The sequence below is a fragment of the Telopea speciosissima genome, chromosome 5, assembly GCF_018873765.1.
Source record: "Telopea speciosissima isolate NSW1024214 ecotype Mountain lineage chromosome 5, Tspe_v1, whole genome shotgun sequence".
Classification (NCBI taxonomy): domain Eukaryota; kingdom Viridiplantae; phylum Streptophyta; class Magnoliopsida; order Proteales; family Proteaceae; genus Telopea; species Telopea speciosissima.
Window position 1 is genome coordinate 12,444,289 of NC_057920.1, and position 274,964 is coordinate 12,719,252.

General features: G+C 38.9%; 17 protein-coding genes, 3 long non-coding RNA genes and 2 other non-coding genes across 34 annotated transcripts; 13 read left to right on the top strand and 9 right to left on the bottom strand.

Annotated features, from left to right (window-relative positions):
- The first annotated feature begins 5,612 nt into the window (after positions 1–5,612).
- On the top strand, positions 5,613–30,867 carry LOC122662387 (patatin-like protein 2). 4 transcript variants are annotated; one of them, XM_043858005.1, is made up of 11 exons: positions 5,635–5,855; positions 5,962–6,143; positions 6,278–6,451; positions 10,208–10,226; positions 27,933–28,067; positions 28,237–28,418; positions 29,030–29,216; positions 29,339–29,500; positions 29,583–29,885; positions 30,473–30,648; positions 30,759–30,867. In XM_043858005.1, the coding sequence occupies exons 1-11, from the start codon at positions 5,712–5,714 to the stop codon at positions 30,850–30,852; spliced, it is 1,758 nt and encodes a 585-aa protein (XP_043713940.1). In that variant the 5' UTR covers positions 5,635–5,711; the 3' UTR covers positions 30,853–30,867. The 4 variants fall into 4 exon arrangements, with proteins under 4 accessions (XP_043713943.1, XP_043713940.1, XP_043713941.1 ...); XM_043858006.1 differs by lacking the exons at positions 5,635–5,855; positions 5,962–6,143; positions 6,278–6,451; positions 10,208–10,226 and adding an exon at positions 6,475–6,495 and having other exon boundaries at positions 27,931–28,067; XM_043858007.1 differs by lacking the exons at positions 5,635–5,855; positions 5,962–6,143; positions 6,278–6,451; positions 10,208–10,226 and adding an exon at positions 6,476–6,487 and having other exon boundaries at positions 27,931–28,067.
- Positions 10,627–27,997, bottom strand: LOC122662389. Its single transcript, XR_006333014.1, has 3 exons — positions 27,913–27,997; positions 11,220–11,225; positions 10,627–10,645 (listed from the first exon to the last, which is right to left on the bottom strand). It is a non-coding gene; the product is annotated as an uncharacterized LOC122662389 (long non-coding RNA).
- On the top strand, positions 14,174–17,578 carry LOC122662388 (patatin-like protein 2). Its single transcript, XM_043858009.1, has 7 exons — positions 14,174–14,331; positions 14,433–14,614; positions 14,707–14,893; positions 15,613–15,774; positions 15,863–16,162; positions 17,189–17,364; positions 17,494–17,578. The coding sequence occupies exons 1-7, from the start codon at positions 14,191–14,193 to the stop codon at positions 17,549–17,551; spliced, it is 1,206 nt and encodes a 401-aa protein (XP_043713944.1). The 5' UTR covers positions 14,174–14,190; the 3' UTR covers positions 17,552–17,578.
- Positions 30,868–39,487: 8,620 nt separating the features above from the next.
- LOC122661635 (patatin-like protein 2) lies at positions 39,488–48,411 on the top strand. Of its 2 annotated transcripts, none has more exons than XM_043857094.1 (7): positions 39,488–39,502; positions 45,479–45,619; positions 45,789–45,970; positions 46,582–46,768; positions 46,891–47,052; positions 47,135–47,437; positions 48,024–48,357. In XM_043857094.1, the coding sequence occupies exons 2-7, from the start codon at positions 45,488–45,490 to the stop codon at positions 48,252–48,254; spliced, it is 1,197 nt and encodes a 398-aa protein (XP_043713029.1). In that variant the 5' UTR covers positions 39,488–39,502; positions 45,479–45,487; the 3' UTR covers positions 48,255–48,357. The 2 variants fall into 2 exon arrangements, with proteins under 2 accessions (XP_043713029.1, XP_043713030.1); XM_043857095.1 differs by lacking the exon at positions 39,488–39,502 and having other exon boundaries at positions 48,024–48,199; positions 48,310–48,411.
- LOC122661634 (U-box domain-containing protein 44-like) lies at positions 41,454–63,915 on the top strand. 2 transcript variants are annotated; one of them, XM_043857092.1, is made up of 4 exons: positions 41,454–41,813; positions 60,446–61,015; positions 61,116–61,425; positions 61,999–63,915. In XM_043857092.1, exons 2-4 carry the CDS (start codon positions 60,461–60,463, stop codon positions 63,606–63,608), a joined length of 2,475 nt encoding a protein of 824 aa, XP_043713027.1. In that variant the 5' UTR covers positions 41,454–41,813; positions 60,446–60,460; the 3' UTR covers positions 63,609–63,915. The 2 variants fall into 2 exon arrangements, with proteins under 2 accessions (XP_043713027.1, XP_043713028.1); XM_043857093.1 differs by lacking the exon at positions 41,454–41,813 and adding an exon at positions 58,989–59,349.
- Positions 63,916–66,415: 2,500 nt separating this feature from the next.
- Positions 66,416–91,307, top strand: LOC122662194 (protein LPA3). 2 transcript variants are annotated; one of them, XM_043857768.1, is made up of 12 exons: positions 66,416–66,756; positions 66,915–66,945; positions 69,727–69,819; positions 69,894–69,956; positions 70,131–70,242; positions 78,926–79,011; positions 87,367–87,425; positions 87,547–87,649; positions 87,722–87,782; positions 89,657–89,739; positions 89,835–89,915; positions 91,003–91,307. In XM_043857768.1, exons 1-12 carry the CDS (start codon positions 66,431–66,433, stop codon positions 91,060–91,062), a joined length of 1,158 nt encoding a protein of 385 aa, XP_043713703.1. In that variant the 5' UTR covers positions 66,416–66,430; the 3' UTR covers positions 91,063–91,307. The 2 variants fall into 2 exon arrangements, with proteins under 2 accessions (XP_043713703.1, XP_043713704.1); XM_043857769.1 differs by lacking the exons at positions 69,727–69,819; positions 69,894–69,956.
- Positions 91,308–92,956: 1,649 nt separating this feature from the next.
- LOC122662089 (F-box/kelch-repeat protein At5g42350-like) lies at positions 92,957–95,933 on the bottom strand. Its single transcript, XM_043857649.1, has 2 exons — positions 95,722–95,933; positions 92,957–95,060 (listed from the first exon to the last, which is right to left on the bottom strand). The coding sequence occupies exon 2, from the start codon at positions 95,004–95,006 to the stop codon at positions 93,174–93,176; it is 1,833 nt and encodes a 610-aa protein (XP_043713584.1). The 5' UTR covers positions 95,007–95,060; positions 95,722–95,933; the 3' UTR covers positions 92,957–93,173.
- Positions 95,934–103,713: 7,780 nt separating this feature from the next.
- Positions 103,714–134,751, top strand: LOC122661593 (protein NUCLEOLAR COMPLEX ASSOCIATED 4). Of its 2 annotated transcripts, none has more exons than XM_043857041.1 (15): positions 103,714–104,156; positions 104,313–104,405; positions 104,603–104,676; positions 111,309–111,370; positions 111,520–111,571; positions 117,265–117,368; positions 119,824–119,906; positions 123,156–123,257; positions 126,498–126,556; positions 126,669–126,843; positions 131,457–131,630; positions 132,164–132,320; positions 132,882–132,939; positions 133,043–133,148; positions 134,410–134,751. In XM_043857041.1, exons 1-15 carry the CDS (start codon positions 103,788–103,790, stop codon positions 134,617–134,619), a joined length of 1,878 nt encoding a protein of 625 aa, XP_043712976.1. In that variant the 5' UTR covers positions 103,714–103,787; the 3' UTR covers positions 134,620–134,751. The 2 variants fall into 2 exon arrangements, with proteins under 2 accessions (XP_043712976.1, XP_043712977.1); XM_043857042.1 differs by having other exon boundaries at positions 111,309–111,367.
- Positions 112,569–139,140, bottom strand: LOC122661596. The gene is made up of 3 exons (XR_006332906.1): positions 138,910–139,140; positions 119,072–119,080; positions 112,569–112,579 (listed from the first exon to the last, which is right to left on the bottom strand). It is a non-coding gene; the product is annotated as an uncharacterized LOC122661596 (long non-coding RNA).
- On the bottom strand, positions 127,878–128,467 carry LOC122661597. Its single transcript, XR_006332907.1, has 2 exons — positions 128,382–128,467; positions 127,878–127,986 (listed from the first exon to the last, which is right to left on the bottom strand). It is a non-coding gene; the product is annotated as an uncharacterized LOC122661597 (long non-coding RNA).
- Positions 139,141–146,809: 7,669 nt separating the features above from the next.
- LOC122661595 (protein canopy-1) lies at positions 146,810–162,350 on the top strand. Of its 2 annotated transcripts, none has more exons than XM_043857046.1 (9): positions 146,810–146,962; positions 147,604–147,630; positions 149,767–149,846; positions 155,599–155,671; positions 157,397–157,454; positions 159,152–159,203; positions 160,848–160,872; positions 161,520–161,611; positions 162,023–162,350. In XM_043857046.1, coding segments are annotated over exons 1-9 (519 nt in total). In that variant the 5' UTR covers positions 146,810–146,851; the 3' UTR covers positions 162,024–162,350. The 2 variants fall into 2 exon arrangements, with proteins under 2 accessions (XP_043712981.1, XP_043712980.1); XM_043857045.1 differs by having other exon boundaries at positions 161,520–161,608; positions 162,025–162,350.
- Positions 162,351–166,921: 4,571 nt separating this feature from the next.
- LOC122661594 (probable protein phosphatase 2C 27) lies at positions 166,922–169,738 on the top strand. 2 transcript variants are annotated; one of them, XR_006332905.1, is made up of 5 exons: positions 166,922–167,270; positions 167,469–167,663; positions 167,855–168,060; positions 168,717–169,422; positions 169,588–169,738. XR_006332905.1 is itself a non-coding variant. In XM_043857044.1 (4 exons), the coding sequence occupies exons 1-4, from the start codon at positions 167,073–167,075 to the stop codon at positions 169,273–169,275; spliced, it is 1,158 nt and encodes a 385-aa protein (XP_043712979.1). In that variant the 5' UTR covers positions 166,922–167,072; the 3' UTR covers positions 169,276–169,569. The 2 variants fall into 2 exon arrangements, 1 of the variants encoding a protein (XP_043712979.1); XM_043857044.1 differs by lacking the exon at positions 169,588–169,738 and having other exon boundaries at positions 168,717–169,569.
- A 6,080-nt stretch (positions 169,739–175,818) lies between these two features.
- On the top strand, positions 175,819–180,721 carry LOC122661591 (glutamate receptor 3.6-like). 2 transcript variants are annotated; one of them, XM_043857040.1, is made up of 8 exons: positions 175,819–175,985; positions 176,394–176,695; positions 176,831–178,179; positions 178,288–178,565; positions 179,105–179,136; positions 179,225–179,631; positions 180,078–180,581; positions 180,614–180,721. In XM_043857040.1, the coding sequence occupies exons 2-7, from the start codon at positions 176,431–176,433 to the stop codon at positions 180,555–180,557; spliced, it is 2,811 nt and encodes a 936-aa protein (XP_043712975.1). In that variant the 5' UTR covers positions 175,819–175,985; positions 176,394–176,430; the 3' UTR covers positions 180,558–180,581; positions 180,614–180,721. The 2 variants fall into 2 exon arrangements, with proteins under 2 accessions (XP_043712975.1, XP_043712974.1); XM_043857039.1 differs by having other exon boundaries at positions 180,078–180,721.
- A 1,625-nt stretch (positions 180,722–182,346) lies between these two features.
- Positions 182,347–188,246, top strand: LOC122661479 (glutamate receptor 3.2-like). 2 transcript variants are annotated; one of them, XM_043856883.1, is made up of 7 exons: positions 182,347–182,660; positions 183,222–183,592; positions 183,764–185,106; positions 185,195–185,472; positions 186,084–186,115; positions 186,211–186,605; positions 187,532–188,246. In XM_043856883.1, the coding sequence occupies exons 2-7, from the start codon at positions 183,343–183,345 to the stop codon at positions 188,000–188,002; spliced, it is 2,769 nt and encodes a 922-aa protein (XP_043712818.1). In that variant the 5' UTR covers positions 182,347–182,660; positions 183,222–183,342; the 3' UTR covers positions 188,003–188,246. The 2 variants fall into 2 exon arrangements, with proteins under 2 accessions (XP_043712818.1, XP_043712819.1); XM_043856884.1 differs by having other exon boundaries at positions 183,308–183,592.
- A 594-nt stretch (positions 188,247–188,840) lies between these two features.
- Positions 188,841–188,996, top strand: LOC122663446. Its single transcript, XR_006333118.1, has one exon. It is a non-coding gene; the product is annotated as a U4 spliceosomal RNA (small nuclear RNA).
- Positions 188,997–204,954: 15,958 nt separating this feature from the next.
- LOC122663457 lies at positions 204,955–205,110 on the top strand. The gene has a single exon (XR_006333129.1). It is a non-coding gene; the product is annotated as a U4 spliceosomal RNA (small nuclear RNA).
- A 1,161-nt stretch (positions 205,111–206,271) lies between these two features.
- Positions 206,272–207,914, bottom strand: LOC122660940 (glucan endo-1,3-beta-D-glucosidase-like). Its single transcript, XM_043856202.1, has 2 exons — positions 206,501–207,914; positions 206,272–206,390 (listed from the first exon to the last, which is right to left on the bottom strand). The coding sequence occupies exons 1-2, from the start codon at positions 207,876–207,878 to the stop codon at positions 206,359–206,361; spliced, it is 1,410 nt and encodes a 469-aa protein (XP_043712137.1). The 5' UTR covers positions 207,879–207,914; the 3' UTR covers positions 206,272–206,358.
- A 931-nt stretch (positions 207,915–208,845) lies between these two features.
- LOC122661506 (anthocyanidin reductase ((2S)-flavan-3-ol-forming)-like) lies at positions 208,846–211,922 on the bottom strand. The gene is made up of 5 exons (XM_043856912.1): positions 211,796–211,922; positions 211,558–211,727; positions 211,253–211,468; positions 210,071–210,447; positions 208,846–208,994 (listed from the first exon to the last, which is right to left on the bottom strand). The coding sequence occupies exons 1-5, from the start codon at positions 211,920–211,922 to the stop codon at positions 208,856–208,858; spliced, it is 1,029 nt and encodes a 342-aa protein (XP_043712847.1). The 3' UTR covers positions 208,846–208,855.
- A 6,945-nt stretch (positions 211,923–218,867) lies between these two features.
- Positions 218,868–220,866, bottom strand: LOC122661508 (anthocyanidin reductase ((2S)-flavan-3-ol-forming)-like). The gene is made up of 5 exons (XM_043856913.1): positions 220,706–220,866; positions 220,320–220,489; positions 220,015–220,230; positions 219,464–219,840; positions 218,868–219,018 (listed from the first exon to the last, which is right to left on the bottom strand). The coding sequence occupies exons 1-5, from the start codon at positions 220,830–220,832 to the stop codon at positions 218,880–218,882; spliced, it is 1,029 nt and encodes a 342-aa protein (XP_043712848.1). The 5' UTR covers positions 220,833–220,866; the 3' UTR covers positions 218,868–218,879.
- A 3,209-nt stretch (positions 220,867–224,075) lies between these two features.
- On the top strand, positions 224,076–226,946 carry LOC122662792 (disease resistance protein RPS2-like). The gene has a single exon (XM_043858507.1). It carries the CDS (start codon positions 224,076–224,078, stop codon positions 226,944–226,946), a length of 2,871 nt encoding a protein of 956 aa, XP_043714442.1.
- A 3,280-nt stretch (positions 226,947–230,226) lies between these two features.
- Positions 230,227–233,343, bottom strand: LOC122661510 (protein PIN-LIKES 7-like). The gene is made up of 10 exons (XM_043856916.1): positions 233,036–233,343; positions 232,810–232,889; positions 232,398–232,522; positions 232,142–232,263; positions 231,713–231,895; positions 231,435–231,539; positions 231,256–231,356; positions 230,878–230,930; positions 230,596–230,781; positions 230,227–230,453 (listed from the first exon to the last, which is right to left on the bottom strand). Exons 1-10 carry the CDS (start codon positions 233,168–233,170, stop codon positions 230,329–230,331), a joined length of 1,215 nt encoding a protein of 404 aa, XP_043712851.1. The 5' UTR covers positions 233,171–233,343; the 3' UTR covers positions 230,227–230,328.
- Positions 233,344–244,942: 11,599 nt separating this feature from the next.
- Positions 244,943–267,738, bottom strand: LOC122661509. 2 transcript variants are annotated; one of them, XM_043856915.1, is made up of 5 exons: positions 267,610–267,738; positions 265,968–266,100; positions 262,981–263,077; positions 261,074–261,160; positions 244,943–245,182 (listed from the first exon to the last, which is right to left on the bottom strand). In XM_043856915.1, the coding sequence occupies exons 1-5, from the start codon at positions 267,647–267,649 to the stop codon at positions 245,093–245,095; spliced, it is 447 nt and encodes a 148-aa protein (XP_043712850.1). In that variant the 5' UTR covers positions 267,650–267,738; the 3' UTR covers positions 244,943–245,092. The 2 variants fall into 2 exon arrangements, with proteins under 2 accessions (XP_043712850.1, XP_043712849.1); XM_043856914.1 differs by lacking the exon at positions 244,943–245,182 and adding an exon at positions 258,960–259,185.
- Positions 267,739–274,964: the final 7,226 nt, after the last annotated feature.

Consider the following 274,964-nt stretch of genomic DNA (forward strand, 5'->3'; position numbering starts at 1 on the left):
CATAGGTCGGCAGCCAAGTCATAAGACCGGTCCTCATAGACCAGGCCGACATCAATGATCGACCCTCGTAGGTCGACAGCCAAGTCGTAAGACCGGGCCTCAAAGACCTGGCCGACCTCAAAGACCGACCCTCATAGGTCGGCAGCCAAGTCGTAAGACCGGTCCTCATAGACCTGGCCGACCTCAAAGACCGACCCTCATAGGTCGGCAGCCAAGTCATAAGATCGGTCCTCATAGACCAGGCCGACATCAATGATCGACCATCATAGGTCAACAGCCAAGTCGTAAGACCGGTCCTCATAGGCCAGGCCGACCTCAAAGACTGACCCTCGTAGGTCGATAGCCGAGTCGTAAGACCGGTCCTCATTGACCTGGCCGACCTCTCAAGGGCCGACATCCCTGTTTGGCCGAACCTAACAAAGTACAAAATTAAGCTAAGGCATTAGGCTCGGCCAGGAAGGATACTCGGCCACGAGTCCGCTTATATGATAGCCTCTCCAATCGGACCGAAGGGAAAGGCGAGTTAACCAACCAAAGCGAGGATCACATTGACCTCGGGCGTTGTATGACCGAAACCGCCGACCACATGAGGCATGGATAAAAAAGAGACGAGTTCCTAAGCACGGCTAGTGAAACGACTCGGCAGCTTGGCCACAAACAAAATAGAATACGCAAGGAAAAGAATACTGAGGGCGCCGAGTTCAAATACTTAGACAAATTACGGCAAAAATAAGTTGTTTTATTCATTGTAAGCGTGATCGGCACGGTTACAAAATTGGCGAGTTCGGCCCCACAAAAAAAAAAAAAAATATTTTTACATCTCCGTCTCCTCGGCGTGGGACTTGGAGGCGACCTCGAAAGCGTCCACGGTACTGGGCTCGGCAGCAGGGTCTTGGGGTCCAGCTCCCCGAGGGAGGACGTCGGCCGGAGTAGGTGCCTCAAGGGGCAGAGCTTGGGTGACCTCGGCTCCCTCCTCATCTCCCATCTCCCCTGCGAAGGTAGTCGCATCATCATCAAAACGGGAGAGATTGAGATCTGGGTACGCCGCCTTGATCTCGGCCAAAAGTTCAGCTCGGCCTGCCTCAAAACCCTCGGCGAAGGGAGGCTTCCTGATCTCATGGCAGATATCGGCGTACTCCTCCGATTGGAGATAGTCGCTGACTGCCGCGCTCCGAGCCGTGGCCAGATCTTCCTTGGCCTTCTCCTTCACCTCGGCGAGCCGAGCCTGCAGATCCCGGACCTTCTCTCTCTGCCTAGCCACCTCGGCCTGAGAGCTCTCCACTTCGGCCTCAGCAGCGGTGAGCTTCTCTTGGGTCTCCCGACGCCTCTGAACGGCATCCTGGGCGTCCTGATAAGCCTTCTTGCACTGGACATCCAAAGAATAGTTCTCGGTCAGGAGCCGCTCGAAGCGGAGCATGGTCTCCACTGCTTTGGCGAACCCCTACAAAAAAGCATGAGAACAAAATTCAAGACAAATTACCCAGATCATATCTAATTACGAAAGCCGACAAGAAAACTTACCATGTTAAAATCTTGGAATAGGGTGGAGAGGAGCTCGGTCGGACGGCGCCTCGAGCTTCTCCTTGTCGGGGAAGCCGACCGCATCAAGCCATTCCTTGGCGTGAGCGGCCGACGTCGGGCCGAGTCCCGGAAAGAGGCGCCAGTCGGCCTCACGGGGACATTATTGGCCGAAGCCCTCCCCAGGATGTATCGGGAGATGTTGGTGGGAGAGGCCACGGGCGGAAGGCCGCCACTCGTCAGGTTTACCGAGAGCTTTTGACGCTTGATATCTCTCGGCGGGCTCCTCTCGCCTTTTTGGCCTTTCCCTTTCCTCGGAGACCCAGCTGGACCCGTGTTCTTCTCGGCCTCCAGACCGACCACCGCGTCCGACGGTCCTGGCATCACGGCCTTGCCCTTGGAGGCCTTGGAGGACTCTCCCCGGGGTTTCTTCTTGGCATTTTTCTTTTTCCTATCTGCGATGGTCTCGGCCCTTAGCCATGTGTCCATTGGAGGAATGTGACCGACCACTGCAAGAGAAACCGAAAACATAAAAAAGCGAGTGAAAAAGAAAAGAAAACTAAGTAAAGGGGTCGGCTCGGACAACGAGACAAGCTCGGCATGGGTTCCTACCAGGGGTCATATGCCAACTCTGAAGAAACCCCTCGTCCTGAAGCTGGAGGACTTCGAAGGGCGGACGCTGGGGGATCAGGTCGAGCGAGGTCATCTCGTTCTCGGTCAGGGGTAGTACCCTATTTACATAGTTCAGGTTCATCTCCTTCCACTCGGTTCGGAGAGGGCTGTTGGGAATAGAAGCAAAGAAAAAATGGGGCTTCCAATACTTGTTGAAGGTCGGCGTGCCGACCAGAAATTTATGGCCGCCTAGAGCCGCACTCTTCCCTGATCGGCGGCAGAAGTAATACCACCCCTTCTCGGGAGACTTCTTCAGGAAGAAGAGCCGAGAGAAAAGCGCCACGCTCGCACCTCGGCTCATCTCGCAGAACAAAGCGTAGAAGCCGTACACGGCCAGCCAAAAGTTTGGCACCAGCTGACCAGGAGATAAATGGAAGTGGTCCAAGATCTGGTCCACCAGCTGAGAACGGGGAGCCTGAACGCATACTTGAAGGGTGTCTCGTACAGAGCCACCTCGCTAGGCCTAATGAAGCAGGCCATCTCCCCGGGGTTAGGAACTCGGAGCTGGATGTCCTCGGGGATGGCGTAGGTCATCCTCGGATAGTCGAGGTCGGCCTCCGTGATTGTGCTCGGGAAGTGCCGACCTTGCCTTCCTCGGGCTCGGGCGTCGGTAGACGAGCTTACGAGCCAACCCCATCTCGGAAGAATCTCCCTCGCTTGATTCCTCATCGGATGAGGACGACCGGAGTTCTCGGCCGGTCTGGGCGTGGATTGGGCCGCGTGGTCAAACTCCATGGGTAGCGGGGCTCGGCCACCTTGGCCCGACGAAGCTCCACTACATCGGGCTCGTCGAGGTCGAGCCCAACAGGTCTATGGTGGGAGAGCGGACGGGGAGTTCTCGGCTCGGACTCGCGCCTCTGCCGCCCGGCAAGCGGTTCGCCCATAGGACTACTACCAACCGACATCGGCGGAGAAGACTTACTGGTTGAAGAAGAGCTGAGCGGGAAGAACGCGGCGAGTCGATCACGACGGCCGAGTCGATCACGAACGAAGCTTCGGCCGAGTCGATCACGAGCAAGCAAACGACGAGATCTACCGAGTTGATGGTTCCAAACTGCCTAGAAGTCAATAACTTAGAGCGGTGAAGAATGAATAGTTAGGAGTCGCCTATTTATAATCCTTGGGTTTTATCGATCCAACGGCCGACCAGAGATCAACATGATCAACGGCCCCGGATCAAAGGACGTTTCAATTCCCGAGCCCGCCATAATGACTCGCGACGTGGCACGGACACCCAACCGTCGGATCGTGCAACGTCAAATCCGCAGCAATAAATAATCTCGGCCCAACCGCAAGAATCTTCCAGAAAAGCGCCCAGGAAACTTCACTCATCAACGCCGAGCCGACACCTGATGAGTGGGGGGGCCTGTGATGAGGCATAAAACACCCCACCTATCAGAGGCTACCACGTGGCGACCCGACCTCACCCGAGAACCAAGTGGGGCCGAGCATGAAATTGGGCCGACCCCATATCCAATAAGTCACCCGACAAAGCCTGTTTTGAGCGAGCTAGCCGGTGGTCGAGGCCGAGATTATACGGGTCAGCCATAGACACCTAGCCGAGCTCATGGCCGAGACCAACCTCCCGAGCTCGACCTCCATTGCCGACCCCATGGGCCGACCTCGTAGGCCGAGCCCTCCTCCATTGAAGCTCTCATAGCCCCCCACCGGGGATCTCCGGGCCACGTCAGCACATCCCGAGAATCACGGGATAAGGACCGAGCCACGATCCCAGCGCGACACGGAATCGCACCACACATGGACTCTTACCTTAATAAGAGTCCGACCCCAAAAATAACTCTCCACTCCGCTCTACGCGAGAGAACCTTCCGAAAGAAGGACTCCTACCATACTAGGACTCTTCCAAACCGTCTCATCTCCTCCTTACCCTATAAATACCCAGGTATGGAGCACTATTCCGCATCTTGCTTTCTACTACGCAGTTACGCTGTCGCGTTGGAGACCTGACTTGAGCATCGGAGAGTCCTAGGCCGGAGCCACACCGGCCCTCTTGCGCTCATTGCTTGGTTTTTGCAGGTTCATCCACGGGCGAACCAAGCACCGGAGGTTTTCACACGCAACATTATCTTTACAGAAACTACACATGTTTAATATTGCGGTTCTCATTTAGACTTTTGAACTTTCGTGTTTTACCTTTAATAAGCATGATTAATTATTAGAGCAGAGCATTCCTTAATCCTTACTCTGGTTATTAATTTAATCTTTAATGGAGGTCCTCATAAGCTGCAGCCTTTGAGGTTCATTTCATATGACCAGGTCATCGATCAAGTAGATAAGACAAGGTTGACAAGTGTTCAAAAATATTATTAATTTTTTTTGGTAAACCAAAAATATTTTTTTTTTTTTTTGGTAAACCAAAAATATTATTATTTAACAGACTATATATGTGAATCGAAGTATCAAAATTCTAGGTCTTAGGGAAAAAAATGAAAATCAAATGCAAGGAACATCAAATTAATAAATGGGAAAAGGTTGTCTCTGAGCCACTGGGGTAGGGTATGCTAAAACCTCTGTGTCTATCTCTCTCCTTTTCATATGAAATGATCTTGTTGCCCTCTAACTTATGATACCGCTTTGTCGCCCCTAATTAGTATGCTACTCTCAGATAAATTCATATACATTATTATTTATTGGTAAGCCATCTCTTAATTAATAGAAGAATGTTGATGGTGATATTTCGAAGGTAAAAAATTGCACATGTGTAATAAATTTGGACCGAATTAATATTCACCATTTCGTTTAAGGGTATCAATTTAGAATCAAAACCAAAAACCAAAGTTGAAACCGTCCATTTGGAAAAATAGGTTTTTATTCAGTTTCAATTTCCACATATTGTATAATCGAACTGAAAACGAATCGATTGACACCCTTAATTGCCTTTGGATGAGACTTGGAAACATGAAAAGACATTTCATACCTTCACTTAATTAATAGGAGGATAGGTAATTATACGTGATGGTAGATTTGTGGGTAAAGAGTTCCCTTTTGTTACAAGAAAACTTTCTCCTATAAATTTAGTTTTGATTTAACTATTAAATGATGAAGAAAACATACTAGATTGGCAACTTTGCTGGAGAAAATCTTAGCCCGCCCATTTGGCTAATATTGTTTAACAAATAATTAAAATTCTTCTTGGTTGGTCTTGTGTCCAGTAGAAGAGATTTTTCAATCTTGAAACTACCATTTCCTTGAATTGATCTTTTCAAATCAGTAGTCAAAACAAAGCATAGAGGGCTTCTTGGACTCCTTCATCACCTGTTCCATGTAAATGCCATGAGAAGAAAATCTTTAATTAACTGGCAATTGGTTGGTTCCTTCTTTATCTCATCAACACAAAGATCGATTATAAATACTTCTACTAAGTTAGTTATCATCCAAATCATCCTTCATTATCAAATCCCTACTTATTACAGATAAAGCTCTCTATTTGGAGTTCTTGAACTTTACCCACTTCCTTAATTCATTCAAATTCTCAATTTTTCCCCTAAAATCAATTTCCAATGGAGAGAAACCCATCAATATCAGTGCCTCAGATACAACCTCCCACCTACGGTAACCTAATTACTATCCTTAGCATTGATGGAGGAGGAATTAGAGGGATTATTCCGGCCACCATTCTCGAGTTCCTTGAGTCCCAACTTCAGGTCTATCTCTTAAGTCCTTAATTACCATGTTTCACTATTAGTATCAAAGTGCAATAATATATGAAGAACTCATGTTAGGATTTTCTTATTTTTCTTTAATGGGCAGGAACTGGATGGTGAGGAGGCAAGACTTGCAGACTACTTTGATGTGATTGCAGGGACGAGTACTGGTGGGCTTGTGACTGCCATGTTAACAGCTCCAGATGATAACAATCGTCCTTTGTTTGCTGCCAAAGATATCAAGCCCTTTTACCTTGAGAACTGCCCAAAGATTTTCCCACAGGAAAGGTATTAAATCAACTATTAATATTACTCTATTAATGTTTCTTTTCTTTTCTTTTAAGAAAATATTGCTTCATTAGAAACCCTAATCCTTAGATAGATAATTAATCCTCTTCATATCCTTCTCTTTCTATTCACAGGGGCCCATTTAGCTCAATTGCAAAGCTATTCAAAACAGTGGCAGGACCCAAATATGATGGGACGTATCTTCATAAGCTCATAAAGGAGAAGCTGGGATCAAAGAGGTTGAGCCAAACCCTAACCTCTATTGCCATTCCCACCTTTGATATCAAACAACTCCAACCCACCATTTTCTCCAGCTATGAGGTTGCTCTCTCTCTCTCTCTCTCTCTCTCTCTCACTCACACACACACACACACTTGTGGATATATTGACTCAAAAGATTCAAATATCGTAGCTAAAATCTAAGGTTGTGTTTGGAATGCATTCTAGGTCTATTTCACATTTTCAAACGATAAAAACAACTATTTTTATCATCCGAGAATGTGAAATCAACCTAGAATGCATACTAAACACAGACCAAGGGTTTGGTATGCATTCTAGGTTGATTTCGCATTCTCAGATGATAAAAACAACTATTTTTTATCATTCGAGAATGCAAAATTGGCTTAAAATGCATTCTAAGAATGCATACCAAACACAGCCTAAGTAAATTAGTATATATAGTAAATACTGCAATTATTAAATGTGTTCTAACATAGTTGTTAGCTTTGCTAGGTTATGGACACTAAACCTAAATACTCCTTTTTATTTTTCTCATGCAGGTTAGCAATGATCCAACAATGAATGTTCAACTTTCAGACATATGTATTGGCACCTCTGCAGCCCCAACATACCTTCCAACCTATTACTTCAAGAATGAAGATAAAGAAGGGAATGTGAGAGAATTCAATCTCACCGATGGCGGTGTAGCAGCTAATAATCCGGTAATTTTACGATGAAGTTAATTAACTATGATGATTAGCTAGCAATTGAAATATATAATTACATAATTAACTAATGGATTTTCACCCCACATGTTCTAGACCCTGGTAGCAATTGGGGAAATCACCAAACAAATCTTCAAGAAAAATCAAGATTTCTTCCCTATCAAGCCCATGGACTATGGTCGATTTCTAGTCATCTCAATAGGAACTGGAGCAGCAAAGATAGAACAAAAATATACTGCTAATAAGGCAGCCAAGTGGGGAGCTGTTAACTGGTTACTTCATAATGGCTCAACTCCATTAGTTGATGTGTTTACACAAGCAAGTGCAGACATGGTTGATCTCCATCTTGGTGTGATCTTTCAAGCATTGCACTCTGAAGATAATTACCTAAGAATTCAGGTACTTGAACTGATCATGACACTCTTCTTATATGTTATAATCTGACCTCTCAACCTTTCAAACTTGTATGAATTTTTACTAACTTTATATGCTCTTCCAATGGAAATTTCAGGAAGATTCATTAACTGGTAATGTATCTTCAGTTGATATTGCTACCCCAACAAACTTGAACAATCTTGTGAAGGTGGGAGAAGAGTTACTGAAAAAACCACTTTCAAGGGTAAATCCAGAGACTGGCCTCACTGAACTTGTTAAAAATGGTGTCACCAATGCTGAAGCTCTTAAGAAGTAAGGCATAGTTTAAAATTTTTCTCAACATTCTCTTTGTTATGGTGTTAAATATTAATTGATTTTTTTTTTTTTTTTTTTGGTTACAAACAGATTTGCAGAATTGCTTTCAAAAGAAAGGAAACTTCGTGAGCAAAGATCACCCCATAACAAAGTTGTCCACAATTAATATAGAGGGAAACATTTGTACTATATATGCTCTATGGCTAGATTTGAATCCTTAGTTATGGCTTGGATTGTTATTGTATTAATTTGTTCCTCCTAGTTTTTTAATTTATTCTTAATTCTTTTATGTATTAGAAAATTTGTAAATGTGGAGTGTTGAACCTCAACAATTATTTGTTCATTAATTCGTTATTTGAAATAAGACATCCTTTAAGTAATAGAAGCGATTTATTTATTAGAACGTGAAGAACGCATTGCTAGCGCTGTTGAAATATATGGTTCCTCCAACCATGGAGTGGAATTCGGCTATACTGTCGTACATGTTATTGAGAGGTCATTCACCTAATACTTTAGTCGAACACCTATCCTCCAACCATTTGGCGATACAAATAGTCCTTGATTAAATGACACAAAAAATGACATTTTTGGATGATCCAAAACATATCTGGGCTCCTCTATTTCTGCTTCAAAACCATTAATTTCCTCGATTTTGATTTCTTCGCAGCCCATCATGATATTGCAGAGGGTAACTTGTAACTCAGTGGGGATGCAAAGGCGGGTCTTGAGGGTTTGGAGTTCGCATCTGGTAGAGCTTGAGAGTCTGGAGGGAGAAGAGATGGAAGTGGCAGCGGCGTAGGAGGTTGTGGAAGTGAAAGCAGAATCGGTTGACGGCCATTCTGACCAGTTTCGTATACTTAACCTTGAGTGAGAGAGAGAGGTGGAGAGAGAAAATAGTAGGAATTTACATACAAACTTACATATTTGATCCTTTTAATTAATTGACACATTGCTTTACAAGGGCAAAAAAATGTCTAGCAATGACATGCTCAGTCTTAGAGAAGGCAAAATGACCATCCCAACTCCTATGATCGAAAAAGGCAGAAATGTCCACCCTATTGGTGTCTTCATGCATGCTTCCATTAGCCGTGCACGTACGCAAAACCATAAAAAATAAAAAATCATTCTGTTACTTTACTTGTAACTTTGTTTATTGAGATGAAGAACTATGATTGATTAGGAGCCTTGACCAGGAACCCTCTAAACACCAAATGATGCATAAGAACGTTGTCATTGTTGTGAGATTCAGAAACCACAACTACTTGTTTGACCGTAGAAAGCATGGTGCACCACCTTATCGGAAATGGCACTTCCACCCGGATCAAACTTAATTGACCCTTGGCACCCGGATGCATGGTGTTCTCCTTTCCGTATATGGAGACCGCATTCTTCATGACTCCAGCTCCCACACACATCCGGCCTCTTCTTCTTTCAATCCTCGGGAATTGTGACTATTGGATCCTAGACCAACGGTTTCTAGGTATCTTCAAGAGGTTTGGGGTAAACTAGCTAATATACCTAAATTGTCTTTTGGGAGAGTGGATAGAGTGATGTGGAAAGGTAATTCTTCCAAGTATTTCATAGCTTGGGACTGTCTAAAGGATGCTTTTATGAACTTCTCAAAAAGGAATATTCAAGTCCAGCCTTCTTGCTATTTTTGCTAGGCAGGCCTTGAAAGTAGGATTTATATTTTCTTTGAATGTGGGAGGAGGTGTTTATCTTCAATCTAGATCCTCTACTGTCGAGCTGCCTGGCAGGACCGTGCAACCCATACACAGTGAGACGTGCAGTGATCGCCTTGACCCTACCCAAACGATCTGCCCGAGTGGGGGTAAAGCGATCATTGCGTGCCTTAGTGTGTTTGGGCTGCACGATTTTGCTGGGCAACTCGGCAGTAGAGGATCACGATCCATTTATCTTATGGAATGCTCATCAACTCACAAACTTGGCAGCAACATCATGGTGATAGGCAATTGGGTAGCTAAGATTTTTTTTTTTGGGGGGAGGTGGAGGGAGGCGAGGAGTGGCAACATAGGTAATATTAGGAAACTAGCTTTCTGTGCCTCAATCTACCATATTTGGAGGAAGAGAAATGGTAGGCTCTTTCGTTATAAAACAAGAACAAGATCAATTATTGTGCAAGGAGAATAAAACTGATGTGATTGATAGATGTCGCTCAAAATGCTTCAAAGGCAAGAACCATTCTCGGAATTTTAGGTTGATGGAAGAATGGGGGTGGGGGGTGGGGGGGGGGGTTGTCCATAAAGGATCTTTACCTATCAAAAAAAGGATCTTTACCTATCAAAAAAACAGATAATCCAAATGAAGGTTCCGCAAGAGGGTCTCAATTTTTAATCTCCACACTAAGTGCTGGTCTAGTGGTACTTCCACCGTGCTAAATTGCAGTCCTTTCAGATGTCACATGATAACCTCTCTCTCTCTCTCTCTCTCTCTCTCTCTCTCTCTCTCTCTCTCTCTCCATGATAATGAGAAGTGAGAAATAAGCATTAGAAATAATTGAGTCCAGACAGTCCCATTTGAGTATTCCACTTCCGTTTTTTAGCCTGCTAGCTATGTTTGATGCATGTGGAAGCAATATTCCTCTGTCTAGTCATTGTAGTGGGGGTGAGGGGGCTTGGTTTGCGGCAGTTTGGATCACAGAAAGTTGGTTTGCTCAATATACTTCGAGAATCATAGGGAAAGGTTAGGTTGGCTTGTAACTTTGTGCGCGCGGCACCATTCCTAATGGGTCCTGTTGTTGAACAGATGGCTCACTCCCAGTAATTGGTGGGGAGACGATTAGTTCAAACAAAGAGAATGACGAACGATCTCTTCTGTGACATCAGCACTCTCTCTCTCTCTCTCTCTCTAAAACTCAGAAAAATAAAAAGGGACCTCCCCCATCCCCCAAACCCCACACCAAATCTGGTACACTGGAGTCTCAAAAACTGGACCCTGATCCTCTACTGCTGAGCTGTCTAGTAGGATCTTACTGTCAAGACACAACAAGGTGATAAATTACCGTCTTACCCTTGTTCGAGCGTCTTGTCCAAGTAGAGGTAAGGCAGTCATTTACCGCCTTGTTTTGTCTTGGCAGTAGGGTCCTGCCAGGCAGCTCCGCAGTAGAAGATCCAAATTGTAAAAACTGCAAACCCCAAAAAGAAACAATTTGGCGATTCCTGACATTTTCAGAATCCAAAAGATGGAGGTGGTTGAAGGATATCAAAGTCTAATAATAAAAAAAACGAGGATGTATCGAGTGCATGTGGCTCCCGTCACTATGGGATCTGAGGAGGATCATAATGTATGACAACAGACAGGCTGTTTACAGACTCAAACCTATGACCTTTTGATGTCAAAGTCTAATGGAACTCCATCTTAAAACCAATTGGTTCAAAGTGGGCAGGCCTTTTGTGGCATTTATACTTGATAGTCGGAGCACCCACGGCTGATGTGGGATTATTACCTCAATACACTTCTACTCTCTATCATAGGAGTGCAAAGGGACGAAGCTAAAAAATAGGTGATCCACATTCTCCATAATCAAGATCCTCACAAGCAGGGCGTGGACCCCACCTGGGCAGTGGGTAAGGTAGTCATTTCGCCCCTACCTGTGTGAGGTTTGCAGTAGGCGATAGTAGAGGATCCAAATCCCATTTTCTACTGCATTTTAAATTGAACTAAAACTTATCTAATTAAAAAATGACTGACTTTAAAATTTTTCTATACATAAAATTTTAATCCCACCCGAACTAGCATACGGCTCAACATTCATGTGAGAGCATTCCAAGCCCCCGCTTTCTTCCCTTGTTATTCCTTCGTTTATTTGTTTCACTTGGACTTGTTGAAAATTCAAATGAGGTTGAAGACGAAGGTGTCGTGATTTTGAATCTTTACTAGCTAGCTATCCACCAATATCACGTAAGTATGATTTGATACCAAAAGGTCTAACTAAATTGTTCCTCGTGCACTTAAGAAGTGAGACAACCAATGTTTCAAACGATTCAAACTCACTGTGAATTCGGCCAAAAATGTACAAATTTCTTGTTCAAACTTTATCAAAGAGCTTCAAAGCTGCCAACAAAAAAAACAAACAAAAAACTTCAAAACCACAACAACCACAGCTTGACCTTCATGTACAAAAGTCAAAGTAAAAGGATGACTAAGCCACCAGAACTCTTATATTGTTTATCTAATCACCAAAATAGCTGAGGTGGACAATTTCATCCTCTCTTTACAGAAACTACACGTGTCTACTATTGTGGTCTTCATTAGAATTTTGAACTTTCGTTTTTAACCAAAAAAAAAATACTACAATAAGCATGATTAATTATTAGAACAGAGCATTAATTCATTATTCTAGTTATTAATTTAATCTTTAATGGAGATTCACATAAGCCCGCAGCAGCCCTTGAGGTTCATTTCATGTGGCTGGGTCATCGATCAAGCAGATCAGATCAGATAAGGTTAACAAGTGTTTAAAAATATTATTATTACGCAAACTATGTGAATCATTACCTAAAAATACCAAACTAATCTGAATCAAAGTATCAAACCCAAAGTCTTATTGAAGAAAAAAAAATTCCCCTTCATATGAGCAAATATGGGAAGCAATTATTTTTTATATCCGTGGTCGGATGGGACTTCAAAATGGGTTCTATGGAATAGTTATCCCTTTCAATTCTTCCAATTCCTCACATGATGGTGGAAATGATAATCCTATCCCCTGTCCGAAAACACTGGTGCGGTCCATTCCCCCCTATTAGAGGAATTGGAGGTGCCCACGAATTGGAGGGGATAATTATTTGGGTTCTATGAGTGCTCCGAGGGACCAAATGTTTATGAAGAATTGGGTATTTGTAACTCAATAATATTCGGATTAGACAAAAATAAAAATAATGTCGACTTGAGTACCCTTAGGGGTAGTTTCATTGGATTTCTATTATTGTTGTTTTCTTCTTGAGAGCGTTTGTACTTGTGTTTCTTTTGATTAATATATACTTATTCACCAAAAAAAATAAAATGCAAGGGAACAATAGATTAAAAAATAATCTTAGATCGATTCATATGACCCTTCTTAGGCCCTGCAGTGGCGAGAGTCTCGTGTATTGGGTATGCCATTTTTTTTAGATCTAATTCATATGCGTTACTATTTACTTGTAAGCCGCCTCTTAATCAATAAAAGAACCCTACTGGCGGTATTTCAAATGTAAAAGATTGCATGTATATAATTTTGGACCGAGTTTTGCTTCACCTGGTACCCATTATTGCACTTGCATTGGATGGACTCTGGGAATAGTAAAGGTGCATCTATGACATTCAATAAATCTGGGTGATGTGAACAGTGCCTAGCACACTTGGTAGCACGTGGTGTGTAGAAGCCCATTGCTATTAGGAGGTCTTGGGTTCAAGTCTCCTAGATCACAGTTCCCCTTCCCCCATAGAATAGGATGAAGTAGGACCTATCAAAAAAATTAAAAAAATCAGAATGATAGATTTGTGGGTGAAGAATTCATCGCGGATACAAGAAAACAAATTTAGTTATAGTACTACTAACCTATATTGATTTAACTATTAAATACTGAAGAAAGCATACTATTATAAACTGGCCCGAACCGAGTCAAAATCTTATTAGGCTGGTTTCATTTGGGGGATTCCGATCCCAAAACCGAACTGAAAACAAAAGAACCCGAAACCGGCTCAAAACTCGGACCAAAACTGAAATCAAACCATTCTACCCCAATAAGAAACCGATAACAATCCGAAACCCATTAAAAATCATATTTTGTTTCTATAGTTTTATATAATCGTGTATGGTAAACGAATCCAAACCGGACCAAAATCGAAACCGATGTAGAACCAAAACCAAACTGAGCCAAAACCGAACTTTCCTTTTAGTTTGGTTTCGATTTCACTATTCCCACACCGAAACTGACTCAAACCGAACCGACCGATTGACATAATATAAACCCATACATGAAAGGGAAATTAAGAACTCTTGATTGTCAACTTTGCTGGAGAAAATCCTAGCCCATGTGGTTATTGTTTAACAAATAAAAATCCTGCTTAATTGGCTGGTCTTGTGTCAAATATAAGAGATTCTTGGAAAATACCATTTCCTTGCATAGAGCCATAGAGGGCTTCTTGGACTACTATATTGCATGTAAATGCCATGAGAAGAATGAAGAACAAAGTGTTAGCTTGACTGGTAGTTGGGGCACGTGAATTTTTGGTTGGTTTCTTCTTCTTCCTCGCATTATAAGTACTTCCACTACTTTGGTTATCGTTCAAAATCCATCCTTCTTTCAATCTCTACTTACTATACATAGAGTTCTATCTGGAGTTCTTGAGCATTAACTTGCTACTTCCTAAGTTAATTCAGAATCGCATTTTTCCCTCTAAATCAATTTCCAATGGAGAAAAAGCCATCACCACTGCTTCAGATTCAACCTCCCACCTTTGGTAACCAAATTACTATCCTTAGCATTGATGGAGGAGGAATTAGAGGGATTATTCCGGCCACCATTCTTGAGTTCCTTGAGTCCAAGCTTCAGGTCTCTTAAGTCCTAACCATGTTTAAGCATTAATTAATATTAACATAAGTTAATTCTTGTTCATATATGAATTTAGTATCTTTTTTTTCTTGAATGGGCAGGAATTGGATGGTGAAGAGGTAAGACTTGCAGACTACTTTGATGTGATTGCAGGGACGAGTACAGGTGGACTTGTGACAGCCATGTTAACAGCTCCAGATGGTAACAATCGTCCTTTGTTTGCTGCCAAAGATATCAAACCCTTTTACCTTGAGAACTGCCCCAAGATTTTCCCACAACAAAGGTATCAAATCAAATATTAATACTACTCCATTAATAGGAAACCCTAATGCCTAGATGGTTAGCTAATTAATTCTCTTCTCTTTCTATTCACAGTGGCCCGTTTAGTTGTATTGCAAAGCTATTCAAAACAGTTACTGGACCCAAATATGACGGACAGTATCTTCATAAGCTCATAAAGGAGAAGCTGGGAAGAAAGAGGTTGAACCAAACACTAACCTCTGTTGCCATTCCCACCTTTGATATCAAGCAACTCCAGCCCATCATCTTCTCCAGCTATGAGGTCTCTCTCTCTCTCTCTCTCTCTCTGGGTTTTAAAACACTGAATCGGTCGTTGGCAATTCTGATCCGGTTTGGATCAGAACCGGCCTGAATCGGTGTTTAAGAACTGTAGAATCGGTTCTCATATCCAAAAACAAGGAATTTTTAGGGTTTTTGAATGTTAATCAGCTTTGTCGGATCGATGGAAATTGAGATCAATCATGACCGATTCTAATCCGAATCGGCTGATTCTAGATTCTTGAAACATTACCTAGATCCACTATATAAGAAAAAGTATAACAAACAAGTAGGTTTAAGTGCAAAACAAGGTCAAACTTTCTTGTTTTGTTATACTTTTTCTTATTTAATAGATCTAGGAAATTGTTCCTTCTTAAAACCCTATTCATACCCTCATGCACGCATACACACACACACAAAGCAAAAGAAATTAGTATATACCACAAGGGAGAAAGAACACCACCCGGTTGTGCAGTGCACGCCGCCCCTGTGTTTACCCTGCCCGTTACACCCCCTAGAAAAATAGAAATTGTCAGGGTTACAGCGATCATTTCACACACCCCTATGTCTAGGCACAAGGGCAATGTGCTGTGCACGACCGGGTGCCGTTCTCTTTCCCATACTGCAATTATTTGATTTGTTATAGACTGTTGTTAGCTATGCTAGGTTATGGACATAAACAATATACTCTCACTTATACAAATTTTTATTTTTCTCATTCAGGTTAGCCGTGATCCAACAATGAATGCTCAACTTTCAGACATATGTATTGGCACCTCTGCAGCCCCAACATACCTTCCAACCTATTACTTCAAAAATGAAGATAAAGAAGGGAATCTAAGAGAATTCCACCTCACTGATGGTGGTGTAGCAGCTAATAATCCGGTAATTTTTATGACTGAAGTTAATCACAATGATTAGCATTTGAAACATAAATTACATAAGCTAATGGATTTTCACCCACATGTTCTAGACCCTGGTAGCAATTGGGGAAGTCACCAAACAGGTCTTCAAGAAAAATCAAGATTTTCCTATCACACCCATGGACTATGGTCGATATCTAGTCATCTCAATAGGAACCGGAGCAGCTAAGATAGCACAAAAATACACTGCTAGTAAAGCAGCCAAATGGGGAGCCATTAATTGGATAATTGATGAAGGTTCTACTCCAATAGTGGATGTGTTTAGCCAAGCAAGTGCAGACATGGTTGATCTTCATCTTGGTGTCATCTTTCAAGCTTTGCATTCTGAAGATAATTACCTAAGAATTCAGGTATAATTGAACTGATGACACTATTTTTTTTATGTTATAATTGAAGGAAATAACTGTAGGGAGGGGTACTGGACTTACCTTCAATAGGATCGAAAGGCTTGCCTGATGTCCAATTCCAGCTCTTGTCCCATTTACGGCGGAGACGGTGGCGCCGACGGTGCCTAGCTGCTTCTAGTTTCTGGGTTTTGTTCTAATGGCTGCTCTGATAGAGAGTAATGCCTTCATCACCCGAAAATAGGAACCTTAGCACACTTAAATAATCTATCTGATACCCCCTCCCATCAAGGTGGTTATCAGATAACTATTCACCAAAACACTACTGCTTATACTGACGTAGTATAGTTGGCCTCATCTACTTACAATAATCTTATTTGCAACCTGTTAAGTATTTTGATCGATACGCCAAAAGCTCCAAAGTTGATAGAACGCATTAAATTAAGTCATTTAACATATCTCATACTAGGCTGACTCAATCTAGTGTTATCGGTGAAGCCTGATCTCAATTCTAATCCACAAAGTGCTATGGTGATTCTTTGGCGGGCTGTTTCACACCTTCAAAACCCACCAGAATGGCCAAAAAGTGCATACATCAGTGCCATAAGCATTGTTTCCTGTAGAGCTCATCAAGAGTTTCGATTTAACATGTATTTCGCCCTATTTTGGTTTGGACCGGACCGGGTGGGTTTTGGGGACAGTTCTGTATCTTTTAATTGGGATTAGGGTTTTCTTATATATTGTAGTTATCTCTTTGAGAGATGTGAGAGGGGATTTGCATCTGCTTCACAAAAATAGTGGATTCGTACTATTGCTCTATTGTGGATGTAACTTCCTTCTTGGGGATGAACCACGTAAATTATTGTTTTGTGTTTTTTGTGATTTGTCTTATCGCCATTTTGCTGCGTTGTTTTTCTAACATCTAGCGCCCATATAATTATCATACTTTGAATTATGATAATTTTGTATGTAAAGTCATGCTTCCATGAATTATTATTGACAATATATGCCCTTCCAATGGAAATTATTCAGGATGATACGTTAACTGGTACTGTATCTTCAGTTGATATTGCTACCAAAGAAAACTTGAACAATCTTGTCAAGGTCGGTGAAGAGTTACTGAAGAAACCACTTTCAAGGGTAAACCCAGAGACTGGCCTCACTGAACCTGTTAAAACTGGTGTCACCAATGCTGATGCTCTTAAGAAGTAAGGCATACTTTAATTTTTCTTTTCTTTTTTCTTAATTTTGTCTTTGTAGAGCTTATATACTGTGATTGGTGCTCATATCTTGTTATGGTATTAATATTAATTGATTATTTTCTTTGTTATGAACAGGTTTGCAGAATTACTTTCAAAGGAAAGGAAACTTCGTGAGCAAAATCACCCCACATGAAAATTTTTAATTAATGTGAAGCAATTTATTTATGATTTCATTACCGGAAAATATTAGGCTCTGTAGCTAGATGTGAAAGCTTAATTAGTTATGGGTTGGATTTTGTTGTAGTATCAGTTCCTCATAGTTTTTGTGATTTATTTTTTGGTGTACCTTATTGTCACTTGTCACCAAAGTGGTGAATTAAGAAGTTGTAACCATATTTTAATTGCGTAAAAAGATCTTTCATGGTTAAAAGTTAAAAGCATGTAAGGGCATTAATATGGATGAAATTTTTTATTTCAGGAGGGGTGAGTGTTATTTTCGAATGCAGGATGCCAGGAACCACACGACCATGGAGCATTCTTTTTCCTTAAAAGAACAACTAAATCCAATATAAAAAGGGGACAATTAGTCTCACTCCTTATGCTCCTTATCTCTTCTTCCCCCTTGGTATTTTAAAATCTCTAAATTACCCTTGGTCGTACCCTCCCCTCTCTTCTCATATTCCCGTCCCAACAGCCCAATGCAATCCCTCCATCACCTTCTCTACCCTCTGCATCTCCCTCATGCATCTGCATGCTCCTCCAGCCTCTCCCCATCATGGTACGTAATCTCGGATCGGATCTGCCAAAATCGTTCGTATCGGATTGGTATTAGTGGATCGCTCCTTGGATCAGTCTACCCGGTCAGATCGTACGAATTTCAAGATCGAATCGGTCAATTCTAAAATGGTTCGTACTAATTAATTCTAAAATGGCTTGTAATCTCGGGATCGGATTGGTATCGACCATGATTCTTCAATTTACTTTTAGTTTTCATAAATTTTTAAATCCTAGTTTTTGGCCACTTTTCACCGATCTAGATTGACATTGCATCGATATCGGCCTTGACCGATGTCGAGATTACGAACCATGTTCCCCATCTCATCCCTTTCACAATCCCAATCCCAATCCCAATCCCAACCCCCACCCCTTATTTGCTGACTCTGAAGGCTAGATGTCCTCTGACTATGGAAGAGCAAACGATCCATTTGATTGACCCAGAAATGCCTCAATCTACCTTTAGGGCTTCCAGAAATAAGGAAGCAAGACGCCTTTTCCCAGGGTTTCAAAACTCAGAATCGATTACTGAATCGGCCAACGCTGATTATTGATTTGAATCAGCTTGGATTGGAAAGAATCGGCGGGAATTGGTGTGAATCGATTGGATCAGTAAGTGCCGACTCAACTAATCAAATTCCGATTTTTGAAACTATGCCTTGTACTTCCATTTTCTTATACATCCATTGCCAGTTCTCTGGTGTAACATCGCCCCCAAGTGAACGCATCCCGGACCGCCCAGTGTAGGAGCCCACTCTGCAGCAGTCCTCAAGAGAAAGCCCTTTCTCCAATCCATATAAGAGCCCATGTGGGAAGGAGAAACAAAAGGTGAGGCAGTGGTTGCTGAGAGGGGTGGGGGGCGGGGATTGTGAAAGAGATGTGAGGTGAACAAGTAGGTGATCTAAGAAGTTGTAATCTAACTCTTTTTTTTTTAATCATACATTATTTAATAGGTGCATCTTGTTGTCACCAAGTGGCTCTTATGCTTAGACCCAAGAACACGTGAAAGTACTACCTTGCCCCCAATAACATAAAAATTCACATCTATGTTGATGCCTTTATGAATCGCCACCGTCTATGAATCTCAATGACCAAAAATTGGCAATTAACGCAAGAAAGAGCTATAGAATACGTGTAAGCTCTCATTGGTCTCTGCATTGATGCAGCCGTTACACGACCAGATAACGATCTCTTGCCCTTAAATTTTTTGTCAACATTCTCTTTATAGAGCTTATATAATGTGGTTGATGATCATCTCATTATATTATTAAATATTAATTTGTTACTAATAGGTTTGTGGAATTGCTTTCAAAAAGACAAAAAGAAATAAAACAAAACTTCAGGAGGAAGATCCCCACAAGAAAGTACGAAGAATTAATTTGTTATTCTCATTGGGGCAAAAAATTTCATTGTTACTAATTTGTTTTTGCTCTGTCAGAACTTTCTCACAGCACAAAATTTGAAAAAAAGGTCTCTACTTGTAATATATGAATATTATAATAAATGGGCCGGTCCTATAATATACTAATATATAAATATTAAATGGAAAAAAGATCACTACTTGGTGGCCGACCAAGTGAAGATCTTTTGCCCATATATATTACAAGGCCCAACTATTATATATTACAAGACCCATATGTTATATATGAGAACCCAGTCCATTAATTACTTAGGATCAATCAGGGCCGGGCCGACCCTATCAAGGACAATCAGGGCTGTGCCCTCTTGGCTAAATCTTGGTAGGGTCGGGCTGGACTTGGGCAACTTTAAGAGCCCTAGGGTTGGGCTGGGGGGCAAGCCCGGCCCAGCCTGGCCCGTTGATACCCGGATTGGTAAAGGGGAGGATCCTATGCTTGATCAATGCAACCCCAAATTTGCACAAGGGTATCAGAGAAATGAGCCCATGAACCCATCTATGGACTGGTATTCGAGGCCCGATTACCCAAATGGGCAAAAAGTGCAATACCTTAAATTGGTGGGGACTAATTAGGCCCGATCGAAACTGACCGGATCCAATTAGTTGACACCCCTACACTGATGATGGATCATTATCCTCTCAAGTTCCCTACCTGGTATAGTTGTCCGGTTCCTCTCATAGGGGGCGGAAATGTCGACCTAACCCCCTAACCCACTACCCGAACATACTGCCCAGGTGTGATTAGGTTGTTATTTTTGCCCCCCTATGAGAGGAACCGGACAACTGCACGGGGCAAGAACCTGACAGGAAAAAAATTCCAATGCAGATGATAGTATTCAACTTGTGGTTTTTTTTTGTTTTATGAGTATCTCTCTCCAGTCTCCACATCAAGGTTCAAAATCCAGGTATGGACTCGGGATCGGTCATGGCCGAAACTTTTTCGGATCAGGATTGGATCGGTCCAAAACCCTCCCAAAATCATTTTTTTATGGTTTGGGTCATGTATCGGCCAGAGTTGGTGGGTGTTGTGATCTTGGGATCGGATCAGCCGATATTATCTAGATCGGATCGGTCAGTATCGGTTGGTATCGGTCAGTATCGGTCAAGATAATATAAAAAATTAAAAAAAAAACTTTAACACTTTGAAAAAATAAAAAAATATTCAATTGAATCGGTCAATGATCGGATTGGATCAGCCGATCCAACCGAGTTGGGCGATCCAATCAACGATTTAGTCAAACCTTGTTGTATTGGTCAAATCTTGGGATCGGCCTTGGCCAATACCGATCCGATCCGATACCTCAAACCATGCGTCCATGCTCCACATCCCCAAATTGCGCCCCAACCGAGTGGAGTCCTGGTTTCGCCCTGTATTTCTTCTTGTTAGAGATAAGGATAATCTCTTCTCCTTATCAACTATCCAGAAGAGTCCCACGGCTTAATGGATAAGAGCACCACCACGCACAAAGGATTATCACCTAATCCTGAAGAGCTCAACCGATCAAAGGATAAGAGCATCACAGATGTTATCCCTACTTCAACGTACAAGGCTGCTGCAGTTGTTGAGTTTAAATCAAACTCCTCCAAGCCCAAGGATCATGACCAAGTTCATCCTAACTATAAGACCTGCTGTACTTATCCATCTCATGAGATTAACCATTGTAACCTCGTCAAACCTATCTCTAATAATCTATATATAGAGAGGAGAGACGAAGGTTAATAGAGAGTAAAAATACAATATCTGTGGACGTAGGTTTCCCATGAAACCGAACCACATTAAAAACGTTATTGTGTTATTCTCTTCTCTGATCTCTTCTCTTCTACTTCTTTAAACTCAAACACTTCTCCTCCACCCTTCTGTTTCCAGACCCTACTGAAAGCAATGCGAGACCCACGAAGGTTTATTAGTTGTTCTCTCTGAGGAATCATATCTATTGTACCTGGATTGAACCAACGATCAGCTCTTCATCCCTAATCGAACGATCGAGGCTTCCCACCCTCCATCTCTTAGTTTCGCGGCTCCGGACTCGAAGTAGCACAAGGTAAGATCCTGGTTGCAGGTTTATGTTCACCCCAATAATTTTCCTCTTTCTTCTGCTCAAAACCCTAGAGGCCCTATCCTCATAATCTCCCTCTTTCTTCTGTTCAAAACCCTGGGTGTTCTGAGATCCTAATGGAAATCAAAGTAATATCCGCCTCGGTCCCGCGTGGTACTGCTCCTGCTGCGAGCAATTGCTCAACCCTCCTGCTGCAATGGCGGTAGGAAGAGGAGATTTTAATTTTAACAAATATAAAAGATTTATATTCTTATATGTTTTTTCTACCCTATTCCATTTATTGGTAAGTTGATGAGTTCCATATTCTGTTGTTCTCTTAGAGTAGTCCCAATTCTTAATATATTTTAGGGAAATCGATTAATATGCCTTTTTACTCATTGCAATCTTTTGGGTTTGTGAAACATTAATAGGTATTATAGATAGTTGTTCTACTTGAGAAGATGATGATTAAGCTTAATGATGATAATGATGATGATCCAATATCTTCATTGGTGGTAATTGAAGATGTGTTGTTTAAAGTGTTTTCATGGCTCCCCCTGAAGTCTCTCTTAAGGTTCAGGTGCCTAAATAAACATTGGCTTGATGTTATATCTAGTGATCCTCTTTTCATTCGCATTCATTCTCAGCAATCACATTCAACTCATCTTCGCTTTTGTATATCACATCCATATTCACGTCCAATTCCACATCCAAGTAGTCTTCATGATACAAGATTTGATCTATACTCCGTTGACATGGAAGAAGGGAGGGTGTTGAGCAGATTCAAATTCAATCATATGGCGTCGAGAAACCTCCACATTCGTTGCTATTGGGCGTTGCCTACCCGCTTTGACTTGGTGTGTTTCGGATCCAATATAGGAATTCATGTTTGCAATCCAACTACACACGAACTCATAACATTGCCACCACTTTACAACCAGAACTATGTTGGTGCTTTCTTCGGTTTTGGATATGTTGAATCTACTAATGAGTATAAAATAGTACATTTGGTTCATCCTTCCTCTGATTTACCTGTCTGTCCCCCAAGAGAATATATTGAATGTTGGGTTTTCACTTTGGGTATGACAAAGGACTCTCCTTCTTCTTATGCTTCTCCTTGGGCTTGGAAATTAGTAGGAAATTCTCCCTACCATGTCTGGGATGATCAATACTGAAGTTATGATCGATATTGAAAAGGCAATCTTGTCGTTCAACTTAGAGAGGGAAGAATTTAGACTCATCCCACGTCCTAGTGGGTTTCCTGATTTTTGTCACACCAAGGGTCTCCAATTGGTGGAGTTGAGAGGGTTACTCTGCCTTTCATGTGTTGCAGTTAACAACAAAAGGGAGATATGGATGCTGAAAGACTACCATTATGAGACTCGTCATACTTTTATATGGGTAAAAGAGTATAGTATTGATCTGACCACCTTGGTGGATGCTACATTTTCGACTACCCGTTGGGGCTATTATCCTATTGACATAATACAAGATGGCAATGAAGGGAAAATGAAGGCGCTTCTAGAGTCATTGGATTAATCGTTCTATTATTACCATCTCCAAACCGAAAGTTTTACAAGTTTTACTAAATTTAATTGCCACAAATGGATTGTTCCATCCTTCACTTTCTATAAGGAGAGCTTGCGCTCACTCAGACATGTACTACAGGTATAACTGTACCTACTTGTATTATTACTGGTATTCCCTGTATTTAACATTTGGACAATAAGAAAGTCCAGAATCTAGTCTTTAACTAATGACTTTATTATACATTGATGCAGAAAAGTTTGAAGTTTGATCAAATTGCTGGAGTTGCTCACTCCCAATCACAGAATCTGGCATACACAGACCCGCCAACTTATGTAGTGTGTGTTTTTGCACATTTTTGCGATCCAAACAAAAATGCTTATGGGGGATATATGACAGATCTTAAAGGTTGATTTATTGCTATCGAAGGGAAGTTACTAGATGCAAGAGATAGCATTGAAGCAGAAGCAAAAGCTATTCTTTGTGGGTTGCAATTAGCTCGTGGGCAAGGTATTCAACGCATTGGTTTGGTTTCTAATTCAAAGGAGCTAGTTGATGCTATTATTACTGGAGAAAGGCAATCTTTTCAAAGGTTAGAAAAGATTATTACAATGATTACTGATCTTCTTTCTGAATTTATTTGGGCTCAAATATTCCATGATCGAAGAATGTCAACTCAAGTGGCTCTCCAACTTGCTTTGAAGGCTTTAGAAAATAATCATTTACAGGTTAGGACTGAATTATGTTTTAGGGAACCACCTGAATGGTTCATAGATGGGTGAACCATCAAGCTGGTGGAGATTGTCCTGTTCTGCTGGGAAGTGCACAGCCGAGCAGTTGCGGAGTTTGTTTGAAGACTATAGTTGTGTTGGCAAAGCTCAGAACTTGCAAGCATAATGATGAGTCCTTTGGGACGGATAATGTTGTATTTTGAAGGATATTGGGGATCTAAATGCTGGAAGCAATTCGATTTTGTGACTTTTGGACACTGTTGAGCATGGGATGTTTCACACTCAACATGGCCACCACTGTAATTGTTGCTGGCGAGCTTGGGGTCACAGTGAAGAACAAGTAGGCTTGGAAAAAAATATTACTCCCAACTCCCCCCCTTTTTTTACCCTTTTTTAAATTTGAAACAAGCAATCTATTTCTTGAATAGGTCTGGTCTAGGAGATGGATGGAAATAACTGCTGGCAAACAAGTTTATTCTAAGCCAATAATGATACTAATGATTAGAACTGTGTGATAAGTATTCTTTGTATTGGTAAATTTCAGATCGAACCTTCCCAAAAAAAAAAAGAAAAAAAAAGTAAGTTTCAGATCGAATAGCATCAAGGTTGATTTGATTCATAACCGCATGACATGTGGCATAGGGACACCATACAAGTCGGCGACAACTGGAGATATTGAGGACCTCATCAAGGGTGTTACATCATCAAAGGACATCACCGCAAAATGGGAATCATATACACCTGCTTCCCAATCAACGCTTGCATCACCAATGATAGCAAGAGATTCGTAACTTCCTTGCAATAAACGAGGACCAATCAACACTACTCGAAGGAGATCTACGAGATCTATGTCACGGCAACATCTATTATTTCTATTTAATTTTAAGGGAAAAGATTGTGTATACTAGCGGTATATCATATACTAGCATCCTATGTATCTATCTCTCTCCTCCTCCCTTTGAAGGGTAAGGGAGTCATTTCAAAAGAGGGAAGAGAGTGATAAACCCATAGGGTGCTAGCATACCCATCCCTCTCCCTAATTTCAAATAGATATAAAACCTGTTTGACGTTTTCGTAAGTTGTAGGAGAATATCTTACCAAAAAAAAAAGTTGTAGGAGAATATAATTTCCAAATATTGACCTTATTCTACATAGATGCAGTCTTTCCGTAGGGAGTGGGAGTGATGCTATTGGCAGATTAGTGCTTTGTGTTGTCTTTATCATGTATGGTGGAGAGGAACTTGAAGGTCGTGCTTGACGCGTTGATCAAGTACTCACTTGCTGAACGCTTAGTCACAGGTTCAAGACTAGAAACAGAGGTAAGACTTCATGGGGAGGCGAAATGACCGCCTGGACACCCCATGAAATATGCAAATAACATCCCACTTAATGCCCCCTTAACTCTCCCATTGGCCCCACGTGCAAGAGCCACGCTTCCGAATAGAGAAAACTTCCCCTCTTTTATAAATAGTATCATCTTTAATATACATGCAGGATGTTGGACAAGTGTGTGTCCATCAAACCCGGTTCGATCCGGTTCAACCCGATTCACCTTTGTATTAAATATTTATACATTTTAGTTTAATATTGTCACTTGCGATATAAACTTTTTGAGCATTATGTGTCCGTAAGTTTTACTTAAAATGATAGTCACGACTAGGGTTTGGGTTGGGCACCCTTATCATATGGTAGTCGCATTGGGTATGCCTAGACATGTGATGTCAGGGTACGAATGCGAGTGCTCACATGTTTGATGTATGTATTGGCGAAGAATCTACTTTGTCGATTCCCTCATGTATTACTACCAGATGTAGGACGGGATAGACATGTGTCACCGACACCCTGTGCCTGAGGGAACCCTGTCACTACAAAGTGTGATCGCATTCTTTGGTTCATCAATGATTGAGACTCAAGCGAGTCAAAGCCGGTGTTCTGGGAATACGTGAACACTTTGTGAGTGAAGGAGTTATCCAACATGGTCACCACTGCTCGATTGGGGAACACCAAGATTGAGACTATCTGTGTATGGTCGGATCGGAATCTGGATCCAGTGCCGTTTTGGAAATGGTTTTGCAAAAAATTATTTTACATAAAATGATAGATTATTTATAATTATTTGAACAAAGTGTTTTATCGAGTTTTGCGGGATCCGATCAGATGCACAGACGCTCGTATATGGACATGTACTATGGATTGGGGTTTGGCAGTACATGTGTACATGCCCTAGATTTCATAATGATGGTGTTGAGTAGTGGGGGGGTTGTATATGATAAATTGTTATCATATAGGGAGTTATTTGGAATTTGCTATTTTAATTGGTTCTTTATTTAATTAATGGATATGGTGCTCATTGTAATTATCCATAAATATTAAATAAAGTAACTAATTAATACTTTCCCTATTAGATTCTGCTTCTTTCCCTTTTAGAAGCACTTTGAGTTTAAACAGAACTGCCAAACTGAGAGAGAGAGACAGACAGACTCTCACTGGGATTAAAGTAATCCATCCAGAGATTAATTAAAACCCTAGCTCTATATAAAGACTAGAAAACGCAGGAAGGGGGCAATGCTCCACGTTTTAGCCTGGCCCCCTCTCTCCTGCATTCTGGTCACTCTCTCTCCCTCTTGTGATCTCTCTTCTTCTTCTTCTATTTTCTCTCTACTGCAATTGAGAGTTAGGGTTTGTGAAACCCTAGATCAGTGCTGAAGAATTTGAGAGCATTTGAGATTGGCTTGAAAAACCTTGGTAGCGCCATTTGGAGGTTCAGATCTGTTTACTTGGAGCACTCATTGGAGGAAGAACCATTGTTTATTGGAGGAGCAGCACTTGAGGCTCACCAGGTTAGCAATTCGTTATTAATTCCTTCTATTATTTAATTATTAATATTTATGGGATACGAAAAAAACTCGAATCGATTAATTTTCGTTGCGCATTCGAGTATGGGATGGATCCCTCTTGCCATATGATGGACTAGAGATGATTTTCACTGTCCCTGTTGTGATGAAAAATTTTATGAGACACAATAGGGAAGGAGAAACCCTAATAGAGATGCACCGGGGTTCCCATGGACGATCATGGGAAACCCTAAAAATTAAATGGGGCACCCATGAGACACCATGGGATAACCCAGGGTGTGCAATACCCTAATTGGTTTATAATTGATTTTCCTAGGGAGCCATGATTTGATCCCTGGGCCGTAATTTGACCTACAATGTGGTATATTTCGACTCTTACATCAATAAGCTACCTTTCATAAGAACAATTATTCTCAAGAGAAGATCAAACAACCAATACAAAAGAAAACAGATGTGTTCACTGATATCCCTCTTTTCAAATGAACCCTTGTGTTCATTGCATCCAATTAATAAATAATTAAGTCTATATCATTCAATTGTTGTTATGTCCCTCTTTTCTAAATTGTCCAGCAATATTGTTCAATGCATGGTACAAGTAGTCCCATATTATTGAATGCTCCACAGATATTTTTGGCTGTGACATCAGATTTCTGAAAGCTATGAAACAGAGACCTCCAATTTAATTTGTTTAGTCAAGCGATGCCACTTGAGGCTAGGGTCTACAATTTGTGGTTGGAAGTTGCAGGAGCCATTATTGACCTTTCACTATCACAATTCTACATAGTTTACAGTTTTCCCTATCACAGTGAAAAAGTTTACTTAACTAGGACTTTCAATTGGACTGTGAAATTTAACAAATCAAGAATTTTAAGGCAGGGAGGGTTCCAGTGGCTTGGTTGATCCAACTAATTCTTCTTACCTACAATTCTCCTTGTCTTACACACAGTGATACATGGCCATCTTTGAACCAAGAGTGTACTTTTGGGGGTTAGATCAATTTTGAACTTTCCTTGCTTGATGACAAGACATTCCTATCTATAACTCTTTCTTGGAAATGAGACGAGGAAATTTTAAGGAGAAAAGTAGAAAACAAGACCAGAGAGATTATAAATACTCAGTACCACTGGCATAACTTCATAAGCTCTTCAAGACACATCCACAATTATAGAGAACTCTCTTTCAGACAAAAAACCAAACAGTTACCTTCTCTCTACCCTTTTAATCTTAGTTCTTCATCATGGAAAGAACGCTGTCAAGCTTACAGCCCCCAACATATGGAAAACTAATCACCATTCTCAGTATCGATGGTGGTGGAATAAGAGGGATCATCCCTGGCATTATCCTTGGTTTCTTGGAGTCCCAACTGCAGGTATAAAATATATAGAATTTACTCAAAAAATTTCTTTAGTAGTTTTACCTGGAAGTAAATGGATAGCTGAAGCTTCAAATGACACAAAAAGCTTAGAATCTTGATTATTTCCCTGTTTCACTGCTCTAATCTATGATCTATGTCTTCTAATTGGCTTTCCTTGTTGCAGGTTCTGGATGGTGAGGATGCAAGACTTGCAGACTATTTTGATGTTATTGCAGGAACTAGTACAGGTGGTTTAGTGACTGCCATGTTAGCTACACCCAATGAGAAGAAACGTCCTCTATTTTCTGCAAAAGATATCAAGGACTTCTACATGGAAAACTGCCCTAAAATATTTCCACAAATGAGGTATAATTCTCAGTTGAAAAGGGTTTCTATCTTGGTTGATGGTTGCTTCAGTAGAGCTGTAGTAGTTTTCTTGTTTTGGGTTCCATGGAAAAGAGTAAAAAATCAATGGAAGTCCTATTCATGATGAAATTTCTGCTTAATCCTTTTAAACCACAAATTGGTATGTGAACCTTAGCCTAAGCTAGCCAACCATTATGTGGCAACTGTTAAGATCTTAGGCCAGGTTCCTGAATAAATAATAATTCACAGTGTCTTGAAGTCAAATATAGTGACATGAGATAATGTTGTTTGTTTGGTTTAGCTGACCAGTTTAATTATGTTTTAAGTCTGGGTTTCAAGAATCGGATTGGCCGAATCGGTGAAGTCCGATCCCTTCCGGCTGGTCTGGAGTGGCCAATCCATTCTGGGTTTGTAGGGTTTCTGCCGATTCCAGCTCATTTTGGCTGGATAAAAACCGGTTCGACCTGACCTGGATCCCGATTCCGAGTTTAATATCCTTAGTTTAACTGGGGAATTTCTCATGATATCTGGTGTGCATAATCTTTTTTGGGATTTTAGTATTGTAAGCTCAGGTACTGTAGTGATCGACCAATTTCTGTTCTGAATTACAGCTGCCCATTTGCTCCTATTGCAAAGATGATCAAAACAATGACAGGACCAAAATATGATGGCAAGTCTCTTCATAATATTGTCAAAGAAAAACTAGGAACCACACAATTACATCAAACGCTTACTAATGTGGTTATCCCTACATTTGACATCAAACAAATGCAACCAACCATCTTCTCCACTTATGAGGTTAATCTTTATCTCTTTGAACTTTCTCCTTCACACCTTCTCTGGGTTTTGGAGAGTTCCTGCAATTCTATTTTTGTTTCAAAGGAAAGATTAATCAGAATGATTGTTTTTTTGTGGTTCAGGTGAAGAACACACCATCTTTGGATGCTTTACTCTCAGACATCTGCATCAGTACCTCAGCAGCACCAACTTATCTTCCTGCCCATTACTTTAAAACTGTAAATTCTGATGGGAGTGAGAGAAGATTCAACCTCATTGATGGTGGTGTAGCTGCTAATAATCCGGTATTTACCTTGAATCCTTAAAAATGAAGTTAGTATTCTGTTTTGGTTTTCTCCTAATCTTATCAATCCGTGCATATTTCAGGCTTTGGTGGCTATGGGTGAAATAACAAGGGAGGTTCTTAGTGGAAATCCTGATTTCTTCCTCATAAAACCAATGGATTATGCAAGATTTCTGGTCATATCTTTAGGGACTGGTACAGCAAAGACTGAAGAGAAATATAATGCTAATGATTCTGCTAAGTGGGGCGTTTTGGGGTGGTTGACCAATGGTGGCTCAACTCCATTAGTGGACGTGTTTACTAACTCGAGTGGAGACATGGTGGACTATCACATTTCTGTGGTTTTTAAAGCTCTTAACTGTGAAGATAACTACATTCGAATTCAGGCAAGTCTCAAATAACCATGGAAACGAAAGCCCTACCATAACCTAGCTTTGATATTGATGTAGTGTATGCGTTCCAAGGTTAGGAATGGAAGGGGAGTTTAGTCACACATCAGTCTGGTATTGTGCTGTAGTTTGGCTTATGACCTTGGAAGGGCCTCTCCACCCTGAAGTTCTGGGTTTTTGATTAAACACCATTAGATATCATTTAGGAACTTGGGTAAAACTCATCCTTAAAAGCTAGTCATTAATGAGGAACAAAACTTGGTTGCTGCCCGGGCTACAGCTATGTTCCTACTTCTTACTGCCCCAATCATGGGCACTGACTTGAAATCCTGAAAAATATTTAGGGGAAGGGAATTATTCTAAGGTGATACCTATTATTGGGGGCAACAGGAACATGGTTGCAACCAGGCCAAAACTTGGCTGTTGCCCGGGTTGCAGTCATGTTTCTACTGCCCCAATCATATCGAGCTATTCACATCCAATGTAGGATTATTACTTCCAACTTCTGTGAAACCCTAACACACACACACATATATATATTCTCTGAAATCATTTTAATAATCTTTGAGTGAAAATTAATACAGGATGATACACTTGGAGGGACAGTATCTTCGGTCGATGTAGCTACTAAAGAGAACTTGGAGGATCTAGTGAAAGTTGGAGAAAGTTTGTTAAAGAAACAAGTTTCAAGGGTGAACTTGCAGACGGGTCTCTCTGAACCAGTGAAAGGTCAAGGAACTAATGAAGAAGCTCTCATCAAGTATAAACCAAATCTGCCTCTGCTTCTTAATACTAGATTATTAAGTTCTTATTAAGTTCTTGCTTTTGTAGTAATGTTGTTGGGTGACAAATCTGTTCTAATATTTGCAGGTTTGCAAAACTACTCTCACAAGAGAAGAGAGAACGAGACATGAGATCGCCACACACTCCACATAACAAATTGCCTATTATAAAATCCAAATGATTTTAATCTCTGATGATCTGTTCATTTTTTCAAAAATTCAATAACCCTATTGTGGGGTTTCATGGAAAAAATTGAAAGCAGTTAATAGCAATGGCAGCGGAATTCGAAACAGGAGGGAAGCACCTACCTAGCTCATGTAATGTGTGACAGACTCAGTTTGAGGCAGTATCTAATTACAGTCTTAGAAAAATAAGAAATGCATAGTAGCCCAAACGTGGCTTCAGTAGGCAATCTGATGTATGGCTAATTTTGTTGGAATAATTGGTTGTTTCACTGATTGTCATTGTTAACCATTTAATAAAAATTGATTTTTCATTCATTATAGAAATGCTGAGAAATTCTTACATATGGGAAAGGAAAAAAAAAAAAGGGATTTTAAAAAGGATAAAGGAAATTAAATCTTAACCTTAGAGACAGTAATATATGTTTGTTATAGGAATTGAATTAACAACGCAGTAGCATAACAACAATAACAAAAGAAAATCACACGCACAGACGTAACACAATGAAATACGTGGTTCATCCAAGATTGACTACATCCACAACAAGAGGGATAAACTAGTTGGCTAGAACTGATTTGAACACAACTAAACAAAATTTAAAGTAAAACAATAAAACTGCCGTTGGGAAAAATGAAAATTTGGACACAATTAACCAAAGTTTAAAATATGGGAATCAAGATCCCGATTTGGAATTGGTCTAGATTGATCCAGATTGGCTAGAATCGGGATCAGACACGGCTAATCCAGAATTAGACGTTTGTGGTCCCGATTCTTAAAACACTGCAACTAACATCTCAACCACCATTTTTTTTTTTTTTTGTGGCAACTATCTCAACCACCATTTGCTTCTTGGAATATTCAACCCTTCTTACAATTAGATGTCGTCTATCTGCCCGTGAATGGTAGGTTTTAATTGAAACTTCTTCTTGTGCGGTATCTAAGTTGGTCCCTCAAATTAATTATATGCCAACCAACATTTAATGCTGCATTCGATTCGAACTGGCAATCTTATCGTTGTTTTATCCTATGCAGTTACTGTATGGTGCAGTATTGGTGTACTACATCATGCGGCGGCTGCAAGGCCATGTGCACCATGTGGGGCTTGCTATGCCACATGGTTTCTACTGTGCCGCATGATGCAGTACTGCACCGTGCAGTTATAGGAGAGGATAACGATTCCTTACCATTGTGCCTGGGTGAGATTAACTGAGTACACGGATTGGGTTCCTCTCTGGCGCACCCTAGAGCTCGACACGTGGTTAAAGTGCTCATCAGATAACAAGAATGGATGTGCACCAAGGAGCTGGAATTCTTTCTGTCCATCACATGTTCATCCAGCTCAATGGTACGCACTTCACCATCCAATGAGCACCTCGGCCAAGTGTCGAGCTCTTGGGGTGCCTCAAACATCTTCCATCTCATCCCCAAGTCGTAGAAGAGCTCGATCCCTGAGTACACTCAAGTCCTCCTAAAACTTGCAATGGCAAGAGCCTGATGCACTAGGTATGCCTTTTATATTATGGAATTGGCCTTACAAAAGCTTTGGACTTTTCTCTGATCCATTCGTTGGCAAAGCTATTCACTTGATCGGTCTCGCTCACGCCACCTTCTTCCTAGTTCATAAACAGCTGGAAAACTTCTTTAGATAATTTAAATAAATCGCATGGTCCACCTTCTTTAATCAGAAAAAAAAATCAAAATTAAATAGAAAAAAGAATATTTGGACCACTATTATGTGGGACCTCTACTAAACTTCCAATAAATGGACAAAATTAGTTGTCGTATTTTGACAACTAATTTTGTCCTTTGCTAGGTTGGTCTAGAGGTCTTGCTCCCAAGGTCCCTGAGCAAGCAGCATATGGCCTGAATCGATCGGATTGGATAAATTTACTCCTGTGTTTTTTTTTTTAATTTTGAATTTTTTTTTCACTAATACACGGTCATCGCAATAAGTATTATCATTTGTTGATTCTAATGCGAATCCTCATCTGGTACTGGTACTGATTCCTCAAACCATACATGGAAGTGCATTTATTAAGGTAGGACAAAATGGCGTGGCATAGTGAAGGGTAGTAAAATCATTTCAGCTTCATTTAATTGTACGGTGAATTAAAGGTAAGGAAAGTGAAATTTTCAAACTTAAAAAAGAAAATTTATAATTATTACTCCACATGTTTATGTTTATGGTTATGTCATTAATTTTAAATTATTATTTTTTTACTATTAAATTTTTACTTTATTTTGTATTCAAATATCTTAAATTTAAAATTAAAATAAAAATCACATCTAAAAATATCATGACTAAATATAGTAAGAAACTTAAACAGTTTATACACATTCATGTTCGATAATGATTATAAATACTTCTTTCTTAGGTTTGAAAATTGCTATTTCTCTTCCCTTTAGCCATCATGCGAGAAGGAGAGAAATAGACACCAATGGTGGTAATGTACCCTGACCCAACGTCTCAAAGAACCTTTTACCTAAAACAAAACTACTAAACAACAGTGTTGCTTATTCTGCAACTAAACCAGGTCATGCAATTTTTTTAAAAAAAAAAAAAAAAAAAAAGTCATGCTACTTAATAGGCCATAGCATATCGGCTGATCCTAATCGAATCAGTTTATAAAATTGTGAGGGGGAAATAGTAAAAAAAAAAAAGGGGAAATTGCTCAGATCTACTAGATAAAAATATTAATTACAACTTAAGTAGGTTAAAAATATGTTTTACATCCACTAGTTTTGATTTTGAAAATATTTACTTAATCCCCAAGGTTATTAATTACTCATGGGTTCCAAGAACAAAACAAAATTGAATTTCCGAAAGTACCCCAATATTTTATCTTCTTCTTTTTTTTTTTTTTAATTCTTTCATTTTTAATCACATGTGGGATCCACCCCCTCCTCTTCCTCCTCCTTCGTGGAAGGCCGCTGCAACCTTGCACTCCAACTAGACCTACGATGATGACGAACTCCAGGAGAAAATCAGAGGGTATGAAGTCAGCCATGGTGAAATCCATAGAAGAATCAAGGGTTTCCATCGTCGTCTTCTCCAACAACTATGCTTCTTCAAGTTGGTGCCTCGATGAGCTGGTGAAGACGATGGATTGCAGCAGGAGAAAAATAGGTTGGACTGTTCTTCCTGTTTTCTATGATGTGGATCCCTCTGATGTTAGGAAACAGAGTTGAAGCTTAGCAGATGCATTCGCTAGACACGAAGAGTGATTCAAGGAAGAGATGGATAAAGTGGATAATTCGGGTTGGCATCTTCAACTTCAAAATGTGTTCAAAAAGTAATCCTTTTACCCATTCTGGACTTTAATTTTAAATTTATTTTTATTCTGATTTTCCTCTTAATTCATTCATGATCCAATGATACAACAAGCCAAAAGATAGAAAGTTCCCTGGAAAAAAAAATGAGGGACATTCTTCGGAAGTTCCTAAATTTTGTTTTTATTTTAAATTTTTTTTAGAATTATTTTGTTCTTACCATAGAAGAAAATGATCTTTTGTTTCAACTGAAACATGATTACAAGGTTCAGATCTGGGGAGAAAATGGTGCGGCATCGATGGAAGACAGATTTTTTGCTTCAGGTAAAATCACAGTCAACGATGGAACCTCCTGAATCGTTCCAACCCTTTCTCCCTCCGAGTAAACTTCGAGTAACAGCCCAGATTTTTAAAATGGCAGAGAGAGAAGCACGAGAGCTGGGGTTTGTGCTTAGTAGCTAAGCACAAAAAGAGATAGCAGGTCTGGTTGGAGTGCAAGGTTGCAGTGGCCTTCCACGGAGGAGGAGGAGGAGGAAGAGGAGGGGGTGGGTCCCACATGTGATTAAAAATGAAAGAATTGAAAGAAAAAAAGAAAAAAAAGAAACAGAAGATAAAATATTGGGGTATTTTATGAAGTTTAATTTTATTTTGTTCTTGAAACCCATGCGTAATTAATAACCTTGGAAATTAAATAAATACTTTCAAAATCAAAACTAGTGGATATAAAACATATTTTTAACCTACTTAAATTGTAATTAATATTTTTTTCCAATAGATCTAGGCAATTTTCCCAAAAATTATTGTAATCTTGGGAGGAGGGGAATCATTTGATCCAACTTGATACAATTGATCTGTATTGATATCGATATCAATATCGATGGTGACCGGTGACCACTACCGACATGGACTCCGTGAACTAAACCCTGTGCCAATACTAAAATTGGATCCACCGTGACGAGCTATATCTAGAGAAATCAGTTGCTATGAGGAATACTAATTGGGACCCTTGAACATGACGTGCTGTATTATTTGCTATTTTTTTTTTTTTTTTTTTTGAGGTATTCAATTGACAGATCAGTTTCGTCAAACAAAAGTACAAAACTCAATGCAACTCCCAGTTAAATAATGTCAGTTACATGATTTTTTTTTTTTTAAAAACTACATTTGTTACTAGCCTAAATTATACATGTTTTTCTTCACCGCTTCTTCTAGAGTCATTTTAGGCTTATATCGTGAATGAGTGAAACTCAAGGTCCAAGACCATTTGAAACAAAAAATCAAATTATGGTTCAGACAGTAAGTGCGGTGGATGTGATTGGCGGTAGCGAATCCGTCGATTAATCCAGTGGTTTTGGTGCATTGGCAAAGTGACCATAGCCCAACATATTGGGCATATCTCAGTCAATTGACCTTTGTTTGCGCCGAACTGTTTTGTGTTGAAAAACTAACTTAATTGTCTCTCTTTTTTGTGCTTAGACCTTTACCAAAATCACACGGGAAGGTATCCCAAATCGGGGATGGTTAGCACTGGAACTACATTAGCTTTGCCCGAGTGATACTGTATGGTGCAATCATAGTCTTTCATTAATTCTAACTAGTGTTTTTTCCTCATACTGAGGTCTTTTTGAGTGAAGAAATACTTCAAACTCTTATAGTCACTAAAGATTTCATTTTTCTCTCCATACAAATAATGATGCCAAATTTTCAATGCAAATACAACTACCGCTAACTCCAAGTCATGAGTAGGGTAGTTCTTCTCATAGTCCTTCAATTGTCTCGAAACCTATGCAACTACTTTGTAACCTTGCATGAGTACACAGCCTAGACCCATTTTCGATACGTCAATGTAAACAACCATATCACCTGTGCCATCAGAGATGGTTAGCACTAGAGCGGTCACCAATCGGTCTCTCAGTTCCTGAAAGCTCTTTTCACATGCCTTTGACCTTTCGAACTTACCTCCTTTTCTTGTCAATCTGTTCATTGGCGCTGAGATGTGCGAAAATTTTTCAATAAATTGCCAATAGTAGCCAGCTAATCCTTAGTTCTTTTAGCTCATTTTATCTTAATCAAATCACTCATTTGTACTGAAGCACTCAAATGTCTTCATTGCACATATCTATACCACTTCAAATGATTTTCTCATAACTTATCATATATTAGAGTTATTCTTAAATCACAACTTATCAAACAAGCAACATTAAGTAATGGAGTGACTAATTGATACCTCTTCTATGTCAACCTCATTGGTAAGATAGGAGTATAAGTGTTATTTGTTTAACTTAGATGAGGAAGGTACTGGCTAAGGATGTGGGTAGGTATCAAGGTACTCTAACATCGGATGGGGCTCCCCTGTGACATAGTAGGGCATTCATCGCATATTCGACAGTTGGGAGCCCCTTGGGTTGGTCCCTTTAACACCTATCAAGTGTGGATTGAATTAAAATGAACCTGGTGGCCATTATATGTGTGTGTGTGCTCCGCTTTTGATAAGTTAACGGCATACACCAATCATAGGAGTGGAGTCTTTTCTAAAAAAGAAGGAGAGAAGATGACACATGCTAAACACCTTGGCAGTGTACCAACCTTTTCCCATGATTAACTTGTCTATGGGGAATCCCTGTCATGTGCCCAACACTCTAATAAACCCTAGCCAGATGATAGCGCTCAAATCATGGTCTACCAAAAACGTTACAATTGTGTCTCATCGTCCCCCTTTTGAAAGACTAGAGATCCAACAATTTAATGGCAAAACTTGAAAATTTCAAAAGGGAAAGGAAAAGTCAACAATTACAAAAGATGGAATAATAGTAACCTAGGTAACAATTAATTCTTTTTAAGGTCTGCCAGACCATTCTACACGTTTTGGGCTATTTATAATTGATAATATGATTGTTCTATGGTTGAAGGATTAAAAATCTGTTTAATTATTAAGGGGAAAGGGGGTCCCATCTAAGAGATTATCAAATAAAAAGAAATTAATTGGGTATGAATGAATATTTTGAATGTTTGGGTATTATTTGTTCCAAAGAATAACCAAAAAGACAAGGGAAAATTTGCTATCACCATACATGGTGACAAATGAATTGAAACCATTTTCAATTATGGACATTTATTCTATCGTGCAGAAGAATAATATGATAAATCTGATCATTGGATATCTAAGGAATGGTCTAGATTGATTATGTGTTAGATTTTAGTTTCGAATTCAATCTTGTATGCTTCCATGTAATGTCATAATTAACTTCTTCTGTCATGTACATACACTCTTTGTAGTCCTATGCACCTTGTTCATATTTCTGAATACCTTAGGACATACCCCTCACAGTCTCATCGCTCATGCATCTCTTTGTAAACGTAGATATGTTAATTGTTTGTTTTTGTTATCAAAACAATATTTATTAATTTGGCTAAAACTTGACATGTGAGTTGGCAATCTTTGGATTCAGCTAGGGCTGTTAATCAGTTAGTTTGAGCCAGTTTTGGTCTAGGTTGAATCGATTTCAGAGTGATACGGAAAAATCCGCAACCAAAACAATAAGGAAAGCTTTGGTTTCAAGTTTTTATCTGTTTGTTATCGTATTGATTTTAATTTTGGTCCGGTTTGACATATATATATATATATGCAAAATTATGGGAGGAAAATGTGTTTTTAAATGAGTTTCGGGCCGGTATCAAATTCTTATCAGGTTATATTGATTTGGTTTCGAATTGGTCTAGTTTTCACCCGGTTTCAATTTAGGGTTAAGTCGGTTTTAATTTGGTTCGGTTTTGGTTTCAAGTGTGCAATAATACCTAGCTCAAAACTAATCCAATAAGGATCAGTTCAATTCTGTTTTGGCTATATTGGTTTGGTTCGGGCTGATTTCACTAGTTCAGGCTAGGTTTTGACACCCCTATATCCAAATTTAGCTCGTCTCCAGGGAGGCGTGCACCCAAGGTGCTGCCAGGGGCATCCAGTGGTTAAGTTATGCCGCATACATCTCGGTGCACGCCTAGAGATGTGTGTAGCACAGCCCAACGGTTGGCAGCGCCCTGGGCATTCCCTGCTCCTGGAGACGATCCTGATCCCCTATATCCACCTATCTAGGGGTAAAAAATTAAACCAACCCGATTGAACTAGCTGAACTCCTTATCGGTTTGGTACTAGTTTTGGTTTTTAAAAGCTGTTACGAAACTAAGTCCGATCGGAGTGATTGGAAGTTCGAAACAATTGGGATTTTTTTAGAGATTGAATACAAATATTAATTAATGATCTTACAAACTTACATGTATAGAAAGAAAACTTCATTCTCGATTCTATGAGAATTTGTATGAAATCTTTTCATTTGCTTCTCTTCAATGGAATGTATCCTATTTTTTTTTTCTCTTCCAAATGATCGATTCAACCTCTAATTAAAAAAAAATGATTAAACAATTCAAGTGAACCTGATTCCCGTTCACTAGTCATTGACAAAATGATGTCTAGTATCTCATTTCAACTAACCATAATAGTCCTTGTCTTTAGTTGTCTAATTATGTTGTTTAAGTCACAGGTTGGTAAAAGCTAGGACTTTAATCCACGCGGTTTAAAGAATTAATTACGTCAACTAGACAAATACTGAATCTGGAAGCCCCTCTGGATCAATCCGTTCTGCCTCAAACTTTCCACATTTATTGATATCTCCTAATAAAAATATCTTGACCATATTTTGATGTGTCTAATCCATAAGATTACACACGTTAATCAGCTTTAGTCAAACAATTCCTGTTCAATGTTTCTTCTTCATTTATTTGAACGGTCAAAAGAAAAGGAACAATGAAAACTCAAATTAGATTAATCTAATTGGTACTAATAAGGAAAAGATAATTAACTTTCTTGTAAATACTATTAACTAATTTCAATTTAACATTAAATAGAATCATTAATGTTAATTCTACCCCCAAAAAAAAAAAAATCATTAATGTTAATTATTTTATAAATTTTTGAGTGGAAAGGCAAAGTAAAAACAAATTAAAATGGTGGAAAAGAAGTACATGTTGTAAGTGTGTATTTTATCTTTTTTGTTTGGATGAATAGAGATACTTTATCTTATATAAATGTTGGGGCAAAATTCTTAAGTAAGCGACATAGGGGAGTGTACCAAGGAGGTGCAAAAAAATAGTTTCACACATAGGAGAGCAGGGATGACATTTCATGTGGGGAGAAAAGAGATGGAGAGAGGGTGCCAGCATACACTCCCCTAGCAGCTTTGGAGAATCTATTTCCTTAAATGTTTTAGGGTTTAACTCCAACCCATGTTCATAGGAATTGGTATTAGATCACCGATTCTGGTCGAATCCTTGGAATTAGCCGGTTAAGCCCTGGTGGCTCCACACCTCTCTCTCTCTCTCTCTGGGTAAATGAATGACCATGGGTTATTGTTTAAAATGTCGGAATTAGATTGGTCGAATCGACCGATTAATTGGGGATCGAATCTATTAGTGTGGATGAATTGGCAATCGGTGTCAATAATCCTAGAATTGGCATCTTAAATGAGAAAACCTAGTGATCCAATGAGAAAACAAAAACTAGAATTAGTCACATAAGAACGTCCGAAAGCGATACGTTCACAGTCGAATCAATCATATTAGAATGTCTAGAAGTGATACGATCACGACCGATTAAGATTGGAATTGACACTTGCGAATCTTAATCTTTGCCGATATCGCTTATGGACGCTTTGATCCGGTCTGACTGGTGCTAGATTTTTTCACCTGAATCGTTGGGTTTTCAGATTTGAGATACCATTTATAGGATTTAGATGGGACACTTGCTCAGATCTACATGATAGAAAAAAGATTTACCCGCCTGGCATACTTTAAATTTATTTTACACTAATTAAGTTTAAGATAGAAAAGATTTACAAAAACCCCAACCCATAAGAAAAAATTGAGTGAATTTCTTAAAATTCCCCTAACATCTTTGTAACATACCAAGTCTCACTCCCTCTCTCTTTCCCGACTTCCGCTGGAGTCTTTCATCCTTGACAACTTCTTCGATGACTAAGGAACATTTCTGCATTCTTCTACTACTAGAGTTATCGTACAGTGTTCTGGGTCCAAATTTGTTTCAGTTTTATTCCTACTCCATCTCAAGTCAGATCTCCTCTTATTACTCTCTCCTTGATTCTATTCTTTTCTTCCCTCAGTTCTCCCTTGCTTTTTAAGACGGTCGAAACCTCTGTTTTTTGTCAAGTTTCAGTTTGCTTGAACTGTTAATCTTCCTCAGAGTAGTTATGTTTCTTTCCAAATTTGATACTAAAAGACTAATTTCTCTGAAATTTTAAAATCGATTTCTAGTTTTTCAAATTTGAAGAACCATTTTCCATATTCTGTTTTTTAGTTTTTCCTACAACCAACACATTGCACCATTTTCAACTCTATTAAAATATTATTTTCTTGCCTGAAAGTCATCAAGAGAGCTAGGCGATTCTGTTGGTGAAATCTCAGCCTTATTTGATACAAGTTACAATTCTGACTTATCATTCTTGTTCACCGCCCCATCTCTTCTTTTTATTTCTGAGGTCTCTGAAATATTTGGCCATATGTAAATTATAAAAAGAATTAGTTCAGAGTAGCAAAGCTTTGGAAGACCTCAAACCCATTGTTGACAGCAAAGTTGTCCCAACTCTAATACCATAGAAACATCCTCACTTAAACCGATCTCTCTTCCCACAGTTCAAGACCTTCCACACCACAGAAGAATTCGATTTGAAGCTTTCATCTCCCAAGCCAACCCAATTCAAGAAAACCGAGCACAATGTTCCAGCAGATTAAACCCAGGGAGCAATTGAGCACGAAGAAGAGAAAGGGAGAGAGAGGCACAATGAATAACTCGAAAGCAATTTTGATTGAAATAAAAGATGAAAGAGAAGGAAGGCGGGGGTTGTGAAGTGGTTGAATAAAAAATTCGTGAGAAAAAGAAGAAGGTGGATTGTGGGGGAAGTTTCGGTTGTTTATTTTAGTTTTTTTAATTTGATGGAGTTAGGTAAATCTTTTCAACATTGGAATTTGTAACTATAAAACATAATTTATATATTGCAATTTTGTAAATCTTTTTGTTGTTAAGTAGATCTAGGAAATTTTCCCTATTTTTTAGACGGATTGCCGATTCATCCGCATTAACCGATTCGATCCCGGCTCAGACAATCACAAACCAGCCATGTGATTGCAGTCAATCTTTCTGAGATTCTGTCATTTCCTTTTACTGTTACTATTGCTTTCATCTCTAGTCACATTCCCAGTTCCCTTTCGAAACTCTTCGTCCCCACCTTTGGGTTATCTCTCTTTCTCTCTGCTCTTATCTGTCCAAGCGAATGAATGACCATGGGGTTGGAGTCAAACGTTCTCAGTTTCTCGCTCATTTCCTTTTACTATTTCTTATTGCTTTCATCTCCAGTCACATTCCCAGTTACCTTTCAGCTTTTGTTCTTCTCCTCTTCGCCCTCATCGTTCTCATCTTTTGGGTATCGAAGATTAGCAGAAGCCCTAAAACCTACCCGAACCCAGTCAACCAAATTCTCCATCACTCTCTCCACGGTACCCTGTTCTTCGGGTGGGTTCTTCGTTCTATTGCCCGAAGAGAATTCCGTTTTGGCGGACGAATAATCCTCATGGATCCAGAAGGGTTTTCCTAAACATCCCTGCTGACTTGAAGATTATTGGAAGGTATGCTTCGGTAGTTTATACTTAATTTTCATAGGATTCTTCTCATCATGTCTTAATTGATTTATTGTATTCTGAAGTGCGATAAAAGCAACGCTAGGGTTTCTGCATTTTTGGCTTTGTCTTTCTTCCTTTTTAGTATTGTTATTATTATGGCCGTCATCATCAATATCATCTTCCTCCTTTACGATAACCCTTCTATCATTCCTCTCTGTTTTTCAGTTATTCTCCAACGCTAGCTCTAATTAACCTTAATATCGCACATTTAACCTATGGAATTGAATTCCAATTAGTTGCCTGAATTCCTTCTGCTTTTGATTATTTAACCGTGAGCTGCAATTCAGTGTTTGGAATAGTTTATCTGATCTAATGAGTCTTCTCCAACACTAGCTCTAATTAACCTTAATATCGCACATTTTTGGGTTGAAACCGAAATTAGTATTTCCTTGTTGATCTTCCGATCGAATTGAATTCTAATTAGTTGCCTGAATTCCTTCTGCTTTTGATTATTTAACCGTGAGCTGCAATTCAGTGTTTGAAATGGTTTATCTGATCTAATGAGTAATGAGTCTTCTGGTAGTGGGTGAGGTAGGCACCTTTGAGGCAATGCAGAATATCTTCCCATGTTTAAAGTAAAGGAATCTTTTAATGGCTATGAAACATTGTCTTCTCAATTAGGATAAAATAGCGACTTTTGTTGCCGAACAAACAATTTCTTTTGATAGGAGCATGTTTCATTTTAGCTATCCCTTGACCAAACGGATGATTTTAGTGTTTGGAGTTGTTGATTAAGTCTTTGATATTGTATGCAGTCCAATCAAATTATCCGTATTTGTCCTCATAAAGGCTAGAGTCCCATATTTTATATCCCTGCTTAGTATATCTGCTTGTACATGACAAAAGTCAAAATCTCTTCGCCCCTCCATTTAGATCTATCTATATCTTTCTATTGTATAGGTATTCTGATCAGAGATAGAGCAAGTGCAATGGACCATCTAAACGCGTGATAGTTATGGACTTATGGTACTGACTGATAGGTCTATGTGAAATATTTGCAAGCATATCTGACCTCGATGTGGTTTTATATTTCTTCTTGTAGGCTTTCCAAAAAGAAATGGCAGACAGTTGGGATGAAAGTTTTGACCCTTATACATTTTATACATTTATACATTTTAGTTTAATATTGTCACTTGCGAGATAAACTTTTTGAGCATTATGTGTCCGTAAGTTTTACTTAAAATGATAGTCACGACTAGGGTTTGGGTTGGACACCCTTATCATATGGTAGTCGCATTGGGTATGCCTAGATATGTGATGTCAGGGTACGAATGCGAGTGCTCACATGTTTGATGTGTGTATTGGCGAATAATCTACTTTGTCGATTCCCTCATGTATTACTGCCAGATGTAGGACGGGATAGACATGTGTCACCGACACCCTGTGCCTGAGGGAACCCTGTCACTACAAAGTGTGATCGCATTCTTTGGTTCATCAATGATTGAGACTCAAGCGAGTCAAAGCCGGTGTTCTGGGAATACGTGAACACTTTGTGAGTGAAGGAGTTATCCAACATGGTCACCACTGCTCGATTGGGGAACACCAAGATTGAGACTATCTGTGTATGGTCGGATCGGAATCTGGATCCAGTGCCGTTTTGGAAATGGTTTTGCAAAAATCTATTTTACATAAAATGATAGATTATTTATAATTATTTGAACAAAGTGTTTTATCGAGTTTTGCGGGATCCGATCAGATGCACAGACGCTCGTATATGGACATGTACTATGGATTGGGGTTTGGCAGTACATGTGTACATGCCCTAGATTCCATAATGATGGTGTTGAGTAGTGGGGGGGTTGTATATGGTAAATTGTTATCATATAGGGAGTTATTTGGAATTTACTATTTTAATTGGTTCTTTATTTAATTAATGGATATGGTACTAATTGTAATTATCCATAAATATTAAATAAAGTAACTAATTAATACTTTCCCTATTAGATTCTGCTTCTTTCCCTTTTAGAAGCACTTTGAGTTTAAACAGAACTGTCAAACTGAGAGAGAGAGACAGACAGACTCTCACTGGGATTAAAGTAATCCATCCAGAGATTAATTAAAACCCTAGCTCTATATAAAGACCAGAAAACGTAGGAAGGGGGCAGTGCTCCACGTTTTAGCCTGGCCCCCTCTTTCCTGCGTTCTGGTCACTCTCTCTCCCTCTTGTGATCTCTCTTCTTCTTCTTCTATTTTCTCTCTACTGCAATTGAGAGTTAGGGTTTGTGAAACCCTAGATCTGTGCTGAAGAATTTGAGAGCATTTGAGATTGGCTTGAAAAACCTTGGTAGCGCCATTTGGAGGTTCAGATCTGTTCACTTGGAGCACTCATTGGAGGAAGAACCATTGTTTATTGGAGGAGCAGCACTTGAGGCTCACCAAGTTAGCAATTCGTTATTAATTCTTTCTATTATTTAATTATTAATATTTATGGGATACGAAAGAAACTCAAATCGATTAATTTTCGTTGCGCATTCGAGTATGGGATGGATCCCTCTTGCCATATGATGGACTAGAGATGATTTTCTCTGTCCCTGTTGTGATGAAAAATTTTATGAGACACAATAGGGAAGGAGAAACCCTAATAGGGATGCACCAGGGTTCCTATGGACGACCATGGGAAACCCTAAAAATTAAATGGGGCACCCATGAGACACCATGGGATAACCCAGGGTGTGCAATACCCTAATTGGTTTTCCTAGGGAGCCATGATTTGATCTCTGGGCCGTAATTTGACCTACAGTGTGATATATTTTGACTTTTACATCAACAAGCTACCTTTCATAAGAACAATTATTCTCAAGAGAAGATCAAACAACCAATACAAAAGAAAACAGATGTGTTCACTGATATCCCTCTTTTCTAATGAACCCTTGTGTTCATTGCATCCAATTAATAAATAATTAAGTCTATATCAATCAATTGTTGTTATGTCCCTCTTTTCTAAATTGTCCAGCAATATTGTTCAATGCACGGTACAAGTAGTCCCATATTATTGAATGCTCCACAGATATTTTTGGCTGTGACATCAGATTTCTGAAAGCTATGAAACAGAGACCTCCAATTTAATTTGCTTAGTCAAGTGATGCCACTTGAGGCTAGGGTCTACAATTTGTGGTTGGAAGTTGCAGGAGCCATTGTTGACCTTTCACTATCACAATTCTACATAGTTTACAGTTTTCCCTATCACAGTGAAAAAGTTTACTTAACTAGTACTTTCAATTGGACTGTGAAATTTAACAAATCAAGAATTTTAAGGCAGGGAGGGTTCCAATGGCTTGGTTGATCCACCTAATTCTTCTTACCGACAATTCTCCTTGTCTTACACACAGTGATACATGGCCATCTTTGAACCAAGAATTTACTTTTGGGAGTTAGATCAATTTTGAACTTTCCTTGCTTGATGACAAGACATTCCTATCTATAACTTTTTCTTGGAAATGAGACGAGGAAATTTTAAGGAGAAAAGTAGAAAACAAGACCAGAGAGATTATAAATACTCAGTACCACTGGCATAACTTCATAAGCTCTTCAAGACACATCCACAATTATAGAGAACTCTCTTTCAGACAAAAAACCAAACAGTTACCTTCTCTCTACCCTTTTAATCTTAGTTCTTCATCATGGAAAGAACGCTGTCAAGCTTACGGCCCCCAACATATGGAAAACTAATCACCATTCTCAGTATCGATGGTGGTGGAATAAGAGGGATCATCCCTGGCATTATTCTTGGTTTCTTGGAGTCCCAACTGCAGGTATAAAATATATAGAATTTACTCAAAAAATTTCTTTAGTAGTTTTACCTGGAAGTAAATGGATAGCTGAAGCTTCAAATGACACAAAAAGCTTAGAATCTTGATTATTTCCCTGTTTCACTGCTCTAATCTATGATCTATGTCTTCTAATTGGTTTTCCTTGTTGCAGGTTCTGGATGGTGAGGATGCAAGACTTGCAGACTATTTTGATGTTATTGCAGGAACTAGTACAGGTGGTTTAGTGACTGCCATGTTAACTACACCCAATGAGAAGAAACGTCCTCTATTTTCTGCCAAAGATATCAAGGACTTCTACATGGAAAACTGCCCTAAAATATTTCCACAAATGAGGTATAATTCTCAGTTGAAAAGGGTTTCTATCTTGGTTGATGGTTGCTTCAGTAGAGCTGTAGTAGTTTTCTTGTTTTGGGTTCCATGGAAAAGAGTAAAAAATCAATGGAAGTCCTATTCATGATGAAATTTCTGCTTAATCCTTTTAAACCACAAATTGGTATGTGAACCTTAGCCTAAGCTAGCCAACCATTATGTGGCAACTGTTAAGATCTTAGGCCAGGTTCCTGAATAAATGATAATTCGAAAAATCTTGAAGTCAAATACAGTGACATGAGATAATGTTGTTTATTTGGTTTAGCTGACCAGTTTAATTATGTTTTAAGTCTGGGTTTCAAGAATCGGATTGGCCGAGTCGGTGAAGCCAGATCCCTTCTTGCTGGTCTGGAGTGGCCAATCCAGTCTGGGTTTGTAGGGTTTCTGCCGATTCCAACTCATTTTGGCTGGATAAAAACCAGTTTGACCTGACCTGGATCCCGATTCCGAGTTTAATATCCTTAGTTTAACTGGGGAATTTCTCATCATATCTGGTGTGCATAATCTTTTTTGGGATTTTAATATTGTAAGCTCAGGTACTGTAGTGATTGACCAATTTCTGTTCTGAATTACAGCTGCCCATTTGCTCCTATTGCAAAGATGATCAAAACAATGACAGGACCAAAATATGATGGCAAGTCTCTTCATAATATTGTCAAAGAAAAACTAGGAACCACACAATTACATCAAACACTTACTAATGTGGTTATCCCTACATTTGACATCAAACAAATGCAACCAGCCATCTTCTCCACTTATGAGGTTAATTTTTATCTCTTTGAACTTTTTCCTTCACACCTTCTCTGGGTTTTGGAGAGTTTCTGCAATTCTATTTTTGTTTCAAAGGAAAGATTAATCAGAATGATTGTTTTTTTGTGGTTCAGGTGAAGAACACACCATCTTTGGATGCTTTACTCTCAGACATCTGCATCAGTACCTCAGCAGCACCAACTTATCTTCCTGCCCATTACTTTAAAACTGTAAATTCTGATGGGAGTGAGAGAAGATTCAACCTCATTGATGGTGGTGTGGCTGCTAATAATCCGGTATTTATCTTGAATCCTTAAAAATGAAGTTAGTATTCTGTTTTGGTTTTCTCCTAATCTTATCAATCCGTGCATATTTCAGGCTTTGGTGGCTATGGGTGAAATAACAAGGGAGGTTCTTAGTGGAAATCCTGATTTCTTCCTCATAAAACCAATGGATTATGCAAGATTTCTGGTCATATCTTTAGGGACTGGTACAGCAAAGACTGAAGAGAAATATAATGCTAATGATTCTGCTAAGTGGGGCATTTTGGGGTGGTTGACCAATGGTGGCTCAACTCCATTAGTGGACGTGTTTACTAACTCGAGTGGAGACATGGTGGACTATCACATTTCTGTGGTTTTTAAAGCTCTTAACTGTGAAGATAACTACATTCGAATTCAGGCAAGTCTCAAATAACCATGGAAACGAAAGCCCTACCATAACCTGGCTTTGATATTGATGTAGTGTATGCGTTCCAAGGTTAGGAATGGAAGGGGAGTTTAGTCACACATCAATCTGGTATTGTGCTGTAGTTTGGCTTATGACCTTGGAAGGGCCTCTCCACCCTGAAGCTCTGGGTTTTTGATTGAACACCATTAGATATCATTTAGGAACTTGGGTAGAACTCATCCTTAAAAGCTAGTCATTAATGAGGAACAAAACTTGGTTGCTGCCCGGGCTGCAGCTATGTTCCTACTTCTTACTGCCCCAATCATGGGCACTGACTTGAAATCCTGAAAAATATTTAGGGGAAGGGAATTATTCTAAGGTGATGCCTATTATTGGGGGCAACAGGAACATGGTTGCAACCAAGGACAAAACTTGGCTGTTGCCCGGGTTGCAGCCATGTTTCTACTGCCCCAATCATATCGAGCTATTCCCATCCAATGTAGGATTATTACTTCCAACTTCTGTGAAACCCTAACACACACACATATATATATTCTCTGAAATCATTTTAATAATCTTTGAGTGAAAATTAATACAGGATGATACACTTGGAGGGACAGTATCTTCGGTCGATGTAGCTACCAAAGAGAACTTGGAGGATCTAGTGAAAGTTGGAGAAAGTTTGTTAAAGAAACAAGTTTCAAGGGTGAACTTGCAGACGGGTCTCTCTGAACCAGTCAAAGGTCAAGGAACTAATGAAGAAGCTCTCATCCAGTATAAACCAAATCTGCCTCTGCTTCTTAATAATAGATTATTAAGTTCTTATTAAGTTCTTGCTTTTGTAGTAATGTTGTTGGGTGACAAATCTGTTCTAATATTTGCAGGTTTGCAAAACTACTCTCACAAGAGAAGAGAGAACGAGACATTAGATCGCCACACACTCCACACAACAAATTGCCTATTATAAAATCCAAATGATTTTAATCTCTGATGATCTGTTCATTTTTTCAAAAATTCAATAACCCTATTGTGGGGTTTCATGGAAAAAATTGAAAGCAGTTAATAGCAATGGCAGCGGAATTCGAAACAGGAGCGAAGAACCTACCTAGGTCATGTAATGGGTGACAGACTCGGTTTGAGGCAGTATCTAATTACAGTCTTAGAAAAATAAGAAATGCATAGTAGCCCAAACGTGGCTTCAGTAGGCAATCTGATGTATGGCTAATTTTGTTGGAATAATTGGTTGTTTCACTGATTGTCATTGTTAACCATTTAATAAAAATTGATTTTTCATTTAATATAGAAATGCTGAGAAATTCTTACATATGGGAAAGAAAAAAAAAAGGATTTTAAAAAGGATAAAGGAAATTAAATCTTAACCTTAGAGGGCATAATATATGTTTGTTATAGGAATTGAATTAACAACGCAGTAGAATAACAATGATAACAAAGGCAAATCACACGCACAGACGTAACACAATGAAATATGTGGTTCATCTAAGATTGACTACATCCACGACAAGAGGGATAAACTAGTTGGCTAGAATTGGTTTCACCATAACTAAACACAATTTAAAGTTTAATAAAACTGTCATTGGGAAAAATGAAAATTTGGACACAATTAACCAAAGTTTAAAATAATGGAATCAAGATCCCGAATTGGAATTGGTCTAGGTTGATCAGGAATCAGTCAAAATGTGTCCTAATCCTAGGCATTCAATAGGAATCGATTGATCCAGATTGGCTAGAACCGGGATCTGACATGGCTAATCCAGAATCAGACGTTCTGATCCCGATTCTTAAAACACTGCAACTAACATCCCAACCACCATTTGCTTCTTGGAATATTCAACCCTTCTTACAATTAGATCTCTATCTGCCTGTGAATGGTAGGTTTTAATTGAAACTCCTTGTTGTTAGGAATCTAAGTTGGTCCCTCAAATTAATTATATGCCAACCAGCATTTAATGCTGTTTTCGATTCGAACTGGCAATTTTTATCCCCTTTTTTTGTTTGGAAGTAGAAAGAAGGTTATTCATTATTCATGTGTGCGAAACGCCAAAAAAAAAAAGAAAACATACATAAAGCAGATACAGAACACGGATTGGTAATCTTTACCGTTGTGCCTAGGTGAGATTGACTGAGTACATGGATTGGGCTCCTCTACACTGCAGGGGTGCAATGGAAGATTTTCGGCCGGCACATCCCAGAGCTCAACACGTGGCTAAAGTGCTTATCAAGGATGGTTGCGCATCAGGGAGCTGGAAATCCTTCTCTCCACCACATGTGCATCTAGCTCGATGGTACGTATATTACCATCCAATTATCACCTCGGCCAAGTGTTGAGCTCTTGGGGTGCATCAGACATCTTCCAGTTCACCCCATGTTGTAGAAAAGCTCGATCCCTAAAAACACTCAAAGTCTCCTACATTCTACAATGACAGGAGCCCGATGCACTAGGTATGCCTTTTATATTATGGAATTGGCCTTACAAAAGCTTTGGACTTTTCTCTGATCCATTCGTTGGCAAAGCTATTTACTTGATCAGTCTCGCTCACGCCACCTTCTTCCTAGTTCATAAACAGCTGGAAAACTTCTTTAGATAATTTAAATAAATCGCATGGTCCACCTTCTTTAATCAGGAAAAAAATCAAAATTAAATAGCAAAAAGAATATTTGGACCACTATCATGTGGGACCTCTACTAAACTTCCAATAAATGGACAAAATTAGTTGTCGTATTTTGACAACTGATTTTGTCCTTTGCTAGGTTGGTCTAGAGGTCTTGCTCCAAGTTCCCTGAGCAAGCAGCGTATGGCCTGAATCGACCGGATTGGATAAATTTACTCCTGTGTTTTTTTTTCAAATTTTGAATTTTTTTTTCACTAATACACGATCATCGCAATTAGTATTGTCGTTTGTTGATTCTAATGCGAATCGTCTGATTTGGTATTGATTCCTCAAACCATACATGGAAGTGCATTTACTAAGGTAAGGCAAAATGGTGTGGCATATTGAAGGGTAGTAAAATCATTTCGGTTTCATTTAATTGCAAGGTGAATTAAAGGTAAGAAAAGTGAAATTTTCAAACTTAAAAAAGAAAATTTGTAATTATTACTCCACATGTTTATGTTTATGGTTATGTCATTAACTTTAAATTATAATTTTTTTACTATTAAAATTTTACTTTATTTTGTATTCAAATATCTTAAATTTAAAATTAAAATAAAAATCACATCTAAAAATATCATGACTAAATATAGTAAGAAACTTAAACAGTTTATACACATTCATGTTCGATAATGATTATAAATACTTCTTTCTTAGGTTTGAAAATTGCTATTTCTCTTCCCTTTAGCCATCATGCGAGAAGGAGAGAAATAGACACCAATGGTAGTAATGTACCCTGACCCAACGTTTCAAAGAACCTTTTACCTAAAACAAAACTACTAAACAACAGTGTTGCTTATTCTGCAACTAAACCAGGTCATGCAATTTTTAAAAAAAAAAAAAAAAAGTCATGCAACTTAATAGGCCATAGCATATCGGCTGATCCTAATTGGACCAGTTTATAAAATTGTGAGGGAAAAATAGTAAAAAAAAAAAGGAAAATTTGCTTAGATCTACTAGATAAAAATATTAATTACAACTTAAGTAAGTTAAAAATATGTTTTACATCCACTAGTTTTGATTTTGAAAATATTTACTTAATCCCCAAGGTTATTAATTACTCATGGGTTCCAAGAACAAAACAAAATTGAATTTCCCAAAGTACCCCAATATTTTATCTTCTTTTTTTTTTTTTTAATTCTTTCATTTTTAATCACATGTGGGATCCACCCCCTCCTCTTCCTCCTCCTCCTCCTCCTCCTTGGAAGGCCGCTGCAAACTTGCACTCCAACCAAACCTACGATGATGACGAACTCCAGGAGAAAATCAGAGGGTATGAAGTCAGCCATGGTGAAATCCATAGAAGAATCAAGGGTTTCCATCGTCGTCTTCTCCAACAACTATGCTTCTTCAAGTTGGTGCCTCGATGAGCTGGTGAAGACGATGGATTGCAGCAGGAGAAAAATAGGTTGGACTGTTCTTCCTGTTTTCTATGATGTGGATCCCTCTGATGTTAGGAAACAGAGTTGAAGCTTAGCAGATGCATTCGCTAGACAAGAAGAGTGATTCAAGGAAGAGATGGATAAAGTGGATAATTCGGGTTGGCATCTTCAACTTCAAAATGTGTTCAAAAAGTAATCCTTTTACCCATTCTGGACTTTAATTTTAAATTTATTTTTATTCTGATTTTCCTCTTAATTCATTCATGATCCAATGATACAACAAGCCAAAAGATAGAAAGTTCCCTGGAAAAAAAAATGAGGGACATTCTTCGGAAGTTCCTAAATTTTGTCTTTATTTTAATTTTTTTTTATTTATATTTTGTTCTTACCATAGAAGAAAATGATCTTTCGTTTCAGCTGAAACATGATTACAAGGTTCAGATCTGGGGAGAAAATGGTGCGGCATCGATGGAAGACAGAGTTTTTGCTTCAGGTAAAATCACAGTCAACGATGGAACCTGCTGAATCGTTCCAACCCTTTCTCCCTTCGAGTAAACTTCGAGTAACAGCCCAGATTTTTAAAATGGCAGAGAGAGAAGCACGAGAGCTGGGGTTTGTGCTTAGTAGCTAAGCACAAAAAGAGATAGCAGGTCTGGTTGGAGTGCAAGGTTGCAGTGGCCTTCCACGGAGGAGGAGGAGGAAGAGGAGGGGGTGGGTCCCACATGTGATTAAAAATGAAAGAATTGAAAAAAAAAAGAAAAAAAAAATAGAAGATAAAATATTGTGGTATTTTAGAAAATTCAATTTTATTTTATTCTTGAAACCCATGAGTAATTAATAACCTTGGGGATTAAGTAAATATTTTCAAAATCAAAACTAGTGGATATAAAACATATTTTTAACCCACTTAAGTTGTAATTAATATTTTTATCTAAGTAGATCTGGACAATTTTCTCAAAAATTATTGTAATCTTGGGAGAAGGGGAATCATTCGATCCAACTTGATACGATTGATCTATATTGATATCGATATCAATATCAATGGTGACCGGTGACCACTACCGACATGGACTCCGTGAACGAAACCGTGTGCCAATACTAAAATTGGATCCACCATGACGAGCTCTATCTAGAGAAATCAGTTGCTATGAGGAATACTAATTGGGACCCTTGAACATGACGTGCTGTATTATTTTTTTTTTTTTTTTTTTTTTTTTTTTGTGGTATTCAATTGACAGATCAGTTTCATCAAAGAAAAGTACAAAACTCAATGCAACTCCCAGTTAAATAATGTCAGTTAGATGATTTTTTTATTTTATTTTTTATCTATCACTAAATTTATTTAAAACTACATTTGTTACTAGCCTAAATTATACATGTTTTTCTTCACCGCTTCTTTTAGAGTCATTTTAGGCTTATATCATGAATGAGTGAAACTCAACGTCCAAGACCATTTGAAACAAAAACCAAATTATGGTTCAGACACTAAGTGCGGTGGATGTGATTGGTGGTAGTGGATCCGTCGATTAATCCAGTGGTTCTGGTGCATTGGCAAAGTGACCATAGCCCAGCATATTGGGCATATCTCAGTCAATTGACCTCTGTTTGCGCTGAACCGTTTTGTGTTGAAAAGCTAACTTAATTGTCTCTCTTTTTTGTGCTTAGACCTTTACCAAAATCACACGAGAAAGTATCCCAAATCGGGGATGGTTAGCACTGGAACTACATTAGCTTTGCCCGAGTGATACAGTATGGTGCAATCATAGTCTTTCATTAATTCTAACTAGCGTTTTTTTCTCATATTGATGTCTTTTTTAGTAAAGAAATACTTCAAACTCTTATGGTCACTAAAGATTTCACTTTTCTCTCCATACAAATAATGATGCCAAATTTTCAATGCAAATACAATTGCCGCTAACTCCAAGTCATGAGTAGGGTAGTTCTTCTCATAGTCCTTCAATTGCCCCGAAGCCTATGCAACTACTTTGTAACCTTGCATGAGTACATAGCCTAAACCCATTTTTGATACGTCAATGTAAACAACCATATCACCTGTGCCATCAGAGATGGTTACCATTGGAGCGGTCACCAATCGGTCTCTCAATTCCTGAAAGCTCTTTTCACATGCCTCTGACCTTTCGAACTTACCTCCTTTTCTTGTCAATCTGTTCATTGGCGCTGAGATGTGCGAAAAAATTTCAATAAATCGCTGATGGTAGCCAGCTAATCCCTAGTTCTTTTAGCTCATTTTGTCTTAATCAAATCACTCATTTGTACTGAAGCACTCAAATGTCTTCATTGCACATATCTATACCACTTCAAACGATTTTCTCATAACTTATCATATATTAGAGTTATTCTTAAATCACAACTTATCAAACAAGCAACATTAATTAATGGAGTGACTAATTGATACCTCTTCTATGTCAACCTCATTGGTAAGATAGGAGTATAAGTGTAATTTGTTTAACTTAGATGAAGAAGGTATTGGCTAAGGATGTGGGTAGGTATCAAGGTACTCTAACATCGGATGGGGCTCCCCTGTGACATAGTAGGGCATTCATCGCATATTCGGCAGTTGGGAGCACCTTGTGTGTGTGTGTGCTCCGCTTTCGATAAGCTAACGGCATACACCAATCATAGGAGTGCAGTCTTTTCTAAAAAAGGAGAGAAGATGACACATGCTAAACACCTTGGCAGCGTACCAACCTTTTCCCATGATTAACTTGTCTATGGGGAATCCCTGTCATGTGCCCAACACTCTAATGAACCCTAGCCAGATGATAGCGCTCAAATCATGGTCTACCAAAAACGTTACAATTGTGTCTCATGGGGGATGGTCCCCCTTTTGAAAGAATAGAGATCCAACAATTTAATGGCAAAACTTGAAATTTTCAAAAGGGGAAGGAAAAGTCAACAATTACAAAAGATGGAATAATAGTAACCTAGGTAACAATTAATTCTTTTTAAGGTCTGCCAGACCATTCTACACGTTTTGGGCTATTTATAATTGATAATATGATTGTTCTATGGTTGAAGGATTAGAGATCTGTTTAATTATTAAGGGGAAAGGGGGTCCCATCTAAGAGATTATCAAATAAAAAGAAATTAATTGGGTATGAATGAATATTTTGAATGGTACTTTTTGTTTGTTTGCTTACATCTTGTTTTGGGTATTATTTGTTCCAAAGAATAACCAAAAGACAAGGGAAAATTTGTTATCACCATATATGGTGACAAATGAATTGTAACCATTTTCAATTATGGACATTTATTTTATCGTGCAAAAGAATAATATGATAAATCTGATCATTGGATATCTAAGGAATGGTCTAGATTGATTATGTGTTAGATTTTAGTTTCGAATTCAATCTTGTATGCTTCCATGTAATGTCATAATTAACTTCTTCTGTTATGTGCATACACTCTTTGTAGTTCATATTTCTGAATACCTTAGGACATACCCCTCAGAGTCTCATCGCTCATGCATCTCTTTGTAAACGTAGATATGTTAATTGTTTGTTTTTGTTATCAAAACAATATTTATTAATTTGGCTAAAACTTGACATGTGAGTTGGCAATCTTTGGATTCAGCTAGGACTGTTAATCAGTTAGTTTGGGCCAGTTTTGGTCTAGGTTGAATCGATTTCAGAGTGGTACGGAAAAATCCGCAACCAAAACAATAAGGAAAGCTTTGGTTTCAAGTTTTTATCTGTTTGTTATCGTATTGATTTTAATTTTGGTCCGGTTTGACATATTAATATTTTGGTCCGGTTTGACATATATATATATATATATATGCAAAATTATGGGAGGAAAATGTGTTTTTAAATGAGTTTCGGGCCGGTATCAAATTCTTATCAGGTTATATTGATTTGGTTTCGAATTGGTCTAGTTTTCACCCGGTTTCAATTTAGGGTTAAGTCGGTTTTAATTTGGTTCGGTTTTGGTTTCAAGTGTGCAATAATACCTAGCTCAAAACTAATCCAATAAGGATCAGTTCAATTCTGTTTTGGCTATATTGGTTTGGTTCGGGCTGATTTCACTAGTTCAGGCTAGGTTTTGACACCCCTATATCCAAATTTAGCTCGTCTCCAGGGAGACGTGCACCCAAGGTGCTGTCAGGGGGCATCCAGTGGTTAAGTTATGCCGCACACATCTCGGTGCACGCCTAGAGATGTGTGTAGCACAGCCCAACGGTTGGCAGCGCCCTGGGCATTCCCTGCTCCTGGAGACGATCCTGATCCCCTATATCCACCTATCTAGGGGTAAAAAATTAAACCAACCCGATTGAACTAGCTGAACTCCTTATCGGTTTGGTACTAGTTTTGGTTTTTAAAAGCTGTTACGAAACTAAGTCCGATCGGAGTGATTGGAAGTTCGAAACAATTGGGATTTTTTTAGAGATTGAATACAAATATTAATTAATGATCTTACAAACTTACATGTATAGAAAGAAAACTTCATTCTCAATTCTATGAGAATTTGTATGAAATCTTTTCATTTGCTTCTCTTCAATGGAATGTATCCTATTTTTTTTTTCTCTTCCAAATGATCGATTCAACCTCTAATTAAAAAAAAAATGATTAAACAATTCAAGTAAACCTGATTCCCGTTCACTAGTCATTGACAAAATGATGTCTAGTATCTCTTTTCAACTAACCATAATAGTCCTTGTCTTTAGTTGTCTAATTATGTTGTTTAAGTCACAGTTTGGTAAAAGCTAGGACTTTAATCCACGCGGTTTAAAGAATTAATTACGTCAACTAGACAAATACTGAATCTGGAAGCCCCTCTGGATCAATCCGTTCTGCCTCAAACTTTCCACATTTATTGATATCTCCTAATAAAAATATCTTGACCATATTTTGATGTGTCTAATCCATAAGATTACACACGTTAATCAGCTTTAGTCAAACAATTCCTGTTCAATGTTTCTTCTTCATTTATTTGAACGGTCAAAAGAAAAGGAACAATGAAAACTCAAATTAGATTAATCTAATTGGTACTAATAAGGAAAAGATAATTAACTTTCTTGTAAATACTATTAACTAATTTCAATTTAACATTAAATAGAATCATTAATGTTAATTCTACCCCCAAAAAAAAAAAAATCATTAATGTTAATTATTTTATAAATTTTTGAGTGGAAAGGCAAAGTAAAAACAAATTAAAATGGTGGAAAAGAAGTACATGTTGTAAGTGTGTATTTTATCTTTTTTGTTTGGATGAATAGAGATACTTTATCTTATTTAAATGTTGGGGCAAAATTCTTAAGTAAGCGACATAGGGGAGTGTACCAAGGAGGTGCAAAAAAATAGTTTCACACATAGGAGAGCAGGGATGACATTTCATGTGAGGAGAAAAGAGATAGAGAGAGGGTGCCAGCATACACTCCCCTAGCAGCTTTGGAAAATCTATTTCCTTAAATGTTTTAGGGTTTAACTCCAACCCATGTTCATAGGAATTGGTATTAGATCACCGATTCTGGTCGAATCCTTGGAATTAGCCGGTTAAGCCCTGGTGGCTCCACACCTCTCTCTCTCTCTCTAGGTAAATGAATGACCATGGGTTATTGTTTAAAAAATCGGAATTAGATTGGTCGAATCGACCGATTAATTGGGGATCGAATCTATTAGTGTGGATGAATTGGCAATCGGTGTCAATAATCCTAGAATTGGCATCTTAAATCAGAAAACCTAGTGATCCAATGAGAAAACAAAAACTAGAATTAGTCACATAAGAACGTCTGAAAGCGATACGTTCACAGTCGAATCAATCATATTAGAATGTCTAGAAGTGATACGATCACGACCGATTAAGATTGGAATTGACATTTGTGAATCTTAATCTCTGTAGATATCGCTTATGGACGCTCTGATCCGGTCTGACTGGTGCTAGATTTTTTTCACCTGAATCGTTGGGTTTTCAGATTTGAGATACCATTTATAGGATTTAGATGGGACAATTGCTCAGATCTACATGATAGAAAAAAGATTTACCCGCCTGGCATACTTTAAATTTATTTTACACTAATTAAGTTTAAGATATAAAAGATTTACAAAAACCCCAACCCATAAGAAAAAATTGAGTGAATTTCTTAAAATTCCCCTAACATCTTTGTAACTTACCAAGTCTCACTCCCTCTCTCTTTCCCGACTTCCGCTGGAGTCTTTCATCCTTGACAACTTCTTCGATGACTAAGGAACATTTCTGCATTCTTCTACTACTAGAGTTATCGTACAGTGTTCTGGGTCCAAATTTGTTTCAGTTTTATTCCTACTCCATCTCAAGTCAGATCTCCTCTTATTACTCTCTCTGATTCTCTTCTTTTCTTCCCTCAGTTCTCCCTTGCTTTTTAAGACGGTCGAAACCTCTGGTTTTTTGTCAAGTTTCAGTTTGCTTGAATTGTTAATCTTCCTCAGAGTAGTTATGTTTCTTTCCAAATTTGATACTAAAAGACTAATTTCTCTGAAATTTTAAAATCGATTTCTAGTTTTTCAAATTTGAAGAACCATTTTCCATATTCTGTTTTTTAGTTTTTCCTACAACCAACACATTGCACCATTTTCAACTCTATTAAAATATTATTTTCTTGCCTGAAAGTCATCAAGAGAGCTAGGCGATTCCGTTGGTGAAATCTCAGCCTTATTTGATACTGCTTTGAGAAGTTACAATTCTGACTTATCATTCTTGTTCACCGCCCCATCTCTTCTTTTTATTTCTGAGGTCTCTAAAATATTTGGCCATATGTAAATTATAAAAAGAGTTAGTTCAGAGTAGCAAAGCTTTGGAAGACCTCAAACCCATTGTTGACAGCAAAGTTGTCCCAACTCTAATACCATAGAAACATCCTCACTTAAACCGATCTCTCTTCCCACAGTTCAAGACCTTCCACACCACAGAAGAATTCGATTTGAAGCTTTCATCTCCCAAGCCAACCCAATTCAAGAAAGCCGAGCACAATGTTCCAGCAGATTTAACCCAGGGAGCAATTGAGCACGAAGAAGAGAAAGGGAGAGAGAAGCACAATGAATAACTCGAAAGCAATTTTGATTGAAATAAAAGATGAAAGAGAAGGAAGGCGGGGGTTGTGAAGTGGTTGAATAAAAAATTCGTGAGAAAAAGAAGAAGGTGGATTGTGGGGGTATTTTTGATTGTTTATTTTAGTTTTTTTAATTTGATGGAGTTAGGTAAATCTTTTCAACATTGGAATTTGTAACTATAAAACATAATTTATATATTGCAATTTTGTAAATCTTTTTGTTGTTAAGTAGATCTAGGAAATTTTCCCTATTTTTTAGACGGATTGCCGATTCATCCGCATTAACCGATTCGATCCCGGCTCAGACAATCACAAACCAGCCATGTGATTGCAGTCAATCTTTCTGAGATTCTGTCATTTCCTTTTACTGTTACTATTGCTTTCATCTCTAGTCACATTCCCAGTTCCCTTTCGAAACTCTTCGTCCCCACCTTTGGGTTATCTCTCTTTCTCTCTGCTCTTATCTGTCCAAGCGAATGAATGACCATGGGGTTGGAGTCAAACGTTCTCAGTTTCTCGCTCATTTCCTTTTACTATTTCTTATTGCTTTCATCTCCAGTCACATTCCCAGTTACCTTTCAGCTTTTGTTCTTCTCCTCTTCGCCCTCATCGTTCTCATCTTTTGGGTATCGAAGATTAGCAGGAGCCCTAAAACCTACCCGAACCCAGTCAACCAAATTCTCCATCACTCTCTCCACGGTACCCTGTTCTTCGGGTGGGTTCTTCGTTCTATTGCCCGAAGAGAATTCCGTTTTGGCGGACGAATAATCCTCATGGATCCAGAAGGGTTCTCCTAAACATCCCTGCTGACTTGAAGATTATTGGAAGGTATGCTTCGGTAGTTTATACTTAATTTTCATCGGAGTCTTCTCATCATGTCTTAATTGATTTATTGTATTCTGAAGTGCGATAAAAGCAACGCTAGGGTTTCTGCATTTTTGGCTTTGTCTTTCTTCCTTTTTAGTATTGTTATTATTATGGCCGTCATCATCAATATCATCTTCCTCCTTTACGATAACCCTTCTATCATTCCTCTCTGTTTTTCAGTTATTCTCCAACGCTAGCTCTAATTAACCTTAATATCGCACATTTAACCTATGGAATTGAATTCCAATTAGTTGCCTGAATTCCTTCTGCTTTTGATTATTTAACCGTGAGCTGCAATTCAGTGTTTGGAATAGTTTATCTGATCTAATGAGTCTTCTCCAACACTTGCTCTAATTAACCTTAATATCGCACATTTTTGGGTTGAAACCGAAATTAGTATTTCCTTGTTGATCTTCCGATCGAATTGAATTCTAATTAGTTGCCTGAATTCCTTCTGCTTTTGATTATTTAACCGTGAGCTGCAATTCAGTGTTTGAAATGGTTTATCTGATCTAATGAGTAATGAGTCTTCTGGTAGTGGGTGAGGTAGGCACCTTTGAGGCAATGCAGAATATCTTTCCATGTTTAAAGTAAAGGAATCTTTTAATGGCTATGAAACATTGTCTTCTCAATTAGGATAAAATAGCGACTTTTGTTGCCGAACAAACAATTTCTTTTGATAGGAGCATGTTTCATTTTAGCTATCCCTTGACCAAACGGATGATTTTAGTGTTTGGAGTTGTTGATTTAGTCTTTGATATTGTATGCAGTCCAATCAAATTATCCGTATTTGTCCTCATAAAGGCTAGAGTCCCATATTTTATATCCCTGCTTAGTATATCTGCTTGTACATGACAAAAGTCAAAATCTCTTCGCCCCTCCATTTAGATCTATCTATATCTTTCTATTGTATAGGTATTCTGATCAGAGATAGAGCAAGTGCAATGGACCATCTAAACGCGTGATAGTTATGGACTTATGGTACTGACTGATAGGTCTATGTGAAATATTTGCAAGCATATCTGACCTCGATGTGGTTTTATATTTCTTCCTGTAGGCTTTCCAAAAAGAAATGGCAGACAGCTGGGATGAAAGTTTTGACCCTGGTAGCCAGTCTGATGATAGCTACCAGTTAGAAAGGACACACATTGAGCCTATTTATGATGCATTTGTTTGTCCTCTCACGAAACAAGTAATGCGTGATCCTGTTACCTTAGAAAATGGACAAACTTTTGAGCGAGAAGCAATAGAAAGGTGGTTCAAGGAGTGCAAGGATAGTGGAAGGAAACCTGTCTGCCCATTGACATACACAGAGTTAAAAATCACTGATCTGAACCCCAGCATAGCTCTACGAAACACAATTGAAGAATGGAATGCACGGAACGAAGCTGCCCTGCTTGATATTGCTCATAGGACACTCTCTCCGGGAAGTTCAGAGCGTGATATTCTTCAGGCCTTGAACTACATCCAGCACATCTGCCAGAAAAGCAGATCCAATAAACATGTCGTTCGAACGACAGGGCTGATGCCAATGATCGTTGACATGTTGAAGAGCAGTAGTCGGACAGTGCGGTGTAAAACTCTAGTAACTCTTCATATTGTTGCAGAAGAGGATGCCGATAATAAGGTTGTCTGCTGGTTGCTTGTTTCTTTTTCAGATTTTCTTACGTTATCACAGACATAAATTTTGTTGTTTCAGTTTCCCAACAACTTTTCTTCTTTTCCAGGAAGTAATGGCTGAAGGAGACACCGTGCGCACAATTGTTAAATTCTTGTCTCATGAGTTGTCCAAGGAGAGGGAGGAGGCTGTATCTTTGCTATATGAGCTCTCAAAATCTGAAGTTCTGTGTGAAAAGATTGGTTCTGTCAATGGAGCAATTCTTATATTAGTTGGGATGACTAGCAGCAACTCAGAGAATGTTTTGACTGTTGAGAAAGCAGAAAAGACCCTGGAGAATCTGGAAAAGTGTGAGAAAAATGTGAGGCAGATGGCTGAAAATGGTAGATTACAACCTCTTCTTACGCGTATCCTTGAAGGTGCTTCTTCCATCTTTAACCTTTTCTATTTCCTTGCCTTTGGCTCTCTTACAGATGAACCCACTTAATTTCACCATGTTTTCTGTAATAAAATTGGAAATTTCTTTGTTCTTCAATTACTTGAACATAAAGTATGAAATTTACATTCAGAGGCTTTACATATAGACATCACAAATGTATGCTGGTCTCTTCTCTAATATACTCGTACAACAATTAGAGCCATGGCAACCACAGAGTGACACTGTTTTGTCTGGAGTAATGCAAGTTATCATCCTTTACTGATTACTTTTTAAACTGCCTATTCTGTACATTAGTTTCTTAGCAGCCCTAGAAAGAACTTGACCTTGCTTTCCATGGGTGGATATTACTGATTTATCAATATCGGTTTGGAATGTAGCAACACGAAATTTAAATGGTCAGAAGTACTCTTGGAGTACACATTGAACCACTTGCCCTTAATTAGTTTAGTTTAAATCATGCTAATTAAGTTTAAATCATGCATTAAAGATATTAATACAGTTACATCTTCCATATTCAACTCCTTTTCCCTCACCACAATGGGAATTGCCACAGGTCCCTCTGAAACAAAATTGTCCATGGCTGCATTCCTTGGTGATCTGGTTCTGAGCAATGACATGAAGGTCCTTGTGGCCCGAACTGTGGGATCATCATTGGTCAATATTATGAGAAGCGGCAATATGCAATCAAGAGAAGCTGCCCTGAAGGCTCTGAACCAGATATCATCTTCTGATTCAAGCGCTAAGATGCTTATAGAAGTTGGGATTCTTCCTCCACTTGTCAAAGACCTCTTCATTGTTGGTGCTAATCAACTTCCCATGAGGCTGAAAGAGGTTTCTGCAACAGTTCTAGCCAATATTGTGAACTCAGGCTATGACTTCGACTCCATTCTGATTGGGCCTGACCATCAGACACTGGTCTCAGAAGACATAATCCATAACCTGCTACATCTCATTAGCAACACTGGTCCTTCCATTGAGTGCAAGCTTCTCCAGGTCCTTGTTGGGCTCACTAATTCTCCCACCACAGTTCTGAACGTAGTGGCTGCCATTAAAAGTTCTGGTGCTACCATCAGTTTGATTCAGTTCATTGAAGCTCCACAGAAGGACCTGCGTTTGGCTTCGCTGAAACTCTTACAGAACCTGTCACCCCATATGGGTCAAGAGCTGCCTGATGCCTTTCGTGGTACTGCTGGTCAGCTTGGTAGCCTGATCAAAATCATCTCAGAAAACAATGGGATTGCAGAAGAGCAAGCAGCTGCCGTTGGTCTGTTAGCTGACCTTCCAGAGAGGGACTTGGGTCTAACCAGACAGTTGTTCGATGAAAGTGCCTTTGAGTTGGTCATATCCAGAGTTGTCAGTATCCGGCGAGGATCTACCCGGGGTAGCCGGTTTGTTACACCATATCTGGAAGGGCTTGTGCAGGTCTTGGCAAGGCTCACATTTGTCTTGGGCGATGAGCCCAGAGCTCTTGCTCTTGCTCGTGAGCATAATCTTGCTGCATTGTTCACTGATCTGCTTCAGGCTAATGGGCTTGATAAAGTACAGATGGTGTCTGCCATGGCTTTAGAAAACCTCTCGGAAGAGTCCAAGCGCCTTACAATACTGCCAGAATTGCCAAAACTTGGATTTTGTGCTGCAATCTTTCCATGTCTTAGCAAGCCTCCAGAGGTCACTGGCTTGTGTCGTCTCCACCATGGGACTTGTTCATTGAAGGACACCTTTTGTCTTTTGGAAGGACAAGCTGTGGGAAATTTGGTGGCTTGTTTAGACCACACAAATGAGAAGATGGTCGAGGCAGCGCTTGCAGCACTCTGCACGTTGTTGGATGATGAGGTCGACATTGAGCAAGGGGTGATGGTTTTGTGTGAGGTAGAGGGGATCAAGCCAATACTCGATGTACTACTTGAGAAAAAAACGGAAATCTTGAGTCAGCGAGCTGTCTGGGCTGTTGAGAGGATTCTGAGGACTGAAGATATTGCAATTGAGATATCTGGTGATCCTAATGTGAGCACTGCTCTGGTTGATGTATTCCAACATGGAGACTATCGAACTCGGCAGATTGCTGAGCGTGCTTTAAAACATGTTGATAAGATACCAAATTTCTCTGGTATATTTCCGAAAGCTGAACATGGGGTAGGCTTATCACAGATGTCCATCTCATGAAGGCCAATGATGGATACAAGGGCCTTTCTCTTTTTCAAGTTCCCATACTATGCCAGGGGAAATTCAAGGCCCTGTTTTCATTGTGGATTGAGATGCATGCTCAGTCTTGTGGATCCCATTTGTCCGTATTTGTTAGATTTGGATTTTTTTCATTGGGGTGGATGGGTGAAGAATACTTTCATTGTTCGTGCAAAATTGCATTTGTAGGTTTGCAAGGATTTTCTTGCATTTATTGCTGTGCACTAGTGAAGATGAACCGGCATCAAAAGGGATAAGAACTACTGAAGGTGAATGTAATGTACGAACTGTTTCCATTGGTTATCTTCAATCACATTTCCAAGACAATGAAGTGCCAATTACAAAGCTCAACGGGATTCACCTTTCTTTATTGATCATAGTGTCAATGTCCTAAATGTAAAACCCCAATGAGGGCATGCAGTTGTCTCCAATACATTTTCAAAGTAAAGAGGGTATGCACCATTCTCTTGTCATCTGGTTTATCTGTGGTTACGTTTGTTATGTCTCTGCACTTCTTGGGTATTGACAATCTTCCCAAATCTCCACATTAGCCATCAGCAATATGCCCTACCAGTTGGAGGTAAGAAGAACCTGTCATCATTTTATTCTTCTTTAAAGCTGGACTAAATTTCCAGAATTTCAGAACCTGGTTATGTGAGTGTCATCCAGTTAACTGACCACTGTTGATGGCAGCCACGCCAAGTCTAGTTCCTCTTGACAACTCTTTCAGCTTTTCTCCCACCACTTCCACAAATGTGTGAGATTGCATGGAAGAGCTGCAACAGCGTACTTTGGTACATACACTGCAAATGATTTTCCAGAACTCACTTCAAATTGTAAGATTCTTATAAAGTTGGCTGACCTGGTCACTGCTGATGACGACCGAAAGTAGTTCCAGTTTTTCTGCTGCAGTGCCACTCCTTCGCATCCTCTTACTGCTTCCATACATGTGCAGGATTATATGAGGAGATCAACAAAGTACTTTACCGATAACCGAATAACAAAGTACTTAGGCAAATACAAATGGTGGCATTTTTTCCCCGAAACCCTACAGATGCTCTTTCCTGCCCATTCATCTACTGAATGCAAAATGGTCTCTAACACTTGATTAAGTCTGGAACTATATCATTATTTTCAATCCATGTGGTTACTTGAATTAAAGAAAGCAGCACGGAGTGTGCAATGTAGAAATATCAAGAACAATACCCTTTTCTATCATTTGCTGAAGAAGCCCTAAAGCTCCCACAGTATCTCCCTTACTACATAGAGCATCAATCAGAGCATTGTAGCTCCCTGAATAAGGTAGGCATCCTCTCACAGCCATCTTTTCCATGATTTTGAAGCAATACCTACTTTGCCTTTCCTACAGTATCCACTGATGAGAGCATTAATATTGGTGCAACAGGAAAATAACTTTGACCAACAATCCCATTAATCAGGTTGAATGCTTCTCGTATGATCCCTTTCTGGCATAGGCCACTGATCAAGAGGCTATACACCAGAGAACAGGGAATACCACTTTTCCTGACCAGATCATGAAACCACTTTCCTTCTTCAAAACTGCTCTCCTTGTAGAAAGCAATTATCTTCAAGCTCCTATCGACAGCTCTAGGAAAAGAGCTTACCATTTTTGTGAGAAATTCAAGTGCTTCATCCAAGTAGGTGATGCTGTTATGGGGACTTGTCTGACCCCAGGTCCCTCCTCCCCTCCCCAACTCTTCCATTAGCTCCAAAATCTTAAACCCATCTTCCATTCTCCCCCTCTACACAAGCCCCTGATCAATGTATCATATGTAATTGTAATCAGGCTGATACCATATCTTATCATCTCGTGGAACAAATCAAGAGCTGAATCCAAATTCCCAGACTTGCAGAAACCAGGGTTAATTCATTCTATGTGGTCACATTTAGAGGACAGCCTTGCTCTCCAACCTTTGCTTTCCCTACTTTACAAAATCACCTAATCAGAGTATTGTAAGCCACGGCATCAGTTTTGCCACCTTTCTTCTCTGTTCTCCCAAAACCTCTACAGCTTCTTCACACGGTCGTCGCAAAGGATTTCCACCACTTTTGTGACTGTAACAACATCAATAACTGATGCAGTTCAAAAATAAACTTGAAAATATATAGGAATTTTATTGCTAAAATAAGAGATTAAATACAAGATAACAAAGGGCAAAGAGAACACCTTTAACTCAAGACTCAAAGAGGACAACTTAATTCTAGGATCACGCTAACGAAAAAATCTACTATGGAGTAAAGATTTTCAACAATGATTCTTTCTGAAGTTGAGAAACTATAGCTTATTTCACAAATCATCCGATCCCCGCCAAGACCTTCGTGTGGGACCCATCAAGGAGTTGAAACGTCAACAATTCTCTCTACGTAGGAGATATCTATGGAAGATCACAATGATCAGATGATCATAGGATCTGGCACCTATCCAAGGAGTTCAGCGCTCAGCGGGCATCCAAGGATTGGCTGTGCCTTACATATTTGAGCACACGCTCAGGGATGTGCGCATCCAACCCAACTGTGGATGCTCCCTGGCATGCTGGGCTCCCTGGAGAGGAGCTCAATCCATGATCATAACCATTTTCTGTCGTGCATTTGTAGATATTCCCTTGTAGAGTTTAGTTCTTTGTCTACGAGAATGTGGGACCCGATATTCTCATTAGGGCCTAAGGGTATCTATCCTTGCGGAAAATTATCACTTCAAGTACTATCCTTATCTGCTAACCTTTCGTTCCGACCCAGTTCATTCCGCCTAGACTCGAGACTCAAGAGAGGTAGCAGTGTCTGAAATGGCCATGTCCATGGCCTTCGCATCATGGAACCCTCGCTCTACCTATTCTCCTTTCCCTCGGTTTTGTTCGTTTCAAGCTCCTCTTCCTCTCTCATCTTCTATTTTATCTGGTTCTCCGCCTATTAAGTTCTCTTCTTTCCGAGTTTACTCAAGGTTTCGCAGCAATGAGGTTCGAAGCAGCAACGGAGAAGCTCCAAGTGTCAATCCTACTGCCGGAGTTGCAGTTTACAAGCCCAAATCCTATGAAGTACTTGTCTCTGATGCTACCGACTCTCTCATTTATGCTCTCGAAGACGGGAAGACCCGTTTGGAGATTGATTTCCCGTAAGCCTTCCTATTCCCGATTGAAAATACACGGCATTAGTCCGTATCAATTTTGTTTTTCTGATTATCTGTCTCAACATTTAAATTTGAGTTGGTTTCCTTTTTATCTTTTGGCACTCACTTATTTTTTCTATGCTTGCTTTCGGTGGTGCCATCAGACCCTTGCCGAGCAACTTCTCTTCTTACAAGGTACTTCAATTTTCCCACGAATTTGTCTTTTTGGTTCTCTCTCTCACACACACCTCAAAAAAAGCTAGATTGAGTATTTTTAACTGTCTTATATGCAAATATTTGTAAAATCCTTTCACAACCTTCAATTAGCCACTCTCATAAGTTTGTTATACTTCTGGATTATTTGTTACTCATTTTCTGAGAGAATGGTGGGAATTGTCCCTAAAATTCAGATGTGGAATAAACGAGGGAAAAAACTCATTGGGTAATTCAAAGCACGTGGTGTATCTGGTCTTTCTGGTCTGAAAGTCCTGCAAAGGAAAACTGGAACTATGGAGATAAAGGATATTTTCAAAGAGGGGTGCGGGATGATGGTTATAGTGTGGGGAATATGGGTTTGAGGTTTAGAGAGGAAAGGTTGTTTGTATAGTTAAAAGAAGGCATAGTAGGTGATATATCTCTGCAGGTTATATAAATCAGTAAGAACTATTGGTTAAGTTGAGGCTTAGTAGGTTTTACTTGATCATATGACCAATACAGGCTGCAGAATATGAAAGTAGGGAGTGAGGATGGGGTATATTTAGCCCCAAGGTGTTTGGGTGGTCTGGTGCAAAATCTCCCAGCCAAGGTATTTGAAAACCCAGGTTTATTTGGATCGGATCAATTCCAGGGATGATCCCGCTTCTACCCCAAAATAGCTTGGTATTGCACCCCCCCCCCCCACACACACATACACACACACCCAAAGGAAAAAAAACCCAGGTTTGGGTTGGAACATGGGGTTTCTATGCTAGTTTAAAGATTGAATTAAGATTAAATTAATATTAAATTAGAGAAGAAGAATAGGCTTGTTGGAGAGGCAATGAGAAAACAGTGAAGTACAGAAGTGAAATGTAGAAATATTTGTTGTATGAGAAGAAAAATTCTATAGAATGTTAGCTTCTATTTAATAACTAATAATGACGTAGTGCTCCTTGTAAATACCAAGCTTCTATTGAAATCACCACCCACAAAAAATCTCCATCAGGAATGTATTTTTTAAGTTTACAATTGATGCAGAGTCATGGTTGAACCAGCTTGGCCAGTCTGGTCATCCAGAACAAGATGAATCAACAGGCCACCTGCAACTTCTGGAACTTTTCTTTGAGTTTAGTCGCTGTTTCATGTGACTACCACTTGGAATCAACAGGGCTTGGGGTTGAGAATCTGGTCCCAAAGTTGCAGAATCATCAAAGTTCTAACGGTGTTCTCTCCTTCATATTGCCACTGTCTTCCGTCTTCCTGTTTCAGCTGGAGGCAAAAGACAATCTCCTTCCCCATTCTAGATGTTATCTTTTAGAGCTTATTTTCCCTTTTGCCCTTCCCTTCTAACTTTAGTCCCTCTTATACTTATTTTTGTTTGGCTTTCAAGTTTGCCCTCAGTCAATAAATAATTAAATATAATCCCTTTTATATCCTCTTAACTATCACATGGCACCTTAAAATTTCTGATTATTTACCAGATTGCCAGTCCTCTTTGCAAACTTCAATTTATTTACATAATTTATTTAATACTTGGGTGGGCCCATAAGTGACCCACACAAGGTTGTTTGAACCCGGGATTGCACCAACAATGCTTAAATGTAAATTTGATTGATTTTGCTAACTTTCCCAACTTGGGCTCTTGGTCAAAACAGATTTTTTATTATAAGGGGAAACAAGTATTGAGTTCTACTGCTACATTGACATGAACTTTTTAAGAACTAAGACAATGAAGGTTCTGGGTCCATACATAAAAAAAACAAGTGGAAACTATGAAAATACAGAGGAATCCTGCATGATGTGGCATAACACTGGAGAAACTTCTTACAGAGCTTCTGCACATGATTGTAGGCTGCAGTGCTGTACTGGACACCCCAGGAGCTTCAGAAAAACTAGGCTTGTCCGATGTCAATTGGCATTAAAAGAAAAAGATCCTGCTCAATCTTCTCTTTCCTCTGTCTACTATTTAGAAGAGATGTTAAGTTTTTTCTCTCTTTTTCCATAGTTTAGGACTAGTAACTAGTATAGCTTTGAATAGAGGTGATTGAAGGAAAAGGATCCATGTAGCTGACCCATTTAGTTGGGATAAGGCTTGAGTTGAGTTGAGTTGAATTGTAGTATTTCCATTGTCATCCATCTCTTATCGTATCCTTATTATTTCTTTTCTTCTTCTCTGTCCACTCTAGTAAGTTCCTTTCCATCCATCGCCTTCCTAACCGATCAGAAAAGCTAGTCACAATTCTAGTTAAATCTAATCAACCAGCATTCTTTCCTCTGGTTTTCCATCTTAAGTGTGATCCCTTATCATATTTGACTCCCGATTCTTAAGCCTAAAGAAACCCTTTTAGCACCACCTTGGTTCATAGAAATCATACGTTTCTCTATGGAGTTTCAGGATAGCAGCTGTAGCCCCAAGTACAACCTCCTTTTGTTCGCCAAAATAAATCTTGCCTTCATCATTTGTTATTAGTTCCTGGGAGCTCCCAGTCATTAGGACTGCTCAGACCTATCCATTGGTCCTTGACAGAATCAGTTGCCAAACTAATGACCTGTGGTTCCTCAATATAATCAGCCATGGTTGGCTCCTTAGAGCTGCCAAATCTGTAAATATTCTTCTAAAAGGAGAAACCAGAGTCTGTGATTCCCATCTCCAAATGAATCCCCTCCAAGAAGGTTTTTTGGTGGGACATAGTGCATTGTCTTCTTAACATTTCCATAAGTTTATTCTTTGCTGGATGCCTTCTGTTGATAATCTATCAAATCCTGAATATGTTGAAGGGATCTTCAGATGAGTTCAATGATGCCAATATCCAATTAGCCTTAGCTGTTGTCAGGAAGCTCCAAGAAAAGAAAGGCACCAGATCTTGCATTGTAAGTTGGGATTCATATTGTCGTGAACTTTATATGTATACTACAGAAGATAAGAACTAACTCTTAAAATTCAGGTGTTTCCAGACAAGCCAGAAAAGCGCAGGGCTACTCAGCTCTTCCAAACAGCTTTCGACACAGTATGGTCATAATTCATACACATAATTTATTTTCTGTTTTGCTGATGTACTTGGGGGAGGCACATGTAGTTCAGACATTTGGTGAATGCAAGTCTGGTTTGCATCCAACCTCGCCACCCACTGCTTTAAATAGCCATCCTTATTTTTATGAAAATACCTTGCTCTTTTTTTCAGATTGATGGTGTAACCATAGGTTCCTTGGACGATATCCCCAGTGGGCCTGTTTCCTCATTCTTCAAATCTATCAGAAGCACCTTAGACTTTGATTTTGAAGACGATAATGAAGGTTGGTTCCTGCTAATTCAAATGCTGTAATGTTTTGGCCTTTTCATGATACTCAAATTTTGTGTCCTCTTGTGAAATATCCAACATAAATTGTTCTTGTATTTTTCATTAACTGGCCTTGCATCACTCATTTGTTTAAAAGGATTGAAATATCAATTCCAATTTTATTCATGTTAGCAAAATTTGGTCAAACCATATTGCTGCAAGTATTCTTCATTGGCCTCGTCAATTCATGAGTCGAGAGAATTTTCGTTGATATTCTCTTGGATCAACAGCTGAAGTATTTATCTTTTCATTCACTAGAGTAATTTCCTACCTACAGGAAGCAAAGCATGTGCTTAGGAACATCAAGGAGAAACAATTAGGTGCATATATATATGTAAAATTGTGGCGGTTTATGTTCCTCATTGCTGTACACTTTTATGAGCGTTCATAGTGTATGTGGTTCATTCAAAAGGGATCTTGATAGTCACATTTCAAGAATTTCCGGCTGTAATTTTGCTAAAATTCTTCTTTCTGTTATGATATCTGCATAGAATGTGTTCCTGTGGAGATTGTGTTGATTTACATTGATAGAACATTAGAGCAGGCAGATCTGTAGGCTCTGAAGGATTGAAGCTGTGAATAGATTTTTTTTCATCATGATATCATTCAATGATTTCATTAGAAGGGTGTTGAAAGCCATGCTTCTGAACCCACTCAGCTCCCTCATGATGCTTCATTAGAAAAATAGAATTTAAGGAGCCTATATGTATTGGGGTGTCCGTGCTATGGCAAGATTCATAGGACCCATTAATCGACACGAACTTAATCTGTTAAAACCATAATTTGGGATACTTTTGGTTTAAGCACAGTGGATGCTAAGCAAATAAGTTATTTTTGTGTTGAACTGTGGTACCCTAAATTGACACTTCTAATTAAGGGTGTAAATCGGCTCGGTTTCAGTTATTCAGTTCAGTTTCGGTTATTAGGTTCAAGAGGTTGCTGCTATGAACCGAAATGAGAACCAGCTCGGTTCTAAATCCTTGTACCTAAACTGAACCGATCGGTTTCGGTTCCAATTCGGTTTGTATTCAGTTCCTCTAGCTTGCTTTATATTACCGTTATATGGGTGTTGTGTTCGCCCTCAAAGTCCCCACCCACTCTGTTGTAATCTCCGTTATTCATGTCTTGTGTATTTAATGTCATGGGTCCCACCACATCACGATTCAGAATTTCCTTAAATCTTCTCTCTCTCTCTCTCTCCTACTTTGTGAAAATCCAATTCAAAAAGAGGAATCATGTACAAGCTTTGACAGTTAAGAATTTTAAAACTTGGGATTTTGGGAACTCTAATACTCTTTTTAACTTGTACAGTTATACTTCATTTATTTTTTTTTTAAAATTGTTCCTTAATAAAGTTCCATTTTACCAAGGAATTCTCATGGACTGGGTCGTGGTAGAAGTTTTGGACCCTTAGACGTTTTGATTTAACGAGAAATTTGAACGGCCCCAACATTTGATTTAATTAGGTGAGCTATTCGGTTTGGTTTCGGTTCTAACCGACAGTTTTTTTGAGGTGGATCCGAAACCGAACTGAACCGAATTTAATTTCACTATTCTAAAACCGAAATTGGACCGAATTTATTCGGTTCGGTTAATTCGGCTCGTTTCGGTTTGGTTTTGACACCCTTACTTCTAATTTATTATTTCCTGTATGTTTCCTTTTATTGGGATGTTTTCCCCTCCGTTTTATCATTTCATGTTTGTGATTTTGAGTTGGTGTCATGGTAACTCGAACGTGACACATTTATTTAACTCATCATGTTTGGATTAGGGGTTCCTTTTGCATGTCGTTTGCATCTGTATACAGGTTGGGTAATCATTTGTTACACTTGACTTTTAGCACGACATGACTCATCCTCCTCCCACCCCTAAAATTACTAGTAACAAAACAGAAAATTAAATCACTGAAAAGAAAATGAAAAAGAAAGTTTAGAATATTTATATGGGTTTTACTACTCCAACCTGATAATTTAGAGTAATTGAACTCGGGCAACTTCAGTAGAAGATGAATGAAGCTTTCAGAAGTAATCCTAAATTCCTAATACTATCTAAAGTTCTGAACTCTTTTGCAGATTATTTGGAATCAGAGGGATAAAGAGGATTCTTAAAAAAAAGGGACTCAAAAGCATCCTAAAAATATGTAGTCCATCAAAGATCTGTTCACGTACTCTAATCATGCCCAGATTATAAGATCTTGGTCATGTTGGTAAGTGATTGATTAGCTTTTCTATTGAGTCTGTGAAGTTTTAGTGTGGAAAACTTAGGTCAAATTGTGAAGGTCAAACAACAGCTCTTACCTTCCGATTACTTTTTTTGTTATGTCTTTCTTCTGGCAATGATTATAAGTTTAACAAGCCCCATCCAAAAAAAAAGGAGTAAAATATAGGGAAACAAATTGTTTGAAAGTATTCAAACCAAATAATAAATTCTTTAAATGTGTGGTGTAAGTGCAAGGAGGGCCAATCCTCTAGTTCTTTATGAGTTTTTATTTCAACACTGTAATGGCCCTAAAAATCTGCCATATGGCATATCAAATGGGACAGGTAAACCCATAGGTACCCTGCTCACATGTCAAGTTTCAGTCCAATCGGAGTTTTGCCAAGTGACAAAATAAAGCTTTGAAAATCAGGACCACTGGAGAGTGCATAGTGTTGGTTAGAGTACCATAGGCATGCACAGACATACACAGGATGCATAGCAGTAGACGGGAGGGTATTTGATTGAACTAGGCTCTAGAATTTAACACGTGACTAATCTGGACCTTGTACTCTCTATCCAACAGTCATAATTGCCACATCATCTGCCCAGGTAGCTCACAAGGGTGTGCCATCTAAGAATCCCTTCCAAAACAAGGCCAAGTAGAGGCAATTTTCCCTCTATATATATTGTTAACAAAATAGGAATTTTGTGAATGGCTTAAATGATCGATGAGATCAGTCAAGCTCTCTATTTATAATAATAATAATAAAAGAGATTACAAAGGGAAACACTGTTCATGACACTATTCACGATACTGTTCATGTGAACAGTGTCACGGCCCAAATTACAATCCTACTCTTGTTCAAGAGAACATAAATAAAAAACCAAAAATACCCTTATAATATCGGGTAACACATCTCAACACTCCCCCTCAAGTTGGGGCATAGATATCACACATGCCCAACTTGACTAGACTAGGATAAAACAACTTCCCACTCAACCCTTTGGTGAAGACATCAGCCAGTTGATCTTCTGACTTCACAAAAGGAATACAAATCTGCCCACTCTCTAACTTCTCCTTGATGAAGTGCTGCAATCTCCACATGTTTGGTACGGTCATGCTGTACGGATTGTGGGCAATGCTAATTCTTTGCTTTGTTGTCACGAAGACAACATCATTGGAAGATAAACAGAACCACGGATATCAAGGAGTAAACTCTGAAGCCACAGTAACTCACATATGCCCTGGGCCATAGCACGGAATTCAGCTTCAACACTAGATCTTGCCACAACATTTTGCTGTTTACTCCGCCATGTGACTAAATTTCCTCCAACAAAAGTACAATAGCCGGAGGTAGATTTCCTGTCAGGATTACCACCCCAGTCAGCATCTGTGTAAGCCTCAATGCGAAGATGGTCATGAGGAGACAAAAGGATCCCCTTTCCTGGAGCTGACTTCAAGTAATGGAGAATACGAAGAACAACAGCCATGTGAGTGGAATAAGGATCATGCATGAACTGGCTCACAAGACTCACAGCAATGGCAATATCTGGTCTAGTGTGGGAGAGATAAATCAGCTTGCCCACCAATCGTTGATATCTGCCCTTATCAACAGGTTCACCATCCTTCTCTTGCAGACGGGTAGTAGCTTCCAAGGGAGTGTCACAAGGATGACAACCAAGCAAACCAGTCTCTGATAGTAAATCTAGAACATACTTTCTCTGGGAGATAAAGATGCCTTTGGAGAACGGGCAACTTCAATCCCAAGAAAATATCTTAGCTGTCCTAGATCTTTTATGTCAAATTCCCATCCCAAGAAAGCTTTCACGTGAGAAACTTCAACTGTATCATTACCAGTCACAACTATGTCATCAACATAAACTATGAGAAGAGTGACCTTTTCTCCCCTTCGCTTGATGAACAGAGTGCGATCAGCATGACTTTGTTTGTATCCACAGGAGACTATGGCTTTATGAAACCTACCAAACCATGCCCGTGGAGATTGCTTCAACCCATAGAGTGCCCTTTTGAGCCTACAAACTTTCCCATAGGTCTTGTCAGAGGAAAAACCCGGAGGAACATCCATATAAACCTCCTCTTCCAACTCCCCATGAAGAAATGCATTTTTTACATCCAACTGCTGTAGGTCCCAGCCAAAGTTGACAGCACAAGACAGTAAGACTCGGACAGTGTTCAACTTCGCAACAGGGGCAAATGTCTCCTGGTAGTCGATCCCATAAGTCTGAGTGAAGCCTCTGGCCACAAGCCTGGCTTTATATCTATCCATTGTTCCATTTGGCTTCTGCTTGACAACAAATACGCATTTGCACCCAATTGGTTTCTTACCCGAAAGAAGAACAACTAGCTCCCATGTCTCATTTTTAAGTAAGGCCGTCATTTCTTCCATCATGGCTGCTTTCCACTTTGGATTTGCAATCGCCTCCTGCCATTTCTGAGGAATAGAAACAGAGGAAAGAGAAGAAACAAATGCACGATAGGAAGGAGATAAAGCATCATAGGAAACAACATTGGAGATGGGGTGTTGGGTGCATGACCTAACGCCTTTACGAACAGCGATAGGTAAGTCAAGGGAAGGATCCTTACCAGATGATGTAGTAGGGTCTGGATCTGGATCAAGTGCAAACGATTGTGGAGGTGGTATGGTGGTGGTGGTAGTCTCAACTTGTCCTGTGCTCTCCCGGGTATATACCTTATCAACAGGGATTTGACTGACTGGTCTACGCTCCCCCTGAATAGGAGCCACTATAGGAGCTGAAGTTACAAAGGGCTCCCCCTGAATAGAAGCCGGAAGAATAGCAGACACATCTTCAAAACCCTGATCCTGCTCCCCCTGAAGAGGTGTCTGGGAATAATATAACAAGGACTCATGGAAGACAATATCAATGGAGACAAAAGTACGACGAGAAGGTGAATGGTGACACTTGTATCCTTTTTGGGTCTCGCAGAATAGCCCAGAAAAATACACCGAATGCTCCGTGGATCAAATTTCCCATGAGGATGATGATTGCGGACATAGCAAACACAACCAAAAACTTTGGGGGGAACCACAAAGGAGGAGGAACCCTGGAGGCGATCAACGGGGGAACGACCATCAAGGACACGGGTAGGCACATGGTTGATGAGATAAGCAGCGGTAAGAATGGCATCACCCCAGTAGTGAGAAGGAACCTGCCGTGCAAGCATAATAGCCCGGGCTACCTCAAGGAGATGTCTATTTTTCCTTTCAGCAACCCCATTCTGGGCAGGTGTGTCAACACAGCTGGTCTGATGGACAATACCATGTGCAACCAAATAAAGTTGGAACTGACCCTCCATGTACTCTCTGCCATTATCACTGCGTAAAATGCGCAAGGTGGCATTGAATTGGGTTTGAATCATACGATGAAATAACTGAAAACAGCGGAAGACCTCACTTTTATGTCTCATCATGTACACCCAAGTGGCACGAGTATAACAATCAATAAACGAGACAAACCATCGATGACCAGAAAGGGAAGTACAACGGGCAGGGCCCCACACATCAGAATGAACCAAAGCAAAAGGAAACTCACTTCTTTTATTTAATGAAGAATAACTAAAACGAGTCTGTTTGGCCAAAACACAAGCCTCACATAAAAACTCATTCCTATTACAATGCTTAATCAAGCTCGGAAACAAAAGAGACAAAGCACTAAGGGATGGATGACCAAGTTGGCAGTGCCAGAGAAGAAGGTCAAGGGATGAGGTGGACTGTAAATGATGAGCTACAGAGGAAGCCGAATGCAAAGTAGAAGGCTGACCCGGGTCAAGTAAGTAGAGACCACCCTGCATCTTACCACCCCCAATCGTGCACCCCGTCTCCAGATCCTGTATGACACAATGAGAAGGGAAAAAAGTCAGTTTGCAGTTCAGATCTCTAGTTAGACTACTAATGGAGAGAAGGTTGGTAGAAAAAGACGGAACATGCAAAATAGATTTTAATGAAAGGGTAGGTGAGCAGCGTATGGAACCCTTCCCATTAATAGGAGAAAGGGAACCATTAGCTACTCGAACACTGTCTTTGCCAGAAGATGGAGAATAAAGATGAAATACATGGGAGGAGCCAGCCATGTGGTCAGCTGCACCGGAATCTATAATACAAGGGCTGGATACAATTGATGCACACAGACTCATCGATCGGAGTACCGAGGCAAAATTAGAACCAGGAGGGGCAGCAGGTGTAGATGCCGTAGTGGAGGCAGCGGAAGAGGCCTGTAGCATGCAACGGAAAGCTAGGAGCTCATCCTGAGTAAGCCCAATGTCAGATGAAGGGGCAACAGCAGCAACAGTAGTAGGAGGAGAATCAGCCATATGAGCCTTGGGCTTAAACTTCCCACGGGCTTTCTTTTCCTCAAAATCAGCAGGCTTCCCATGGAGCTTCCAGCATTGAGCCTTAGTATGATAGAGCCTGTTGCAGTGTTCACACTTGACAGGACCTTTAGGGACAGCAGTACCACCATTAGTAGTGGTAAGAGAAGGAGTACTGGAAGCAACTTGCAAAGCGGAGCGATCAACAGTAGAGGAATGCAGCATAGCAGCCCAACGAGATTCCTCATTATGAACCAAGGCAAAGGCCTGCTCTAGGGATGGAAAAGGGGACTGCCCAAGTACTTGCACCCGAATAGGATCAAACTCCATATTTAGTCCAGCCAAAAAATCATAGACACGTATTTTGTCAACGTGTTTGCGATAGGCAGCTAGATCAATAGCAGTAGAAGGTTGATAGTCGGAGTAATGATCCAATTGCTGCCACATGTTCTTGAGGGCAGTATAGTATTTGGAGACAGAGAGCTCCTTTTGGGTAGTGGCATTAGCCTTCTTTCTAATCTCATTGACCTGTGCATCATTCCCCGTGCGACCATAAGTCTCTTTGGCACCATTCCAGATAGTATGGGCAGTGTCCAGTAGAAGAAAATTGTCTTGAGATATCCCCTTGCATAGAATGGATCAAGTAGGACATCACCATCGCATCATTCGATAACCACTTGTTGAGCTGAGAACCTTCTTCCACTGGTTTAGTTGTTGTCCCAAGAAGATGGCCAGTGAGGCCACGTCCAGCAACTGTCAAATAGGTAGACCGAGACCACTTCAGGTAGTTAGAGCCATCAAGTTTGATTGCGGTAGCAAGGGGAAGAAAATCAGTCCGGGGCTGGCCATCAATGCCAGAAGAGGCTGAAGAAGAATCTGAACCAGTCATTGCAGCAGGTAACCAATCTTCAATGAAGCAGCAAACAGCTATAAAATATCCAAAAAAATTCTGGAATCGACCCCCAATAGAAAAGGGCTGTATTGGAGCAAAAAATCTCAGATATGTAGGCTGGGAATGATGTCGAATGAAGGCAACAAGGGTGCCAATCAGATGCAGCAGGAACCAGCAGCCCAACCCCAAGATCGATTAATGTCAGGGTTTTGAAAAAAACCCTGAGAAGAGAGATCGATAAGGGGCTAGGGTCTTCAACCAATCTGATGAAGTGAATAGGGGCTGAGAACAATATCAAATAAAGATCCCACAATAGAAGATGCAACCGAAACAGATGTAGAGGCCTGATCTCCAAAAAAAATCGGAATCTTCTAATCGCAGACAGTGCTTCAGCTCCACTCGATCCAAAAAAGAGGCATAAAAAAGGAGGTATATTGGGGCAGCAGCTAGATCATTACGATCACCTCAGTAGTGCTGCCCTAATGGGAGAAGAAGAACCAAAAGAAAGGAAGAAAGAAGAAGGGAAGAAGCTTGATGGAGGGAAGGAGAAAAAAATCGAAGGGAGGGAGGTGGGTTTTGAAAACCTAGATCAGAGTGTATTTGGCTCTGGTGCCATGTTAACAAAACAGGAATTTCGTGAATGGCTTGAATGATCGATGAGATCAGTCAAGCTCTCTAGATATAATAATAATAATAAAAGAAATTACAAAGGGAAACACTGTTCACGGCACTGTTCACGTGAACAGTGTCACAGCCCAAATTACAATCCTACCCTTGTTCAAAAGAACATAAATAAAGCATAAATCAAAAATAAAAAATACCCTTATAATATCGGGTAACACATCTCAACATATATCTTTGTTTAAACTAGCTGTACAGAAATCATTTCCCCTATAAAAAGGAATATTTCACCTGCAATGGTTCTATTGATTCATATTGGTAGGGGAAAAAATGTCACTATGAATCAGCTCCTCCGGGTCTGAACTCCTTTAAGGTAATCATTTTGCAACCTTTTACATCAGAATGAGGAAGAGGGACCTTTCATGTAAAGCAACTTGCTCCTGTCTTGCTAATATACATATTAATGTTCTTTGGATGTTTGAACAAGCGTGCATCTGATAATCTGATAGGCTTTGCAACTTATGAGAGTATGATAAAAATGTACCTCTTGACATTCTATGGAATTTCATGGGAATGCAGGTCGCTGGGAGTCTGACAAACCACCATCATTGTTCATCTTTATTAATTGTAGCACACGTGAACTTTCTGTGATAGAGAAGTATGTGGTATGGTGTCTGCTCTAAAATACTCTATTATCCTTGTTTAATGCTTTGATATTGTTATGAGATCTCGACATGTCAACTTGTGTGTTATCTTTTAAGGAACATATTTAATCCTACTTTGAACTCTGTTACTTGTGTATATGTTACTTCAGTTGACAAATCTAAATGGCATAGATACCCTTTGTGACACATATAGAGTCCAATGCGTCACTAATCTGATTTAGTGTGCCAGAGTTGGATTTCTTTCCTTGTTATGGAAAAGATGCAACATTTAGTTATGAGAAAAGATTTGATTGCTTTTGATTCAACAGAAGATACTAACCTAGATAGAGTTAAATTGCAGAACAGAATACGTGAAGCAAACCCTGAGTAGCTTGAATAAGAGTTTGTTTATTTAACTTAGTGGGAATATTTTTTTAACCTTTGCATGAGATCTAATGGAGTGCATCGATTGTTACATTTTGTACCTAATTCAGATTTTGGACAATTTTGTTGGCAATGGGTACTAAGACTCCCTGAGAACTCTCTCTCTCTCTCTCTCCCTCTCCCTCCCCTCCCCCTCTTTCCACCCCCCTGAATGATGCAGTGAGAAGACTAATGCAGGGGGTTAGGCTGCAAGAGAACAACACTAACACTGCTACAGAAAGTCAGGATCACAGTGAACTAACACACAGAACATAAGGGCAGAATATAACAGAATCAGTAACTTAATATCCAGCAATATGATGGGGCTGGAAATCAAGTTGAGTAGGGTTTATGTCCTGCTGAATAAGATGCTGCAAAGATGAGAATAATCCAATGGGCAATCTGTAGAAAACCCACAAACCAGAATTAGAAAGTATAAAAGCAACAAAATAGAAAGAAAGAGAGAATTAGTATTTCTGCAGATCGACTGATCAGAGGGTTCTCAAGTCCTGGTCAAGTGGAGGGTCTTTAGAGGGGATTGAAACCTCAAGATCTGAACCCAATCCAAGGTCTGAATAGGCCAAATTTTGGTCAAACTCTGAGTCCAGAATAAGGAGCTTGTTGAGATCGAAGGCTGGAAAAGTTGACGAAAACTCTGCAATAACAATGGAAATGAACATTGATGCACAGGACTCTAGGGACAAGGGACAGAGGTCAGATACATGCGTGCTCCTTAAACAGAACCAACAGATCAAGGAAATTCAGACCTTCAGGTAATTGTTATTACAATATAGCAGTAAATGTAGGACGCCAATACCAATGGAAGAAAATTAAGACTTGAGGAAGACTGGTTGGAAGACTGAATCGATTTACCTGGTTGGAAGACTGACTGACAGAATAACAATGGAAAAAAATAACAGAAAGATGGAAGAAGAAGAAGGGATAAAGAATAGGGATACAGTCTCTCACCATAACTGTCTCAGACAGCAACTGACTCTCTCAGCCGTGGTTACAAAACCAACTCTTTCTTTTCCAAAATCCACAATCGTTGGGGAGGTTCCCCTTTACTTGTATTTATATATTAACTCAAATACAAAGAAAATTCTCCATTCATGAATGGAGATCCTAGCTACAATAAGTCTCAAAATAGAAACCAATTCTAACAAACTCCTAATCTCTTGTTACAACCAAATTGGAAACTAACTGATGCAGATTCATCATCAAATAGGGCTTGTTTCATTGGGAATAAGTGTAGGGTTGGGATATATATATGTTGGGCCTTTGTTCCCAAGGGTTTTCTATGTATTAGGCCACTTTAGTGGGCCTGAAATAGGGGTATATAGGTTGCATACGGGATTAGCCCAATACTTAGTTTTTATTTTGTGTTTTTAATTGAACCGGTTTAAATTGGTTGCATCCAATTGGTTCAATTGGTTTAATTTAAGTGAAGTGATCCTATTGGCTAAGAGGTTCTTATATCCTATTGGCTATCAGGGAATCTTCTTTATTTTAAGTAGTTTAAGTTGTTTTAAGTCATTAGGACTCTATTTTGAGTCTATTTGAGTTTCCTAGTTAGTTTAAGTTGCCTAATAGGTTAGGGATAAGGTTAGGCCATTCCTTTTTAGTGTCTAAGTCTATTTTTGAGTCTTCTATATAAGTTTGTAAGGGAGGCCAGCATTGAACACGAATTTGATTAATGAAAAAGCTTTTGTTTGCTGCCATAGCTGCTGCTCTGCTCTGTTGAGTGAACCTTGTGAGTAATATCAAGGCTACCTTGTGGGTAATATCAAGGTGAAGGGATTGGTGGACTCCGATCGACTCCTTGCATCTTGTAGATCGGGAGGTCCTTCTTCTAGTTCTTCAAAGCTGCTACCATTGAAGATTTAATCTTTCAAGTAAGTAGTTTATTAATTCAGCATTTAACCTTCTTCTTCTAATCCTCTGACCTAAGCTCCATCTACTCTTATTATCATCCCTTCCATTAATCCATAGATCCATTAGAACCCTAAAACCCTAAATCCAATTCTGCCCTAAATTGCAGAATTTTGTAACTCATCCAAATCCTAACTTCTTTATACCAAAATAACCCCCTAGACCTGCCCATTAATACCCTATAAATCTCTTTCCTAAAATCTGCCCCTAAACCCTAGGTCTTACAAACAGTCCATTTTCATAAGGCATCCTACCCAAAACCCTAGAATTCCAACCTCAACCAAATTTGATCCAACTTATACCATTAGACTCATAAAATTCTGCACATCATTACCAAATAAAACCCTAAGTCGAAACCCTAACCATAACCCTAATTCTGCCCTAATTAGCCTAAGCTGTCCCAATCGCCGGCCAGCCTTGTTAAGAGATCCTATTACCCTGGTTCCTAGTGGGATTACTCCTACCTAGGACTACATTACTAACTAACTTCTTAGTAATAGAAACAAGATAAAACTAAAAATAGAAACAAAGATAAGAAAGATCTTCTAAGAATCCCATGCAAGGCAACAACTGTCTTTCTGAGTTATCTCCCATGGACCATCTAATAAATATTTACCCAACTCTTCTCCGCGCAAGCTGTCCCTGGGGCCCACCATAACTGTAAAAAACCTCCTCCAAATATTTCTGTTCGATGGCTATCTTTGGACAGAAACTTGGGCTGAACCTTTGCTTAATTATGGCCAACATATGGGCCTAAATACAGGCCTGGACTCCACTTAAATTGATGGCCAGACTAGGCCTTGGTTTGGGCTGCCTATAACCAAACTCAGGTGGAACATTAAGGGATCTGTTTGACTAGTCTTACACTGCATCAAAGACACTTTGGGTATTGTTTGCTACCGTTTCACCTAAAAGCTTGAACTGTTAGGGAAGGGCAGCATCAATGTATACATCAACACTCCCCCGCACGTGCAGGCCAAGATCCCATGGTCCTTGCACGTGGAGCTCATGCGGCACCAAGGGAGAAGAAATGTCAGGAAAACTCTTTTGATGCACTTCCCAGGAATCGAACACTAGACCTCCCTCCTCTGATACCATGTTCGTCCAAAGACAAATGCTGGAAGCTACATGGGCGTCCTCCAAATTCTCGCGGTTGTGGGTAGGGTCAACCCAACAGTGTTGCTGCCCATCATTCCACATCCGATGATGCTCCTACAAATTCATCTCTTTCTTCGGAGGAGATACTCACCCTGCATCGTTTGAGGTCCAAGCTAGACTCTTCCTCTTCATCAACGCCATCTGCCAGTGTTGTGTCTGCCACATCCCTACCAGTTCCTTTGGACTCATCTCCTGCTCCCTCAAGTATTTCTTTCGGTGGCCATTGTGCCTCAGTCGTATTTGTTCCTTGGATAATCGACTCAGGTGCCACCGATCATATGACTGGGTCTTCTAATCAATTTTTTAAAAATTTCTCATTGTCAAGTAGCAATAAAGTCCGTGTTGCTGATGGTTCCCTCTCCTTTGTTTCAGGAAAGGGGTCCATCAAATGCTCTCCATTGTTATCCCTCTCATCTGTTTTCCATGTCCCTAAATTTTCTACTAATCTTTTGCCTAGTAGTAGCCTCACATGGGTTCTAAATAGCAAAGTAATGTTTTTTCCCTCACTGTCTTTTTCAGAACTTGGAAACGAGACAAACAATTGGTAGTGGTAAGATGGTTGGCGGTCTATACTTGCTTGAGAGCTCTCCATCAGCTTTGACTACTGTAGCATCTCTACGTGGTTCGTCTACTTTTTCTTTATCGGAGTTACACAGATGGCATCGTCGTTGGGGTCACTTGCCTCTAGACACTTTATCTAAGCTTTTTCCAGATTTAGTTAAGCAATGTAATCCAAACAGTTTCTTTTGTGATGCTTGCATTTTTGCAAAGCAAACTAGATCTATCTATCCTATTTGTGATAATAGAAGTTTGAATTCCTTTTGGTGTGATGCATTCTGATGTGTGGGGCCTTGCCCGGTGTATGTCCATTTCTGGTTACCGGTGGTTTGTTACCTCCATTGATTGTTTTAGCCGCACCACGTGGATTTATCTTTTACGACAGAAGAGCGATGTGTTCCCATGTTTTCACTTATTCCATAAGATGGTTCAGACTAAATTTAACACCAAGATCAAGATTCTTTGCACTGATAATGGCAAAATAGTATATTGATGGTGTTTTCTAGTTATATTTGTTTGATCGTGGGATTCTTCACCGGACTAGTTGTGTTGACACCCCTACACAGAATGGTGTCACTGAACACAAGAATCGCCATCTCTTGGAAGTGGCTCGTTCACTTATGTTCGTCGTGACCGTTCCTTTCCAGTATTGGAGTGATATAGTTCTCTTGACGCCTATCTTATCAACCAGATGCCATCCCATATGTTGGCGTCCTGCTGCCCTCTTGAGGTACTCCTGGGCTCCTCCTCCTTTGTTGTGCCACCTAGAGTGTTTGGTTGTGTGGTCTTCGCTCGCAATCACCATGTGCGTGGCAAGTTCGATCCCAGGGGACTCCAATGTATTTTCCTCGGCTATTCTGCCAATCAAAAGGGATATAATTGCTATCCACCCACCTTCATGGAAGTTGTTTATCACCATGGATGTAGTTTTTCATTAATCTGCATCATATTATCCATCTATTGTACCTCTTTAGGGGGAGTCTTCTCTAAGGGAAGAGGTGCCCTTAATTGCTCCTCTAGATATACCTATGGTGGAAGATACTTCACTTGAACTTGAAGAGGGTATGACAGGGCAGGAGCAGGGACAGCCCACGATTCAGGGGAGCAACTTGAAAAGAGTATGATAGGACAAGAACAGACACAGCCCACGGTCTAGGGGGTCTGCCCATTGTTTCTCCTTTGAAGGTTTTTGTCCACAATCGAAGTAAGAAGCAAGATGACAAGACCACCACCATTCCACCTAGCCAACCAGCTTTACTGGATTCAAGTCCTTCAAAAGATCCCACTCTATCCGGTGAGTCCCGCTAGTGATCCTAGTCTTAACTTATCAATTGCTGTCTGTAAACCCTGTAGAACTTGCACTCAGCATCCCATTTCTAATGTGGTTTCATATGATTCTCTTTCTCCCTCCTTTTATACATTTGTCTCTTCGCTGTCCTTTGTTTCCATTCCTAACACCTGGTAGGAAGCATTGGCTAATTCAAGGTGGAAAGAAGCAATGAATGAAGAGATGAGGACTCTTGGGAAGAATGACACGTGGGACTTGGTACATCGTCCTCTAGGAAAGAAACCTGTAGGTTGTAAGTGGGTTTTTGCAGTTAAGCAAAAAGCAGATGGAACAATAGCAAATATAAAGCAAGGTTGGTTGCTAGAGGATTTCCTCAAACATATGAGATTGACTATCAGGAAACCGTTGCACCTATATCCAAAATGAATATTGTTCGAGTTATCCTCTCATGTGCAGTCAACCTAGGATGAGATCTTCAGCAATTGGATGTCAGGAATGCATTTCTCCATAGTGAACTTGAAGAGGAGGTGTATATAGATATCCCTCTTGGATTTGCGTTCTACAAAACCCATGGGAATGTTTGTAAGTTAAAAAGAGCTTTGTATGGTTTGAAGCAGTCTCCCAGGGCATGGTTTGGACGTTTTCATAAAGCCATGGTGTCTATTGGCTATAAGTAATGCAGATCATACCTGGGAACAGAGTTTGAGATCAAAGACTTAGGTAAGTTGAGATATTTCCTTGGCATGGAAGTTGCACATTCAGTTCAAGGTATCTTCTTCTCTCAACAGAGTATACTCTTGACCTCTTGTCAGATACAGGAATGTTGGGTTGTAAGCTAGCAGATACACCTTTAGAGCCTAATTCCCATCTCAAGGACAAGGATGGTGAACCAATCGACAAAGGCAGCTAACAGAGGTTGGTTGGAAGACTAATATATGTATCCCACACTAGATCAGAAATAGCTTTTGCTGTTAGTGTGGTGAGTCACTACATGCATGATCCTCACTCATCACACCTGGAGGCAGTATATAGAATTTTGAGATACTTGAAATCTGCTCTTGGGAAAGGTGTTTTCTTCTCTTCTCACAATCAGTTGCGTATTTAGGCCTTCACTGATGCAGATTGGGCCAGCTGTCCAGATGATAGAAGATCTATCTTTGAGTATTGCATTTTTGTTGGTAGCAACCTTATTACTTGGCGGAGCAAGAAACAAGCTGTAGTTGCTCGGTCTAGTGCAAAAGCTGAATTTCGGGCTATGGCTCGTGGCATATGTGAACTACTTTGGCTTCAAGGTCTACTTCAAGATCTATGTGTCCTAGTTGAGCTGCCTATGCGCCTATATTGTGATAGATTCTTTGCATGTCACAAGGTTAACCATAGGCCAACGTCCTAGTCAGTAAATCAACATTGCACATAATCCAGCCCAACACGATCAAACAAAGCATGTTGAGATTGATTGTCACTTTATCAAGGAGAAGCTGAAATAAAGAGTTATTTGTGTTCCATTTGTTCAGTTAAATGCACAGTTAGCTGATGTCTTTACTAAGGGACTCAGTGTTAAGAGTTTTATCCCTATTGTTAGAAAGTTGGGCATACTTGATATCTATGCACCAATTTGAGGGGGAGTGTTGTAATGTGTACAAAAGTATAATTGTCTATTAGGGTTTATTAGTGTTGCCCTAGGGGCATTATTGTACTTGTACCTCACTACCTCATATCATTCAATTATAAATAAAGCTGGGCTGGTGTCTCATTGACACAAAGCTCAATTCCCCAAAAACATCAGGTATTACTGTATTATCCACCAGTATTTAGTCATTCTTTATGGTCTGTTTTTTCATTGTCTTGAAACCTGGCATATCCACTAGCCCATAAAGGCCCGTGTTTGCATGTCACAAGGTTAACCATAGGCCAACTTCCTAGTCAAAAATCTTGGTTTTGAGGGTATTAATTGGTGGGTGTTTTAATATATAGGAAATGAAGTAATTAAAACATGGAAGTCGTAGCTCAGCACTGTAACTGGTAAAAAATATGTTGAGTTTCGAATTAGGTGTCCAAACCTTCACAGTATCATTGATTTCTTGAAAGTCCAGCCTACTGCGTTTAACAGGTAGTTGAGTAGTCAATGGTTTGAAGGGATTGGATCACAATGTTGCGCCACCTGTTTTGGGAGCTGGGATTACAGATTACCCAGTTGGACCAGTGGACATGGCCAGGTGTCAGAAAACAGCTTATTTACAGCATAAATTGACTGGAAACATTCAAAATGGTTTTTATTTCTTGTCCAAAATAATCCATGTTAATGTTAAACGAAACTATCTGTGGGTCCTATGATCCATGTCAACCGTAAATTAAAATATGATCCATATTAACTGTAATAAAATATCCATTTTAACAGCACATAAAACTATCCATGTTTACATAAACAAAACTTACCGGGTTTTGATCCTTGCACATTTGCGTGTTGCATTTTTTGTTTGTGCAAGTATTCAAATAATAGAATCTCTGTGTATCTGTCTGTGTGTTTTCATTCTTCATATCAATTTGAAGAAGTCTCATTTCCCTGGTCACAAAATTGTAATTCCATTTAAATCTAGTATAAAGAATATATATATTTTCCAATGATCAACAAGAATGGGAGAAGAGGCCCTGTACTTATCTTTGTCTAAAGCCTTGATTTATATTTGGCTGTGAAAGATTTTCATTTCATTTGCAGTATGAAAAGAAGTTAGAATTTTAGTGTTGTTTGTATCAGCAATATGACAACTTTCTAAGTAACCCAAGTTAATCGGTTGACATTTTGAATCTCTAAATTCTCCCCTGAGTCATAACATAGATCAATAGTGGTAAGAGGATTAATGTCGAGAGGTTGGAACATAATGATCCTCTCTGTGATGGGAGCATGTATTGTACATGCATCAACTCTATGACCATGTAGTTCCTGTACTGGGGGTGTTTCCTGTCCCGTATATTCTGTGTTTGCATTACAAAATCTTACTTTACCTGTCATGTTGCAGGATGAATTTGTTAAATCTACCCCTGCCCTTCTTTTCAATCTTGAACTTGACACGTTGCGGTATGATTACATTACATGTTTGCAGTCATCAGATCGGTTTTTGACCTGTTCCTTTTCTCTTTTTAGTTTTTTGTCAATAAAGTTGACCCCTTTGTGAAATATTTGTTAATTTACTTTGCAGCGCTGACTTGGGTCTTTTGGGGTTTCCTACCAAGGATTTGCATTACCGGTTTCTTTCTCAGTTCATTCCTGTGTTCTACATTCGAATTAGAGAGTACTCAAAGGTATTTTTGTTAACTTTGACTCTGTTATTTCTGCTAGCTTTGAATAATCACTTTGTTTCTTTAATACTGAAGACAATTGCAGTTGCACCTTATATCGTAAATTACAGTGGTGCGTTGTTTCGCCAATACCCTGGTAAGACATGGAATACTTAATGCGGAACCTCTTAGAATTATGATATTGAATTTACATGCCTTCTTTTATTGCAGTAGTTTCATATGGGAATCTAGTCATAAAATTTTTTGAGATGACTATCTTCTCAAAAAATGAAGACTGCAGAGTAAACTGATGAGAGCACGGAAATCAAATTAGCCTAGACAAACTTCTAAAACACATACAATTCCATTAATGGTTGACATTGTCCTTCTTATTTATAATTCTCTGTATTTTAGGCATTTATATTGCTTGCCAACTTTCTTCACTAAATTCATTGGCTTATTATGTTTATGCTACTGAATGCATACAAGGATATATGTATATTACAAATTGAATGGAAAGTTTTGCCCTTCGAGAAAAGTTCAAGGTGTTAGACCTGGACACTCAAATTTATGGTTTTACTATTTGTGATCACTGCCATTATCATGGCTATGTTGCACACGTACTGATTCCAATCACTAGATGATTTTGGAATTTCTCACACTCTAAACCTCATTTATGTCCATTCTTTTTTCCCTAGTATCCCCATCTACTCATGAGCTCTAAAATTCATAGGTTTCATTGGTGCCTTGATCAATTAAAGGATGACATTCCCTTTAACAAGTTGGATATAATAGAAGATTCACCCAAGTGATTGGTTATTTTCCAATAGGATTTCATCATTGGATTCTTTCATGTACCTTTTAGAATATGAATTTCTAATCTCTTTTAATGCAATCTCTTATAAATCACAAAACCTCAGTAATGATCAATGTTTCAATTATTTTATCTCGAAAAGATTGTCTGGTTGGCCCACCTTATCTGGCTGGTCCAAAATATGTGCAAGATGGCATATCGGATGGGGTCCAAATTTTGGGACAGATAGACCTCAAGTGCCGATGCTCGCATATCAACTTTTAGGCCAAACGGAATTGACCAAGTGGAAAAATGAATCTTTGAAATCCAGGACTACACAGAGAGCGGGCATGGAAATACATGGGGGTGGAATATGATTAAATTCAATTCTGAAATTTGACACATGGCCAATCCAAACCATTTCCTATCTTTCCAGAGGTTGGAATTGTCACATTATCCTCCCATACGGCACAAGTAGGTGGATCGGCAAGAGAGACCTCTCTTGGCAGGACCGTGTTTTGGTATTTTTCTGTTATTTTAGAAGGCTTTTCTTTTTATTGCAAAAGCTTATTTATTTTTTGAAAAAGTTTTCAATGCATGCCTACATGGAACTCACTATTTGCAGGTGTCATACTAAATAGGCTTCAGGGGTTAGGAAGTGAGCTGTGAGATTGGTGTCTAGAGAAACCATGGTCAGTGTTCTTATAGGAATTCAAAGTATTGGTTGACTTTAGTGTTGAAAGAACAGGTCACACAGCCCTCTTAAGTGATTCTTTTCTTGTTTGGGAAGTTTGTGATTGTGAAAGTATTTTTTAATATGACCAGGATACCCTGGGTTTCCAACACCCTAGGGGAGTGTGGACTAAACATGATGCAGGCCAGATTGAGTTGCTTTGATTTTTGAGTGTTATATCCCACCCTAAGTTTAGTGCTATTTTATTATTAGCTTAAGTTGCAGAATCAAGACTTTGCAGCCTCCTCATTTGAGGGAAATACGCACCTTAATATTGCAGATCAGAGAACATTAATTATCTATAATCTCAAGTTTTCTGTGTGAAAAGAGTTTTAAGTTTTAATGTATAGAATGGGTTTTATTCAAATTCTTTAAATGTTATAAAGAAATGTAAAAACATTAAAGTCCTGACATTGTTTATCAATTTGCTTATAAGTAGATTTTGAATTCAACCCTCATCTCTATGTCCACTACTTTAACCATGTTCCGCACGATACTGGTGCAGCGCCTTGGCAGGTGATGCTTAAACAAGCTGATGGTTCTTATGCTTGCATTGCTGAGAGTGCTGCTCGCTTCACTTTGGGTGAAGTAAACGGTTTTCTAACCCAACTAATTGTATTCCTCATACTTAAATCTTTTGGGTTTATATTTCTATTGATTATGTGACACCCTTTTGCTTTTAGACAAAGGAAGAACTGTTGAGGGTTCTTGGTCTACAAGAAGAACAGGGAAGTTCACTGGAATTTCTTCGAAGAGGCTATAAGGTTTCTCCTTCATATCTGAGTGGCTAATATAATTTCTTAATTATGCATTTTACTCTGATTTTGTCTTTTATGGGGCCTAGCGGTTGATACTATAAGGTGTTGTGCACTAAGATCTGTAATGTTTACCATAACCTAATGAACTGATTTCCCTCCTACTTCTTCTAGTTCTGTTCATCTTTCTACTCAGGTGCGATTTTTCCTCTGTCGTCTCTTCTACTATTATCCCTCCTTCCTACTTTTGGCTATTATTTATACTAATCTGCAGTTCCCTTATTTTCTTCAAGTTTCATGTTGCTATTGACTAGAACAGCAGTTGTTGAATTGAATCTTGTTCTTAACGTGCCCTATTCTGATTTCGATTTTCTCCTATGTTTGCTAGTTTCTCATATCAAGTTTTTTTTTTAAATGAACATTTGATATGTTTTTTTGGTTAGTTGTCCATTTTCTCTTCAATCTGGTTTTAGTCCTTAGTCCTTGCGATTCTGTCTCAAGCTGATCTCCCACTGGATCTCACTGGTTTGGCTTAGCACTGCATTATAACCAGCCTGCCTTCCTCTTTATATTATGCATCATTTTCTATGATCTTTGTGCCTTTGCTGTGGAAGCATATCGGTACCCATTTTAGAAGCATCTTTATAGGGCAAATCCAAATTTCATATGGTTTACTTAGCTGTCAGTTGCTGACAAATTAAGGGGCTAATCCACTTGCAGTTGGTTTCATCATGGAGGATATACTAAGTGAACCAACTAGAGTGATTTCAACCATTTGGTACTCTTTTAGATTGACATTGTTTCTTCTGACAACTTTATTGGATTACAAAAATAGGCGCATGTACACCACGTGGAGGCTATTCTGTTGGCAGGCATACTGGCATACAAGATTTAGTGTTTACATGCATCACAGATAAATGGAATTTCTGTGTGAGAGTTAGTGACACCTAATGTGATAGTTTCTTGCCTTCTTTGAAAACACTTTCCACTCCTATGATGTATTCTACTGCCCCCTCCCCCTTCAGATCATCTTGTATAAGAAGGAAAATATACTGTCTCGAGGATGTATCTGACTTTCCCTTTATCTGGTATTCAGAGCGCGACGTGGTGGGAGGAAAATGTCGAATTGGAGTTATCGTCTGCATGGCGTAATTGAGCAGCAGCAACAAGCTGAACTACTTAAACAAAGAGGGGCCTACAGTGTCATGAAGAGTGTCATGGGCTGTATGCTGTAGAGTTTCAAAGATCAGAGGTCGATGAAGGCAGCAATTCCAGGTGGACCCTCTGTACAGGTGGCATCCATGCCATGTATCATACGTGGTGTCGATTTGTATTAATATTTTCCCTCCATGGACTGAGGCTGCTACAATCATTTGTTTTCTTCTGTACACCCTCTCACAAGAGAAAATTAAGAAAAAGAAAAAAGATAAAACAGAATGTTGGGTGTATTGTTCTGCATTATAAATGTATTCTGTCTGATTCATATATTTGTATGTAAACCATTGATATTAATGCCACAATTTCAGTCATTTTTTTAGGGTAGCAACACTCTGCAGGTCCCTTTGTGTTTTCAAAATGGATGCATGCATAAAATAAGCATGTCCCTATAATTACTAATGCAGCTATCAAAGGGAGATAGCGTTAGTAAAAAATTAATGAGAAGCAGCTTTCTATTTCCAAAACACCTTCAGTTCCATTTGTTTGGGTGTAAAATGTTGTATAGGTAAAACTAAAACAGAATTGAAACTTTTCTAATCATTGATTACAATGAATTTGTAATGAACTCAAAAACTCACCATAAGTATTGAATAATTATACTTCACTTAAAAATAGAAAATTGCAGTAAGAGTATCTCAAGAGAAATTTTACTGCACGCCGAATTAGTGTCCAAAATTATAGATGTATGGTGCAGAATGTTGAATAGTTAAGAAGCAGTATGTTGATAAACTCAATGTAGCGGAGATGAGGATGTTGAGATGGATGTATGGTAAACTAGGAACGATAATGTTAGGAATAATCATATTAGAGCTGGTTTGGGAGTAATTTTGATATATGATAAGATACGAGAAATTCATTTGAAGTGGCATGGCCATGTTCAACGGAGGCCTATGGATGCTTCATTTTGGAAGAGTAAATTTGATTCAAATTGAACGAAGTAAAAGAACGAGGGGCAAACCTAAAATGATTATAGGAGAAGTGGTGAGGAAAGACATGCATAGGCCTTGTATCAAGTATGACCTCGATTGGAAGGCAAAGATCCATGTAGCCGACCCCATTTGTTGTGATAAGGCTGAGTTGTTATTTGGTTGCTTCTTGTATCCCAGATCAGCTTCAACCAAAGATTTTTTTTTTCTAAATTTAGCTCACTTCATATTCCATATAACATTTCAATTTGTGATATTTACATTGAAACCTTAAGGCATGCCATTCATTTACGCTAGCAAGACTACCAAAAGTTTACTCTAAACCCAATTACATAATTCAAAGTTGGCTCCTTGTCCAACCCTCAATTGAAACCTCCCTCCATTGCAGTTCAACTGCAACCAAATGTGCTGTTGAATTTTGGTTCTCAACATCTATTCAATAAGAGCATTAGATGGTCAGAAACATGGAAAATAAAAAGCCATGAGATACATTTCATTTTAGTTGCTCATCATGGGTAATATACCCTTATATAGTCGAGTGAAGGACAAATTAGAATGGAGAGAAATGGGCTTAAAGCTGTATGTGACAAGTATCATCTCGCTCCTGTGCACCGACCTGTTTTACAAACGAAGAAAATTAACAAAAAGGAACTGAAAACACATACAGCCAACACCACATATTATATGCACATACACCATGAAGAATTGTAGAGCAAACTTTGGGCGTTTGATGTGCTCTGATACAAGAAGCAGGGTTTGGTTCTTGCTGATATAAATTTTTGGTGAGCGGCTATATTTGATCCACAAATACACAAACCTCATGCCCCCAAAACTTTGATCATAAAATCCAGGGTCGAAATTCACAATAACAGAATCACAACCAGAAGAAAGTTCAGAAGTAATGACAGTGATTGAAATACCGAATCAATTTTAATCAACATTGTTTAATTTACATTAAATGCCAAGGAGGGTGTTGAAAATCTGAATCAATCACCACAAGCACAAAGTTGCCAAGATACAAAGGTCTACATAGAAACCTGAAACAATAGATATGAGGAATGTCACAATTGCGGACAGATACAGGAACTCTCTTCTGCATGACTTGCATTGTTCACCAAGAGCTTCAGAGATGCAGTACAGCTATCGACTTTGTTAAGCACGATGAAGCATCCAGTTCATGTGCCACATGCTTCCTTGAGATACGAGTCCACCTCAATTCTGAACCAGACACATCACAAACAGTCAGGAAGTCCAACACTTGCCCAAATATCTTGAACATTTCAATCCCAAATATCCAATTCTCGTCGGACACAAATGCAGCATTCCAGTCCATGGGGGCATCTGGATGTCTACAGACCTCCCTCCAGGTAAGCAATGAGAGATTTAACTCCCACAGCTTCCTTACAGCTTTATCTTGACAACCCATCTGACAATCCTGCTCACACCAGGAGACGGAGAGCATGAAGAGGCGACCGTTACAAGAAATGAGTTTTGGGAAGTAATCATGAAGACGAGGAGGGGACTGAGTGGTCCTGATTCCCACCCAAATACTTCTTTCTAAGTCATAGGCAGCCAGTTTGTCAGTCTCAGAATAAACATAGAACATCCCATTACAAACAACCCCAGAACAAACTATTCCAAAATCTCCAGGCAACCTAGGTATGTCCATCCATTTATCTGATACTGGATCATAGATTTCCCCAGAATCCAGAGGCTCGTCCCAGGATCCCAGCCCACCTACAGCAATCAAAATAAACCTCCTATCCTCATCCAGGTTCGACCAACTGCTTTCTTGCTTGACAGACCTGCATGGCTTTCTCTTGGGTTCTGACGAAGCTTCATCTTCACTGGAAGAACCCCTGAGATGACGTCTTAGTGAAAGCCTGTGAGGATCCTCATACACATTAGATACACCACCCACCCTTGACCTGGAAAAGTGCGGGTCTGCCCAGTTTGATTGACTTCGAAAGACAGAGCAATAAGAACCAACGCTGAAAACACCTAAAATGGGAGCTGACCTCTCATGTTTCATTGGAGACACTTTACGAAATGATCTAGTTATAGGGCTGAATACTATTACCCCTCTATGAGTCTTGAATGAAGTCTTGTCAACCTTCCCAAAGTTAGTCAAGCTAGAACAACCACCAACAACAAAAACATCATCTCCAATGCTGGCAACAGAGAAAAGAAACCTTCCCTTCAGAATATGAGCATCAATCCTATGCCATTGATCAAGGGATGCATCCAATGCATGTATATGGCCTGAACAATAACTATCCTTCACAACACCAAAAAGGAACACCCATGGGCTACGATACAAACCTTCACACCTCAACTGCAAAAATCGGCGAGTTGAAGTCAGGGATCTCCATTTCTTGCACACAAGGCGAGCAGTCATGAGGCTGCTGAGCGGAAGCCTCACCAAGCACATTTCAAGAAGTTCATCTGGAAGCAGAACATTGATTCCACCATCTGATGGTGGCTCTTCAAGTCCTCTCTCTTTTGCACCAATCCTCTTCCAAAACCTCTCAGTCACCCCATATGAGAAGCAATCAATTCTAGTGTCCTCAGTGCCACCGATTGATTGGTGTCCTTTGCCTTCTTCGTCCGCACTAGACTTTCTTCTACAGATACCATCCGCAAAGTCCTCGCATGTGTCAGCACCCACCTTGCAACCACCACCCCTTCCATACAAGCCAAGGCATCTTGAAGAAATTCTCCTCTGATTTCCTTCTTCCTCAACATTTCCTCTGTGATTCTTTTTCCGCAATTTCTCGCTAACACTTCTTACAAGGCGTTTTGACACAGTAAGAGCCTCAAAATCCTCTCGAATAGATGCTTCCCCAACCACTCTATCAACAATGATTCTGTCATCAGTTCCTCCACCAGAATCATTACAGAGGAGTGCAGCTTTACCATGACTACATGATCTCTTGCAATGATCAGTGCTCATCATCTCCAAAGCTCCTGAAACCCAAGCCCAAATCCTTATGTCCTGAAACACATTCCCCTGTTCAATGATAACAAAATCGAGCACAGGGTCAGGCACAGAAGGGCATTGAGATAACAGTGGTAAACATATGAAACTTTAGCAAATTATGAACTTTTCAAATGCAGTGAAACCCATCCAGATTCTGACAGTTCAGTCGAAAAGAAAGACAGACCGAGAGAGAGACTCCAGTTCGCCAGTCCAATACCGCTAAAGCATCAACAAGAGACTGATGTCTAGAAAGTCTAGAAAACATACAGCAACCCAACGTGGTCAACACTTACCAAACCCAGATCGCAAAAGTATGTTATTCGAGGATCTGCGCCAGATTACCAGATTGAAGAGCGTCTACTCGCAGACCACTGACACCGTATCAAATAAAATACAGCAAAAAAAAAGCATTTCTACTATGATTCAACAGTTCCAAGCAAAAATCCACACAGAAGCAAAACTCAAACCAGATTCCAGGAATATATAATCTCGAATCTTCAAGTCAAGTGTTCTGTGTACAATCAAAATAAAGTATATCAAGAATCTTAAAAGTAAAATTCAAGCATGAAAACTTGCCTTATATATAGAGAACGAAGTCAGCTAACAAGCTCGAATCATCCGATCTACAGTCTGGACAATCTCTCAACCAAATTAAAGTGACCTTTAGATTGAGAAGGGGAGGAAGTAATACTTCAATGCAGACACTTGAACATCGTCAATATAGAATCAAAATTCTTCAACGGCTCTGTTCTAAACCTATAGACATCGAAGGAGAAGAAAAGGTAGGGTTTTGCAGGAAATCGGTAGTGCGCATATATCTAGATCGCTTCGTACTACTTTTTGTTCATGGTGTCCTTAACTCGAATTGGTAAAGCAGAACTCCATAAACAATCATTATAGGAGCGTCTTTTCTCTCTCTCTCTCTCTCTAAAGGCAGACCCCATGTGAGAATGTGAGTTTTCTCACTGTGAAAGCCTGATCAATCTCCGTCGTTTTGGAAGCTTTGGTAGGTTTTAGATAAAAGATTCTGATCTGAAGCTTATCAACATAAAAACATAGGTTTATAAGTAGTTTGTATCGTATCACTTCCCAATAGTGACGTTAGTCAAAGTTAGGAAGCACGTAGAATCCAGACTACTCTACAGGGTTACCCGACTTTATTCGTTTTTTACGATAATACATACTTTGGCACATGGATCCTGTGTGGTGAGTGATACCTTTAGACTTTAGCCCTCACTCCTCAACCATTGGCTAAAAGCACGTGAAAAAAAAAAAAAATGGACGGTCTGGATTATAAAGGGATAAAAAGGTACATGGCCTACATGGAGAATTTCAGGTTTACTTCCAACGAGTAGATGTACTTCCGCATGAGAGAAAGTTCTCAGCCTAGGAATGTGGTCGTGCCAATACTCCCACATGAGTCTATCTCTCTCCTCCCTATATGAAAAAACACCTTTGTCTCCTTGTTTTAAGGAAGAGAGAGATAGACACATGGGAGTGTTAGTGCCCGAACGAAAAACTACTTCTCATATATTATATGAGAAAAAGATCCTCAAAGTGTGTGCTTATGATATACCTAGGATTACAACAGGTCTGGTTGACCTGGGTTTTTTAAAATCTCAATCTAAACCTAAGTCCTTCTAGTTGGGCTTAGGTCCAACATGATCTTGACTCAAGTTTTGAAAAAATCCAACCCTGACCCATCCTTAGGGCCAAGTTGACCCTAAATAGCCCTAAGCATAGGGAGGGGAAGGGAGATGTAGGGGCTAGGCCATAATGGGGAGAAGAAGATATAAAGAAGATAGGGTTGGGTTGGGCGATGTTTATGCAAGGATTGAATATGAAGAGGAATTTAATAATAAAATTAGGACAATTTGTACAAACAATCAAGGTTGGGACAGTCTCGGTCAACCTAATGGTCGGTCATGGTTGGGTTACCATCAGGCTACTGGTTTTTTTTTTGGATAATAACCATTAGGCTACCATCTTGTATTGGGACTGACTGAATAATAATCAATCGGTACATGAGCCCGACACGTTTAGTAACTAATATATCTAGTTTCGAGCATTAAATGATCGATTATGACCAGGCTTACCGGTGCAGTCCAACTTTTTTTTGGGGGGGGGTTAAAAGCGGTCCAACTATTGACGTCCCTAGCTTCCACGGCCAAATAGATAATTTTAATTTCCATTTTTGTTTTTGGTTTCACGATGGTGGCAATGAATCAAACTCTTCTATACATAAACTTCAAAGATGCTTTGAGGATCATTTGACCGCTAATCATAGTAAAGTGGAGGAGAGGGAGAAAATCCAGTCTTAAAAACCAGTGACAAATATGGCAAAGGGCAACAAAAGAAAAAATAAAAAATGGTTACAACAATCACTTGTAATCATCTAATAGGGGTATCAAAAAAACCCAGTTAGCCTGAGCCCGCCCAAACCCGCCTTAAGCCCGGATAGGGCTGGATCGGGCTGGGTTTGATATTTGCATTGCTCTAGCAGGGCAGGGCTGTGCTTGGGTTGGGGCCTTGACCCTAGCAGGGCCAACCCAACCCTGTATTATATAATATATATTTACACAAGAAATAGAAGATGTGCTTTGGTGCAATGGCCAATTGATCACAGATTGAAGTCTTGAAACTGCTTCTATGCAAAAAGAAAAATTCAATTATTTTTTCTCAATGGACCATATTCAGGGTCAATTAGGGTCGGGTCGAGCTTGAGAAAACCCTGCCAAGGTCGAGCTGGGTTTAGGGTATGCTTGGCCTGCCAAGGTTGGGCTGGGCTTGGGTTTAGGTTAAGTCTCCTAAGGTTGGGCTAGGGTTGAGGGCAAACCCGACCCATTGACACCCCTATCATCTAGGTTACAAACAATTTTTTTCCCTTTAATTTAATAACCAAGTGCCACAATAGGTCGGATTGGGCCGAGCTTTCTAAAACCTAGCCCAACCTTGAGGGCCCCTTAGGGTTGGGCTGGGCTAAACTTGATTGGCCTTGACCATGGGGAGGGGGAAGGGAGATGCATGGGTTCTACCCCCCCCCCTCAAAAAAAAAAAAAAGAGATGTAGGGGCTTGGTCAAGCAGGGAAGAAGAAGACTAGGTAAGGTTGGGTCGAGCTGAGCTCAGCCCAAGGCCTTAACCTTGCCCCGGCCTGGCCCTGACTTAGGGCTAGAAATTCCTAGCCCTGACCTGCCCTCAAGGCCAGGTATCTCAACCCAGGTCATGTTCGGGCTCGCTCGGGTCATTAGGGCCAACCTTGCACCTTTAATTTGATTTCATTTTCCATCAGAGTCTCAAAACATGGAATCGATTGCACCAAAATCTGGATTGGATCAGATCGAAATTGGTTCCAAGCACCCTAAAATCGGTCATCAGATATGAAAACTCAACAAATCTAAGATTTCTTGGCATGAATTGACCTTGCTGAATTGACACGAATCAGGATTGATCATGGGCGATTCACTTCACTGATCCGATTTTCTTGATTCAAATTTCAGAGGGAGCATTGAGAGTCTTGTGATGAACCAATGTTGAGGTAGGGATGTAAATGGATAACTAAAATCCGAATCTGTATCCGTTTAGGGACATCCGTATTCGTTTAGAGATATCCGAAAAATAATCCGAATACTTCGATTAAAATTCATCCAAAAAAAAAATATAAATACTTAATAATAAAAAATTAAGTAAATAATAAGTTTGAGGGTTTTTGAAGATTCAATAGGTTCTAGAATATGATGAAAAGAGAATCATGACCTAAGAGATATAGATTGAGAGTGAATTGTATCCGCTAGGGGGAGGAAGTGTTGGACAAGTGTGTGTCCATCAAACCCGGTTCGGTTCGGTTCAACCCGGTTCACCTTTGTATTGAACATTTATACATTTTAGTTTGATATTGTCACATGCGATATAAACTTTTTGAGCATTATGTGTCCCTAAGTTTTACTTAAAATGGTAGTCACGACTAGGGTTTGGGCTGGGCACCCTTATCATATGGTCGTCACATTGGGTATGCCTAGACATGTGATGTCAGGGTTCGAATGTGAGTGCTCACATGTTTGATGTGTGCATTGGCGAAGAATCTACTTTGTCCATTCCCTCATGTATTACTGCCAGATGTAAGAAGGGATAGACATGTGTCATCGACACCCTGTACCTGAGGGAACCCTATCACTACAAAGTGTGATCGCATTCTTTGGTTCATCAGTGACTGAGACTCAAGCGAGTCAAAGCCGGTGTTATGGGAATGCGTGAACACTTTGTGAGTGAAGGAGTTATCCAACACGGCCGCCACTATCCAATTGGGGAACACCAAGATAGAGACTGTCTGTGCATGGTCGGTTCAGAATCTGGATCCAGTACCGTTTTGGAAATGGTTTTGCAAAAATCTATTTTACATAAAATGATACATTATTTATAGTTATTTTAAATAAAATGTTTAATCGAGTTTTGCGGGACCCGATCAGATGCACAGACGCTCTTATATGGACATGTACTATGGATTGGGGTTTGACAGTACATGTGTACATGCCCTAGATTCCATAATGATGGTGTTGATTAGTGGGGGGTTGTATATGATAAATTGTTATCATATAGGGAGTTATTTGGAATTTGCTAATTTAATTGGCTTTTTATTTAATTAATGGATTTGGTGCTAATTATAATTATCCATTAATAATTAAATAAAGAATCTCATTAATACTTTCCCAATTAGATTCTGCTTCTTCACCTGTGTAGCACTTTGAGTTTAAACAGAACTGCCAGATTGAGAGAGATAGAGTCATACTCTCACTAGGGCTCTATTAAATCTATTTAGGATTTAATTAAACCCTATTATTATAAATAGGGGACCAACACGCAGGAGGGAGGGGAAGCTCTCCACATTTTTGGAGCAGACACTCTCTCTCCTACGTTTTTGATTTCTCTCTCTCCCTCTTGTGATCTCTCTTCTTCTTTTTGCTTCTCTCACCTGTGTTTGAGAGTTAGGCTTTGTGTGTCACGCCCTATTCCAGCCAAGGAATATAATATCATATAAAGGGTGACTAGGACGACGCGTGTCATCCTACTAAACCGCCCGGATCACCGACGCAGTTGTCCCAACGCATGATCATGATCAATATTAACACAATATAACATTAGATCGCGGAAAAAGGAATATTACATTCCAAGGATCGTAGTATTGCGAAAGCGTATAAATCGAATAGTTACAAGATGTTCAAAGGCTAGATGATAAATACGAGAATTAGTTACATTTCCAATGACCATCTAATAACTATCAAAAATGGTATTACGATAAGTATTTCACCATAGGCCTTAGCCTCAAAAGTAATCAAAAAGGGATCAAGTCCCGAATATCCTCACGGCCCGTAGGGCACAATCATCGCAAGGACACCCGTCGCCATGTTCCTCAAACACGGCCTCCGGTTCCTCCTCACCGATCTCATCGTATCCCGAGGGCTGAACTCCAAGTCCCGCGAGATATCCGTCACCCGCATCATAATCTAAAAGTGTGCGCACGAGCGGGTTAGCTCCACCGAGCGTGAGGGGATGGGGATGCACAAACACGCAATTCACATAGTCCAATGATGCATTCACATGTTAAGTCCATTTTTCCACCTAACAAACAACTAAGTCAATGGCATATGCTCTTGTGACAACTGGAGACATCGTGGGTCACTTAACTTATCGCCACAATGAAGCCTCAATTGTCACGTGGGACCTACGCCGATCGAAGCCTCCAAGACCACTCGTGGCGCACCCGATAACCAATACTACCATGATCGGCCTCTCCCACCTCCACGTAGTCCGTTGTCGATTACCCAACACCTAAACCCCGTTGGTAAGGGTCGTAGCATAAGGGTGTGAAATCCTAGCCACAATATACTACATGCAAGTCCTATCGTCCCGAGAGGTAATCCGGCGCATCAACTTTTCATCCGGTTTAGTACCGGTTACAAGACACTGACGCGCATCAGATTCAACATGACATTCAACAAAATTTTTTCATAAATGTATATAGTGTTCGGGAGTTCCGCACGTACCCACACAAGAGACCCATCAAGGTACCACCTTACCAATCAACATTATAACAATTGTATATAAGAGTATGCAATATGCGCAAACATGCTTATTAATTATAATGATTACATAATATATAATGCAATAATAATAACAAGCCCAAACGACCAAACCCACTCACAACGTATCGCCAAGCACCAAGATTATCGGTTGTCGCCCGATCAAGCAATAAGCCACAAAAATGAATATATTAACCTATACAAAGAGTGAAATAAGGTTAAACGAGCGAAGGAAAGGATCCCCAAAAGGTCTCCCATAAACACTTAAGTATAAGGTTTGAAACAAAGTGGTTGCAGGAGTGGTTTCATGCCAAAATTCTGCAACCACATGTAAATCCTAGGAAACCAGGGGTTTGGGACGGTTTTAGTCAAGGTCGGATGCGAGATGTGGTTTGTAAAACTGAACCGAGTGTAAATCCGACCTTCACAGGGGCTCAGGACAATCTTAGTCAAGGTCGGATGCGGATGTGGTTTCGAAAAGCCGAACCAGTGTAAATCCGACCTTCACAGGCTCAGGACAATTTTGGTCAAGGTCGGATGCGGATGTGGTTTGGTAAAATCAAACCGAGTGTAAATCCGACCTTCACAGGGCCTTCACGGGAAGGTAATTTCAGTGGTGGTTTCTTGCGGTCCGAACCCACATGTAAACCCTCACACCTTGGTCCAAAATCCGAAGGATTCCCCTCCAAGGACCCCATTTCAAATGGTTTTAAAGCACAAGGACTTCTAGGAAACTCCATCCTAAGCTCATTAGGGTCCAACCTTAAATCTCTCAAATGGCAATGAGAACCCTTACATTAGAGCTCATAATGGAGTGAAATAACTCCACCATAGCTTGGCTTTAATGCTCCATCGACTCCTAGGTTCCAAGAGAGATCTAGGTCAATCTCTCCCATTACCCAACCCCTTTTAAAATCCAAAATAGAAGAAGGAAGAAGGTTCAATAGCTTACCTACCCCCAAGATGAGAGAGCTCCACGATTTATAGCCCAAGAGATGGGGTCTCCACCTTCCTCCAAGCCTCTCTCTCCTTCCTCTTTCTCTTTCTCTCCTCTTTCTCTCCTCTTTCTCTCCTCCACGATTTAGGGTAGAAGAGAATGATGAAGGAGAAGTAATGTTCTCTCTCTCCCTCTTGGACTCATTTATAATAAATGGGTATTTGGGGTACCTCTAGTCAAATGGGTCATGAGGCCTAATGGGTCAACCCATTAGTCCTATGTGGGTAAGTGGATGGAATAACCCATCATTGGGTCAATAGGTTAAATGGGCTGCCCACAACCTCAATTAGGGAAAAGCCCGTTCTTAGATGGGCTCAAATGAGATGGGTATAAGTCCCCAATGTACTCCCTAAAGGTACGTGGGACCCGAACTTAAATTATTCTCTTCTCTCATGAAATAGCTCGAGCGGTTCAAGCCGGACCCGCACTTCGAGGTTACCAAGGGAAGAATAATTAATAAGACTTGAGGCTAGAACTTACCTTTCCCCGGTCATGGTTTATCACCCATGACCCGAATAGCTTCGCCATACGGCAATGCTAAGTTCATCACGACGAATTATCCAAGCGAGGTGACGGTCCGGATGCTCTCTCCTGAACTCCTCGCTTCCGGCCGGTACTTGGAGGGTAGTCGCGAAGTCGGCCACACGAACTTTCCCCAGGCGGTTGAGGAATCTTTCCTCCACGAGGCAAACCCCGTCTTGTGGTCAACGATTTTGTAGCTAGGTTTGACCATCATGGAGAAAGTCACCGATACATGGCAGCGGTATCTACACGTCACGAGAAGAAATAATATTTAATTATATCCCGGGGTACGGGTATAACATTGTGAAACCCTAGATCTGTGCTGAGGAGTTTGGGGGCATCTGGGATTGGCGTGTAGAACCTTGGTAGTACCATTGGAGGTTCAAATCTGTTTGCTTGGAGCGCTCACTGAGGAAGAACCACCGTCTATTGGAGGAGCAACACTTGAGGCTCACTAGGTTAACAATTCTTTATTAATTCCTTCAGGTTTATTGATTATTAATATTTATGGGATGCGAAAGAAACTCGAATCGATTTAATTTCATGCGCATTCGAGTATGGGATGGATCCCTCTTGCCATGTGATGGACAAGAGATGAATTTCTTCGTCCCTATTGTGATAATTAATCTTATGGGACGCAATAGGAAAGGAGAAACCATAATAGGGATGTACCAGGGTTCCCATGGGCGACCATGGGAAACCCTAAAATTTAATGGGACAACCCAGGGTGTGCAAAACTCTAATTTTTCTGTATATTGGTTTCCCTAGAGAACCATGGTTTGATCCTTAGACCGTTGTTTGACCAACAGGAAGGTCTGAGTTACACAAAGCAAAGATGCAAACGGACGGTCGAAAATCCAAATCCATTTAGAGGTATCCGTATTCGGCCAGGGAATATCTGGCTCTGATCACATCTGATTTGTATCTGATCCGAATCCGATCCATTTACATCCCTAATCTGAGGCGTAAGACTGGCGTCGGCCAGGTTTACTGTGACGTTGGCAAAAGTTTATTTCCCCCCTTTCTCTTTCACTCTAACCAAACAGGGTCTTATACTCTTATTGCCTCATTCAGTCGAGCATAAAACCCCCGTTTCTCTCATACTCGCTAGCCCTTCTGCAAATTCTCTTTCTCCTCCCTCCAGGATTTGTTGAACCTTGACCATGGCTTCTATTCTAGCAAAGATACAAAAGCAAAGAGAAAAGTACAGTCTCAAAGAGCTGAAAACCCTAGGCAATCAACTTCTCTCGTCAAGAGCTCACATCAACAACCTCCCTCTCCTCCTTTCCTTCGTTTCACTTTCATCCTCTCCTCGACATGCTCTAGAATCTATTATCTCGCTGCAATCCTTTTTCATTCCCGTTCTTCCTGAGCTCCCATCATCATCATCTCCGAAGTCTCTTTTGAATGTTGGCGAAGAAGAGAAGGACCCCGAATTGGTCTATAGAATATGGCTTCGGTCGAAGTTCGATGAGTTTGTTAAGTCACTAATCACTGTTGCTGTTTCTCAAGAGTCTGATGAAGCTCTCAGGGTATATCACTACATTACATCTAATTCCCATCCCCAAATTGATCGTGTGTTTTTTTTCCTCACTCACGTGGTGCTTTGTTAGTTTTGTATTTGGAGGAAATGCTGTCTTTAGTTGTTCGTTACTCTTATTGCTCAGAAAATTTACTTTTCTTCTTAGGAAGTTGCGTTGGATGCGGTAATGGAGTTTGTGAAATTGGGTAAAGGTGGGAGGTTTCAGTCTGCTATATACCACAGGCTTCTACATACTATTGTAAGTTGTGATTCTTTTGAAAATATAGTGACATTATCTTAACTATTCGTTTTAGATGTGGTTTTGTTTTGGAAATGTGACATTATGTTTTAGTTGAAAAATCCATTTGGAACAGGAATCATTCTGTTCATAACATGTTTTATAAGTGTGTGTTCCCCAGACCTATTATGTCATTTTTGATTATTCATCTTTTGCAGGTTCACTCAACATCATCAATGGATTTCTTATTAGACTTGATTGTGTCAAAGTTCGTCAAGTACATAGATGTTTGGTATGGCCTGTTCACGTTCCCTTCTTCTGCTGTAAAATGTTGCTAGCTTGGATAGGCCAATCACAGGCATTCAACTGTGTTCAATCCCTGGAAATTAGAAAACCTTTGGCTTTTCATTGTTGTTTCACGTTTAATACAATTTGTTCACCTTTTGTCTTGACGCCGGTAGCTTTTTATTCTGGTGTATTTCCTGGCACTGTGGAGAGTCCCAAAAGAATAATAGGTTGCTCTTTTGTGTTTTCAAATAGTTATTATTTCCTGTTGATTACTTGCAGTCTAGTCAGGGTTGAGATTATGCTGTTCTATTTGTGCTCTGTTACTATTTGAATATGTGAATCTCCTTTGTTGATGTGTTCCTTATCAAGGTAGAGGTAGTTTGACCTAAGGTCAAGTTTATAAATCATGTCTCAAGGATATAACATTTTTTGATGCACTAGGTGTAAGTTTTTTGCATCTGTTAAAATAGGCTACTTTACCCGATAGGGGTAATTTAGTCCTTTAGTTTTATCTGTTTTATCTCTTAGTTTTATTGTTTTATTTCTTTTTATGTATTTTTCCCCCTCAGCTGATCTCTATTTGGAATTCCTAGTGGGAATAGGAATTCCTAATAGGAATAGGCAAGGGTGGCATTCCTACTTCTATTTTGATTAGTTGTAATACTGATTATTATAAATAAAGGGCCTGGATGATCGATTTTGGTCATTCAAGCATTCAAACTCAAGGCTGTTTACATGATATCAGAGCCACCTCTGATCTAAAGAGCAGCCCCTCGATTTTTTTTGTTTTTTTCTTCTCTAAACTCTCTCAGATTCTGGTTTTCTTCTTCTCCACCACTCTCGGACTCTCTATCTCATTAAGGGCAGCAACTTTGAGGTGATCCAATGAAGATTTAGCTACTGCCCTCAATGACACCTCACTGAAGATCATATAAATTTGGGTGTGATCAGATTCTGTTGCAGGTTTACTCCACCCTTGGAGATCGAGCTGCTTCCTTTTCGAGCTGGATTTCTGTGTTATTTTTTGGAGATTGATCCCTGCCCTTATTGATCTACACCTTCCTTACTTTCAGATTGCAGTTTTGAATCTTTGAATCCAAACTACATCAGATTCAAACCTGCGATTGCCTTGCATTCAGCTATTCCTAAAATTTTCAAATTTAGGGTTTCTTATTTCATCATCAGAAATTTCTGATTTTTTGAGGGCTTATTCCCTACTACTTGCGGGGAATTCGATCCTAGTTTGAGCTATTTTTGGCGGCTAAATTTGTGGAAATTTAAAAACCCGTGTCTTCTACACTTACATGATGTCTGACATCACTTCAGCTGACTTTGATGGATCTTCTCGACCAGAGTATCTTCCTTTTGCTTCTCCCACCAAATTAGATGGGACAAATTATCTAATGTGGTCAAGATCCACTTACCTTACGATTGTTGGCCGTGGCTACACAGGACACCTTGCAGGCACTACTCCCATCTCTACTGAAGAAGGAGCTGCTCAGACTAAATGATTATCTACTGACTCCATGGTCATGTCATATCTTATTCATTCTATGCATCCTTCAATTGCACCGGGCTACCTTCTCCTAGACACTGCTGCCTAGATATGGAAGGCTGCCAAAGAAACCTATTCACAGGTAGGGAATGATGCTCAGGTATATGAATTGAGGAAAAAAATCCATGACACCAAGCAGAATGATTTATCCATCCCTCAATACTATGCTGAACTCCGCAAGTGTTGTCAAGAAATTAATCATTACTCTGATTATCAGCCCACTAATGCCACTGACATTGCTGTCTACAGAAAGCATGTCGATAAAATTAGGGTTTATGATTATTTGGCTGGCCTTAATGTGGAATACGACCCAATTAGGGTTCAGATTCTCGGCAAGGATCCTTTCCCTACACTGGAACAGTCCTATGCTTTGGTTAATAGTGAAGATCGCCGAAGAACTGCTATGCTTAACACTACACTTCCTGATCGATCAGCCTTGCACACTGGGGCTGGTTCTACTCCTTTGGTTGCAGATACTTCTAAATCTGAGAAAACAACAGTTAAATGTGAGCATTGTGGCAAATTATGGCACATTAAGGCCACTTGTTGGAAGATACATGGCAAACCAGCCGACTTTGATGCTAAATGTGATGCTCGAAAATAAAAAACAAAGCTAATCATACTGAGGCTGTCACTCATGCTCCTCCTACTGACACTGGACTGTCCAAGGATGAACTTTAGGCTTTCCGTCGTATGTTTCAGGCTTCTGCTGCTTCTACTACATCAACACCTGCCAGTTCTTCCACTCCTCCAGGTTCACATTTAGCCCACTCAGGTATTTCTTTTACTGGTCATTGTGCATCGGTAGTCTCCTCTCCCTAGATCATAGACTCCGGTGCCATTGATTATATGTCTGGATCCTCCAGCCTCTTTACTCGTTACTCTCCTACATCTAATAAAGATAAAGTACGGGTGGCTGATGGATCTCTCTTTTCTATCTCTGGAAAGGGCTCTATCAGTTGCAATCCTTCCTTACCTTTATCCTCTGTTTTACATATTCCTAAATTTACCACTAATCTTCTTTCCATCAGTAGTCTTACCCGTGATTTAAATTGCAAAGTAACTTTTTTTCCTTCTCACTGTGTGTTTCAGGATCTGGCAACGGGGGCGACGATTGGATGTGGCAAGATGCATGGTGGATTGTACCTGCTTGATAATGGGAGTCCTACTTCACCACTATCTCCTATACATCAAAGCTCGTTAGTTTCTTCTGAACTTCAACAATGGCATAACAGACTAGGTCACCCCCCTTTAGGAACATTATCCCTTTTATTTCCAGCATTAGCTAAAGAATGTCATAGAAACAAATTTTTTTGTGAAGCCTGTGCTTTGGCTAAACAACATCGTTCTACTTATTCTATTTCTAATAAAGAAGTACTTCTCCTTTTAATCTTATTCATTCTGATGTTTGGGGTCCTAGCCAGAAACCATCTCTCAAAGGCCATCGTTGGTTTGTTTCTTTTATTGATTGTTATTCTAGGAGTACGTGGGTCTATTTAATGCACACCAAATGTGAAGTTTTTTCTTGTTTTCAAAACTTTCATAAGATGATTCAAACCTAATACAATGCCACTCTCAAGATATTGAGGAGTGACAATGGTAAAGAATACATGGATGGTCAATTCCAACACTACCTTGCTGCCCATGGTATACTCCATCAAACCAGTTGTGTTGATAACCCGGCTCAAAATGGTGTGGTTGAAAGGAAAAATCGCCACCTCTTTGAGGTGACTTGGGCTATTATGTTTGCCCATTCTGTACCTTCCTAATATTGGGGAGATGCTGTCCTGACTGCTGCCTATCTCATTAATAGGCTCCCTACCCGAGTCCTTGACTCTGACACCCCTGCTTCTTTATTGCAGGGTTCTTCCTCCTTTGTCGTCCCACCTAAAGTTTTTAGTTGTGTCTGTTATGTTCGGGATACCCGCTCCCCTGGCAAGCTCGAACCCCGTGGGGTTTGTTGTATTTTCTTAGGATATTCTCCATCCCAAAAGGGATATAAGTGTTATTATCCTCCTACACGCTGTATCTACACCAGTATGGATGTTGTCTTTCATGAAACTCTCTCCTATTATCAATCCACACTTCTTCAGGGGGAGACTTTCAGTGAAGATGTGATGGTTGACCTTCCAGTACAGTCCTAGACCCGGGTCCAACCACCTATTGATCCCACCCCTCAACTGACTGTTGCTTCCACCCCTCTTCCCTCTGCTGGGTCCCAACAGGATTTTCCCCAGGGGAAAACTTAGACGATGCTAAAAATCCTATTGGTGATAATTCCCTTCAGGGGGAGATGACTCCAGTTCAACAAACCATTAGGGAATTTCAGAAGAAAATTAATGACTCTAATCTCAAAACCTATCACAGGGGACATTCCAAATACAAGCAGCTCCCATCCACTGCAGCACCAGCACCACCACAGTTGTCGGCCCTAGAACCAGATCAATCTCCAGGTAACATATCTTCTCCTTCTTCTTCGGATTTACCTATTGCTCATTGTAAAGGTATTCGGGCTTGTTCTCAGCATCCTATTTCTCATGTAGTCTCTTATGACTCCCTTTCTCCATCCTTTCGTACATTTGTCTGTTCTCTTTCTTCTTTTAGTATTCCCCAAAATTGGCAGGAAGCTTTTACAGATGGAAAGTAGAAAGCAGCAATGATGGAAGAAAAGCAAGCCTTAAAAAAGAATGATACATGGGAGCTTATGGTTCTTCCTCCAGGAAAGAAACCAGTTGGATGTAAGTGGGTGTTTATGGTGAAACAGAAGGTAGATGGCACTGTGGATCGATACAAAGCACGTTTGGTTGCAAAGGGATTTACTCAGACTTATGGGATCAATTATCAGGAGACTTTTGCACCAGTTGCAAAGCTAAACACCGTCAGAGTGTTACTTTCTTGTGCAGTGAATCTGGGTTGGGAATTACAACAATTAGATGTGAAGAATGCCTTCCTCCATGGAGAACTTGACGAGGAAATATATATGGACATTCCACCAGGTTTCTCTTGTGATAAAACCAGCGGGAAAGTTTGTAAATTGAAGCATGCTTTATATGGGCTAAAACAGTCCCCCCGTGCTTTGTTTGGACGATTTCACAAGGCAATGGTCTCTGCGGGTTATAAGCAGAGCAATGCTGATCATACCCTGTTTATCAAAAAGAATGGTGAAAAGGTAACCATCCTCATAGTTTATGTGGATGATATTGTGGTGACCGGGAATGACAATCATGAGATCACCCATCAGTTGAAGACTTACCTTGGGCAAGAATTTGAAATAAAGGATCTGGGAAACCTAAAGTACTTTCTAGGGATAGAAGTTGCTCGGCCTTCTAAAGGCATATTTCTTTCTCAAAGAAAATACATCCTAGATTTATTGACTGAGACTGGGATGCTAGGGTGTCATCTTTCTGATACACCTATGGGTGCTACTACCAGATTTAAAGAAAAGGAGGGAACACCGGTCGACAAAGGTCGCTATCAAAGATTGGTTGGTAAGCTTATTTATCTGTCTCATGCAAGACCTGACATAGCAGTATCTGTAAGTATGGTCAGTCAGTTCATTGCATGATCCACATTCCTCTCACATGGATGCTGTTATCCGGATCCTTCGGTATTTAAAGTCAGCACCGGGAAAATGAATTCTTTTGTCTCCAAATGGCCATTTTCGTGTTGAAGCATATACTGATGCAGATTGGGCTGGTTACTCTGATAGAAAGTCCATTTCTGGCTATTGCTCATTTGTTGGTGGCAACCTTGTTACATGGCGTAGTAAAAAGCAGAACGTAGTGGCAAGGTCTGGTGCTGAAGCTGAGTTTCGTGCTATGACACAAGGTATTTGTGAGATGTTATGGCTCAAAGGTTTATTACAAGATATTGGTACTCCTGTTCATCTTCCCATGATGTTATATTGTGACAACAGGGCTGCTATTAGCATTGCTTACAACTCTGTTCAGCACGATCGTACCAAGCATGTGGAGGTTGACAGGCATTTTATTAAAGAGAAGTTGGAAGGAGGGTTGGTGTGTGTTCCTTTTGTGCAATCTGCTGACCAGCTCGCTGATGTGTTTACTAAAGGCTTAAGTGGGAGGTTTTTCATCCTATTCTTGTCAAGTTGGGCATGGTTGATATTTATGCTCCAACTTGAGGGGGAGTGTTAAAATAGGCTACTTTACCCGATAGGGGTAATTTAGTCCTTTAGTTTTATCTGTTTTATCTCTTAGTTTTATTGTTTTATTTCTTTTTATGTATTTTTCCCCCTCGGCCGATCTCTATTTGGAATTCCTAGTGGGAATAGGAATTCCTAATAGGAATAGGCAAGGGTGGCATTCCTACTTCTATTTTGATTAGTTGTAATACTGATTATTATAAATAAAGGGCCTGGATGATCGATTTTGGTCATTCAAGCATTCAAACTCAAGGCTTTTTACAGCATCAAATGCTGAATGTTTATATTTCATTATAAAATGTTTGCTTGTTAATGTTGTGGTTTTGTGGTATGGTTTATGAATTGCTAAAGAGTTTATGTTTAGGAGCCTCTATGGAAAAAGAGGACTACATTGCAAATTATTATGTTTCTCTTTGTTTGATGTCTTGTGATATGTGACTTACTTTTCTTGATAAGATGTCATTACAAGAATATGTGAGCTTCAACTTTGTGATAGGTAGATTTCTATTTTATCTCTTGAGCAACCCTAGCTTTTGGCAGCTCCTAATTTCATGGCTCTCATACAGGCTCTCTTTAGCTAGATTATTTTTTTTCTCAATATTAGCATTTCTCTGGACGTAATTTCTGGGTCTTTGCGCTGACTTATTATTGTATTTTAATTATCATCTAGATATCACTTCATTTTAATATTTTCAATAGGTAAAATCTCTTCATGGATTTGCGTTTTCTGTATGCTTGCCATTGTTTCTTCTTCAGCTTTTTAAAAAAAAATCTTTCTTGCGTATCAGTGCAATTATAATTTGGCTAGTGATGTTTTTGTTGTTTGTTTGTTTTATATTATACACATATATACTGGTTCTGTTGTCTATAGATGTATTATTACTTGCTTATCTTTTTCATTTTTTTTGCCACGGTACAGTTATTTCACATACATTAGTGTGGAAAAGATTGCGAAGAGTTTGGAAGTGACAAACATTTGTGGTATGTTCCCCTCCATGATCTTTGATGTGTTAACTTATTGATGGATAATCTGATTTTGAGTCTATAGACTCCAAGTCCATGTTCTTCTATTCCCTCTTTCAGTTTTGGTATGTCATGCTTATTTTGTCTGCTGATTTGCTTTATCTTAGATAATGGAAATGTGGTTATACAAGAGGATGGCAAGTTCATTTCTCGAGAAAGGTTAGTATAAATGAACTTATCTTGCTCTTATGTGTGTTCTTTTCTCTATTTGTGTGTGTGTGTGTGTTGTGTGAAACAGTCTTGAGGTCTTTATTGAAATTGCTTGAATGCTTTAGGTTACATTGCATTTTGGTTTCTGTGTGTTTGTCCCCATCTTTGTATTGCAAAATGATCTCAAGGTCATTATTGAATTTGCTAGTACTTTATTTTGTAGTGCATGGTGGACTAGTTTTCTAGTGAAACCTTAATTGCCACCATCATTGTGTTGGAAAAAACAAGTCTTTTCCTGTATGTGTGCAAGTTAATTGAGATACACAACAATCAAGTATGTGCAACGCCATTCTGGAAACCAACATCTCAGGATGGGCAAGCATGTAAAGTCTCAGGCGCTTCGTAGTCCATATTAACGCTGCACAAGTCTTTTCCAGGGCTGTATATCATTAAATCAAGCCAATCACTAAGGAATACACCAATTTTTAATACGGAAAACCCTTCCAAGGTGAAAGAGAAAAACCATAGGACCTATTACAGGTAAAACTTCCACTATGTTAAATGATAGGATTACAATCCTCTCTAGTAGGGGCCATTTCTTAGAGCAATGTGAAAAGGTTCGGGCATTTTCCCTGGTGTAGGTGGGACCAACTCCAAACTCACCCCTCTCAGCACCTTGTAAAGGCGGGACCAACACAGGATAATGGCTCCTTTACAATCCTCTCTAGTCAATAGCCCCTCTGAGGATAGCCGAGACCAACATTGGATAATGACCCTTTAACAATCCTCTCTAGTCAATCCTAGAGGCTACCAAACAGCAAGACAAAAATCCCTTTTGGATAATAAAGTTACTCATCAAAATAGGTGGATCCATAAGAATACTATACTTTCACCTCCATACAGGTCGTGACAATCACAGGGAAAACTGTAGCACCTTCCCTTCTTCCCTAGACAGAGAGAACTCCGTCATGCCGATACCCAAGTATAAGGAACACCTTTTTGAGTATGTATACCAATCTGTTTGCACCATTCTCCATGCATGCACTATTTTGTGTTTTCTTTGATATGATGTTTGAAGATTGCTTGGAAATTTTCAATTCAACCTAGCCAGCTGTTGCTCTATGTGTCTATGGAAAGAAGAGATGGCTGCTCTTGTGTTCATTTACTATGAGTTTGCGGATATTATGTGGAAAAGTTTGTCGGAGCTGCATGGCAGATGAAAACTACGGTACCATGAGTTCAAATGACTGCCATTCTGTTTGAGTTTGAGAGATACTGTTTTTCTTTCAGGTGCTTCCTTTTGCTAATATGTGGGGATTATGAAGGATATGCAACTATATAATTTTTTTGTCCGGTCTAAGCAAGAGAGACACCCAAAATTCACTTTGAAAATGGCTCATTCCTCCTTCATTGGGCTTGATATTCTAATGAATTTACCTGGAGTTGGGAGATGTGGGGATGAGAGGTAATCTTCAATATTTTGAGGCATTGGAACTGTATGTCCGTATGTGTCTCTAGGTTGTATTTTTGTGAAAGACAACGGGGTGTACGTGTAACTACTTTTTGATTTGGTTATGGATGTCTACTTTTGTTGTTGCTCAATAGGGGAAAAAGTTTGAAATTAAGCCACAACATGGCCATGCTGCTTGACTCTGCATATTATGTAACAAGTGTGCGTGGAAGGACAGAACCTGTTCAAGAATTCTTGGAATTTTGTCTCTCGATAGAAATGTTGATGAATCATAACAATCTTTTGATGTGAATCCTGATTCAACTGGAATCCATATTCTTTTTTATTTTCTGAATCATAAGCCTTTGAAAACACCCTCTATTCTTCTTGTAGAGAATTGTAATATCTTTAGGTATGTTATCTCCTTGTAATAATTTCATTGGTCCTTACTGGTTAGATGTGTCTCCTTCACCAAACTTTATTTTGCTCTTCTCTTTAAGGATTTCCAATTGGGAGACTGAGCTTGTGTGTGATATTCTGATTTCAACCTGATTGAAAGCTGTGTTAATATTTTAGGCATGACTGGAGCCAATACAATAACAACAACAACAACTCAGCCTTATCCCAACTTAATGTGGTCGGCTACATTGATCATTGGCCTCCAATCAGTTCTATTCGAGGTCATACTTGATACAAGGCCTAAGCTATGCATGTCTTTCTTCACCACTTCTCCTGTTGTCATTTTGATTTGCCCCTGGCTCTTTAGTTCCTTCAATCTGAATCAAATCACTCCTCCGTACTGGGGAATCCAAAGGCCTCTGTTGAACATGGCAATGCCATGTCAAATGACTTTCACGTAGCTTATCATGTATTAGAGCTACTCCAAAATCAGCTCTAGTATGATCATTCCTTACTTTATCCTTCCTCGTTTTTCCACTCTTCCATCTCAACATCCTCATCTCCACTACACCGAGTTTATCTATGTGATGCTTCTTAACTGCCCAACATTCTGCACCATACATGATGCAGGAGCTGTTCCATGGGCCGGGCTGAACCCGTTTGAGAACCAAAACCAAAACGAACCGGGTTCAATTGGGTCTTTGGGTTCAGGAGGATATTTAATTTATTAGGGTTTTTATTAGTTGGGATTTGTCTTGTACTCTTCTATTTTAATTTTAATAGATTAATTAGTGATATGATTGCATGTGGATTTAATTAGTGATAGACTTGCATTAGGAAATTATTTCAGTTTTAGATGTAAATTTAGATTAGGAGTTTTATTTTCTTTAAATATTAGCTTGTAATCAACGAAAGGAAGATTTGAAAGAATGAATGTTTGAGTTGTTTTGCTACCAGAATGGTACGAACAATGGTAGTGTGACCATCCCTCCCCCCCTCCTTTGCGCGATCTCTTCCACTCCCTTCTTGTTCGTTTCTGGTTTCTTCTCTGTTCCAGGCGGTGACAGCAGGCCCTCTCTTGGCCTTCATTATCTTTTCACCCCCTTCTCTTTCTCCCTGAAATTAGGGTCGAAGGAACCGTTGCCCTGGGCGACCAAACTCTTACAGCCTCTCGGCAACAATCCCCTCCTGCTGGGAGAATCGAAGTCTACAACTCAGATTGGCTCAAGTTACCGCCAGAAATAATCTCAGAGAGTTTTTGCTTATGAGTCAAGCCTGTATCGTTGAGATAATACCTGGACTTCATGGGGAGATGCATAGAGACTCAGTTCCCAGAATATTGGTTTGTTTGGGCTTGTCGTGTGGAGGTTCTGCCAAAATTACTGATGCTGCCTTACCGCCATAGCCATATTCACATCCAGCGTAAGGTTGAAGAAGACAGCCCTTCCCACGCTTCTTTAAACCCTTTTTCTTTAATTTTTTGTTTGGTTTCCCTTTTCACGATAGTTTAGGTTACTTTGGAGTTGTTTACTTTTTAGTCATTAATAGCTTCTCACCCTACTTTCCATATTACCCCTTCTTTTACCTTTTATTACCTCATGTCCCATACTTATATTTTACTTTCAAGTTTGCCCTTTTCCCATCATAAGCACTATTCAACTTTAGCTTGAGTCCCATTATTTACAATTCAGCCATCGACTTTGATTATTTTTGAGCTTTGCATTATTCGAGTGGGCCCACAAGCGATCCGATTCGGGTTTTCGAACCCCGGATCTGCATTAATACATCATAGCCAGTCATATGACTGTCCTACAAAATTATCCTTTAAGGTTTAAAGGAATATGCCGATCACACAACACTCTGGACGCACTTCTCCGCTTCATTCATCCTATTTTAATTCTCTTTGAAATAACATCCTTTATATCACCTTCTTTATTTATGATTGAGCCCAGATACCTACAATAATTACTTTGCGGAATCTCCCTCTTATCAATTTTCACCACCTCATTATCTCTCCTAGTGTAACAAAAGTTACACACCATATACTCTGTCTCTTTTTCTACTTATCTTAAAACCTTTTGATTCCAAGGTTGATCTCCATAACTCTAATTTGGCGTTAATCCCTGCTTTCTCATCCACCAAAACAATATAATTAGCAAAAAGCATACACAAAGGAACCTCATCTTGAATGTCTCTAGTTAAATCTCCATGATAAGCACCAAAAAATAAGGGCTTAAAGTTGATCCTTGATGTAACCCAATTGTATTGGGCATTCACTACCTTGACCCCCCATAGTTCTTACACTTGTCATCACACCATCATACATATCTTTAGTTATGTCCACATATACACTTGGCTCATGACTGTAGCCAATATTGAGTAATATTCTATCCCTATAGAAAAAAAAGAAGAGTAATATTCTATTGGCATACTAGGTGCATGGTTCATTGAACTTTTGATTTGTCAGAGTCTAATAAATAATTAATTTATTGATATGATACAATTTAGTATCTGTTTTAAATTGCACTGTTCTATCACACTGATACACTCCCATTTAATTTAGGCATCTGAATCTTAATGCTCTTCATGTTTGAGTTTTTAGATCAATTAGTCTTCTTGGCGGAGACAAGTGTTGAATCATACTCTTTTTGATCTAGGACATCCTAGAAAAGAAAATGTATCGTGTTCTCATCCAGGTGGATGGCTGGAATTTGTGGTGGCTTCGGTTGAAAAGGATGCTTCAATATCAGGAGATTGCGGGAATAAAAATTAGTCATATTCATATTTGAGTGAATGGCTGAAACCGCAGAGTCCTCAGAGTACTAACTTGAACTGATCAGTTGCTGATTGGGGTTGTGAACATTTTTTTCCTTGTGTTTAGAATAGGATGATGTGACCAAAGTCTTGTTGCAACAAAAAATTTCATCCTGTGTATAGTTACTGAGTATTAATGGATTGGTAAGTCATATATTGCCATTATATTTTTGTGTAATGAGTCTAATGGGATCTATTGTCTGCCTTTTGCATGTCTTGGTGTATGCTGTAGAACCTGTTTGACACCCGTTTTAATTGGAAATAAATGTCATTTTAAGGTAGGTGCTGTGAATAATTATTCGCTGCGGCAGTTTGTTCAAGCATTTTGATTGAGAGAAGCATCTGGCTAGAAACCATTTCATTTCGGCTCCTTTCTTCGGGGGAATTTTTTTTATCGTATTAAAATAGAAGCCAATAATTGATGCTTTTTAGCTTCCCTTCAGATCATTCCTTTTCCCCTTCTCAATGAGTAGCTGTCCTTCAAATCATGTAACTTCATAACTTTGATGTATCTCTTCGTGGGAGATTCAAAAATGAACTAGACTATTAATAATTGAATCCCTTGCATTTGGGTTGCTGTTCCCTTCTCAGTCTTGCATAGCTAAGAAGGAACAAAGGAAAAGAGGGTGAGAGGGAATCAGGGAAGGTACTCCCACTGTTGATCATAATTCTGGGTTATGTTTGATGCTATTAGTTTGCTTGCCTGCCTGGATATTTTGTTTTTCTCCCAATTCATTCTCTATCCACTCAAACCGGTTGTTAATCTGTTTATATGCTCTTATTCTTCCAATGGGTACCATTTACCAAATGAAAACATGAGTAAGATTGGAACAATGACAATTGTTTGGACTGCTAATAGTTGTTGAGATAATTCATTTTGGTTCTCTAATTGTCTTCTTTTTACGCATATACTCAATTATTGTTTGGTTGTATCAAAATTCTGGCTTTGCACTTTGTGATGTGACAAATTGTTTTTATTCTATTGAACTGTTATTTTTGCAATTACCATGCTGATTACTTGAAACTTTGTTGTTTTAAGCAATATAGAGATTTCTATTCACAAGATACATTATCTTCTAGCACACATTTCTCCTCTACACAAGCAGGATGGAGACCACGACCGTGAGACATGGAGTGAATCAGGTGAGCATCCTGTGTAGTTTGAAATGTTGAAGCTTGTTGGGCTTTTCTTAATTATTTTCCATTTTTTGAAGCCTTTTTCTTTTATATCTGATTTGGCATTTCTTTTTTTGCTAATGCAAATTTCCTTCTGCAACTAGTACTTCCTTGTCTACAGTACTTATGTGTCGTTGTGCATCCCATCGTCTGAATCAGTTAAAGAAGCTGTCTCAACTTATCTGCAATGCTTTTTTAGCCTTAGATTTTAAGCTCCAACTCAAGATTTTTGGAGTTTTCTCACTACAGCAGAATTGAATAGCTTTTGATGCTTTATATTTTTGTTTTAAATAAAAAGAGGAATTTGAAGTTAGTGTTAGCTATTCGATTCATAATTCCATATATATATATATATATATATATATATATTATTTCTTTATAGAACTGAAGACCTTGGTGAGTGGACCTTGCTCATATGTGCTTTGTCAGGCTTCTCCTTTTTTATTTATTTCTATTTTCAGCAACTATACTTCATAAGTAGAAAATTAATTGAAGTTATCAAATATGCTTGAATGTAGAACTTCTGTGTCAAGTGACTTTTCTTTCTCCCAGTAGCTTTCCCCCCCCCCCTCCCTTTCTCCTATGTGCTTATGCCTAATTTTACAATCCCTCCCATAAAGCTTTACTGACATGGCTTTACAAGGAGCCCAAAAGATGGTAGTTGGTAGGATGCCTCCTATAGTAAATAATTCTGAAACGAAATTAAAAGTATATCACTGCTGCTCAAGTGAATCATATATATTTTCTGATGCAGACAAAAGGTCAAAGGAATCTATACATGCGTACAATGAGCCCACCCAAACAATCCAATTAGAAATAACACTTAACTTAGTTCAGGCCAACAATGAACATTACTCCACTGTCAGAGTTCAGTTAAGCTATATGATATAGAACAGAATTTATGGCAAATTGCAATAAAATTTCAGGGTTTATGTCTCAACTATAATGCCTCTCCAGATAAACAAATTGCAAGTTTAAAAGAAGCTTAGAAAATTTAATGAAGTTTTTCAAAATTCACTTTGTTGCAGGAACACAAACCTGCAAGAAATATTTTATTACTCAACCAATTGAAGTCATTCCAAAGGTTTCAGGATTCTGACTGATAGGAAAACCATTGCTTAAAATTTCAAATCGAACAAAGCAGATTTGATGTGGTTCAGAATTGTGGAGCCTGGCATTACTTCTTGGAATTAAGCTTCCAATCCTATCAGATATCTTTCAGTGGACTTATAAATTTCAGAGTTGAAATTCATACTAGAAGTGGAGATTTCAGTTCATAACATCACAAATTGTGACCTAAAAATAAAAAACATCAAAGAACTTGATAGAAGACTATGGCAGCAGTGATTAATAGCAGCAAAACTAAGGCTGAAGCCTGAGGAGAAAGCAGGGAGGTCCAATTCAAAAATTAATTCAACTCAAGAACCAAAGTCTGTTTCTTTAAAACTGATGGGCTGCTTTTGTAAAATAATAAAGTAAATAAATTCATACACAACTAACAACTACTAATCAAACTCAGATATCACAACCAGCTCTTATAAAACCCTACTTGATAAATATGGCCGGACTGTTTAGACGACCATACGTTCCAACTAATGGCCCTTGTAAGATGGCCCAATCACTATCTAAAACCCATCAGTTAATGTCCATCCCTAGAAAATTCTAATGACTATCAACATCTGTAATAATTACTCTAATAAGTAATATTGAAATAAAAAACATGTACACCATCTATCTTAGCTGGATAAAGCTCCAAGGGTCTCCATTTGGCAACTGGCTAGTGCTTCTTATGTGAAGATACATAAGGAGCCACCTTGGATGATGTACCCGCACCAACCTTAAGTCCTTTTGATCTAGTTGCCATAAATGATCCTAATCCAATAACCTTTTTAATCCCTGCGAGAGCTCAATCCTCACAAGTATGAAGATCATCATCGAAATCTAGTTTCATGGGCTTTGCTTTCAGCTTCTTCCTTACCAGCTTTATGGGGTTTATCATTCTTGCCTCCTCTGTGGACAAATTGTTAATTGTTACCATTTATCTTTGGGTTTCTGTTCTGTTCAGTGGATTGGGTTGAGTTTAAAGAGAAAAACCTTGTATTGAGTTGTCAGCCATGTACAATTTTTGCTCTGATTACTGTGTGAATTAGGGTTATAAGTGAATATTTGGACACATCACTCTCTTTCCCTTTCTTGGCTGCTGACAAGTATTTTTGTGCATCTTGATAGGAGGTCTACTTAACTTAAACTTGTTATCAATTCCCTAGTTGATGTTTTTGGCATTTTATTTGGTGATTCCTTTTGTCTCATTCTCTCATTCCATTCTTGGAAGTGAATTTTCTATTGACTCCCTAGTTTATGTTTGTAGCATTTTTTGGGGACCAACTGGATTCTAATTTTGTTGTTTATTATTTGGTTTTAGGATTTTCATCCAAAGACAATGAGCTTAAAGGGGCTTTGCAAGTTAAGGACAGGCAAACTAAATCAAACAAACTGAAAAAGGATGTAAGTTTTCCTTCATTTAACTCTGCTATTAAGGTTGGAACCAAGAACATCAACTACACTTTTCTTTTGATCATTCTTAAGTGTCTATTAGTGATAGATTCGATTAAAAGGGAGCTCTATTCGACTTGAGATATCCTTCTTTTTATTTTTATGCAACTTCCTGCCTTATCATTCTTTTTGTTTCATTTTTTCCCTCCTCTTGGGGGGGGGGGGGGGGGTTGATTGGGAATTCTTTTGTTTATGTACCAATGCCCTTTTTCAGCTTAATAATGTTAATAAGCCCCACCCCCCCTGATGTAATATTGTAATCGAAGACTCAAAACAGTACCAAAACATAATCTAATTTCAGAGAATAAATTTCAGCTTAGGGAGAAATTTCATATAACCAAATCAGATTATCAGTTTAGAACAAAATTCAGGTTAAATTCTGTTCTCAAGGTAAGGAACCTTGCCTAAAGTTTCAGGTCGATCCAATGGCTGGATCTGAAAATATGGATCAATCCTAGTGATACTAGGAGACGTATTCAGTCAATTCACCGTTCAGATTATTATTTAACAGCAGAATTATAAAATCAGATGCTATTATGAAATAAATCTCAGAACTAATAATCTAACAGAATAGGGAAATCAATTCAATAGTTAGATAGATAGGAGTTCAAATCTGAACACGAGGGCAGAATTGGAAGATACTAAATATCTCCAGATCAGCAAGAAATTCTGGCCGAAGGTCTTCTCCAAGATGATGAACAACTATCCACAAGTTGAGGATGATCTGATGATCAGATTCCTTCAACCGTAATTCGTGTAAAAAAATGCTTGCATATGAATTCCTGGACAGAATGTAAAGTTTTAGAAAACCAGAAGAAAACTTACTTGATCAATGGAGAAGGAGAAGAATAAGGAAGAGAGTAGGGAAACTGGGCTCATGGAACTAAATGTCGTTCGAAACTGACTGAAATCTCTGTGTTTTCTCGGTTTCAGGCCTGGCTGAAACACGGCCCAGGGGTCGAAACCTTGAAAAGAAATCTGGCACGTCTCGGTTTTGGGCTGGAATGCTGGATCGAAACCAGGTCCGAAACTGAGATCTCGATCTTTGCCCGGGTTTCTCACTGCAAGGTGTTTTGAAGGATCAAACACAAGGGAGAGCATACCACGATAGGCAACAAAGAGAAAGCTTTTCATTAATTAAAATTCGTGTACAATGCTGGAACCCCTTACAAACTTATATAGAAAACTCAAAAACAGACTTAAACATTAAAAAGGAAACGCCTAACCCAATCCTTAACTAATTAGGTAACATAAACTGACTAAGAATTTTAAATAATAAACGAAATTACTCAAAACAGGACTGGACTTTTAGAATCCTAATCTAGCCCAACTAAAACACTTAACAGCAATTAAAATATAGAAATAAAGACACTAACTTCACTAATCCCGTATGCGCAGCCTCTACCCATATTTTATGCCCATTAAAGTGGCCCATTACAATAAAAAAAACTCAAAAACAACAATGCCAAGGCCTATAGAAGACAACCATGGGCCAAAATGAAGTATTTTGAGACACCATTGGTCTGATTGGACAACCTTAACTACATCAATTCCCCTAGTGTTGGAAAAAAAACTTGTCCTCAAATTTTATAGTAGGGGAGAATCAACACCACTTGATCGGAATCCACGATCCTCAACTTTGATGGTACGATGATCCAACACATCTCACGATTAAAGTCAGCAACAATCAGCTTTCTCACATCCAAGATTTGTGCCTTTGTGGAGGAAGAAATTCAACAATCTTGATCTCTTTGAATTGTGTTTCGTCAATTGTGATATTCTCTTGATCTTTGATCAGATTATTGATCAATTTATCCTCGATTCTGATAGTGGGCTCCACTTGAGGGTCTTCATTGTAAAAGGCTTCTGCGATCAACTTGCCTTCAAATTGTGGTTGCAGAACTTCAAGTATAACTCCAATTATTTGTTTGAATTCTTCAGAGTCTTGTCTTTGATACTCTCCTTGGGCACGCACACTTTCTTGGAGTGAATATGAACATCAACCTCCACACTGAAAAGCTTCTTCAGGCTCAGCTCTGGTACCAATTGATGTAATACTGTAATTGAAGACTCAAAACAGAATCTAATTTCAGAGAATAAATTTCAGACTAGGAAGAAATCTCATATAGCATAATCAGATGGTCAGATTGGGACAATATTCAGGTTGAATTCTGTTCTCAAGTTAAGGAACCCTTGCTGAAAATTTCAGGTCGATCCAACGGCTGGATCTGAAACATGGATCAATCCCAGTGTACTAGGAGAGGGTATTTCAGTCAATTCACAATTTAGACTATTATGAAATAAATCTCAGAACTAATAACCTGACAAAATAGGGAAATCGATTCAGCAGTTAGATAGGAATTCAAATCTGAAAACAAGGGTCGAACTGGGAGATGCTAAATATCTCCAGATCAGCAAGAAATTCTGACCGGAGGTCTTCTCCAAGATGATGAACAACTACCCACAAGTTGAGGGTGATTTGATGGTCAGATTCTTTCAACTGTAATTCATGTAAAAAAAATTTCTTGCATATTAATTCCTGGGCAGAATGTAAAGTTGCAAAAAACCGAAGAAAACTTACTTGATCGATGGAGCAGGTGAAGAAAGGAAGAAGGAGACGAATACGGAAGAAAGACTTGAAGTTTTCGATAATTTCAATAATTTTGACCAGTTTTGACCAATTTTAACCAGTTTGAACTAGCCCATGACATGTCGAGTTTTGCCCCAGAAATACCAGGTTTCGACCAAAACCTGGGAAATCTCGGTTTCCTGGCTGGTTGAAACTGGCTTTGAAACCGAGATTTAGAACCTTGGTGATCTGCAAGTGAATTGTGATGATGCAAGATAATTTTAATGTGTGGCTTCTACTACCAAGCTAAGATTTTTGTACAGACTCCTTTTTTCTTGATTTCTCTGCTTTTCTTCCTCTTTATTGCTCCGTTTGTTTCCAGGTAAAAGCCATCTAAACTGAAAATTTTCAAGTAAAATCCCACTTTTTTGTACAGATTTTACTGAATATTTTCCTTTTACAGGGATTTTACCTGGAAATAAACGGAGTCTTAATTGAAAAATTGTCAGCACACTTTGCTGTGCCTTAGTTCGCTATAGCAGTACTGAAAATTTTTGGTGTTAGGGTTAATTTTTGTTTGTTACTAGGAGTGGATTGCTCTGACAGAGTTTTATTGTTTATATCTTTTTAAGGTCTCATCTCTATCCAACATTGCCAAAAGGATGAAGTTGAAGTTCACTAAAGCATGGCTATCTTTCTTGAGGTTACCGCTCCCTCTTGATGTGTACAAGGAGGTATCTTTTACATCCCTTCTATGGTGTTTGCTCTTTTCCAGTTCGAATGTTTTGTGCCACTACTATGATCCAGTTAACGCTGCTCCCCCCCACCCCCCCCTGCATTAGAACTTTGAAGTTTATAATTTTTTAATTACTTATTGGGAGTCCTTTTATAGAGAGAAATACTGATTGAATTTAATATGTCTGTCCTTGTTCGTTCATAATTACTGTTCTTGGTAAGTAATGTGTGTGGCGTGTGTCTTCCTGCAACAGCATGGTGATTGGGTTCTTAGGCCACTGATCTAATTATAAAATTGGATGTTTTGTTCAATGGTTCCTACTTGGTCTCTGTGGATTTCAGATGTTATATTTGTAATAATGTCTTTTTAGTCTCTAACCAAAGCAGGTTTCGTTGTTCATGTTGGAAATTGAATACTTTCAAGTGTATGTTTGAACAGAATCCATTTTCAGGATATGTAGTGTCGGTTTTGTTTTCTGCTTCTCTCTCTCCCTCTTCCCAATTTGTAGCTTATGATTAGAGTATGATTTTTTTTTGATTAAGATCTCTCTCTCTCCCCCATTGTGGCTTTGGGAACATTAATTATTGAGTTATTTGTTTTGAAATTAGTGTAGGGCAGACAACCAGGTTGTGGTTGAGATGAGAGGGGGATGGGTCATGCTCGCAATTTTATGATTTTTTTAAAAACCTTTGGTCGCTTTTGCCACCAGGGTGGTTAGGATTAAGGTTGAGGGAGCATAGCTTAGTCAAATTGCTGGCAATTACTGGGGTGCTCTGTGTTCGGTGGGTGGGGTGCTGCAAGCCCATTAAATATTCCTCCCTTTGCTGTTGATTCTCCTGTCTGTGTAGCTATTGATTCAGAGACCTCTGTGTATGCTCTTTGTTGGCGCATGCTTTATCATAGTGTGGCACATTCTCAGGCAATGGGAACTGAGGTTCTTAGGGTTTAAGTTTCAGCCCTTGCTGGAGATTTCCTGTTGAAACCAGTGGTTGTGACTTGTGAGTTACTTCTGAAGGTGGAGTGGTAGAACTCTTTAGTCAGTGATTTGCTGGAGGACAAGTCGTGAGTAACTTCTAATCCTGATGATTTAGATAGTAGGGGGATGCATATTCGTGGAGTTGGTTGCTGTTAAATTACAAAAGAAGAGAGGCCAAATATAATCCCATGTGCTCTAATAGCACAGGAGCTGCAGAGAAGTTTACGAGGTGAGTAAAGTGTTGCCAATCCAGTTTTGGGCTGTCGGGAGTGTGCAATGAACTTATTCAACAGTCGAAGGAAGGGAGAAGGCTGCACAAGGAATGATGATGGTCTGGACTGCCACATGACTTTTTTATTCCACTACTCATGTGATGTAGGAGGGTTGAGCAGCTTCTGTTTAAGGTTCAGTTGAGAGGATCAAGAATGTAGATGAGTCAGATTTATGTAAAATCTGGTCAGATTGGTTGCATAAATCAGGCCACTGGCTTATTGGATCATTATGGAATATTGAAAGTCTAGTGGAGTTTCTCTCCTCTTCCTCGGCCTGATCTTCTACTGTTGGTGTGGTTTTTGGGTTCCAAGGCAGCCCCACAGGAAAAAAACTATTGAAAGTACTTAGATTTGTTATTTTGAAGTACTGAATCAGGAAGTTTCAAATTGAGCATTTCTGCACTTTTCTCTTGGGATATTTTTGAAAGGTCAAAAACCTATCTATTTGGTCTGATTTTGGTGCCATTTAAAAGGTTACCAAGTTATCTTTGCTTTCAATTTCGAGCTGTATTAGGAGGGTTACGAACTATTTATTGGTTGGGTGTTAATCATTAATGGAATTTCTATTTTTGAATGGTTCATTAGTTTTAGAGTTTTATTGGTTTATTTTAAAGACTGAAGTAGGGTTGTAAAGTCTATATACATCTTATTGGAAGATTGTAATCTGGTACCTATTGAATAAAATTGTTATTTGGCTGGGATTTTTGTGTTCGTTTCTTTGGCGTATTTCTTCTTTGCTGTTTGGGGTTTTCAACCTTAAATCCCTAGGTTTTTTAATTAGAGGCTTTTGTTATTGGGCCCCAACTGCCGCTGCATCACCATGCCAAACGGACATCTTTGGGAATCAACACCTCCGACATCACACATGCAGAGGATATCTCTTGGGCAGAGGGTAAAGTTGGAGGCTGGCAAATGATAACACCGGTTGTACCGAGCAGAATTCATGGCTTATCTGATTTCTTGCAGTGTACTGAAAGATTCTATGTTGTGGAAGGGGCAGGGCCCATGGTGGAAGAACCTCAATTGTTAATCATTACCTGCATCCCCCCCCCCCCCCCCCCACCTCCTTTCATGATTTTTCTTCTTGGCCGCTTTTGCTGAATTGGAGGTTAGGTTGTTTTTTTTTCCTGTGACCATAAAGGTGAGATTCTGTTTCTGGAAGTGCTATTTATTACCCAAAAAAATAAAAAAAAGAGGTGATGAGTGTAGTAGTAGGTGTTGATTTCTATTGAGAATGACTACTTTCTAATTGTATATATTGGTTTTGTTTTCATTTGTTTCTTAATATATTTTACTAATGCGTTCCAAGAAACCCCACGCCCCTAAAGAAAAAAAAAAATAATGAACGAGGATCATTGTTTTTGGAGGATTTTTCAGCTGCATGAATCTAGAAGATCTAGTTGCTTCCCTGCTCATTCTCTTTCTTTCCTTGTTCTTGTTTTTCATTCTTTTTCTATTGAAGTCTCTGGTCACAGTCCATAATAGTATCTGTTTCCTTCTTCTTCGTTAAATCATAATGTACAGCAACCCCTTGGACTATCCTATCCCTAACATGATTTCCCTCCCCCCCCCCCCCCCCAAAAAAAAAAAAAACCCCGCTGCCTTTTCTCCCTTGAACCCTATTAACCTTCTCTTATTCCTCACTTTTCTTTGTTGTTTTCTTTATCCCTCCTGCGGAATTGCTCTCTTCTTTATTTGGGTAGCACAAAAGGCTATTCCGACAGATATTGTTGGTATGAGCTTCTGGTTCCCTCCCACTCTTTATTCGAGCTTTTTTTTTTTTTCTCTTTTGCCTGGTCATATTTCTTCCCTCTTTCTCTTTAATTTTTGTTATTAACTATCCCCCCTCCCCAAAAAGAAAATCCAGTTAGAATGTCTTATATCGTAATTGGTTTTGCATGTGTGTATATTTCATTGTCTGTTATCGCACAAAGTTCTTTAAGTTTAAATACTCATTCTTGGCTGACCCGCCTTCCTGTCTAACATTCAGGTTCTCATTTCGCTTCATCAGGCAGTCATTCCTCATATGTCAAATCCTGTTATGTTATGGTAAAATTTCATTTGCTCGAGTCTATTTTGCTTCTTGTACATTTGATCTGAGATGATGTATTATAAAGTTGAATGTGGCTATGGGGCCTGATTATCATCTGGCATTTTGCAGCGACTTCTTAACAAGATCATATGACATTGGGGGTGTTATAAGTGTCATGGCTCTTAGCAGCCTGTTCATTCTAATGACACAATATGGTCTTGAATATCCAAACTTTTACGAAAAGCTCTATGCACTATTAGTACCTTCTACTTTTATGGCAAAGCATCGAGCTAAATTTTTCCAGGTAATGTCAGTGTTGTTCTTTACGATGGCTATTTATCTTTGATTTAAATTAAGGCATATTATTTAACTGTTGAAATGAAATTTATACCTGAGAAAGTTATTGTTAGGTTCCTTACGTATGTTGGATTACTAAATACTCTTGCCAGGGTTCCTGGCATAGCCAAGTCAAATCTGGAAAGCATTCTGGCACATCACATGTTATGCATGTGTGAAATATTTTATTTCGTTAGACATTCTTGTGTTTAATAAGGCTTCGTTCTAAACTTTAACAGGTTGGACTTGTTTCCAAATATTAATTGTATTATTCTCTTTTTGTGTGATTATGAATAAACAAGTTTCATTTGGTCAATAATTGCAGTAGAAGATATGTTCTTATCTTAATTAAGCAAAACATGTGGTGGGAGGTCCAGAATGATATTGTAAAAGTTCCAAACATCTGGAGCCTTAGCCCCCGCTTGTTTAGAGGGGAAGGTGGGGTGGGATTGTTGGGAAGATGGGACCCACATGTTGGTGGGGTTTTGTTGGGGTGGAAATGTTGAGGTAAAGTTACTTTTCCCATGAACAGTAACCAAAATCCCACCAATTTTGTGGGACTTTGGATAGGCTAGGGGTGGGATTTTGAAGTACCACATCAGTAGACAAAACATTTAATGATGTTCCCTGAGCTTTTGTAAGTTCACCACCCCAAGAGAACCAAACAAGGTTGGGGTTGGATTTTGAAGTGCCACATCAGCATTTTTTCACCCCAATTCTCCCACCCCACCTAAGTCCCCTCTAAACAAACGGAGCTCTACATCCATGAAGTTTGTATAGAACTATAATAGCTTAGGCAGTAGAAAAGATTGAGAGAGGTATCAATGTAATTAAGGTTATATAAATGCTTGGTGATCTAAAGCATAGTTATCAAGGTGGGAAGGTGGCCATGGCGTTTTAGAGGGTAAAAAATCAAGGCGACACCACCATGGCGACAAGGCGCCCCCGCCTAGGCGACGCCTTGATAACTATGATCTAGAGAAGGATTTCATTTACTTTTTCTTATAATATCTTCATTTTTTGAAGTTTTAAAATAAAAACTAGACTCCTCTTCCTGATGTCTTTGGTTGTTTGGGTCTGCATTAATTAGATAATGAAAGAGATAGGATCCCTCTCTCTCTTCCTCTTCTGTGTGTGAATTTTATATTTGAAGCGGTGAGGGGAGAGGCACAAAGCGGAGAAAAGGATCCTTTTAATTTCGACAAGAAAAAAGTACAAACTGATTATTGATACAACTGAAATCAACACCTAATTAAATTTGCTTGGTTACACAAATCCTGTTTCACTAATCTCTGTTAAAGATGCGTCACTTAGAATGGATAAGTACAAAGTACAAAACAAATTGTTGTTACTTTTTGAGGTGGGTGGGGAGGAAGATATGCATTAGGTGTCAGCATATTTAAAGTGGTGTGCAACAATCAAAACTCAGAAACCTCAAACAACCAAACAGCTTCTAGCTGGTTTTCCTTGAGATTGATTTCTGTAAAGTGGTGAAGGGGGAAGCACATGTCTATAGTGTTTTGTTTACATATTTTTTTGGTGGGTTCTTTTGTAAAGACTCAGGTATACCTATACATTTTCACACATTCTTTTGAATGAACTGATTTTGTTGTTGCTATTAAAAAAAGAAAGAAAAGAAGCACGTGTGAACAGGAGATATACATTGAGTTAGTCTGAAAGGCTTGAACTGATGGTCTGAAATTTCAGCAAAAGGGCAGTTAGGGTTGAATGGTTGGGAATTAGGATTTCAAATAAGGTTAATTTATTTTTCTTGGGGTTGGGGGGAGTGATATTGCCAGCTTTATTGATGGAAAAAGCAAAGTACACTGGTACATGGTAGTACAGGGATAGTATAGCCCTCTCTCGAGGAAGAATAGCCAAAGTAGGGTTGAAATTGGATGATGGGGAAAAGGTTGTGTCACACAATTCAACTAGAATGGAGTTTGCAATATATTTTGTTTGGTTCTTGGGTATTCTTGATGGCTGGTGAGGAAGATTCGACATGTGTTAAATGGTTTATTACTTAGGCTCTAGGGTTTCAGGGTTGACAAGGAAAACACTATCTGGTCATGTTATCAAGCTCTTGTAAATAAAACAGTAGCAACAATCTATAGAGATGAAGAAGACAAACTTGGGTAATTGCCACTAGGGTTTTCTTATCAGTTACACTTGAAAATTAGAAAGCATCATACCTTCAAAATGAAGAACTATTATCCAAAGCAATAGCAATATAGCCTATTCATCATCATAAATTGAAGTACAATGGGTACTATGAGTCTATTACAGTTTCTTGGACCTCTAACTGGGTCTTTTTGGTATCATTTTTCATTTTGTTTTTGGCCTATTTAAAAAAAAAATCATTACTGAAAACCATTTTGATCAAAAAATAAAAACTGTTTGGTAACTACTAAACACAATAGATTGCAGAATGAAAAATGAGTTTGGTAACTACCTATGTGTAAATAATTTTTTATATTTTAGTGGTAGGTAAAGAAATTCTCCCATCACCCATCTTCTTTCCCAAATCAACTCTAAACCGTAAGGGATGGAGAATCTTCTCCTTAAAATAGACACAGATTGATGCAAAATTTCAGGGTAAGGTCGATCATTCCATGACGTATTGATCTCAACCAACAATACCTCGATCCAGCAGCTTAAGATTTAACAAAAAATCTCTAAAACATGAACCAGTGGTAGTTGCAGGTTCAGTCATGGTTCCAGCGTGAAGTCTCTCGACAAGAGGGTTGAATAGGGCTGAGGCTCTATGAATTTGGGTTGCTCTAAGGGATTGGTTTACCTCTTAGAATCTCAGATCGATTGAACTGAGATTCGAAGAGTTCTAACTAGTTCTTCCCGAATTGATATTGTTAGGAACAGGGGAAAATAGCAGTAAGGCAGAGAAAAAAATATAGAATATGAGAAGGAAGGTAGTAGTGGGAGGAATCAAGGGAGAGTTGGACTCCCCTACACCGCATGGAGTGGGATATTTTCTCTAGGGAAGCGATCAGTTGCTGAAGACAAATCATAACTAAATAAACAACATGTCTTTCAAAGACGCGAAAGCGGCTTCAACTGATCAAAAGTCCCGTCCATAGGGATGCGAGACAACACTTCCATCCACCAATCATGGGCAGGTTGAAGCAGAGCCTGTTTAAGGGCATTGGTATCGCAAATGCACGAACCTTACCTGCTCCTTCCTCCTTAAACCTTATCCATCTTTCTAAAATAGGGATGCCTTGCCTAGGCAGGAATCTTTGACCCGTAATAAAGATTCAAAAATCCGTAAGGGACTAAGGGCGACGGGAGATGCCGCCCAACCCTCACCACTTGAGTTAGACCGTTGAGGTTGTTTTAATCAAGCGTGAACAGAATGATCTAAACCAGTCAGTAGCCAACCAATAGTGAGAGCTATCCAAGCAAGAGCACAAAATAAAAGAAGAAGAAGTGACACTTCGTTCCACTCCTTTCATTAGTGACACTTTTCCGGTAGTACGAATCGCTACGCTTTGCTTGTTTTGTGTGTGTGTGTGTGTGCGTGTACCAAACACATGAAAAAATGAAAAATTGCCAGAAAATGAAAATGAGACCTACCCAAAGAACGTTTTTGGCCAAAATCCATAATACACTCTTGAGTCTATTATGATTTTGGGGGTGTTTTCATTTATTTTAAATAAAAACAAGTTTAAAAAATGATACCAAACACATGAAAAAATGAAAAATGATACCAAAAAGACCATAAGCTATAGTTCTAAAAATAGAGATCCCACTATGGACTGATCTCCTCCCAGTATTATGGTTGTAACTCTCTCAAACACATTGGATTTGTAGTAGAGTTTTAAGCACCCTTCTCACCCCCAATCCTCTCCCCCCAAAAAAAAAAAAAAAAAAAAAAGATAAAAAAATAAATAAAAAAAGGGCCTACACAAAGTTATTGGGATAAATAATCAGATTTAACTCCTGGACGGACAGGTCCTTTGAGGTGGCCTTCGTCAATGATCCAAATATCTGCCAAATGGCAGATTGAGTGAGGACTGAGGACCAAATTTTGGGGACAGCTATACCTTGGTGTCCCCTGCTCACTTATCAAGTTTCAGCTCATCGGAGTTGGCCAAGTGGCAAATAAAGCTATGAAAATTCAGGACTACCAAGATGGCGCATGAAAATACATGGACTACTGATAGGGTATTTCAATTCATGGGTGGGTTTTGATTGAATTATGCTCTGAAATTCGACAGATGGCTAATCGAGATCATATCCTATCTATCCAACTTTTGGAATTGTTGCATTATCTTTTCACATGGTTCAATTATGTGGACTGCCGAGGAACCCCTTCCAGTGTGGATTGTGCAAGAAACCTTTTGGCTCTTAATGTATTAGATAATAGATTTTATTTAAGTTGATCAATATAGTGCACAGTAACTGCAGGGAAGCTTCCCAAACCCCAAAACCAAGACAAAAAGGACAAAAGGGAAAATGACTACCAGACCTCACAACTTGCCTAGCAAGGTCATCCACCAAATTATATGCCTATCTGAATATTAGATATTCCTTTCTAATTGTATTATGTTTCACCTTCTGCAGCTTTTGGATTCTTGCCTTAAATCTCCACTTCTACCGGCATATTTGGCTGCTGCATTTGCTAAAAAATTGAGCAGGCTTTCACTTTCAGTTCCCCCTTCAGGAACTTTGGTTATTATAGCCCTAATTCACAACCTTCTGCGGAGGCATCCTTCAATTAACTTTTTGGTTCACTGGGTAATGTTATTGTTTTCATCTTATCAATTTCTGTACCAGTCTGTATGTCTTAATACTTGTTACTTAGAAACTTCAAGGAATGGAGATGCATTCATGATTGAAAGTGGGTGTTAGGGTAGGGAATGGGAATGTAATTTTGTGGTTGGGGTGCATTTAGAATGTTTAGGCATCTGAACACGCACATGCATTTGATTGTTTCTATAACACTATACAAACTGAAGAGCCATGCTGTTGTGAGTATCTAACCTTTTTATTCCAGTGGGTCACTATATTAAACATTCTACCCCATTCTTCCTTTTGCGTATCAGCATAATTAAACACATTGAATCCATCCAGAGTCTTCACAATCTATTAATCACATGCTTTATTGATAATGTAATAATGTATTGGGGTGAATGTTTTCTGAATGTAATTATTGTGCTTTTCTCCTTTTCTCTTATGAAGAGCCTCCTTCCAGGTGTTTTATGTGCTTAGTGATTGAGAATCCTTCTAAAATGCTGTATGACCCATGGAATTTTGTGGTGTTTGTGCAGCAAACAGATGATGATACCAATAGAGATCCCTCAAGAGAAGGAACTGAATTTGGTGAGAATGCAAAGGAATCTGGTGTACCAGAGGTTCCCAGCAGAAAACCAGGCATTGACCTTTTTAACAGTGAGGAGAGTGATCCTGCTAAGTGTAATGCTATGAGTAAGTTATTTTTCCAATTGTATCATGTTGGATGCTTTTATGTTGTCAATTCTTTTGGGAAGTTCTTGTGATTTTTTTTTTAATAAGGACTTGGTTTCTTTTTCTTCTGTACCATTTACCAGTTTACTATTATTTATTAATTATATTTTATTTATTTCTTCCTTTTACATTTGGTTCCAATTACTTGTTTCTGTTATTTTTATGTATAGATTTTGTGAACCTTATTATGTTCTATGTGCTTTTTATTTTGAGTTTCTTTTTCTTAACTTTTTTTGTTTTATCATTCTGTTTTCTGGTTAAGTGTCTTCTTTTATTTTTGGTTTACTAATGTTATTTGGAAACAATGAAAGTCACTAGCTTGAATTGTTGCAACTATTGGGTGGTTGATTCATTACTATGAGATTATCCCTGTTTATATATTGAATGGCTACATTTCTCTACATTATACTGGCAGATAGCTGTATTTTTCTTTTTCTGCTTTGTTTTGTTTGTGGTGTCTTACAAATTTTTCTTCTTCTTTGTTCCCAACCACATTTTGTTTACATTTAACCATGGTAACAGGGAGTTCTCTTTGGGAAATAGATACTCTCCGCCACCATTACTGCCCTCCTGTTTCAAGGTTACAAACGTTTTTCCTCTCTCTTCTCTCTCCTCCCTTATATATATATATACTATTGTGGGTGTGCATTTTTTCCCCTTATAGTTCCTTTTCATGTTGCTAGATTTGTTGCGTCACTTGAGAACGACTTGACTGTTAGAGCCAAAACCACTGAAGTTGCAGTAAAGGATTTCAGTTCTGGTTCATATGCCACTATATTTAAAGCAGAGGTAAGATTTATTGCAATTCTGTTGAGGCTTGCTTTGTATTTTGCATGAGTTATATGGATGCAGCATGTGGGATGCATGATTTAGGGGCTCTGTATTGCATCTGCCATCTTGTATGAATTTTTTTCTAGACCTTCTACAGTATGATGGGTTGAAATAATGCCTTTGATTAACCAAAAAACTTCCCCCCCACCCCCTTACCCCAAAGAAAATAAAAAAACAACAGCCGTTCTAAAGATTCAAGAAGTTTAGTTCCGTTCTCTCTCTTAATTCTAATGTATTTTGGTGTTGTCTTCCGTAGTCGTCGTCATCATATCGCCAATGTTATGTGTTGTGATGCTACCTGGACCTGCTGGAGTAACCTTGCCAAGAAAACCAAGTTAAAAAGTTAAGTAAAAATGCCTGCGTTGCAAGATAAACCCTGAGGGTGGGTTGAACCAGTCCAAAACCTGAGTCTAGAAACCCAACCCTAAAAACTTTATCCTATATATGGTTGATATTATATATGCGAATCATTTTGACCTTAGATTATGAGAAGAATGGTACGTCTATAGTGTCAACAAATGATACTTAATTAAGCATGTAAAGTTTCTCTGTCTATATGAGCTTCTTTTAGACTATGGATCAATATAAGAGGTTTCCTGCTTGTTATAATTGGTAGTACAAATTAGAAATTCTTTTCAATAGTTTCTTGGCTCACTGGTAATGAATAAATCAATAATCCTGGGAGACCCAGAGAGAGTCCGATCCAACACAAGCCCACCTGCAGTGTTTCAAACTGCTGCTTGGGTTGGGTGAGCTCAATCCCATTGGGTTGGTTCTACCTCCAGGCTCTGCCCAATATGTTCCAAATCCACCCCTGAACCCCAGCATCGTCATTGTCATCATTAGTCATAGTAATCCAAGTTAGTCGAAAGCTTCTGATCTGGTTGCGGATAAAAACATAAACTAAATCATATGTTGGAAAACATCTTGATGTATGCTATGAGCCTCAATCTACATATTCCCACCCAGATGACAAATTTGTGCATTGCTTCTGTCCTATGCTTTTTTGGTTAAACTGGAGGCATGCCCACCTGAAATTGATGCTTTTTAAAATTTAACTCAGTCAGGTTTATGAAATATCTATTTACTTCCGGGTATAACTGCTCATGATATATGTATGTTTTTGAGTTCATTATTACAATCTATGTAAAGCGGGGTCTTTTAAGTAATGTTGATAGATTACAAGTCTGTTCTGAACTGTTGAAATTTTTAAGTGCAGATTGGGCGGAGGATGAAACAGGTCCCTCTTGCATTCTACAAATCAACTCCGACGTCTCTTTTCTCTGAGTCTGATTTTGTGGGTTGGACTTTCAATGCCAAAGAGAATGAAAGAAAGGGAACCGAGCATGATGATGAAAATGGTGCAGTGGACATATCAAAGGAAGACGATCTAAAACCCACAAAAAGACAGCGGATAGATTGCTGCTGAGCTGAAAGATTGTCTGCAGTTATGTTCTACATTGGTTATTTTCCTTGTCTACAGTAATTCTATATACCCAATCAATTTTGTAGTCCTAAGTCATCATTTATTGATCTGTTGTAATTTTTGCAATTTTTTTTCCCCTTATTTGTATGTTTCTAATTTCTAATTATGCTCGAGTACTGTTGCTAATCTGATCTGAGCTTCTCAAGATCTAAGATGCCGGGATTAGATTAGCAGATTATGGATGGGTCAAGAAATCGCCTCCGTCTGGCTCCTTTGCCGCCCTCATTAAATCCCACTTTAAACTTGTTTGTAAGCAAGATGGTAGATTGGTAGGTGTTACAAAATTTTGACCTTCAGTCATCAAAGCTTAAACGAAGTTTAGACCTAGAACCATGAAATATAACCTAAATTTGAAACTATCGAGCCCAGATATGAACCTGCTTGCCTGGGATGAAACTTCTCTAAAGAAACCCTACAAAGTTGCAGATATTGCTAGAGGGGGAATGGGGGTGGGGGGAAAGAGATGAGGAGATATCGGGCGTTAAGAGATGGAGAGTGATCAAGGCAGACACAGGCCAAGGGATGATGAGATCGTTGTCAAAATGAGAACTAAGATAATGACCATTACAAACTCCTAGATCCAAATGATATCTAGAATAACAATGTGTCTCGAATAAAGCCCAATCCCTCTATCGTTCTTCCAACTATTCTTCAGGCGTATCTAGCACTATTATTGACAACGATCTCATCATCCGACATTGCTAGCTCTCGGAAGGAAACAAGAAGCTCTGTGTAAACTTGATCCCCGACCAAATTGACGACTTTGATCATCATCTCGACTTCCTCCCGAATTCCCAAGGAACTCAATTTGGGTTTTCTAGTTTTGTCATTGAGGGCTTGTGGGTCGGATGGTGTGGCCTTACAACCAGTGGGTTGACCACTATGAGCAACAGTTCTAGCTCGTTTGGTTCGGTTTCAAGGGAAAACTAGGAACAATACAGTTGTCAAAAGAACTGATGGTGGTAGGAACAATCACTTAGGTGAGCTCTTGAGCTTGAGACATGCAGGGCAGCGACAGATGGATGATGCAACGATGGATCATGGGCAACGTAGGCTAGTGGCAGCACATGGCTGAGATGCCTCCCACTGCACCTAACGATCAATACAATGCTGTCATGGGATAGATCAACAACAACAATCATAGCCTTATTCCAACTTAATGGGGTCGACTACATGGATCCTGGAAGAGACACTAAAATAATATCAAGGACTAATGAAGAAGTAAAGGGAAGGGAGGGGAGGGAGCATACAACATCAACACAAATTACATGGGTGCTGATAGAATAGAAGAAGTAAAAAGGGGGTATACAACAACGACACAAATTCCAAAAGAAAATAAAGATTCCATTTAAAAAGTTAATTATCAAATGGGAAAAGAAAGTACACGCTGTCAATGTGTACTTCCCTCTCACAATCTCTCTCCTCTCTAACCTCATGAAATATAGTGTCATTGCCCACTATTGGCTTGGCGTATATGTCAATATAAGCAGACAACACGTAGATTCATCTCTCTTATCATAGTTAATAAGATGTTAAGGTAGTTATACAATCACAATTATAATATTTTTTTTATTTTGTAAATTATATTTATTTCCCTAACCTTTACTTGCAACCAGAAGGAATCTGAGAGAATTTCCTTGCATATAAAAACTAGGTTTTATTATTGTTATTTTAAAAGATAATTTGTTGTGCGAGTTTGATTCAAGAATCTATTTATTATGAGGAGAGAAAGATAGAGAGACAGACTTCGGCTTCTCATTCTTCGATATCTCTCCCATGCTTACTTTTTCAATTTTTATTTTTTTTGTTTCCTTTTGTTCGTTATGAGAAGTCTTGATCAATCTATGAGAACTATAACAAATTATGTTGTAAACAATTAAATTTTTACGATCCTAAAGTTGATACCACATTAATTACGTAAAGGATGCAATGTGGATTGATATGGTATTGGGTTCCCTCGTCTAAGCCGGTATAGGTGAGTTCTCCCGAGGTTCCTATCATTGGTATTAGAGCAGCCGATCCTTAATCCAATCTTCGCACGGAAGGGGCGACATGGTGTCATAGTGAAGACTTCAGAAAGGGCTAACTGCCACTAAGCAATGACCCTAGAGTAGAATGGAGCTGCTTAGAAAGAGCTACCTGATCCGAAGTGAGCTACTATGGACATCAATTCAAAAACATGGTGTTATTATCCCATATCAGTCATATGGGGGTTGATCCCACATTAAGGGTGTCAAAATGGAGCCGGAACCGATTGTTGACAATCGAACCAAACCGCACCGCAAAAAATGATCAAGTTTTGATTTACACTAGAAAATCGCCGGTTCAAAATCAAATAGGCACTAGAAAAATTGTATAGAAATCGATTCCTCTCCCTCACATACTTGCTTACACATCAATTGGGTTAATTAATAAAATATTAGTTAATTTAATGAACAACACTTTTTTTTATAGGCCCTCTGCGACAAAAGAAATATCTGCAAGACATCTTTGTCATCATGTCAGGTTTGTTAAAGCCGATGTTGGATAAATCTAAGAAAAATCATTCACCAGAGGAGCAAGCTGCTAAACCGAGGAACAAGTTGCTTCACTGAAGGAATAAACTGCTTCAGCAAAGGAGCAAACTGCTTCACCGGAGGAACAAACTGAGCAGCTGGGATCATTGAATATATATATATATATATATATATATATATATATATATATATATATATATATATATATATTCAAGTAAGATTGAAAATGATGGGTCATGTTAAAATGGATTAACAAAATCCTATCTGCTAATGGAAGAAATAGTTTGTTTATCATGTGAGACTAGAGAAGAAAAAAAATGGAAAATTAAGGAAAATGACGAGTGAAGATGGGGTTTTTTTTTTATTATCATAGAGGCGTGAGATACAAGATGAGTGGAGGAGACCAAGAGAGAATGGGGAAGCACGGGAATATATAAGGTTTGGAAAGCTGAGGTTATCTTCATTACGGTTTCCCAAAACTGGCACTACAAACTGCATGTGAACCAGATAATGAAAACCAAATAGAAACCGATAAATCAGACCCAATGCAAAATGATTCTGATTTTGGTTGACTCTTATTTGGTTTGGTTTTGATTTTACCTTGTCAAAATGTAAACCACATCGAAACTGAATCGATTAACACCCTTACCCTACATCGGTTCCATCAGGGATTTGATGTGGGTTGATATAGTCTTAGGTTCCCTCACTTTATAAGCCAATTTATAGGGGCAAGTTGTCTCAAGGTTCGTATCAGTGGTATCAGAGCAGTTGATCCTTGGTCCTAATCTCGTATGGAAGGGATGACCTAGTGTTAGAGCGAAGCAACTACGAAAGGATTACCTACCTTCAGACATAGACCATAGCGCATAGTGGGGCCTCTTGCAATGGATTACTTGATCCAGAGTGGACCATTGTGGACATTGGTTCGGAAGTATAGAGATTTGGTGTGGGTTATATGGTATTGGGTTCCCTCACCGTATAAGCTGGTTTATAGGGCGAGTTCTCATGAAGTTCGTATCATAAATGGAAATTGAATATCTTTATTCTCCACTAACTTTCCCTCTAAAGTTGCATAGTTTTAAGTAAACAAACTTCGGTTGAAGCTATTTGTAGAGTCCATTGAACACTTTGTAAGAAATTTCAAGGTTATTTTATAGGCTTAATTAATTACTGGGTCCAATCTTTAGATGAGGATCCTAATACATGGGTTGGTTCATGCATGTCACATGGTTCAATGAGATGGCCTAGCTCAAGCCCATTATGAAAGTGGATTTGGATTTTGGGACAGTACTATAAGTACTATTAAGGAGGGTTTTTGCACTCACGTCATTCACTTTCTCTTTTCTCTCACAAGAAAGAGTATTTTTTGGGTGAAGAACGAGAGACTGCAAAAGATCCTTTCACCGCTTGATTCGTCAAGGGCTGCGCTAGGAGATTGCTTAAGGATTATTTTTATTGTTCTTCATCAACATACGAAATGCAAGGTACATTACAACTTTTCTCTTTTTACTTCCATTAATGGTTGTATTCTAGAGATCGATATGGGCATCCCAGTAGGGTTTTACATTGGTCAAACCCCAAGTATTCTTACAATTCGTATTAGAGCGATGCATTTCCTGTTAGCTGTTTCTAGAGATTGATATGGGCATTCCAGTAGGGTTTTACATTGATCAAACCTTAAATATTCTTACAATTGGTATCAGAGCGATGTGTATACAAAGAAACCATTGTTTGAATAGAACTAGTGAATCACAGAGTCAAATATTCTAAACTGATTTAACTATTAAAAATCATCCACAAGGGAAGAGGTCTTTAACATCAAACAATCAAGTATGCATTACAACTAGAAATCTAATAATAATAAATCAAAACTTCATCTAAATCTAAGGATAGACAGAAGACTTAGCCGATCATGGTGCGGATCAACAAAAGGCAGCAGTGACGATCCTCCATGAAACAATACGTAGGGTGAATGGTGATGCGGAATCGATCCTTGTCCTTCTCGTTCCAAAAGAGAATAGAAAAATAAATTCAAAAACAGAAGAGAAAAACGAGAATGGGGAGAGAAACATTGAAATCTACCTCTCGTTCAAGCTACTATACGGGATCTAAATATATAACGTGGGTAAGGTGGTTGAGAGTGGGCAGAATTAGAGATTGAATGGGAGAGAGAAGATATCGCAGCATATGGTAAAGAGGAATTAAAAGAATAAAAAAACAATTAAGGGGGGATAAGATTAGAGAGAAAGATGTGAGAGAGGTAGGAGAGAGAGAACCGTGTGAGAGAGTGATAGGAAAGAGATAGAGATAGAATTAGAGAAGAGAGAATTTAACCTACTCATTTAAAAATTAATTGAAATTCTAAATTTGGTCAAAATCCTCTTTTTGAAAATATCTCTCCATCCTAGCCTCGGATGGATCAAATCCGAGAATTAAAGTTGCTCCAATTATTGTTTTGGACGATATGAGCCTAATATCAGATATCTTTTGAAAATTTCTCAATTTTTTAAAATTACAATTATGCCTTTATGCTTGATTTTCCTTTGTTACCCCAATTTCTTGGTTATACTTTTAATTTGAGGTGAAATCTCTTCAATGCCCTTGGGTCTTCAATGAAGCTTCTTCCCATTTTGCCCTTGAACACATGTGAGTTGATCCATGGGTAGACCGGTGCCTAGATTGCATCAAATCCTTCCATTCAGCATCTTTTATGCGCATGACCCTATACCCTACAATCACAATTACATAGCAAAATGGAATTAATTAAACCAAATATATTAAATTGGAACCAACAATTAAATAGAAATTCAATGCATAATTATAGCTCGATCAACTTCCTGTTAGCTATTTTCTATTTTTTCAACTTTTTTTTCTCATCTGTGGTGTTAGAGGCAGTAACTATGGGCTTAGGCTCTCTAAAAGCTAAGTCCAACTCCATCAGACAAAGTGCCACATCGAAGTTCTCTTCCCATTCTTATAATTTTTTTCAGATAGGACAGGAACAGTGGAGAAAAGACTACCCTGCATAGACATTCTGGAGACATTATAACCGGATGAATATACACAAAGCCTATGGGAACATAACTTGAGTATGATATAAACACACCAAAATATGAGTAAATTAGCTAGCATAAGAAACAATATAAAATACTAGCAATAAAAATCACATGAAAGTCACAACCGGACTACATATTTACCCTTTGGGGCATAAGATGCACTGGTCCTTTCATAAATCCACATTTACCATGAAAGAAATGATAATTTAGGAATCCTATCACCTTTGGACATATAGAAGTAATAGAACCCTTAGATTACCATTCATTCTCATACTCGTGTACATGCATATTTTCTTTTAAACTTAGGTAGCACCACCTTTGTGCAAATGCCACCAACTTTGCTGCCATGGTAAAACTACAGAGAAATTTGACGTGCCACTTTGGTAGTCAACATGTTATTCCCCTATAGTTCTCATAAAAAATAGTTTTTGTAACTAAATAATGGAAGAATATTCATTATACAAATTCAAACAATTTTAACAGTGTTCTGGTGTAATGATGGCATGCATATAGAAGGTTTTGCAGTCAGATGAGAGGGTATTAGACTCTAGAACAGTCAACTGTTTTTTTTATAGGATATCCTGAGAGGTCCAAGAGTTACAGATTCTACTGCCCTATTTCGATAAACAGAATTGTGAAAACCAATCATGCCAAGTTTATGGAGAATGGTGATGATATTTTTAAGCCTCGCAATCTGGAGTTTGATGAAGATCATACAATTGCTTTTGATGTAGTGCCTAGTACCAGACTTCAGCTGCCTACTACTATTGTTGATGAGGTTGCATTTGAACCTACTGAGGACCTGATTGTTGAGCCAATGACACCTATTGATCCTATTGATCCAATTCAGCTATAGGAGGGTCTGAGAAGGTCTAATAGACCCCGTGGGCCTACTATCGGACTTGATTATATGTTGTATTTGACAGAGGATGATTTGGACATTGGGCAAGAGAAGGATCCAACTAGTTACCAACAAGCTGTCAATAGTTCGAATTCTCAGAAATGGTTGGAGGCTATGTAGGATGAGTTGTTGTCCATGGATAACAAGGTTTGAGAATTAGTTGATCTTCCAGAGGGTTGTGCACCCATAGGTTTCAAATGGGGGTACACAACTAAGACTGATTCTCAAAGAAAAGTTGAGTACTACAAGGCCAGGTTGGTAGTAAAAGGTTTCACATAAAAGCAAGGTGTTGATTTTCATGAGACTTTTTCTCCAGTATCCATAAAGGATTCTTTCAGAATCATTATGACACTTGTAGCTCATTATGACCCGGAGTTACACTAGATGGATGTTAAAACTGTTATACCCGCACCCCGGGAGTATAATTAATTATTAATTCTTTCCCGTGACGTGTAGTTATCACTACCACGTATGCCGGTGAGTTGTTCTCACTGGTGGTCAAACCCAGCTATATTGACCATAGTACAAGGTTGCCTGTGGAAACTAGTCGGGACCATGGAGGTTGCCCCTTGACGTGTCAGGGGTAAGTAGTTGACCAAATTTTATTGTGTGCTTACTGCCCTCTCAAAGCCCTCGAAGTGTGGTCCAAAGGGCCTGACCTCTTATGGTGGGAATCACCTTCCTACTCGCATCGGATGCAAGGTTACCGGCTGCCTCCGACCCCGCATCCAATCTCGACAAGGACTCTTGTGGGTGAGACCCTATGGCTAAGGTGCTATGGGTGTCCTGCCATGTTTGACCCTACCCAAATAGACCCTAGGTTACACTTATGAGGCCTTATCCAAACAGGCCATTAAAAGTGATTTTCTATATGAGAGAGAGGTGGTAAGACTATTCCTTAGTCTTTCTTTTTCTTTTCTTTCCTAACCTAATCGTGAAAAGGAGGAGAGCTTTGAAGAGAGGAGGCGGCAAGGAGGAGAAGAAGGAGAAGGAAGGGAAGAAGAAGAAGGAAACTACTGCTGGTTTGGAGCTTTAAAGAGGGTACATCGTGTGTACCTCAAACCAGGTAAGCCAAGTGCCCTTTTCCCCCATTTTTCTCTCTTCCCCCTTGCTCGTTTGAGCTTGGGTGGTTCGTTGGTTGCAGCCCCAAGATGGGGATTTCTTTTTGAAACCCAAAGGGTTAGCTCGAGTCATGTGTAGTTTCCCTTGTAGGATGCTTTCCTATTTTCATTACAATCCTATAAAGACCTCTATTTTGACCTCTTCTTGAATCTATTTGATTCTAAAGCTTCAACCACCAAAGAAAACCCCAAATCTGGATTTTTGAGCTTTTGATCCTTTAAACCCCTTAAATCTTTGAATGTTGGGTGTTTCTAAGACCCAAATAGACTCCAAGACACCCCTCCCTTGTCCCTTGAGGCTTAGAGAACCAAATGGGACAACCCTGGGCTTTTAAAGACCTTGAAATCACACTTGGGTTGCATCGGAGGCAAGACTGCGTGAGTCCGATGTTTGCCTCCGATGTGTCCTGAGCCTGCAGGGAAGGTCGGAGGCAAGGTCGGAGGCAAGACTGCGTGAGTCCGATGTTTGCCTCCGATGTGGGCTAAGCCTGCAGGAAGGTCGGAGGCAAGCCTGCTGAGTCCGACGTTGCCTCCGATGCAGTTTTTAAGGCTTATAACTTATGTAAACTATGGGGTTTCTCTATGAGGCCTCCCCTACACTCTCTCACACTCTTATTCACTTCCATAGGCGCCAACATATGTGCAATGGGGTGATTTTGAGCGGGAATCGTTGCGCTTATACAAATTCCATTTGAAGTAATTGGTGAGTGGGTTTGGGTGACTGTTTGAACTTGTTTACTATTGCTTATTCATGCATTTATGAATTATATTGTGACATTATCATTCAAGCATGATTGCATATTTGCATTTATTCTTATTCGATGATGATGATTTGGATGATATGGATTTGTGTTGGGTTACGGTCGATCTGCACCGGAACCCCCGTGACACGTGGAATTATATATTGCATCTCATTCTTGCTGTATGCGCCGTGTTGTCTGGTACCCGGTGTTAGATGGAATGGGACGTTGACACACCCGGATGTACCTCTCAACACGATAGGATTCATGTAGTATATCTCGTGGTTAGGCTCGTTCCTATGCTACGACCCTTACCAACAGGGGTTTAGGTGTTGGGTAGCGAGCACCACGCTTGCTGTGGAGAGTTAGAGAGGCCAGGCCAGGGGTAGTAATGGTTATCGGTGGTCCGCTCTGGGTGGTGATGACTACGACCGGCGCGGGCCCGTAGTAATAATTGAGGTTGCATTGTGGTGAGAATGGAAGGATCCACAATGCCTTCCCGAGTTATTGCAGTAGCATATACCCATTGACTTAGCATTGTGTGTTAGGTGGTAAATGAATTAATAATAGCATGCACCATGGACTATTTGTGATTGTGTGATTGTGCATCCCCTTTTCTCTCTCACTAGCTCGGTGGAGCTAACCCCCGTGTACACATTCTTTTTAGATTTGGATGCAGATGATACTGTGGAGCCAGGGACCGTGACTAAGGATTATGGCGATGGTTGCCCATGATGATTGTGCCTACGGGCTATACTGTTACTTGGGATCGTTCCCGTTTTATTATTTTTGAGCATTGTGTTTTGTATAAACTTTTATGTTTTACCTTTTTGGTAGCTACTTGATGGTCATAGGAATTTTGTAACTATGTTACTTATTATCATTGGCCAATGAACATCTTATAGTTATTTCTTTTACGCTTCCGCAAACTCTGACCTATCTCGGAATGTAATATTCCTTTGTCTTTCGCACTCTAATATTATTGTATTGTAATATTGGTTTATGACTGTGAGTTGGCCACTGCATCGAGATCCTGGCGGTGAGGTGGGATGACGCGTGTCACCCCAATCATACCCTGATATTGTATTTTATCCCTTGTCGGGATAGGGGTGTGACAAAAACTGTATTATAGAATAAAGATCTTGCTGAAGATGTTTACATGGTCCAGCTTGAAGGCTTTGAGATTACAGGTAGTGAGAGGAAAGTTTTCAAGCTGAAGAAGTCTTTATATGGTTTGACGCAAGCCTTAAGACAATGGTACCTCAAGTTTCATGAGGTGGTTGTTTCATTTGGGGTTTTTGAGATTCCTGTGGATCATTGCATATATCTGAAGGTTAGTGGGAGTAAGTTCATCATCCTGGTGCTATATGTTAATGATATTTTACTAGCATGTAGTAACATGGCATTGTTACTTATAACAAAGCATCTTCTATCTGCAAGTTTTGAAATGAAGGACATGGGTGAGGCCAATTTTTTCCATAGTGTTGAGATCAAGTGTGACAGAAAACAATGATTTTTAGGACTATCACAGGAAGCTTATATTGAGAGGATTTTCAAACGGTTCAATATGTCTACTTGTTTAGACGATGATGTACCAATCATCAAAGGAGACAGACTGAACAAGCAGCAGTGCCCTAGAAATGATATTGAGAGGAGATCAATGGCTGACAAACATGCTTATGCAGTAAGGAGTTTGATGTGTGCACAAATATGTACTTGCCCAAATATAGCCTTTGTAGTCAGTGTTTTAAGGCGGTTCGTCAAAGCTATAGGCAGTTTGCCAAAGTTCGATATTAACCAAAGGTTATGCCGGTTTGCCTAAATATTGGTTAATATCAAAGTGTATGTCTATAAAGTTATTTAAGACATTCTAATTTTATAATCAGGTATGGGACCTACATGAAGTTTTGACTTCATGGTTATACATCTCATAGTGGTTTATTTGACAAGTGTGCCTTGTTCATGATGACAGAAAATTATATGTCATATATTGAGGTGTATCTTCTGCTATTGTTCAACATGGTATAATTCGTGAGTAAATCAAAGTTTAGTGGCATATATATGTAGAGGGATTCCATGGCCATATCGAGAGATATAGACTCTGTAATTAATCTAGCCCAAGTGGGAGATTGTAAAAAATTTTCAATGTTATTTTATGGGCTTAATTAAATACTGTGCCCAGTCTTTAGATGAGGATCCTAATACATTGACTGGTTTAAACATGTCATCTAGTTTAATGAGATGGGCCAGTCCAAGTCCTTTATGGAAGTGAGTTTGGGTTTTGGGACAATACTATAAGTACTGTTAAGGAGGGTCCTTACAGTCACGTCATTCACTTTTTCTTTTCTCCCACAAGAAATAGTATTCTCTGGGTGAGGAATGAGAGACTGTAGAAGATCCCTTCAAAGCTTGATTCGTCAAGGGTTGCGCGAGAAAATTGATTAAGGATTATTTTTATTACTCTTCATCAGCATACGACTTGCAAGGACATTACATCTTCCCTTTGTTTATCTCTATTAATGATTGTATTCTAGAGATCGATATAGGCATTCTAGTAGGATTTTACATTGCTCAAACCCCAAGTACTCTTACACACTTGATTATAAGTGCTTGGGTCGGATCAATAATTCACACAATTTACCATATGTCTAATATTTTTTTCTCATTTAGCACATACAAATAGATTGGACAGGCTCTCACTTGAAAGTTTTTCCTTTTTTTACCTCCTTTCTGGAACTAATAGACAAAAAAAAATGGTGGAGGTGATTGATTGAGAGAATCTAACATTGATCTTCACCTATATGAGGGTAATGAAAGAGTTCAACGGGAATACAACGAAAATATAAAACTTGTTCTCTAATTATTTTAACTTTATGATCATGTCTCATATAGGTACACGACATTAAAAAACCGTCACATGAAAAGGGAGAAGAGTTACCTTGAACATAATAAATGTAGTACTTTCTACGAAACCTAATTCTTCTTCTACCAAACAATGTACGGAAACCTTACAAAAATCTTGTTAGCAGAGTTTGCATGAGTATGATTATCAAATAGATGATCTCCTTCACTCACTCACTCCTTTGGTTCAATGCCCTTGCTTCATTGGTCTGTGAAGAGAAGATAAAACTAGGGTTGAAGAAACCAGAGAGAGAGAGAGAGAGAGAGAGAGAGAGAGAGAGAGAGAGAGAGAGAGAGAGAGAGAGAGAGAGAGAGAGAGAGATCCTGTTAGGTTGCGTGGAATCTGTACCTAGACATAGGAACGCATGAAATTACTGCACTGCCCCATGAAATGAAAAGAGAGAGAGAGAGAGAGAGAGAGAGATCCTGTTAGGTTGCGTGGAATCTGTACCTAGACATAGGAACGCATGAAATTACTGCACTGCCCCATGAAATGAAAAATCCCTTACATGTTATCGCCCCTACGTGCTCTTATTGGCCTGTGCTTGTGCAGGGTCCACAAAGCCCTGACAATGATCTTCTGCCCAAAAAATTATTTGGGTAACGGGATTGGTTTAATAACAATGTCGGTGTTACTAACCGTTACCTGATTAGATTGGCTCCATGAGGGCATTTACGTCAAGTAGATGGGAGAAAGGATTTGAGAAAACTTTGAATGGCAGTTGTGAGTTTCTGACGAATTTGAGGGTATTTTAGTAATAAGAGGTATCCATGCACTGTATTTACGCAAGTATCCCCTGGATACTTTCTCCTTCCATTTGATTTGCTGTGTGTGGGAGTGAAACATTTTTACTTTGCCCTATAAGTATGTCCGGGCCAAATTTTTGTTAGAACACAGACGACATAGAGAGTCCGCAGGGAATACAAGCAGAAGAGGGAAATGGAGAAAAGAAAAACTGCAGAATTTCTGGTGTGGGTCGTCACCATTTTCGCCATTTTTGTCTCCGTTTCTTGCATCGATGATAAATGTTCAGCTTGCAATGCAATTGCGGTATGGATCTCTCCTTTTCTTTCTTTCTCAGAATTTCTCTGATATTCGATGGTGCTACCTGAATTTGTGATAAACCTGACCGGTCCTCGAACCGAAATATTGTTTTCTTATTATCATTGTTCTCGCAACTCGCAACCTTTAGTATTTAAGTTTCTTACAGAAAAGATGAAGTAATTTTTCAGATCTCTTTGCTTGAACTGGGTAGTTGACCGTATTTTTAACTCCTGAACGTAATTCTGGGCTTGATCAGTTGGAGCAAGGACATGGGATGTGGTTTGAACTTCGAAAAACTTCTCTTTTATTGATTTTTTTTTTAAATTTAACGAATAATGTGCTTGCTTCAAGCTCATTCCAAGTTCTTAATCACAATATTACAATCTCTCTTTCGCACAATGTGCTCTTTGTCAAAGCACCTTGCGTGGCATATTGTAAGGGAAAAACTTGGTTTTGCACTCTTGATGACGGACCTATTTTCTCTACCTTCTTTTTTTTTTTTTTTTTTTTTTTTTTCTAGCGGGTAGGTTTGGTACAAGGACCACTTTGGAAGTTAATGTCGAAGTCTTTTGAACATTTTAAGCTTAATCTTGAATTTATACATAATTGAAGTTAGGAATCTGATTTCCTTACTGAACTATTTGCAGGAGGAGCTGGAGCTTGGACTTTCAAAAGTAAGAATTTCCGTGTACTTCAATTCCTTTTAACTCTATTTTCGGCTGACCTGGCCATCCTAGGGCACACTCACTGTTGGATGGGGCCTTAATGTTGCCATCTCATTGCTATATAGTGGTGCACATTGCACATGTAAAACATTGTAACTTAATCTGACCAGTTTCTGTAATTGATTTAACTAAATTTAGTTGCTAAGTTTCTTCTGGAAAAAGGAATTGACCTTCATAGCCAGCGGGTTTCGAACTGGCTTTATCATTACACAGATATGTGTGCGCACGCTTCTTGAAGTCCTTTATTCTTAAGATCCTAAAACCAACCCTTATATTGTCTTAGCGTCATTGAGTCTCTCATCTCTCAATAGGGTTCAAACCCATTCTAAAGGATGGAAAGATTTGTATTCTTTGCATGCTATTTTGTGTGGAATTTAAAAGAAACAAATAGGTAGATGTTCAGGAATAAATGTCATACATCCTGTAGTTGTTGGTATGTTGCTAATGACTTCAAAAGTGCATCTTCCTTAATTAGAAACCAAGCTGTGGTGCTGACTTTCCTTCATCTTGCTTATAGTGGAGTAGATGAATTAAGTTTTTTGGTTTCCTTTTGGGAAATCCACATCTTTGTAAAGGTGGACTTTATTGACTACAATGGGTGAGGTAACCAGAAATGCATGAAGGTTTACCTTTTCTCCACGGGATTAAATTTGTGAAAAACCAAACACCCCCACCCACCCCACCACCCCCCCCCCTCCCAAAAAAACAAAAAAAACAAAAAAAAAAAGAGAATTTGGATTTGAGGTGATCCGTATGTAAGAGGAAATGATATTGACGATCTCTTGTTTTGTAAAAGGAGTTTTAGATATTGGCAACTTCACTTAACATATTGTTCTTGAAAGTTGGAGGAACATTAACAAGTCAAGGGATACACCATGTGAAGCTTGGTTCCTTCCTGAGTTTGGGGTTTTATTATATATTCTTTTGGGGTGATTGTTGGAGTATTAGGCCCAGTTGGAGAAGGTGACTTATGAAGGACCAGGCTGATCTCACTACATGTTGATTTGAGTAAACTGTGAAGGAAGGGTTTGAAAACGTCACAGTGGAAAGCGATACAGCAAATTTCATTTACTGGATTTGTAAAGGAGAGGAGTATTTATGGAGATCTGCAGACATTATAAGGTTTATTGAACATCTACTTGGAGGCTGAGATTGCCAAATGATGTTAGAAAAAGATATGGTGGATACATTAGAAAAAAGGGGAAGCAAGATTTTTTTTTTTGGGGGGGGGGGGTGGTTTGGTCTAGTGATTTTGTAGCATTAATCTTGTCTTTTGCACTCTTGGGGGCTGTTTGATCTTTATATACTCTTGGTGGCTGTTTGTACTTTGCCCTTGTGGATTGTACTTTTTATTTCTTAAATTTTTTTTTTTCAATAGCATTACTCATTCATCAAAAATGAGAAAAACAAATATTTTAACACTTGACAATTCTATGGATTCTTTAGGCAGGGGAAGGTCTTTAAATATTCTAGTTTGGCAAAGGCTGTTTGCATTTATTTTAGCCCATCTAATCTGTTCCACTACCTTTTTTGAACAGTGTTTTGAAGTCTTATATTTTATTACGTAATCCATGATCTGGTTCTTGAATCCTGACCATTTCTGTCAAGTTTTCGCTGTTGAATATTTTGTTCTAAAACTCTCTTTTAATTAGTGTTTACATATAATGGTTCAATTCAATTTTGGGATTTCACTTTAATCTTGTCATTAAGTCTGCAAGCAGCAAGATTTTATTTCTTTAGCTTACAAACTTCCTATTCTAAAGAGGAAAAGAAAAGTTCCTTCCTTTTAGAAAGAAATCAGTCTTTCATACAATTATTTTTACCCTTTCTCATTATCCTCTTAAATTTACTATCGAGGGTAGTTATAGTGAATCTTGGAAAAAAATCTCGGGTTCCATAAACATGTAAAAATATAAATATCTGTCCATTAGATCTCATGGATATTATGCATCCCCACCCCACCCTCCCAAAAAAAAGAAAAAAAAAGTGATAATGCAGCAGAGAAGTGGAAATCCTTTCTGTTTTGGAACCTTTTGTGTGTGTTTGTGTGTACTTACTGGGTCCATTGTTTCATACGTCTTGTAGGAGAAACCAAGGAACCATTTAGATATGAGACATCGTTTGGACTCTAAAGGCCAACGCAGAGGAAAGTTAATTGATTACAGGTATTATTTCAATCTTTTATTACTTAAAAAAAAAAGGCAAAAGAGTGAGAGGAAAAAAGATCGAAGTTGAGCCTGCAGTCATCTCTTGGATTTGATTGGTTCTGAGAAATTTTTTATTTTAATACCATGTTTTTGTCCCACGGATTTGTTTCAACCATTTGAAGTCTCCAATAGCCTATCTGGCTCAATGAACTTACATCAAGTCTCATTACACGTTTTCTTAATTTCTGCCATTAGGTTTCTATCTATATGGATTATGGAAGTTATTATTATTATAATTTTTATTATTTATTCAAGTTGTAATGTTTTTTTGTTTGCAACCTGGTAATGTTCCAATTGTTTTATCTTGCTGGATCCAACTGAACTTTGGACTTAGCCAAACATGCCAAACCTATTACAATTTACAAGTACTCAGTTCAGCTACACAAACCTTCTTCCTCCTTCCCAATCTATGCATATTCTACTAATCATAAGCCATGAGATCTTTACCTTGATCCACATCTTTTCTAGCCTTCCTCTTGTCATCTTATAGCATTCAACTTGCACTTTTTTGATCCTTTTCATTGGTGCAGTCTTTGTTCTTCGTTACATGTGACCAAACATTCACTTAACTGTACTTCATCTTGTAACTTAATGGGGCTGCCCCTTAGTTCCCACAAAAGCATTAGTTGTGAAACTAGTTCTATCTTTTCTAGTTTTTTTTAGTCCTACAGAACATCATTGTCATCCATCCTCACTCTATGAATGTTTAGGTTCTTGATTACGTATGGTTTATTCCATAAAAGGCCATCTCATGTTATCTCTGTCTTATAACATTTTCTCCTTGATTTTGTAAGTGTGTGTGCATGTGTCACAAAGCACTTCAGAAGTATCTCTCCCACAGATTCATAATGCTCTAATTGTATCAGAAACGTTTTCTTCAGCCTCTCCTGTTTGTAGATGATCGTATCAAGATAATTGAAATGGTCACTTTGGGTGTCTCTTGGACATCAATTTTATTCCATTATTCCTGCTTGTGTTTTGCTCAAAGTGTGTTCCTGCCTGAGATGATTTATATTTTATTTTTGTTTCTTGGATATCAAGCTTTCCGTCCACTTTAGTTTGGTGACAAGGGGCTTCAGCTAGCAGACCTTCTTTCTCCATTCTCTTTCACCATCTCAGGGAGCATGCTAAGTTGATCACTCTCAAGGACTGGCCTTGACTTTACTCAAGGGTTCCCTATTAGTCAAGGACTAGAAGTTTCGTACCTTTAGTTTGACAAATTTTTTTTTGGGAAAATTACACTGCCACCCCCTGAGGTTTGCCTTAAATACAGTGCGACCCCCTGTGTTTTCAAAATATACACTTAGACCCCCTGAGTTTAGGGTATTTGTTACACAGCTCCACTCCGTTAAAGTATTCCCGTTAGTTGCTGACGTGTTGGCCATTGATGGCTTAAAATGACAAATATACCCTTGATGTGGTGTGAAGTTACCATTTTGCCCATAGAGCAGTCCAAACTTCACACCCCCTTCCTCTGCTACTTGAATCAAGGTTTAGGGTTCTGGCGATCAACCGCAGGCCAACTTCAAGTCCATCACCGACGACCTGCCTCAAGTTCTTGCTGTGGCGATCTGCTGAGGCCATCACCGACGACTTGCCTCAGTCCTCTCTCTCTGCTCCTCTTCCTCTTCTTCTCTCTTTTTCTCTCTACTCTTGAACGACTTCTATTCTCTTCTCGTCTTACTTTCTCCGATATCACACGGTACAATAGGATAGGAGAAGACAAAAATCAGTTCAGATGCTGATGGCCGCCAGCCCAGTACCATCGGCCGATAAAGCTCTGATGGCTTCGCCGATGCCTATCCAGGCAGCGCAGATGCCGTTGGAGATGTTCGCAAGAGACGCCATTATCGCGTGGTTCAGGGGAGAATTTGCGGCGGCCAACGCCATTATCGATGCTCTCTGTAAACCACCTGACTGAACTTGATGGACTCGATGGCCATGGTGTTAAGTATGAATCAGTGTTTGCTGCGATCCATAGGAGGCGATTGAATTGGATCCTGATCCTTCAGATGTAGAAATACTCTATAGCAGACGTTGCTTTGGAGCTTAAGAAAGTCGCGGCCAAGAAAATGATAGAGAGAGGGAGGGGAAAAGAAGAAAATTGAGGAAGTCAAGGTTTTCCTCTTGTTCACTTTTTGAAGAACAGGTACAGCTCCGGAGTACTGACTCCGGACTCCGGACAGGAACCGCTCGGACTTCCCAGAGGGTTCCTTGCTTTGTTCTGTCTCTCTCTCTCTTTGAGAATAAACCCAGAAAGAAGAATGGCGAAGCGTGAGCTCTCCAGCACCATGAAAAATTTGAAGTTTATGCATAGGGCAGCTCAGAAAGAGGATAAACAAAAGAAAGAAGAAGATGAGGTCAAACCCCACGGCAATTTCGTCTCGCCTAACACCCACAAGAAATGCATAGTCATAATGGAAGGGAGTCCCCATCCAGGGGCATTAAAAGGTCGGATGTCATTTCAAAGTTTTAATCCTTTTATCGATAAATTGAATGAAGAAGTAGCAACTCCTTGTCAATCACAACCGTCATCCACAAGTACTGGCAGTCAAATCAGTTCTGATAGAGAGAATGAATCCTCGCATATCAGATCAGAAGGCTTAAATGTAGGTAGACCCGATAGTGATTCTGATGTAGATCATAGAAGGAAACAGCCAGAAGTTGACAATGGAACACATCCTCCAAATAAATCTCAGAGAAATGTAAGTGATGGAGGTGATCGATATTCACCACGTAGCAGTAAAGGCCCTTCCAAGCAACACAAGCGTGAGAAGCTGGGCTGGAATGTTCTAAGACCACCAAAGGCTCAGAGCAAAGGGGTTTAAACATACTATGTGATCATTTTAATAGATGTGCGATTTGCTCCACCTACATCCAGGTTTTTTAAAAACTTTAAATCCATAGTATATGATGTTTTATCCTACCTTTAGTACCTAAATTTCTTTTGCTTAACACACACACACACACAAAAAAAAAAGAAGAAGAAGGTTTTTTATCATAAAAGGGAAGAAACAAGACAAGATGCCAATGGTAGTATTCAGGTCGTGAATGGAGAATCCGGGGAGGAAATGAAGGAGAGTGAAGGTGAAGCAGTTGATGAGGTGGTGGAAGAAGTTTCGTCCGTTGACGATCAAGAGCAGTTCCAAGTTTGTATGATTTTTTGCTCGCTTCTTTGATTAGTTGTTCCCGATCTTCATTTGAGGATTTTTTTTCTTCTCTTTTTAATATTCTCCTGGTTAGCTAGAACTTCTTTCCCACTTTCTTTTTCTTTGGTTTCATTCCTTGTTAGCCCCTCTGCAATCGGTCCAGAGTTTCAACTTGGTTGTTATCATCTTTCCTTCCTCTTTCCCCCCTTCTAAAAATCCATATTTGCTGAATCTGGGTGAAGCATGAAAATAAGAGTTCCATCATCTGTATGATTTCATGCTCTTTTCTTTCTTATGGAGGGCTATCGATCATTATATAGAAAATTTATATAGGGGTTTTAACTTGATTTAATAGTTTTTGTATCCCCCATCGTTCAATCCAACAGAAATTTGGGTCCCCAAGTCACAACGTTTCTCCTTTTTCATATACTCTCCCTTGTGATTCAAGACTATTTGGGTTTCCTTCCTTTTTTTTTCCTGGTAAAACAGAACTGAAGCAAAAATAAAGGGGTTAAACGTGCAAGAGGGTGGCTTTCTCCAGGGAAAAATGGCCACGAATTTCCCTTTCTATGGGGTTACTGGAAGAGGGTAGAGGATGGTAGACGGAGGTTGCAGCGGTGGTGGGGCGATGGTTGAGGAAGAAGAAGAAGAAGAAGAAGAAGAAGAAATAGTGGTGGGTCCCATTATGTGAGAAAAATAAAAAAATTAGAATATGATTAATTGAAGGGTAAAATTGTCATTTAAATTTTATACTTGACGTCATCCACTCAGGGGGGTGTGGCTGTATAATTTAGAAACACAAGGGGTCGCTCTGTATTTAGTACAAACCTCAGGGGGTGGCAGTGTAATTTTCCCATTTTTTTTTTAAAGATTTTGTGGCTCCCTGGATATGCTTGATAATTAAAAAAAAGAAAATTTATGTTTACCACCCCTGTGTTTTCAAACAATTATGTCTACCACCCCTGAAATATCATCTGTTTCATAAACCTCCCCTATATTTTGAAAGATTCTTACAAACGTACCCCTACTGTTAGATGAGAGCAGTTAAGTGATGATGTCATTGCCCAAATATAATCTAAATGCCCATAATACCCTTACAAACATACCTCTACCGTAGTAATATTTTTTTTAATCCTAAAACTAACCCTGGGTCGTCCCTTCTTCTTCTTCTTCTTCCTGGCAGTTTCCGCATCCCCTTTCCTGCAATTGAGCAGGGAAAAAAAAGATTGAGACAACTATGTCCATGGATTCGACATATCTGTGAAACGAAGCATTTCATCTAGGGTTTTGGCTCTGGTTTATCGAAACGGTTTGATTAGATACAGGGACTCTCAACTGGTTCTCGATTAGGGCTTTAAGCTCCGAGATAGTGATTTGAGGACTATCAAGTGTCACTCGCCAGAAATAAATCAGCCATCCCACCCCCGCTGATAAGGATAAATCAAACCCAAAAAATCAGTTGGCTTAAAGTGATGAGAGATGACAAAGATGCTCATGAGTTAACAGCAGATAAGGCGAGAGTATAGAATAATGGTGGAACAGGATTTGTGCAGCCACTCCTTGATGGGAGGAACATCACTTCCATTTTGACATCTCCAATTTAACCCATCTCAGTGAATTGAGTAGTTGCCTAACCCCTATCTTTCATCATATTCATAATTTATTTCTCATCCTTAAAGCAGTTCAGTTCAGCCTATAACGAAAGAAACTTCCATTTTCCCCCCCTCCCCCTCCCCCTCTTATTTTCGGGAACAAGCTGGTCTGAAAAATTAAAAGACTGCTTCAATGAAATCTAGAATTCCCAGGTGATACTGGCCCAGTTTCAATATCGTCAGTGAAGAAAAAGGAAAAACCAAATGAGAAATTACAAGCCATGAAACACTTAAATCATCCAACAGAGAAAACCCATTTCGCTTGAATGTCAAAGTATGATCACCACATAGAATCAGTATAAGCCAAATCACAAAGAAACAATAGAAATGTCAGATGCTCACCTTCCTGAACTTCCTCCCCAGCCGCTCGTTCTCCAAAAACCTGAGAGAATTTCACTCCAGAGGTGGGACCCCTGTTTCTCCATTCCCTATAGTGATCATCTTCGACTGTAAATCAGAGCACTTGGCTAGGGACGGTCAGCATGGAGGCAGAAGGTATGGCGGTGGTGGTGGCTGCTACAATTGTGGGGAAGATGAACAGTAACAGGGGTGGGGTGGAGTGGATTTAATTCTTTAAAAAATAAGTAAGGGCAAAATTGTCATTTCCTTTCAAAACTAACAGAGTTGGTACTCAGAAGGTACGGAAGTAATTTTTGAAATTCCAGGGATGGTATACATAATTGTTTGAAACCCCAAGGATGGTAGACATAAATTTTCCTTAAAAAAGTTATTGCGTTATTCAACTCTTTTAGTAGAGAACATCTTTTATCACAGTATATGAATTGTTTTCATCAAGTTTTAGAAGTTAAATCAATGTTGGTAAGATCTCATGCCAAATTGAGCTTTTTATTATGATCTATTTGCTTTCTATGTGTTAATGACTTATCTCTGGTCATTTATTTCAAATAGAGTCAGCGAGCTGAGAATAGTTGAACTTTTGGATGGGCTCTGTGAAAAGATGCAAGATTATACTCTAGAGAAGGTAATTTTTTGGTACTGGAATATGTCCCCCTTGGAATATGGAAAGGGTAACTTCACTCTCATGACATTCTTTTGAGGAGAAATTCATGTAATATGGGTTCATGTTAAGTGACCTAGTTTTCTTTTCTTTCCCTTTCCCTAAATTACTGTTATGAAGTAAGTGGTATGAATACGGTGGTGCAAAATTTTTCATCTTTTAATAGAGCTGATGATTTTTGTATTAATAATTTTGCTAAATCTGATGCCTGGATGTTGAACTTGCTTAGCTTACTCAAGTTGAGACAATAAAATGCCAGTGCTGATGCCAATGGCTGATATTACTTGGATGCTTGAGTACAAATTTCTCATTTCTTGTCACATTGTAGTTATTTTCTTATATCCTCAATGACCACATTAATTTTATTTTAAAAGTATCTTTAGCAGCATATTTTGTTACAATAATAAATTATTGTAAATATTCTGAGTTTCATGGAACTTTGGTGGGTTTTAAGGCCTGAAAAGAAGATACTAGCCTACAAAAAGAATAAAAACATCCTATGAGTGTATGAGATGGGATACTTGCATTAGTATTCATGTCTATGACTTTGAGAAGTTGATGCAGATCCGAGAGATGGTCTGCTTTATATATCTTTATAAAGATATAGTATTAAAGTATACAGGCTTACATCCAAATCTGCAGAATCACTCATGTTAGGATCTTCTACATTCCAAGTCTGGTGGGGCAGCAGGGATAAGAGAAAGGAGGGAAGGAAACGTGGGGAAGAGAGAGGAGAGGGAAGGAAAAGGCAACAACTACATTTTAAAATCTAACTAATACTTAATCCATCCATTCAAATCTTGGGGGGCGTGCGAACTTTTACAGTGTATTTATAAAGTTATAAAATAGACGTAAACAGAAAATAAAACTGGACTCTAAAATTACCAATCGACGAGCTGATGTGGCAGTATCCTATTTGATTTAAATAATAAGGAAAAGACAAGGAAGCTTCCTCCGTCCATAGATTACTTTTGGAAAAGTTCCTAACTGACCAAACTCTTATAGAATGAAACCAAATAGAAAAAGGAATAACTCCTCTAATGTTGAGAGACTTGGAGTGTCCTAAATCAGTCCTCTCTTACAATAAATAAAAAAAGAAATAAATTCCCACAACTTGGACGGAGGATACGGTTCCTGAAAATCAGGAAACCATCGGTCGCAAACCTTTAAAAGTCTTCAAGTGGCCCCACAAATTGATTAACAGCTATCTGATAAAATAAGTTCCTAACTAAATAACTAATGGGCCCCCTATTAAAGTATTAATACTAACTACCTAATTAAGATGCTAATTTCGTGTTCCTCTTTGGACCTATAATTTGGGCCCTATAATTGGGCCCAGTACAAATAAAAACACTTAAAACAAAAGCCCATAGCCATATACTATCAAAACAGGCCTAAAATAAAAGATCAAACCACATCCAATAATGTTGATCATGCTCCTGCATTATAACTCCTCAATGTTTTCCAGATCAGTTCCTGTATCTATGTTCAGAAATGTGCATCACAGTATATTACAATAAATGGTTTGAATTACTTTCAAACATGCATGGAAGTTCATCTTCTTTGGTGGCTGATGTTTGTCTGGTTAACAGCTGTATGCTACAAATGGTCTGAGTACATTCACATGGCACCTGTGGTTAGAATGTTCACATTTCCAGGCTGCTGATATGTTGTGCTTCGAATATGCAGTTAGATTCCACTAGACGAGAATGGATCAAAGTGGATGATTGGAACAACCTGACCATTGGTATGTTTTTTCCCGTGTATGTGCTTTTAGCCTTACTAGCTAATGCCTGCCACAGGTCATGCTGTTCCTGTTTTGTCACTCATTTGCATCCTAGAAAGTTATGCTGATAATACTCCCCTTGAGCTAGAGAATCATCTTATGAGGAACAACCGTAGAGCACAATAATGATTTGGCATTCTCTTGGAGAGAAAATCCCAGAGATTATGCTAGAAAATGCCTGAGCTTTGCCAAAGCCTAAATGATGTAGCAGTGGTATATCGAATGAGCTGTATAGCAGGCCAATATGTGGCCCATCTTATGGGTTTACTTAATCCCATCGAGCAGCATGTATTTAGCCCATAATTGTGGGTCTATTCATGGCCATCGAGTTCTTCCCACTATGATCATCGAGTCAGCACATTATGAGGAGATCAACCTGCATATCTTATGGGCCCCATGGCCAGCTAGCTTGGAGATCAAATTGGAGTTTAATTATCAATTCCGTGGAGACTTGTTAGGCTTAGTTTTAGTTAATTTTAATTCCTATTTCAGTTGTATAGCCAATAGAATACCAATAGAATTAACTTTTTCCTAGTTAGATTAAGATTTTAATTTCAGTGTATATAAAACACTGGTGAGGAATTCATATATTAAAAAAAAAAAAAACACTGGTAAGGGCCATTGGCCAAAATAATGATTGATTGAAGATTAATAAAGTTGAAGTTTATTCAATGTAGCTGTGCAATTCAGTGGTTTGGGGTGAGAAGCCTTGGGTGTGATGCCTTGGACTGTGATAGTCTGATCCATTAGTGGGATGCCATGGGTGGAACTGACTTAAAACAACCTAAAAATAAAGACATCTTGACTAACTAATAACGTATGCTTAGCTCTACCCATATTAGAGGTCCATTAAAGTGGCCCATTACAAAGAAAATTCATTGGACTAAAGGTCTAACACCTATATAATCCAACCCAAGGCTTATTTCTAATAAAATAAGCCTATTTAGGTGATTTAACTGCATCAGGCAGCCCTGTTTTGGGTTTTATTTGGCTGAAGTCGGCATCAGCAATATAAGGGAACCTGTCCCTTGGATGCTGTCCATATTTTGGGGAATTGAAGAACCTCCTGGAAGTGACCTTTGACCAAGGTTTTAGCCAGATCAGATCTGTTGATCTGCTGCTGTGATAAATCACTCAAATTTGGAAATTTATTACTGTTTTGACTGTTGACTCAATTCTGACCGGTAGAACATTGCAGTATTTTGGGGTTTATCTATTCTAACAGTTTATGAACAGTAGTCAGAATCTGATCTTTATCAGATAAGGTTGACTTTGATGTTGTCGTTCACCTAAATTCTGTTTTAGGGTTTGCTTGAGTTCCTGTTAAAAGGGTTTATCCCATCTCCCCCCACCAATTGGTACATATCCAAGTAATCTATAGGTGTTTAAACTTAGAATCAGGAACTTATTTCCCATTTAAATGTTCCTGCAAAATTTTTTTAACATATAAACCTGAAGTGATGTTTTTGTTGATTCTTGAATTTTTAGAGTTCTGCTAAAGTTTCTATTCCATAAGTATATGATCTGTATTCTCATCTGTGTGAGTGTATGGTTATGTTAAGGCTAGCATTTAATAGAATTCGTTTAAAATTTGAAAATGCTAACATTTACTAGGATTCACTTAAAATTTTGTTTATTCTTTTCTCTTGTGGTGATAGACAAGCAAGAAGCCCGAGCTTATGCAAAAGACATATCCTCTTACTGTGGAAGGTAAGAAGTAAGGCAATTTTAACCTGTATATGGTTATGATCGACAAATTCCTAGTTTTTGTAGATCTTACTATAATTCATTGTGCCTAATAGGTGTTTTCTGTGATGCGGGCTGAACCAATCACAATTCAACCAAGATGTGGTATTCTGTTACGGGAGAGATTACTCTAGAGTTAAACTCAATTTTTCGTAGAAAAATTAATTTATAAATTTTTCTTTATAGAAGTACATCTTTTAAATCTGAGTGTGACTGAATTTACTTGCCTGGATCAAATTCTCATGGCTGACAATTAGGGGTGTCAATAAAGCCCGGCTGGCCCGAACCCGCCCGAACCCGCCCGAGCCCGGCCCGGGCCCGACCCTGATTTTTGACCCCGAGGGCGGGTTTGGGTTTAGTTATAGTCGACCCTGGCGGGTCGGGTCGGGTCGTGGTTTAGATCCTCGGCCTAGCCGGCCCGGCCCGACCCGACCTCAGTATTAATTATAGGTATATAATATTACATATATATATATATTATATACTTAATATAAGTATTTTCTTGACAAAAAAAAAGAAGAGAATTGTACAGAAGATAACTACTAGCTTTGTCATCATCATGAAGTGGGAACCCATAAAAAGAGTAGATCATCTACTATTTTGATCGACCATAAAAAGAGTCACGACATGATTGTTATTTAGTTGTAGCCCCTATAAGCTTCCCGAGGCCTATTGAGGGGACACAGCTTATAAATCGTAGAGAGAGAGTTTATACACACGCCATTTTTTCAACATATTTATTAGTTGTCCCATGTTGAGATCCTATGTTACAAAACATGTTCTAATGAGACACGTGCGTGCCATAAATCAAGACAACGACCGACCGCAACAGTTTCTTGACGGTCGGCGGGTCGTCGGGTTAAGGCCTCTAGGTCGGGTCGGGTTTAGGCAGCCCGCCACCGACCATTGACACCCCTACGACAATGCAATTCAACATCCTTATTTTATAATTTTTTATATTACAAAGAAAACCACCTATTCTAAAATCAACAATATTTGTTGTGAGAAATTACAAGAAAAGTTAAATTAGAGGTCAATTTAACTATACTGCAAACTTTCGTCGGGTGTATTGTGCATTTCTTTTGATTGCTCATGTTATGCAGAAGGGCAACTATTTGGTAACACAGCAGCCTGTATGCTAGACCCAAAACAATGGGGAGCCAAGAACTGCCACATGGCAGCTCACCTAGTACCCAAGTATGGTACAGAGGACCCATCCTCAATCATATGTTGAATCTCAGGTCGAATGGAGCTTACCATAGGGCACAATAGAGCTTAAAAAATGGTTAAGAAGACTTGTTTTTCAAAACAGTTTGATGGTTGAAAAAAAGAGGGGAAAAGTATAAAACATGGTGGGCCACCTGATTGAGTTGGCCAACTAATTTGACATTTGTCCATCTATGGTGTACTGTATTTATCCAGCCATTTGGATTGGCATCCGTATGCTGTATGAAAAGTCACTTCTTGTGCTAGGACCAGCACTGGGGCCATTTTGTGACCATTTCTGACATTACCTTTTTCATAGCCGTCATATTATGTAGAATAAGATTAAAGCTTCTTAGAGATTATGATTTCACCTTTTCTGACTTTGTATGCTCAATGGAACAGGTTACTTGAAGAAACAGAAGATGAGGTGAGTTCATTTTTATTCCTTTTAATAATTTAATTTATTTGGTCAATCCTAGCATTACTGCTGACAACACCTGCCCCCTCCAAAATAATAATCTAAGATTGCTAAGTTCGTTTCTATTTGCACACTAGGGAGTGGGGATGGGAAAATTTGATTTTCTAGTGGTCAGATCTGTTTTTATACTCATCAAATATACCTAATATTTTAAGGAAAGACGGAACCTAGACTGAGTCTAGAAGGGCATTCCCCAGACCATCACATATTTCTGCCTTCTGGGTCGAGAATTAGGTCATTTCTAACCGTGGATAGGTGGTGTTTGATTGGGAATTCTATGGATAGGCCACGTCAAATTTAGTTTCCCATCTCAATTGTATGTCCTACCATGTTTGAGGCAAACCCACATGTTTTCAGTGGCCTCTGTTCTATAGACAGAATTTAAGTTTTCCAAAAAATTCTAAAGCATAGTTCTGACAAGTGGAGATGTTGGATTGGATTTAAAATTGATTGAAAATTAACTCATGACTAGATGATGACATGGACATCTCCATCAAATCCCAGCTCCAACCAATACTGCCATATTGCCGAAATAGTCTATGTTCCCTGGCATTTTTTATTATTATTGACTAATGATTGTCCTGTGGTGTACGCAGTTTGCCGAGTTGATAAAGAAAGGATTTGTTAGAACAGGAGAAGTAAGCAAGGTTTTATGTCAAGACCTCAGCAAGCACTGCATTGTGAGGTAATTATTGAAAATTTGAAGTTAATCTATGAAATACTTGATGACAGTTGAGAATTCATAAGTGTGTGGTGTGGCTGAATTTTGTTTGAACAATACTTGCCAACATTTTCAGGCCTTCATCTCACTGATTTGCTGTCCAATCATCTACCTTTTGAAATTGACCCAAATTCCTATTAGTTAATTTCATTCTTCCTTCAATGCAGTTCATTTGGACTGCCTCCATATTCTTTTTACAACTTCAGTGCTGTTGAAACAATTAGCTTGATTTTTATTACCTTAGCCACTTTACTGCTTGTGGTTAGAGATGATTTTGTATGATACACACTTTTAAGAGAGTGGTTTTTGTTTAATGCCAAAAAATAAAGCACCTTTATCTTCTTGCTAATGGTCAAAGTTTTTGTACTTGTTTTATACAGTGATTCTCACCCCTTGGAGTATGTTGATGATGAGGAATCCGATGGGGAACTCTGAAGGCATGTTTGATGAGTTTCCCAATTTTTTTGCAGCTCAAGAAGAATTAGAGTTGCAAGCCTGCTCATTAACCAAGCTCTAAATTTATTTCTGATTCTATACACACCGAAATGAATGTACTAGGTCTCATTGTTAAAATTCTTTCTTGAACCCAGATAAATCCTGAATCTGATCAGTTCCCTTTTTTTATATTTCTCAGTTTTGTCAAGTTCCAGAATGAATGTACTTGATGCTTGAAATATAATTAACAAGGCAAGACGAATCATGAACACATTTAGAGGATAATATCCATCTAATATGTGGGTCAATTTGGATTACAAGTGGAAGGTATTTTGATGCTTGACAGTGAGAGAGAGTGTTTGCCATTTGGCAAGTGGCTGGTCCAAGGCAAGAACAACCTGGCCATTCCTGATCCATTCTCAGGCTTTGAGGTCAAATTGATCACTTGTGACAGGGACAAGGTCTCACATCAGGTTCGAACCTTTTTTTGAAAATTTTCTTCATGTGTTAGCAAATTGTAATTTCTTCATGTCCCACTGCATAGCCATTTGGCAAGTGGCTGGTCCAAGGCAATAAGAACCTGGCCATTCATGATCCAGTCTCAGGCTTTGAGCTCAAATTGATCAACTTGTCAGGGACAAAGTTTCACATCAGGTTTGAACCTTTTTTGAAAATTTCTTCATGTTAGCAAATTGCAACTTCTTCATGTTCACTGCATCGTCAGATTCATTTCCCATGCTGCGTTATTGCTCAACTCTCACACGAATCACGTGGTTAATGGGCTACGGATTCCACCACTCCCCATGGGCAATAGTTAGTGATGACTGAAGACATTTACTTATCTAAAAGCACGCTTTGGCTTAGCTGTGAAAGTCTCTACGTACGTACCTGATAGTGATGCCTACCTACCCTACCCACGCACTCTTCCATTCATCTCGTGGCCATTTTTGTTAAATGATAAAATTTGGTGAACCCATTGTCACCGTCCTTCGTGGCACACAAGTGACAAAAAATCTTTCCATACGGGACAAAACACTATATTTGAAATTTGAGGGTAATTTTTTGTTATCTAAAATATCACTTTAACCAAATTTTTCTTCACCCACGGTGACTAAGATTCCATTGGAAAGGGAGGGAATATGTTAAAACCCTAAAGGGGTTTGTGAACCCTATGATGGTAGTGAACTGATTTCTATGGGTGGAAGAAAACTCTCTTTATACTATTATACAAAGGTTCTAACATTAATGTCAATGTAACCAAGCAAGAATTTTTTATCCTGGCCATTTATATTCATTAGAATCTGTTTTTTTGTTGAGATTTCTATTTGGACCTATTTCTTTAACCAATGGAGAAGAGAGAATTTCTTCAATCATGTCCCACTTGATGGGACTAGTGTAAGTATAATGGATTAGAAGATCCAAACTTGACTCTATCTATTACTTGTGCGGTAGTATCCTTTCATGTTCGGTTGTCATAGTAATCAGTTGGATCTTGATCATCAACGTCCGAAGATCTTTCCAATGTTTAAAAATAATATTTTGAACTTTCAAAAATAGAGAGGGGAGAATTATTTTCAAGAGTCCAATCATAGTCTCAATTCACCACGAATCTTTTCACCTTGGAGGGAAAAAAAACCTAAATCCCTTTTTGCCATGGTAAAAAATTTCCGCAATCAATGTAGAGACTTGAGAGAATTTCTTCATTTAGGGTGATTTAATGTTATGATTGACCTCCTGAAATATGAAATCTCATTATTAAATCTCATCGGTTTCTTTTTTGGTTTTTTGGTAAAGAATCTTATCGCTTCTTAGTTACAAACAAAACTCCATCCTTCTTCTGTACCTTTTTTGTCAAGTGGGGTCCATGAAAATGTTTGGTTGTATGTGTCTTGGAATCCTGATCCCATACTTCATGGAACACATGGGGATTGGAGAGTTGCTTTTTTCTCCTGATTTTAGTCATGATTCATGACTTCATGTAGTAGTATATGTCCCAATCTTTCATCATCAGTTCATATATTTCTTCTTAAATTAGCCCTTTCTTCCAAACACTTTGCGTAATAATCCAGGATTCATGCATGTCTCTCATATTTAAAAGTTAAAGCTCGGAGGGGATGAGGAGAGATTCAGATTGGGATGTTCCATGCATGCAATCAATCATTTCTTCGTTCATCCTCTGGCATGGATCCCACCTACTCTCTCCACTCGGACTGTCTTTGTGCTACTTAAAGACAGTTTCTTAAGGTGAATTTATTTTTTGGAAGTAGTTTTCTGTCTGGGAGTGTGGCCTACGTCAGGACTCCCATGTGTCTATCTCTCTTCTTCTCAAAACAAGGGGGTAGAGGTGTCTTTTCATATGGAGAGGAGAGCGATAGGCTCATGGGAGTGCTGACGTAGGCCACACTCCTGGACGGAGTTCTTTTCCCTTTTTTTTTTTCATGGTGATTGAAGAAAATTTAGACAAGGGTATAATTTTTCACTCTATCCTCTGTTGTCTAAGGTCTAAAATATCCTCATTTCATGATTTTATCCTAATCTTCATAGTGAACACGTATGGATTAAGAGATTCTCTCTTCACCTTGGTTGAAAGAAAAATGGTTTATTTTTCTTATTAGACCCAATTACTTTTGGCTTGTGCTCACACATGTATTGACTAGATGCTATGAGAAAAATTAGGGTTATAAACCAAAAATTTTTGTTGCAAAATGAGAGAGGTTTTTTAAATGGCCCAAATATCTACCACACTGCAAGATGAATTAGGTCAAAATTTTATGGACAATTAAACTTAGAGAAAGTTTTTCTTCACCACACCACATCATCCTAGGGTTCACAAACCCTATAGAGTTTTACTATGTTTTCCAAAAGACCCTCCTGATTACCCTTTGTGTGTATCTGAAGTCCTGCTAAGAATAGATTCCCATTCACCATGACTGAAGGAAAACTTGATCCATTAAACTTAAGGTTCCTTGCTCACATGATAAGTATAGGTACAAACAAGTTTTGGTAATTCTAAAAACAAAAAGGGGGTAAAAGATTTGTACATTGTTAGCTTAATTTCAAAATTGCATGCATGCATTCCTCATAAGACTCATCCCCCTGAATTTTTCTCCTCTTAGGTTCCCTACCCGGTTAGGTTCGTAGGTTCCTTTCATAGGGAGGGCGAAAACGACGACCTCACCCCACCCGAGTAGTGTGTTCGGGCAGGGGCTGAGGTTGTCATTTTCGATCCCCTATGAGAGGAACCTACGAACCTGACCGGACAGGGAACCTGAGAGGAGTTAAGACCCATCCCCCTATACAATGTCTCATATATCCTCTATTTTTAATGTTTTCCCATAATCCCCCTCACATTATCCGTGTAGCAAACCCTCTCCCAAAAAATATATATAAAGAATAAAATAGATTATATGATTGAATTTTAATTTAAAATTTGTCAGTTGCAAATCTAGACCATTCCCAAGATAACATTGGTTGAAATTGGCACATCACGGTCCACGTGACACAGCTAGGTGGACTATCAAGTGTTCTCCAAACAATTCTGACAATTGGAAGCTGAGTTAAGCAGAATCCGATTCTATACATACTGAGTCAGACCGAGTTTACCAGAATCCGATCAAATCCAACTGGTTCTTGACGATTCTAGAATGATTCCAATAGCAATCATGGAGACCGGTCGGACCGGACCCTCCCCTTTAAACCATGCCAATAAACGACTTGAAAACCTTAAAGCGGGCGGGGACACCGGTGTATCCAGTTCATAAAGTCTACATAAGCAAACGGCAGAAAACGGTTTGTTCTCAGCCACAAATAAATTTTATCCAATATAAATATGCCACCCGTAATGCAGCGAATCCAATGCTACCCTTCGTAGTTAACGGCCGTTAATTTACTTACCTAACCATCTTCTGATCCTCTGTCTTGAAGAGCGGAAAGAAATGAAAGAATGGCGGGAGGACCACTCAACGACCGTCCATTATCTAATTGTGAAGATCGGACGGGTGGGAAAAGCCAGCCGCACTGATCCATGAACTAAACACAAGGCCATCCGGTCAACCAGAAAAGTATCCACTGGGGAAGAGACACGTGTTAGTAGTTGATCATCACCCTCGTCCCGACAGCTACGAGGGTGACTTGAGAACCTGTGACTTCGGTTGCCAAATCATATTAAATTGGATTTGCCTCTTTCTTCTGCAATCTTCCTTTTTTTTTTTTTTTTTCCTTTCTTCAAAGCATTGATTTCTGCTTATCTCAAATCTACCATTTTATCTATATATCTTTTCTCCACTTTTGTCTTCCAGAGATCTTTCTAGGGTTTCTTCTTTGATTTCTCACAATAGAATAAAGGCAAGTACTTCATATTATCTCTGTCGCCCGTTTCCCTTGGAATCCAATGTTTATAGGCTGTCGTCTTCTGGTACGGCTGCAATTTTAGAAGATATTTGTTTCGTGATTTTGTTTTGCTTCGTTATTTCGAATTGTATGAGTTGGATCCGTTTAATATATTGATTGATCAAATTCTTTGAGGATTGTCGGAATTCTTCGCGAGGTTAAAGAACTTTTCCTGTGAAGATTTCTTGATCTGGTGGAATGGATGGATATGGTGTTTATCGCATTTGCACCTGTAACTATCTTCCTTCTGGGTTGAAGGATATAGGGAACCAGTGAGGAGCTCGACAATTTGATGTCTTTTCAGAATCAACCTCAGGGGACTTTGGTTGGACAATTGAGTTGGGAATTGGGATCTTCAAGATTGGATGCTTATTTATTTATGTTTTTGTGAACTAGATTTTCCACAGCTGTTCGATATCATAACTTAATTGAATTTCATCGAATTACGTTTGAAGTGCTTTGGCTTAACGGCGGTGGAGTTTTGGTGATTGAGGCCTTTGAGTTTTGGGGGTATAATTTATACCAGTCGTTTGAGATTACAGGGTTCAAGGAAGATCCTCGGGTTTGGAATTTGATTGAAGGAAGTGAATGTTTGGGAAGAAACATGGCTGCAGGGACTGATTTTTCGCCCCCATTTACCGTACTAGAAGGAGGGTACAGCAAGGACAATGCATCTTCCATGGAAGATGAGAATTCCGAGATTTCAGAGAGCTTGAAACAAATGAAGACAGGGAAACCTCCACGGCATCTCTCAGTTATTCGGAATTGTATCAGCTCTGCTCGGTTGGCCACATCTGATTTGGTGAGTCATTCGGCTATTCTAAAAATTTCTGAGCACCCCCCCCCCACCCCCCCTCCCTTTTTCTAATAAATTCCTTCACGGTCAATTTAAGCTGAATCCTGTCTTATCCATTTAATGTATCTCTGTATGTTTTGGCTGTTCTTAGCAATTATTTTGAAAATGGCTAAAAGTAACTTTTCCTTTCAGCCTTCTCCCCAGGAGCTCAATATAGGCATTGTTGGAATAAAGTCGCCATCAGATGGAAAATCTGGGTTTTTACCCTTATTTCGTTCAGGAAGCTGTTCTGAGATTGGACCAAAACAGTACATGGAGGATGAACATATCTGTATAGATAATCTTGTTGAACATCTTAGTGGGAACATTAACTTCCCTTCTCCAGGAGCTTTCTACGGGGTAATTGATGACTTTTATTACAGATTGAGGCATAATTGGCATTCATCTTCTGCTAGTATTTATATTTTCTGATAGTTAGCATGTACTGGTGGAGCCCCAATATCTCCTTCTGCCTTGCAATCTTCTGTTAATGGTATCATTTCAGTAATTTTCTTTCATATAAGCCAAGTTTCAAATGTCTCTTTTGACAGGTGTTTGATGGGCATGGTGGTTCAGATGCAGCATCGTTCATCAAAAAGAACATTCTTAAATTTATAGTTGAAGACTCCCACTTCCCCTCTTGCATGGAGACGGCTATTAAGAGTGCTTTTGTGAATGCTGACTATGCTTTTGCTGATGCCTGTACTCTTGACAGCTCCTCTGGCACCACAGCTCTAACTGCTCTTGTTTTTGGAAGGTAACGAATGAACCTGATTTCCGCTATTCCCCCCCAAACAATAAACACACACTCGCATATAAAGAAGAATAATCTTAGGTTTTTGGTTTATGTTTCCACATAAAGATTACATAGAAAATGTATTCCTTTGTGGGGATTTTGGTGAAAGTCAGCTTGAAATGAATAATGAAACTTTGATGCTTTTAATCCAAAGACTAACATTGTAACTTTAGTATGCATCCACATACAAAAATGGCAACAAAAACAAGAAGATGGGTCCTACCCCAAGCAGTGGACTCATCTTGATGAACATATCCTTTATGAGGAGTTTTGTTTATTTAGACAACTAAAATAAATCCTTCTTGGCGTTGCAATGCATGTAGCATGTGTGCTGCAGGCTTGGACCATCATTTGATGGTTGTAACAAAAATTCTTCTAAAATTTGCCTGTCATTACTATCGAATCCAGGCTATTTGTTTTGTTTATGGTTTGCCCTATTTTTCAACATTAGTGCTGGTTTGAACAACTAATCAAAGCATGGAAATTGTGAGACAATTTTCTATTCGTTGTTCAGGTTTTTGAGTTCTTGCACCCTGCTTGTGAGGCAGGAATTTAATCTTGAAGCAGGGATGTTGGTTAGACATGCTATTGCCTGACACATACTATTGCCTGTGCAGGAACATGCTAATTGCCAATGCTGGCGATTGCCGAGCTGTGTTGGGTAAACGTGGAAGAGCAGTTGAGCTCTCCAAAGATCACAAACCAAATTGTACATCTGAAAAACTAAGAATCGAGAAGCTAGGTGGCATCGTGTATGATGGCTATCTTAATGGCCAATTGTCGGTGGCACGGGCCCTTGGAGACTGGCACATGAAGGGCCCCAAGGGGTCAGCATGCCCCTTAAGTGCAGAGCCAGAGTTGCAGGAGACCATCCTGAGTGAGGAAGACGAGTTCCTCATAATGGGTTGTGATGGGCTTTGGGATGTGATGAGCAGCCAGTGTGCAGTGACAATAGCGAGGAAAGAGTTGATGCTCCATAATGATCCAGAGAGATGCTCAAGGGAGCTGGTGAGGGAGGCACTAAAGCGCCAGACGTGTGATAATCTGACAGTGGTTGTTGTTTGTTTCTCTCCAGAGCCACCACCTCGGATAGAGATCCCTAAATCACGGGTGCGGAGGAGTATATCGGCTGAAGGGCTGAATTTTCTAAAGGGTGTTTTGGACAGTAATGAGTGAAAAAAGAGAATGATGCTTGGCGGCCTGTATAAAGATTTAAAGAAAGGAATGGAAGAGGATTTGGAGTTTACCACTGGTGGTGGAGTTGGGTCGATGAATATGGACTTTTTCGAGGCTGCTATGCTCCTTGGCCCGGGCTGTAAGTTTGTAAGTCTTCCCTCATTCATTCAGGGGAATAAAAAGATGATTTCAGATGTAATACATTTTTTGCGATTAAGAAAAAGCCTGTACATCTGAATCAGATTATTTTTTTTATGAAATCAATTGAAAGGCCTAAGCTATTTCATTGTGGTTCCTTGTTCCGCCCAACAGGTGCATGTTTCTATACTCCTCTGCGTCTCAAAGCAAGCTGGAAGAGATGGTGTCTGATTCTGTCATTGGACTCTATCCGCTGCTGACAGCTTGGTATTGTTGTACCATGTTCTTACAAAATTAGTATTTCCATTTTAATATTCCATCTTTGGAACTGTTAATCTAATAATCCTATTGTATACAACGGCTGGATTTTCCACATCAACATCCTTCCACATTGCATAATCAAGTGTATAGTGATTTAGTTCTAAACTTTTTTTTTTCCCATTCTTGATAAAAAAACCTTCAATGCTATAAAATATATCATTTACTTTCCCTGGAAAATTGGCATGATCTCAAGAAGTAACTCTTGAGTTGCACTAAAAAAATTCATCAATGCTGTTAAAAAAACAAAAAATGTCTATTTCTTCCCTTCTATTTAAACTTTAAAGTTGGTACCACTAATTGCTAGTTAGGGATTGACTCATCTCTTTGTTTGTTACACATACTCTCCCTCCCCCCCCCCCCCCCCACCAAGTAGGTGATTCTCATGAATCCTTCACGGTTACCCATCTTGTGGGTTGTACCATTTGAGTGATATGTGGGGAAGGCTAATTGAGACAGTTTCCCTTCACCCACGACGGGGGAGGTATAATGCATTAATGGTGTGGGATGAGGATCTTAATGAAGGTAGATGCATTTTCATCCTATGGGGGGAGTATTAATGACTGTTAGATCGTTTGTTTTCTTTCCTTCACCCATGGTGGTGGAAAACTTTCTCCGTATATTTAGGCCTTGGTGGCCTAGATTGTTGATCTATAAGAAGTCACGGATTCTTTTATACGATCTAAGAAGAATCTGTGGGGATTGGGGAACCTTATGAATCGTAAGTTGATGCTTGGGAAATAAGTAGTGTCAAATCTAAGTCATTTCGGATACCAAAGGAGTTGGTGCTTGGGAAGAGCTTACAGAATTCAATCAAGTAGAATGATTCTTATCAATCTTCTCTTTTTACATGCAATGTGAGGCACATATTTAGTTAGGGTCCATTTGGTTGCAAAGGAAATTAAAGAAAAAGGAATATGAAATTTTCAAACCTAAAAAAAGGGAACTTTTGCATTTACTACTTGGGAAAAAGAACGTTGTCTCATGTGATTTCTACACCTAGATACAGGAACGTGTGAAATTTTCGTCCACCCACTGAAATAAAAAATCTCAGTCATGTTGATGCCCTTGCACATGCTCTCATAGGCCCATACGCTAGGGATCTCTTGCCCTTATTACCCAACATTAATGTATGAATTGCTTAAGTTTTTTACCACATTTAGTCATGGTATACAAAGTTGGGTTCCATTTTCTCCAGAATTAATTACAATGTATATGCAGTTCATTTTCATTGTGATTGATGTGGTTGATCTCTTTCTTCATTTTTACACTATTTCCCTAGGCCGATTTTTAGGGTTCAGATCGATTCTGGCAGATTTCCTTGAGAAACAGGACCAAGATAACTCGTCTAATTCACATTTCAAGAAATTTCGATATTAATGCAGCATGAAAATGTATATTTCAAAAAAGTATTCCCTAATCCAAAATGTGAATTCTCATAATTCTGTTTTATTTTTGGTACGAAAAGCCCCGGAAGTGGGTCAGCTTTATAAGTTTACAAAGGGTTTCAAGCCCAAATAAAGGTAACTCAAAGCCCATTTAGAGATAACATGGGCACAAACATCCTCCTCTCTTTTTACAAAAGAGAGATAAAATCAAAAGAAGGCAAAAGAAGACTAATATCCGTCATAATGATTGAGACTTCAATTAGAAGGGCGTAACCAGTGCACGAGGTTCCCACCACTGTAGGGTCTGGAGAGGGTCATAATATACGCAACATTACCCCTGCTTTTGTAGAGAGTCTGGTAACAGACTCAAATTCATGGCCACTTGGTCACAATAGAACAACCTTATCGTTGCACCGAGGGTTGTCTCAGAGGGTCCAATAAAAAGTGGATACGAATTTGGCAGTTAAAATGGAGAACCCTTTAAATGCCATTGCCACGAGCTACCTTCAATCCCAATTGGATTGCTTTAGTTTCCCCTACAATGGTTGAGCTAGGGAAGACCTGCTCAATTGCTACCATGAATAGGCTCCCAGAAGCATTAAGGACCAGAGGTCACATATTCATTGCTCGAGGTCTTTGGGACAAAGAAGCATCAGTAAAGATATGATACGATCTTGAAGCCCACCGGGTAGGGGGCTGCACTGAGGGAGATGAACCGCTAACACTGGATGAAGAAAGAACTGATAACATCTTAGTCTCACACTTGCTCACCCTTTCCAACCAAGGGCGAAAAGCAGGGATATTCTTCTGAAAGGCCATAGCATTTCGTCTCTTCCAAATCTCCCAAATAATAACTACCTGTGTAGAAAAGCAAGTTGCTCTTTCCTCATTAAGCAGAGCAGCCGAACCCAATGCAAGAGCTAATTTGAGATAGGTCAACCAGAGTGAGACAAGGCTTGCAAAGAAACACACGAGGCAAACCATGCCTGCAACTCTGCAAGGCATGGGGGCATTGCATCAAAGCATGTTCAACAGTCTCAAGAGCACACCCACAATAAGGACAAATGTTAGAAATAACCACATTCCCACACTGAAGGTTAGCCAGGACCCCAATGGCATTTAGGTAGGCTTTTCAAATGAAATTCTGAACCTTTGGGGGGGGGGGGATTCTAATGGACCAAATGATCTTTCAAACTACCTTAGGAGTAAGGACAACTCTCCAACTCGAAGATGTGAAAGGAGTATTGAGAGAAGCTCTCAATCGATATGCAAACCTCACATAGAAAAGCACCTTTGAATGAGGACCCCAACAAATCCTACCATGTCCACATTAAGACTCTTTTGTTCCTAGGATCGGTCCTAACACCATATTTCTCGTACATGGAGGATTAGGAGCCCGGAAAAAATTTTGCTGCTACACTTGTAGCAAGAATGTTCCTGCTACAAGGGTGGCAGCCAAGAAAATGGAATAATTCACTTTCTCATTGGGTTCATAAATACCCTCCTAGGTTTTAGTATTTTCTAAAATACCCTTTAAGATCCCATTTCTTTGGCTGCCAGCATTGTAGCAAGAACATTCCTACTACTAATGTAGCAGCAAAATTTCGTTCAGCCCTGCCCACTATATTGGCTTTTGCTACACACACACCATTGTTTTGTCATTTTCCTTCAGCAGTAGTATATGGCTATATGCCTCATGGAGATTTAAAATGTGGTCCATAGTATTGCAACAAAACCTCATCTTTTTTTTTAACTTACATGCCAAGCATGTGACCAACGCAATATGGGCATGTCTCTCCAGTCACGTTACGTTAAAGAAAAGTACAGTCACCAATGGCTGTCAATGTCTACCCCCTATTTTAGAATGACAAAAAATACCTCCATTGTTTTGTGGTACCATATGGAAACCATTTGAACCCCTCACTCAAAGAATTCTCCCTTGTCATTGGTGAAGGAAAACTCGATTATTTTCATATGACTAACAAGGTTCCATGGTCATGCAAGTTAGTAATAAATAAGGGAAAGGAAGTGCACGACCATTGTGCAAATTCTTGATAATGTTCTTTCACATCTCACTAGTGGACTTCACACATTCTCTTCAATAAAATGCCTTCTAATAGACGATTCATCACTCATCCCCCCTATTGATGTTAAATTGCACCCTGACATTGTGGGGAACCTCTCCCCATAAAGCTAATAAAAAATAAAAACAAATGGATCTTGCTTGGTGTAACCATGGTTGGTTACACTGAACCTAATATCATAATAGTTTTGGACAAAACCTGCTTCAATTCGATTGTTTTTGTACAATAGGTATTTTAGATAGTTAAAATGTAAGCCTCATTATCGGTGTTTGGCTTTAGGACCTGCAGAGGAAAACTTTCTCCTTTGCTTTATATATAAAAGAATTTTGTCTTTTATATTTTTTATAGGTATAGATCTGCCTTAACTTTTTTTTTTCGATAATAAGATATGCCTTAACTCAAAACATATTTCCTTAAAGAAAAGTATTTTTCTGCATGGGAGTGTGACCCATTCCCATGTTTTTATCTCTCTCTTCTTCAAAACAAGAGGGCAAATGTATCTTTTCATATGAGGAGAAAACCGAAAAAAGATAGACTCAAGGGAATCACTCTAGGATAAAATTCTTTTTCCCTTCCTTTAAAATAAGGGGATAGTGTTTACCATGTCGCCAATATGGGAAGGAATGTGTATTTTGCATGCCATACCAATTAATGCCATGAAAAAGATATCATCCACTCACGTTTTAGAATACATGAAAAAATTCATGAGACATTCGCATCACGATATTTTTCTTCTCTTAAAAAGGTTAAAATAAGTCTACATCAAAAGCTCATCCATGATAGAAATAATCTTTTCATCCATCATGATGTGACTTTATCTTGAATTTTTTAGGAGGTGACTTTCATTATTAATTACTTCCCCTTTTACTTTATAGAGGTTGAATTTACATTTTTCCTTTTACCCAAAAAAAATAGAATTTATATTTTTCTCCTTTATATTTTGTTTTGCGTTTTAATCATATTTTACTGTAATCCTCTCAAACGAACGGATAAAACACTTATTTTTGCTTCACATTTTAAACACCATAAACACCACATGTATCTTATGTAAGGGTTCATCAAAAAATACTTCATTAAGAAGTGAAGTTCTCTTTTACCAATAAATTAAAAAAAAAAATGAGATTTCCAATTCAGAACAAACTCAATGTCAATGTCAACGTCAATTCCTGAGATTTTTAATTCAAAACAAATACAAGTGTAAGAGTATTATTTTAATAAAATTTTCATTTAAAAAGTAAATTAACAAGAAAAAAAAATCCTTAGGCAGTTAACGTGTATAGAATATATACCAATAAGGAAGTATAAGACTTGTCCTAATTAAAATATAACCATATCGAATCAATTGTTTATGCTGATACAGTTCCCTATGGAAAAACTAATTCTTATTCTTATTATTTTTTCTTGAAACTTATAATGGGTTGTAGAATATTTTTACATTAATGTTGGATGTTATAGTTGTTTTGAACATTAGTGTACTGTTTTACCAAAAAAATAAAACATTAGTGTATTATTGTTTGTTTTTTGTCCCATTTATTTAAAATCAACAAAAATTGTACTATTCTTTCCTATTTTTTTTTACCGTTCTCTATTTATTTTTTTGAGAAATCGTTTTCTGTGCTGGAGTATGGCCTATACTAGCATTCCCATGTGTCTATCTCTCTCTTCCTCAAAACAAAAAGGTATAAATGTCTTTTCATATGAGAGAGAGAGAGAGAGAGAGAGAGAGAGAGAGAGAGAGAGAGACGAATGAGAATGCGGTGTAGACCACAATCCCGTGTAGAGTTCTTTTTTCCTTTTTTTATCATATAGTTTAAAATTTTGTACCATTTAGAATTAGTACCATCCATTTCCACGCAGCTCTTGTGCCCTGACATGGGGGTGCATAAAATGACCACTGCATCCCTGATCATTTCTGGGGTTCTGGGGTTATAACGGTCATTTTATGCACCCCTATGTGAAGGCGAGGAATGGCATGCGTTGCACAACCGAATGATGTTCTTTCTCCCTTTTTTTATCATATTTTTACTATGGTCTATACAAGTATTGAATTATATGACCCACCATTACCATTTCATAGTATTCTCTCTCTCTCTGTCGGACAGGACACCTCCTTTGAAATTCCAGAGTCCAGACAAGCGGTCCTCTAGACTTCTCTATCTTAACTTGTTGGGAATTTGATCGGGGCCTTGAATTTGGACCACACCACCAGACACCAGTCACACCACAGGTCACATGGTCTCATCTTGCTCTGCCTTTCTTTGGTTTGGCTTTCTGCAGCCATGCAAGCTAACATTCATTTCCAATGTTTTTTTTTCTTCTTCAGGGGATTATTCAATATCGATACGTCATTATATTACACAGTTTTGTCAATCATTCCATAGTCCGACCTATTCTCCTTCTTCTTCTTCTTCTCTTTTGCTTTGTACCCATTTTTACTCTTAATTTCATCAACTTGCTTCCATGGTTCCACCACCACTACCATCGCCATGACTATTATCGAAGATGCCATGGGGACCCATATCAGCACTAGTGTTTTTCTTTTATAATTTTATATTTCCTTCGTTCCTCTGCCTTTTTTGCTCCCCTAAATTTGTTAATCCCAGTTCCCACTCAACCATGCCAGTCCAAGCTCACTTTGTGATTGCCAATTGAACCCTCACTATGTTTCAGATGCAAGTTGTAAGTTTGTAATCCAACCCTCCATCAACTTCATTCTGTTTCCTGCTTCGCTGGGTCGATTCTCTTCTTGCCAATGGAATGTGATCACTTCTGCGTTTCATAGGTGATTTAACTCTGTGATTTCAAGAGGTTTGTCTTTTCGCTTGTTCTTACTTTTTTTTTCAACACTTCTTAAATTGGAAACAAATAGAATTCTCGAACTTTGTCCGATTAATGCGTCCTCTCTTTATTCTAAAAGGAAGTAAGGCGATAATTTGCCCTTTTACTTGTTGGATGTTTGTTTTCATTTTTGGGTTTCGACGTTTGGATTGCAGCTTATGTTAAGATTTCCAATGGTGTTTTTATCTTTCCGACCCATACTCAAATTTTCTTTTACTGAGTTTTGAATTTCAAATTTCTTATTCTTTCCCATATATGTGTAAGTTCTAAGATCCTTATTCCTATTCTATTCTGGGTTTTCAGTCACTGATCTCATTCTGGAAATTTGTCTTCGTTTTCATTTCTGAAACAGGGGGCATATAGTGTCCGTGTCGGCATTACATTTCACCATGACTATGGTTTGGATTCTATTTTCACTGGTTTTCTCTTTTGGGCTGCTCTCAACTGGTGTTGGCATGAACATTTCTTCAAGACCACCCGTTGTGCATCTTGGAGCTATTTTGACCCTGGATTCTGTCATAGGAAAAGTTGCAAAGGTTGCAATAGATGCTGCAGTGGAAGATGTAAATGCCAATTACAGCATTCTTCATGGAGCAAAACTGGTCCTCAAGATGCAGGATTCCAACCATAGTGGATTTCTTGGTATTGTTGAGGGTAAGTTTTTCCAAAGCATCTTTTGATTGTTCTCTTTGGATGCTCAATTGGATTCTAACAGTAGCACCTAAGAGCCTGTGAATCTTGGTAAGGTAATATAAATCTTATGTATGCAAATTGATTGTCTGACTACAGCTTTACAGTTCATGGAGACCGGTATCGTGGCCATTATAGGTCCTCAATCTTCTGTTTTAGCTCATGTGATCTCTCATGTGGCAAATGAACTCCAAGTCCCTCTTGTATCCTTTGCAGCGACTGACCCAACACTCTCTTCACTTCAATACCCTTTTTTTGTGAGAGCAGTGCAAAATGATCTGTTCCAGATGGCTGCAGTTGCTGAGATTGTTGACCACTACAATTGGAGAGAAGTAACTGCTATCTTCATTGATGACGATCATGGGAGAAACGGAGTAGCTGCATTAGGGGATCAACTTGCTCAGAGAAATTGTAAAATCTCTTATAAAGCAGCTATGAGCCCTCAAACGGCCCAGGACGACATTGCCAAGGTACTGGCTAAGGTAGAAATGATGGAGTCACGGGTTCTAATTCTACACACTTATCCTGAGTTGGGTCTCAAGGTATTTGATTTGGCCCATAATCTTGGAATGACAGGAACTGGATATGTTTGGATAGCTACCAGTTGGCTCTCTACCATCTTAGATACTAATTTACCCCTCCCTTCAGTTTCCATGAACTCGATCCAAGGAGTTATCACTTTGCGTGTGCATACACCAGAATCGGAACAGAAAAGAAAATTTTTCTCTAGGTGGAGTAACTTGACCAGGGAAACTAAAAGTCGTCCTTTTGGGTTGAGTGTTTATGGTCTATATGCATATGATACTGTATGGATGGTAGCTCATGCAATTAATGCATTCTTTGATCAGGGTGGGACTATTGCATTTTCCCATGACCAGAGACTGAAGGATGGGCATGGAGGGAATTTGCACCTTGAAGCAATGAAAATTTTTACAGAAGGGAAACTGTTTCTTAAGAACATTTTGCAGAGCAATCTTACAGGTTTAACTGGCCCTATTCAGTTTACTTCGGATGGTTCCCTCATTCACCCTGCCTATGATATCATCAATGTGATTGGCTCTGGTTTCCAGAGGATTGGGTACTGGTCTAACTATTCTGGGTTATCAGTTTTGCCTCCAGAAACGCTCTTCATAAAGCCACCTAACCGTTTGAGTTCCAATCAACAACTACAAAGTGTAGTCTGGCCTGGGCAAACAATGATCAGGCCTCGTGGGTGGGTTTTACCAAACAATGGAAGGCAGTTAAGAATAGGAGTCCCGAATCGAGTTAGTTATCGTGAATTTGTCTCACAAGCGAAAGGCAGTGATGTATTTCACGGATATTGCATAGATGTGTTTACTGCTGCTCTAAACTTATTACCATATGGTGTTCCATATAGATTCATCCCGTTTGGGGATGGTCATAAGAGCCCAAATTACAATGATCTTGTCAATTTGATCGCAACAGATGTGCGTATGGCAATGAAGTTTTTTCTATGAACTATAAATATTCTGTATGTACATATTTTTTTAACTAATTCTTTGACCTCACAAGTTCTCTGATCATTCTCTTTGTAGTTCTTTGACGCTGCTATAGGGGATATTGCAATTGTCACAAGCCGTACAAGGATTGTGGATTTTACACAGCCATATATGGAATCTGGGCTAGTTGTGGTGGCACCTGCTACTGAGTCAAAATCCAGTCAATGGGCTTTCCTACAGCCATTTACCCCAATGATGTGGTTTGTTACAGGTATACTTTTTCTTGTTGTAGGAGCAGTGGTGTGGATTTTGGAGCACAGAACAAATGATGAGTTCCGGGGCCCTCCTAAAAGGCAACTTATCACCATTCTATGGTTAGTATCTTAGAGAATTACCCATCTAATTTTAACCTTTTAAATATAAACTTTAAAAGCATCATGAATGTTATCTTTCTTTTGTGCTAATATGAACCCAACTTCTTAGTAAGCATTTTAGGTTTATCTTCCTCCACCTGAGCATTTTGAATCAAATTAAGAATCCAAACATTGTTAATAACTAATGACTCTGCTTTCAGGAACAATCTTTGATGGTTTGACATGGGATATTTTTTATTAAAACCAACAAAAGAAACAAGTTTGTAATATGATAGAGCTTCAAGTTCAGTTCCAAACAGATTCTTAGTGTAGATTAGCTGAGTGTGATAATTTCATCTAGATTAATGTCGTTGTCTAGCAGAAAATAATTCTGTTCTGTGAGTGATCAAAAAGAGTTTTTATGCTTCTATACATTTTGTAAGCCTGGTAACAGACAATTCTATAGATCCCAGAATATGAAACCACATAACATGCCGGAATTGCATCTTCCTATCCTCAATGCCCCGGCATCTGATATTCCTGTGGCTATCACCTTGCAGGTTTAGTTTCTCAACTATGTTTTTCACCCATAGTAAGTGAAAATGGCAGTGGTTTTTTTATCTTCCCCACCCCACCTGGGTGAAAGGTTTTATGACATTGCAATTTTGTATTCTCTGCAGGAGAAAATACTGTCAGCACACTTGGTCGCCTAGTGCTGTTCATTTGGTTATTCGTGGTTCTGATAATCAACTCTAGTTACACTGCCAGCTTGACTTCAATCCTCACGGCGCAACAACTATCTTCACCCATCAAAGGGATTGAAAGTTTGATAGTAAGCAATGAGCCCATTGGCTTTGCACAGAGTTCTTATGCTGAGAACTATCTGAGTGAGATACTTAACATTCCCAAGTCAAGGCTTGTTCCTCTGGGTTCAGCAGCAGAATATGAGCGAGCTCTCCAAGCTGGTCCCAATAAGGGTGGTGTTGCCGCTGTGGTTGATGAGCGTGCATATGCTGAGCACTTCCTCTCAACTCGATGCAAATTCACAATTGTAGGCCACGAGTTTACCAATTTTGGATGGGGATTTGTAAGTGTTTAAAAAATTTGAAATCTATAGTTCATGCTTATTAGGACAATAAGTTGATTCTCTTTGTTTTACATTTACTTACTTGCACATAAGCACATCATTCAAGTAATACAAAGAAGCTAGTTAAGTACATCTAGAAATATAAAGATTGTTAACAGACAATAGGCCTAAACATCATCAATGAAATGAAAAGGATATATTTCAAACAAAAACCACAAAATAATTGAAATATACATGATATGCCAAGAAATCAAACGTTAAATTTCTTTTTGTCTATGGTATCCTCTTAAATTTTTTATTATTTTTTTTTTTGCTGAATCATTTGTGGAAAAAAGTGTTACTTTAAGTACAAATACTTTTCGTGTGTTGCTCATGTAATGTAGACATCAATTGTTTTATTATTAAGCAAAATATTTTATGGCTTTTTGATTATTTGATAATTGTAGGCCTTCCCGAAAGATTCCCCCTTGGCAGTTGACATGTCAACTGCCATTCTGACACTGTCCGAGAATGGAGATCTCCAGAGGATCCATAACAAGTGGTTGACGAGAAGGGCCTGCAATTCACAAGGGGCGATGCTTGAATCAGACCAGCTTCAACTTCGGAGCTTCTGGGGCCTCTATGCCATATGTGGGTCAGCATGCTTTCTGGCTCTCCTTGTATACTTCATATTGATGGTACGACAGTTCAGCCGGCATTTCTGCGAAAAGCCCGAGTCTTCTGATCAATCTAATTCACGGTCCACATGCCTACGAACATTCCTGTCATTTGTTGATGAGAAGGAAGAGACGATAAAGATCAGGTCTGAAGGAAGACGATCGGAAAGGTCCTTACATAGCAACAAAAAGGAAAATGAATCAACAAATGTTTCCAAGAGAACGGATGGGGAAATATGTTCAGATGACAATATTTATGATGGCAATTAGCTCAATTATTAGTTTTGCCAGACCACAAAGATTTTAAAGATTTTGTCAATTCTCTTGTAGATTCTGAGTATGCAATCCAATTTGTACCCTGTTATGAAATTCCTGACTTGTACAACCAAAAAGGAGAAAAAAAATCCTGACTGCAAGTTGCAATTAAGTAGCATAGCATAAAAAGGGGTACCCTGTCCACGAGGCTCCCGCAACTGCGGGGTCTGGGGAGGGTCGTAATATACACAGCCTTACCCCTGCTTTCACAGAGAAACTGTTTCCAGACTCGAATCTGTGACCATTTGGTCACAATGGAGCAACCTTTCCATTGCACCAAGGCCCGACCTCTAATTAACTAGCATAGCATAGCATCCAGATTCCAGAAACAGGATCTTCCATGAAAATCTATTAATTTGCATGTTCAGTGAACAAGGATACTTCTCATGTCCATTACATATTGGCATGAGAAACAGGGTAGCTTATAAGGTGGTTATGATAGATAATATGGTATGTTGCCCTTGGTGCTGGCTTCCCCTTGGCATGGGTTTGATGTTTTGGAGCACTTCAAAAAGTGACTATCAGAATTCCTTCATATTCATGCAAGAAAGATCTTCCATTTTACAGAAACTGTGGAAAGAACTGAACGAGACAATAAATGGAGTAGTGAAGGGTTTGATAATTAAAACCAGATGGTTGGTTGTGTAATTTTGGTCATACATCTGAATATCTTGGTTTAATCCCTTATTTCAAACATTGTAGTGTTGTACCTGAAGCATTTTCTGTTCATTGTACAGAAAGAAAAGAAACTGATTCATTTCCAGTATGAAATGTAGATATATGAGTGATCCTATGGTTGTAATCACCATCTACTCAAGCATCCAATGGAATTAATGGAGTGTGGGTGTGACCTATCTCCTCCTGTAAGGTCAGAGGAGAAGACCAATAATACACACGTGTTTGTCATTTTTAGTTCTAGCTTTAGCAGAGAAGATCCATGCCACAAGACAGCAACATTGCAACATTTTCTTAACTTTTCTGAGTGGAGATTGGGACCATCATCAAAAGTCAAATTTGTGAGAGAAAAGAGAAGGAGAGTGGAGAAATCAAATTTGCTTCGTTGTGAATCTAACTTCTGACATGGCCCACCTGCAACACAACCTCCAAGAACAATGGATGAATGGTGGAACCTCACCTCTATCTCAGTATCTTGATTTTCTTCCTGACCACACCTCTTGCCGATCTTGGCATCGAGACCCTCTATGTGTGCAACTGTGGAACACAATCTCCAAAATTCCATTCAGTGAAATCCTTCCACTCATCAAATCGACCAAGAGTCCAAAACTCGCACCATTAAACAAAAAGGAAGCAAACAGGGTGAACAAATCGGGTTTTATGATTAAACCCACATTTTTGTTCCTTAACTTTATCCCTTTCATACAAAGCTTGAAGCTTTGGCCTTTTGCGCGGGAAAAAGAAAAAGGTTTGGTACTTCAGGTGGGTGGGTGGGTGGGTGGGGAAGTAAAGAGTATCTCTCTCTCTCTCTCTCTCTCTCTCTCTCGGGTCCCATTCCCATATGCAGAACAATAGCAAGCATCTGCAGATTTTTTAGAAGGAGCCCTTTCTGTGGAAGAAACTAGAAACTGTACTACGGTACCCAAACGCAAGTGAAACTAGATAGTCCACAAGAGTTGCTTTCACCAAATAACCCTATTTCATCCGAAGTCAGACATGTTAAAAGAGGAAAAGGTAGTCTCTCTTCTTTCATCCTCTATGACCCTTCTTCCCTAGTCCCTACCAAAATCAAAACCCTACACCACCGCCATTAGTCACTCAATTCATCATCACCACCACCACTACCACCATCGTCGTACTCATCATTTGTCATCATCAGCCTCCATTAAGGGTTCCATTTTTCAGAACTAGTGCTCTCTCCATTTCTTGCTTAAAATTCGTAGATTCGTTCAACATGGATTCCCATATCTTTCAATTTTAAACACGCCATTAACAACGAGATACTGTGCTGAAGAAAAAGCTCTTGGTAACTTCCATAATACTTGTGTGGGGGATTCAATTGACTTCAATTTTTTTTCTTTTACAAAGAATACTTGCTTGTGGGTAAGTTATCCTTTCTCCATCTTTAAGTATCTGTATCTCTAATATTTAATGGAAAGTGGAGCTGCTGAGTGCAAACCGCCTTACTTCCTTTTCATCTGAGCTCAAACTTTCCATTTTTTTTTTGGGAGGTTTAATGTGATAGCTCTCTTTTCTCATTTGTTTATTTCTCGGTTTTTATGGAATATGGGTTGTTCCCAAATAGGCATCTCCTCTTTTCAGAACGAGTGGACTTTTGCCTTTCTACTCCACTATGATTTATCCGCTCTGGGTTGAGTGTTACCTAGTTCGACCCCAAAAGAACTTGAGAGACGGTTCTTGTTTATTGGTTAGTATTAGAGGACACTTGCTCTTTTGATTTCCTTGCTTCTGGGTTTAGGTCTACACTGAAACCACAACCAACTTTTATTTCGTTGCCAGTTTTGGATCTTGAGCTGAACAGACCTGATTTCTGTTCCTGTTTTTCTAATTGCTTGACTAGATTTTTGAGCTCTTAAAATTTCCTCTTCTTTTATGAGTTTGTAACTAACTTCTGAACTGCTTGTTCTGTTTTTGGTTATTCAGATTTTCCCTGTGGTGGGTTTTTGTTTAGTGTCTTATTGTTTTACCTTCTTCTTGGATTAGTGGGTTTCATGTGCCTCCGGAAGCAGAGAAAATCCATTGTGTTATTCGTCATATAATCACCATGAGTCGGCTCTGTCTTCTACTGGTGTTGGTTTTCAATTTTGGAGCATTCTCAAATGGACTCTCAAGACCTGCCGTTGTGAACATTGGATCTATTTTCACTTTTGCTTCCACAAATGGAAAAGTTGCAAAAATTGCCATGCAGGCTGCAGTAGAAGATGTGAATTCTGATCCCAGTTTTCTTGGTGGAAGCAAACTGAGTCTTTCTTCCCACGACTCCAACTTCAGTGGGTTTCTAGGCATCATAGGAGGTAGTTTTCTTGTTCTTCTATTGATTGTTTGTTTACTTTTGACTTTGTCTGCGTTCTCCCCCACCCCTTTTCGTTCTCTCTCAAGGCAATATGTTATTGTTTTCATCTGTTTGATAGGTCTTTCTTTTCATAATCTAATAGTTGTGCATCCAATTTCATTACTGATCACAGCTTTAAAATACATGGAGACTGATACCGTGGCCATTATTGGCCCTCAGACTGCAATTATGGCCCATGTAATCTCACATCTTGCCAATGAACTCCAAGTGCCTCTTTTGTCATTCACGGCCCTTGATCCCACTCTCTCTTCTCTCCAGTACCCCTTCTTTGTTCAGACAGCTCCCAATGATTTGTTCCAGATGACCGCAATTGCTGATATGGTAAGCTACTATGGTTGGAGGGATGTCATTGCGGTCTACACCGATGACGATAATGGGCGCAATGGTATAGCTACATTAGGTGATAAACTTGAAGAAAGGCGCTGTAAGATTTCTTACAAAGCAGCCCTTCCTCCTGACCCTGCAACTCGAAGCGATGTTCAAGATGCTTTGATTAAGTTGTTAGCATTGGAGTCGAGAGTAATTGTTTTACACAGTTACAAATTATCAGGTCTCGTGGTCTTTGATGTTGCCAACTCTCTTGGAATGATGGGTAGTGGGTATGTGTGGATAGCTACCACCTGGCTCTCTTCTACTTTAGACTCTATGGCTACCTTAGATCCAACAATCAGTGAGAAAACCCAAGGAGTTCTCACATTGCGCCCACACACACTAGATTCAGAAAAGAAAAAAGCTTTCTTCTCAAGATGGAGCCAACTGAGTGGTGGATCTGTAGGGTTGAATCCGTATGGTCTCTATGCCTATGATACTGTATGGATAATTGCTCATGCAATCAAGGCCTTCTTTGAGCAGGGTTGGACCATTTCATTCTCAAATGATTCGAGGTTAACTAATGTAGTGTTAAAAGGTGCTCTGCAACTTGACAAAATGAGCATATTTGATGGGGGAAAGCATTTGCTGGACAATATATTGCATACCAATATGATGGGGCTTACAGGTCCAATTCAGTTTAATCCAGATAGATCACTCATCCGCCCCGCATATGATGTCGTCAATGTGATAGGGACTGGGGTTCGGCAAATTGGGTACTGGTCTAATTATTCTGGGTTATCTGTCATGCTGCCAGAGACACTGTACATGAAGCCACCTAACCGTTCAAGTTCAAGCCAACAACTATACAGTGCAGTTTGGCCTGGGCAGACGACGACAAAGCCTCGTGGATGGGTTTTCCCAGACAATGGAAGGCAGTTGAGGATTGGGTTTCCTAACCGAGCTAGTTTTTGGCAATTCGTCTCTCTAATAAATGGTAGTGATACGGTTCGCGGTTACTCTATAGATGTATTCACTGCTGCCCTAGGTCTGCTACCTTATGGTGTTCCATATAAGTTCATTCCATTTGGAGATGGAAAACAGAATCCAAACTACAATGAACTTGTGGATATGATAACAACAGAGGTCAGTTTTACGTCATCTTTTTCTCAATGTCAAAAGGATAATGGTGGTTATACGTTATTTATTGCGTTTAGTAATTTTGTCCCTACAGGGCTTCGATGCTGTTGTAGGTGACATTGCAATAGTCACAAACAGAACAAAAGTGGTGGATTTTACTCAGCCATATATTGAATCAGGGCTAGTTGTCGTGGTCTCACTGAGGAAGTTAGACTCCAATGCATGGGCTTTCCTGAGGCCATTCACTCCAATGATGTGGGCTGTCACAGCAGCATTTTTTCTTCTTGTTGGTGCGGTTGTGTGGATTCTTGAACATAGAATAAATGACGAATTCCGAGGGCCACCTAAGCAACAGATTGTTACGATTCTGTGGTATATGTTTTTTTCAACTGCTTCCATTGAATTAAAAATTTGTATATCCCGATTTATTGGATGATGAGCATATTACATTCTAGAAATGATCATATGAAACAAATTTAATGGGACAGAAAATGTTTTTAATTCAGTTTAAACCAATTTTGTTTTGCTTATCTGAATTTGAAATTAGTGGATCAGTTTCTATCTTTCAGATTCACTTGCCTCATTTCTGCAGATGAGAGCCTTTCATTGCAGATGGTCATAATTCCCATGAAATATATATTGACTGGCACACTCCCCCCCCCCCCCCCTCTTTTGGCTGACCACTAGTCCATAATACCACAAATTCAAATTCTAAAATCATTAAATTTGCAAATGCTTACTTCAATTACTAATCAAATTACCATAAGATGGATTGAATATTGAAAGTAATTAGCAGATTAAAATAAGGGAAAGGATGTTAAGAGTTCATTTTCTTCTTTACATATGTTTTTTTTTTTTCTTAGTATAGAATGAAACATACTGGTGTTGTTTATGTCTCCCCAACTTGATGTAGTCTATTTTTCCATTGAACATTTGAACACATATCAGGATTTTGATGTGCACTTTGTCTTCTCAATGTGCAGGTTTAGCTTTTCTACTTTGTTCTTTGCCCACAGTAAGTCAAGCCTCACTGATGATTTAAGTTCTCTTCTGCAAGGAGTTTTATGACAACACAACCAATTAATCAAGTTTTTTCCCACCTTTCTACAGGAGAGAACACTATGAGCGCCCTTGGTCGCTTGGTGCTTATCATATGGCTTTTTGTGGTGCTGATAATCAACTCAAGCTACACTGCAAGTCTGACTTCAATCCTCACTGTTCAACAGCTGTCTTCACCCATCAAAGGAATCGAAAGCTTGATAACAAGCACAGAGCCAATTGGATTCCAAGTGGGATCTTTCGCTGAAAACTACTTGAACCAGGAACTAAACATTCCTAAATCTAGACTCATTGCCCTTGGTTCACCAGAAGCCTATGCTATGGCCCTTGAGAATGGGACTGTTGCTGCTATTGTTGAGGAAAGACCATACGTAGATGTCTTCCTTTCAAGAAACTGCAAATTCTCTGCTGTTGGCCAAGAATTTACCAAAAGCGGGTGGGGATTTGTAAGTATCTACTGAACGAGGGCAACTCAATTCCCTACCCCCCAAGTTATCATCTTTGATTCATGATTACAAAATTTTTGAGATAGACAATTAAATCTTGATTTTAGTGAATGACCCTCAATCGAGAAACTGATAGGACCTGCAATAACTTGGCTGAAACACTAATTTATGAATTCATGCTGGGAACATTTCAACTGAAACAAGTTAGTACTAAACCAATATTTCAAACTTCCAACTTTGATATTTATATTGTACTTATGTCTATATGTTCATAAAAAATATTTGTATAAAAAAAGGAAGATTACTTATAAGAACAGTAATTTTATAATTTGGATGACAATTTAAAAAAAAAAAAGGTTACAGGAACCTTGGATTGAAGTTTTGTCAACATTATTATTTTGACTTAACTGTCTTGTTTTTGTATATTTTCTGTTCTCTTAAATTGCAGTGAAATTGTACCTTTCAAGTGCAATTTTCATCACTCTAATACTTGCATAGACATGTCGAAGCATCTGACATCATCATATTTTCCAATTTTCCATGCTTGTTTCAACCCAGCCCAATTAACCACACCTCAACTTAAAAAGAAAAAGGAAAAGAACCATGGACACACACCCATCCTCAAAAATATCTCTTATATTTGTTTCTGATTGGGCAATATCAGTGATCAAGGTAATACAAGCGAAATTGAATGAAGTTGGTTTATAGTCATAACTGTCCTTGGTTTAGACTGTTAAGTGTTTCCTCATTTGGTTAACATGGTTGGTTGTCCATAGCGTTGACTTTTTCCTTAACTTAGGCATCTCAACGAGATTTGTATTCTTCTCTATCTTTGGTTTAAACTCTTTAAAGTATTTCCTCAGTTAACATGGTTGATGCTCCATAAAATACTGAACTTTTCCTTGGATCTTCTTGTTTTATATTAGGCATTTCCAAAAGACTCTCCCCTAGCCATTGACCTATCCACAGCCATTCTGCAACTGTCGGAGAACGGCGATCTTCAAAGGATCCATGACAAGTGGTTGACAGGACAAACTTGTAGTTCACAGCAAGAGATCCAATCAGATCGGCTTCACTTGAAGAGCTTCTCTGGTCTCTTTATCATATGTGGCATTGCATGCTTTGTTGCACTCTTTATATACTTCATTTCGATGATGCGACAGTTCAGCAGTCAGTTTTCCGAAGAATTCGATTCTTCTGGTTCTGGTAGCTCACGATCTGCACGCCTCCAGAGGTTTCTGTCGTTCGTTGATGAGAAGGAAGAGGAATCGAAGAGCAAATCCAAGAGAAAACAAATGGAGCAATCATCAAATATCAACAGTGAGCAAGATGGACAAAGGAATGGATCCAACAGACAGGAAATAGATGGCAATAATTCAGACTGCACTTTTCCCTAATTAATTAGCTTTGTCCACCCTTATTTCATTACTTTCGCACGAAGTCAGTTGATCTTTTGTTCAATACAAGTCTCATATACTGTAAATTGTAAAATATAGATTAAGTTCTTCCCTTCCTCTTACTGGGGGTTAACTTGTAGCTGTTTTTGATTTTTTGAATGTCCATTAAAGTTGGGCATTCATTTGTACTGAACATTAGAGATATATATGGAAACAAGAAGTTCTGAGCATCTAAATATCTTGGCAATGCCATGATTCAATGGTACAATAGGTTTATAGTTCCCATGAGCATCTACTTTTGGTTTATCTTGAATCCTATTAGACAGGATAGAAAGCAACAGCAGATTTCTAAAAGATTGTTGAACCAGAGACCCATATATGCCGAGTGATCTAACATTTTGAAGTAGAATCTTTACCATAGTTCCTTTTCTCCCTTTTTACAGAGAATATGATAAAACTAGAAGATAATTGGATAAAATGGATAGATCAAAAGGCCTTGCATAATCCGCTTAGCCTTGTCTGGCGAGCTAAAACTTTTCTTCCCTTGTGTTTTCCATGCTGCGTAATTGAACGCCTATGAAATAGCTCAGGGCGTGCACCTTCACTGGAGGAGCTACTTTCACCTTTCCTTTTCTTAATTAAGCAAGCAAATGTTAGTGTCTTAAAACCACAAGAAGAGAGGGTTTCACTTTAGTGAAAGTATTAATTTCCTGTTGGCCAAAAGACTTAATTAGTTTAATATTTTGAGAACATTAGTTTAGTCCCACATCGGATGCAAAGAGGATGAGATGGGAGGAAGATGGGTTACAAAAGGAGAGATTGGCAAGGAGGATTGGTCATCTTTGCGCTTGGGGCAATGACGCAGCTAGTGAGGTAATAACCGAGGCGCGTCAATTGCTGGTTGAAAACTATTTCCAAACCCCCTCCTCGGCCTGGGTTTCGCCCATGGCCGTCGAGAATTTCTGGAAAGGCTCCCTTTAACTAGGGCAAGGCCTCACAATTCGTATAGTTTAAATTCTTAGTTAGGATGTCTGCAGTAAAGATTGTCTGAAAAAAGTTGTGAATCTGTTAAACGGATCTGTCTCAGCTGCTCCTGATTGTAAATCATATATTTTAAATTGACCGGATATTATCCAATCTATGGATTCGGATTACATCCTTAAATATAGGGGTGCAAATGAATAGTCGTATCCCTATCCGATAGGCTATAGTTATCCTAAAAGTTATATTTATATGTAAACGGATAAAATATTTGATCCGAATCCGTTCGAAAATTAATCAAATGCGGATGTACATCCGCGGCTATATACTAACATGTAGCTGTGGTTTTTCTCAACCGCGGTAGAACGTTAGCCATCTTGCTAATCAAAGTTGAACACGTATATTTATTTATGGCCTTGTTTATAAATAACCAAGACTAATGATGAAATTTCAAGAATAAAAAAACCCACCCAACTTTTCACTTCCCGCCGTTCTACTTCATTTATCAATTTCTTTTTAACAAGCGCAGGAGAGGAGGAGGAGGATTAAGGAAGAAAAAGAGGAAGAAGAAGAGGAAGAAGAAAAAGAAGAGGATCGAGGAAATCGATCAGGTAAGGAACTTTTACGGTAAGTTGTTTTTTTTTTTTTAATCTCCTGACCTCTCTTTCTCTCTCTCTCTAACCCTTGATTTCATTTCTATAAACGCTGCTTGGTAGGGGCTGCACGCAGAAGGATCGAGGAAATCGATCAAGGTCGAGCACTTTCACAACAAGTTTTTTTTTTTTAATCTTCTGACCTCTCTCTCTAATCCTTGATTTCATTTTTGTTTACATGTGGTTGTTTGGCAGGGGCTGCACACAGAGTCTGGGTAGAGGGTGGGTAGTGAGAACCGGAGAACAAGACTATAAGTTTGTGTTTTTTTTTTTTAATTCTGACCTCAAGTTTTTTTAAAAAAAATTTTTGACCTCTCTAATCCTTGATTTCATGTCTTTTTTACAGGTTATTGTGCAGGGACTATGCGTAGACTGTGGACAGAGGTTGGGGTGATGAGAACCGTGGAAGAAGATGGAGGTGGGTCGGGGTTGCAGCGGTGTGAGGGTGGGCTTGCAAAGTTGTCGAAAGAGGGGATGGGTGCGTGGGTGAGAGTAGGGGAGGGGAGTACAATGAAACATTGGTGGGGTTGCTAGGGTGGGGTGTGGAGGCAGAGGGGTACGCAGGAGTTGGGTATTGCCGGAGAGAAACCTGCCCCTATCGGAGCTGGTAGGGGTGGGGTTTTTTTTATTATTAAAACATTGATATATAGCCGCAGTTTTAGAAACCGTGGCTGATGTTATTATATTAAAAATAGTTTTTGAAAATAAAAACTTTTAATAATTAATTACATTTCATGTAGAAATGCATGCAGTGATTTATGGCTACGGTTTTCCAAAACCGTGGCGAAAAACACAATACACACGCGGATCTTAAAATCGTGGCGATAGCCCATTTTTCAAATACGGTAGTACTTTCGGCCGCGGATGAGCCGCGGTTTTAAAACCGTGGTTAAAAACCTTTTGCCGCGATTTTTGGATCAATAGCCACGGAAAAAACCGCGGCTAAATAACACATATTTTGTAGTGAATTTGGGAAGATATGCTTTCGTCATCGGTCATTTCAAAATTCAAGAAATTTGCAACCACATACTTCTTGCTTCCTGCATCATCAAGAGTATACTTATTGCATAAGGCGTTCTAGATCATATATGCATACTCGTATGAGTTATACACATTGTATAGATCAATGGAAAGCGCATTCAATATCCGATTTTTACACTGAAAGTCGGCTTGAATCCATGCAATCCGTTTGACATCTTCTTCCAGAACCTCACTTTGTGGTGGTTTGGGATCCGTCAAAGCAAAAGCAACCCCTATTTGGGTTAAAGCAAAAAGAAGCATTTGGCTCCATCTCTTGAAATTTTGCCCATTGAACTATTCGATCTTGTCGAACTCTCCAACAATACTCATCTTCTCCAATGCTGGTTGAAGAGTGGTAACAGCAGGAATCACATTAGTTGGAATCGGATCAACATTGGATGTGTCCTTTTGACCAAGTGTATCTTGTCCAGCCATAGTCTTATATCTGTTTTAACAGTATTGATAATCACTGTTAGAAACAGTCAATACCGATTAAAGACCTTAAGAATGTTATAACCAGACTATGGGCAGAACAATATAAAAGTATAAGCAACCGTGCAAAATATAAATGTAAATATCCAAATAAATATACGTACTTGTAACTCGCAGAATATCGCCAAAGAAGACAGAAAGTTGGATCGAGTCGTATCTAGATGACACTTTCCTTAAGGTCTTTAATTGCCCCTTATTAGTGCAGACCGGGTACAGTGCGATTATACCTTCAAGATGAAACGATCCACTAATCACTAAAGGCAGCACTCCCAAAGTGATTATAGAAGGGGTCCGAAAGTTATACTCAACACTCCTCTTTCCAGAGACAGAAAGGACGGACAGAAGCAGAGAAGGAACTTTCTCTGATAGGAACAGAGAAACAGAGAAGCAAACACTCTCCTTAAGTTATAGTAAATGGGTACAGAAGAAGTGAAGTACACCCCTGCCAATAACCTTGTATTTATAGTATACGTAGAGGCAGGTTCTAAAAGATACTATATATTTATAGGCATCCCTGTATACGTACAGGTACTTCAGGTGTCTCCTTATGTATGTACAAGCACCAGTACATACTTGTACAGGTGCTTGGGTGTCTACACGCACATGATGCATAGTATGGAGTTATTAAAAGAACGAATGTATAAAAATAAGATATTTATACATTACCCACACCTGGACCCGGACCCGGACCTGGACTTGGCTCGGCTCAATTCGGCGCGCGTGTGATTTAAAAGCACCCCGGACCAACCCCCACACAAGTGAGAGGACACACTTCTCTCTAAAGAACCCTATGTCCCTTAAGGACTCATGAATACTTATAAGGAAGCTCACATCCTCAAAGCTAACCAATGTGGGACTAAAGATCATTGGTTCTTTTACAAATGCAACTCAAAAAATCGAGGAAAATGAAAACTCAAATTTGAATAAAAGTAGACAATGATAATGACCTTTTAGACAAGTGATAAAGACCTTTTGAATCTTTAGAATAATGATATTGAATTTTTTTTAAATCCAAAATCCAATCCAACAATTTGGTAGGAGATGGAAATGCATCAACAACAAACTGGTTGTCACTCCAAACTGCTCTAATCTTCAACCCAATGCTGGCAGCGTGGTCGATGCCTATACGGATCGAAAAAACGATTGATGTTAATTCGTCAGCAACTTGCAAGATTCCTGTATCAAAAAACGTAAGTCTGCCATCTATCAAAAAGAAACAGGACCATCCTGCTAGGCTTAGCTCCGTTAGACAGTATCCTGCACAGATCAGAACAGGGCAATTGAGCACAGGTAAATTAAAATCATAAGTGGTAAGGGAGCTAGATCCAATTTCATCCATTACAACCGGGGAAGAAAGAGGGTGGGAAAAAAGTCCAACTTATTTCCGTAGGCAAGTAGACAATTGCTTAGCTTCATATTGGACCAACAAGACTAAAATTGCATAGAAAGCATTCGCCCTAGTGTTCTTCATCATATAATCTAAACCGTCTGATGTGTAACTGATTTAGGTGACAGTTTTTGACCTTCAGATTGATTTCTTGGACTTTAGATATCAGAAGCAAATGGTGAATTGATTCAACAAGAAGTAGTTTCACTGGCCGTTACATTTATTTGTAGTGTTGTTTTCATATTTAAAACTTGTGAAAAAGTTCTCTGTCCGGGAGTGTGGCCTATGCCAACACTCCCATGAGTCTATCTCTCTCCTCCCCATGTGAAAAGACACCTCTGCCCCCTTGTTTTAACAAGGAGAGAGATAGACACATGGGAGTGCTGGCGTAGGCCACACTCCCGTACAAAAAACTGCTTCCCTTAAAATTTTGTTAATTCGTTTTCATTCTGCTTTAGTTAGGGGTGTAAGTTTGGCCTTGTTAGACCCAGCCCGCCCTAAGCCCGAAGAGAGCCTGCGCTGGATTTTTCAACCCTGAGAGGGGGTTAGGGTTGGAATTTTCAAGCACGAGGTTAAGGTCAGATTGGGCCAGGGTTGAAGCCTCGGGCTCAGCCTAGCCTGGCTCTGCCTTATGTTAGGTTAAGCTTTACAATTGAGTGTTTACATAGTACAATTTTTGTTTGGTATTTAATTATCTATTGGTTTATCAAAAAAAAGTCTAATTATCTATTGAACAAAGTATTTAAAATTTTAACATTAGACTAAGTTTTTTAACCCAAACAAAAGTCTAATAGTCAATTGAGTATGAAACAAACCAATACTCAATCACATGTTTCTCATTTTTTTAATGCATAGGACGACACAAATGGGAGAAAAAAAAAGGGGTCAATTACGGTAGCAAAAATAGGGCTACTCAGGGCCAACCCAGCCCTTGGCAAAAATCAGGGTCAATCAGGGTCAGGCTGGGCTGGGCTGAGCATGACAGGGTTGGACCCGGGCTGAGATATCTCAACCCAACCTAGGGCTGGCTTGGGCTTGGGCAGAGCTAAGAGGACTTAGGGTTGGATTGGGGTTTTAAAAAATTGGCCCAACCCTGTTTCACCCCTAGCTTTAGTCATCAAAAGAGATGGATCAAATCAACGTTTTCGATTATATATCCGCCATTTTCCCGAAAGTTGGTTAACTTTTTGGGATTAGCATGTAGTTTGTGTGATTATCAAAAAAATCAAGGTTTTAGGTATTGATATCGGCAATGATCGATATTGATACATGATCTCGATACAGATCTGCCAAGGCACCAATACAATATTGACATTTCATTTTTGTTACAAAAATACTTTTTTGATCCCTTATTGGCAGGATATGATTACAATATCAATACCGGTGCCAATACCATGAACTAAATCCTTGGTTTAGGATATTCTATTGGTCTGGAGCACCCCACGCTATTGGCTATAGCACTTAGCTGCTACCAAGGTTATAGGGAATTGATGTCTGTATTAATAGTTTCGGTCCATACTTATACGGTATCGATAAGATTGATTGGAAGCAAGAGTAATTTCAAAACTCAACCATTTCTTGCTCGATTCATTCGATCCGTATTGGTATCGGAATCCATCGATATTGCTATGTATCAGTTTGCAGCAATACCTACATAAACCAAAGCCATGTGTGTAGGTCCGGTTCTATAATGTTTTAGATAAGATTTTTTCTCTCTAGGAGTGTCACACACTAGCCTGAACCAACGAAACTGACCTGAACTAGCATGAAACGAAACTGAAATGACGCTTATTAAATTGGCTTGGTATTGTAGTTTTGCAAAACCGAACCCAAACCAAACAACACCAAAATGGATAAGACACCGACCTAACCTTAGAAACAAGACCCAAACTGATATAACCTGATAAGAAACGATACCAGCCCAAATTTCATAAAAAAAAATACGTCTATTGAGCTGTCAAATAATTTTTATTTCACATTTTTCTTTTCAACGAAAATAAAATCATGTCATTTACCATATATATATATAGTTGAAACAGTGTGTAAGAGAATGACATTTTTCTTTTCAACGAAAAAAAAATCATGTCATTGTAAAAAAAATTTTAATTTGTTTTGGCAAAAGTTTAAAGCATGGTAGTACAATGGGCATATTTAAGTAAAATGTTTGCTTAAATATATAATATATATATTATATATATATATATATATATATATATATATATATATATATATATATATATAGAGAGAGAGAGAGAGAGAGAGAGAGAGAGAGAGAGAGTTATATTTATAGGTATATATATATAAGAGTGATATAAATAATCCAAGAGAAATTAAATAATAAAATAAAATTTTGCTTAAAAATAAAATTATATATATATATATATATAAATATATATTTTAGGCTTATTATTAATGGAATTTTGTTTGATGCTATTGGATTTTATTAATATATATTTTGAAAGGGGGATTCGTTGACATTGAAATCAGATTAATTGGAAATCCAAGAAAAAGATTCCATTTCAAGGGCTCTAATTGCCTGACAATGATATGATCTGAAAAATTGTGTTGGGACCAAGGAAAATGGATAAACCTAGGTCTAAACTATCTAATTTTGAAAGTGGGATCTAAGGACATTGAACGAGGTCAATGAGAGTTTCAGATGAAAAGATTCTATTTCGAGAGCTCTCATTGACTATCAATAATGCGAGCTAGAAAATTTTAAGGGGAGCATGAAAAATTGAAAAATTATTAATAATAATATTATCACTAGTGGCGATTGTACCGTGTGGATAATATATTTTTTAATTAAAAAATAAAATAATAAAAGTATATATATATATTAAGGTATGTCTATTTATAAATATATATATATATATATATATATATATTATGTATATATGTACATAAATGTAAATATATAGTATATGTCATAATATTTATTTGTAAATACATACATATATGACCACGGTTCATAGTAATTGTGAGTAAAGTAACCACGGTTTCTAGAAACCGCTGCTAAAAGGGTGGTATTTAACCGCAATTTCTTGCAACCGCGGCTAAAATAACATATTTGACCACGGTTACGAGAAACCACGGCTAAAGAGTGACATATTACCACTCTTTCTACAAACTGCAGCTAATAGTATGGAATATGCCTACGGTTTCTAAAACTGCGGCTATATAGTGTTTTTTGTAGCGAAAGACCTCCTCCTAAGTGCGGTAAATGAGCTCTTTTTTTGTAGTGACTGATAAGTTTCAAATCTTGGTGGGAAGGTTATCTAAGGAAAATGTTATTCTTCCTGATGTTTTAGTCACAAGTTCCCTTCTTGATAAACTCCCTCCCTCTTGGACTGATTTCAAAAACAATATGAAACACAAGAGAAAGAAATGGACCTTTGAATAGGTTGTGATCAGAATCAAGATCGAGGAAAGGAACAGGAACAAGGACAATGGTGGAAAGCCTCTTGGGTATACTAGACTCAAAGCCAACCTTGTCGAATCAAACAAACAAGGTCATTTCAAAAAAGGTCTTCAAGTCAAGAAATGCAAGAATTTCAAGAAATCAAAAGTGAAGTGCTTTGCATGTGGGAAGCATGGTCATCTCAAGAAAGACTGTCGGAACAAGAAGTACATGAAATCTGAGAAAATGAAGGTTAATTTACTGGAGGAGGACATTTTCACCGCAATGATTACAAAAGTGAGTTTGGTTGAAAAACCAAAAGATTGGATACTTGATACGGGTGCAACTCGACATAGTTGTGGAGATCGCAATGCGTTCGGTATTTACTCTGTTGTTAATTCTGGTGATCAAGTTTTTATGAAAAATTCCCAGTCTTTTAATGTTATTGGTAAAGGAACCATTACCTTGAAGCTTACTTCAGGTAAGACACTTGTCTTGAGGGAGGTGCTTCACGTTCCAGACGTCAGGCGAAATTTGGTTTAAGGTCCACTTCTCAATAAGGCTGGGTTTAAACTCACCTTTGAATCTAACAAACTTGTACTGTTGAAGAATGATGTTTTCATTGGAAAGGGCTATGTGAGTGATGGTCTTTTTGTAATAAGTGTTTTGAACGTAATAAAAGATAAGTCGAGTGCTTCTTCCGTTTATATTGTTGACTCTTTTAATTTGTGGCATAATAGATTAGGACATATTAGTGCTCCTTATATATCTAAATTATGCAAGTTAGGTCTTATAGATAGTCTTGTAAAGCCACCGGTGTCTAAGTGTACTACTTGTGTAGATGTCAAACTGACAAAGAGGCCACATAAGTCAGTAACTAGGCAAAGTGATCGCCTTGACTTGATTCATAGTGATTGGTGTGATTTTAAATCATATGAATCAAGAGGTGGCCAAAGTTATGTTGTTACCTTTATTGATGATTATTCAAGATTTACTATGTTGTATTTATTGAAATCCAAAGATGAAGCAAGTGATGCTTTCATATCCTATAAAAGAGAAGTTGAAAATCAACTAAGGAGAAAAGTTAAAAGTCTTCGAACCGATAGAGGTTTTGAGTATTTTAATATTTTCAAATTTTGTGAAGAGAATGGTATAATGCATGAAACTACAGCTCCATACCAACCACAATCCAATGGAATAGCCGAAAGGAAGAATCGTACATTAAAAGAAATGATGAATTCATTCCTTATTTGTTCTGGGTTAACCCTTGATATGTGGGGGAAAGCTATTCTAACGACTTGCTATATTTTAAATAGAATTCCTCACAAGAAAACTAGTATAGTACCCTTTGAATTATGGTTTGATAAGAAACCTAATTTAAAGCATTTAAGGGTATGGGGCTGCTTGGCAAAAGTATTAATATCTTAGTCAAAGAAAATGAAACTTGGTCCTAAAACCTTTGACTGCATTTTTATAGGATATGCTTTGCATAGTAATGCTTATCGTTTTATGGCTCTTAAAACCATAGATGGTATTTGCGAAGAAAACAACATAATAGAATCTAGGGATGCAGAATTTTTTGAAGATGTATTTTCTTATAAATCCAATGAAATAGATATTACTAATACTAGTGGTGATTTAAATTTCAAAACTGATGTATCAAAGAGTACAGAAAATGATTCTGTTTGTCAAGATGATCCTGTATCTAATGAAGATGATGTAAGTCATTTGAGGAAAAGTAAAAGATAAAGAAAAGCTAAGCACTTTGGTAATGATTGGATTGTTTATTTTATAAACAAGGATCCCAAATCATACAATTGGGTTGCCCATCTTATGGATAAGGACCCTCTTACGTATAATGAGGTAGTAACATCCCGAGATGCCATGTTCTGAAAAGTGGCAATAAAAAGTAAAATTGATTCAATATTATTCAATCATACTTGGAAATTGGTAGACTTGCCACCAGGTTCCAAAGTGCTAGATACCAAGTGGATATTTCGAAAGAAATTGAAACCAGATGGATCACTTGATAAGTTTAAAGCCAGACTAGTAGTCAAAGGCTTTAGACAAAAGAAGAACTGTGACTACTTTGATACATTTGCTCCAGTAGTTAGAATCACCACTATAAGAGTAATGGTGACTGTTGCATCAATTTACAATTTGGTGATACACCAAATGGATGTAAAAACAACATTTCTCAATGGAGATTCATAGGAAGAGATATACATCAGGCAATCGAAAGGTTATTCTGTGTCTGGACAAACAAATAAGGTATGCAAGCTTGTAAAGTCTTTGTATGACCTAAAACAAGCACCAAAGCAATGGCATGAAAAACTTGATATGGTACTCATATCAAATGAATTTCTTGTAAATGATGCCGAGAGATGTTTATACAGTAAATTTCATCACGAAAAAAGTGTTTTCATCTTACTCTATGTAGATGATATGTTAATTCTGGGCACTAGCCTAGACATAGTGGTTCAAACAAAAAATCTCTTAATGTTCAATTTTGAAACAAAGGACATGGGAGAGACTGATGTGATTTTAGGAATCAAAATCCTCAGAAAGGAGAAAGAGATTATCTTATCTCAAGCTCACTATGTAGAAAACATGCTTAAAAAGTATGGATACTTTGACCTTTCGTCGGTCAAAACACCTTTTGAGATGGAATGTCATTTTCAACGACATAAGGGTGAACCTGTGAATTAGAAAAAATTTTCACAAATTATAGGTTCTGTTTCTTATCTAATGAATTGTATTGGACCTGATATAGCTTTAATTGTGGGAAAACTTAGTCAATATACTCATAACCCAAGCAACGAACATTGGTATGCTATTGAAAGACTATTGAAGTATCTAAAATGTACCATTAATTATGATATTCATTATAGCGGAAACCCAGCTGTATTAGAAGGTTTTTGTGATGCTAATTGGATATCAGATACAAATGAATCGTTAGCAACTAGTGGATATATATTTACACTAGGAGGTGGAGCAATTTTGTGAAAATTGATTAAACAATCCTGTGGGACAGTATCCACAATAGAAGCAGAATTTATTGCCATGAAAAAGGCAGGAACTGAAGTCGAATGGCTCAAAAATTTAGTGGCGAATATTCCTCTATGGACAAAACCTGTGTCCTTTATATCACTTCATTGTGATAGCATGGAGGCTATAGCTAAAGCTAAAAGTAGAGTCTATAATGGGAAAATGAGGCATATTCGCCTACGACATAATCTTGTAAGGCAGTATATAAATGAGGGAACGATAGCTATCGATTTTGTGAAGTCGAAATGTAATTTAGCAGACATGTTCACAAAACCAATGCCTACACAGATATATATAGAATCATCTAAGGGAATGGGCTTAAAGCTTATAACATAGGTCACGTGATGGAAATCCAACCTATGTGAAGAGGTTTAACTCCTGAATTAGGTTCAAAGGATACAAACAAAATCACCTGATGACCTGATGAGTACTACCAAAAGTTGTTCACTCTATTAGATGGAAATGTAGTACCACCACAATGAAAGAGGTTGAGTTACTAATTCTTAATCAAGTCAAATCTCACGAAATGTGGGGGTGTGTTAACTGTGGTGCACACTGTGTGTTGACCTAAATGGATGTAGGAGATGAAGCCGCCTACAGCTGAGAGTTTTAAAGGCGAACTCTCTAAACTTCCATAAGACCAAAATATGGGACAATGCCAGATTCTATTTGAAAAATAGAATAAAATGTCCATTTAATATATAAGGGTATGTCACGTAAAGTCGACTGATAGAATATGGGTGGTGAGATTGCCGGCTACACCAATGAGGAAAGGTTCAAGAAGTCTAATTTCACCCGTACTCTGTAGCAAAGTTCATCAGACCTAGTGTAGGTTCAAGTCCGAAAGACACCTGCAACGATGTGTCATATTATGTCTAATATACTCAATACTTCTTTCACTCTATCGACATTTTGAATCTTGTGGGGGATTGTTGGATTGGGTTTTGGATTTTAAAAAAAATTCAATATCATTATTCTAAAGATTCAAAAAGTCTTTATCACTTGTCTAAAAGGTCATTGTCATTTTCTACTTTTATTCAAATTTGAGTTTTCATTTCCCTCTATTTTTTGAATCACATTTGTAAAAGAACCAATGATCTTTAGTCCCACATTGATTAGCTTCGAAGATGTGAGCTTCCTTATAAGTATTCATGAGTCCTTAAGGGACATAGGGTTCTTTAGTGAGAAGTGTGGCCTCTCACTTGTGTGGGGGTTGGTCCAGGGTGCTTTTAAATCACGCGCGCGTACGTTCGTCGAACCGAGCCAGGCCAAGTCCGGGTCAGGGTGTGGGTGTGGGTAATGTATAAATATTTTATTTTTATACATTCGTTCTTTTAATAACTCCTTACTATGCATCCTGTATGTGTAGACACCCAAGCACCTATACGAGTATGTACTGGTACATGTACATACATAAGGAGACACTTGAAGTATCTGTACGTATACAGGGATGCCTGTATACATACAATACCATATACTATAAATACAAGAGTATTGGCAGGGGTATATTTCACTTCTTTTGTACCCGTTTACTGCAACTGAAGGAGAGTGTTTGCTTCTCTGTTTCTCTGTTCCTATTAGAGAAAGTTCCTTCTCTGCTTCTGTCCGTCCTTTCTGCCTCTGGAAAGAGGAGTGTTGAGTATAACTTTCAGACCCCTTCTGTAATCACTTTGGGAGTGCTGTCTTTAGTGATTAGTGGATCGTTTCATCTTGGAGGTATAATCACACTGTACCCGGTCTGCACTAATAAGGGGCGATTAAAGACCTTAAGGAGAATGTCATCTAGATACGACTCGATCCAACTTTCTGTCTTCTTTGACAATATTCTGCGAGTTATAAGTACTTATATTTATTTGGATATTTACATTTATATTTTGCACTGTTGCTTATACTTTTATATTGTTCTGCCCATAGTCCGGTTATAACACAAATGCCTATGGCTATGGACCTTATTTACAGACTGTTTATATATATCTGACCACGCTCAGGATGTGAAGCTTGTTAAGGATGGTAATCGGTTTTGTATGTATCTAGCTAAGAATATGGCTAAAAATGTGGTGTATGGCCGAACTGAAATTTTGTAGTTTTATCTTGTTTTTCTCCTCATTAAAAAAAAAAATAATAAAAAATAAAAAATTGGACTTTTTTCAATTTATTATTATTTTGAATATGAGGGGTAAATTTGGTAATTGATTTATAAAGTATAACTATAAAGTATAAACTGAATTCGTAAGGGTTCCCCATCCACGCCAGCGATCTGCGTGAGGCCCTTACGTTAAATATCGATGCTCCGATTGTAAGCCATTTTGTCGATCCTCAGCCGTCGATGTTGCTTCCAATAACAAATTCTCTTCCTACTCACGATGTTGTCCCAAAACCCCCTTTTTAAGTCCCTTCAGACTTTCCTCGTCTTCAGCTCCTTTCTAAATTCCCTTTAGAGTTTAGACTTTCTTCGTCTTCTCCAGAACTGTTTTCTCTCCTCTCTGTTTCTGTCTCGTTGTCTCTCTCACTCCATCTATTTTCTATGTAATAGTTATAGATTTGTAGTTAGTTGTCTGGTGGGTCTTGTTTTTAACTCCCATGGCTACTCTTCCACTCCACTGTTGCTGCTGCCAGCTCTAGTTCTGTTGGAGCTGTTCTTTGGTTATCATACTGATGTTATTGTGCAACCGCTGGACATAATACCCCTCAAGTTTGAAGCTCCAGTCATGTTTGTTGCTGCTGACGGTTCTAGTTCTGTTGGAGCTGTTGTTTGGTTATGATGATATAGTGCAATCGCTGGACATAATACCTCTCAAATTTGAAGCTCCAGTCATGTTATTAATGGAGACTATGTGGAATTTTAACCAAATAGGTTTGGGTGATGTCGGGATAGAGGGTTTCTCAATTCAAATTACAAAGACCTTTAATGGTTTAACCTAAATTCAAATTCAGCTCAGCCCTGCATACCCTCAGCCCAGTGACCTAAAAGCTCAGACCTATTCGGTCACATATAATACAGGGTTGGGTTTGGTTATGCGCTTATCCAGGGGTTCGGGCTGCCAGCTGATTGAATATGGATTTATCTGGTTGTAATAGAATTTATAACTGTATATTTTTGTAAATTCAATATTTTGTTTATTTAAAAGAATTAAATTGGTAAATTTGGTAAATTTGCAAGTATTGTGTTTGTTTTAGGAACAAAATGTTACAAATTCAATCAAACTTGGAAATCGGAAGAAAAATTTGAATTAGAAAAAGAAATAACAACCAATGGGAAATTAGAAATGAAAAAACAACGAAGATTGATAAAAAAGAGAAACTGAAACGTAATAATTGAATAAGAAACAAACAAGCTGAGAGAATTTGATGTACTGAATACAAGTCTAAGAACCAAATTATTTTGCAGGAAAAAAGAGACAAGAACAAATAAAGGACATTGTTGGAGGAGGTGAAAGTAGAACAGGTTTTTGCCGTAGAGGCGCACTGCACAGATGTTGGGTAAGTCGGACAAGGGCAACTCGACAAAAAGGAGATTTTCAAGTTAGAGTAGGAGGTGCGCACCTGTTCTATAGTAGTGGCTTCTGGAGAGAAGCAGCGGCGGAGTAGGCTGGGGGAGGGGATGCGAGAGGCAGAAGGCGTGGCGGGAGAGCTGGAGTGGGAGGGAAGTCAGCTTACAAAAAAACAATCTCAACAAAAATTGGTTATAAATAATGGGTGGATTTGTATCCTTGTGGCCTGGGGTTCAGCGGCCATGGTGCTGTGCTCAACTCATAGGCCGCCACATGGAAGTAATGTCGATTCTACGGTTGATAGATGATGATCTTTCAAAATTCAAAATTGCCATAAAATTCAAAAATCCCAGGCCAACATCTATCAACCGTTGGATTGACATTAATTCCATGTGGCGGCCTGTGGGTTAAGCACAACATGATGGCCACTCAACCCCAGGCCGTAGAGGATCAAAATCCTTAATAGGCTCAGGGATTAAAATAAGTGGTTACAAGGATCTGTAGTGAAGAGGTCCGTGAATATATAATTTTTTTTCTAGTAAATAAATAGAAGATATCAATTAAGGTTTCCCTATATATTATGCTATAAGTTTTCGATTTCGAATATATATTCAATATATTGTTAATCCTTGTACGAGAAGTATATGGGACAATTACTATCACTCCTAGGGGTGAAACAGGGTTGGGTCAGGTTTTTTAAAATCCTAGTCCAACCTTGAGCCCTCTTAGCTCAGCCCAAGTCCAACCGGGCCCTAGGTCGGACTAAGATATCTCAGCCGGGGCCCTAGGGTTAGATTGAGATAAGGCCTAACCCTGTCGGGCTTAGCACAGCCCAACCTGACCTTGATTAACCCTGATCGGGCTGGGTTGGCCTTGATTGACCTTGATTCTAGGCATTTACAAAGAGAAAGCAAGAGAGAGAAAGAGACAAACACATGATTTGCATCGCATCTTGAACCCATAAAACTTTGCGTCAATTTTCTATAGAAAATAAAAGCCCATGGTGAGCTGTTTATCTTACAATTCTACCTAAAAACTTAAAATGTTAAATACTCTTGGCAAAGTTTCGTTCAATGGACAATTATACTATTACCAAAAATTGTAAAAGCTCAGCCTTGACCCCGGGCCTGAATATTTCAACCCTAACTTGCTCTCAAGGTTGAAAAATCCAATCCAGTCTTGTTCAGGCCCAAGGTGGGTCAGGACGGGCTCGGTCAAATTTACACCCCTACCTATAACCTTGGTAGTAGCTAAGTGCAATAGCCAATACTATGTGGGGTGCTCTAGACCACTAGAATAACCCTGATCCAAGGATTTAGTTCATGGTATTGGCACTGGTATCAATTGTTGGTGATACCATTATTGATATTGTCTGTGGCCAAAGAATGAATGTTCATATTGTATTGGCTTATCCGTATCGAGATCATGTATTGGAAAGGAGAAGTTCTAGGCCCCCCATATGTAATGAGGTTAAAATCCAAAAACATAAAGCAAAGAAATTAAGGTAAAAGTGGAATTTCATAATTTTTTATTCTATGAATATCGTGAACTAAATCCATGCTCAAAGATAAGTCATACAAAATTCTTCCTCGATATAAATCAATGGATTTATCCAAAAACAAAAAAGAAAGAAAAAGATTATACATAAAGGACTTGACCGTGTTAGATGCATGGCCTTGTTTACGTATGGTTAGATGAGGAACTGTGTCATTTTGTTGTCATAAATGTCTCTTTATGCACTCTCTTACTAGCAACTTGAAAGGTTGTTTACGGAAACAAAAGAACACATGTCATCACATGAAACATACATGTATAGATAATATAGACTTTGACTTCTCAATGTGTAGATTTAACTTTACTTTGCTCTTTACCCACAGTAAATTAAACCTAACTGATGATTTAAGAGGGGAACTGTTTGCTACTACTATTATTGACGAAAGGCCATATATAGATGTTTTTCCTTTCAAGCTACTACAAATTCTCAATAGTTGGCCAAGCTTTTACCAAAAGCAGGTGGAGATTTGTGAGTATCTACTTAAACCAATTTTCTCCCTTGGAGTTGTCATCTTTGATGCATAACTTTTTCAGATAGCCAATTAAATGTTCATATAAGTGATTATTGGGTCTTCAATGGAGAAAGTACTGATTGGGACTGCAATAACTTGGTTCGAATCACACCAATTAATCAATTCATGCTGGAGACATTTCAACAAGAAGTCAATACTAACTAAAAACCAAGATTTATAACTTCCTTCCAGCTTTGATATTTCTATCAAACTTATGTCGTCTATATGTTCATAAGAAATACTTGGATACAAAAAGGAAGAGAGTACTTAAAAAAGTGGAAAGTGTCTTGAAGCCACTAGAAAAAGAGTTTTAGTTTATATTAGCAAGTTGGTCTAATCCCACATCGAATGCAGAGGAGATGAGATGGAAGGAAGGTGGGTTACAAAACGAGAGAGTGGCATTGGGGTTAAGACATCTTTGCGCTTGGGGCAATGACGCAGCTAGTGAGGTAATAACCGAGGCGCGTCAATTGCTGGTTGAAAACTATTTCCAAACCCCCTCCTCGGCCTGGGTTTCGCCCACGGCCGTCGAGAATTTCTGGAAAGGCTCCCTTTAACTAGGGCAAGGCCTCACAATTCTCACTTTAAACTATTAATAGCGTTAATTTTTGGAGAAAGATTACTGACCCAAAATTTGACTGGTACTATTAATCTAGAGTTCTAGATATAAGTTTACGAATTATTTTACATCTTAAGAATCTAAAAGCCAGAATTGCCTGGCCATAATCAGTTCTCTGTGCTCTTTAGGCCCAAGACTGGAACTAACCAACAGTAATTGATTTACAGAAGACCAATAAGTGAATGGTTAGGTATATAGGTCCATTAACCATGTGTTATTGGTCTGATGTCAATCGAAGATGAGTGCCAAGCTGTGTGGTGCTTGTGCCTAGACGTGGGAAAGCCAAAATGACCCCCACCCTTGTGAAATGAAAAATCTCATCGTATCGGAAGCCTCGTGTGCTTTCATTGGCCCCCTCGTTGATGTATTCCACAAAATCTCACAGTGATCCCCCAGCCAACTTATATGGGAAAAAACATCTTTGTGAATTTACCACCCCACCCCATATGAGTTGTTCTCATTAACCTCCATGCTGATGCAGAGGCTACACAATCATGCAGCAGCAATCTCTTGCCCTACTTATAATAAGTCTATGGATTCAAAGAATATTTTGAAGGGAAGTAGTTCTCTGTCCAGAGTGTGGCCTACGCCAACACTCTCATGTTTCTATCTCTCTCCTCCCCAAAACAAGGGGGCAAAGATATCTTTTCACATGGGAGGAGAGAGATAGACTCATGGAAATGCTAGCGTAGGCCGCACTCCCAGACAAAACTTTTTTCCTATTTTGAATTATGGACTGAGAAATTTTTATTTTGAATTGTGGACTGAGAAATGTCCACGAAAAGTGAAAGGCGAAAATATGATTCGTTTACACAGTCAAGCAAGTAAAGGTATATGCGAATTTCAAAAGGATATTTTTTGTTGTGACAAAACCCGATTATAAAGCCGCTGATGACGGGGAAATCCGAAACTTTTAAGTTGGTGTCATCATATTTTTTCTCCTCCTCAGTCCCCACGGACCCCTCACCCCATCCCTCACCCCGAATCCCGATACAATCATACAAAAAGAAACCCAAAAAAGATGGAAGAAAGTGTCTAAAATCCAAATCAAATAAAGCTACTTTGATTGAAATCACTATCAAATACAGTAACAAGCAGTACCACCATAGGTTAATCAATCTTCCGTTTAATATATCCCCATTTCCTTCATATTAGACATGAAAGCTGTCTCCTACTTCATATATTGTCTTTCTAAACCTCTACTGTTGTGGGTAACGACACGCTCCATAACCTGAAATGAGAGAGAATTGAAAAAAGTTATATGGACATGGCACTTGCAAGAACATCACAGAACACATTCATGATCAGAGAGAGAGAGGGAGAGGGAAATGGATCACTCACTAGGATCACTGAAGGTAACAAGGCCTGTGGATTTGAAGTCACAGTTCCAGTAGTTCCTGCCATGCATCTGATAGTAAGCATTCATGGCATAAGAAGCATGTGCATGAAGTTTATTGGGCTCAAAGCATCCCCCTCTCTGAAACACTTCCTTACAGTCTACCCCACCAGGTCCACAACAGAAGTCCAACACCGCCTGCAACACTTTCTCGTCCGCATGTGGCTTCGCCACGCACCAAACTGACGCACCCCTCGGACCACTCGTTCCTCTGTCCCCAAACCCACTCATCTTTCCTTCACCATTGCTGCTACTGCTGCAGAACTTGCAGCTTAGATCGAGTTCATACACCTTCGATCCATCACCATTAAAGATCCCAAAGTTCCTCTCACTTACCCCACCTTCCTTCTGGTTCTCATTGAACAAAGCAAACACAAACACCTCCACCACATCCTTAGGCCTCATGGGTGTCCCTCTATTGGAGTCCCCTCGTTCGATCAATCTCGTATTGTAAGTCTTGGCGTTCTCCGGCGTAGCAGCAGTATCGCCTGATTCTCCTTTTGACGGCCAACCTGATTCCGATACGGTGATTTCAATCGAACGATTCCCAAACCCTAGAGCGTTAATGGCAGATCTGACAGCGTCGATTTGGGCGTCGAGCATGTTTGTGTAGACATAACCCTTGGGATCCTTGACACCAGTGGAGTTCCCTAACAATGCGTATTGGAGATCGATACGAGACGGGTTGTCTCTGTAAGCGAAGTACGGGTAGGCGTTCACCATGAAGGGCGCACCAGTGTCTGCAAGGAACCCAACTATGGAAGTCATGCTGGGCATGAGGTTAAGAGCGAAGGTGGAGGCGGAGGGAGGGAAAGAGGAGGCAAGCACGGCCATACTGTGTGGGGTAGTGACCTTGATCTTGCGGTCGAGGCCACGGGCCACAAGGACGGAATGGATGTTCTGCATTGCGGTGAACAAGGTTAATGGGTTGGAATCGAGACCAGTTGTGGTGAGGAACTCGTTTCCGACGGCGATGGCGACGATGGAAGTGGCAGGGAGGAAGGGGGCGATACGGTTAGTGAACCAGAGTTGAGCGGCGGAGGGATTGGAGCTGATGTTGGAGACATGGGAGTTCTCGACAGCGACGATGAGGTCAATGCCGGTGTTGGAGAAAGATTCAAGGATGTCAGGGTTGGTGTCGTAGATCTTCACCTTGTCGATGAGGGTGGATTGGAGAAGCTGAGCTACCCTCTTTGGGGAAGGAAGGTTGTTCCCAATGGTGCCATAGTTAACACCCACTCCTGAAACGTTATGGAGTAGTTGCAGGAGGTGGAAAAGGAAGAAGGAGAAGAAGAGTAATCGTAGAAGCTTGAGAGAATGCATATCTGATCCTGAGTTTGGTAAATGGCAGCTGTGAAACCTGCAATTCCAGCAGGAATCTGGAAATTGAGACTGGATATAGAAGAAGGATGATTCAAATTTCACCAAATTACACTCACCTTTTAATTATTGACAAAGCAGTTTCAGTGACATTGGGCCGAACCACCGAAAGGTTAAATCAGTCATGTAAACAATGCACGAGATACGAGTATCAATAATTAGTTTGAAAAATTAGTCCTTATTTTGTACTCAAGAGTCAAATCTTTCTTTAGAGCCAGCTGTGGATGTTTAATATAATGACTATCTCACCCCTATGATCCTCTGTTTGCCTTAAAAACGCGAATGGATAAATCTGTAATTTCAAAATTTTTTTTACTGATTTCTCTGTTTATTGTTTCCAAAATGCAGATATAATTAGGAATTTTGGAGCAGTACAGAGTACATGCTACAGAACCGGGCCTACAGATTGGACTTTTGGTCTGTACTGGCCCGGCTACATATGGAGAGTTTCGTGAACCTTCCCGTTTATAAAGCCACCATTTCTTTCTCAGATTCAAGAAATTGGTTTGGTTAATGCACTAACATTTTGAACCATATATAACTCAAAACATTCCTTTTTACCTTAGCATACGTTTAGAGCTTTCTAATATGTGTTATTGAGAGGCAATGTTCTTAATTCGTTAACTATTTTCCTTCCTGATTATGAGTATTCATAATATAATATTGTTTATATATAGTATTTACTGATATAAAAATTACCGATTATCTATAAGATGGTAAGCTTAAAAGCACGCAGGCCAACTGGTCAAGGTGTCTAAAACTTTTCCTGAACCGTACCCTGATTTATCTTAATTTATATTTCGAAACAAATCCACAGCTACTCCATTTAGAGAGTTACGAATCAAAATCAATTCATGCTCCCACAGATTTACACAACCAAATACACAGTACTACCATGCATGTACACATTTGTCGAATCTTTATTTGAAAGCGCTCATTTTCCTCAAACATTGAAAGCTGTCCTCTAAAATCAACTTGGTATCATAGCTATACTTGAATCCCACATCATTCAGCTTCGTTGAAGCCCAACGCACATTACTACCATCCCGTCCAAGAAACCTGAAATAGAACCACACAACTCTTTGTTATTTGGATTATCAAAGACAAAATTGTTTAAGACTATATTAAGCTAATAGGGAGGATGAAGAGTTGACAACTGCTGTCCGAAATTATGGGATTGAAGGTTAAGGAGGGGTGAGTAAAAATATAATATATCTTTCTTGTATTAAAAATAAAGGCAAAAGGTTTAATACACGCCATATACATGCACGGTCATGTCTTCAACTATTGGATAGGAGAGAGAGGGGGAAGTGTTATGACACTTTTGCCCCCTACCCTCATCCAAGTATTGGAAGACACAATTGTATACATATATATATAATTGTGCTAAAAATTGGGTCAAAAAATAGAATATAAAAGGAATTGAACGTATATCTGACGACAAAAAAACAAAAAGTAAAAAGGGACGATAAGAGTAGTAGTTTTATACTATAAATCTTAATGGGTAGGGAAGGAGTAAGAGAGTCATTTACCTACCTAGATGGAAATAGAAATGTAATGTTAACTTAAGGCCTAGACCATAACCTATAAAACATCTCACTTGAACTACCCAAATATTTCAATTTGGTTCTCCCCCAGCCGTGGCGGGAGCTAGAGGATCCAACCCAACAAAAACAAGGGGGAGGTGGTTGGTCATTTCACAGGTGACCAAAGTCTCAAATATCCTTAAGTCTTAAAAGGCCATAGCCAATTGAGATACTCAACCAAATTAAAGGCTACAAAAATAAAATTGGAAAAAGTTTCCCACATAAAAAGTGTCGGAGATTATCTTTCATACACAAACAATTTATTTTGTCATATAGAAGAATAAATTATTCATTTAAACTATTGGATATATATATATATATATATATATATATATATATATAAGAGTTCTTTGAATTACTAAAATATCAAATTTAATGACCCTTTTCAGTTTTATGGACTACCTACCATGTATGGTTATTTTCCACTATTTTTTTTTCAATGGCTTCTGTTTCTTCAAATAGATTAAACCATTCAAGTAATTATATGAGATATGGGAAAAAATGAAACATGAAAAGGAAATTTCAAACTTAAAGGAGATATATTCTTACTCGTCTGCAATGCAAATTTCCGGATGATATCGACAGAAATAATCTGCAACCTCCTTTGTAGTTATAAAATCACTTGCACACAAAAATCTGCCCTGCAATGACAATTGATCCATACAGAAGATATGGGCTTCGCATACGTCGTCGATGTGCACAATAGGAACCTTACCCAACAACTCTTGTAAAAATTCTAGGAGTTGATGACTGTTTGGATTATTCAAAGGTTGGGACATATGGCATCCCAAGCTTCCAGATATGAGAGATAGAAGAGTATCTCCTCCCACAAGGCCACAAGCCAAGCTCACCAATTCCAGTTTATTCTCTTCACATTCATAGTTCAATAACTTTTTCTCTGATATAGTTTTTGAATAGGTATAATCCTGCATGCAATGTATTATTTAGAGTTTCAGCATCTTGTTACAGATCACTACAATAAAATTGGGTTTTTAGTAAGGGTGTCAATCGGTACGGTACACTGTACATTCACCTCATATCGATATCGTACTGAAAATTGGATCGGTATAGGTATCTCATACCCATAGGCCATATCGATACCGTACCATATCCATTCGGTATGGTATGGTATGGTATGATTAATTTTTACCATTTTGTTCATATCGATATCGTACCGAATACCGACTCAATTATACAGGTATCTCTCATACCCATAGGCCATATTGATACCGTACCATATCCATTCGGTATGGTATGGTATGGTATGATTAATTTTTACCATTTTGTTCATATCGATATCGTACCGAATACCGACTCAATTATACAGGTATCTCATATTGAATTTATTCAATACAGTATCGATAAATGGTATGCGGTATGAGTTGACACCCTTACCTAGTAGTTTCTATCAACTTGGGCCCGAAAACCATCTTCAGTCAAAGTCTAACAGGTGGCCCTTCCAATAAGTCTACCAAATGATTTTTTTTTGATGAAAGTGTAATCACACAAACCACACGCCAATCCTAAAAGGTTAACCAACTTTTAGGACCATAGAATGGTGGATATACACAACACACACCTGATGTGGGATTAAACCCACCCACCACTTAGTTTACCAAGTGATTATTAATATTAATGCATGAGATAAGAAATAATTATTTAATACTAATGCATTAGTCAAGTGCGATTTAATACTAAAGCACTCAATAACTGAGAAAAGTAATTAATCACCTTCTGAAACTGGGAACGGTAATAATTATTTGGGAGATCAAGAGGTGTCCAACAAGATTCATCCATGGAGTCCTTGAAACCAGAACCATCTTCTTTCCGTGGTGATGCAGCCATCACAGTGGCAGTATATATGAGTCTCTTTACTGTTCCTGATCTTAAACAGGACTTCACTATGCTCTCCACTGATGCTACGGCTGCTTCAGTTGTGTCTTTGTACTGTTTAATCATCATCGAAATATAATAAAAATCCAGTGAGAATGAATGAAGAATTAATTAAAAGATTAGAGAAAGAGAAATTAACAGACTTGAGAGCTCTGGGTGCTGTTTTGAAAGGGAGTGGCCACATGGAACACGAAATCGCAGCCCTGGATGGCGAGATTGAACTCATCTGGGTTATAGATATCAGCCTTGAACAACCGTAATTGGGTATTTGCTTCAGGGAAGTTCTTGAGAAGTCCTACCTTTGAATGGTCATCTGTTAATCAATTCAACAAAAAGGAATTGACATGAAAAACAGAGAGAGACAGAGAGAGATTAGTTTACCTAGACTCCTGAGAGTTGCATGGACGGTGTGTCCTTTCTCTAAGAGCTTCTTGACCAGAAAAGAACCAATATATCCTGCACCACCTGTAACACAAACAGTTTTTTGGCGACTGCCTTGTTCTTCCATTGCAGAGTTGCAGACACTGCTCTTTATGAAATTCAATTCGCTTGTATGTTATAAGGGTTTTTTTTATGTTTTTTGTGGTTGTAAACGATCAACTCATGAAACGTCACTCAATTTTGCGGAAACCCGACTGAACGGGAAACATTTTTTAATTTATCTTTAACTGAGCCAAAGTAAATGCGATTTCCACAAGTCACTCTAGGAATCGACAAGATCTTCAACTTCAACGTGTGGCTAGAAAAGTCCATGTGTCCGATATTTTTTTGGGTTAGATTCCATGTATAAGATTCAATGAACAAAGAGTATGTGATTGTGATTCAGTGAAAAATTATCTATAATCTCGTTACATAATCGGTTTTGAATGGTGTTTTTTTTTTTAATTTTTTTTTATTAGTTTAGATTATGGTTGGAAAACTGGGTTTTGATTACCGTGAGTGGCACGAGTTGAGTCAAAATTTTAGAAAATATGATCAAGGGTCGTGTAAACCATGTTAACATAAAAAATGACAAGACTATGCCATAAATCATCTAAGGTATTTTTATTCGAATCATGACAAACTCAACGAGTTTATAAAAAACCATAAAACTGGTTCACTTAAGCTCCGTTTGATTGCAAAGGGAATTAAAGGAAAAGGACTTGAAATTTTCATACTTAAAAAAGAAATTTTTGTAATCATTACCCATGCATGTGACAATAGGACAGCACCAAAACCCACCCTGAATACAGGGGGAGGTGGTCATTTCACATGTGGGGCCTAGGTGGGACCCACCTATGAAATGACTACCTTACCCCTATTTTTCTTGTCGTTTAGTAGTGCTGTACAAGTGCAGCTCCCGCCACGGCGGAATAAGATCCTTTTCCGTGACAATATCATTAACTTCAAATCATTCCATATTCTTTACCCAAAAAAAATCATTCCATATTTGATTATTAAATTGCACTTTACTTTGCATCCAATTCCCTTTGATTTTGCTATCAAAAAAAAAAATCCCTTCGGTTTAAAATATAAAATAAATATTACATGTAAAATGTATCATTACTAGATATGGTAAAAAATTTAAGTTATTTATACATAAACATGGGGTAATAATTACAAAAGTTTCTTTTTTAAGTTTAAAAATTTTCCCTCCCCTTCCCTTTAATTCCCCTTGCAACCAAACGGAGCCTTAGAAATTGAGTTGAGTAATATGTAAAATTGTTAAACTATTCTAAAAGAGTAAGAAACCTTCAACTCCTTATCTCTCTTCTCTTGTTCAATGGTATAAACTCAAAATGCATTGATTTTTGGAAGTGTGTGTCCATCAAACTCGATTTATTAAATTAGTGAATTTAATTTTTGCATAATTTTATTTAATTTGAACTTATAAGAACGTTCCATAGATCTTAACCCAAAATAGGTCTCGACTGAGGACGGGGTTGGACATCCCGTTCATATGGTCGCCATAACGCATGTCATGTGAAATGGTAATTTCGATGCATGGATGTGGGTACATGCTGAGAACGTGTATACATATGAATCTGGTACGTATATCATATGTAGTGTTGCCAGTTGTATGAGAGTGATATACTTACCCGCCACTTGATGACATTTTGTCCGAGAGATTCTATTTGTTGCAATGGGGTATCACGGATTTTAGCAAGCCAATGGTTGATGATGACTATAAATCGGTGGATTTGTGGTCCCACATTGTAAACAAAGAGGATGCTCAACATGGAATCCACTGTCCAATTTACAGGGAATATCTAGGAGAGAGAAAGTTGGTGATTGGTTAGACAAAAATCTGGATCTAGTGTTTATTTTAAATATTTTGTAAAATTATTTTCAATATATGTATTATCTTGAAGTTTGATTTCAAAGTTTTACGAATGTCCAATCAATATCACATATTCTCTTGATCTCTGTATATGATGAATTGAATATTGATAGCATTAAAATACATACCATATAATTCACTATGGATATTAGGAAAGTGGAGGGGCTTGTGTACAATTAAAAGAGTTTGTTGGACACTTGGTATCTTACGGGAAAAATATACTTGTGGTTAATTATCATTTTATGTTATGACAAGAGATATTGTAAAAATATTCCATTAGCCATAATATTCTCTGTCTTCCACTTTGGTAGCAAATTGGAATTGCGAAAGGAGAGAATATTTTATCTCACCAAAATAGAATATTGGCCCATGACCAATATGGAAAACAATCTAGGGACACAATTGGGTCTCTAAAAAATATATATAAAAGAGAGGAGGGGAGAAGCAGCCCACGGTTTTGGCTGCCTCTCTCCCTCTTCCCACGATTTCTCTTCTCTCTTCCTCTCTTCCTCTCTCTTGGTGAGGGTGGGTAACTTTTTAATGCATCGATCTCCTCTCTAGGAAGCCCAGTGCCCAGGGTGCCTAGGGGGCATCCAACGGTTGACTGACACACACTAGGATGCGGGATGTGTGCCCAGGGGACATCCATAGCCCAATCGTTGGATGTCCTACTGGGGCTGGACTCCCAAGAGAGGAGCCGGATCCCTTACCAATTACCAACACCAATACCGATACTATGAACTAAAACTCAAAATGCATTGATTTTTGGAAGTGTGTGTCCATCAAACTCAATTTATTAAGTTAGTGAATTTAATTTTTGAATAATTTTATTTAATTTGAACTTATAAGAACATTCCATAGGTCTTAACCCAAAATAGGTCTCGACTGAGGACGGGGTTGGACATCCCGTTCATATGGTCGCCATAACGCATGTCATGTGAAATGGTAATTTCGGTGCATGGATGTGGATACATGCTGAGAACGTGTATACATATGAATCTGATACGTATATCATATGTAGTGTTGCCAGTTGTATGAGAGTTATATTCTTACCCGCCACTTGATGACATTTTGTCCGAGAGATTCTATTTGTTGCAATGGGGTATCATGGATTTTAGCAAACCAATGGTTGATGATGACTATAGATCGGTGGATTTGTGATCCCACATTGTAAACAAAGAGGATGCTCAACATGGAATCCACTATCCAATTTACGAGGAATATCTAGGAGAGAGAAAATTGATGATTGGTTGGACAAAAATTTGGATCTAGTGTTTATTTGAAATATTTTGTAAAATTATTTTCAATATATGTATTATATTGAAGTTTGATTTCAAAGTTTTACGAATGTCCAATCAATATCACATATTCTCTCGATCTCTGTATACGATGAATTGAATATTGATAGCATTAAAGTACATACCATATAATTCACTATGGATATTAGGAAAGTGGAGGGACTTGTGTACAATTAAAAGAGTTTGTTGGACACTTGGTGTCTTACGGGAAAAATATATTTATGGTTAATTATCATTATATGTTATGACAAGAGATATTGTAAAAATATTCCATTAGCCATAATATTCTCTGTCTTCCACTTTGGTAGCAAATTGGAATTGTTAAAGGAGAGAATATTTTATCTCACCAAATATTTTATCTCACCAAAATAGAATATTGGCCCATGACCAATATGAAAAACAATCTAGGGACACAATTAGGTCGCTAAAAAATATATATATAAGAGAGGAGGGGAGAAGCAGCCCACGGTTTTGGCTGCCTCTCTCCCGCTTCCCCCGATTTCTCTTCTCTCTCCCTCTCTCTTGGTGAGGGTGGGTAACTTTTTAATGCATCGAGCTCCTCTTTAGGAAGCCCAATGCCCAGGGTGCCTATGGGGGCATCCAACGGTTGACTGGCAGACACCGGGATGTGGGATGTGTGTCCAAGGGGCATCCATAGCCCAATCATTGGATGCACCAATACCGATACTATGAACTAAAACTCTCTCCCCCCCCCCCCGGTTTATCTAGGGGTGCTGGATTCGCTGTGATAGGAAAACTACACAAGAGATGAAAAAACAGGTACTTCAGTCTTGCTTTATCGGAAAATATATCCTCGGACTTGAGAGCTCGACATGTGGAAGATGCGACATCTAACGGTGGGAGCTCCATTGACCCAATTATTTTTTCTCGAGCTCGGCACCATTGGACATCGCATCTTCCACGTATCTTGCACTTTATAATTCCCTGTAGAAGATTTTCTGAAAGTATATCAATAACTTTAAATAACTTCAGAATTAATTATATTACCAGGAAGATTCAAGAATGATCTGGTTTTGAAGTTCAAATATAAAAAAATACAGTGCGTTTGAACCTGCATTCTGAATAATCACCATTTCTTCTCCTCTGTGATTTAGAGTTTTGGTAGATATACATAAAAGGGTTTTAGGAATAAGAGTTTTCCGTATAAGGGTTTTAGGAATTGGAATCAGAATCAGAATCAATAGCCACCCAATTCCATCCTCAACTCAGAAACACTCATAAACATTCATATGAATCCAACAGATCGAAAAAACTTCTACTGGAGAGTTCGTTCATGACCTGGCGGCTTCTCTCACATATATCTAAGAAAAGGATAAAATGCATCCAAGAACCAACGAGACTAGAATAGCAACTACAGTTCCACAGGGAACAAACACTCCCAAATAAATTTAAAACTAGAAAGAAAAAAAAAAAAAAACCACTTTCTTTCCTTTGGTCCTCATCATTATCCAATTTGGACTTTGAAAGCATTTGAAGGAGAAACTATGAGACAAAAACCAGAAAATTCTAGTGCAATTTCTCAGAAATCACATTCTAGCATTATTAGTAAATCCTAGTACCCAACCCAAAAGGGCAACTGTAAGGATTAGGGGTAGGAGAAAAACAGAAGAAGTAAAAAAACGTAAATTATGAAACAACACATAAATAAGACGTATGATAAATAAGTGGAGTAAGATGACGATGCAAAATAGTATTCTCCACGACAAGTTTTTCATACTTTTTTCCAACGGCTTCGAACAGAGATTGCTGCTGCTATTCCGGGAGGTGGGATCTCCTGAGATGGGCGATGGCGATGGCGATGGCGATGGAGTTCAGACACAGAAGAACAGATTGATTGATTAATACTTTTTAGACAAAAAAATAAATGAAAATTGTCAATTCTCTTATAAGGCCAACGAAGAAGCACTCGTGAGTCACGTTGGTTTCTTGGACTTATTTTTACAAGTAAACTTTTCGTACGATCCGCATCCGATAGAATAGACTAATCAGAGTAAAGCACACGGATTTGGTATTTTTGCTTCAAGGAAGTTCTTGAGAAGATCTGTCAATCAATTCAACCAAGAAATTGACATGAGAAAGAGAGAGAAAGAATCGTTACCAAGACTGACTATAAAAAATTGTAGGGTAAGAGAATGCTGATCCATTGCGATAGCCAATGAAACTGCGCATTGAATCATTAATTTTAAAACCATTTAAAATTTCAACAATCCCACATGATTCAAAATATCATGATAACTAACAAAACAAATTAAACACATTAGAATGAGATTGACGTATCATTGCAAATGTTTTTAAAGTTGAATATGATAAGTCATGTTATAAAGTATGGGTCAAGTCAGACTTCTTGAATTATTCCTTTTAATGTAGTAGGCTGACATACCCTATATATTCTTCTATTTAACTTTTTTTAATGGCCCTTTCGAATATGTGGATATTTTTTGCCTTGTTCTCGTCTCATAATTGTAGATGTTTAGGAAATTCATCCTTAAAATTATCATCGGAGGTAGCCCCTCACTCCTACGCCCATTTAGGCCAGTCTATCCTCATATGACATTAGTCATGGTTGATTAAAAGTTCTAAGACACATAATCTTTAATTTTCATTATCATAAGGATTACCTTTCCATCTAACCAGAATGAATGAAGTATGATACTACTAATCAAGTCATCTGATGACTTCATTTTGCCCTTTGAACCTATATTCCGGAGTCACCTATCACATAAGTAATATACCCATGATGGGCTTAGTCTTTGTAAGAATGCCAATCGTATTGTCCTCTGTCATCAATATCATTAACCTTTTCAATTCACAAAAGAGTTCTACATATTGAAAAGTTGAGTCTCAAAACGAAATGAAAGTATGAAACCCTAACTATTGAATACATTGTGATTCTTGAACTTGAAGTCTTGAGTGAATCTAATTATCTTAATGACTGAATATCGTACTCATTAATGACTTAATCCTCATTAGAGAGATGGACTCCTTTAAAATATTTACTGGAGTGATGTGATAAATTAGAGAGATTAGGGTATTTTTGTTGTTGAAGATAAGTTCAGGTAAGCATTGGTAGAGTGTCAAGCTTTCACTTGTTTCACTTTCTTGTTTGAAGTGCTCTACATGCTATAGATATTGGGTTAAGACTAAAGAGTCTAACGTACAATGTGCTTTTTTAGGGAGGAAGGTAACTGAAAAAGAAAGGTAAAAGCAAAACAGCAAAGTTGAATGAGGGAAGCAGAAATTGGTACATGGAGGAGAGATTATCTTTCCATTTGCCCTGCCTTGGTGAGGGTGAACTGTATTCCCCTAATCAATGAGTACTTGATGGGTCTTTAGCTCAAATTGGTAGAGCACTTGGAACATAAGCATGTTCCAAGGGGATGGTGGTTCGAATCTACCTATGCCTTTTTTATTCAATTGTTCATAACATAGTCAGTTATGACACTAATCCACACAAAAACCCAATTTTAATGGCATCTTTGAAATGTGATATATTTTTATAATTACTTTATTTATGTTAATGAGATATTTTAATTTTATGTTAAGGTGGGTAAGAGAGAATAGGATTTTATAAGTATTTTTTGGTATTATTTCATATAGCTTCAAGATTAATCCCATTGACAGACTCAGGATAACCAAACAGTTTTTAATAATGATTCAGGATGAATTCAACTGACAGAATCAGAGTAACCAAACAGTTTATTTTTTTGAAATACAAATCCACAGCAACTCCATCTAGAGATTTACAAATCAAAATCAATTCATACTCCCACAGATTTACACAACCAAACGCACAGTACTACCATGCAGGTGCAAATTTGTTAATTACTTATTCAAAAGCACCCATCTTCCTCAAACATTGAAAGCTGTCCTCAAAAATCAACTTAGCATCATAGCTATGCTTGAATCCCACATCATTCAGCTTCGTTGAACCCCAACGCACAGTACTACCATGCCGTCCAAGAAACCTGATATAGAACCACACAGCTCTTTGTTATTTGGATTATCAAAGACCAAAAAAAAAATTTCTTATTTCTTATATGAACTATTTTTTTCAATGGCTTCTATTTCTTCAAATAGATTAAACCATTTAAGTAATTTTCTATTTACATGAGATATGGAGAAAATTAAACTCGAAAAAATGAAACATGACTTCGGTTCTGTTTGTTTCGGTGTAAAATTTTACTTGAAAATTTTCACTTTAAAAAAATTGACATGTAAAATTTTACATTTTGCAAAGTGTTCCAATGTTTGTTTTTTGATGGAAAAAAGCATTGAAAAAATTTTCAACATATAAAATTTTAGTTCACGAAGTAAGATTTACCAAGGAAAATTTTCCAGGTAAATTTTACGCCGAAACAAACAACGAAGCCTTCGAAGAAAATTTCAAACTTAAAGGAGATATATTCTTACTCGTCTGCAATGCAAATATCCGGATGATATCGACAAAAATAATCTGCAACCTCCTTTGTAGTTATGAAGTCACTTGCACACAAAAATCTGCCCTGCAATGACCATTGATCCATACAGAAGATATGGGCTTCGCATACGTCGTCGATGTGCACAATTGGAACTTTACCCAACAACTCTTGTAAAAATTCTAGGCTTTGATAACTGTTTGGATCATTCAAAGGTTGGGACATAAGGCATCCCAAGCTTGCAGGTATGTAAGATAGAACAGTATCTCCTCCCACAAGGCCACAAGCCAAGCTCACCAATTCCAGTTTATTCTCTTTACATTCATAGTTCAGTAACTTTTTCTCTGCTATTGTTTTCGAAAATGTATAATCCTGCAATGTATTATTTAAGTTAAAGAGTTTCACCATCTTGTGAAAGATCACTATAATAAAATTGGGTTTTAAGTAAGGGTGTCAATCGGTACGGGATCAGTACAGATATCTCATACCCATACCGATATCATACCATATCTATTCCGTACGGTTTCGAGAAAAGTAATCAATCACCTTCAGAAAGTTGGAACGGTAATAATTATTTGGGAGATCAAGAGGTGTCCAACAAGACTCATCCATGGAGTCTTTGAAACCAGAACCATCTTCTTTCCATGGTGATGCAGCCATCACACTGGCAGTATATATGAGTCTCTTCACTGTTCCTGATCTTAAACAGGTCTTCACTATGCTCTCCACTGATGCTACGGCTGCTTTAGTTGTGTCTTTGTACTGTTTAATCATCATCAAAATATAACAAAAATCCAGTGAGAATGAATGAAGAATTAATTAAAAGATTCGAGAAAGAGAAATTAACAGACTTGAGAGCTCTGGGTGCTGTTTTGAAAGGGAGTGGCCACATGGAACACGAAATCGCAGCCCTGGATGGCGAGATTGAACTCATCTGGGTTATAGATATCAGCCTTGAACAGCCGTAATTTGGTATTTGCTTCAGGGAAGTTCTTGAGAAGTCCTACTTTTGAATGGTCGTCTGTGAATCAATTTAACAAAAAGGAATTGACAAGAAAAAACAGAGTGAGAAGAGAGGTCATCTGTGAGTCAATTCAACAAAGGAATTGACATGAGAGAGAGAGATTCATCCGTGAGTCAATTTAACAAAGGAATTGACATGAGAAACAGAGAGAGAAAGGTGACTGTGAGTCGATTCAACAAAGGAATTGACATGAGAGAGAGAGAGAGAAGTTACCCAAATTCCTGAGAGTTGCATGGACGGTGTGGCCTTTCTCTAAGAGCTTCTTGACCAGAGAAGAACCAATATAACCTGCACCACCTGTAACACAAACAGTTCTGTGGCGACTGTCCTGTTCTTCCATTGCAGAGTTGCAGACACTAATCTTTCTGGAAATCATTTCGCTTTATATCTCAGAAGGGGTTTTTTTTGTTTTTTTGTGTGGTTGTAAACGAGTTAGATTATGATTGGACGAAATTAGAATTCCATTAAACAATTTTTTAACTTATATTTAATTCAGCCAAATTAAATGCGATTCAAAGCAGGCGGGGCTGTCATATTCTACCTATACCTTTCCTAGACACGTTGAAGATTAGATGAGGCATGATGCCATGGGCATGCTGAGATTTGGATTTCTTGAATGGTAGGTGGGTTCCCCGCTGATGGCCAAGAAGAAGGTGAGGTTCTTGCCTGTTATTTTGGTTCTCAGTTGTTTTTTGTAATTTGTTCTTTTTAGTTTTTTATTGTCAATGACCTTTTAGCCAAAAAAAAGAATCGATAAGATCTTCAACTTCAACGTCTGGCTACAAAAGTCCATGTGTCCGATTTTTTTATTTTGTTTATTAGAATCCATGTGTCAATTTTTTGTTTTTCTTTTTACATCTTTTTAGAAAGCAAATGTATTGAGAAAAGGAGCTTACTACAAGCATGGATCCGATTCTTCTACTTCTGTAATGGTACTTCCATCTTATTTCCGTAAGACCTAAACACGCCATGTGTACAAGAAGCCATCCAATGGTTGAAAATGAATATTCAAAAATTTTCAAAATTTTTTTGAATCCCAACAGGTTCAATAATTACTCAAACCAAACCCCAACCCCAAAACCCATCTTATCTCAATCTTAAACCTATACGAGACCCAAACCCATTTGTTTCTTATCTTCTTCTTCTTCCTCCCAAAAACGATTTGCAGCCGCTAATCTCTTCTTCTCTGTTTTTCGAAAATTTCAGAGAAGCATTGAGAGATCCTCTTGCTACATCTGCTGGAAACGATCCATCTGTTCTTATCTTCTTCTTCTTCCTCCCAAAAACGATTGGCAGCCGCCACTCTCTTCTGATTTTTTTTTTGAAAATTTCAGAGAAGCATTGAGATACCAAGGTTTGTATTTCGTCTTCATCTAGAACAACAGGTGACTTGCAAATTACTATGAAATTGGTGGGGTGAATCTTCCAGGGTGTAGTTGCAAATTTGCAATCAAGGTTTCAATTGTGGGGAGTTGCACACTTGTTTAGTTAGCAACATAATCTGACCTAATTTATTCTTAGCTCTCAATTTCTTATTAAACTAAGCATCACAGATGGATGTAACTTGGATATAAATTTAGATTTGAGTCATCACAAAATGGTGCACCCAACAAATGTGCACTACTTAGACAAAGGAGGTAATAAAACAGATCAATCACCTTCAAAACCCTAATCGTTTGCTTTTTTCTGTCTATGGATGGATTTGATTTGTGTAGAAATTTTAAATGTAATCCCCTAATCCAAGGTACACTTCCTCTTGATTTATGCCTTAAATGGTAGAACAAAACATATCAACTTTTTTTTTTCTTCTTTCTTCCGTTTTCACTCTGCACAATCACCACCATCCCGTAGACAAAAGCAAATATCTTTCCTGGATTCAATCCCATTGAATCTTCGTATGAAAAGTCAATTCTGAGAGGTTTATAGTATTCTTGCCATCAGATGCAACGGGATCACATGGGGAATCCTCAGAAAATTCAGTTGGCAAAGACTTCCAGTGTAAACACGGTTCCCACTCGGCTTCCTTGAGGACCTTCAGAGATATTCGGAAAAAATATCCGAATACTCCGATAAAAATTCATTCCGAAAAAAAAAATTTGAATACTTAATAATAAAAATAAATAAGTAAATCATGATCTAAGAGATATGGATTGAAAGTGAATTGTATCTGCTAGGGGGAGGAAGGTCCGGATTACACAAGGTAGAAATGTAAACGGATGGTCAAAAATCCGAATTCGAATCCAAGTGTAACAACAAAATTTCGTCCCTATACCACCATTAATGTGCCTCAATTATAAGTTGCCCGTCATAACCAGAAAAATAAAAAGCTGTCTATTTTACTTTTCCTCCAAAGCTGAGGAAAAGATACGAATCATCCATGGGGCCATCGATGACAAGGGTGTCAATGTGTACTGTGTACTGTGTATCGTATATCGATATCATTTACATACCAAATTATTTGTATCGAATCACATCGAATAAATTCAGTATGGTATCGGTATGATATACCTATATCGAGTCAGTATTCGATATTGTATCGATATGGGCATAATGCGGAAAATACACCATACTGTACCGCTTAATACCGAATCGATTCGATCTGGTATCGGTATGAGATATATGTACTGAATCGGTATTCGGTATGGGGGTAGTGTATCGTACCAAATACCATATACCGTACCAATTGACATCTTTAATCATTGAGAATATCCTAAGGATTCTAATACATCATCACTTGTGACCATGGTTTTAGTGCACGATATCATATTGGGTATTGGTCACTTTCAAAATCGATATGATATTGATATGGTATTGGCCATATTGGACAAGTTTACCATTGATTTTCCTTAAAATAAACAGTTTTTTTTACTATTTTACCCCTTGTTAGTACCATTTCACCGATACGGTATCAGCTAAGTATAAGTATCAATCACCTTCAAAACCGTGCAGTTTAAAAACCATATCGGGCGATCTAGTACCAATACCTCAAACCAAGCTTGTGACATGTCATACTATGATCACTAATCATATATCTTACTTCTCACAAGTCTCAAAGGAATTTGCATGGGTAACATGGGAGCATGGTTTTATTACATGGTATCAGATCAGGTATTGGTCACTAGCAAAATCGATACGATACTGATATAGCATCAACACGGATCAGTTGTATCGGATAAATTTGCCTTTGATTTTTTTTAGATAAATAAGTTTTGTTTTTACTGTTTTACCCCTTTATTACAATTTCACCAATCCCTTATCACCATTAATGTGCCCCAATCAATGGTTGCCCATTTTGACAAAAAGAAAAAAGCTGTCCATTCTGTTTTTTCCACCAAACTGAGGAAAGGAGGCCAATTATCCTCAGGCCTCACATGGCCTCACATGGTCATTGGACGTTCACATGAACATTGAAATTTCTAAACTACCATTGGACCTTTCAAGTGCTCACTTTTCATAAATCTTTTTTGGGCATTTTTTCATCCTTACTCCTTTTCTCTGCTTGATCAACAGTTCTAATTCCCTCTTAAGTTACAGCAGCTTTAATCTCTTCTTCTTCTTCCCGTTTGCTCTGTTTTATCCTCTCATGGATTTCATTGGGCCATTGGTAGGTGTTATTGATACATATCTGATTGCTCCCTTTGTTCGACAGATAAACTACTTGAGAAGCTCCCATGACAATGTCAATGGCCTGCAAACAGTAGTTCAAAATCTGACAGCAAAGATGAAGGATGTGGAAACCACTCTAAAAGCAGAAGAAAACTCTGGACAAGTGAAGACTGCCGTAGCAAGCAATTGGTTCGAAGCCGTCGATGAAATCAAAGAGGAAGCCAAAGTCATAGAGAAGGAGTATAGTGAAGGGACTTGTGCAGGGGGTTGGTGTGTGAACTGCTGGTCACGCTACAAAATGAGCAAGAAGTCTGCAAGACTCAAGGTAAAGGCAATTGTTAGGCTCGATGAACAATTTGATGTGGCAAGGCCACCTTCTCCAAAGACTGTTATAGAGATGCCAAACGAACCAATAATTGAGAATCAACCATCAACTCAAGGCATGCTGCAACTGATGCTTGATTGCATAGGTGATCCAGAAATTGGCATTGTTGGAGTATATGGTATGGGGGGAGTTGGTAAAACCACTCTGGCCAAAGAAGTAAATAATCACTTCAAAAATGATCCTTGTTTTGATACTGTAATAATGGTCACTGTGTCTGCCACTCCCAACATACGAAATATCCAAACCAGTATCAGTAAGCGACTCGGATTACCGGAAAATAGTGAGAATGATGCATTGTTCAATGCCCTAAGGAAGAAGAAATTTCTTCTAATTTTGGATGATGTGTGGTGTGAATTAAGGCTAGAGGATGTTGGAATCCCTCGCCCTCCAAACGAAAAAGGGAGCAAGATTCTTGTGACGAGTCGAAATCAAGATATCTGCACTGATATAGGTGCTAGAAAAACAGTAGAAGTGAAGCCATTATCAAAAGCTGAATCATGGGATCTCTTTGTTGAAAAAGCAGGTGAACATGTTTCTGCCGATGGTGTAAAATACTTTGCTGAAAAAATTGTTGGAAGGTGTAAGGGTCTTCCCCTTGCAATTGTCACTGTGGCTCGAGCAATGGCAAATCGTCGTGGAGTTGGGGTGTGGGAGAATGCCTTAAGGGAAATGAAGCATCTCCGAGGTATGATAGATAAAGTATTTGTTCCTTTGAAATTCAGTTTTGATAGCTTGGAGAATGATATGCTTAGGAATCTATTTCTTTATTGTGCCTCTTTCCCTGAAGACAATAACATAGAGGTAGATGAGATGTTAAATTATTGCATTGGAGAGGGATTAGTAGATGAATTAGGGAGTTTGAAAGCTGCTAGGGATAATTGTATGGATCTGATTGAGAGCTTGAAAATTGCTTGCATGTTAGAAGATGGAGAGATTAAAGGTAGTGTGAGGATGCATGATATCATGCGGCAGCTTGCACTTTGGATTACTTCTTCAGAGTACTCTGATAGTAGTAGCCCCAAGTTATTGATAAGGATTGGTAAATCATTTAAAGAGGCACCACAGGCTCCTGAGTGGGTAGATGCAACAATGATTTCTCTATATGATACCCAAATAGAGAAGTTGCCAGAGTTGGGAGAGACATGCCAAAAACTAACTACTTTGCTACTCATGTGGAATAGGATTCTAACTGTTATTCCCCCAACAAATTTCTTGCAACATGTGGATCATCTTAGTGTACTCGATCTTTCTTTCTCAGAGAAGTTGGAATATCTCCCAGATTCCTTATCATGTTTGGTGAAACTTCGGGTGCTTAGGCTAAATTCCTGTCAAAGTTTGAGATCATTGCCTGCATTGGGAATGCTCCAACAGCTCCAAGTTTTAGATTTGGGTTGGTGTTCAGTGTTGGACCAACAAATCCTCGGATCTGAATGCGTGGGAGGTTTAAGTAATTTAAGATACTTGAATGTGGAAGTGAGCAAAGTTTCTATTCCAACAGGGGTAATTTCTCATTTGCACAAACTGGAGGAATTGAGATTTTTTAGAGCCAATAAAATAAAATGGTGTGTGAGTTCTGCTGAAGATGAAAAATGGGACAAAAAGGAAGAGAGAAGTGGGTCTAGTACCAGTGACTCCTTCATTGTTGATGTGAGGGAGTTGTCCGAGTTGACTTATTTAACCTCTCTTTCCTTTTCCTTCGAAGATATCATTATCTCTTACTGGTTCAAACCTTTGGCCAAGAAGATTACATGGTTGTCTCTGAAACGTTGCAGAGTCATAAAACAAGAAGCTCTAGAAGATCTCAATGAATCCCAAAATCTTCAGTACTTAACAATTGAGGATTGCCCAGGTGTGAAATGTGTGCGCATTAGTGTTGGATTTACCAAATTAATAAACTGTGAAGACTTGGAAATGGTGTTGGATGAGGAGGAGGAGGTCTACCATCACCAAAATCCCTTCATTGGTAGGAGATTAGACCTAAGAAAATTGCCAAAATTGAAAAGGATATGTGGTAGTTCTATCACACCACTAAATTGTTTTGGTCAACTTTCATGGATAGGAATAGAGCAATGCAATAGCTTGAAGATGGTCTTCACAAAGGGAATGCCAGGCTTGTTCAACAACTTGATACATATTAGGGTTTATTCTTGCAACAGAATGGAAGTAATAATTGAAGAAGCAGAGGAAGAAGAAGAAGAAGTTAATGGTGCCAGGGGAGTCATCTCAACCTTCCCGAGACTGATGACTTTAGAGTTAGATAACCTACCAATGCTAGTTGATGTGTGCAGAAACCATATCTTGCATTGCCCCCTTATAGTAGATGTGCATGTGAGCAAGTGTCCGAGTTTAAAGAAGGATCCTCTTCACATACAAAACGCGAACGGGTTACTTGTCATCGAGGGGGAGCGTTGGCTAGGAGACATTAAAGTCATGGAAGATGAAATCCAAGCTTATTCTCTGTGATCTCGCCTCATTCCATCTCTGTCCATCTCCCGGCGATCTATACTTTACTTTATTAATTAATGTTATAGAACAGAGAGGTCCTTGAAGATTGGCTCCATTTGCAGGCTTTTCATGGAAGTAGCCTTTAAGCTACCAAAGCATAGTTGTTAATTAATCTTGTTTGTAGGTTAATTCTCTTCTTCTCAAGATTTCTAATTACAAGACAAACCATTCGATGATGAAAACTATAAATCTTGGCCTTCGCAAGAGCATCATTTCAATCTACACATGAAACTTTTAAATTATCTCGATCTATATATCTTCCTAAAGAAAGAATGCCAATGATCAAGCTTGCCCACGTTAGGTGTAGGCACTCGGAGTGCAATCCCATTGAGCTTGCCCTTCCTTAAGCTAAGGCAACACTAAGGACACAGCCTCAAAAAAGTTCCAGCATAATTGTCTATTAGAAGGAAAAGTAATAAAAAAAACAATTGAAAACATTTGGGTTAAAAATGAAGTTCTACTGATTGCCAAACTTCAGCATAGAAATTTGGTTTTGGATTTTGGGTTTTGGGTTTTGGGTTTTGTTCTTCCACCATTCATTCTGTAAAAGACTATATATCCAAGATGGTTTTGGGTTTTGTTCTACTACCATTCTGTAACCCACCTTTCTTCAATGTCTCTCCCGCCTTTGTATCCGACATGGGACTAATAATTTTGTTAAAAAGTTCAACTAATTATATCTTAGAGGCTTAGAACAAGAAATTAATACTTTCACTAAAAAGAAATGTAAAACCGGATTGTTATCCTCTACCGCCCACTGCCCAAACAGCACCTACTGTCCCCTCACATGGGGATGAAATGACGACTTAACCTCCTTGCCCGAACACACTGCCCGAGGGAGGTTAAGTCATCATTTCACGCCCCATGTGAGGAGACAGCACTGTGCTGTTCGGGCACCGGACACTAGAGGATAAAAATCCGTGTAAAACCTTTTCTTGTCGTGGTTTAAAGATGCTAATGTCATTCTATTCCAAGGCAACGGAGTACTTTCGTATCGATCCGATGCCTAGTAGAATAGAAGACTAATCAGAGTGTTTTGTGTTTGATCTTGAAGATGTATGATAGTAGTCCAAATCTGTTGATTAGTCAGCGAATAGAAGCAGGTCCACCTTCTCGAATCGTTATCCTCTCCTGTCCGCTGCCCGGACAGGACCGTGCTGTCCCCTCATATGAGGGCACGAAATGACAACCTAACCCCCTGCCTGAACACACTGCCTGGGCAAGGTTAAGTCGTCATTTTGCGCCCCCATGTGAGGGGACAGCACGGTCCGAGGAAAAAAATTCCACCTTCTCTTGTTTCTTTCTCACTAGATATGATAATATCAAAACACATAAAACTAACTTACCAATATTTAATGACTGTTGACAAAGTTTTATGTTTTTTTTTTTTTTTATGCGATTAAGATGACTCACTGAGTTAAACCTAGCTAGTTTTACAACTATAGTTTGTTGTAATTATCCCACCACAAGCTTACCAAAAAAAAACAAAAATAATTTATCCCATCACAATGATTTTTTTTTTTAATATTAAATTTCCATGTCAATTTTTAAACTTTATATCTAAATAAACTGGGGGAAAATATTTTAAATATTAATTTTCCTTTGCATATATCTACATGAAAATACTGTAATTGAATAATCAAAGCAGTAGTACCAAACATAATCAAATTTCCAGAGAATATAAATCAGATTTAGGAGAAATCACATGTATCAAAATCAAGAGATCCGATAGCCTCTAAACTCAGGTCGAGTTCAGTAAACAAGAGGTAGAAGACACCACTCTATCCAAGGGCTAGATCAGAAGTTATGATTCAATTAATCTTAGTACCACTAGGAGGGGTATATCTGTAAACTCACCACTCAAAATACAAATAAGAAAATAGGAATATAATGAGCAATCAATTCTGAACACGGTATTCTAGTCATTTAACAAATTTTTAGTAGTGGCATAATTCAAAATTCATTTTTATTCAGTTTTTTTATATTTTTTTAAGGTTAAATAATGGTAATTTGAGTTAGTATTGTTTTAAAATAATGTTCGCATATATTTTGGCTTCTAGAGTAAAATAGGTAATATGTAGGGGTAATTTGTAATTGTAACCATATTATTTCTTAGTAAAATAGGCCATGCATATGGCCTTGTGGCTGCTGCCTATGCACTATGGGCTTTGTGGCCCTGTGCCATGGGGGCCTTGTTGCCGCCCAAGCCATGCACCCCTTGCTGCAGCTACAGGCCCATGCCGTCCACCCATATGGCCTTGTGGCCTGCTGCTGCCTATGCACCATGGGCTTGTTGAGAAAGTATATCCAATATGTTTCCTTGTGTATCTGTCTGTGGACGGCAAATGTGATGCTGCTGAATTGAATATTGACCATCTGTGCTTTCTTATGCTGCATGCTTATACTCTTTATATACAATATTTCAACCCCCCCTCCCCCCAAAAAAAAGGAAAAGTCCCTTGATTGCCTAGCCTTTGTTCCTTGCCTATGTTGAAGAATTTCATAACCAGACATCTAGAATTACTTTTTATTTGGATCTATAGAGTTGAAACTCTTGTGAATTTCAGAAGGGTGATTCATACAAGTTCAGAGTAGAATGGACTTGATTAACACACTGAAGTGCAGATAGGATGAGGTAATTACCATCCTTCATAGGTTGAGTGTTGAAATCTGTTGATTGGGGGAGTTGGAGTGGGGCTGGTAATTCATGCGTTGTAGCTAAACTTCTCCTAATCCAAAGCAAATCATGTGTGGCATTTGAGAAACCCACGAGGCTAATATAGCCTTCTGGTGTTTTCTGATTGCTGTGAACTGAGATCATCTAATTTCAATGGTCTTCCAGTGTATATAGCTTTCCTACTTGAGTCTGCAAATTAATGAGCCAGATTGGTTATTCGGACCTCGGCGCAACGGCAAGGTTGCTCCATTGTGTCCTAGTGGTTGCGGGTTCGACTCAGGAAATAGCCTCTCCGTGAAGCAGGGGTAAGGCTGCATACATTATGATCCTCCCAGACCCCACAGTGGTGGAAGCCTCGTGCACTGGGTCTGTCCTTTTTTATTGCTGACAGTGTGGATACTATAAAAGGCATCTTGACATTTCTCTTCCTTATCCTTTTTGTTTTTGTTGGTCATCGTTCAACATGTAACCTTCATTCAACGAAGTCATTGTTGAGAACAAAGAAATTCTTCCATAAATCTAACATGGTCAGTAAACAGTTGCAATGCTATCAATTGTAATTTATCAAAGTGTATAGAGTAACCGCTTCAATTGTAAGGATCTCTCTCAACATCTCTTGTCCATCAAAAACTTTGCATAGCTTCTCTCATACATTAACAATCTTCAGGACAGGACCCACATGAACACTGTGGACCACATAGTGAGAGAAAAGGCTGCAACCAAGTATGTCCAAATGTATAGGACTGAGCACTCCTCTTTACCCACATCAAACAGTTGGGTCATGGTACCTACATCATCATCATATGTTCTGTTAATGTAAAAATGGCCTGTCTGATATATACTTGGTACCCCCTATGTAGTATTTGGGTATGATGAACATGACTGAAACCATATTAATATGAAACAAGAAATTTGTGAATGAGTAAATACCGACACTCATGGCAGGTGGAAGTGTAAATTGTAACATTAGGACGTATCGATAGAGAGGGTCTGGTGAGAGGAAACCCAGATCACCAGCTACCTTAACCACACCCATTCCAATCACAGGAAGTATCATGTATCGCACTACAATGACTCCTACGATGAGCAGTGGCCTCAATTTTGCCGAGCGTAAACCTGCTTAAGCAAACACTTAGTGTAAGTTCAAATACAGAATCCAATTGTTCTCCATTCTTTTCATATTTAATTGGATAGTTATAGATCTCATTTCACCTTGAATGAGGTTAGCTCCTACTATAAGGGTGCTGCAGGGAATTGCGCCTTCCCTACACAGTTAGATGTCTTGATGTCAATAGAAGAATGAGAATCCAGACTGAGATGATACCATGTAAAGGGGAAAGCAATGACTAACTTCAAGTGCTCTACTTTTTTTCCTCTCACAATATATTTGTATTGCAGTAGCAGACACAAACAGAGATACCAGGAGAATATCACAGTACAAAAGAAGAGGATTGTGAATAAGGTGAGAGTTTTGTGCTTATCATGGATAAGATGAAATGTGTAGAATTCCAAAACAGAGAACATAATATCTATGTTGAGTTTTCTATTTGACTACTCATGTGCTGAACGCGATTAATTCATTATACATACCCAAGTAATTTAATCGAGTCCTGGATCAGTCGTAGAGGAGCAGTTTTACCGACAAGAAGATTCTTCAGCCATGGCACACACCCAAAGATGAATCCTACTAACTGTTAGGATACAGAGAAGGTAAGCTTGTCTCTTTACCTTAGCAAATTAGAACATTTTAGTATCTTAAAAACACTTACTGCAGCAATAGTTGGTGGTGCCATCAACTCCTCCTCAATCTGGTAGAGAATTCCTGTTACTTTTCCCCATGATGATGATCTCTCATCCCCAGCCTTCCCAGAAGACTGAGCTAGAACCTAATATGGGAAGAATTTGAGTTTTGCAGAAAACAGTAAATAAACTTGGTCTTTCATATTGCATCAAGAACTCCTGGGACATGTCAAAGGATTGACAGCAAGACTAAATTCTTAGAACACTTTTTTCATAAATATTTGCTTTAAATTATTAAGGAATTAACAACCTCATCAATGGGCTTTGCTTCATCTTCATAATCTACATTGAGAAGGTGAGATTCACTGTTGGCATCTAAATCTTTGTTAGGCTTCTTCAATGCTTCCTCAGCATCTTGAATTGCTTTGTATCTTATTGCTGAACTTCGTACAAGATGATAAGTGTAAGTCCAAATGTAAAATCCGCCGATCTGCATTATAAGATAGAAAGTGATGAAATCTTGATGTTTCCATGTTTAAATAAACTTGACATTAGGCCTAACAGATTTTAGGATCTAGATAATTCACTGAGCCAAATGTTTTCAAGAAAAAATATGTAAACAAACTGAAAAACTTAAATCATTATGTAAATCAAGTAATGGTTCTCATCAGAGATGTATCATATATGGAAGATCAACTCAACTGGATGATAGAGAAATGAAAATTTGTTTCTTTACCGCCATGGAGAAAGATGCATAAGAGAGAGCCACGGCGTTGCAACTATTACGGTCTCTAAATGGGCTGCCCTCTTCATTACAGATTGCAGGGACAACTACTAAGATAAGGTTTCCTATATTCCCTGTTTTAAATGAAAAATGATACTCTGAGAAAGTAATTAAGGACCTCAAAGAGCTAGGATTCAGTAGCATTGGGTAGCAACAAAACTAACACTAAAAAGAAAAAGATTTCAGTAACTCTGAGGGGACAAATAACCTGCTGAACATGTAGCAATGATGAGGCCTTCTAGATATGGTTCTGGTTTTAAAATTTTCACAACTATCCACCCAAGTAGTCCTCCAATAAAAAAGATTAATCCCACATTGATGGGCATGAACCACCTAAAGAAATGGAATTAAAGAATCAGGTCAAAACTCCATCAGGGTTTTGTCAATAAAAAAATTCCTTTTACATGTTATGAGAAAAGGTTTTCTGAGCCGCTGGGTGGGATACACTAGCACCTCTCTATCTATCTCTTTCCTCCTCACATGAAATGACCTCGCTGCCTTCCAATGTACGATACTGTTTTACCGCACCTCATTGGTGTGCTCCTCTATGCCATTTGCTCAGAGAATCCTCTCCCATATAATATATTGTGATTGTTAAATGCTTGTTAATTGTAGCTTACCATGTAAAAATATCTTGGAGATCAACAGTCTTAACTAGACTTGCAAACATGAGTGATGGACCAAACACATCAAACACAAGCTGCATTGCCCAAAAAGTTTTGTCATCAGTATCAGAAAGTCTTCTTAATCAAATTACAAAATGACCAAAATTATTACCTCCACCCACCCATGCTAAATAGATAGATATTTACATGTGTATGTATTGCTTAAAAGTAGTTAAGTTACCTTGTTCAAGTATCTCCGAGAATCTGGATTTAGAAGGTTCAAATACTTGGTTGCCATGAAAGCCCCCAGAGTACTGATGAGAAGGACCTGCAACATGGGCATGGCTGCCACCTCGAGAAGTGTCAAGAACCCCATCTTCTCTTCTCCCTTTTCTCCCTCTCTCCCTCTCTCCCTCTCTTCTTTATCACTTCTGATTCTGCCCCTGTAATATTGGAGAAGTATTTGAAAGCTCTAGTTGAAGAGGGAGAGAACCCTGAGACAGAGAACCAGTAAAGGACAGAGATTTGGGTTTAAATTAGTTTTCACAGTTAAAAAACACAATATTTTCTCTTTGCAACAGAAGAGATAGGGGGAAACAAATTGGGTCAGAATAATATTGAAAATTATCCAAACACAAACAGTCCAGGGAGGAACTCAACAGGATCGTTCTTCATAGTAAATCTTTTGAACCTGAACCAAGCCATTGGCTAGAAGAGCATGTGAAGCCATGCCTCAAAAAATAAGTTTCCTTTCTCGTCATTATGTCTAGTGAAGTATAACATTTCAGTATTTTCCACATGACACTCATTGATATAATTTCAGCTTAAAAAGAGTAGAGGAAATAGCTAAAATTATAGAAGATGTCATTTTGTATTTTCATCCATTTGATGACATTTTGATAATTTTACTAAAATTTTGAATCAGAGTTTGAATAACTTTCCTCACTTACTTTGAACTAAAATTTGACTATTGTATGTGGGGTCCTTTATCACATGGACTAATCCATGCACTGCCGTGTGATAAATAGTGAAATGTTTTACTTCACAAGGCATAATGTCGCCTAGGAGAACCCCCCTAAAAAGGGAATTATAGTAAAGGAAACTTGTAGAAGAATCTTGACTGATCCAGAACTATGTTGGCCAAGATACGAAGAAAAAAACATGGAAAATTTTAACTTGATGAAGATGTTAAGATTGGTCTGGTTTAGAGCGACTCTGATCTGAATCGTTAGGGATCAATCTCGGCTAATTCGACCAATCCAATCTTGATCTTATCTGTGACTTTCTATAAAGGGCAAACGCAGTGCACAAGGCTCCCGCCACTACAAGGTCTAGGGGGCATCATCTATGGCTCTCTATATGTATTCTAAAACTCAAAGTATATATCTATATATATAGAGAGAGAGAGAGAAGGGGGGGGGGGTGGCCCTGGACCCATCTGATAAGGCCAAACTCAGGTTGGTTGGTTAGTTATATTATCAACTTCTTCATAGAAGCTAACGCATAAGTTGTTGAGATACTAACACACACCGCTAATCCCCTCCCCATAGGAACTCTAAAACCTTTAAAATATAAGTTTTATTTTAAAATTTAGGGATAGAGAACGCTACCTGGTCGCTTCAATTTTATCTGAGGTGGTCATTTCGCCTGTCCCAGTGTCTAAGCGCAAGGGAGCACATCGCACGCGCCCAAGTAGTGATCTTTCTCCCTAAAATTTAACACAAAAAATATAATGGATGATTAATGATTATGAATTGCTTGGATAGCTAGACATCTAAGTCTTCTCTTTCATTTTTGTAAAATAAAAATATTTTGAAGGAAAAAGAACGCTACCTAGTGGCATGGCCCGTGTGGCTCCTGTGCCTAGACACATAAGCGTGTGAAAATACCACTGCCCCCATGGAAAAGTTAGAAATCCCATCCAGGTGTGTTTGTGCATGCGCTCCCATGAGTCCCATCGGCCAGCACGCACTTGCAGGCTCTAGAGCTCAGGCAACAATCTCTTTCTCTATTTTAAACCTTTAAAATAGGGAAAAGAATCACCACAAGAACTGCTATTTTCATCTCATTTAGATTATAGGGGAAAATGCTTTTGAGTTTGAGATGTAAGTTATGCCAGTTAGTAGTCTCTCTCTCTCTCTCTTTTCTTGACACTCTCTCCTCTCATCTCTATTGATGAATGTCTCCCGTCGTCCTCATTGGGTGACTCCCCACCCAACTAAGTTTAGAGAACAATCTCCCATAATTATTTTAAGTTTTTTTTATTTTTCCAAATTTTCAAATACCCTACCCTACAACAAGGGAGGAGGAACGAGGGGAAATTTTTTATCCCTGTAATGAAAACTTAAATCTCATCACACAAGTAAACGAGGAAAAACTGAGTTTTGATCTGAAATCCCTCGCCCTCTAATGGTGAAAGGGTTGAAAGAGTACTACAAGCTTAATTCAAACAATATATATGCCAAAAAAAAAAAAAAAAGGGAGAGAGAGAGAGAGGAACGAACCTGCACATCCAAATTATTTAATGGAGTCCAGGAGGGAGAGAGAGAGAGAAGGTCAATGAGCCAAAACCGAAATGACCAGTCGATGGAGAGACGGGAAGAGGAAGAGAAAGAGAGAGGAGAGAAGAGAGGTGGGAGTTAGCTATAGGGGAGAATAAGCCTTGAGAAAATTACCCGCCTATTTTTCAGGACGGAATTGAAGCTATACCCCAAATCTCAACATTCTCATGCAATCTCATCATCTCCACCATCACAACAACAAAACCAAATGAAATAATTCGATGGCAGATATAAAAATCTTACAAAGAAAGAAAGGGCTACATATTTCATGTTTATATATAAACATAGGCTGCGTTTGGTAAGCAATCTTGGAATGCATTCTAGGTCGATTTCGCATTAAACCGAGAATGACATGTAGAGAGAGATAGAGTATAGTAGGGTAAGTACTACGTAATGGATCCAGATCTTCTACGACGTGGGCTGCCCATCTTGCCGTGCTGCACAGACACAAGGTGGCTTGCATTGACCGCCTTACCCCTGCCCGAGCGTCTTGTCCAAGTGGGAGTAAGGTGGTCATTGCGTGCGGCCCTGTGTCTGCGCAGCACAAGCAGGATAGGACAGCGCACCGTAGAAGATCTGTGTTGCTACGTAATATGCATAAGGTATGTATAATTTGTAAGTAATATGGTATATTAGCTGGACTAGCTGGATTGGTGGAAGAATCCTTCCATCAGCTCCATCGCCACCTTGCCTTCCATAATTATTTTATCTAATTTTGTATAGTCTTATCCTTGTATATTGATTCCCTCAATCAAGGGGATTGCATTGTTACTTGTTCTATATATTTACACCATTGTGTGGGTAATAAAATCACTCAAAATATTCTATTCATTATCTGATTTTTACAGGGTAAAAGTTAGGCATGCTGACGGCTAGCACTGTGCCTAGCCTGAGTCTGTCTCTCTCCCACTTCGTATGAAAATGACCTCCTTGCCCTTCCTTTCCCACCCTCTCCATTGGGCACAGCTGCTAGCTCTAGGAAAGGCAGCAGTGTGCCTGGCCAACCCTCTCCCATATTATATTTTGATATCACACACACACACACACATATATATATATATATATATATATATGGAATCTCAATTTGGGGCTTGGCATAAGCCATATAAAATACAATTTGGATTCATTTCCATTATATCAAACTATACTATCTGTCTCCATATTAAAAATACAATATTGATCTTATACATGGTGGGTTATATAATTGTGACGAATTAATAGATTAAATTATTATGTAAATGAAGTAATGAGAAATATAGAAGATCAACTCAACTGGATGATGAATACTATAATTTGGTTAACCAAATAGAAATAGAAAATTGTTTCTACTGCTATGGAGAAAGAGGCACAATAGAGAGCTACGGCGTTGCAACTATTACGGTCTCTAAATGGATTGCCATCTTCATTACAGATTGTAGGGACAACTACTAACATAAAGTTTCCTACATTCCCTGTTTAAATGAAAAATGATAGTATGAGAAAATAATTAAGGACCCCAAAGAGCTGTGATTTAGAAGCTTCGGGTAGCAACAAAACTATAAATCTAAAATGAAAAAGATTTCAGTAACTCTGAGGGGATAAATAACCTGCTGAACATGTAGCAATGATGAGGCCTTCTAGTTAAAGTCTGTAAACGGATCGGATTTGGCTCGGATACGGATCGGATGTGATCGAACCCAGATATTAATTCCTTGGCCGAATACGGATACCTCTAAACGGATTTGGATGCAAATCAAATTCGGATCTTTGACCACCCATATCTATTTACATTTCTGCCTTGTGTAACCCGGACCTATTTCCCCCTAGTGGATACAATTTACTTTCAATCCATCTCTTAGATCATGATTCTCTTTTCCTCATATTCTAGAACTTGTTGAGTCTTCAAAAACCCTCAAGCTCATTATTTACCTAATTTTTTATTATTTAGTATTCGGATTTTTTTCGGTTGGATTTTTTTTCCAAATATCTATAAAAGAATATGAATATCCCTAAACGGATACGGATGCAGATCGAATTCGAAATTTCAATTATCCATTTACAGCTCTACTTCTAACTAGATATGGTTCTGGTTTAAATATTTTCACAACTATCCACCCAAGTATTCCTCTAATAAAAAAGATTAATCCCTCGTTGATGGGCATGAACCACCTAAAGAAATGGAGTTAGAGAATCACGTCAAAACTCCATCAAAAAGCAACCAGTATAGTGTTGTTGACTAGATTAAGGATTGTTGTAATGTGGAATAAAACATGTCCAAAACAAAATCAAGTTGATATATAAACCAATAATACCATTTGTGCTGCCCCAAGTAATTGCTCATGCAATTTATTTGACTAATTTTGAATAAAACTAAGTTACATCTTGCGTAATGATTCTTAATTAGAGAGAATAGGTTATTAATTAATGGGTAAAATACACGTACCCCTGTAATGCACCCAATATTCCTCGTACCCCCTAAGTTTCTGATAAGTCCACATACCACCCCTCAATATTCCATGTACCACCCCTGCTTTACCCCCCTAATGCCATTTAAGTCCACATCAAGTGTTAAATGCTAAAAAATGACCAAACTACCCTTTCTTCTATCTATTCTAAAATTTTGAAAAGACCTAATTGCCCTGACCTATTTGCTAAAATTTGAAAATACCAAAATGCCCTCATCTTCCCCAAATCATTATCTTCTTTTACATACCCAATACCACCACCACCACCCACAATTAACACCATCACCACCGTGAAGCCCCACCTCCAGCACCACCGCCACCCACCACCATTAATACCACCAACCACCGTGAAGCCCCACCTCCAACACCACCTCCATTGCAGAAATTCTGGGATCCTCCACTTTCGTTGGATTGTGACGTTGACGGTGTCGGAACCCATGGAAAGGTGGAAGAGACCTCAAATTGGAGCAGTTCCCGATCTCCGGTGGAATCTTATCCACCAAACGATTACCAGAAAGCTTCAAATGGCTAAGAGACTCGCATCCACTAGAAGGATCGATCTTTATTCAAAATCCAACGGAAGTGGCGGATCCCAGAATTTCTCCAATGGAGGTGGTGCTGGAGGTGGGGCTTCACGGTGGTGATGGTGTTAATTGTGGGTGGTGATGGTGGTGGTATTGGGTATGTAAAAGAAGATAATGATTTGGGGAAGATGAGGGCATTTTGGTATTTTCAAATTTTAGCAAATAGGTCAGGGCAATTAGATCTTTTCAAAATTTTAAAAAAGATAGAAGAAATGGTAATTTGGTCATTTTTTAGCATTTAACACTTGGTGTGGACTTAAATGGCATTCGAAGGGTAAAACAGGGGTGGTAAGTGGAATATTGAGGGGTGACTTATCAAAAGCTTAGGGGGTGCGAGGAATATTGGTTGCACTACAGGGGTGTACATATATTTAACCCTTAATTAATTAAAAAAATAGTTTTCTATCCGGGAGTGTGCGTAGGGGTGTAAATGAATAGCCAAAATCCGTTTTCGTATCCGTGTCTGTATCCGTTTAACGCTTCCGAAAGCTAAACGGATGCGGATACGGATAGGCTATAGCTATCCGAAAACCTATATTTATATGTAAACGGATAAAATATCCGATCCGTATCCGTGTCCATATCCGTTTAGCACTATCCGAATCCGTCCAATAGCTAATCGGATGCGGATGCGGATATAAGCTTCTCCAAGGCGAATCCAATCCGTTTACAGCCCTAAGTGTGCGTTTGCATTGAATCAAATATTCCTTGCCTTTCTCTGTGTTATAAACGAGAAAATCTAGGTGCAACTATATATACAAGGAAATTAAAAGAAGAGGTTCCCCATCCACGTCAGCGATCTGTGTGAACCCTTACCATTACATATCGACGCTCCGATTGTAAACCATTTTGGCAATCCCCAGCCGTAGATGTTTCTCCCATAGGCAATTTTCCTTTTTCTCGATTTTCCCCCAAACCCCCTTCGTAAATCCTTTTAAGAGTTCAGAACATCTTCCATGTAATTGGCCACCGAAGAGGTGAGTAACCATCTACCACTCCACTGTTGGGTAGTTCGGCAGGGGCTGTTCTTTTGTTGTTAATGAGATTTCGCCACTTGGGAGAGAAGTTCTTTGTCTTGGATCTAATCCTGCTGCGTCCCATATTTGGAGGTAAAAGAATTTGGTTGTCATACCTATGATATAGAGCAATCTCTCGGCATAATCTCTCTTTAAGCATTTTGTCAAGAGGGAGCTTTTTTGTGAACCAAGATTTTGAAGCTGCACCAAGAAAATGAGAGGAGAAATAAATGCGGTCATGGGTGGTCAAATGGGTTTGGGTGGCGTTGGAAATATCAAAAGCTTAAGACCGAAAAACTAAGGAAAAGTGTTCCTACGTGCACTCAAAAAAATTCACTGACTGATAGAATATGGATTGCTTGGTAAGTTGTTCTACGATAATTTTGATTTTTGAGTGAATGTAGGTTTAAAGTTTGGGAAAATATAGTTTTTATTATGTGCAGCTCACTCTAATATATGAGCACTAGATTAAGTCAGCATAGACTAAAGGCCTTAATCAGCTTAGGTTGAAGGGCTTAATCATAACTAGGGCAGCACCCTTCTCTGTATTCTAATTAATCCTTCTTTGTATTACAATACTCTGTTAGTGATACTTATCTAATTAACGATGATCTACATCGGTGTATCCAACCGACTACTTAGTGGTGCACGCACTTTGCAAGTTTCGAGTGAGATTTAATCTGGACCATTCTTTTTGATCCAGTGGTCCAATTTGAATCTGGATAAGATCAATGTATACAGTTGATCAATAGTTATGGCTATTATATTTTTGGATGGTTTAAATCGTACAGTTATGATCTAACGGATCAGATTCAAAGATGGAAGGATCCATCTGTTGGGAACAGTTGCAAAGTGGCTTATTAATACCCAAAGTTATTTTAAACTTGGTTATATCCACAAACGTTCTTCTCCTCCCTCATTCTCAAAGGTGATTTTGTAGGGAATCTGTTTTACTGTAGGAAACAGATTTCTCTGTTTTCTGGCTTTTCTGTTTCTCAAAAGGCTTTCAGGCATCGATTTTGGCTTCGTTTGTGCAATACGCAGCCAAGATAATCAACAAGTTTGGGCTTTATTGTATCGTGGGAGATAATTCATCTGTAACCTATTTGTATTTGGAAGTAAAGACGAATTTCGTCTTAAGGACAGCGACTCTGTAACGTGCCTTGAAGATTCAAACTAACTTTCTATTCTAACATCCCTCTCTTGACTTACGATAGAACTAGAATGCTGTGACTGAATTAATTAAATCTGAATTGTTTCTTCCTTAAATATTGTAACATTTGTTCTTCGTTGTGTACTTCGAGTGCAAAAAGTGGCCATGGACGAGGGCTTTCTTTTGTTACACAAACAATGCTATGAAACTGGCCGGAGAAGACGACATGTCACGCCCCCATCCCAACAAGGGATATAATACATTATAAGGGGTGACTAGGACGACGCATGTCATCCTACTAAGCTGCCAGGATCACTGACACAGTGTCCCAACGCACAGTCATAACCAATATTAAAACAATATAATATCAGAGTGCGGAAAGGAAAATATTACATTCCAAAAGATCAATAGTTTTGCGGAAGCGTATAAAATCAATAGTTACAAGATGATCAAAGCCTAGATGATAAATACTGTAGTTAATCCATTTTTCATTACCATCTAATAATGATCAACAAGGGTATAGCAGTAAATGTTTATACATGGGCCTACGCCTAAAATAAACAAAAGGAGAACAAGTCCCTAGAATTCTCACGGCTCGTAGGCACAATCGTCACAAGGACACCGTTGCCATGTTCCTCTAACACGACTTCCGGCTCCTCCGTACCGCATCATAATCTAAAAATTGTATACACGAGGGGTTAGCTCTCCACTGAGCTGAGGGGATGGGGATGTACAAACACACAATTCACATAGTCCAATGATGCATGCATATGTTAAGTAAATTTTCCACCTAACATCACAACTAAGTCAATGGCATATGCTCTTGTGACAACTCGGGAGACACTGTGGGTCACTTAACTTATCGCCACAATGAAACCTCAATTGTCACCGGGACCTACGCCGATCGAAGCCTCCAAGACCACTCTCAAGTGCGACCCCGATAACCAATACTACCATGATCGGCCTCTCCCACCTCCACAGAATCCGGTGTCGATTACCCAACACCTAAACCCCTGTTGGTAAGGGTCGTAGCATAAGGGTGTAAAATCCTAGCCACACTACATGCAAGTCCTATCGTCCCGAGAGGTAATCCGGCGCATCAACTTTCATCCGGTTTAGTGTCCGGTTACAAGACGGCACGGCGCTCTGATTCAACATGACATTGACATAATTTTTCATAATTATATATATTATCGGGGTTCCAAGAGGCACCCACCGCACCGAGACCCATCAAAGTAAAGCATCTCCAATTTACATCATAACATTCATATATAAAATATGCAATATGCACAAGCATGCTTAATAATTTATAATGATGACATAATATAAAATGCAATAATAATATCAAGCCCAAACAACCAAACCCACTCACAACGTATACGCCAAGCACCAAGATTATCGGTTGTCGCCTCGATCAAGCAATAAGCCACAAGATGAATATATTAACCTAAACAAAGAGTGAAATAAGGTTAAACGAGCGAAGGAAAGGATCCCCAAAAGATCTCCCATAATCACTTAAGTATAAGGTTTGAAACAAAGTGGTTGCGGGAGTGGTTTCATGCCCAAATTCCGCAACCACATGTAAATCCTAGGAAACCAAGGGTTCGGGACGTTTTAGTCAAGGTCGGTTGCGAGATGTGGTTGAAAACGAAACCGAGTGTAAATCCTAGGAAACCAGGGGTTCGGGACGTTTAGTCAAGGTCGGTTGCGGATGTGGTTTTTAAAGCGAAACCGAGTGTAAATCCGAGCTTCACAGGGGCCTTCTCGGGAAGGTAATTTCGTGGTGGTTTCTTGCGGTCTAAAACCACATGTAAATCCTAGCTAACCAGGGGGCTTAGGAAGGTCTCTGCAAGGGTGGTTGCGGGTGTGGTTTCTCGAGTCCGAAACCACATGTAAAACCACATACCCGAGAATCGAAAATTGAAGGGTTTCTTGTTAGGGATTCATTTTCCAAGGGGTTTAAAGGTAGGGAGGCTTCAAGAAAGCTTCCTCCTAGGTCCATTAGGGTTCTAAGACCTCATTAGGTCCATGTAATCCCATGGATTTAAGAGGAAAAACAAAGATAATCTAATTTATGACATAATAGGGTAGAAACCTTAAATTTCTCAAATGGAAAGAGATTGCTTAGGCTTAGAGGTTGTAATGGAGTGAAATAACTCCACTATAGTGTAGGTTTAGAGGTTCCATCGATTCCTTGGGTTCTAAGAGAACCCTAGGTCGAATTTCTCCCATTTCCCAAACCTTAAAACTCAAAATAGATGAAGAGATGTGGGTTTCAATGGCTTACCTTCCCCAATGTAGAAAAGCTCCACGTAGAGGGCTCCACAAGGTGAGGTTCCAAGCCTTCAACCAAGCTTTTCCATTCCTCCTTCTCCTTTTCTCCTTCCTTCTTTCTTCTTTCCTTCTTTCTTCTTTCTTCTTTCTCCTTTCTCTCCTCCACGATTTAGGTTAGATGGGAGAATAAAGAGAAAGAAAGCTTCTCCCCCTTTTGTCTTATTTAAAGAAAATGGACCTTGGGTCCTTTAAGTTAAATGGGTCATTAGGCCAAATGGATAGTCTAAGTTAAATGGGTCAAGAGGGCTTAATGGGTTGACCCATGGTCTTATTTAGAGTAAAGGAATGGGTTAACCCATCTTTGGGTCAAATAAGTCAAATGGGCCCTCAAGTTGAATGGGCCTCTTAACTAAATGGGTGCCTGCCCAGGTTTCAAATAGAAAAGAACCCACTTGGGGATGGGTCCATCCACCATGGGATTATAAGTCCATCACACGCTCCCTTAAATAAGTGGGACCCACAAATAGAATATTCCCAACTCAACTAAAATAGCCCGGTCCAAATCTTGACCCGCATATTCGAGGGCATCGAGGAAAAGGGTAAATAAATAAACTTAAGGGCTGAACTTACTATTTCCTTGTCATGGTTTGTCCCCATGACCCGAATAGTTTCCTCCACAGGTAAACCCGACTGTGGTCAATAATTTTGTAGGGTTTGACCACTAGTGAGAAACTCTCAGATACGCGTGGATGATAACCACACGCACGGGAAAAATAAAAATTAATTATGATCGTAAGTGCGGGTATAACACGCAGACAACGGAGATAACTCTCAAATATGATTTATTTTTAAGAGAAGATTTTTGAGCCAACTGCGGAGGGTTTCTCTCTCTCTCTCCTTATAAGAAGTGACCTCTCTACCTCCAATGTATGAAACTGTTTTGCAACTCCTAATTGGTGTACTCCTTATGCCGAGAACCCTCTCCCTATTTTTAATGGGTAAAAGTAAAAAATCTAATTTGAGACAAGGTGACTCTTTACACAAGTAATGGTTTGGAACCTTCATTAATATATGTGGAGAGGGATATGTCTTGGCATTTCAATTCTCACACGGCATGCCAATGGGCACACGGGAGGAAGTTCCTCATGATTTGTATACAATGGTAATCCACATGGTCATAGAGGAGAGAGAGTGACAAATACATAATGTTAAAATAGTTATACCTTCTCCATCAGCATCTATATAAAGCTTTCATTAGCAAAATTGAAAATTTGAACTCAAAAGCTGGCCATGGATGAGGGTTTTCTTTTGCCATACAAGGCTATGCAACTGAAGATTACAACGGTTTTGAAAACTTGGACTAAAAAACTGAACAGTAATCAGAGATTTAGAAAATTTGAATTCAAAAGCTGGCCATGGAAGGGAACTACTTGGCTCCTGTCCAGCACTCTGCCCAGGCTACACATGCAACGCTGGAGACAGAGTGAGGTGTGAAAAGAACGCCTCACCCCTACCCGAGCGCCTTGCCCAAGCAGGGATGAGGCAGTCTTTTCACGCCTCACTTTGTCTGATGCTGCACATGCAACCCGGGCAGAGTGCTGGACAGGATCTTTTTTGCGGCAAAAAAGTCTTTTCTTTTGCCATACGAAGTTATGCAACTGAAGAACTTTATAGGCAAACAAGATGACTCTCAAATACATCTTTTTTCTTCTTTGTTTTTTTTATATCTGGCAAGAGTGAAACTCAAATATGTCATACGATGATTATTTTTATGTTGGAAGGTACTACAATCCAAAACCTCAAAGCATTAGGTGGAAAGAGGTCTTACCAAGGACTACAATAAATCAATGTGAGATATGTAACTCATCGAATTGTGTATTTCAGGTGGAAGGAGGAGATCTTTAAACTCTCCCTTCTGAGAGTGTTAATGTGGTCCTCAACATGTTAGAAAAAGCTTTATCCTTAATAGATTCATAATTCAGACCACCTTGCATTGCATTGTATTTAATTGCATACCCATGCCTTGGCTGCCTACCAGCAGATGCAAGTCATATTGGTGCCAGGTTGAATGTTATGGCAGAGAGGTCCATCCATCAATAACATTCACCGCCATTACAATGAACATAAGCATTTAAGAACACAGTAAAAAAAAAAAATAGTGATTAACTCGCACCAAAGGTTGCCTTCCATCTGAGATAATATTCAAAATGTGTCTGAAAACTCTTGTGTGAAGTAAATGGAAGGCTCTCAAATAGTCGCTTCAATTTCATCTTCTGCACGGATCGAGCTGAGATGAAACATCATCAATGGCTGATTTCAGCTGTGCAATCTTCTCTGTTAATATCTTCCTTGTTTTCTGTTGATGCCAATGGATCATCCAGGGCAATGTCAGTGCAGGTTTCAGGAAGTGGGATTGAAACATGTCATGCACGAAGACCCATAGAAATATTAAGATTATTGCAGGCTGAAAACAAGAGGATTTAAAGAAACGCCTACAATAACAAACTAAAATGAAAAAGCAAACCATAAAGGAAAAATGAAGTTGTTGCAGGATGAAATCCATGTCAAACAATTTTGGAGAAAGGCGTGATCAACAGAGTACAGTGATTGTCCTATTTATTAGATTGTACCCAAAGCAAAAGTTTCACTAAACTTGCTTTACTGTCATAAGATAGCAGAACTAACCCCAAAAAGCAAGTTCGTGAAAACCTGGAATATGGGTTTCTGAATTTCGTGACTGTTGTTCTGCAACGGGATAAACAGGAACAATACAGAGAAGGAACAAGAAGAGATAAAGAACGGAAGGAGAATAATAGTTTTTTCTACCTAGCCCCTTGATTCTAGGAGCACGGAACAATGAAAATTTTGAGTCTCACCACACCCTCGACAAGACTGCAACTTCCTACTAAATTGTAACTAAGGAATGCGTGAAACATTTAAGGGGACACTCAATACAACTAATCATTTACGACTCAATGATATTGTTGTTGCCTGGCAATAAGAAAGTAAAAATAGAAATCTGCTAACCATATTTTCTGAAGACTACTGTATGGTCCATGTGTTTATATGGTCCGGACTGCTATCATAGGCATGGAGGTTTTGAACAACTCTTGGATCTCGGACTCATGGATCCCAATTATTCTCCCAGTACAACATTAATGAAGTTCGTTGAAAACCTTTTGCAATCAGTTTCGTTCCTTTCTAACCTTGAGCAATTCCAATATGACCAGGAATGAAGGATCCATACCTAGAGTCATAAAAAAATCCATCATTGTATTCAAAGAGAATGTTTAAGGTGACATTGGGAAGGTGCTATAACTTCTTTGTTAACCCCAACACCATGGGGTATCAGCCTCACATGCTCATAGCCAACAATTTCCTAGTAAGCGTACAAGCAGTACTCTGTACAGACTAGGTAAGATTTGTCAGCGGACAGTGCCCCGGGACCGGATGGTTTTTCGGGTTACTTTTTTACTGCTTGCTGGAAAATCATAGGCAGTGATGTGTGGGAAGCGATCAAGGACTTCTTTGCCGGCAGTTTCGTCCGCAGGAGTTTACTTCAACTCACCTAGTGCTTATCCCCAAGAAGGACGGACCTGAGGTAATGTCTGACTTTCGCCCTATTAGTCTTTGTAATTTTTCTTACAAAATTATTGCAAAGGTAATTGCTTCCAGATTAGCTCCAATTCTTCCCTCTATTATTGTTGAGGAGCAAAGGGGATTCGTTAAAGGCCGTTGCATCCATGATAACATTGCTTTGGTTCAGGAGGTTGTGAATGATATAGACAAGAGGGCTCACGGGGGAAATGTGGTCCTCAAATTAGACATGGCCAAGGCTTATGATCATCTTGAGTGGGATTTCCTATACAAAGTTTTAGATAAATTTGGCTTTGCCTCCTCTTGGATTAATTTGATCAGGAAAACTGTGAAAAATTGTTGGTTCTCATTAATTATGAATATAGGCCCTACAGGGTTTTTCAAATCTTCTAGGGGGTGAGACAAGGTGACCCCTTGTCGCCTTCTCTCTTCATTCTGGCGGAAGAGGTTTTAAGCAGGGGCCTCAGATCATTGTTCTTGGAAGGGAGGGCGAAGTATTTTCATCTCCCCAGGGGCTGCCCAGGAATTTCCCACAGTCTTTTTGCAGATGACACAATTATTTTTGCCAGGGGCCTAAAAAATTCTCTGAAACAAATCATGGGGTTCATCACCAGGTATGAGGTTGCTTCAGGGCAACTAGTTAATAAGCAGAAAAGCTGCTTTATTGTTGGGAAGAGAATAGAAGACAGTAGATGTCACCTCATTGAGAGGATCACAGGGTTTGGCAAGAATTGAAAAAGCTTCCCATAACCTACCTGGGGGCTCCTCTGTACTCGGGGCGTCTTCGAATCTCTTTTTTCGATGACTTTTTGGCAAAGATGCGAATGAGAGTGGCAGGGTAGAAAGGAAAATTGTTATCCTCAGGGGGGGGACTCATTCTTTTGAAGCATGTTTTGAACTCTATGCCAATCCACATTGTCTCTACACTGAATCCGCCAAAGGCAGTTATGAGGAAATTTAATAGAATCTGTGCCGATTTTTTATGGGGGCACTCTGAGTGGGGTAGACGTCACACTGGGTGGGGTGGCACAAGATCACTCAGCCTTTGGACGAAGGGGGCCTTGGCATACGCAAAATGAATGACAGGCCTAAGGAATATAGGAACGGTTTCATGGAGGAATGCTCTTAAGCACAATGAACTTTTAATTGCTAATTCCAGATGGCTCATTGGCTTGGGAGACATTAACTTCTGGCTTGATAATTGGTCAGGATGGGGTCCTCTGTTGGACCATGTTGATGGAGCAATCAATCTTGATCTGGATACTCAAGTTAGAGAAGTGCTTCATACTTACGGTAGTTGGAATGACAATATCTTAATGCAAATTGATTCCCAGGCAGTCAAAGACAGTATCTTGGGTGCCAACTATTCTCTCTCCAACAAGGACTATAGGTTAATCTGGGCTTCCACTAGCGATGGTACTTTTTTGACAAGATCTGCTTAGAATCAAATCAGAGTTTCTTCTTCTCATAAGCAGTTTGCAAAATGGGTCTGGAACCAATCTCTTCCCCCTAAGATTGGTTTCTTTTCTTGGCAACTCATGTGTGGGGACATATCAATCGATGAATCATTGGAAGGTTTGGGCGTTCCTTTGGTTTCCAAATGCCTTTTTTGTGCTACGTCAGCTTGTGAATCAACCTCTCATTGCTTGGTGGAGGGTATGACAACGTCCAAGGTTTGGAAACACTTCGCCTTGGTCTTCAATGTAGTAAACCCCACGTCTCAGGATGCTAGGGGTTGTATGTAATTTTGGCATGAGCATGCCAAGGGGAAAGGTTTTTGTGGAAAAATTATGGGTTTGATCCCTTCCCTCATCTACTGGGAATTGTGGAAAGAAATGAACAACAGAAGGCAAGGCGGGAGGCCAAGACTTGCCAGTGTCATTGTGGAGGTGGTGAAAAATTGGGTGAAAGAAGCTCCTTTTATTGGTTTCTCTAAAAGAGCTCCTTCCTTTCATGAAAACCTTGTCCTCCAAATTTTTAATATTGCTCCAACCCCCCCTCGGTTAAAGCCTCATCTAGCTGTTTATTGGTGCCCCCCCCCCCTTCTCTGCAGTAAAGCTTAATGTGGATGCAGCTTGCAGGGGGAACCCCGGAGTGGGTGGAGGAGGAGGAATTATTAGAGATGGTGGAGGAAAAGTCCTGGTTGCCTACGCTAACTATTATGGGGAGTGCACCAACTCCATTGCGGAATCCAGGGCCTTAAGGGACGGTCTAACGCTCTGTGCTGAGATGGGCTTTACAGACTTCCATGTAAATTCTGATTCTACTCTAGTTGTGCATTGCGTCTCTAAAAAGAGATGCAACATTTGGAAGGGGTGGTACTGGTTCCACGAGATTCTGACTTTGGCTCAAGGCCTTCAGCCGATGGTTTCTTTCACTTTTAGAGAGAGCAACAAAGAGATTGATTGGTTAGCCAACTACACCTGTGATTCGGCGTCCAAAACTACTTTTAATTCTTGGGCTGACATCCCGCAGGAGCTAAGGAAAATTATTTGTGAGGAAGCCACAGGTTTGCCTGTTATCCGTACATAGAATTCTTTTGTGGTTACAGGATGTATAGTGTGCAGTTCCTTTGATGAGAGAGTGAGATTCTTTTGTATCCTCGGGTTGGGGTAAGGTGGGTTATGTCCCCCCCCCTTGTAATTCTTGATCATATATGTTTTGATTCTTAATAAAATGACAGGGGCCATCCTGGGTCCTAGATAATATTCGGGGTTAAAAATAAAAATTGTAGCTTACCATGTAATAATATCTTGGAGATCAATAGTCTTAACTAGACTTGCAAACATGAGTGATGGACCAAACACATCAAACACAAGATGCATTGCCCAAAAAGTTTTGTCATCAGTATCAGAAAGTCTTCTTAATCAAATTACAAAATGACCAAAATTATTACCTCCACCCACCCATGCTAAATAGATAGATATTTACATGTGTATGTATTGCTTAAAAGTAGTTAAGTTACCTTGTTCAAGTATCTCCGAGAATCTGGATTTAGAAGATTCAAATACTTGGTTGCCATGAAACCCCCCAGAGTACTGATGAGAAGGACCTGCAACATGGGCATGGCTGCCACCTCGAGGAGTGTCAAGAACCCCATTTTTCTCTTCTCCCTTTTCTCCCTCTCTCCCTCTCTCCCTCTCTTCTTTATCACTTCTGATTCTGACCCTGTGACATTGGAGAAGTATTTGAAAGCTCTAGTTGAAGAGGGAGAGAACTTTGAGACAGAGAAACAGTAAAGGACAGAGATTTGGGTTTTAATTAGTTTTCACAGTTAAAAAACACAAAATTTTCTCTTTGCAACAGAAGAGATAGGGGGAAACAAATTGGGTCAACTGAGGTTGGTTGGTTAGTTATATTATCAACTTCTTCATAGAAGCTAACCCATAAGTTGTTGAGATACTAACATACACCGCTAATCCCCTCCCTATAGGAACTCCAAAACCTTTAAAATACAAGTTTGATTTTAAAATTTAGGGATAGAGAATGCTACCTGGTCGCTTCAATTTCATCTGAGGTGGTTATTTTGCCTGCCCCCGTGTCTAGGCACAGGGGGAGCACATCGCACGTGCCCAAGTAGCGATCTTTCTCCCTAAAATTTAACACGAAAAATATAATGGATGATTAATGATTAATGATTATGAATTGCTTGCATGGCTAGAAATCTAAGACTTCTCTTTCATTTTTGTAAAATAATAATATTTTAAAGGGAAAAGAACGCTACCTAGTCGCATGGCCCGCGTGGCTCCTATGCCTAAACACATAAGCGTGCGAAAATATCACTGCTCCCATGGAAAAGTTGGAAATCCCAATCAGGTGTGTTTGTGCATGTGCTCCCATAAGTCCCATCGGCCAGCACGCACTTGGAGGCTCTAGAGCCCAGGCAACGATCTCTTTCTCTATTTTAAACCTCTTAAATAGGGAAAAGAATCACCACAAGAACTGCTATTTTCATCTCATTTAGATTATAGGGGAAAATGCTTTTGAGTTTGAGATGTACGTTATGCCAGTTAGCAGTCTCTCTCTCTCTCTCTTCTTGACACTGTCTCCTCTCGTCTCTATTGATGAATGTCTCTCGTCGTCCTCATTGGGTGACTCCCTCACCCAACTAAGTTTAGAGAACAATCTCCCATAATTATTTTAAGTTTTTTTTTTTTTTAATTTTTCCAAATTTTCGAATACCCTACCCTACAACAAGGGAGGAGGAACGAGGGGAAAATTTTGTTCCCTGTAATGGAAACTTAAATCTCATCACACAAGTAAAAGAGGAAAAACTGAGTTTTGATCTGAAATCCCTCGCCATCTAATGGTGAAAGGGTTGAAAGAGTATTACAAGCTTAATTCAAACAATATATATGCAAAAAAAAAAAAAAAGGGAGAGAGGGGGAGAGAGAGGAACGAACCTGCACATCCAAATTATTTAATGGCGTCCAGGAGGGAGTCAATGAGCCAAAACCGAGATGACCTCTCGATGGAGAGAGGTGGGAGTTAGCTATAGGGAGGAGAATAAGCCATGAGAAAATTACTCGCCTATTTTTCAGGACGGAATTGAAGCTATACCCCAAATCTCAACATTCTCATGCAATCTCATCATCTCCACCATCACAACAACAAAACCAAATGAAACAATTCGATGGCAGATATAAAAATCTTACAAAGAAAGAAAGGACTACATATTTCATGTGTATACACAAACTTAGGCTGTATTTGGTATGTATTCTTGGAATACATTCTAGGTCGATTTCGCTTTAAACCGAGAATGACGAGCAGAGAGAGATAAGGTATAGTATGGTAAGTATTACGTAATGGATCCAGATCTTCTATGGCGCACGGGCTGCCTGTCCTGCCGTGCTGCGCAGACACAAGCCGGTGGGCATTGACCGCCTTACCCCTGCCCAAGCGCCTTGCCCAAGTGCGGGTAAGGCGGTCATTGCATGCGGCCCTGTGTCTACACAGCACAGGCAGGACAGGACAGCGCGCCGTAGAAGATCTGTGTTGCCACGTAATATGCATAAGGTATGTATAATTTGTAAGTAAAGACACAGACGAGTAGACGGCGGGGTTGTTGTGTTACTAACTTTTGTAAAGCTTCTAAAATATTATATGGTATATTAGCTGGATTAGCTGGATTAGTGGAAGAATCCTTTCATCAGCTCCATCGCCACCTCGCCTTCCACAATTGTTTTATCTAATTTTGTAAATTCTATCCTTGTATATTGATTCCCTCAATCAAGGGGATTGCATTGTTTTTTTGTTTTTTTTTTTTTTTTGAAGGCAGGAGGGGTATCCGACTTTAGGCCGACTAAATCCCCCCTGGGCCTGTACATGACCCCTGCGCCACGCACGAACCGGGAGCTTCTGGGCCCTAGTGAGCTCAGGCGGATGGCCCCAAGAAATTATGCAGCGGCATAAGGTTTGATCACAAGACCTCGCTTCAAGAGGATTGCATTGTTACTTGTTCTATATATTTACACCATTGTGTGAATAATAAAATCACTCAAAATATTCTATCCATTATCTGATTTCCATGGTAAAAGTTGGGCATGCTGGCGGCTAGCACTACGCCCAGCCTGAGTCTGTCTCTCTCCCACCTCGTATGAAAATGACCTCCCTGCCCTTCCTTTCCCACCCTCTCCATTGGGCACAGCTGTTAGCTCTAGGAAAGGCAGCAGTGTGCCCGGTCAACCCTCTCCCATATTATATTTTGATATCATCACACATATATGGAATCTCATTTTGGGGCTTGGCATAAGCCATATAAAATACAATTTGGATTCATTTCCATTATATCAAACTATACTATCTATCTCCTTATTAAAAATACAATATTGATCTTATACATGGTGGGTTATATGATTGTGACGAGTTAATAGGTTAAGTCATTATGTAAATTAAGTAATGTTTCTCATCAAAGATATATCGATCAAATATAGAAGATCAATTCAACTGGTTGATGAATACTATAATTTGGTTAACCAAATAGAAATGGAAAATTGTTTCCTTACTGCCGTGGAGAAAGAGGCATAATAGAGAGCTGCAGCGTTGCAACTATTACGGTCTCTAAATGGATTGCCATCTTCATTACAGATTGTAGGGACAACTACTAACATAAGGTTTCCTACATTCCCTGTTTAAATGAAAAATGATAGTATGAGAATATAATTAAGGACCCCAAAGAGCTGTGATTTAGAAGCTTTGGGTAGCAACAAAACTATAAATCTAAAATGAAAAATATTTCAGTAACTCTGATGGGACAAATAACCTGCTGAACATGTAGCAATGATGAGGCCTTCTAGTTAAAGTCTGTAAACGGATCGGATTCGGCTCGGATACGGATCGGATGTGATCGGATACGGATATTCCTTGGCTGAATACGGATACCTCTAAACGGATTTAGATGCAAATCGAATTTGGATCTTTGACCATCCATATCCATTTACATTTTTACCTTGTGTAACCCGGACCTTCCTCCTCCTAGTGGATACAATTCACTCTCAATCCATCTCTTGGATCATGATTCTCTTTTCCTCATATTCTAGAACTTGTTAGAGTCTTCAAAAACCCTCAAGATCATTATTTACCTAATTTTTTATTATTTAGTATTCAGATTTTTTTCAATCAATTTTTTTTTCGTAAATATCTCTAAATGAATATGGATGTCCCTAAACGGATACGGATGCGGATCGAATTCGAAATTTCAATTATCCATTTGTAGTCCTACTTCTAGCTAGATATGATTCTGGTTTAAATATTTTCATAACTATCCACCCAAGTATTCCTCTAATAAAAAAGATTAATCCCTCGTTGATGAGCATGAACCATCTAAAGAAATGGCGTTAGAGAATCACGTCAAAACTCCATCAAAAAGCAACCAGAATTGTGTTGTTGACAAGATTAAGGATTGTTGTAATGTGGTATAAAACATGTTCAAAACAAAATCAAGTTGATAAACCAATAATACCATTTGTGCTGTTCCAAGTAATTGTTCATGCAATTTATTTGACTAATTTTGAATAAAACCTAAGTTAAGGACTCTTAACTTTAGAGAATAACTTATTAATTATTATGAGAGGTTATAGGGGTTTGTTGAATTTAGCTCGTCTCTAAAGAGCCCAACACGTTTAGGGGGCCCCCCCCCCCCCCCCCCCCCCCACCCGGCCCCCCAAGGTCCCCCCCCCCCCCCCCCCCCAAAACCCCCAGTTGCTGATCCCCAGTTCCCCATAGGGTGTTGGCCCCCCCCCGCGGTTTCTGTAGAGAGGTCATTTCAGCCCCCCTTTGTTAGAGGAATTGGGGAACTGAGCCGGGCAGCCAACCGGAGGTGATAAAGATCCACACTTGGATGCCTCCTGAACGTGCTGGGATCTCTAGAGATGAGCTAAATTCAACGAACCCCTATAACCTCTCATAATAATTAATAAGCTATTCTCTAAAGTTAAGAATCATTACAAAAGATAAAAACCCTTTTTAAGAGTTTAGAAAATCTTCTGTCTCTTTTTCTCCTGTGATGTCTTTATCCATCTATCTTCTGTTCATGTAATTGGCCACGGAAGAAGTGAGTAAGCATTTTCCACTCTACTGTTGCTGTTGCTCGTTCTGCAAGGGGTTGTTCTTGTTAATGAGATTGTCTTGGATCTAATCCTGGCGCGTTTCCTATTCGGAGGTAAAAGTATTTGGTCATCATGCCTGTGATGTATAGCAATCTCTACATAATCCAAGATTTTGAAGATGCACCGAGAGAGTGAGAGGATATTAAAATGTTGCATGCTGGTTTGTCAAATAGGTTTGGGTGGTGACGGATAGCTTGTTTTGTCACTCTCCACTGCCCAAAATTGCTTCTCCCAGTCCTACCCACTTCAATCACTTCCACGCACGAGTCCTTCTCTCAATCACCTCTGCAATCTCATCCAAGAGAACATCGAAAGAATTCATCAAACGTCGTCTCTCCTCCTTCTCATGGAACTCCCTCATCAAAGAATTCACTGCAGGTCGTCGATTCTTACAGACCCTTTTCATCTTCAAGAAACTACTCCTTACAATCGACTCAAAACCCGACTGCTTTACCTTCCCTCCGCTTCTCAAGGCCTGCTCTGGCCTTCCTGCTCCTGGCACGGGCTTGGGCCTTCATGGTTACCTGATAAAATGTGGGTTTGTAAGTCAGACAGCGATTGCCAACTCTCTTTTGTCAATGTATTCCAAAGTTGGAAGAACTCAAGATGCCGTCTTGGTGTTTGATGAAATGCCCATGAGAGATGTAGTATCGTACAATACGATGATCAATGGTTTTGGGTCAAATGGGTTTTATGAGGAGGTGATGATGGTTTTTTATCAGATACGCAAGTCGGGTTTCTTACCAAATATGGAGTCTGTTTCCCATGCAATTATGGCTTGCGGTGAACTGAAGTGCATGTCAATGGGGTTGTTGATTCATTGTTTTGTGATTCAAAAAGGCTTTTACTCGGATGTTGCCATTATTAATTCATTGATTTCGATGTATGTTAAAGCAGGTAGGCTTGAGATAGGGCGTCATATTTTTTATGAAATGCAAAAGAGAGATCTAGTATCTTGGAATTCGTTGATCACTGGGTATGCACGGAATGGTGATTGGTTTGAAGCAGTCGACCTTTTCTTAACCATGCAGAAGGTTGAAAGTTTTACTCCAAGTCCAGTGACCTTCTTGGGTTTGGTATTAGCATGTGGGCAGGCTAGAAATCTTTATATGGGGGAGAGTATACATGGCTTGTTGATCCACATGGGCCTATTATCTGATTTTCGGTTAGGAACCTCAATTGTTGACATGTACTCGAAATGTGGGAGAGTTGATTGTGCTCGAAGCATATTTGATGCTGACTTGTCGGAAAGAGGCTTGGTTTCATGGAATTCACTGATTGCAGGGTATTCACAGAATGGGTATGATTATGATGCAGTATTGCTGTTTGAACAGATGCTATTAGACGCACATGTTAACCCTGATTCAATCACCATTGCTAATGTTATTCCTGCATATGCAAGCTTAGCAGACCTGAGAAGCGTTAGTACAGTCCATGGAATTGTTATCAAGAGAGGTCTTGAGTTGGAAAGTGATACTGTTTTGGGCACTGCAATGGTTGATGCGTATGGCAAGTGTTTAGATATTGAATCTGCTACCTCTTTGTTTGCCTCCATGCGGAAATTCAATGTTGCTACTTGGAATGCATTGATTTCAGGGTACAATCTGAATCAGCATGCTAACTGGGGCATATCACTCTTTCTTGAAATGCTTCAGATTGAGGTCTTGCCAGATTCAATCACCATGGTGATGCTATTTCAATCATGTAGTGAATTTGAATCTCTAAAACAAGGAAGTATGCTTCATTGTCATTGCCTTTCTAGAGGTTTTGATTCACATATCACTGTTGGGAATGCCATTATAGACATGTACATGAGATTTGGAGGTGTAAATACTTCAGTGGTGCTTTTCAACATTATGCCTTCAAAGAATGTCATCACATGGAACACAATGCTTTGTGGATATGTCAAGAATGGTCTATCAACCCTGGCACTGAAGTTGTTTCACCGAATGCAGTTGGAAAACCATCCTAAAGTGGACCCAGTCACAATGATCTCCATTATTCAGGCCTCTACTACCATTTCAGCTGGTCAAGGTACTGAAATGATGCATGGTTTTGCTTTGAAAATTGGCTTTGACTTGGACACTATGGTTGGCAATTCATTGGTTGATGCTTATGCAAAGAATGGTCTTATAGTCAATGCAAGGTCCTTGTTTGAGCAGATGGGTCGGTCAAGAGATCCAAGTTCCTGGAACACGATGATTGCAGGGTGTGGAGTGAATGGACAAGGAGAAGAGGCATGTTCACTCCTCTTTCAAATGGAAGAAGATGGCTTTAAACCGAATCCAATCACCTTTATATCTTTACTGTCTTCTTGCAGTCACTCGGGCCTTGTCAAGGAGGGGTGCAGCTATTTTTATTTGATGATCACAAAGTATGGAATCCAGCCATCTTTAGAGCATTGGACATGCATTATTGATATGTTTGGACGGGCTGGGAGACTAGAAGAAGCATATCAGTTGATTCAATATGGGTTTCAGTGTAATCTCTTATCAGATTGTGATGCCATCTGGGGAGCCCTCTTGAGCTCCTGTAGGGAAAATAGGAATATGGAACTTGGAACACTCGCAGCGGAACAGCTTTCCAGACTGGCTCCACAAAACTGTGGGTATCACACATTGCTATCAAATTTGTATGCCTCTGTGAATAGATGGGATGAAGCAGAGAAGGTGAGAAGAGTGTTTGACAATGGGAAACTAGTGAAGAAACCAGGTATTAGCATGGTAATGGTATGATACAAATAAAATAAAATAAAATCTTTAACTAGTTGAATCATATATTTATTTCTTTCTCATTGGTGCATGTATTTCTTAATCTTTTAAGAAAAAAAATCTCTGGTGGTGTTTCCTACGCCTTTCATAGGAAACCCTCAGATGATGCCTCTCCTCCTCCCTGTGTAGATAGATACCCAGGCTGGCCCAGATGCAATCAAGTAGAGATCTGTTGCTCTTGCCCAATCTTTTATTACATAAAATTATAATGGGAAAAAAAGAATGCTACCTGGACATGTTTAGTGCACTGCCCTTCGCCTAGACAGAGGGCCAGGGCACGTAAAATGACTACTGTACCACCATGGAAAGGCGGAAAATCCCAGAGGTGTGGTGGTCATTTTGTGTATCCCTCTCTCTTGGCTCAAGGAAAAAGCACACCACACGTCCATTGTTTCTTGCATCATGAGTCCTGCGATCCTAATTAGGTCTCTTGATGACCTTATTTCTATTCTTCGCATTTATTCATCTGATCAACATTTGATTCCATAAACTATTTCTTTTGAAAGCTAACATTGCGAAAGAAAGCACTTTTATCCATTTCATCCCCTTCCCAACTTCAATTCTCTATGGCAAAAGTACTACTTCCATCTTTCCCCCTCTTGACATACGATAGAACTAGAATGCTGTGACTGAATTAATTAAATCAGGATTGTTTCTTCCTTAAATATTGTAACATATGTTTTTCATTGCTTACTCCGAATGCCAAAGGTGGCCAAGGACGAGGGATTTCTTTTGTTATACAAACAATGCTATGAAACAGGCTGGGGAAGACGATAGACAATGGAGATAACTCTCAAATATGACATATTTTTAAGAGAAAAAGGTTTTTTGAGCCAATTGTGGTGAGTTCTCTCTCTCTCCTAATAAGAAAAGACCTCTCTACCTCCTATGTATGAAACTGGTTTGCAGCTCTTAATTGGTGTGCTCCCTATGCTGCTTGCTCTGAGAACCCTTTCCCTATTTTTAATGGGTAAAAGTGAAAACCAAATATGAGACAAGGTGACTCTTTAAACAAGTAATTGTTTGGAACCTTCATTAATATAATGGGGGGAGGGATATCTGTATTGCCGTATTGGCATCTCAATTCTCACACACCATGCCAATGGGCATGCGGGAGGAAGTTCTTCATGATCTGTATATAAGGAGAATCCATATGGTCATGGAGGAGAGAGAATGTTAGATAATGTATGAGAAGAGACAGTGTGATACGACGTATAATATCGGCAGTGGACATCTTTATTCCCTCAAATTACATGCCCCCTCAATTTCCTTGATTCCATCTAATAGGGGGTAAAAATGACCACCCTACCCCCTGTCCAAACACACTACCCAATAGGGGTTCACCTCCATCCATTTGAGGTAATGGATGAAATTGATGGGCAGGCAAGTTGAGGTGATAATTTTCGTAAAAGGTGGCAATGGATGAGAGCTTTCTTCTGCCATACAAGCTATGCAATTAAAGATTACAATGGTTTTGAAAACTTGGATTCAAAATCTGAACAGTAATCGAGATTTAGAAAATTTGAACTTAAAAGCTGGCCATGGAAGAGGTTTTTTGTTTTGCCATACAAAGTTATGCCACTGAAGAATACGACAAGCAAACAAGATGACTCTCAAAAACGAGTTGGGATCAGCTACCCATATGGGGAGCAGTGGGAACAGATCCTAACCCTCCATGGGCTGTGGTATCCATGCCTCATCGACGGTTCAGATCAGTCACCACCGTCCCCAAGTGGGGAGCAGATCCGGACTCAAAACATCTTTTTCCTTCTTTTTTAATATCTGGTTTATACAATGATGTTTTTTTGTATGTTTAGAGGGTACAATCTATAACCTTAAAGCATCATTAGGTGAAAGGAAAAGAATAAATCGATGTGAGAAATGTAACTCATCAAATGATTGTGTATTTCAGGTGGAAGGAGGAGATCTTTAAACTCTCCCTTCGGAGTGTCAATGTGGTCCGCCACATGTTAGAAAAAGCTTTATCCTTAAATAAATTCATAATTCATACCACCTTGTATTGTATTTGTATAACCATGCCTTTGTTACCTACCAGCAGATGCAATATCATATTGGTGCCAGTTTGAATGTTATGGCAGAGAGGTCCATCAATAACATTCACCGCTACAACGAACAAAAGCATTTAAGACGAGTAAAGAAAATAGCGATTAACTCGCACCAAAAGTTGCCTCCATCTGGGATAATATTCAAAATGTGTCTGAAAACTCTTCTGCAAAGTAAATGGAAGGCTTTCAAATAGTCGCTTCAATTTCATCTGAGGCCACGGCTCCATTTGGGGCGTCTTCTGTTCGGAGCTGAGATGAAACATCATCAATGGCTGAGTTCAGCTGTGCAATCTTCTCTGTTAATATCTTCCTTGTTTTCTGTTGATGTAAATGGATCATCCAGAGCAATGTCAGTGCAGGTTTCGGGTAGAAAATGTTGGCTAACGATACCCCAAAATGTTTTAAGCAGAATGTTAACTATAAGACTGAAAGAAAAACAAACATATTTGCCTTAAAAGTCCTATCTAGTTCAATTGGATCTGTTGCATATGGTGTAACAACATTATATGATTTTTTTTCTTGTGTGTGTGTGTGTGTGTGTGTGTGTGTGTGTGTTAGGGAGGGGGGGGGGGGGGTGGGGAGGCAGGGGAGAAAAAGAATCAATGGTTTAAAGTAAAAGTGGTGAACTCCTTCTAAGGTCATCAGAAACACTACAAGTAAGTCTAGAAGGTGGGAGGAACATCAGATTAATTTTTTTAGTGGGTAAACTTAGTTAATTTTCTATGTAAAATGATTGATGTGATCACTTTCTAATAACAGGTAGTAAACAGCATTTAGACATCCCAAATACTACAATAGAATTATGCCCTTCTGCCACCAATCAAAATTCACACACAAATGATGTAAATTTTTCTCCTGTTTATTCACAGAACTAGCTACTAAATCAAACCTCGCCGAGTGAGCATGAACACACGTGCACAAGGTGGGTCATAAAAAGCAATATAAAAAAAATATATTAAGATTAATGCATGCTGAAAACAAGAGGATTTAAAGAAACGCCTACAATAACAAACTAAAATGAAAAAGCAAACCATAAAGGAAAAATGAAGTTGTTGCAGGAAAAAATTCATGTCAAACAATTTTGGAGAAAGGCATAATCAAAAGGCTACAGTGATTGTCCTATTAGATTGTACCCAAAGCAAAAGTTTTACTAAACTTGCTTTACTGTCATAAGAGAGCAGACCTAATCCCAAAAAGTAAGTTCATGAAATCCTGGAAAGTGGGTTTCTGAATTTCGTGACTAGTTCTGCAGCGGGATAAACAGAAACAAAACAGAGAAGGAACAAGAAGAGATAGAGAAAGGAAGGAGAATAATAGTTCTTTCTACCTAGCCCTGATTCCAGAAGCATGGAACAATGAAAATTTTGAGTGTCACCACACCCTCAAGAAGACTGCAACTTCCTACTAAATTGTACCTAAGGAATGCGTGAAACATTTAAGGGGACACTCATACAACTACTCATTTACGACTCAAAGGCATTGTTGCCTGGCAAACATAAGAAATTAAAAGAGAAATCTGCTAACCACATTTTCTGAAGACTACTTTGTAGTCCATGTGTTTATATGGTCCGGACTGCCACCATAGGCATGCAGCTTTTGGACAACTCTTGGACCTCAGACTCATGGATCCCAATTATTCTCCCAGTAGAACATTAATGACGTTCGACGAAAACCTTTTGCATCAGTTTCGTTCCATTCTAACCTTAAGCAATTCCAAAATGACCAGGAATGAAGGATCCATTCCAAGTGCTATTAATAATCCATCATTGTATTCAAAGAGAATGTTCAAGGTAACATTGGGAAGGTGCTACAACTTCTTTGTTAACTCCAACACCATGGGGTATCAGCCTCACATGCCTATAGCCAACAATTTCCTAGTAAGCGTACAAGCAGTACTCTGTACAGACTAGGTAAGATTTCCCAACCAAAAGCATAAAAACGGAATTATTGACAACCACGCTTATCAAAGCTATAAAAGTGATCCACCTCAATGGCAAAAATAGGAAATATTCATTGTGTTACAACTATCAACCAATAGCATTTTATCAGAAATTTATGTCCATTATAATTTACCAGCAAGTGGAAAAACATAAAGAACAGAAAAGAGAAAGCTGTGCAGAAAATAAAATTACCAGATCAAAATGGTTACACCTGTTGAAAGTGGAGCTCATGTGAATCTGAAAGATATTCAAGAAAAAGTACTCACCTCCAAAGCTTTTTCTTCATCATATATAAATTTCGGCAGTTTCCTCATCAAATCTTTTCTGTCAGCCCCAGCTAATGCCTTGCTGATCTGTAAGATAAGATGATCTGTCAATTAGTGCCTGCTTAAGTTACATGCCTACTTGAGTCCATACTGATGCATCATGCCAAGCATCCAAACAGTGGATTTGTCCAGGCTGCTTACTGCATTATTAATGTTTATCCATAAGAAACTGGGCCACCCAATGGAAAATTAGATGGGTGCTTCTTGTTGTCTCCAAAGTGGTATACTTAGAAGTTCTAACCATCTTTTGTTTACCCCTTATCTTATTGATGCAGTCACAGGATATGAGGGATTTGGGGGTATCTTGTAAATTTTCCATATTCTATGTTGGGGAAGTTGGATACGCATAAGGGATTGAGCAGCTGTTTAATTACCTAGTTATTAGAGTTTCTATTTAAGTTGTAGAGTTTGATTAGGAAACTTAATTTTCTCCTTTCTTAATATATGTAATCATTGAACGAGAGAGATAGATTTGAAGATTTGGAATGAAGTTTATTTGAGTTGTTATGCTGCCGATACATGGCTGTCTTCTTCCTCTTTCTCTACTCAACTCCAGAATTGATCCATTCTCTAGGTGTGATCTGTTTACTCTTCTTTCCACTACTCTCTTATTTTTCTTCTCGTTCCTCCTTTTATTTGTTACTTCTCCCTGCTGTTGAGTTTTGAACCATCTTCTACTGCTATCCTCTGTTTCTGGTAGTACTTACAGTCCAAGAGATTTGAATCGAACACTATCGATTCTTCTCTTTTTGGCCTGAGAATTCATGTGTCAAAACCTCATATAGGTGCGGCTTATCCTGCCCAGTTGAGTCCCTAATAATACCTTAGGGTTGAGAAACGTACCGGCAAACCAGGCTGGTTCTAGAAATACCGTTAGATCTGCCTTGCAGGAATTTCCTTTGAGTTTATGATCTCTGTTTGACTGTCTTTTAGTTGGAATCAATAGAGCTTTAAGTTGCGAACTTCCACCAGAATTTTCAGATCAATCAAAATCACTTTTTACCCTTGACTCAAAGGGCTTTTAGTTGCAGACTTCAAATTCTGTTTTATCCTCTATTTATTTTCATTGTCTAGTTTGTCCCCTTTCTTTAATTTTAATTCCTTTCTAATCTTTTCCACCACTTAACCACTAAATTATCTTTGATATTCTGGTCATTTACGGTTCTGCCATTCCTCTTGTCAGCTTGCAAATAAATTACAGAATTGCTATCGAACATTTGATTTGAGTTGTTTAGCACTTGGGTGGAGCTATAGTGAACCCAAATAGGGTTTTGTAACCCGGGTTCCGTATCACTTATTCCCAAAAGTTCTTTGAGTCAAGGGTAAAATGAGATTTTTACTATTATGTCTCTACCCGGAGCTGTCATTGTCTTGCACACTTTTCAAGTTAACATGTGATATGACAGGTTTTTATTCATTGGAAAAAAAAATGTATGCTATATTAAAAGGGCAAAAAAGTAAGGTTACAACTTCTTTTTCACCAACCTTAGTTACAACAAGATTTTCCCAAATTAGATGGATGGGTATGTGCAACAATGGCAGCTTCAGATGATTTACATAAACTTCTAGTCACCACAAGTTATTCAAGTCTGGTAGATGGATCCAGTGCTCCCACTAAGTCCCATTCAAAAATCAATGCACTATAATTGCCCCTGATGTAGTTGGAGCATTCATTGACAAGACACCCAATGATGAACTAATAACTTATCTATTAGCACTTCTGCAATGAAATGATAGAATGAAAAGCATAGGACTTATAGCCTTAGCAATTGCACTAATGATGACCCATCAACACAGCCTGAACCCAATTACAATAGATACATGCAGCAAATAGATCATGACATTACCTGAGGTGCATATACGCAGCCTAGTGTCCCAACCACTATGCCTCCCAGTACAAATCCACCAATAAAGATACTTGCACTGTTTGGTTTTCCACCATCACTGCATTTGCAGAGGTATAAAATTCCGATAAAAGAAAGAGTGTAATTTGCATAAGAGATAAGAAACAACTAAAACTAAAAACATAGGGGAAAGAAGGAAGAGAAAAAAATTATACAATGAAAATTTTTTAGATACATTCAATGGAGATGACTGAGACAATAATTTGACCAATAACCCATGTAGCAAAAACCCATAAAGGCCATAAAAGCACATCTGACTAAACAGGGGCATTGGCCACGTGGCAAAAATATGTAACAACAATTGAAGGTAACAGCAGACTCTCTTAAAACAACCAAAAAACATCAGAACCAAATGACATAAATGTTTTCCTTCAGAATAAATTGAGAAAGGAGAAAAAAGAGAAGGAAATTTAAAAATTAAAATATAACCAAAGTAAAAACGTGTCACATTTAAAAGCCCCTTTTTTGAGAAGACAGTTATTAGCATGCTAAAGTAGTTAACATATAACTGAGCCAATGTAGCAGGAGAAACCAAATGAATGAATGAATCATAGAAAATTATGGTACTTTACTTTTTGCAATTTTGTCTGTAGGGGAAACTTCAGGCCCTTGAAGTTAGTAGATATTATGTGAAATTTGAGGTGCAAGAGAAACATTACAAAAAATATTAAGTTTTGTGGAATTCCATAATACGTTTATACATACATGATTACTCACCCTTGACCAAAATACTCTATTGAACAACCATGAAAGTGTTACAAAGATCGGTATTAGAAGACACAGTGAATCCCATATAAGTTTGCATTCAAATAACATGCATAATGGTTTTCTAAGTCTTAAAAAATTAAATAATGTGACACAAGTGGTGCTCCAACTCCTATAATTAACCCAAATACATTTCAATGAACCACCAAAAATAGAAGAGAAATATTAGTAGACATTATGTGAAATCCTCATTAGATTAACTCTATGGTTTTGGGTTGGATTAAAGATATTGAATTGCCCAACCCAAAGCTTAAGGTGGAGAGGCCCAACTGGTATATGAAGTCATCCAAGGTCCCAGAGTTAGCCGATGTGGATTATTCCCAACACTTAGGTGGAAAGGCCCAACTGGAATCTAAAGTCATCCAAGGTCCTAGAGTTAGCCCATGTAGGATTATTCCTAATGCTCCCCCTCACATGTTGCCCCTCTTTTGGGTCATACTACATGTGGCATGTATGGCCCTCTTTGGGGTGACCGTATACATATGTTTAATTAACATAATGGGTCTGGTGCTCTAATAGCATATTGAAGTGTCCAACCCAAAAGCTTAAAGCTATTAGGTGGAGAGGTCAACTAGTATACGAAGTCATCCAAGGTCCCAGAGTTAGCCATTGTGGATTATTCCCAACACTTAGGTGGAGAGGCTCAACTGGTATCTAAAGTCATCCACGGTCCTAGAGTTGGCCGATGTGGGATTATTCCCAAGAGAAGAGAGAATGTTAAATTGGAAATTTAACTGATCAAGTGGTTTGAAGGGGCTCATTTGAAATAAAAGAGAGGAAAGATAGGGTTTAAGAGAATTAGGCTCAGGACTTCGTGCAAATTAGGAAATAGGCTTGAATTTTATGATTTAATGTTAGATGTATTTAAGGGGTTAGGTGTCAAGCTGCTGGTCTGCAATTGCAGCAAGAAGAAAGAAGCAGTTCCAATATCAAAAACAGAGGTTCAATAAGGGTTTCAATGAAGAACCAAAATTGGATGATACAGAAAAGCGCTATGTAAAAGGTGCAGTTGGTAGAATTTACATATGGACATTGGAGAAATGCTGCCACTTCCTCTTATAGTCATGGAGTGTATGCAGAAAATAGGAAGCTCTGGGAACTAAGTATTTGATGGTGTAGGGTAGTACTAGGACTGAAAGAGAAGCACGATGAATCTGGTAGCAGGAAAGGGTTTTCTAATTTGAATAATGACAATAATAACAGCTGAAGGTATATAAAGAATAAAAATTTGTAGAAATTAAATTCTGTTGTTCAACTCATTAGAGACCCTTAGATCCCTTGAATCCACAAGGCACAGACAGACAATTCCCCCCCCCCCCCCCGCAAAAAAATATTTTTTTCCTAAAAAATGTCTGAACAGTATGAGCAAAAAAGCCTTCGAAATAATCTTTGTTTTCCTCTCTTCTAGGTCTCTTAATTAGACTGCTACTAATATTGTGAAATTAAAAAAAAAATGTCAAGATAGAACCAGACCCAAACAATAATTAGAGACGAAGCTTAGTCCTGGACTATAATTTGCTCTCAAAATTTTGAAAATTTGGACCCACAAACAAAAAAATTTGCCACCACATTTCATGAATGTTCCTTCTCTTAAGCCCTTGAATTTTCCAATATAATAAAAACCATTAACCTAATTGTAAAGCTCTGGTTACTAAGATCATAACAAGTAAAAAATTACTAAATCTCATGAGTTCTCAAATTTTGAGTTGTTTTACTATTTTGAAATAACAGTAACAAAAAGTAATCCCAAATTTCAAAGTATTGGAAAAAAAACTCAAATTTAGTGCACTGGAACCAATAGTTGTCATGCCCAAGCAGTAATAAAATGACCATGTAGGAAAGGTGAAAACATAAATGAATAGATGGAAAGAAGTAGCCTAGCAAGTCTTGACTGTTCAATCAGTTTGCATGTGAAAAATACATCAAATAAAATCCAATTTTTCAAGAAGTATAGCTGACATGATTAAACGACTACAGATCTCAATGTTAAATATTGTGACCATATGTGATCGGAACCTAAAACACATCCACATCAGCATCAAACTTGAATTGCAAATCACAATAAGGCATTGAAAAAAAAAAATTGGACTACATATGGAAACCAAAAAGATAAAAAATATAAAAGAGAAAACAGAAACGTCAATAGGGTAAGAGTAAAGTAGGACCTATATGCTGCCTGAATTGTAAGTGGCCTTCTATAAGCTGAAAGTTTTGCCTTCCTCATATGAATGGGAATAAGAGCTAAATTTCTGGGGCTACTGCTCACAATAAATTGGTCCACTGGCTTCAGAGAGGAACCTAGCAGACAAATTAGGTACAGTTCAGACATTCCAAGGCTCCAAGCAAACTCTAAAAATCATGATGATCATAACAACTGATATACATAAGTGCATCACACATTGTTCCAGTGAAGCTCAGACATAAAGTGGAAATAGATCAGTGATAGCATGCTCTAATAGAAAGTAATGAGCAGCAGCACCAAGGCTAGTCTCCTAACAAAAAAAAGGGCGTACCCAGTGCACAAGGCTCTCGCCACTGCAGGGTCTGGGGAGGGTCATAATGTACGCAGACTTACCCCTGCTTTCATAGAGAGACTGTTTCCAGACTCGAACCTGTGACTATTTGGTCACAATGGAGCAACCTTACCGTTGCACCAAGGCCCAGCCTCCAAGGCTAGTCTCCTAACATTCTTCTTATATGTAGATTGTTGTGTTTACCATTGTGAGTGAGAGACAATATCAATGTTAGGTTCCCTAAAGTTTAAACAGAAGCAGTAACAAGCTTTCAATATTTTTCGACTTTTCACATTTTCTATTATTTTGAAACTCAAACTGAATTCAATGCAAGCCATTTCCCAATTCACTGGGTAAAAAATTTCCTTGAACTTCCTTGATTATTCAGGGTGAAATATGTATAAGAGTTAAAATTCAAGACTTCAACCTGTTGTACGAATGTTTAGCATACCTAGGTCCCAAAATTCCTAGGTATCTTAGAATGTTTTAGGATCACCGAAATTATGGAAAATGTATCACTATTTCAATCATAACATAATAGATGGAATAACAGAAAAGGGGTGAGGGGGGAATCACTCTCAAGTCCTGAGCTTGAATAGTAGGGGATGTAACTCATTCCACAATAATTTTTGACCTCCAATAGTAAGGGATGTTATTCAGTCCATAATAATTACCATGGCCCTAACTGGAAAACCCAAGCAGAAAAATAGAACAACATGAGAGACAATTCAACATCCATCACCATGGGTAATCTTATTGATTAAAAAACAATTTCACATCCAATTTGGTATTCAAATGTATGACAAATATCCTGAATGTTCTCTCCTTACACAATCAGAAAGACCATGGTATTCCAAGATACATAAGTAGAAAATTATTGCAGTAACCTATGAACATAGTTCAATCAATCCAAGGAAATTATTTCCATAGTCCATCTCCTAACACTACGAAGTATAAACATAGTTGGAATCATCATTAAAAAAATATTCACTACAAATATCATATTTTTCTTATACAGAATTAGAATTCTCTCCAAAAACATTATCCATACTAAATTAAGTAAACATCACAGGTTTGTCTCTGATGAATAGGGTGGGAACAACGAGGTCAGGTACAACACATTAAATTTAAAGAAAACTTTCTCCAGAGAAAAATGCAAGGAAATAAGTATAGAAACAACAAAGATAACCAAGAGTTGCGCAAAAACTAAACCATTAGAGAAAGAGATACTAAAGCAGATCACAAAACTACCATTAATGATGATATCAAAAACAGAAATTTAGAGCATAATTACCATTTAAGAGATGGAATCGAGGACTGGCGATAGCAGTCATAGTTAAAATGATATTTCGAGGATGGACAGAGAAAGAGAGAGATGATTCAGAGAAGAAGAAATTGAACTACTTATAACTACTTAGGGTGATTTCTTACTTGAAGTTTGATTTTTATTTGATTTTCGATAACTTTTTTTATTTTTTGGTAGAAAATTTTCGATAACTTCAATGCTATTTTTAGTGATTTTGGGTCCAAGCAATCCACTCATTTTTTTTTTCTTCCGGGTCGGGGCTCTGGACCATCAGCACTTGGCCCGGTTATCTTTAGGCAAAATGGGTATCGGCCCATCGAGAGAGTACCCCCACAAACCGGTTAAGAAACGTTCTGCCCTATCTCTTGTAATTTGTATTAGGGCTAAAGTTTTTCCTTCACCTGTCTTGTGTTGTGTCGTGTTTGGAAGGGGAAAAGAACTCTGTTTGGTTTGCATGCATGGATACTGCTCCAAGTATAGAAGCACGTGAAATTACCACCTCGTCTCTTGTGAAATAAAAAAATTTCATCTATGTTGATACCTCTAGGTACACTCGCATTGGCCCCTGCACCATGCGATCAGACAGCTAACTCTTGCCCTCAAAAAAAATTCCTACGCAGGTAATAAGGAGATGCTTTCTCACACCTTTTCACATTCTCGCAATATGAGTTCAAAGTTCACATTAGCATTCTCATTTTTCCCTAACATTGTGGGCCCCTTATTGATTAAACTTTTTTCTGTGTCGTGATTAGTGTAGCATAGGAGATTCTCCCTGCACAAACATGGGATACTCTTGCCATTTATATTTATAGTGGGGGGAAGTTTTGCTTCACAACTTGATGAAGGAATCGTACAACCATCAATGGTTGTCCTTCTCTACCCATCATTTATGAATGGTTGAACATACCCCTTGATTGTTGCACGATACTCTTTGGACACCAATCGAAAGCCATGATCAAGGAATTCTCTCTAACTGAAGGAAAACTTTGTCCTTTTATAGTGTAGGACCAATTTATGTAAGAACTGAAAGGGGGATGAAACCTCTAGTCATGACTACAGGAATGGTGATCTATCATATGTCTATCAACCATTGGCCCAATATCAAGACAATTTTCAACATCTTAGCCGTCCAACTCCAAGAAGAGAGAGACAAAGAGATGGATTTCAAGGCAATACCAAAATAAGGAAAGTCAATCATTATTATTTTTTTTGGTAAAAGGACAGTCGATAAATATGGTACCATAGAACAAATATATTGAAATATAAATGGGGAAGTGGTTTCTATGGGGGAGTGTGGCCCCTGTGTCTGTGCGGGGTCAATGGGAGGACATGTGGAAGTATTAGGCAGGCGGTCATTTTTTGCCTTTCATGGGAATGTGATAGTCGTTTTTTCCCACTTGTGTCTAGGCATGAGCAGTGCACTCCCCCATAGGAAACATTTATCCAATAGAAATATATTTATATATGAGAAGAGCTGTCGTGCTGCTAGCTTGAGACTAGTGTGTTAGAGACTTGGAGCCTTAACTCCCAGGATCCCCACCACTACCCCCAACCAAAAAAACATTCTACCTATATATTTTCAGGGCCAGGAAGCGGATTGATGCCAGACTGTGTAGCCCTTGCACCAACGTGGCGTCCAGTGAGAGTGTGTGCAAGGGTAACCAATAGAGGTGAAACTTTTCATTTCACGGGGCGAGGTGGTCATTTAGCCCTTATCGTGTCTGGGCACAGGAGCCATGTAGCATGGCAGCACTCTTTTCCCTTTTTTTTTTTTTTACTATAGCAGATATATGTTTTGATATTATAGTGAAGACCTATGAAGATGATTTAGACCATCAGATATGTTCAACTGCAAATTTTGCAACTTTACTATAGGCAAATGGTGAAGGATTTGGTTCACCCACAATTCTACTATCAGTGTTACTCTCGTCTTATATGTTGAGGTCAATAATGCCGGGAAAAAAAAAATCCTCTCTGATTCCTTTAAAAGTGTAGTGCGGTGCAGTTCGGGGCTGAGAGCTCGGCGTTTGGGGCATGCATGTATAGTGTTTGTTCCCTTCTTCATTCTCCCCCTTAATCCCATCCAAAAAAATATATATATATTAAAACCCAAGAAACCATAAATTCGCATAGCTTTTATGGCTCCCTGATTGAGCCAAGAGAAGATGGGGCAACATGTCTAAATACTAGGTTATTATAATATCGGGGACAGAACACTTCCAAGCTACGCAACATATGCTAGCGTCTTCCTTTGTTTATCTCTTTTCCTCCCTTATATGAAATGACATATCTGTCCCCCATTGTGGGGGGAGAGAGATAGACATAGGGATGTGCTAGCATACACTACAAAGCCCGATACCAAATATCTAGCCTTTGGTAAAAGGGGATATTACTGAGAAAGGGGGTGTGCACAGCTAGTGGCTTCATTCACGCAAAACTCCTGAAGCCACCGAATGGAATACGGCCAATCCGTCACACACACAAGAGACAGGGCCTTCCTTGCTAGGGCATCTGCAACCAAATTCATAGCCCTAGGAACAAAAGAAAAAAACCATAGAGGAGAAGGAGGGAATCAGCCCCACCACATCAGCTACAAGGTCTTCCACCTCCCACGAAGGGGTCTTCCGTCCTTCAATCATGAGAAGAGCATCTATGCTATCAGACTCAACAAGGATGTCCTCAATACCCATCTCCAAAGCAACAGTCAAGGCAAATCGGATTGCGAGGACTTCACCCTGAATAATACAACCAAAACGAGTGGGGATGGACCGAGCCAGGCGAGGAGAGCCAGTGTGATCTCTGAAACAAACACCTACTCCTTCCTTGGACTTGTTCTCAGGTAAAGCAGCGTCACAGTTCACCTTTAACCTACCCGTCGAAGGGGGAACCCAATGACTAGGGTGAGGACTGAAGGCTGTAGAATCAGAGAGACTCGCACTGGTCACCAAATTTGCAGCAAAAAATTCCAAATACGCCTTCTCCGCCATTTGAATAATTTCTAAAGGAGTCCACTCCTTGCCACTGAGAACCAAGTCATTGCGAGCTACCCACAAATACCAGCAAATAAACGAAGCCTTTGAAAGAGATTCACGGGCTAACTTCTTATCTCCCCTAAACCACACATTCCAGCTACTGATCCAATCAACTAACCTGGGATTGTCTCTAGGAGGGGAGAACTGGAGCGAGGAGCCAAACCACACACAACGAGCGAGGGGACAGTCGAAGAGAATGTGATCCACTGACTCACTAGTAGCTCCACATCTCATACAGCTAGGATCAACCCGCATCTATCTAACCTAAAGACCAGTGCCTATGGCCAGAGCATCATTACTAGCTCTCTATAGAAAACTTATGATCTTTGGAAGCGTCTGTAACGCCCAGATTCTGTTCCAAATTGAATCAGCAACATGATCCCAAAGCCGAGATGTAGAAGAAGAAGCCTTGGCCCTGTACAACTCCTCCTCCTTCCTAGCAAGCAAACGGTAAGCCGATTTGACTGAAAAGCAACCCTCCCTTGAGGCTTCCCAACACCTTTTATCTTCCCCAACCATCAGAGAGAGGGGAATCTGAGAAATGGCATCCACTTTAGCTGGTTGTAAAAAAGCCTTGAGCAAACTCACTTTCCACCTGCGAGACACCGGGTCAATAAGGTCTTTAACAACTGAAATAGAGCAACCACTCAGCTTTATGTACTGCACTCTAAAATTTGGAGGGGCTGGAATCCATTTGTCTTCCCAAATATCAATCTTTGAGCCATCTCCTACTTTCCACACTAATCCCTCCAAGAGCACCTCCCTTCCCACCAAAATACTTCTCCACCCCCAAGAGGGGCAATTACCAACTTTGGCTTGCATAAAATCATAGTGAGGATAATAAATAGACTTTATAAATTTTACCCATTTCACATCCGGGGACGTCCATAACCTCCAACCAACTTTAGCTAACAACGCACGATTCTGTAATCTCGAATCCTTAAAGCCCAATCTTCCTCTAGACTTTGGTCTACATAACCGCTGCCAAGACATCCAGTGTATTTTCTGCTTATCTTCCACACCCCCCCCCCCCAAAAAAAAAAAAAAGTTGGACGTCCAGTGTATTTTCTGCTTATCTTCGACACCCCCCCCCCCCCAAAAAAAAAAAAAGCTGGACGAAGCCTTCCTTACCAAGTCATGAAAAGAGAGGGGAAACTTGAAGTATTGACTAGCATAATTTGCCATAGGAGCTACAGCAGCCTTCAGTAAAATTTCCTTTCCAGCATGAGACAGTAGCTTCTCTTTCCACCCCTGCAGTTTGCAAAGGGTCTTCTCCTTTATAACATTGAAGACATCCTTCTTAGACACACCAAAGTGAGTCGGCAGACCCAAATAATTTGTTAGGGTTTTAATTATATTATCTAGCCTTTCTTTAGTACAATGATTTTAAAGTCGAAGCTTTGAAAAGAAGGTTTGAGACATAGTCTTGATTCTCAATCAAGTAATGTTTCTTTCGGGAGTAGAATTGAATTCCCATCTTATTTGCATCTGACATAAATCTGAGCGTTAAGGCTTTGTTTTGTATCATTTTTTAAATAGATTCTGCATCTAGGACGCATTTTGAAATTAGATTACTTTCTATTTTCTCGCATCAGAATGCATTCTGCATTCAAATCTCTTTCGAGAATACGTATCAAACACAACCTAAAAATGCATCTGCATTAAAATCTCTTTCAAGAATGTGTATCAAACACAACCTAAAAATGCATCTGCATTCAAATCTCTTTCGAGAATGCATATCAAACACAGCCTAAAAATGCATCTAGGGGGATTTTCTCTTGAAAAATGCAATTTCACAAATTTGATGCTATGAATTCATTAGGACACATTGTTTGGGAAATCATTTTATAATGTGCAAAAATGCATTTGTATTGGAGTCATAAGACTATGTTGGTGATTTTTTTTGCCAATTTAGAGAAAAAAACCCCTAGTCATGTAATTTAAGAAATTTCATTTTGAATATGGATCGAGCTTTTTCCTTGAGGGCGGGCCTCAACGTAGCGATAAGTTTGCTTCATTGAGACCTAGTGGTTGCAGGTTAAGTTGGGAAATAGTCTTTCGACAAAGCAGGGGTAAGACTGTATACATATTGCGTACATTATGACTCTCCTTAAATCTTACAATGGCAAGAGCCTCATGTACTGGGTACGCCTTTTTACCCTTGGTGAAAGGAGAATCTCTTAATCAACGAGTTGGATTTGATGAGAATCATGCAAGGGCATTTTAGATTTCATACAAGGAAAAAAGGAATAGTATCACCCAAATGGCTGGATTCTCTTCACCCACGGTGACAAGATCCTTATGGCTTACGATAAATATTTTTTTGATAGTTGAGCCCCAAGGAGAGTTGAACTCATGACCTCTTATTTGTGAAGTGTTGGTCCTTGCCAAGTGAGCAAACCCCTTGGGGTTGGCTTAGGACATTTACTTGTTAGGGGAGTGCTAGTGCCACACTCATGTATTAAATATATAGCCACATTGAAACAAAAGCTAGACACATAATGAACATTTTGCAGTCTCCCATATCTGGGCAACTTAACCATTCAAAGGGTGAAAGAACAAATGCTTGGTGGACACAATGACCACATGTCATGCTCCTATTGGAGTATACCCATATGCTCAATAATTGACGATCACACTAGCATTTTCCTTACTTATTAATGTCATATGTTTTACCCAATCCAATGCCAAAAACCGGCACAAAGGCCTGATTCATTGGTTTCAGCTTAAGTACGAGGTCTGGACAAGACCATGATTTAATGAACCAGATCGGAATCGATGGAAAAGCAAATAATTATCACTTCCAATTCGCGGGCACTTTCAATTCCTCTAATAGGGGGAGTGGACCTTGGGATGTAAATGAATAGTCAAAACCCGTTTTCATAACGTGTCCATATCCATTTAGCACTATCCGAATTTGTTTGAAAACTAAACGGATGCAGATATGGATAGGCTATAGCTATCCGAAAAGTTATATTTACACGTAAATGGATAAAATATTCGATCTGTATCCGTATAGCACTATCTGAATCCGTCTGAAAGCTAATCGGATGTAGATGCGGATATAGCACTATCCGAGCCGAATCCAATCCATTAACATCCCTAAGTGGACCCCACCTTGGGCAATGTTTTCGGACAGGGGGTAGGATGGTCATTCCCGCCCCCATGTGAGGAATCAGAGGAATTGAAGGGGCAGTGAATTGGAGGGGACAACGATTCTGGAAAAGCCCAATTTCCAAACCCCTTTTTTTATTAGCCACAAAGGCAATTTGGATTGGTTTTGATTCGTGTCATCGGTTTCGGTGTGAGAATGAGTGATTTCAAAACATGATCCAATAAAGGGTGTACCGGTTTAGATTCGGTTTCTTATCGGTTTGTTATTGATCCGGGTTCAGTTTTCCATGCAAATATATTCATAAGTATGAAACAAATATGTTCTTTTATGAATTTCAGGCTGATATTGGTTTTTTATGGGGTTTTATCGATTTGGATTATGCTTTAGTTAGATTTTCTAAGATTGATACGGTGTCTTGTCGTTCTGGTGCAGTCCGATTTGGGTTCGGTATTGCAAAGCCCCAATCCAAAACATGATCCAATAAGCTCATGTGGGTTTCAGTCCAACTTTTTAACACCAGTACAAGAGAGGGAGACAGAAATACTTTAAAGGTTTTGACTTCAAAGATGAAGATACCTCAGAGTACATGTTTTCCCCATGATCCCATGATCCCATGATGAAGCCATGCAGTGTCATAATGATCTGTGGTCACACTTTCTGTCATGCTTCCCCCTAAAGATAGAAACAAGAACTAGAAAAAAGAATCAAGAAACGAATAAATATTTGAGAGACTAACTTTTTATAAGCTAATGCATTGATATTCAAATCAGATTCATGTTCCTTTTAATTAAATTACTTCTCATGATAGCATTTTGTAATTAAATAACATGTAAAATCCTTATTCATTCATAGATGGGCTAATTTACCAATTCTACCCCCCCCTTGCATTGTAGATGAATTCAGATCATTTTATAAGATCCACACTCATCCCTTCATTGTCCATTGAAGTAGAGGTCATTTTTTTTTTATTAAGACTATGGTTTAAAAACCCGGAATCATGATGATGGGATCGGAATTTGTCAAGATCGGTAATAAATCAATTGACATTGACAAAACATGTCCTAATCATAGTTTTCGTATAATGATCAAACGAGTCAAATCGATTGGAATTTGGATCAGCCTGATCAACCAATATGATATTGATTCTTGAAATGCTGATTTAGACTACCATTTTTTAGTGAAAGTACCTATTGAAT

Bases quoted from the DNA above. Each gene is read 5' to 3' on its own strand.
- LOC122661593 (XM_043857041.1), top strand. From the start codon at position 103,788: ATGGCTTCTATTCTAGCAAAGATACAAAAGCAAAGAGAAAAGTACAGT. The intron at 111,371-111,519 runs GTATGTTCCCCT...GCTTTATCTTAG, and splicing joins GGAAGTGACAAACATTTGTG to ATAATGGAAATGTGGTTATA. The intron at 111,572-117,264 runs GTTAGTATAAAT...TGTTGTTTTAAG, and splicing joins AAGTTCATTTCTCGAGAAAG to CAATATAGAGATTTCTATTC.
- LOC122662388 (XM_043858009.1), top strand. From the start codon at position 14,191: ATGGAGAAAAAGCCATCACCACTGCTTCAGATTCAACCTCCCACCTTT. The intron at 14,332-14,432 runs GTCTCTTAAGTC...TTGAATGGGCAG, and splicing joins TCCTTGAGTCCAAGCTTCAG to GAATTGGATGGTGAAGAGGT. The intron at 16,163-17,188 runs GTATAATTGAAC...GAAATTATTCAG, and splicing joins ATAATTACCTAAGAATTCAG to GATGATACGTTAACTGGTAC.
- LOC122661594 (XM_043857044.1), top strand. From the start codon at position 167,073: ATGGCTGCAGGGACTGATTTTTCGCCCCCATTTACCGTACTAGAAGGA. The intron at 167,271-167,468 runs GTGAGTCATTCG...CCTTCTCCCCAG, and splicing joins GGTTGGCCACATCTGATTTG to GAGCTCAATATAGGCATTGT. The intron at 167,664-167,854 runs GTAATTGATGAC...CTCTTTTGACAG, and splicing joins CTCCAGGAGCTTTCTACGGG to GTGTTTGATGGGCATGGTGG.
- LOC122661510 (XM_043856916.1), bottom strand. From the start codon at position 233,170: ATGGGGTTCTTGACACTTCTCGAGGTGGCAGCCATGCCCATGTTGCAG. The intron at 231,540-231,712 runs GTTAATTCCTTA...GTTCTAGCTCAG, and splicing joins CAAAGCCCATTGATGAGGTT to TCTTCTGGGAAGGCTGGGGA. The intron at 230,931-231,255 runs GTATGTATAATG...CTAACTGTGTAG, and splicing joins GACTCGATTAAATTACTTGG to GGAAGGCGCAATTCCCTGCA.
- LOC122661479 (XM_043856883.1), top strand. From the start codon at position 183,343: ATGAGTCGGCTCTGTCTTCTACTGGTGTTGGTTTTCAATTTTGGAGCA. The intron at 183,593-183,763 runs GTAGTTTTCTTG...TACTGATCACAG, and splicing joins GTTTCTAGGCATCATAGGAG to CTTTAAAATACATGGAGACT. The intron at 186,116-186,210 runs GTAAGTCAAGCC...ACCTTTCTACAG, and splicing joins TACTTTGTTCTTTGCCCACA to GAGAGAACACTATGAGCGCC.
- LOC122661635 (XM_043857095.1), top strand. From the start codon at position 45,488: ATGGAAAGAACGCTGTCAAGCTTACGGCCCCCAACATATGGAAAACTA. The intron at 47,438-48,023 runs GCAAGTCTCAAA...AAATTAATACAG, and splicing joins ATAACTACATTCGAATTCAG to GATGATACACTTGGAGGGAC. The intron at 48,200-48,309 runs GTATAAACCAAA...TAATATTTGCAG, and splicing joins AATGAAGAAGCTCTCATCCA to GTTTGCAAAACTACTCTCAC.
- LOC122662387 (XM_043858005.1), top strand. From the start codon at position 5,712: ATGGAGAGAAACCCATCAATATCAGTGCCTCAGATACAACCTCCCACC. The intron at 5,856-5,961 runs GTCTATCTCTTA...TTTAATGGGCAG, and splicing joins TCCTTGAGTCCCAACTTCAG to GAACTGGATGGTGAGGAGGC. The intron at 30,649-30,758 runs GTATAAACCAAA...TAATATTTGCAG, and splicing joins AATGAAGAAGCTCTCATCAA to GTTTGCAAAACTACTCTCAC.
- LOC122662792 (XM_043858507.1), top strand. From the start codon at position 224,076: ATGGATTTCATTGGGCCATTGGTAGGTGTTATTGATACATATCTGATT.
- LOC122662194 (XM_043857768.1), top strand. From the start codon at position 66,431: ATGGCCATGTCCATGGCCTTCGCATCATGGAACCCTCGCTCTACCTAT. The intron at 70,243-78,925 runs GTTGGTTCCTGC...ATGGGAATGCAG, and splicing joins TTTTGAAGACGATAATGAAG to GTCGCTGGGAGTCTGACAAA. The intron at 87,783-89,656 runs GTAAGACATGGA...ATACTGGTGCAG, and splicing joins GTTGTTTCGCCAATACCCTG to CGCCTTGGCAGGTGATGCTT.
- LOC122662089 (XM_043857649.1), bottom strand. From the start codon at position 95,006: ATGATGAGCACTGATCATTGCAAGAGATCATGTAGTCATGGTAAAGCT.
- LOC122661595 (XM_043857045.1), top strand. From the start codon at position 146,852: ATGGAGAAAAGAAAAACTGCAGAATTTCTGGTGTGGGTCGTCACCATT. The intron at 146,963-147,603 runs GTATGGATCTCT...AACTATTTGCAG, and splicing joins CAGCTTGCAATGCAATTGCG to GAGGAGCTGGAGCTTGGACT. The intron at 160,873-161,519 runs GTGAGTTCATTT...TGGTGTACGCAG, and splicing joins TTGAAGAAACAGAAGATGAG to TTTGCCGAGTTGATAAAGAA.
- LOC122660940 (XM_043856202.1), bottom strand. From the start codon at position 207,878: ATGCATTCTCTCAAGCTTCTACGATTACTCTTCTTCTCCTTCTTCCTT. The intron at 206,391-206,500 runs GTGAGTGATCCA...CTCTCATTTCAG, and splicing joins TGTTACCTTCAGTGATCCTA to GTTATGGAGCGTGTCGTTAC.
- LOC122661591 (XM_043857039.1), top strand. From the start codon at position 176,431: ATGACTATGGTTTGGATTCTATTTTCACTGGTTTTCTCTTTTGGGCTG. The intron at 176,696-176,830 runs GTAAGTTTTTCC...GTCTGACTACAG, and splicing joins ATTTCTTGGTATTGTTGAGG to CTTTACAGTTCATGGAGACC. The intron at 179,632-180,077 runs GTAAGTGTTTAA...TGATAATTGTAG, and splicing joins CCAATTTTGGATGGGGATTT to GCCTTCCCGAAAGATTCCCC.
- LOC122661509 (XM_043856914.1), bottom strand. From the start codon at position 267,649: ATGACTGCTATCGCCAGTCCTCGATTCCATCTCTTAAATG. The intron at 263,078-265,967 runs GTCCTACTTTAC...CTGCAAATGCAG, and splicing joins ACAATTCAGGCAGCATATAG to TGATGGTGGAAAACCAAACA. The intron at 261,161-262,980 runs GTAATGTCATGA...CTTATCTTACAG, and splicing joins GCTGCGTATATGCACCTCAG to ATCAGCAAGGCATTAGCTGG.
- LOC122661506 (XM_043856912.1), bottom strand. From the start codon at position 211,922: ATGGAAGAACAAGGCAGTCGCCAAAAAACTGTTTGTGTTACAGGTGGT. The intron at 211,728-211,795 runs GTAAACTAATCT...ATTGATTAACAG, and splicing joins TGCAACTCTCAGGAGTCTAG to ATGACCATTCAAAGGTAGGA. The intron at 208,995-210,070 runs GTAAGAATATAT...GTTCTATTTCAG, and splicing joins GAAATTTGCATTGCAGACGA to GTTTCTTGGACGGGATGGTA.
- LOC122661508 (XM_043856913.1), bottom strand. From the start codon at position 220,832: ATGGAAGAACAGGACAGTCGCCACAGAACTGTTTGTGTTACAGGTGGT. The intron at 220,490-220,705 runs GTAACTTCTCTC...ATTGATTCACAG, and splicing joins TGCAACTCTCAGGAATTTGG to ACGACCATTCAAAAGTAGGA. The intron at 219,841-220,014 runs GTGATTGATTAC...AATACATTGCAG, and splicing joins ACCGTTCCAACTTTCTGAAG to GATTATACATTTTCGAAAAC.
- LOC122661634 (XM_043857092.1), top strand. From the start codon at position 60,461: ATGGCAGACAGCTGGGATGAAAGTTTTGACCCTGGTAGCCAGTCTGAT. The intron at 61,016-61,115 runs GTTGTCTGCTGG...CTTCTTTTCCAG, and splicing joins AAGAGGATGCCGATAATAAG to GAAGTAATGGCTGAAGGAGA. The intron at 61,426-61,998 runs GTGCTTCTTCCA...GAATTGCCACAG, and splicing joins TCTTACGCGTATCCTTGAAG to GTCCCTCTGAAACAAAATTG.